The sequence below is a fragment of the Megalopta genalis genome, chromosome 2 (assembly GCF_051020955.1).
Source record: "Megalopta genalis isolate 19385.01 chromosome 2, iyMegGena1_principal, whole genome shotgun sequence".
NCBI lineage: Eukaryota > Metazoa > Arthropoda > Insecta > Hymenoptera > Halictidae > Megalopta > Megalopta genalis.
The window spans coordinates 39,632,988-39,844,930 of NC_135014.1; the positions used below are offsets into that span (position 1 = coordinate 39,632,988).

General features: G+C 33.2%; 8 protein-coding genes and 3 long non-coding RNA genes across 33 annotated transcripts; 4 read left to right on the forward strand and 7 right to left on the reverse strand.

Moving 5' to 3' along the window:
* The first annotated feature begins 1,501 nt into the window (after positions 1-1,501).
* LOC117219405 (chymotrypsin inhibitor) lies at positions 1,502-3,007 on the forward strand. Of its 2 annotated transcripts, XM_033468548.2 has the most exons (4): positions 1,533-1,653; positions 2,275-2,331; positions 2,442-2,551; positions 2,783-3,007. In XM_033468548.2, exons 1-4 carry the CDS (start codon positions 1,602-1,604, stop codon positions 2,870-2,872), a joined length of 309 nt encoding a protein of 102 aa, XP_033324439.2. In that variant the 5' UTR covers positions 1,533-1,601; the 3' UTR covers positions 2,873-3,007. The 2 variants fall into 2 exon arrangements, with proteins under 2 accessions (XP_033324440.2, XP_033324439.2); XM_033468549.2 differs by lacking the exon at positions 2,275-2,331 and having other exon boundaries at positions 1,502-1,653.
* A 1,396-nt stretch (positions 3,008-4,403) lies between these two features.
* Positions 4,404-5,514, reverse strand: LOC117219440 (chymotrypsin inhibitor). The gene is made up of 3 exons (XM_033468602.2): positions 5,359-5,514; positions 4,714-4,817; positions 4,404-4,615 (listed from the first exon to the last, which is right to left on the reverse strand). The coding sequence occupies exons 1-3, from the start codon at positions 5,471-5,473 to the stop codon at positions 4,535-4,537; spliced, it is 300 nt and encodes a 99-aa protein (XP_033324493.2). The 5' UTR covers positions 5,474-5,514; the 3' UTR covers positions 4,404-4,534.
* Positions 5,515-11,626: 6,112 nt separating this feature from the next.
* LOC117219397 (uncharacterized) lies at positions 11,627-25,855 on the reverse strand. 5 transcript variants are annotated; one of them, XM_076519363.1, is made up of 14 exons: positions 25,433-25,855; positions 24,954-25,115; positions 24,674-24,871; positions 24,357-24,476; positions 23,910-23,945; positions 22,732-22,843; positions 22,529-22,652; positions 22,318-22,453; positions 21,999-22,055; positions 20,490-20,615; positions 19,575-19,828; positions 19,188-19,375; positions 18,594-18,900; positions 11,627-18,562 (listed from the first exon to the last, which is right to left on the reverse strand). In XM_076519363.1, exons 1-13 carry the CDS (start codon positions 25,449-25,451, stop codon positions 18,600-18,602), a joined length of 1,833 nt encoding a protein of 610 aa, XP_076375478.1. In that variant the 5' UTR covers positions 25,452-25,855; the 3' UTR covers positions 11,627-18,562; positions 18,594-18,599. The 5 variants fall into 5 exon arrangements, with proteins under 5 accessions (XP_076375478.1, XP_033324429.2, XP_033324430.2 ...); XM_033468538.2 differs by having other exon boundaries at positions 11,627-18,900; XM_033468539.2 differs by lacking the exon at positions 23,910-23,945 and having other exon boundaries at positions 11,627-18,900.
* A 1,355-nt stretch (positions 25,856-27,210) lies between these two features.
* On the reverse strand, positions 27,211-38,701 carry LOC143258889 (uncharacterized). The gene is made up of 3 exons (XR_013032830.1): positions 38,364-38,701; positions 30,897-31,053; positions 27,211-27,374 (listed from the first exon to the last, which is right to left on the reverse strand). It is a non-coding gene; the product is annotated as an uncharacterized LOC143258889 (long non-coding RNA).
* Positions 30,953-34,760, forward strand: NaPi-T (Na[+]-dependent inorganic phosphate cotransporter). Of its 3 annotated transcripts, none has more exons than XM_076519362.1 (3): positions 30,953-31,099; positions 32,412-32,500; positions 32,652-34,760. In XM_076519362.1, exons 2-3 carry the CDS (start codon positions 32,461-32,463, stop codon positions 34,532-34,534), a joined length of 1,923 nt encoding a protein of 640 aa, XP_076375477.1. In that variant the 5' UTR covers positions 30,953-31,099; positions 32,412-32,460; the 3' UTR covers positions 34,535-34,760. The 3 variants fall into 3 exon arrangements, with proteins under 3 accessions (XP_076375477.1, XP_076375475.1, XP_076375476.1); XM_076519360.1 differs by lacking the exon at positions 30,953-31,099 and adding an exon at positions 31,226-31,513; XM_076519361.1 differs by lacking the exon at positions 30,953-31,099 and adding an exon at positions 31,585-32,343.
* A 48-nt stretch (positions 38,702-38,749) lies between the features above and the next one.
* CAP (Cbl-associated protein) lies at positions 38,750-172,599 on the forward strand. Of its 12 annotated transcripts, none has more exons than XM_076519349.1 (28): positions 38,754-39,227; positions 88,178-88,329; positions 91,186-91,262; positions 91,750-91,818; positions 103,387-103,473; positions 105,817-111,429; positions 120,838-120,885; positions 125,074-125,279; positions 126,178-126,367; positions 128,536-128,634; positions 128,932-129,071; positions 130,667-130,739; positions 130,906-130,941; positions 132,024-132,162; positions 133,200-133,305; positions 134,997-135,029; positions 141,088-141,174; positions 143,093-143,139; positions 144,078-144,247; positions 145,917-149,894; positions 150,550-150,609; positions 165,244-165,448; positions 167,113-167,371; positions 167,684-167,795; positions 168,255-168,377; positions 168,523-168,677; positions 169,389-169,468; positions 171,176-172,599. In XM_076519349.1, exons 1-28 carry the CDS (start codon positions 39,132-39,134, stop codon positions 171,342-171,344), a joined length of 12,609 nt encoding a protein of 4,202 aa, XP_076375464.1. In that variant the 5' UTR covers positions 38,754-39,131; the 3' UTR covers positions 171,345-172,599. The 12 variants fall into 12 exon arrangements, 11 of the variants coding, with proteins under 11 accessions (XP_076375473.1, XP_076375474.1, XP_076375472.1 ...); XM_076519350.1 differs by having other exon boundaries at positions 141,115-141,174; XM_076519351.1 differs by lacking the exon at positions 38,754-39,227 and adding an exon at positions 66,885-67,406.
* On the reverse strand, positions 116,828-165,258 carry LOC117219478 (uncharacterized). The gene is made up of 2 exons (XR_013032831.1): positions 165,119-165,258; positions 116,828-117,702 (listed from the first exon to the last, which is right to left on the reverse strand). It is a non-coding gene; the product is annotated as an uncharacterized LOC117219478 (long non-coding RNA).
* Positions 172,600-173,169: 570 nt separating the features above from the next.
* On the reverse strand, positions 173,170-192,305 carry LOC117219476 (A disintegrin and metalloproteinase with thrombospondin motifs 1). 2 transcript variants are annotated; one of them, XM_033468653.2, is made up of 15 exons: positions 190,824-192,305; positions 188,349-188,597; positions 187,823-187,947; positions 187,574-187,666; positions 186,491-186,726; positions 185,019-185,171; positions 184,835-184,948; positions 183,833-183,965; positions 183,574-183,730; positions 182,165-182,463; positions 181,712-181,844; positions 179,590-179,855; positions 178,831-179,096; positions 174,356-174,605; positions 173,170-173,608 (listed from the first exon to the last, which is right to left on the reverse strand). In XM_033468653.2, exons 1-15 carry the CDS (start codon positions 191,359-191,361, stop codon positions 173,309-173,311), a joined length of 3,312 nt encoding a protein of 1,103 aa, XP_033324544.2. In that variant the 5' UTR covers positions 191,362-192,305; the 3' UTR covers positions 173,170-173,308. The 2 variants fall into 2 exon arrangements, with proteins under 2 accessions (XP_033324544.2, XP_033324543.2); XM_033468652.2 differs by having other exon boundaries at positions 182,165-182,468; positions 183,561-183,730; positions 190,824-192,303.
* A 2,540-nt stretch (positions 192,306-194,845) lies between these two features.
* LOC117219454 (uncharacterized) lies at positions 194,846-197,139 on the reverse strand. Of its 3 annotated transcripts, none has more exons than XM_076519366.1 (3): positions 196,557-197,139; positions 195,849-196,015; positions 194,846-195,175 (listed from the first exon to the last, which is right to left on the reverse strand). In XM_076519366.1, exons 1-3 carry the CDS (start codon positions 196,618-196,620, stop codon positions 194,906-194,908), a joined length of 501 nt encoding a protein of 166 aa, XP_076375481.1. In that variant the 5' UTR covers positions 196,621-197,139; the 3' UTR covers positions 194,846-194,905. The 3 variants fall into 3 exon arrangements, with proteins under 3 accessions (XP_076375481.1, XP_076375482.1, XP_076375480.1); XM_076519367.1 differs by having other exon boundaries at positions 196,476-196,597; XM_076519365.1 differs by having other exon boundaries at positions 196,451-196,560.
* A 1,481-nt stretch (positions 197,140-198,620) lies between these two features.
* Positions 198,621-202,101, reverse strand: LOC117219455 (uncharacterized). 2 transcript variants are annotated; one of them, XM_033468626.2, is made up of 3 exons: positions 201,131-202,101; positions 200,429-200,595; positions 198,621-199,755 (listed from the first exon to the last, which is right to left on the reverse strand). In XM_033468626.2, exons 1-3 carry the CDS (start codon positions 201,192-201,194, stop codon positions 199,546-199,548), a joined length of 441 nt encoding a protein of 146 aa, XP_033324517.1. In that variant the 5' UTR covers positions 201,195-202,101; the 3' UTR covers positions 198,621-199,545. The 2 variants fall into 2 exon arrangements, with proteins under 2 accessions (XP_033324517.1, XP_076375483.1); XM_076519368.1 differs by having other exon boundaries at positions 200,429-200,656; positions 201,131-202,085.
* On the forward strand, positions 199,750-200,399 carry LOC143258890 (uncharacterized). The gene is made up of 2 exons (XR_013032832.1): positions 199,750-199,879; positions 199,958-200,399. It is a non-coding gene; the product is annotated as an uncharacterized LOC143258890 (long non-coding RNA).
* Positions 202,102-211,943: the final 9,842 nt, after the last annotated feature.

Sequence of the window (211,943 nt, forward strand, 5' to 3'; positions counted from 1 at the left end):
CATCTTTAAAATGTTCGTACACATGCGCAAAAAAAAACTAAGAGATTTCGATAACCCAATAAGTCCAACATTTCTCAATTTTTGTTGACTCTAACAAAGAAATTAATAATATTGAACAACTCTCCACATTAGTCATTTTTCAGTGAAATGGTGAATCCAACTAATAAATCGTAATATGGTCATCCATATTTTGTCTCATTGCGAAAAATATAAGGAACGTTAAACAATGGTTCGTTCGATAATTTAATCAGTACTAAAAAATGATCAAATAAATATTTATTCGATAAGTTTAAATAAATGTTTATTCGAACGCGTGAGTCTTCAAAATTTTGATTTCCGTAAAAAGGAAAAGTGCCGGGTATGAAGACTCGAGATTATCAACTTGAAAATGGATAACTTCGCGAAATCACTGGTTTGAGACAGGTTAATTGCTGTTGGCGGACGATGAATAAGACGATATTAAAGCGAACGTTTCATAAATACCGCTTACTATTTAAACTCTGAAACTTTACCATCTCCTTTGATCAGAAACTTACTTCATCCACTAATTATCGAGAAGAGTTTCTCAAAGACAACATACCATAATCTACAGATATCTCTTTCACTAGCATTTGAATTTACACGTCTTAATATAACCACATTTATTTCTCCTTGCATCACTTCCAATACGTGAATACCTGAGTATTTAACTAAATCCAATCAAATAATTTGCGGTTCAGAGACAACTCTGCAAATAATTAAATCAATAACAAACCGCAAATCGGCATATTCAGAACACGATTCACAATTTGTGATTAATATAATATGTAAATATATTTTATTTTTTTTCGTTCCAAAACGCATCATTCCCGTCATTATTTCTTATTCCTATAATATATTCCATCTACGAAGGAGAGATCCCCAGGCGTGACACTCACTTTTTGATGAGATCTCGCACAGTGGTAGAGCTCGTAAAACTCTTCGGTGTTGCATGCAGATGACTCATAGTTCTTCGGATATTTAACGTTAAAGTTGTCAGTCACAAATCCAGAAAGATAAATTGGATTTCGGGCCGCGGCAGCATGCGGCAGGATGGGGAGACGAAGATGTCAGAGAAGTGCACACAAGTGTTGGAGTAAGGAAAAGTAAACAACTATGAGAAGACTCACTCACCCTCAATCCTATTGTTTCCTTCACCAACTTCAACATTAAATATCTCAAAAACTAAAAGCCGTCTGCACCCAAAACCGGATATCATTAGCTTCAGTTTTATGAGCTCTACCAGTGTGCAAAATCTAAGCGAAAAGATTAGCATTTGCATTGTCGTTATCTACCACCATCAAGGTATACGAAAAACATAAACATATAATGGCGCAGATCGTTATCTTACAGAATTCGTCACATTAATATTGGTCTTTTCTAACTTACATATACAGCTGATAATCTAATCTATAGTAATTGCTTGCAATAATAGCTAAGAAACGTTTTTTACTGTGCTTATCTAACTGGTAATGTGCTAATATTTACATATGACCGCGAAGCGTGAATATAAACGTAAAACGAACTTCAAGGTGCCATCAAATCTACTAGAAACACTCGATGTTCAATTTTGCAAAGTAAAGATGTCATATTTTACTTTTGTATTGTTCGCTGTATTCCTGATGGTACACGCTGGTGAGTATTGAAGTTAGAAAACATGGTTTTATGATAGAACTTTTATGAAATATTTCACTATCAACTATCCGTAAATATTATAAATGATATCATGAAAATTTTTCGTTATTAAGGTTCATACAAAAATTCTTTTGATAAAATTTGATTATAAGTGTCAATAGTTCTAAAATACTGGTTTCCAAATTTGTATAAAGAGAAAAAGAAAGCGTAATTAAAACGGAAGCGAAATGTCCGCGTTTATGTGGAACATTTTCAATTTATTTAGTGTACAGAATGGCTCCCTAACGTGACAAATCTAAATTACTCAAAAATTATTAATCGCGCAAAAAACATTTTGAACAAAATAAACTAATAATTTTTATTCTACTTATTTTATAAAGAAACATAAATGGAAGAAATTTAATAATAATTAAAATCTACAGAAAATATAAATTATTCTAAATTTCTTTTAGTATTGTTCTTCTAATCTTAGAAAACATAAAGTGACCACAGAATTATGACTGATCAAAGTGCTGCCACAGAAGAATAATGAAATGCATTTGCAAAACAATTAATTTTTATACAATAATTTCTGCATTTCAACCTGGTTTATCGCATTTAAAATTGATTTTTGAATTGTAGAAGATTGCCCAACTAAAAACCAAGTTGAAAAACCGGAAAGTCCTCTTTGTTGTGACGGTAACATTTTGGCGCTACCTAATTAATTTCAAAGATATTGTTACCAAAAATATTTTCGTATATATATGTTACAAAAATATTATACTAATAAATTGTCCTTTTAATTATAGCAATGGCCGAGGTAACTTGCCAAAAGAATGCAGTTTGGTCGTCTTGCGTATCTCTCTGTCCAGCAACCTGCACAAATCCTACAGGAATCCATTGTCCTCCCTTTTTTTCGGTTAGAACTTAAATACGTCGTTCTATTTGGTTTACCTGCGAATTAGTGCCACGATATAGAAAACTATTTCAATAAAAATTAATAAATTAATTATTCATTAATCGTTCTGCATCAAATTATCGCTGTTGTTGTATCATTTAACTGTATTCCAATTATAACGAACGCAATTTTCAAAGAGTTTATTGAAATATTAATTAATGTATATAATCTGAACTCGTATTTTTGTTACAGGGTTGTATTGCAAACTGTGCATGCGAAAATGGTTTTGTGCTGAATGATGAAGGCGAATGCGTTACGGTAGACAAATGTCCACAATTGTAATAATCAAAATCATCTATTGATTTCGCTTATTAAATATTCCATCCCTCAAAATCGAATTATGATTACCTTTTTGTGTTACTGAGGAAGAGGAAAGAAATTGTAATTTTTCTATAAATACACTTCTTTAACATAGCACATATGTATGAACTTCGCCTTTATTTTCCATCTTATAATGTAGAATAATGCAGTATCATCGTGAAACATACGTGCGTCACTTCCCAAAGCTGTTAAAAACGATGCATGCATGAAAAAATGTATATGATCCTTATTTGTACATATAGAATTTATTTTAATCTGAAATAAAGGTTGTAACAAACTTCAATCCAAAAAATAAAAACAATTGTGGTTTCTTTATTGTAAATTACTTCGTTAGTCAAATATGTTAAACTCAACAAAAATTAAACGTAGATAAAAAAGTCAATTAAAAAAATTATATGTACGTTCAATTTTTGTTAACTTTAGCATATTTTACAAACGAAGCGGCTCACAAAATTCGTCAGTATTATAAAAATTACACCACAAGCAAGCATATGCTGCATAACAATGAAAAATACAACCACTATATAACTTCTTCCTTTACATAATCTGTAATTATAGTATTGTTTATGATGGCATTGTAGTTAGCAACATGAAAGCAGCATATCTTACAAGAATTCGCAACTTCAAAAGACAATGAATGTAGAAAAGTTAATAGAAATAGTTAAAAATTATCTTATTTTATATAAAGATACTCAAACGTACAGTTGAGTTGTTACAAGAAGCACACAAAAAAAAACATAAATTTGTAATAGTGACATTTTTTTGGAAATTTAAAAGCAAACATGTTGATGTCATATACTCTGATGTACCTACATGAAGCAGAAGCTTTGTAAAAAATCTGGAGATTTAATTTTATTGTTTCCTAGAATACATTATTTTCCATACAATATGAATGCTCCATTATTCACCAATTTAAAAATACGTGTCTTCGTAGTTCCTTTTTTTGGCTTTACCAATTATTCTTACAAATTTTATGTAACATATTATTCAAACTAAAAATTATCTGCTTCATTTGCAACTGATACACATTCTATCATTTCTTTGATAACTAATAGTAAAAATTTTAGACTAATTATTCAATAGTACAGATACAGTGGTATGAATAATTATGTACGCAAAGTAACTTTTACATTTTTAGTAATATTTAAACAAAAACTTAACAAAACATTATATTTATATATTTATATATTATATTAGAAATAATAGAAAAGAGAAATATACAGATATAGTTGTTTTGGTTTTTGTTTAAATATCAGTAACAATGTAAAAGTTACTTCGAGTCTATAATTACGCATACCACTATACTCTTCAATTATTAGAATTTATCCACTGTTATAAATATCGTAATTACTTTCCGTCTCTGTCATAAATGCGTTTCTTCCGCAGTCTAGATATCGCATTAATAAATACATTTTCAGTAATCCCAGTTCTATAAGAACTATTCAACGATATCTTTTTAAACAGGAAAGCAGAAATAAATTTTATGCAGGTGTTGTATGCTAATTAAAATTCTTTATTTTATCTTTATCGAAGTAACATGCAATAGTAACACGAAACTAATTATAACATAATGTTGAGTAATATAACAATTGACATCACTGGAATCACAAATTTGATAGATGATTAACATTTCCATTTCGGAACACACTTCCAATTCTTATTTCTCACAAGACCGTCCTTGCATTGACAGCCGATAACGCATTGCTGAAACACAGAAGCGCATAATCGGAAAAAATTCGACGAATGTTAATTAATCAAACTAAATCGACTGATTAGAATTTTTGTACGTTGTTGATACTAACCTCAGTACAAATTTGTGGATTAGGATTTTCGCAAGTTTTTGGACAGGCAGTGCCACAGTCGTTCCAAACTTCATTCGGTGGACACCATTTGTTACACTCAACCGCTGAAAATTGTGTTAAATGATCGATTGGAATCCAAAAAAGTGTTCTTACTACTAAGAATTACCATAAAATGACGGACTCTGAGTTTTTGAATGTACGATGTTCTAATATGAATAGCCAAAACACTGAATAAATATGTGTTTCTATTACTCTTATAGAACAAATAACAAAATAGTTAGGTAACACCAGAATACAGTAAATTCTTCCTAAAGAGAATTGCAGTAAATTCTCCCTCTCTCTAAAGAGAATTGCAGTAAATTCTCCCTAAAGAGAATTGCAGTAAATTCTCCCTAAAGATTGTGCATTCTTGTGCACAATCTGAGCATCAATTAGGTAGAATTTACTGTATGGGAGATACTTCGCAAAAATCGCACATACATACAAATCTGGTAATACATTATAATTTAAAATGTTTTTCAGCAATCGAATCAGAATTACATACGTAGTATCCGAGCAGTAATAATAAATCAATTAATAAACAATATTTATTACTATCGCTAACTTATTACTAATAATGAAACACTTGACAACTTTGATACTCACTAACACATAATACTGCAACGACGATGAACACAAACATCATGGAACGAGACATCTTGATCTTGTAGTGGTTCGTACAACGTTTCAAGCAAGTTTGATATCGGTTGACCGGACACATAACTTATATACCCCAAAAAGTCGTGATTCGATTGTTATGTGCAGGTTATCTTAATACTTGCAAACAATTAAAGTAAACAGTGTAAAACATTTCCTGGTGAATGAATTTTTCCTTCGCTGCATGTTTGCTGTAGATATGGAAGAAGTAATTTGACTTTTTATTTATTCGTCGCAATAAAAAATGAAATCATTTCATTTACTGACTCGATATCTGCATTTTATCGTGTCTTCATTTAGTTATATGCTTCAATAATTGAAGCATATTGAAGTAACAATTGAATTGTTACATTATAAAAAGTCTCCCGTGAAGTTTAATGGTATTAACTGATAATTATCAGATTGCGAGAAATTCAAATATTATTTCCTCTGCCTTGGATACATAAGGTTGTAAATAAGGATAGATTCCGGGAACTGAAATTACAGTTAATATTAGACGTTTCTAATTACACGGTAGACAGTATGTGTACATAGAAAATGACACCTAATGTACAGAATGACTCGTACATCAAGGACAACAAAATTTTTCTAGTGTCATTTTTGTTCGTGTTTTCATCGCGTTTTTTTGCATGCAACTACGTAAATTTTTATAGCTCGGTGAAATTGATCAATAAATGCGTTTGTTTGTTTGATCATCTACTAATCTAAGTGTGATAATTCTCGATTGATTACTAATTTATTTATCAGTAAATAATATTGTTCTCGAAAAGAGAACAATCGAAAACTATAGAGATCATTTAGGTCTGCACGCAATTCTTAATAATATAATAAAAATATATAAAAACATGAAAATGATTTTTTACATAACCATAATTCGAAGAGATACTTACAGTACCGGACAAATGAACGACTTGAATTTTCTTTAAATAGTGAACAATAATTAAAATGTCTTTTTTTAAATTTTGCTATTACTTAGAATAACAAAAAAAATAAGAAACTCACGTTTTTTAACTTTCCCACTTGAGCCTATAACAAAAATCTCGGTAACTTTTGTCCTGTTTTTTGACACTTCTGACCAACTGTCAAAAATCTACAGTTTCTTAAATCTTTCATTGATTTTAATCAAATTTTCAGCATGTATACAAGTTACCAAGATCTATGAAATGTATTTATAAAATTTTTGTTATCCTAGTAATACTAAAATTTAAAAAAGAAGTGTTTTAGTAGTCTACTCTTCCTATCATCTAAAACGTTCAAGTAATTTAGTCCAGTTTTAAAAAGATGATTGCATTTTAAAAGGTGTCCGAATACATTTGTTCAGTATCGTAGATGATCTTCTTTAGCTGAGACACCCTATATTATAGTCAAACATATATTTTCGACTCTCCTCGAGAGTCTCTTCCTGACTCGTTTCCTTCAGTGGCGTTTGCAACGAAAAGAGATGTCTTTTGATGCCATCTTATTTTTCGCATACAAACACCACGTTGACGTGAATTTAAGAGAGACACCTGTCGCTGTGTTTAATGACAACGAAGAATAAGAAGAAGCAAGTTGGTCGCGAAATAACATAGTTAACGCAAAACTGGATTTAATGTATCAATATCAACTCTACGAACGCTACGTTGGCTTATAGAAATATTGTTTATAACTTCTTCACGAAAATGGAGAAATGAGATTCTCAACAACTATAAAAACGAACCGCAAGGCTGGAATAATCATATCTCCTGTTCCTAAATTGTCGACTTTTGTTTACAAGCTGAGGGACAATTGGAGAAAATTTACTGTACATTCCTTCAAATTAGAGAGATGCATTTTTACGTTTTTCTTCAGTATACTCATTTTATGTCTCTTCTGCATACTTTCTTCTTTATTATTAACTATTAATTCTTTATTTTTTAATTCGTAATTTCAATTCAATTACATCGTAATTTGTAATAAATGTAATTTAATTACTTAATATTTTATAATTATACTCCAACTGCAATTGCGAATTACATTTTAATTTAATTGAATAGAGATCTGTATTACAAATTATAATAATATTATTATATTATTATATTATATTAATTATAATTATATTACTTTGTAATTATAATTTTAAGACCAATTCAATTGTAACTTGGCTAGTAACTGTTCTATACAAGCAGTTAATACTTGTGAAGCTCAAATTTAATTTCCTTTAATTGTCAGGTTTTCTTGTCTCTGTATAGTGTTCCGTTCTATTTCGAGGAATTTGTTAGCTTAATTTCCCCTGATCGCATACGTGACATAGATCGCTACTTAAAAGTTTAGGTTAAAACACGTCCCCGGAGAATAGATAACTTGAAGATACAAGTTGTGTTAATCCTTGCCTAAAGTAATCTGCATTTCCCGTAGGCGTTAGTTCGTCTAATGCATCCTGTCGCGATTATGCTCTTCACGCGTGGGTCTTTTTGTAGCAATTAAAGTGAAAGAAAATAATTTACGTAAATAACCATGACGATCCCCATTTATCAAAGTGCTTCCTACAAATTTTCATAATTTTGATACATTCCAAACAGCTTAACAACAATCTACGTAATAAACAAAAATGTTTTCTGTTTATTTGTTTTAAACAAAAAAGTCGAGAAGTATTAAAATTAGATTGGCAACTTGACTATAAAATTAAAAGGAGGATGTTAAAAAGAATCCGATATTAAAAGAAATTTAAATTACATTGGAATTCATTACTTCTTTCGTAAAAGATGTTGCTATTTTATGTTCCCGTACACTATCATTGCATTTTTAGACTAAACTGAAACAAAGTACACAAAGAAACGTTGCAAATGCACATACAGCAAAAACTGTGATAAGAAATACAAATCACACGTGCACACCGATTAAAATGTTTAAGGGAGTATCTTTTATTATCTCTCACCGCAAACAAAGTTTCTCAACGACAAGTACTACTTTTCTCTTCGCATTAGTTCCTTATGAATAATTTGTAATTTTCTTAAACACTCTTCTGTAATACGAAAAACGAAAACTAGTTGCTCACAATTGGTGTAGTTCGTCCGCGTGTATTAAAAGTGAAAACTCATAAATTAATTAGACTCAGTTTGAAATTAAATTTCTAGTGTGCTTCAGGAAATACAAACGAGTATTGTGCAGCACTTATTTACGATCTTCTGTTTAACGTTTACACAGCAGTTTTTCCTGTGTTGAATTTAAATTTCTGAATAGGCATTTTACAAATCCGATGTATGCTTCAAGTTGAATCTTTTTTACAAATGGAAAACGAAACATTTTTGATTTTTCCGAATAGCGTAATTTTATTATGACATATCTGATCTTAATCATATTTTAATCTTGATATATAAACCGTTGTTACTTTAATGGCGATTTTAATATCATCAGACTCTGTTTGCCGGGAAGAAATCTTCGTTAAATTGTTTTTATTATCTTTTGAAATATGGTAAATTTATACGTGATACAGTAACGGGATACTAGTTTGAAGCAAGGACATGCGGTAATAAGAGGCTTTGATATTTATATCAGAATTTTCCAGAGAGGAAATATCGTTTTAACGTAACATTAATTTTAATGATCTTTGATACAGTTCTCGGAAAAATATTTGGTACGTATTCTTTCATACTTATGGAATTAAATTAATTCTTAAGGCTGACGATAAAAAACATATTTTTACCAATATTACAAAAAACTATTTGTTCGAAAAATGACGCTTAAACGAACATTGTGCCATTTTAATGATCAATTTATTTACATGAAAAGTTATTTCAAACTAACCTTCCATGGCTTAGTGTAATTTTGAAGTTTCCTCTTTAAAACCGAGAAGATTATGCAGAATTTACAGCATTTCCGTAAATTTGTTAATTCGTTGTTAAATTATATGTATAAATGTATATTTCCTGGTTTCAAGTTACACGAACTTTTTTATACTCGACAGTATAATAAGATACTGAAAATAAAATAAATGTTTGTTTAAAAAGCATAAAGATCTTTCAATAGTAACTTAAAGGCATCTAATTTCAACTATAATAAAATTAAAGCACTTGTAATTCGTTGATGAAGTGTGTTAATTACAATAGAGCTTACTTTGTTTAATTAACTTTATTTGGACAAAAAGTACAGTTACTTTATGTCACTGTTAAAAATTGTATTAAAAATCTATATCAGTCACTAAAAAACTGTATGCAATTATTGTCAAGTAAGTATTTGTGGGGTTTCCACGTTTTTGACAATGTAATGTCCCCGAAAAGAGCTGAGTTAGTTGGATATGAAGTTCTGTGCTACGTTCGTAGAAAGATAGGTGGAAAAAGAGCTGATTTTGCAGTCGGTTCTATCTTGTCGACTACAACCAGAATGAAGGTCTTATGCTGGAGACCAAAAACATACATAGAGATGTTACACATCCCCAAAAGTAAAATTTACTACACCACTAGACGTACACTCATTCCCCAAATAACCGTACGCTGACTTAATGTGTAAATGTACGGTGGGCACGAGAATGTTACGTGTTACGCTAAAATATGTATTCTAAATAATGAACAACGTCAACTTTTTCCATCAAACTATTTTTGCAAGTTGCATGCGAATCTATAAATTATTTGTCGTGTGGACTCTCCTGAACTGTATGATAAGTAATTTAGATATTGATAAAAGTGAAAATTAAAGCAAACATATTCTTGTTTTTAGTAATTTAGTGAGTTGAACATGTTCCATATAATTAAAAATGAGTTAAAATTCCGGAAATCCTGAATGTCCGACTTATTACTGGAAAATTATTTTACTCAATTTGGCGAGCAATGTCAGTCAAATAAACTATTTATTGGACATTCTATATGGAATTACGTACTTCGTACCATACAGTATAATATTCCTTAATTAATTCCACTTTGTGAACTCTCTTTGCTTGCAATTATAATTTCAGCACTAGTCTTAGGAACACTTGTTCGGTTTTATTCACTTGCCATCATATAATCTCCATTACTACTAGCTGAAATCAGTAAAATATAAAGAAACGCTTAAATTAAAAGACGGTTATATAAAATAATCTATAAAAACGAGAACTTGCAAAATGATTCGTAATCTAATAATCATCGTTCCCCTCGGTTTCTGTCGGGAAAATAGAAACAAATTGCTATGTAAAACGAAATGATCGCAAGATTGTATCATGAATCGGGCGACAGTTATTCGAGGAAAGGTTGCATATAACACTGTCCGACAAAATCTATTCTATTTTTTTACATATTTCTGTGGATAATAATCACCAAGCTGTGATATATTATTGCTATTTAGGACCAAAAACAATTAATAAATTTCATACCACTATATTCGGGAAACTCTCCTCTATCTTTTAACACCGATTAAAACTTTCTAACGTTTTTACTTTTCATGCAATACGTCATTTTTGTCGAAAATTTTGGGTTTTTACAAAAACACGTTTTTTTCGAAAACTGAAGGCGATAGAGCAATTCGGTTTTCGGATCCTTAATCGGGAAATGAAGCTCTACAAGAATTTCATAGTGGCTATAGAAAATCAAAAATCGTGTCGGACAGTGTAATCTCTCAGCATTTCAATCTTGCATATTACGAACTCGTGTAATACAGTTTGCTTATAAATTCTATGCAATAAAATTCCTGCAACGACGAGGAGAATTTCTGGTCCTTGAATATACAATGTGGTCCTTCCAAGCATTGCCACCTAAACATCTCCTCCTATTACTGATGTTATGAAAAATTTGCTTATTTGGACTATAACTGATATTAAGAGTCGAATACGATGGAGAAAGTGTTTCTTTTTTAAGGTCATTTTTCAGATTTATCAAGGTCATCGATGGTGATTTGCATATAAGTGCGTATTTCTTTACGGCATCATGTAGCTGACGTTAAAACATATGTATAATGACTTGATATGTATAATGACTTGACCTTGAAATTATTGTCTGTCGATATCCCAAATTAGAAATGAATGCAATAACATGCAATGCTACACGATGCAATAAAAAAAGAATCTGAAAATTGACCTTGAAAAAGACTACTTTTTGCACCATATTCGATTCTTGATCAAATTCCATTTGAAACATTTCTTGTAACATCACTATTAAAAGAGATATTTAAGTGGCAATGTTTAGATGAACCACCCTGTACATAGGTAAAGAACAATCACTAATCTTCAACCAAACTGTAATTTAAATTGATGATCAGGGTAAATGAATACACACATACACACACACAGTTGATCAATCTAGCTCCGAGAATTCATGTATATTTCCGTCTCATTTTACATAAAGTTCCTTAACAGCTGTTCCATAAGAAAATGAACTTCAAGGGTATCGTTTATTCAATATTATGAACCTCCATGTATTAACTTACTTCGCGCAGGAAAACCCAGATATTATCACAGTTTCTCTTTCGCGTTGAAGTAACTTACAATTAGATACAACACTGTGTTTCCTTTTCTCCTGTAGACATATTACAACCCTAATAAAACGTCTGTAGTCGCAAGTGTAACCAGAACATTCGCAATACACTGAATAGAATTCTACAAAATTTCTTTCAATTCAATGATCATCTTCGATTCTATTATACTTCTGATATAGTCGATCGTGAAAGCGCATTTCGTCAGATTGTTGACAGTATCGATGTTACGAGTTATGTACGTCTTTCATTCTTGCCAGGCGACTACAGCGAGGAGCTCGAAAGTTGACGTTTGACATCGAAAAGAATACAGACGCTGTGGAAGAATTCGTTGCAGCCAAATTGCACGGAGGGAAAGTACTAACCAGACCGCACATGTTACGAATAACATAAGCTGACCACACAGAGTCAACGTTCTTCAACTTCTGAGCTCCGTGATGCACCCACACGCAGAACATTAGTATGAATATATTTCATCCGATTATGCGTCCAATTTGATTTGTGCGAATATATCAAACAGTTAATGCTTCACTCGACTGTTGACAGCAACGTTGCTTCATTTAAAATGTCCGCACATATGTAATTAATATAATCACGTGACCAAGATTTGATATTTGACCTTTCATTGTGCGTCTACGCCTACAAATATTGGTGCCAACAGGAAACGATATCCAATGTTGACGCGGTTAACATTGGATAGCTACCCGCACATTTATCCTGTTATACTCTTAAGCTTAAGTATCAGAAACTCGGTTTCAGATACTGTCATTGAATTCTTTTGTCGGCAGGAATATTACTCGATTGCAAGCTCGAGGCTTGGATTCTTCGTTCTCGAAACATCAAGTTCCGTTCGACAGAAATACCAGTCTAGTGTGTTCGAATATTCGTCGCTTAAAATTTTAGATATTACCATGGTAAATGGTCTAATATGGTCGATAACAATTCTGAACAGCGAGCTAACTTTAAACAGTTCAAATATTTATTGCGAACTACTAGCGAGGAAAATGTCTGAACTCGAAACTACCAAACGCATGACACAAGTAATTTCTATAATCCGAAAATCTGAATTATCTTTCAAACTTCGCTGGTCTCCGAAGTACCTCGATTAGCCAATTACTTTGCCCAAGTATTTACTCACATACTTGGCTTTAAAATTTTCTTCAAGGATTTAAGCATATCCGGAAAATAATTACTTTTAATGATAACTGACTTTTAAATCAGTAAAACGATCTCTTGAAAGCGTATGGAATTTTATAAAACTTAAGAAACATCAAATTTTCATTATAAACAGTTTTTGTAGCTATTATAGTTTTAACAGTCGATTGAAAAGTAAGAAAATAAATATTGGCCGAAGAGGTATACAAAGAATTTGCTCATTTACTTTTATCGAGACCCTTTTCAAAATTAAAAGTTTAAAAGAATTCAAATTTTCAGAATAACGAAATCTACCTATCTAATTATTACAGTTTTACAGTGTGTTAGATCGCAGGGTTGAAGGATTTCTCTTATAACTGGAGAAAATCGAAGTTCATTGCGCTCGTACAATGACTTTCAATGATTCTGAACTTTGAGACGACCTATGATAAAATCATTGAAAGATATTGTATATTATGCAGGAAGCTATATTAGGATTCTCTTAAATAGAAGGTAAATAAACGTATTTCTATTGCATTTGCCACACTTAGAATTACTGTGTAAGCACTACATATAAATACAAAGAAAACACAATAGTGCGACTAGCATTAAAAGCGCGCGTGATACTAATTACAAATATGTAGGTATATTATTGTTCACTTCTCTAAAAGACAGTCCCTATGAAAACAAAAATATTAACTCAATTTCTTACACAATAGAACTTTCATTAATCTTTCCAATTGTAAACATAAAGCCTGATATTATCAAATTCATGATATCAAATTAGAAGTTTGTATTTTGTTAATACATAAATATTTCGCTCTTTAAAAGTGAGTTACAAATATTATTGTTTCCATGGTGTCTCCCTTTCATAGAAATGATCAGCAAATAGACGGTTAAAATTTGAAAGCCTGAAAGCCCCTTTTGAACGTAATCACAAAGTCTGTACCATTAACTAAGAAGCCTCTCAATAAAGATCCATGCATACATAAAATATGACGAGAGTAGCATCGATCGGGAATGCAATTCATAAATCAATAGGTCACTATAAAATAGTGTGTCAAAGTTATGTTGATAAAGTATATACATATAAGTACCGCATTTAATTTTAAGCCCACATAAAAATTTTGCCCCCCTGTTCCAGTCGATGATAAACTCGCACCTTTTACGTATGTAAAATTAGACCTTAACTCGTGTTGTTATTACGCTCGTCGACAACTGATTTGTTCAACTTTTTACACCCCCAACTACACATGATGTTACCATTCCATAACACTAGTAGTACCCAGAATTAAAAACGGTCGGTTTCTAATATCTTCTATTGAGATTTTGCATAAATTTTATCATGATCTGTGCATATTTAAACTCACTTAATAATTTTTCCTAATAGATCTTTTTTTTATTTCAATAACTGTAAGATAACAAATAAATGTACTGTTACGACTTACAAGGTACTCCTAGTGTTAGAATAATGATTTTCTTTTAGCCATGGATGGATGCATTTGCTTCTCATACTCGATTGAATGACAATGGAAATCATTCATTTTGATTAGTTATTTATATACTTTCTTTCTTATACTTTCTGACACTATCTTATACAATATATCTCCCTTCTAAAAAAAATAGAACAAATATTATATAATGAATAGGAATTAATTATCAAATATTTAAACAAGCCAAATGATTTTGCAACAAACATAGAAACTATTAAGAGAACTCATTTTCTTAATAACACGAATTGCAAAGAGACTTTGTATGTAAATAATGTTTAGGCCTTAAATAGGAATCTGTAACCAGGAAAAAAGAATGAGTGGAAACCACACTATACTTTAGTACTCGGAAGTATTTAATTAAGTGTTTAGAGCAGTGAAACGATATTTTTATTGATGAGGCAGAATGTACGTACTTATAGATTGAATTTCTCTAATTGTATATCTAATAAAAAATGGTTACAATTATTCGAGACGCTTCTCGGTTTTTGTTATTGCATTTCCTTTGTTTTCAGAAACACGCATGTAACAAAATGACTAAATACTTTCGAGCACTCCTACCTTTTCTATTGTTCTTAATAAAGTACAACTATTTTGTCTTACAACTATAATATGATAAATGCATTAAATATGTCTATGTCTACGTTTACCTATCTGTCTATACTTAGTATGTAATATGTACGTACGATAGTCGCTTTTTATATACTTCATAGAATTTGAAAGATGTGCATCTGTGCAACAAGTGATTCTTTTCGTCAATTATATTGATCTGAGGTCCTTCTACCTTTAGAAATCTATTTATTGTTTTTCTTTTTAAATATATGTCAACGTTATATTCATAAATTAATAACAAAATAAATAATATTCTGAAAAGAAAGAAAAAGTCTTTTCTCTATTATATGATCATATTTTCCATGAATATAAATAAATAAGTAAGCATACAGAAATTAAATAAATACATGGCCAGTAGCCACACTTAAATTCCAAAATCTTAAGACTTTTAAGTTACCAACTATAGATTTCGTATATGAGCAATATTTTTCTACTTGTTTGGATTTATGCTCGAATCCGATATATTTAAATGTCACTTAAATAGAAAATTTCCATATACTACCCTGTGCTTTAGAATGTAGAAAGACATTGAAATGCGAGGAAGTTGTGTTGAACTATATTAAAACAGAGTAATGATACCTTCGAAATTCATTCAAATGTTTAAAAGTTTTCAAAATGTACGTCTCAATTATCAAGAGGCAGTGCAAATTCAGTACTGATTTGACTGCATAAGTAGGAGAGAACCTTCCTCTAAAAGATACAAGATTATTAAAAACAGAAGCAAATGTATATTTAAGAAAATTTCATTAGCATTTGTCCCCTAAGATTAAAACTACTTGTATTTCCGTTGTAAAGAAACATTTTAATCATACCAATTATTAATCTATTAAGCCTAAAGTATACTGTTTATTTATCTTCTTAAAAGAGGTTCTCGTCACCTTTGCAATACATTTGTTGAACACATTGGCACTTTAGTTACCGCTAATTAATTGTACGTTTTTCAATACACTTAGTAAATATATTGTCGCCCAAAAGTTCAATCGCGTTTTTCTTAACATTGAATGCAAAGAGTTACGAACATCTCTTCCAAATTTCAGAGTTTTACAAAATTTGGTGCACCAATTCGTATGTGGTATTAAGAAAAAACATGAAAATACTTAATAATATTATAACAAAATAAAATATAAATGTATAACAGCTTATTAAAATATGAAATTATAACAGAACAGAAAAATCAGCATGTCAAATTTGTGGGCCTCTTAGATATAAATGAAATAAATTCAGATACAAATATTGTTCATCAACATTCGTATAAGCTGTTATTCAAAAGGAGAAACTTTGATGGACACCATCGGTCATAATAACTGTCCACCACACCACAATGCCTACAGAGTAGACTGTAAATCTTTGTACATTGAAGAATATCTATTGAAACTATTGATAAAGAAGACACAATTTAATATGAACCGCACATTCTTGAATAAAAATATGTAATCTACTTACAATATTGAGGTACTTGGAAAAAGTGGATAAATATCATGACTGTATATGTACCTCAATTCTCTCCTTCCGAGAAACAAATCACAGAAATTGTAGTAATATTCAAATTTATCTTCCTTCATTTTGAAACTGAGTATGAATTTAAAAAAAAAAAAACATTTTACTAGCAGCCACATAAAATATAAAACATAAAATATCATGTTCAAGATTTATGTTCTGGATACTGCGATCAAACTCTCGGGTGGTAGCGTATACAGTAGTACGCCAAAAGTTTCTCACAATTTTGTTTTGGTCGTGAGTAAATTTCAAGGCCCAGAACCATTTTTATTATGATATGACCGTTTTTGCGACTTCCATTCTCATCAGAAGCATACAGTTCGATCGGGTTTTATAGTATCATGTCCCATAAAAAAGTTGTTAGAATCATAGATATTGTAGAAAATTAATTAAACATGGCACATAAAGTAGAAAAACTTTATAATGTTTTGATTTGCAATTTCAAAATTGATCGATACGGGACGAAGCAGACTCAAATATATGTCAAAGATTTGGGAAGATTGTTTCTAGTTATCATAAAAAGTAGTTCTGGTTTATGAAACACTCAAATAGTCATAGGCTGATTTAACGTTAAGAATAGTTTGACTGATTTGTAGAGTAATTAAAGTTTTCAAAAAGGCGCTTGTGATATTAATACATGTCGAGAATTGAGTGGAATGGAAACTATGTCATCAGTGATTAACATCGTGTAATTTCGTAATACTTTCGTCACATTTTACCAAAAAATGCAAGAGCTCTTCATATAGTAGCATATATGATTACATATTTTAATTTCAAATTTCCACTGCTAAATTGATGAGTTTTCTGGTAAAATAAGACGATATACAATGTTATTGGGAAACTGTTAAAGTAGACTTACGTTACGTATACTGATACGTATTTCACAACATTGTATTTGATTTTCGTTACTCTATATTTTCACTATTTCTAAATTGGAACGAATCTCATTTTTCAAGGCTTGAAAAGGAGAGATTTTTAAAGCACTACTTTGTTTACATATCGTTCTCCCAAAAAATCAAAAGATTTGAAATGCATTTGGTGCATGGGTATAGTGCATATATCTGTTTAAAACGACGATATACTCTGAGAAACGTGTAATATTTAGGACAATACTGTAACGAGCGTTCCATTATGTTTAGACAAGTACTGACAAATGTACTATCTGCCCCCAATTTCAGGTATCATACTCTAGACTTAAATCATCTCGTTGACTACTTCGAGGCTTCATTTAAAGCTTTCAATAGTTCTCATCCCTATTATACTTCGGAGCCTGTCCGGTAAGATTTGATATATTCAAGAGCCTCATTATAGTAACACTTAAGCTATAAACTATTTGAAAATATTATAAGTTTTCACTTTATGTAATTTTCCGTCTATGTAAAAGAGATTTTTATGAAATCTACGTGTGCGGCACAGAATAAAAATGGCACCAGTCTTAGGATCGCTAAACCGATTTCTCTCTTAGATTATTGTTCAATTTAAATAATATAAAGTAATAATAGACGCACTCTTAAGTGTATAAAGTGTATATGAATAAATCTGTAAAAACGTGTTCGAAATTTAACTAGCGTGATAAGTAGACGAAAACGCTAGATAAGTTAGCTTCAAAATGTTAATACATATATAAATGCAGAATGTAAAAGGTGATCTTTATGTAGGGAAAAAGAATAGTTACTTTCATCAGTCAAATAGAAAATTGTTTGAGCGATGTACAAATTATTTGGAAGCGTAAGTGTTTCGAATTCGTTTCGTTTTTTTACCACTAAGAGAGTTTTTTTTTGTATTAGCTACAAACACCTTAATTAAAATGCACTTTGTGCATGATACTTTCTGACTATCATATTACCTTTTTATTACGATCCCGCTTTCTTGTCAATCGTAAAATAAATGACCGATTCGTGTCGCATTGAGTGCAACATGATGCATAATTAAATAAAAATGTTCGTTAAGTAATAAATGTGCAGTTCGTGCACTAATTTAAGCTACGGTCATTTTTTAACTAATCAAAATCGTTGGTCCACCTTATAAGTGCAAATGGCGAACATGTTATACTGGATTTTACACATTAGTTGGTGGATCCATGGCGCAAATGATAGACTTCATCACGCTGGCAGCGGCCAAAGATGCATACGGCTGCCATTCTTTTATGCGTGAGCCGTCTTTGTAATCAGAAATACCGCGAATCACGGCAAAACTCTCACGACAATTACCCAAAATACTTTCGACCACAGCATCCATTTCCGCGTCGAAAGCTAGTGCCCCAAAACGGGCTGAGAATTTCTGCCTAAGTTGGTCATCACGAGCAATATGTCTGCCGGATGCCACGGGTGCTAAATGAATTCGAGGACAACCATCAGTTCTAGAAAAGAGAACAAAGGAAACTCTTGGATAAGAATTTCTAAACACTTTTTTATATATCTTCACCTTTAAAAACGCTTGACGTCTTTGTAATAACAGTTATGCAGTTACCGTTTACATTTACACAGAGTATTTTAAGATTAAACAAATGCGTTAAGATCAAGAAACTGCGTATCTATTACCATTAAAACACAAAGCATTTTTCGAAAGTCAAATATTTAAGAGAGAAAAGAAAGATGTCCTAATAAAACAAATGCTATAGTTCGTATAAAAGATACAAATAATAACCTTTTATTCGTCGCATCTGAAGGAGCAGTAGGATGAGCCACTTCAATAACATCTCTTTCGCCAATAGCCATGTACAATTTATCTGATTCTGGTGGAGGCGCTTTAAAATCGTGTTCCGTTTGATTGCTCAAAATATCTAAGCCATCGTTCAGGTACATTTGCCATGGAGGATTTGTTTCGTTTTCAGACTACAAAATCATATAACATCTAAGTAATCAATTCATATAGAGTAAAGTCCTCCCAATTGTCCTTTAACTCATAAATAAAAATGGACAATTTGGTCATATTTCATCTTTCCAAATTGTCCATTTTTATTTACAAACTGAAGGACAATTGGGGAGAATTTACTGCAACTCAATAAAATTCTGTAAAACAACAATAATGTACCTGTTCTTTAAGATTTGCAGCTATTTCTTGAAGACATAAATTTGGTGGACAATATTCCTTAGTTTCGAAATGGTAATTACCACTTTCGTGCATTTTTGCACTTTCACAGTATACATAAATGTATTTATTGTTGAGAGGAGTAGGATGCGAAATAACAACATCCCCAAGTCTGACGTGTTTATTATAGTCAGTGTAATGAGGTACACCTCCTCCAATTCCAATTAAAAACACAAAATCCACTTTTTGGAATGTTCCTAAATAAGAAATTGAATAGTTAGTGAGTTACAAAATTAATAAATGAACTTTTCCGAAGCGCAAACTAATCACCATAATTTCCTCAATTTTGGGTTTTTAGAAATACAATCTTAGAAACCTCAATTATATAGGATGATAAGAAAAAAGAATTCGATTTCTAAGATAAATAAATACTCGCTAAATGGTGGAGAAAACGTACCACGAAGCAAAAATAAAATATCCATATTTTTTAAAGTTATAAACAATCTTTTGTGTTGCTTGAAGTGATTTTTTCGTCATGAGAGCCACTGGACCGTGTGAAAACAATGGATTACCTTATCATTTCTTCTTAAAAAAAAATTTAATAAGATAATCCTGTATTATGATATGAACGTGTAAAGCTGAAAACAGACAATCCATTGTTCCTATATGGTATGATAACTTTCAAAACGTCAAAGCCAATTGTTTCAACTAAAATAAAAACTTGTTTACAACTTTGCAATCATTCATTTTTTGATACATATTCACTGACAACCATACTTTTTTACATCATTTCGCAAGTACTATCACTCTATAAATCACAAACCTTTCTCATTTACGAAAGTTTTAAAATATATTTGTAATCAGTTATTATGAATAATTGTATTTGAAAATAGAGTAACTATTTGGAGTAACATTTACCCAGTAATCTAGTAGTTGTATTTCCTGCTGCAGTCATTGCTTCTCTGGTATGGCCTACAGTAGGCAATTTTGTGCATACAATTCTGTGTGCACCAATATTGCCTAATGTATAAACATTTGATTCTCCTATAACAAAAAGTAATCACAGTTTGTATTGTCACGATTTTATATTGCCAAAAAATTGAAAATTTGTGTATGATACATGTGCACTGTGCTACTATCTGCAGACTGATATCAAACCTGTGTTATATGTGAATAAATCATTTAAAAATTAATCATTCCATACAGATGCAATTATATTCAGTATCTATTACTGAATATGTGGTTCAATGAGTCATTTGAACACTCATTAGTATCTTAAATATACTTTTTAAGAAGTGACAAATAACTAGCATAACTTGGTTGCATTTGTAAATCATAAAATTTCTGAACTACTTTATACAAAATATTATGTTATTAGTTGTGTATCTCATAATCAGAAAGAATTATCATGAAAGATTAATATCAGTCGTATTTAAGGGGACAAAACAAAATGACATAACAGCCAATATCCACCCCCCAACAAACAACACAAAGAAAGAAACAGAAGAAATGTAAGAAGAAAACCAAACTTATATGTAAATGAACTTAAACTATGCCCTTTCAAAATGTATAAGTAGCAGAATCAATTTATTTGATGAATATCCCTGAAAATGTAAACATTTCAATATGAAGTGTAATGATCTTTTAAAACTTGAATAGACATGAACAATTCTGAATCATCTCGAATGTTTGAATAGAGTTGAATATTTTTTTGCTTCGAATGTTTTCTGTTTGGTTCTCCGTGCCTTTTCTTTCCTCACAATCATTGAAACTATGAAAGACCAGAAAACATGTGTCATTCTAAATATGCAAACTTAGAATTTTCCGGACAAAAACAAATCGAATCATTCATCAGTCATCAATCCATTACAAATTTAAATTCTAAACATTTTCAAAAACTTGTTTTCTTAATGATGAGCCAAAGTCATCATAAATTGTTTTTATCAAATCCAAGTCCAAAATATATTTTCTAGAAGAAAAATTTATTTCTCTTGAAAAATTTGTTGCTGTACATGTGCACAGGAAGTCGACTTTGAAGATTCCGAATTTCACAGTTGTTCAACTATATATATCCAAGTGTTCGAGATGATACAAACATTTAATCCATTTCAAGCCGTAAGCAGCTTGAGTATGTTCGACATCCGTTCGAACGTTTTGGACCTAGTATACGTTGCAATATGCTTAAACAACTTGAAGACCCATCATTGAAAACGTGAAATGACACTGTGAACCTGATATATGACACGTACAATATGATAACAATTAATAAATATTCTTCTTGTTATGATGAAAACAATATTTTAATAAAAATGCTTCTGAATGACATATTTTATGTAGTAAAATGGTTCTTCAATTCAAGCAATTGGCAAGCTATAACATTTATGTGACATTGAAACGGAAAAAGAACTATTTTACAAACTACTTTACCAAAACGGCATGTTACACGCAGTGCTCCATTTGTTGCGTCTGTTGAGTTTGTCGTACCTGAAGTTTCATGCATTGTGAAATACACAAATTTTTCGAACACGGTATCTACTTTAGCTTATTGATTCGCGTATAATACTTAAAATTAATACTTCTAACTAGAATTATTTTATGACTTCCCAATAACACAAGGATTAACTAATATTTACTTAAGCGTCCTTTGTATATTTATACATACACATAAGTTCTCTGCTCCATTGATACAATAGAATTACACATAATCGATAGAAATAATATGAAATGGAAATAATTGATATCTTACCAACAGTAGTGTAACGGACGTAAGTTTCTTTATTTTCAATCATCGAATCAACTGCCAGTTTTTCACAATACTGTGCTGTAATGATGGCTATAGTAGGTTGTTTTGCACTTGCCATTGTTGGCATTTGCTTTACCACCTAAAAATGCAGAATAAAATATTCTTATACTGTTAACTATTGCTTTAGACTGTGATGCATCTAAGTGAAATTTACTTGAATTTGTGTATCTTGATGTACTACTCTTGTAAAAGCTCCATGATCCATTGCTTTCACAACACCTTTCTCTTGCAATTCTTTTAATTTTGCTTCAACAGCTGGAGGATCCCAACCATGTTCTCTGTAAAAAAAAGTTATAACATTTAAATATTTGTTTTTTTAATCAAATATCAAATACTCAAGTCTTACTTAAGTCTTACTTCGCTAAGTCAGTTATTGTAACTGGGTTTGGATAAGCAGATTCGATCAACTCTAACACTTTTTCCAATGTAAGTTCAATAACTTGACCCAAGACTGTTTCATCCGTAGATACTGTTCAACAAAGAAGTAGAACATTAAAATGTGACATAATAATATGATGTGAATTTGTAAACTTGTAAAGCATATAATTGCTTGAAGTTGAGTAAATTATACATAATTAGCTTTGCAATCAAACAAAATGTTGAAAATTAAATAGCTACAATTTGTGTATGCTAAATGTTTGTCTACCACATTACAAACAATTAAAAGAACTGTATTTGTGGTTTAAAACTAGGTCTCAACTTGCACTACTAATTCCTTTAATAGGATTGCCTACACAGAAGTGAAATCTATGCATCTTAAATGGCAGTAAACGATTATGAGTACAAGGTGAGTACTTTTTATGGGTGTATTTCTTCTCTATATGGTAGCATAGTAATGAGAGACCACTAAATAATTTATACCGTGTCTAACGTGAATAAATACATACTAAATTTTAAACACATAGTAAATTAAAGATGAATATTCATGGTAATTTAAGTTAAAAATATTGGATATTTTGAAATAATAGATAGTAATAAATATTTGTTAATAGTCATGCAGTTCTGTAGAAATGCTTTCTAGTTAAAAAATATGATTAAACAAAACTTTTCTGTTAATTTGAAGATCATTCACAGGAAATAAAATAGAGTCAAGATGTTTTGAATTTCTGTTACACACTTTTTCAGTGAAACGTTTTAGAATGCTTTATAAGAATATACTAATGCAATTTGAAAAGTAAAAAACAAATTGTGTTAAGCCATTGTTGTTATGGTTATCATTGCTTTGTGTGAAGCAGCATAATGTATATCTACCGGTCAATACACAAATGAAACACATTTATTTTCCTTTTTCTTTCTTCCTATACTTCACATAAAAATGAAATGTTAATAAACAAATTTTATTCATGATAAGATATATTCATTCTAGATACTTGAGCAGATGAATCTTTTCATTAAACTTTGACCGGCAAATATGAAATAATTACTCTTTTTACGTGATAGACAGTATGTAAAAAGTTTCATATAAATAATACAGAATTGTAATAAAATATACAACTTTTTTCATTCTCTCCAACCTGATTTCCAAATATTCTTACATGGAGGGAGTGTGAACAGTATATGACCAGTATTAGCTGTGAATAACAAAGATTTAAAATAAAATTTTTATTCCACACAACCAATTAGAAGATAATACAAAATATGCAAGCCATTGTGAATAAATAAAATGAGTTATACAAATGTGAATGTGGACTTCCTTTGGTATCAGTTACAGTGTACACTGAAGCAGTATTACTGCAGCATCTTTCAATGAAGAACCATTTAGTTCAATGAGCCTAATCAAATAAATCTTGCTGCTACTGCCTACTTGACAGTTATTTCATTAAAATGAGAATTATATTTTAACGTACAATAAATCAGTAATTGAAATGAAATCAACCAACTGCATAAATGATTCTGTATTCAAATTTATTTTTAATAAATTTTCAAATATTAACTAATATGACTTATTAACATAAGAAATATTTATTTAATATTCTACTTACATGGCCTAGCTGGAAGATTGACTGGTTCCTCTAACTGCTTCAATTCTACTTCTATCTTTTTGATACTAGGATATTTGTGTAACATTAGTTTCATTATTTTTGTAATAAATCCAACATAATCTGCAACAAAAGTATATACTACTTTATGAAACCATTATTCTATTGTATTAATAATCATTATAAGCTAAGAAGCTTAATTAAGATATTTAATACATTACACAGATATTATGAATAATACATCATGCATATAGTTAAAAATAATTTGTGATTTATAGAAAGAGACAATTATAGAAGATTTTCTTTTAAATAACTCTTACCTCGTGGAAATTCTTGAGGACTAACTAACTCTCTAAAGAATTCTTGTGCTACACTTGGATGTTCAGCCTCGGAAAGCACATCTATAAACCAAAACTGCAAAGTTCTGGATTCTTGAGTATGCTTTCCAGTTTGACCACTCACTAAGAATACTCTAAATTGCAAGCAAAGATGTGCTGGATGTACTTCACCATTTGTAACTATAACAAATTTTCCAACATGATATTTCATACATATTAGCAATATTCTAATATCATACACATTGTAAACAAATCTATGTACCAGCTGCAGCTTGTTTGTTAATAACTATTCCCTTGTGATTGCCTCCAGCAACATGAACATTATTTTCATTTCCATTCTCTGCTGGTGGTTCTAAAGCTTGTCTTTCTATTATAATTGTTGTAGAGTTTGCTGTCTTGCATTTTGGAGTCATAACAATGTGTTCTGTTAAATAAAGATGTATGAAAAGTATAAGCCAATGTTCATGACTTATGTAATTACACATAGTTAAAAAAATAGTATAGACTAAATAATGTGAGAATTAAAGAATTATGTGTCTATTTTCACGTATAGTTTATCACATATCCTGTAACTTATCAGAGGTTCTACAAATAAATGAATGTACGTACATGTATGCAAACTAGTATCAAAAATGTTTCTGATATCTTGCAATGAATGTATTATTTAGACAGTTGTAATATGCAAGTCATAGAACTTTATTTAAAAAAAAAACTCATTTCAGAATAGTTATGATGATTCACCTGTTCTACAATCACCCATTTTTGTAGTTCTTCTTCTATCTTGTACCTAAACAAAATAACTTGTAACACTAAACAAAAACACTGGAGTAGCAGTAAAACACGATCTTGTGCTGTGTTAACGATGAATAAACACGGACTGGTGCACGGCTTGTTAACCGACTTCTTTATTGTCCCACCACAGTCTGTGACTTGCGCCTGTCAAAATGAGAGCGCTGGCTAACCTCTTTCTTCTATTGAATCAACATTTTCTCATGTACTCGAAACACAACAATGCTTGAAACGTAACGAGCATAATAAAATAGATAAACATTCATTCACGTGAAGCATAAATAAGAGCATCCGATCGACTTAAGCGCTACTTATCCAAAGAACAATTATCGATCGTAATGATGACACATGGCACCGCCCTACGCCATATTTATATTTGACTATGACGTATGTGTGCTCCAGTTACGTCACCTCTGTTTTCGTGAGTCGAATTCGTCACAGAAGTTCTATGACAGAGTGACTGAATTCATAATTGTTCGATTATGACGTAAATATTTACCAATAAATACACGCTGAGTGATTTTTAAAAATTGGGATAATTTACGTAATTTATAAGTACAAAAAATATCTATTTCATTATCGAAATATTAACAAAAATCTACAAATTATGTTAATAATTGGAGATATTAGATTGGTCCTATGCACCTATCAGTCTAATATTTGGTATAGTTATGTATGTTCTTAATTTATTACATGAATCTCTACAATCCGTAGCAAATAATAAACAAATTAATAAATCACGTGACTTGTTGATATAATATAGAGTATGCAAAATTGTTTACATTTACTGATATTTTTATATTTTGACCATGTTTATACATTATAAATAACGTAAATGAAAAAAAACTTGTTAATCTAGGCTGGAGTTATCATCTTTGACAAGTAACAAAAAAAACTATAAGAAATAAAATGATATTTCATAAGTGACCCGATTAATTTGAATTATCTTTGCAGTGGAGAGAATAACTTAATTTGGAAATATTATGTTTATGTAATTTATATTGTAAAAATTCACTTTAGCTCATCTATTGCATATTCCTAATTTTTGTTATGTCTACAATTTTCGAAATATGTACTTCGAAAATTCTATCAAAATTATGGTTTTAAAGAATTGAAAAAATGTATGCGTATAAGTTTCTTATCCTAATAAAAACAAATGCCTCTTTAAATTTTTAGTTATGCTAATCAACGATATGTAAATTATATTAAAATGAATTAATTTAAAATTCCGAACGCAATCTCTTAATATTTATGATTTAGGGAAACAACTGTAATTATATTTTCAATGAAGAAAATTAATTTGTACCGCAATTTTATTGGTTGTTTTTAATTCTTCAATGCGGATAGTTGTCAATAAAATGAGAATGCTTATGTCAATTATATATTTATAAAGTTCTGCGTAATTTTTATGAAGATTAGCATGTCGAGATTATACATATTCTTTGGTCAGTGTTTTTCACTTTACTCTTTTAAAGCCTAACACTTTTAGACACTAGTGAGTTGAACACACAAAGTACATAGTCAGTCATTTTTGAAACTCTATCTCCACAGATAATATTCGCGATAAGATTCTAAGCTTTTCACTCAACTGGGCACTATATTCTATGTATAGGGAAGTGCATCTACCGCCGCGGAAACTAGTATTTTATTAAACAATTAATACGAATCGAAAAGATTTCATCCGTGAAAAACGCGAGGAAAAATTGAGGGGATTTACCAACTCCGGAAGATCATTTTTTTCTTTTTACTTTAATCAAGAGTAGTATACATTCATAGTAATTATATAGACAAGGATAAATAGAATCTATGATTAGTAACGCAGCGGAGAATAAACATGGCCGATTGAAATGTCTCGGTTCATGCAGCTCAACATAGTCAACCGCCATCGAAAAACCTAAAACATTTATAAAGAAAAATGTACATCATCACCATTTTTTACATAAAGACCAAAAACTTTTGGCAAAAATGAAAGTGAAAATTAGTGGTCAGAAAATCAAAACTTTTGGCTAACATCCTGTTCTACTCATTACAAGAGCCAATCTTCGAAAAAGAACTTTGGATCGCGAATGACCCGTTTTATAGCTATCAGCTTCGCTTTCCTTTATTTCTCACCGAGAATCTATATATATACATATATGCGTTATTTTTAAATTCAATGTGCAGCTTCCTACTGTTTCATCATTATTATGCTACATCTTTCGTCTGCTATATGTTTATCTCATTTCAAATGTATTTCACTATTTTATTGAAACGTTTTATAAATAAACAGGTATAAAACTTATTTTAAGTAGAACATCGTTTCTCGAGAGAACAGGCCACTTGTGAGCCATGATTTTATTTCTAGCAATGATTCTCGTAATGAATTTGAATTCCTGACGTGTTTTCGAAGTCAAGATCAATTTATCAGCAAGTTCTTTAGACAATGTTCACTAAATCGAAAGTTGAGCACGTGCATACCCGATTGATTTTCAAATATACTTTACTCGAAAACGTAGCCTCTCATGCAGTTTCGTTGTTCTCAATTGTAGTCCTATTTTGTTCCGTAGAACTTCTCCATTTGTACCATGAATTTCCTACGAGGCAATACGTGTACGTCTTTCGCAATAAAAAATATAGTCACCGAAACGAACCTCGAACTAGGTACAATGTGTCACAGGAATAATCTCTGTAGAATCCTATATATTTTGTACAAGTTTCTCAAAAACAAACCTTATACTACAAATGTTTCATATGTGAGGTTATCAAGGATAGATAACTGGCATGGAATAGGATTCAATCAAGTTTAGGACACGTTTAACGTTGATGCTGACATTTAATTATATATGAAAGAAACATAAAAGGCCACAAACGTAAATAACAGGGTCGTCTCTCACCTAGGCGACTAACCTCGACATGAGCTCGATGAAGAGTGTCTCGTCGTCCACTCGGTCAAAAGCATATCGATCGATAAAACAAAGAAGGCTAGTGAGCCCCGAACGCGTTTTTTTTTTTAACCTAACATCCTGATAACACTGTTCGATAAAATCAAACTTTTTTCCCGATTTCCTATAGCCATTATGAAATTCTTGTAGAGCTTCACTTTCCGAAGAAGAATTCGAAAACCGAATTGCTCCATCACCCTCAGTTTTCGAAAAAAAGCGAGCTTTCGTAAAAACCCAAAAATTTTCGACAAAAATGCGGTATTGCATGAAAAGTAAAAACGTTAGAAAGTTCTAATCGATCTTAAAAGGCAGAGGAGAGTTTCCCAAATATAGTGGCATACAATATATTAATTATTTTTGGTTCTAAATAACTATAAATTAATGTCAATATTTAAAAAAGTGTCGACATGCGTAGTTTCTTCGCAATATTTTTGTATTTTTACGAAAAGTTCTTTGTCCAGCACAAAGACTCTACCCAAGATCGGATTCTGTAAACATTTCTGAAGAAGAAACGGCCCGATAGAAGTGTTGAAACGATTTACATTTCGAGCAGGCCGAGAAAATATTCATCGGTAACGCGTGCACGACGTTTTGTCGCCATGTGCTTCGCTGCTCGCTTCTCTCGGTTCAGCAGGACCGAAGCTATGCGTAATCAACACCGATGGAGGGATCCAATGGGGCACTTTGTAAAAATAATATTTAAATATTTTATTACTAGTTTCATACCTCTATCGTTCAACAATAGCTCGTTTCTTTTCGAAAACTGAGGGTGATGGAGCAATTCGGTTTTCGGATTCTTGTTCGGGGAATGAAGCTTTACAAGAATTTCACAATGGCTATAGGAAATCAAAAATCGTGTCGGACAATGTAATCGATATTAGCGATGTCAGAACGCTTATTTCCTCGTGACAAAACCGTTATATTTCACAATGATACCATTCTTACACATACGTGTGGTTGAATTTTATGAGGTAATAAGTAAACTTATTTAAACTATATATTCTTCATTCTTGAATTGCAATAACATTTTCGAACACTTCATACATACTTTGATAAAAAAAAGTATACTTTTAAATAATTTGGAATCCCTAAAAAATGAGTTTAACGAAATTTTGATCGCGATTCATGCCATTTATAAGTACTTGAACTAAAAGAACGTTGTAAGTAATGAAGTTGTAAGCAATACGTGCAGAATGTTATCCTTCATTATCAAATAATGTTCAACGTAACTCAGATGTCAGTTTCATTGACGTAACAGGATATGCACTGTCATTAGCTGTGAAACCTCGAGTCGCCTAGTCTACGAAAGGTTTATCGATTCTAAACTATTGTTCTTTTTTAATTAATTCGAAAAGAATAAACGTTATTATCGAAAATCCACTCGATAAATTGTAATTCTTTGAACGCTGGTTGGTATACTAGAATCAGCATGCATATAAGTTATCGAGGCCAGAAATTGCATTGTTTAAATTTTCATTATACGCTCAGATGAAGAATAATAAATCTACTGTTTTTATATAATTTTGTATATAAATTAAAAGATTTTTATTAAGTTTATATTGCAATTGTTTTGTTGATTAACTTTAAAGATTAATCGTCATTCTATCGTAAAAATAGTAATAATATCAAAGTCTACGTATATATTCTTGGAAGTCAATCTATGCCTGCCTACCAGTGCTTGCTTGTAACATTATGTGCTTCTTAGTAGCGATAAGTGACAATTTCTACATTCTATACATACAGAGTGCCTACAAATTTCTACCGTTTAAAATACTTGCTAAATTGTAGATAATACGAACAAGTTTTAGATTTTCTATTGACTTTTAATATGAATTGCAATAATATAAATAAAACTTATTTGGTTTAAAATGTTCATAGATATTTCAAAGACTTTAAATGTACTTGAAATCGAAGATTGAAAAATTACAGACACTGTGTATGAAAATCGTGACAGTGAACTAATCAGGAAGCTACTGGTTGATAAAAAAAAAGTTGCTATGAAACTTCATGCAATAAAAACATAATATAGTGTGTTCAATGGCGGGTAAAGGAAAATTTATCTTTTGATCTAACTACTGATAAAAAAATTGAGAAAACATCATTTTCTAATTCTTTCATCACGCTAACCAATTGAAATTTTTGAAAACAATTTTTTAGTCATTTTCTAGTAAACTAATCCCACTAATAGTTTCACAAAAATTCAGACCGTTTAGTCTAATTATAAAAAGGTTATTCCGTTTTAAAAGGTGTACGAATGCTTTCTACATCCACTGTATAAATAAAAAATATGACTCACGACTTATGAGTAAAATTCAAAATACAGTCAAGATATGTATACATTTTGTTTCTATTCTGATAAAATATACAGGCACATGTTCACATTTTTCGATTGTTGAACTCAATATTATTTGTCATTCATATTTTTACTACGAAGTTCGCTTAATCTGACAATGAGATAAAGTTTCTCCCCGATAAGTTAGAGTAAAGTTACATACTGCGCTATATATATATTCTATCGGCATGATTCACATCAGATACCGTGATCCATTCAGTCATGCAGTCTCGCCAACCACGCATGCAGAACTGTTCGTGAAAGCACAAGGAATGCTCTGTGCTGAAAGTTTTATTCCTGTGGGCTGTTCTTCTTTCGTTCTGTTCAAAATAAATTCGCGTGCTTAGTTCTGTTATAAAGCAAAAGGTACATTTGCAAAAGTAAAGTTCACTTGTTTTATATTTTTAATATTCGTAGATCGGTAAACATGTACTAGTTAATTTTGTTTCAAGAAATCCCTACAATCAAAACGTGGTATTCAGAGTGGTAATAGGAGCAGTGATCATTCTTCCTGGTGTATGTGTACTACATATTCCGAGAATTCCCCAGATTGCCTTTGGTTTTTCCCTTTCTCCGTGTTGTATGCAACGTAATAATATAATCCGTAAACATTCAGTGCCTAACCTCAGTGTAATGTAGGTTTCTGAACGACGTTACAATAGCAAAATCTTTATTAATACTGTTAGTGAACCCATATTTAGAAGAAGAGCAGCAACATTAACAAAAGAAGTGCTGAATCTTTTTGTTTTATTTTTCTACGATATCAATAACGAATCTAAGGTAACCATAGAAATCCTAAATTTATTTTCTTACTTCGATAGACAGCAATTTTGTCTGTAATTTTTGTAATTTTAAAGAATTTATATATTAGAAACATGATCACCGGTTTTCTTTTCGGACCATTTCGGACCATTTCGGACATTCATAAGTAGTCGGCAGATTTATACACCTATTGCAAATACAAGTATGAAAAGTTTAATAAAATATAAAGTTTGATCAAATTTTATATTCTTTGCGATGTGAAAGCATTGAAGTCATTGAGAGGTTGGGGTAATTTTAAATGAAAAAAACGCTGAAGTAGAGTAAATCTACCAATACATATTTATTCTATAGAGTGGTGATCTCACAAGCTGAGGTTCGTTTCTCCACCGCCGACGGCGTGGAGATAGAAAATCATCAAACCTTATATCATAACACTGTCACAGATCCGAAGTTTATACAAAAGCATGCATAACCAATAACAATGCATAAGATCATAAGACTGATTTATTATAAAACAAGATTCATTATTATTATTTGTTTAGAACACAGCAGATTTAGTTTCATAGATATGTCGTGTACACGAGTCAAATTTCGTGGAGAAGTCGAAGATGTATTTAAGTTAGACCAAAAAGACGTTTAGGTTTTTTAAGAAGGAAAATAAGAATCGTGTTCACATGCTAACAATTTATTTTATCGATCGATATGTACTTTAGAAGTTAATTTTGATCTATTTAGGCCCATAAATAATTTTATTTGTAGCACACATAATACACTTTTAATACATTTTTATACTCTATTATTCTCTTATCTCATCAGCAACTGTTGCGGTACAAAAATGAAATGATAAAGTGAATGTTATGATAACTAGTATAGATAAAGTTAATTCAAAGGACATACTTGATCTTTGTAATTGCAGATACAATTGCCGACTAAAGCGTGGGCATATAGATCGCTGAATTCAATAAATGACTGAAATCATCATGACGAGTAATGTGACTAGTGAAGGTAAAAATTTATAGTTATCAGTCGATCTACTATCTGTACTAATCTTTTTTTTTATATTATGTTGTAATATAATAAGAATTTTTCTACTTTAATCTGTACACTTCTTTGTTTCCGCTGTGTTACCCTCCACTTGATGGTGTCGACGTAACAGACTGCACCAGCGTGGACGACTTGATAGGAAAAGTGAAATCACTAGCATTATTAACTGAGACTCCAAATGCTAATGCAAGATATGACCAATGTATGACCTGTGTGAAAGCAGATAAACCATTATCAAATATTCAAATGGCTGTGTATCACATATTGCATGAAATAATTGACCAGAAAGTGAGCAAAATCATCCTGATCGACGCGCCGAGCGGAACAGGCAAAAGTCACCTTCTATCTTCCTTAGCAAAGTGTTACGATGAAACAACACAGTATGCTGTATTCAGAAGAGATCAAGCGAGCGAGCTTTCATTAAAACAGATCTCAGCGTACACGTACGTTTCCTACAACATGCGTAATTTTAAACTAAATTATCATGAGGCGCTAATGATGTTCAACGTTAGGGGTCTAGCTAACATTGACATTCTTTATAAGCTCATTACGTACGCATCGAAGTATGTGTACATTTCTGATATGGTAAAAGCTATTATCTTAGACGCGTACACTATAGTTTCACCATTCATGTTATTGTTGTTGTATATAGTATCGTTAAAGCATAAAATAACTTTAATTTTCGCCGGTAACAAACTGCAGCTAAGTTCCATTAGTACTTGTTCAGAATTCCATAACAGTAATAATTTCGATTTGATTGAGGTATTTAATGATGTGACGATAAACGAGCTAACTGCTAATTTGCGTTCCGATGACAAGAATTTCTTAGAAAAAGTGTCATGTTTTCGTGACATGATCGCTAGCTACAAAGCTAAAAAAACTGTTCCGTTTCACTTTAATTTACGTTACTTTCTCTACTGTCTTTTTCGAAACAAATTCGATCCAAGAATTCAAGAAAATTTTGCTGCTCTTTACATGGCTCCATTTCACCATACTATCACACAACGTTTGTATCGTTTTATGAAGAATCCGGGCCTAAATCAATTTCGGGTGGAGTCGTTTCCAATGGTGCCTTTCAACTTCGACGAGAAAATTCAAGAAAGATACAAATTTTTTCCAGGATTGCTTTTGGTAAAAGGTTTTAAATATTTTTATGTCACTAGTGCAGGCGTTCACCATATCGTTGTATTAGAAGAAATGATTTTTGTTGCTGCTACCTTGGCAAAGTTAGTTATTCGTTACGCAGATGGCAATAGGCATACAATTGAACGTGAAGAACTGAATTATTACCAAATTTTACCAGCTTATCGTACTTGGTTGGAACATATGCAGTTCCCAGAAAATAAGCCTATCTATCAATTTCCGTTGAAGCCATATACACTGACGTATCATGCTGTTTTAGGCCGTACAATCAGTGATATTGTCGAATTTAGTACAAATTGTTCTGACGCTAGTTCCATTTATGTCGGTCTTTGCAGTTTGCCATCAGAGTCACATATTCACAAATTTCATGCTGCAGAAGATTTCTTAAGTTTTTTAGCGACCGATTTTATGGCGACTGTAGATAAGGAAGAATATTATTATCGTTGTCCACCATACGATGTAGGTTTCAATATCTATGAATATCTTGGCAATCCAGACGGCGAGGAGTTCATAAAGTCCTTTTTAATGGGAATTGGTTGGATTACTGTGAGTGATATCAACACGTTTGAGGATAAGAAATCGACATGTTTCTTGCGTATTAAACGTAGCGAATATGAGAAGCGAAAAAAACAGTTGAAGGAGTCGAAACCTACAACGTTAATGGAAATGACTAAATTCGTTAAAGATAAACCATCTGTGATACTCGATACTATGAAAAATGTGCACAATGATACGGTTGATATTAAAAATATAAAATCCAAAAAATGGAGACAGTCACCGACATACAAATCCTTAGTAAATGCATATAATGAGTGGTTTTCGCAGGAGAAAGCAAAAGATAAAGCAAAATAAGCTATATTTTGTATCTCTTTATATCGTTATTTAATAACATAAATTTATTATATATGTAAGTATCTTGAGTACCTTATACTAAGAAGTTAGTAGTTAATCTTGCCTACCATAAATGGTATTTTTGTGTTAAAATATAAAGATATATATTTTTATTAATTTTACAGCAATATATAAGAAGTTATAAAAAAAGATAGTTGAAATAAACAATATTTTTGAAGATTTTTAATTTATTACGAATTATACTTTGAAAATTCCATTAATAGGTCCTTAAGTAAAACTAATTTTGATACGTCATTATTTTATGTACTTTATTGAAATAAGCTATTATATTCATTTAGATGTTTTTATTTTGTTTATTGCATTATTTTGCTGGCACCAAAGCGTTTTGTAACTTTTATGGTTTAATAATTGTATTTTCATATAAGTGGTTAATTACACTGATATGTAAAGTTTCTAAATAAATTATTTTATTATGTGTATTGTTATTTCCTATGACTGATTTTGCTATTTATGGTTCTATAATGCTAATTAAGTGAAATAAATTGATTCATATACTACATGAAAGCTTTTTGAAAAAGATTGAATTTAACAAAATTGTAAAACAATTTACAAAAATATATGTATAATTGCAGGTGTTACACAAATGTTTTATTTCCACGAAACGATTTTATAAATTCAGATCCAATGATATATTTTTTAATGATATTGGAAACATTAAAACATGTTCAAATAATGTTCAACAAGCAGGACACCAATCAATCGATTTTCTTGGGTATGTACACGCTACTTGAGTCTATTATATATTTACGCAATTTTCGAAAATATAGTTGATGCCCAGTACTAGGTGCTAGAGATTGAAAAGGTTCCACAACTAATTGTTCAATACGTTTACTACCACTACTTGTTTGCTGCCTATTTTCTTCGTTAAAAATGTTTCATAAAACGTAGCGTACTTTATTTGTGGAATATTAAAATAATGTGGCAAACGAAAGTTACGGATATCCTCATTGTTCTGTTACCTCCTATGACATTTCATACCAACGTGCACAAAATTAAATTGATTTGACCAATTTCATGTAAACCGCAAGATCGTGAACGGCATATGTGTGTGACGCTAATAGCGAATCTGTTAATGACTGTTATGTAAAGGTGGCAACTGAAACAGTTATGGACAACCGAAATGATGTTATAATTGTTATGGGTGGCAAATGGTTTTGACCAAAATCGATCCCGGTTATGGTTAACGGACTGCGTGTTACTAATATCGGTTCTGCAGATATTAAACCCCTTTAAATACCGCCAAACGATCTAAAAACTTGCGCATCACGCATCATAAATAAAGACATTTCTTTAGAATTAACCATCTCCTTTGGTCACCACCAATATACATCAAGCAATCAAAACAGAAACATGTTTTACATTCAAATCATCAGAGGCTATCCAATTTTCAAACATTCGATATTCAGTCATGTATGGATGTTTCCTCCAAACAGTACCCGTGCACTAAATTTCCGATATTCAACAAATGATCAATATTTAAACTATTCTAAATTACGTAAAAAAGAGTTGTTCAACAATAAACTTGGACATTATAGTGCATACTATAAGCACTTTCTTGAATTGATATTGACATTATATGTAGTTACATACCTCAAAATAATTTATTTACAAAATTATTTATTGCTCCTTGTGTCTTCCAGATTGTTACTAACTTATTAATTTTAGTGTAACAAAAACGCTATAAATGTAAATAGGACAAGCATATACGATATGTTCAGTTTATCACAGTTTCAAGGACATTGCAAGGTGAAATAAATTAAATTGTGATATGTCGGGCACACCTTATGTGCTTACGGTATCTATATTTTCAATAATACCTTTATTAAATAATTTAGTTGGTAATTTAATTAGTAATTTAGTAACAATCTGGCAGGGATATGTAGAGATAAACAATTTTATGAAACTTTTGGAAACAAAAGAAGTAATGTTTTTTCGATATTTTCTCTTCGATAAGCCAATTGGCCTATTAGCGCAATCCCATTATAAACAAATTAAAGAAAGAAATTGTTCGCTGTTTTTATCACCGTTCTGATCGATGCGTTTATAGGTTTCGTCGCTGCTTTAACATAAAACTGCCTTAAGGGACAAAACTTTCGATTATGAGTTACGTTATAACAGATGTATTTTTCGTACCAATTTTCGCGCAAACCATGATCGCTGACAATTGTGCAAAGAACAATCGAGCTGTGTACACTCATGCCTGCTACAAACAAGTAGCGTTCAGAGTGCTATGCGACAACTAGCAGTTACATACTGCTGTCTCCCTTTGTAGTATCAATAAATATCGATGTTGGCAAGCAATAAACGCTCTGATTTTCACAACAAATAAAATATTTAACAATTATTAAATACAAAAATGGTTATATTGGACATGGCCAAGTTCTCGACCCAATATTTGAAGTGTAAAAATGTAATTTAGATCAACAGTTCAAAGCATAAAGTGCCTCGTCTAACGTATTTATCGATTTATCAGGAGGTTGAAGAAATCATAGTAAATCTAATGAATCATAATAAATCTAATTATAATCTTAGTAAATCTAAGTAAATTTAAATAAATTCACACATGACATCCAAACAGTTATAGACAGTCTCTGTCGTGTCCTCCGTTTTATAATTATATATTTTGATTACAGTGCTGTGTAAATTCCCTATACATACATATATACGGGGTATCTAGAAAGATTGGGACAAAACTCGTACTATGAATTACTGAGGTAAAGTAGATAAAAAATGTGTCCATATAAACTTGTGACTGAAAATGCTTTATTGAAAAGATATGAACGTTTAAAATTTATATAAGCGTTAGTTTATAAAAATACGATAGAGACAGAAGATCAAGTTTCATTTCCAATACAGATGGAATATTTGAAAGAGTTCGACAATCACTAATTTGATAAATGAAAGCCTGCAGTGAAGTCTTGCAGTGTGAGAAATGTTCAAACATTTCTTATAACTGTTACAATAAATAATTTTTTAATTGTTTTGTCATTTCAAATAATAGCAAAATTGAAAAAAGGCATTTTGTTCATTGTTTAGTAGACCAGCCCCTTTACCATCTAAAAAAATTTAAGTAATATTGTGTAGTTTTAAAAAAGTTATACCGTTTTAAAAGAGGTACGTATACTTACGATCTTACTATATTAAGGAGTTATATACCTTTTAGTAGTCGAAAAACAAGGCTTCTTTGGTCATTTTTTTCAATACTTAGAAAGTAATCAAAATGAGGTTGGGAAGGTTTGTTATACATAGCTTTGTGTGCGTGGATACTGAACGGAAAGGCTAGAGATGCACGTTAGCACATTGGTCAAAGAAACATATCTTGTCATTATCTACATTAGTTTTGCGAGAGAAGGAAACACAATTTTTACGATTGTAATTGGCAATAATCATGTGTACTTCTCTCGCAAAACTAGTGTAGATAATGAAAAAATTTTGTTTTTTGCCTTACGTGCTGATGCGTGTCTTCAACCTTTGGCCTAAAAAAGGTGTCCTCTTTTTACCGACCATAGAGCCTCTATTTGTTATCTCTTTTGGAAAATAAAAACTGATTTAAGTACCCAAATATATATTTATAATAAAATCTCCAAGTCCCATGAGATTATCATAAGTGAAACCTAGGATTTTGATTTGGTTAACAAATATTCTCGTGATATAATACAAAAGCGTAAGATATTGTATATTCTATCCGGAGATAGTATGCGACATCTACTGTCACAAAACGAATGTTTACTACACTTACATATAAACAATTACGAAATATATCGAGTACCTTATTCTTTTCTCCAACATTGTATGTCTGGTATCCGGACTCGTTGACCGGATCACGGTTGCCGTCCTTAGCTAGGGGCAGCTTCCCTGTCGAAGTCTCGTTATCGGTTGAAATCAGCTAGTTATTGTGGTTCACAAGCTGAGTAGAAGGAAGGTAAAGAACCAGCCACAAGTGGTTCACCGAAAATGAATCTGCACTGTTCCGTACAGTAGGAAAGGTTGATCGTAGCTTCGCGACAATCGGAGAGAGAAAGATAGAGTGGGAGAGAGATAGACTGAAGAAGAAGAGAGAGAAAAAGAGGCAGAGGGAGAGAGTGGGGAGGGCACGCGTGCTTGTCGGGTGGTGCGAGTTTGACAGGGCGGTAAGCGAGGGTGGCGGGTGAACGATTATGGGGGGGAATGCGGCGTCAGTGTACCGCGAACCACCGACGAGTTCGCGTCGCGTCGCTGGACGTCGTCGTCTCGTTTCGTCCGTTTGTTCATTCATCGATCGCTCGATGTTCACCGGTTCCTTGTTAAGGACACGGATAATCCGCTGTTGATCAACGTCCGATGCTCTTATCAGACGGTTATTAGAGCGAGAGATAGAGACATAGAGATAGGGAGAGGGAGAAAGAGATGCGATCGTTCCCAGGCGACCAAAGGTTTTCCATCGCAGAACTACGACCCCGTTGATCGGTTCACCGCGGAGTAAAACGAGACAGCGTGGCGTCTGCTCCAGTGAACAACCCATCAGCCAACAACGCTACCGAGTGCTCGCTGGATCGGGATGACTGCGAGGGAAGTCACCCTAGCCGGCGGTTCTCCTTGGGGATTCCGCATGCATGGTGGACATGACCTGCATCAACCCCTACGCATATCTAGGGTGAGTCTATTTATGGGGGAAGTTTCATTGACACCCAGATAGTACGCACACGTCTCCTCCACGTCTTGAAGACGTCCGATCTGGACGTGTGCACCGGACGTCTTCTGGATAATCCTATTTCACGCTTGAAATATCGGACCCATCGGGTTTCAGGTGTTTCGTGTTGGAATTACTAGACTGCAGATTCTTATGCAAAATAAGAATTGTCGAAGTTGATTATAAGAAACCAGGGCTGGGGACAAATTTTAACTACTATTTAAAAAAAAAAGTTTATTTGTCAAATTCTGTTTTGCATGAAAAGATAACAATATTTATAGTTTGTTTCTTATTTCAAAAATTTATTTTTCCTCAGTCCTGTAAGAAATGTAAGTCACATAAAAAAGTCTTTTCTCTAATTAATGTTTCTACGGTTTTCTATTGGACCTAGTAATTTTTGCCAAAAATGCATAAAATCCGCAGTGTCTAGTACTTACTATGATTCGGATGATGTCTTTAGTTTACATATTCGGTTGTATATAGTACGAAGAATTTTACCAGTATCGAATGTACGCAATTTAGTTAATTTTAGAAGGCAATGTGTTAGATTTTGTGTGAAACGCTCGATTTTAAAACAGTAACATTAAGCGTATATAATTTTTGTTCTAATAACATTTATTAAGCAAAGCAAGCACTAATCGAAAGAACATATTTGTTCGGATACTAGAACAGTTAATTAATTACGGTGCTAAATCAGATCTTTCTTGCTCTGATAATAGGGAATTTAGATATCAGTGATTCGGATTTACATTCGAATTACATTTCTTAGTTACCCATATGCTATATTATTAAAATTGTTGTTCGCATTTTTTAATTTCTTCTATGCCGAATAAAGAGTTTATTTATCATATTTTGACAGAACAAAGTATTAATGTCAAGGTCAAGTGTTAATGTCCAGTTATTGCAACATTATGTTCACACTTCTATTCATATAATAAAGTATACGACAAACCGTGTTATTTAATACTGAAATGGATTTAATAAATATCACGTTGGGTATCTAAATAAAAAATGAAGAAAAAATTAGGATTGGACTTTAAAACTAACGATTACGTATGTATAAAATGTAATAGTAAAATCAAACCATTATATAACACTAGCATTGTAAAATCGTTCATTTCGTACATAACTGTCGAATAAAAGACTTCAGTTCTCAATAATGGCAGCGTTAAACTAATTTAAAGCATCGATTACAGCAAGATAACATTTTCAAGAATTTTATTAAGATTTATCAAATATGAAAATAAATAAATGTGATTGATTTAGTTTTTTATTCCAATTTCATTGACTAAACTATAATTCTGTCAGATTTCTGCAGGCAGTTATGGTATTAATGCAAATTATTATTGAACATATTTGATCGCCTAAACAATATTTATAACTGAGAAAGTTAGTCGAAGAGATTAGATCATTGTCGTAGGAATTTTCCTCTAGCATCCTTTTATGTCACTTGAATCTGACTATTTAAAGTGACGGAAATTAATTTGCATTTCTTTTGTTAGGCGGTTCTAAATCATTATACATTAAGAGATTGAATCGATATACACTACCGGCCAAAAGTTTGAAATCACTACGAGTTTTAAGGAAAACGGTTTTACCGTATTCTGAGCTCCCTTGTATTCAATTTGCCTGCAATATTCCGCAAAGAATGATCTTTTCTAAGTACGATGATAGCATTTTTAGTTTCAACACTAATCTGTATCGTTTCTGCCATTTTTATTTAACTGCCGATTTCATTTGAACGCCTGCATTAACAAGAATGGTAACAATGTGTGACATGGCTTTTATACCTTCTCTCAGTGTCAACGACAACCAATCGGCTCCTATCATTGTAGTATTAAACTCTCATTGGATAAAAAAAGAATCAAGTAGCCTTTATATAACGCAAAAACAGATTGACATTTTACGTGGTAGGGACGTTGACGATTAACGTTACTTTAAATTGGGATTATAATCTGAACAAGAGTATTTTCAATACAAGAATAAAATTAAATATCTTAAAATTTGTAAATTATTATAATTTAATAAATTAATGATTTAATTTCATTAAAAAAGAAATTGTAAAAGATTTATGTCAGTTAGGAAAGTAATAGTTCGTGCACATCGAGTATGATAAATCAAATATTCTTTAAAGGTAATTTATTTATAAAAGTATGGTCGACGTTGCTGTAAAGAGGCGTATGATATCTGAAACTATAAAATGGACTTCGTTGAAGATATTTTGATTAAGCAAAGACACTTCATTAAAAAAATGTCTGTAAGATGTCTTTCCCGTAGCGAACATAATTGAAACGCCTTTAGCAGACTCTAATTAGTTGTTTTAGAAGTATCCGTATTCTAAGGCATATAAAAGAATTTCATTACATGTTACTTTATAAGTATGTTGATTTCTAATATTAATATCTGACTAATGGGGTACGTAGCTTTCAATCGGCTATCCTAATTGAAATTTTGAAGAACTAATTGAAAAAAGCTAGCTTCGACGAAAGCTATATTCAAACTTCTTGAAATTAAAAAAAAAAAATGATTTAAAGTCACTAAGGGAATAATTACAAATCTGATGTGCAGAATTTGCTTGATAATAACGAATTATAATACTAGCGATTGCATAAAAGAGTGTTATCTGAAATAGAACTAAGATGTTTTATTAAACATATGTATGTATCTGTTTCAGACAGAAAAATATTTAATAAAAATCAAAATTATATGTTTAGATATAATTATAGTTAATCGTTTACGTTTTCGTATAACAGAACTTTTTGTATGAAGAGACCATTTAATATTAAAACTTAAAATGAAGTGAAGCGCATTCTTAAACGTGGAAATTTTCCAAAGCGACAAAAGTTCAGTTTAATGATAGCGTACTCAATTATTCATGAGCGCCACTTTTTCTGCAGTCGTCACCACTATACAATGAATATCAAAACGTAGATATAACTGCGGGATCTGAGTTTGGCATTCAGAAACAAGGAAAAACTGGTTTTCGACTTGGTAACGATACTCATTTTGCAACGCTCTTTCTGAACTTCACTTTCAATATGGACGCTTAAAGTGAGTCTCTACAATTTATATGTATAAGTTCTATAAACAATATGTACAAGTTCTATAGGTTCTACATTTGTATAAGTTTCATGAAATTGTATAAAATTTATACAAGTTTTATGAAATTGTATAAAACTCACATAAGTTCTATAGATTATTTATATAAATCCTGTGTATATAGGTCACAAAATGAAACCACAAACCCTATTTCTCGGAGTTTTCGTGCAAATAGTATTGATTCATCATTAACGTTTCACGTGAAAATTCATGTGATAAATTAAAAATTTTTGACTAGTGACACGTGATTGCCAATTCTACAGAACTCTTGTCGTGAGTTTTGCGCGTTCGAATCACTTTTGAAAATGTTCTCGGCGGTCTTGATGTATCTCTTGCAGGTACCGCAGCCTAATTTACGATTACTGCTCGGTGTTCTTTGCCACCGATCGACGTGCTAGCAATCGCATTAACATTACATACTTGCCCGTTATAAAACAAGCGACCTAGCAGACGGAGCGCGATTAACGTTCTCTCAGCTGTTCCGGTTTAATTGCGTTCGATCAATACGTTCGGAGAGTTTCTTTGCTGGTTCGATGTACTTGAATTCCATGTTTCGACGACTTTGTACGGCCTTGACGTTCGCGGGCTTTTAATTCAATGGGACTGTCTCAATAGCGATCGGCAAAAAACACGGGTCGTTAATAAAATTTATTTGTCGCGATACAAACTCTTGCTTTCTTAACAGTTATTTCCTCGTTTGTTCGCGCGATAATCGTCGATTCAGCTGCGAAAATTGCTACACGTTCTAAAGATCGGATATTGTCGTTCCGAACGATGCTTCTGCTTTTCACGTCTCGCACGTTTTTAATTGTCGAATCGGATTTGCATCCGCTTTGTTTACCTACGAATGCGAGCAGATTTTAAACGATCAATTTTTATTGGCGCTTGTATTGTTGGAATTTCAAGCATCGAAATCGCTGAATTTTTGCGGATATATGTATAATAACTAGACTGCCGATTTTTATGTAACATAAAAATTGTTTGCATTAATTTAAACATAATAAATACACACAATAAAAACAATCATTTATTAGTTCCCTCAATTATTATATTCAGATAAAAATAATGCAACAAGATTTTTAAACACTTTCAATTTTAATTCTACAATTTTGTATTTGATTTATTCATTTTTTTAATGAGTACGTAATATCTTCAATTACATCTTCCTCTTTCATTTGACAATGACTTTATGAATTATTTTTCTGGTGCTTAATCTATTATTTGAATTATCAATCGTTCTTGAAGAGAGTTTCCATCTTTGAGGCTCATTGACTTGTTCTCTTGAAAGATCTCGCTAATTTTTGTATGTAAATAATGGATAATTTAACTGTGATTCTAATTTTTAATATTTTCAGATGTCAGAATATCGTCGAAAGTCACGAAGTAGATATAAGTAGGAACAAAATGAAACAAGATTAATTTACTTAAAAATAGTAATCATGAAGTAGAGTAGTAGAGCTAATTAATGCGGGGTGACAAATTGTTGTGTCTTTCATTTGTTTTTGGGCATAATTAACTTAGAGAATAAGACATGTTGAATTTTTGTATTCAGAAGTAAACAAAAGAAGAGGATAGAAAAAGATTGAATACGTTTTATTCGTATTATTCCGCTAAAGAAATTTTTAATTAAAAATTTTTTAAATTTAGTTTCTTAGTAATTACAATTTTTTTAAAGAAATTAAGCAAGTAGCAGTTATATATATATATAGGAAAGAATTAAAAAGAATTAGCAGAATTAGGAAATATTTAGCCAGAATCATAAAGCCGAATAAATATAAATTGAAATGTAATTAACTAGTACCGTTTTAATCATTGACGTCGATTCTGAAAATTCAATTTCGCACGTATCATGTGTCTGACGCGTCTGTCTATTAGTTACCGCTTCTACTTGCTGTTAACAGTGACGTAAATACAGATGGTATGCGTTTTACAGTCATCAGTAAAAGCGACAACAGTGAATAATCGATAAATATGTCAGACGAGGCTCTTAATGCTTTTTCGATACTAAATAAATCGACAAAATTGACAGAATTTTCAAGCTTTATCAGAAAACGTCCAGTGGACTTCCTAAAACGAGAATTCCAAGAAGTACGATGATTTACTATTGTTTAATGAAAGGAATAGAGACTTTTAGGTACTCATTATACAATTTTTTACTGTTTAATACATTTTTAATTTTTCTACAAATAAAAAATGTTCTGTTTTGATTGAATATATAGAAAAATTGTTGTGTATATAACGACTACTAACCGCGAGCGAGTTTTATTTGTTATGAGGATGCGTCTTAAGAATTAGATTAAAAATAAAATAAAAAGGAAAACAAAAATTTTTCATTATTTCGTACTATGGAAAAAGCAAGTGCTTTAATTAGGAAGTAATAAATCTTTATTGGAAACGTGGTTCTCGTTGCTTAAACATATTGTAGATTATCAAATGTTATGCTGTACTGATCAATGTATTCATGGTATACAGTTTTGTGATAAATCGCCGCGAATGAAAGACTGTCATTGTATCTTTCAACGGTCGCCACTGTGACGAGGATGCCTTCAGAACAAAGAACTTGCTGAGAACTTGAGAAGGATAGAGCTTACATTGTCAAAGAAAACTGCGAGCAATTTCACGACAATAGACGACGCTTCGCGCATCGAACGCAGATACTTCCGTAGATGTTCCAACCTTTTTTTTTACACAAATATATCGACTGTTCGATACTCACACTCAATTATTTTCCTTGGAAGTTTATATTATACACTGACTCGCATTAATATTCGAACACCTTTTAAAACCGAATAATGTTTTTAAAAATGGACGAAATGACTTGAATTTTTCGAAATGTTAGAGAGACTAGTTATGATTAATAATAATAATTATTATTATTATATATATACAATAATATTAATTAAAATTAATATTAAGACTAGTTAATATGTTTACAAAATTTCTTCTTTTAATTGCAATTGGTTGGAATGAAGAAAGAAAAAAGGTTGAGCTATTTTAACTCTTTTATCTGAGCTTATAACAAAAATTTAAACAATGCATTTTGAAATATACATGTTGAAAATTTCATTGAAACCGGTTGATGAATAGTCAAGTTATAGTCACTGAGAGATGTAAAAATTATCTGTTTTTGCGAAATTTGTGAAAAATTAATTTTTACGGACTTTTTTTAACGGTTCATAACAACGTCAACTGATTTCAATCAAATTTTCAGTATGCACGTAAGTTAAGCAGGCCTACAAAGCGTATTGTTTAAATTTTCGTTATAACTCAGATAAAAAGAAGTTGGTAACCGTCACTTTTTAATCTTTCTCTTATCTCAACCAATTGCAATTTTTGAAAACAATTTTTTAATTATTTTATAGTCGTTCTATCACTAGTCCTTCTGTCATGTATAAAAATTCAAGTCATTTCGTCCAATCTGAAAAACGTTATTCTGTTTTATAATATTCTGCGGCTCTTCGAATCCTGATCAGCCTCCTCGAAGTAATCATTTTCGATAGTGTTTTGTGGTTGACTAATCGCTGAGTCATTGACACAACCTACTGTATTCTAATTCTACTTCTCTTGTGTTCTTCTAAAGAAAGGAACAATTGAAGTAGTAATCGTACAAATTATTTACGAACATTCAAGTAAATTCTACGAATTCTAAAATTTTCAATTTTCGTTACAGACATTTTAAAATAGTTTTATGCATTTTGAAAAAATGTAGCCACACAAACATATTGTGTACGACTACAATCATTATTTTTTACATCTACACCGCCACATTAGGAGAAAAATTTCGAATACTTTAATTTTTCTCCTAATGTGGCGGTGTAGATGTAAAAAATAATGATTGTAGTCGTACACAATATGTTTGTGTGGCTACATCTAGTTTTCATTTTTATTCTTGCGTTCAATGTGTTGTATGTAGACTGCAAATTTCGTGAATTTATAATAAAAGTGATGAGGTTAAATATGAAACTGTAAAGACAGAAGAATTTAATGATATCGTTATGTTATTTCGAACTTATTAAATTTATTAAACATTTCTATTTTTTGTGATTGACTTATACACTTTTTATCTTGCATAAAGATCCGTATATAGATCGAATTATAAGTATTCGAATATTCAAGGATGTGTATTAGTATGATTTATAAAATTACGCCGGAACTTACACGTTTTTTAAATAAGATTTTAATGAGAAACGCTTCATCAGATTCTACCAGGTATTCAAATACTACTGGACAATAATGCGAATACTTTTCTGGTTTCATTGAGGCAGCCATGATAGACTATGAAATATCTATTTATCTATGCGAAGAATACTGCTCGAAGGCGACTGAAGTCATTAATATGGAACACGTTTTGCAAGGCCGAAAGAAGTCGACAGTCGTTCGAGAGTTTGAATCATAATACAGTTGCGTTTACGAAAGTTCCACGAATTAAGAAACTAGGTAATCTGAATAATTTTAAAAAAAGAATTCCCTAGAAGGGGAAGAAGAAGGCCTTCCTTTCATGCTCTGTCGTCACGTTATCTTTCCTGTTTTTGTATGATACACGGCACTGATCGTATAATAATTCTGAATGCAAATTATCTTCTTGAAGACTTTACTTTCGAACGGCAGGCACTTTTTAACAAAGATATAAATAAGTATGTTTAGGATTACTTATAATTTTATTTATCAATTTTTTGTCAACATACTTTTTAAGGTACTCCTTCTGGACGTGTTAGGTTTTCTATACGCCTTAGTGGACCCGCGCATCATAGTAGCGAATTCACCTGACACAGTAGAAAAAGAAATGAATGTTTACTCGAAATGTGGTTTGTTTATAGAAAATGCAAATTAATGCAAATTAATGCAAATACGAAATTCTACACTTAATGAGCTACGGAAAACAACAATTTGACAAATAAACGACATTTAAATATTTTGTGTCAAGAAAATCAATAATTCTGACTTATTTTATTTAACTCACCCACAGGGTTCATAAAAACTTGAACTAATGGTATGCAGGTCATATAGATCTGACTAAAAATCGATATACATATTTTTGGAAACTTTTAGTACAATGTTTCTAAGTTTACTGTGTATGAAAGTATATAATAATTAATATAAAAATACAGAAGAAAGTAAAAATTTGTTTGCAGAATTCAATAAATTTAACTACAATAAGTTGATAATTAAAGAAGTTACAATACTCAAGTCTAATACACGGTCTGTGTCATACACATAGATCCCATATACCATAGAAGGGTTAAATATAAATACCAATTAAAACGAACTCCTATATATTGGTTAAAAATATAAGTTCATTAGTTCGCCGAGTCCGAGTGTTTAAATTGAAATTAAAATCGCCCCGTGTATAATTGTACACACGTAATTACAAGCACGTGCTTCTTCCTAGCCCGAAAATGTTACGCAGTAGCTAACTCAGCGACCTTGATAGTGATCGACATTCAGACAACTACCTGACGCTAGGCATTCATTACTGTGCTATTGTGCCTAAGCGGTGCGCGATCGTCTAAAATTACACGTGCTATTTCTTTCTAAATCGGACGGCATACGCGAACTTGTATTCCTCAGTAGCAAACTTTACTTTAAACGAAATGTATCATAATACCCAGTCAATCTACTCTTCTCTCGTTGTTAAGCTAAAGTTAATGCTACAATCTATTCGAACTCTATCGTTCAAAGTAAAATGATTGTAAGTTACTCTTATATCTGGTTTCAACCGCCCGAAGGTTTCACTGTTATTAGATTGCTGATTTTATGCATTTGCAATAAAAATGAGGCGATCAGAAATAAAAACGCTAAAAATGCTAAAACAATTAAAATTATTTATATCATTATTAGCTTGTATCTTCTGCAATTAAGGCAGAAAATATTAATTCTGGATAAAGATCCGTAGTTTAATCATTATTTTCTATAATAATTTCCACCTTGTACATAATGGAAACGATTATTGTTGGGTGACCAATTGCTGTGCCTCTGGTTTGTTTTCAGGCATGATTCATTTTACATTTATCGAATAAGGCATATTAAATTTTGTTATTCTTTCATTTTGTTCATACTTCAATATATTTTTGAAATTTTGTTATTCTTTTGTTATTTTTTCACTTTTAAACACAAAAATGTAATAGTCTTATTTGATAAATATAAAGTGAATCATGACCGATAACAAACCAAAGGCATAACAATTGGTGACGTCTCAGTAACCGGCTCCAGTAACCCAATTCATGAATTCTTTTTTATGAAAAATGTATTTGGAAAGTTCTAGTGATACTAACCCTAAGAAGTTAGTATTGTTACGTTTGTAGTAGGTTAACAAACATTTTAATGATCGAAACAATTGATATCTCGAATATGGTTATAAGTTAACTGCGAATATTATGCTTTTCTGACAAAAATGATCCGATGAAATGCAAGATGTTAATCTTTAGTTAAAAAAAATTTAATTTAGTCGAGTTTTAAAAAAGTTGTACCGTTTTTCAAATGGTCTTAAGTATATGGCTGTCACTGTATATCTAATTTCGATTTACTACAAGTGACTTAGACCATTTTTATTTGGCACAAAAAACCGCACTTTAGTTTATAAAGTATGAGAGTACAAGTATAACTTTAAACTTTTCTAATGTTGTTTTCGCGTGTTTCGTTCAGCGTTATCGTGGGAAAACGGGACTAATGATTTCTTTCCACTTATACCGTATTCTCCATGTTTTCGTGGTTTCCTACCAACCGGTTTCTATTTACTCTTATCTTTGTAAAACAATTCAGCCAGTAAAAAATTCAGCTATAGTAGACGCTTAAAATCGTTGTTAAGTAAATTTTTCAATTAAAGGAACTTAAAGAGACCTTAAATGATTATAGAAAATAATTAAACTTTAATCTTTCGAACGAAAAAATCATTTGTAGACGAATGACTCATATCTTTCTTCAATCTTCAATAAAAATATTTTGTCTTCAAATTGGCCACCGTTGTGTCAAATATCTCAACATTGATTGGCTAACCAGGTGTTTCACATTGCATCAACTATTTTCATAATACGACAACAGATTTTGATGAAATTCGAACATGGCATTGTTCACGTGAAATTATTAGCGGATTTGAAAAATGTAATACACGAGGAATCTACGAAGAATTTTGAATGAATATCCTCAGGCTTCAAAGTTGTTTTTGCAACACAAAGTCTTTATTGACGTGAATTTATGATTAGTTGTTAATTGTGGTGGCGTAACCTGCTTAGATTAGTTCAGCCACGCACTTCAAAGCAAAAAACTGACTAGGTACATCGCATGTCGCGTGCACGTTACATTATTTGTTTCCAAGTTTCTTATGAAAAATCTAAAGAAATTGGAGACCTAGATTTCAAAAACACACATTAGTTATACAAATTGAATTATAGTATTTTTATCACATATATAAATAATCAAATTCGACGTTTTTACACTTTTGGAATCTTTCAAAATACAAACGTAAAATCGGGAAATGTTTAACATTTTTGTTTGATGTATCTTATTGATCATAATATTTCTGATGTTGTTCATAATTTCGAGAATTAAGTTATAATATGCTACAATTTCCATTAGCATTAAGTAGAAAGTTAAAACTTGAGAGAAGTGGAATTGACAGCTATTGTGCTGTAAGTACAGTTTGTTTTAAAAGAATTCTTCATACGTTGATTCGGATACACTCTTCATTAAGAATATGGTTCTTGAAGATGTAGTGTATTTTTGTGTAGAAAGTCCTGCACACAATTCTCCGATGTATGTATTGTTAGCCAGTTAATTCACCAGAGGAGACTTTTTTCAAGGAAACAGTCAGTTCATCTGCTAATGGAACAGATGTCGACATATCAAACATAGGAGCGTCGCACGATATAGGAACAGGACATGATCTTTATGATCTATTAGTGCCTATGAGTGCGAAATAGCATTTATCAGTGCAGTTACGTTTATCAACGCGTTAAACAATAACGTAAAAGAACGTTATGTAACGTAGATTCTAAAAAAGTGAAAAATCATTTCGTTCTCAAACAATTTGAAAAAATTGGTGCTTCAGACGCTTTCAGAACGAATGTGTGAAAATATTAACAAAGGGTATATAAGATAAAATTGAACATTATTAATCTGTTTCTTTTTCCCGAATGTGAAAGAATCGAGTTATCTTAGATTTAGTTCGACGTGCGTTTAATGCGTAACTGATTTTTTAAAGTAGAAATTATTATTTCATATTTCTTCTAAACGTAGGAAACAATTTTCATTCATTTATTTTTCAGTATTTTGTTAGGTTCGCCCTATTTGTTATTGTTTTATTTGCCACAATATGACTTCTTTATGCAAATTCCTATTGTGCAGACTAATCTGCAAAATTCAACCGGCTCCGCTATCCGAGTTTCTCGAAAGAATGACAATACTTGGTAATTCTTTCTGCCATGTGTTGGTAACACAGATTCCCTTGACATTGCCAGTAGCAACAACCGTGACACATTAATGTTGTGTACTGCGACAGAACAGTGCGATTCACCTTTCATGATCGTTGCGTAACCGCATTAATTGCACAAGGACCTCGAGGCGCTCTTATGTCGCCCATTTACAACCAGCGTTACGTCACGAAGTGCATGCACGTACTTTACAATCTTCCCGTGACCTTGGAACACGATATCAATGTCGAGTTTACCGTATGTTCTGCCGCTTGTCTTCCGGTGATGGGATTAAGCGTTCGATAGTTGGTATGTTTTTCATCACGTTTCACGAGACGCTTCCGAACGATTTTTCGGGCCTAAGAGTTGCATCCGAGTTATGAGGTTGTTACAGACAGGTGGCTACACAGGTACGCAGTTGCAAATACGCGGGCGCAATGGACACAAGATAAATCAATAAAATCAAGATAACTGAGGGCTGTTGCAGAAAGTTTCTATGTTTGGGCATCTCGACTTTTGTTGTCTAAGATAGCGGCGTAGGTGTGAACAGTTTCGAGAGAAATAACATCTATCTTTCATGCAATCATTGCTATCATTGGTGCGTACATCAGAAAAATCTGCGTTCTTTGGTTCTAGATCTGGGTATAAATATTTCACTTAAAAAATACAAATATTTGCATAATAAATATTTCAAATATTTATTTTACAATGAAATACTGAAATACTTAACTGAAATAAATATTTTTTTTATTGTGCGTGAAATGAAATACTTGATTCGTGTTCGCATTTGCGATAGGTACATTGTTAAAAATAATTGTTAAACGTTCCAATTACATTAATTAGTTCAGAAAAATATAAGAAAAAGCTTATTTTTCAAAACAATTTGTACTCTTTCTATGAGTTTATTTTCTCTCATAAATATTAATCGTAAAAGGTAGATTTTCAAATAATTAATAGAAATATAGACACATGAAATACTATTTAAAATAATTATTTTCAGTACATCTTAAGAAAGTACTATTTCAACGTAAATAGTTCAACATAAATAACTATTCTCAATACATGTACTTATCTCTACGATAATAAATAAATCTTAAAATATTATTTCATAAAAACAAGAGTATTTCATTAACTATTTCCAATACTTTTTCAAATATTTTTACCCAGGCCTGTTTAGTTTACAAGGATATACAGGACACTGGGCAACAATGATTTGGCGATTGATTAGGGCTTACAAACCAATTATTCTAATCACGAAATGTACTATAGATGTTATTGGAGTCAAAATACAGTGATACGTAGTACTGAATATGCTTTGTAATATTTTGGGAGAATAGAATTTTCCCAATAAGTACTGGACGTCTTAAAAGTCCATTTTAGGTTTAAACGTCACATGCCCTAAAATGGACGTCTTTAAGATGTCTTATTTCAGACGTTAAAGCATTAAAGGTAAAACGTAAGCATTAAACCTATTGTGATATTTTATGCATTCACAATTCTCTGTTCTCATGCTTTCTTTTAGTTTCAATAACATTTACTTTTTTCAGCGTGTTCCTATTAATCATTCAAAATTGAAAATGTATCTCTCTCTATACAACTTCCGTTATCTACGATAATATGTCACTCTTCACACATCTAAAAATTTATTTCTAATCATAAATATTTAATTCTACGTGAAGTTAGTTTGATTTTCGTGCTCCGTTATTATAATTATCTATTCTAAATTTATAATAATGCAAATCTTCCGTTGATATTATGAAATGGCAATAACGAATCACATTTTTTGTTTTTATTAGCAATAAACAATTTTAATACATCACGCAGATTTTAGTTTCTTACATTTTTTTACATTTATGTTACATTCGGTTACGTTTTTGTAAGAAATGCAAATATCGGATTCTGAAAGGTTGAAATCCTGTCTTTCATACTTGATCGATGATTGAATCTGCGGGAATGTTCTTTCTATTGAAATAGACAAAAAGGTGAAAAGCTGATCCACTCGCACTCTGCTGAAGTAAATCTTCTCGCGTCAAACCAATACTGTATCTGAAAACTCGAAAATGTAGAAATGTGCTTTTAATGTCTGGAGGGAAATGTTACAAAGCGAAAGATGTAAAGGAACGTTTGAAAAGAATCTGTTTATTCATTAACTACCAATATTACTATTTATTTTGTTACTGGATAGCATCATAGTAAATATTATATATTTTCGCTGATTGCAAAATATAAATAAAATTTTCGTTTACTGGTTACTACGTTATTGGTGTAAAATCCAGATGAATTTTTACGTTCTTTTAACTTTTTTCTCCATTAACGTGGCAATAGAAACTTTAAACCATTTTTACTGAGATTATAAATGACTTTTATAAAGAGCTTTTCTGTTTAATCTATAGACTCATTAAACATGATTAATTATTGTATTACAGATTACATATTTGACATAAACATATTACATATTTATAACATAAATAATCATCAATTACGTATTACTCTTAACAATTATGCTCGTGTATGTCACAGTCACTCTAAATTAACAAACAACAGTTTCTTTTATAATAAACCGCATAAATTTTATTAAATTCAAAACTATCTTTAATTTTCTATGCATGGACAGAACCTCTACCACGGAGGAATTGAATGATGTACATTTTTTTTCTCTTCACGATTATGTGAAAAGTAGTGTGAAAAATTGATTTACAGTTCTGGAATGACAAGTATACATGGAACTTATATTAAAATTTCTTAATCCAATTTGTCTAGGTCTGCGTACTGCCTACGATAAAGAGGTAAGCTCTACAGTGACAAAATAGTTTCGGGATCAAGACGCTGACTTTTCCAAGAACCGATTCCAAAATCTAGTGCAGTGTTTGTAACAGTCTATTAAAATGAACGATGATTTCATACGAAACTAATTACGTAACTTCACAAACAAGGTATAAAGGTCTGCTTTTATTTTGCTTCATAGAAATATGCCTGCTCGTTACTTTTTTATTTAAGTGGAGCAGGAACTTTTCAACCCTCGCTCGTACGTCGAATTAGTCTCGAAAAGAGCAATTTAGCTTGTCACCCACAGCTCGAGCAGTCAACTCCCAGTAGCTACAAAATGTCAGTATCAAGTTCCTGCTTCGAAATAAAACTGATGAATGTTTGAAAAATGAGAAAAGATTAAAATTGCGAAAAGATGTACTTACGGAAGTTACATCTAAACTTATCCAGTTGAGAAGATTAACAATTGTAAATGCAAATTGTAAATGCAAATTATGAGTGCAAATTACAAATGCAAATTGTATGAATTGTAAAAGGACTCTTCAGACATTGAAATGTTACGAAAGAGTAAGATATATAGTAAATTCTCTCTAATTGACGCTCAGATTGTACACAAAAATGAACAATTTGGAAGAGGAGATGCAATTATTCGAGCCAATATTTCGAACCAACTATAAAAACGCAAGGCTCGAATAATCGTATCTCCTCTTCCAAATTGTTCATTTTTGTGTACAATCTGAGCATCAATTAGGGAGAATTTACTGTAATACCGATAATACCTATATTTGTAACAGACCTGAGCAAAAATATTTGAAAATGTATTGGAAGTAGTCAATATAACGCATTTAATCTCAAGAGAGATTAAAATTGCTTGGAATTATAAAAAAATATATTTATGAGAAGAAATAAACCTATAGAAAAGTGCAAACACATCTGTTTGAAAAATAAACTCTTTCTTATATTTCTGTCAATTAATGAATGTGAACATTTAACATGCGTTTTCTTTCAACAATGTACATATCTCAAATGCAAACACAAATGTCAAACATGCTCGCACTTGTTTAGTCGGCGAAATTTCGCATACATATTTATGTGTTTCATTTTACGCCGAATGAAGAAAATATTTATTATATTTATATAAAATATTTATTTTATTTTTTAGTAAAATATATATTTCAAATACTTACTTCATATTTGTAAAAGCAATTTGAAGAAGTATTTTAACCAGTGTTCGATTTAATACAGAAATAAATTACTATTTCAAATGAAACATATGTAACACGGTTCGGAGAAATAGTATTTTCAAATATTTGTGTTTCTTAGGTGAAATATTCTTACTCGAGTCTAACGTATGATGGTAGCATTCTCGAATACGTAATAACATTGAATTGGAAACGAGAAAATTAGGTTTTGGGAACTGTTGATCGTGATCTTCGCGGTTCGGTTCACTGTGATGTGGAAGCTTTTGGCGCCATCGTTTTTCCACGCACTTATAAATAAAACGGTAATGACGTATAGGTGCAGGTACGTTGTATTCTCGCGTCTATTTCAGTTGAATTGGGGTGTCGTCACCGACGAACATAACAGAAAACATTGGAAAATTAGGCTTCTCAATTGCGGGGGAACGTCGTCGTCGCGTCGATGACGATCAAGGGGACACGATGCATCCGATGCATCGTAATGCGCAGCTCGTATTCACTTCCGGAGGCGTCAGTACGGAATTAATGTAAATCGTGTATCCTTCTGCGCAGGAAACTCAATCAAGATCTATTCATTACTGGTATCTTGTTGTTTTAATGAGTAGAACATACAAGGACAGTTACAAATGTTCATTCAGTCCTCTTACATCAGATTTAATAGCTGTCATCCTCTGCACTGGAGAATCAAAGAAAATATTAATCTTAATAATAAATTAATTTTACATTTTTAACATTAACTTTTTATGTAATTTTACATTATACATAATAAAATATTAATTGAACATTAATCTTAAATATCCTGCACAAATCATGTTCTTACGATGGAAAACATTTGGTTTGGCGAGGGACCTAAATGTTATACCAATTTTCGACTTTTAACAGCTTTCACATTTTCCAAATGTATGTAATAAAACTGGTGTATTCGTAATATTTATAAATATCTTCATGATGCAATTTTATCAATATTTGGAACTTTTAATATTGAAATATTTCAAACAGTGATTAATTGAACGTTACGTTCATTATCATCGTCGTACAAATCACAAATTGTCTTTCTTATCTGTGCAACGCTTATTTCATTTTAACCCTCCCACGGTTTCCCAATTTAATTTGTCTCGTGGCATAGATTAACACGACGGCGACGATAACACGAGTATGATGGATAGTTCCGTGGAAATGAAAAGGAACGAGAGTATTGAAGTAAGGTTATTCGCAACGTTCATAAATAATAAATCGATGCGGCCGATGGCGTGCCGCTTTTTCAGAAGCGATGCGAAATTTGTCAAATTAGCACGAGAGATGGATGATAGTTAAATATTTAAAATCTTAATCGTTGCAACATAAATATAGGTAAGCGGGCTAGTCATGTTGAGCTAGTCATCGTTAACTCGCATTGCTTATTCAATGGTGGCCCGCATGACCCCAATCAGAAACATAGATTGTCGTCCTTATTATGCAGCCTGCGTTAGTTGACACTGTTACGGTTATGAAGCATGGCTACGTGTCGTACATATAATAAGTTTGTTGACCCTCGCCGTAGTCCGATTTGTGAAACACCGTTACTCGATACTTATGAATGGTTTTGTACGAGTGCAAAGAATTCATTCAAACCCAGAATTTGGTACGATAAACGTCTCGAAATAGCTGTCCTAAAATTTCGACAATTTGAGATAAGTTGGTAGCAGACGTTCCTCATGCATTAGTTTCTCCGTGCTGTAGATCAATTCTGTGACAGGAAAAATTATGTGTTATTTATGTGTTATTTACAACTGTGTTTAATAATTTTAAGAACTGTCTCTCAACAAATTTAAGAACTGTCTCCTGTGAGTGATTGAAGAAGGAGAACAACAAAAATTACATTTTCAGCATAATTTTTATGTTATTAAATAAGTAACTGAAATATTAAATTGTGACGACATAAAATCAATTTAATAACATGTTACACTATTTTCAGCTGATCGAAATTATTAAAAGAAACAATTTATTTTTACTTCATTTTTGTTTCTCATAATCGTCTTGGATAATTTTTATTTTGCAAAAGGATCCACGGTCTAATTATTAACAATTAAAGTCAGTGAGTCAATTTTATATTGTGTTGTCTTCTGTGTATCATGTCATTGTGCCCACTTTTCCTGGCCTAACTCAAACACGTTGTTATTGGTGTTATGGATCTTAAATAATTGAAAAACAAAGCACGAAATGCAATTTTTTACTTCTGATTTTTGTTTAATATTATCATCGATATCAATAATAAGGATCATTACAGAACGTCCTCTGACGTATCGATTAATGTCAATCCCTAATTTAACAGGTACAATATTGTTTTTACATTTCAATTGTGAAAATTGATTTTCAAGTCATTGCAAGCTACCGTGATGTTATCAATAAAGAAACTGTAGATATTTACGTAAAATATAGATCTTCTAAATCAATTGTAAGAAACAGAAATTAAATAAAAATGTATTTCTGCTTTCAATAATTTTAATAAATTGGCGAGAAGGTAGCAATGTTGCCAAATTTTCCTGATGTGTTTTTATCATAAATGAGTAAGATTCGCGATCTACCAATAAACTTATATCTTCTTTGTTTTCTTTACGTACTTAATTAATTAATAATGTTAATTATAACACAAGATCTTAAGGTATTGAAAAAAGCAAAATTGATCTTCTACTTTTTGTATCAGGATTTCTTGAAATAAAAATAAAATTAAAAAATAACAAGTTTACTTAAATAATCATAGTTTGATGGAACTATTTGCGTTTCCTGTTCAACGCTAAGTACTATTGTATTTGCAGACGGTGTGTTCTCATTCAGAACGAAATCAGTATGCTTGCAACGTACGCAGAAGTCGCGGAGATGAGTGCAAAATGTGTCTGACACAATAAAAAATCAATTGGACGCGTTCGAGCGGGTCGATTCAACGATCGCCGAGAATGTTAAATCAACTGACCATATCCGTGCCAAAGTGTCTTGCTCTTATTTTTCGTGGAAATTGTAACTAGTTACTACTTGTCTGGATGCCTCGGCTAGGTAATGGACATAACAATTTCCTCGACGGTTTTTCCTGGACGCCGTCACTCTGACTCAATTGAAATAACCAAAAAAGAAAGAAAGAAGGGAATAGGAGAATTGATGAATCGAGAGCAAATAAGCCGGCGGCAGCGCGTGCTGCGAGGCTCGTATAATCTGCCTGTAGCTTTTTTTTTACTACCTTCATCGGCGAGGCACGTGCATGAAATTCTGCCAAAGTAATCCGTTTCGATTAACTGGAGTGCAACTTCGTACTGATCCGAATACCACGATCGTTAAAAATAGATGACGAGTTTCGAGTGTTTGAACATCGCGAAAGTATTCGAAACCCGCTGGACGATCGATGTAGGTATCTGTAACGTGGAAACCTGGTTTCCGAATAAATTAAAAATTGCTGCGTTTCGGTGGATTGTTCGGCACACGAACAACTCTCACAGAAATTTTGAAAAATCAGATTATAGCTGTTATTATAAATGTGAAACAAGTTGTTAAATAACAATTTATTATTTAAAATCGTTGTGGTCGAATGCGAAACAATTCGGTACCGTATTATAAAACACAAGTTAAGATAAATTTTTTTCGTTGATAATTGTTATTGGAGATTGTAATAAGGTTTCTGTTATTGGTAATTATTACGAGTGAATAAAACGGAATTTCTCTCACAGATAACTACAATTGATAAATAGGACAAATTCTCCTCATCAAAAATCATCAGAAGTGATCGAAATAGAATTTTCGTTAACATTCGTCAATTATTGACTGCGAAAGAAATTTTCGGTTGTTTGTAATTGTTATATCAAATCAAAAATTGAAATCTTTTAATCATGTGTTTTTTTTAAGAATTAATCTTCTGAATAATAAACATGTTTTTGCACTTTATCGATTTCCTTATGAAGTACAAGGATTCTTGTTACTGATGTTTTTGTTATTATAATATAACTGTTACCCTAGGAAAAGGTACGAAAATTTTGCATTGACGTTTGTCGAGAATTTTTTCGCCTGATTAGTTAAATTCAGTTAACTAGTTGCAGCTGATCGGTGTGTACAGGGTGTCCCTGAGAAGTACGTACAAGCGGGCATCAAGTGATTCCTCATAAAAAAAACATGAAAAAGATATAGAATAGCTTTCTTTTTTGTTTGGTACTTAGTTCCCGAGAAAATCCAGCTTGAATATTTAAACGTGAGTTTTTTCATCTTTTTTGTCATTCCAAGCAATAGCAAAATTTAAAAAAAGCATTTTAGTTATGGTCTACCAGACTGGTCCCTCCACTATCTAAAAAATTCGAATCGTTTAATCCGGTTTTAAAAAAAGTTATTGCGTTTTAAAAGTTGTCCGAACATTAATGGGATTCACTGTATCACCATTAATGTTCGGACAACTTTTAAAACGCAATAACTTTTTTAGAACTGGACTAAACGACTGGGTCTTTTTTTTAGACGATAGAGGTTTAGTAGACCATAACTAGAATGTTTCTTTTTTAATTTTGCTATTGCTTGGAATGATAAAACAAAATTAAAAATTCATGTTTGAATATTCAAACTCGATTTCCTCGGAAACAAAAATGCTATTCTATATTATTTTCATTTTTTTTTATGAGGGATCACGTGTTGCCCGCTTGTACATACTTTTCAGGGTCATCCTGTAGAGTTGTACTGCAAAAAATAGGTTTTAAGCAATTACTGATTCGGATAACATCGATAAGAAATTTTCATATTTCGATCTCTTGCAATATTGATTTTATTTACCTAACTGTGTATCGCGCGCGTATCTTTGAAAGATTATTTTCGCACGCGATTAAATATATTTGCTACAGATAACAGCTTACTCCATCAATTACGCAGGAAGACTAAAGCACACAGATTCAGGAAGATTAATAGCGATTGCGGATCAATGTAAAGAATCTTTAATACCTGTATTTACTGATTTCGCAGTATTGAAATATGAAATTAAATATTTTATGATTGTTTTCAACGTAAAACTATTTCGATGACTCTATTCAATAGAATAAACTGTCAAATATGTATATCTTTATTATTTCTTTAAAATAGTTACAGACTTTCAGAGGAAAGGAAAGGTTTCATTATAAGGTCCAAGAAAGCTGAGCCTCGCATATATTTAAGTAATACATGCGCAAGACTTACAAAATTCCATGAAATTCAGAAAATTGGATATGCTGGGGAAGTTTAATTTATTCTGTACATCTTCTTAAAGATCAAGAAAAGTTTTAGCACGTGCGCATAAAGAGTTTAATGGTTAAAGGGATTCTTCCTTTACTTGGAAACTTTGATACAGCAAAATTACCTTGTCGGTCGGTGCATAGGAAACTATTTTTAAAAACAACTATAATGTCGATACAAGCGACAACAATCTTAATTATGGGAAAATATAGTTTGACAATTGTTTACTCTATTTTGTTATTTATTTATCGTAATGGCTTTTCCCTACAAATTCATTCTTTAGTAGATCATATTCATCTCTATTCAAATCAAATTTATTCTTTTGCAAATGAAATTCATTTTTCCACAGATCAAATTAACCCTTCGCAAACGGTTGTAACAAAATTAAAATCTTATGTTAATTTATTGTTCTGAAATAAAAAGTGTGATAATAAACATAGTTTCATCTAGAGTGGTTAGAAAGTTCATATACACATTCGTGTGCAATAATTATGATCAGACTGGATTTTTTTGTTATACATTTATGACAATATAATGTCTAGATGAAATACTAAAATGTGAACACATTAGAAAAATTTCAGAATATTACCATTTTCTTTTCACTTTATTAAAATGATTAAAAAATGAAATATATTGTTATGTAATTCCTGTTTCCTACAATCAAATTATAAAATTTGTATTTTGCATAAATGTTCGCAGTCTAATAACGACAATCTGTAGGTGTAATAATTGCAACAGAATGATTATTATTTCTCTTGCGTAGAATTTAATTTAAAAAAAAATTTAATTAGGTTTGTCATTGGAGAATACGTTGGTGTTGGAGTAAAGTGTGCCTCGTCCGACCAACTACATCGTGCAGTTTATGGGTCTTGTAGGCGCTTACATTTTTGAAAACCAACCACGCTTTCTCCAGATTGTCTTCCTTCAGTTTCTGCAGTAGTTTCCGACGAAATTCGCAAAAATGATTTGTAGTTATAGTTATTATTTCACTTTCAAGATACCCAGAAATGGTAAATTTGATTTTAATTCTTTATCCACCGGAAACGTATTAATCGAATGTCCAATTATTGTGCTATGCTAAGAGGAATGCTAAAATTATTTTTGTATATGATAATCCTAAACAAAATTATTAGTTATTGTTGCTGGAGACCACTTGTTATACAATTAAAATTGCTATTCCCGTTGAAGAATTCATTAAAAAGTTCTCAACTGCAAATTGAGGTCTCCAAAATAATACGAAGTCATGTAGATAGTTAAAAAGATGAATACGATTTGGAAAAGCATGCGAGATCAATAAACAATGAAATTATAAAAAAACTATTGATCTGAATACAAGCATTACCGACATCTCCGCAACGATGCTATATTGAGTCAAGGTGGGGCAGATAGGAACAAAGCAGTCGAAAACAGTGCCAAATTCTCTTAGGAAAAGCAGTTTTCAATATTTATCACGAATTTAATAATTTTCGCTAAATGCCGTGCGCACTGAATAGAAATCCATCATGAATATTTCAAATACAAATTCGACAGTCTCTCATAATCTCCGCGCGCGTACGAGCAGGCAATGCATCGTGAAATATTAAACGAAAAAATCGATAATTTCCAAGCTCGCGAACACCATGGAGATAATGAACCGGAGAATTATCCGATATTTTCATTTGGGGGAAAATTGTTCGCGGTTTGCTAACTGCATTGGCGTAGTTCGGATTTAAGGCTGATTCAGTCACGCCTACCCCTATGCAGCCGGCCGTACAGGCTGCAGTTCTGCTGCGCGAGTCTGCAGGCGCCGCGATCGATCACTTTTACCTCTGAACACGGCCGAACGTCCCGTTGCGTTTTTCAAGGTCTCTCAGAGAACATTGATAGGGAAACTCGCCCCTCGGAGCTTATTGTTATCGTTCAAAGAACTTGGGGAAAGGCTTCCGAATTATGGGAATATTGTTTACATGAGTGGTCGACGTCAGACGCCAAAGGAACATTAAATACGGAAACGGAATTAAACAAATGGTAGAATTCCTTTCTAGCCGATGATAATGGGTTTGCTCACAATGGAGAGATTGCTGAAGAGCAGAGAGAAGTAGAGTCTAATTGAATGGAACTATTATTTTTTTCTTGCGAATCTGATCTTTTACCTGAAGTATCGTTGTTTAGATTTTTATGCAGATTTTTATGTGAAATCCTATTTTTGTAATTAACACTCGAACGGTGGAAATTGGGTCAATTGGGATGCAGATTATGATGAATATTGTTATTTGATTATCTGCAGATATTATGCATTTATGATAAATTTGTAGAGATACAATTTAAAATAGTAGTCGTTTAAAATGATTAAAGAAAGAACGAACTTGCTATTAAGTTTCTATATCTTGCAATTGATGCAGACAATTTTTATTTCGCATAAACATCCGCAGTCTAATTATCAGTTTCCGACAATTAATTTAAATTTTTCTAGGTTTCATTAACACTTGAAGTGCTGAATATCATCCCCATAAATTCCTGTAATGTCAAAGTAATTTAATCAATGAAACCAGAACTAGAAAATTGAAATTTACCATAGGAAATATTAGATGAACTCTTTTGTATTTTATAAATCCTAGCAACATTCAATTTGTTAAGGCCTATAGGATAATTAACGTGTCTCTAAAAATATGTTTAAGAAAATTGTTAAATATAATTATAAACGATCCTAAGCATATTCAGTTATAGTTCTGTCAAAAAGGCCCGACGTTTCACTGTCAAGTTTTGAAAATTAAAATAGAGGAAAATTTTTTTTATTGAATTAAAGATCTCATTTATGGTAAATATTATAATAAAAATATTATTAATTTTTATTAATACACGAGTTTTCTTATATTTCAGATACTGTCACAAGATCCGCAGTTTAATCATTAGATACTAGATGCAGTTTTTAGGTGTTAACTTAACAAAGTAGACTTTAACATATCATAATTATTATTTTATTGGATAAACTGTTTCACGACATTTTACTATGTAATATTGTTTCAGAAGTTTATATAATTATTATAAAATCTTACATCACTATATATGTGCAATATGTGTTATACGATTTTCTACTGACAAAATATATAAAGTAAAAGTTATTGACAGCAATTACGTTAGGTTAGATATGTATATAAATAAGTGGGTCACTCATTGTAATGTATTACGTGTAACAAGAAATTCCTTCGCGTTTTCAATGGAAAGTTTCTAATGATTCATACCCCTTGGCATTCATCATCTGCATTCTAACTACTGTCTAGAACAAATCTAGGTAACTAGTATCGTGTACTGTCACACTTCCTATAATATAGTGCTGTTTAAAGTTTGACTCAGCAATAAATTATGTGTCCGTCTACTTGGCTTTCGTTATAATAAATAAATCGTTGCCAAACTAATTTCTTAGTTTGTCAAGTGTAGTATATTTCTATAACACAAGTACATATATAGATAATTACGTATTAAGATACTTAGTATTGTTTGAGCTATGAAAGTAAATTCAATATATAATTTGGTACAATTAAAAACATTTGTGATAGTTCAGTGTCACAGTAAGTACATATATTTCTGTATTATTTTATCATACTTCCTGTAATTGCCAGTTTTCTAAGTGACATCAGTTCTTAAGTACTGTATGATTCTAAATCAAAATGTCGTTAACATCCTCGTTATATTCATTATATCCAACAATTTAAGTATAAATGATAATACTGATCTTTATACTAATGTTTCTAAAATATTTAATGCACAATTTCCAGAATTAAATAAGTAATTTCAGTTTTTCTTGTAATTAACACTATTTTTACCAAAGGAGTCGAAAGAGAACTTCTCAAATTTTAATTTAAAATTATTTCCTACTTGTAAGTTCTAAGTAATAAGCTCTAATTAATCATAATGATCATTTGGTAAAAAGTGGTATGTACAAAAACTCGATAAAAATAGCGTTGAGCTGACTGTAAGGGAAAACGCTGCATATTAGAACTTCAACAAATTCAAGTTTATGCCTTAATTGGACTGTAGAATTTACGTATTTATCAGAAAAGATCATGAAAAAAACAAAGTCGATAATAAGCTCTATAAAACAACGTAATTGAAAACACTACTAGTAGGAAGAATTGATAAGCAAAACTTTAAGCAAGAATATCTGAAAGATGAAAAAAAGTGACATACCACGTTCACATCTTTATATCCACAGAAACAGGCAATAAAATTCATTAGAATAATTCACGAATTCTATTTTTGCGACTATCCCTTTAACGAATTCCTCCTACTCCGATGCAACGAGCATTGTCCAGCAAAGTTGGAATGGTAAATCCGTTGTAATTGCTAAACTCTGCAAATGATCCCGTACCTCTACGTAGTTGTAAAGTCGTAAAAAAATGCTTGGAACGTGCATTTTATGCATACAGGGTCCAGGGTCCGTCTAACAGCTACGAACGGCCCTGAACAGCGGCTCGGTTTACGACGTTAAGTATCGAGAGGACAAGGCATAGTCGTGTGTTTTCTACGCTTTGCGTTATGCGGGCGTAAGCGTGTGTTCCGTTCGAAAGGGGCGAAGAACCGAACTGTACCGAGGGGAAGGCACACGCTGGCTCGCACATGAGTCACCGACTTACCGAATGACCAATGAACTCAACGGGGCGGCCCCTCCTTACATTCGGAATGCAGATAGAGAGTTTAAACTATAAATGTGCTGCAACAAAAACAAGCACCGTTTGATAGAGAGCTTCAGCGCTCCGCAATGACAATCAATTCGGCGTGACCGGGTGCAGCGCAATGGTCCAAAGCAACGCGCAGCTGGTCGTAGAGAATACAAGAACAAGAAACAGTAGACTTTTACTTATCCACACAGCTGCAACATTTTTTACGTGCGGCGAGATCGCTGAGGTAATTGCTGACGCCGTCATTGCAGTCCACGATACGCTGAGAAATCGGTTTCTATGAAGAAATTGTATGACTGCTTCGTTTCGCGCGTTTCAAGGCAAATTAGGAAACCCTTTTGAAAAATATGATATCTGTGGTATCGAGCCCCAAGATTTTTTAAAATATAAATGAGAAGATGTCGATCCGTGAAAAGTTGACTCGTTCTTTTATTAGAAAAGTATAAGTAGAAGAGTTTAGTAGAGAAGTTTAGTAGAAAAGTAAGACGATTTTTTAATGTTTAGAGTAAACAGAAAAGAATGTGTGACATTCCTTTGGTAGCTTTGAAATCTTATGCTGGTAGAGGTTCTGTTTGTATTGGTAAAATCAAATGCTTTTTTAAAACCTTCGCGAAACGAAATTTTTTTGAAAAAAACGGAAGAACTTTCCGAACGACCTAATAGAACCGGTTTCCTATTTATGAATAAAATACACATTCTTTTAGCGTATACAATGTTGTACGTTTGATCTGTCATTAGTTATACAATTGTATCGGGTCTGTTTTTCTTATCTACAAGAAATGTCTGATAATTAGACTGCGGAGAAGAAGGAGTTAAATGGAAGTTTATTTCTTCTGTTAATGATTCTAATTATTTTAAAATAACTGGCGATATTCTTGTATTTTCCTAACATTTTTATCGTTGTATATTTCATCTACTCAGATTTGCCATAAATCCATATATGTAATCCGCAATCTACTGATAACTTAAAAACAAATACATGTGCAAGTATCTATAAAACATAATTATTAAAAAGCTATTTTCATACATCGTTCTACAAAAATTACAATTGAAGAAAAGCTACCTTTGTCATTGTAAAAAGAAAACAAGAACGTAATTAGACCTTGTTAGTTTATATATTTTAAAAATTAGCACTTAAATGCATAAAGAACTACAGTCTAGTTATCAACTTTCAAACAAACTTTTCCACACAGCTGATAATTTTAACATACACTTTTTTGTTCACCCACTATAGAATGTGCTAATTATTAATTTCCCAATACTATCAATTAACCTTATCCATTCTTATCTATTATAAGAATTCAACAGAATACTAAAACACCGTACTAGCTGAGAAAGTATTTCGGAAAGAAATCATGAACCGTTAATTATTATATGCAAGCAATAGAGGCCGGAGCGACGTTCATTGCGCGTTATATGAATTAGGAGAAGGATTGCCAATGACCCCGCTAACCTAGTGGTCAAAGCAGTCACCCAGCAAGTGAAAGATCCTGGGTGTCCTGGTTCCGGTACTCGATCGATCGATTCGGTTTTCCTCTACGTAATATTAAATCTTCGTTATCCTCATAACTGCACATCTTTTTGCAAGATATACATTTTCTGCATGAATTGCAGAAAATCTGGCAAAGCATAAAAAATTTAATCACGACCATTTTATACAGTTTTTCGTAATACCTCCATAATATCTCGATAATCGTTGCGACTATGTTCAATCATTCTTTTTTATCTTCCAAAAATCAAGAAATTTTTATTACTTACGATACATTTGTAGTAAATTGTTTAATTGCAGATAACAATAAAATGAGATTTTAAGGTATATAAAAATATTTTAAAGTTGAATGAGAACAAAGGTATCATCATAAATAAACATGGATAAAGACATATTTGTCATTTATGTATATTTGTCGTATTTATCTTATGTAAGTATTATTAACATAAAAAGACAGTACGCGCTTTACCAATATCCTGAAAAAATCTCAAATTTCGTTATCTGTCCTCCATTGTATTGATCTCATTAGTACTGCGTCAATTTGATAGCATGTTGATAAATTGGAAAGGCGAACGAGGGGTGGCAGAAAAATTTCCGTGGTAGAACCGGGAAACAAAGTGGCGGGAATAACGGCGTAGCCTAAGTTAACGATGACTAGTTCGTACGGGCCTGAGGGTCCCGTATGCCTCGACTTCAATAAGCGGTTGTCGAGGTTCCCCAAGAGTTGGCTCAGTGGCAGCGATCGCTGACTCTCGAGTACAATCGTCCGTGTGGCGAGTACCAATAGCTACGCCTTGGAACGCGCACGTGTACCACCGCGACGCTAACTCAAAATCTATCGAAGTAGATGCATGCGTCGATCTACGAATCTTCAAATGTGAAGAGGACGGTGCAACGATAGTGGTTATTACACCGTTCGGTCTCGTCATCGAGCGAGGAACTGCGGTCGAACTATCGAGCAAATCGTTATCGGATGGTTCTCGAGGATGGAGCATTAGTTGCCTTATCTATCCTAGTTCATTATCTATTTACCAGAGATACCGCGCGTGAGAATGTGATGAAGTGCAATTATCGAGCATCGCGACAGCTAGATTGAACATCGATCGCCCGCCGTCTCTGTTTTGCGTCACAGTGAGTCGATTCGGATTTTTGAGTGCACGGCACGATGATACGTTGACGCGTTATCTGGGCAGAGGTTGTGTTGAAGTTGTGGTAAAGTTGACCGACCAGCAGCTTGTGGATAAAAGGGAAATTCTTCCGCGATGGTTCACATGAGCTATGCTCAGTGGGCTTGCCTGCCCTACACTTATCGGAACAAGGTTCGTACGCTAGATTGAGTCTATTCCTCTTTTCACTGTGCGCCACCCTTTTTATTCCCTGGGAAATTTTACGATGTGCGCGGCGTTTGCGGGAAATAAACAGACGGCGGTACTAAATAGACTGTGAAGTCTAGTAAATCGTTCAATCTATGCGAAAAATGCAGTCTGCTTTATTGTACAGGCTGTTCATTTGGAATCTTTAAATCTCAGTACAGTGGCCAACAGTTTTATTAAAACTGAACTAAATGACTTGAATAATTTTTTTTAGATGATAGAGGGACTAGTCTACTAGACGATGATTGAAATGCTTTCTTTTTCAATTTTGCTATTACTTGGAATGACAAAAAAATAAAAATCTCACGTTTTTTTAACTTTTTTATCTTAGCCTATAACGAAAATTTAGAAAATGTCTTTCGTTGATCTCGGTAACTTATATGCATGTTGAAAATTTTATCGAAATCGCTTCATGTTGTTATGAGTTACAACAAATTAGAGATCGCAAAAATCGCTGTTTTATCACGATTGTGACCAAAAACTGTAAGAAATCTGCAGTTTTTAAAATCCTTCAACGCCTGTAGCCCGACTCTGGGTTAACCAATTTCAGTCAGAATTTTCACCACTCATATAAGTTACCGAGATCTACAAAAGGCATTTTTTAGATTTTCGTTATAGACTCAGATAAAAAAGTTAAATACGAGGGTTTTTTATTTTTTATTTTCATTCCAAGTAGAACTAGAAGTAGACTTGTCTCTATGACATCTAAAAAAATTCAAGTCATTTAGTTCAGTTTTCAAAAAGATATTGCGTTTTAAAAGGTGTACGAGCACTTCTGTAGCTCACTGTATATCGAAAACAACACATTTTTGGGAAAAATCTGAAATACAAAAGTTACTCGATTCCAAGGGGGAAATACAACTATTTTATTTATTTCTTTTTTGTTGATCGCTTCGAAGGTTATTTGTACGGTAACTTCTTTTCCTTAAACGTAAACTTATATTTTTATTTACAGATCTTTATTCTACGCCGAAAAGGAATATATTTTTGTACGAAACATTTTTTAATCGAATTTTATCTTATAAGGATATTTAATAAAATGAAACATTTAAAAAGTATTTAAAGAAATTATTTTTAATATTAATCCTCTTTTAGTGCTAAGTTCATATAATTTCGTTTAAGTATAAAGTTATGCAAATTTTGTAGGAAATAATAATTATGAAAGTTATAAAGGAGCATGCTAAGAAATAAAAATATTACTTATTATTTATATATTATTTTATTTATCGTTGAATAAATTTTTCACAAATATAGCCTGCGACAATATGTTGTTGTCTGGCAACTATAAGGGTTAACATTAAGCATCGAATTTATGTTTTTGCATTTGGTGCCCGCGAAATGAATTCTTGATACGAATACAGTATACTCTTTCTATTCATTGCGTAAGTAAATAAGATTCAAAATTGAAAAACGAATACATGTACAAGTATATTGTTCTTTATGATATATTAAAGAAGAGAAAGTATTTGTCATGTCCTTGCATTAAGTGTTCGAGGAATGAAGTCTTGACTCGAAGGCAGAGTATTCTTTCTATTCGCTGAGGATGTAAATAGTGAAAAAAATTTTGAAAATGAATATATATATATAACACAATAACAATATATTTTAATTATAATAATTAGTTTTCTTCTTTTTTATGATATGTTTCGGAAGAAAAAGTGAGTATTCTATTTATCTTAATTAATATGGTGATCATTACAAACAGCGGAAAAAGATTAAAAGAAACTAAAAATCTTATTATTAAATTATTAAAGAAAGAAAAACACATGGCACCTATGTCTTGCAATTGCTACAAACAATTTTTACTTTGCATAAACATCATGTTGAATGTTTCATATATCGTGATTTCTCTGAACAGAAGGTCAAATTACTGATGTGATTTAGATATGGTATTGATGCATTACAATCGGTTATCGAAACATTCAAACATTGCACAATCTGCAAGAGTACAGTAAGTTCTTCATTCTGTAAATATGGATTAATTAAGTACTTCACTTTATTTTTTCTTCTTATCGCAAAGGCACAATATGGATACATTCCTGACAACCTTTTAAAATTATGAGAGAAATACAAAAACATCTAAATAGCTCCTATTTCATGAAATTGATGCATAACATTTCTATTTTGCATAATGATTTACAGTATAATGACCCAAATAAATGAAACATTATATAGATTAATACAACAATCTAAAGGAATATAACATATTTGTCCATAAAAAAGAATACTAATAAAGAAGATTAATTTTAGATAACTATACGAAATTTGTCTTGAAAAATATATAATTGAAGTACACATTATACAAATTTATAAAATTGAATTATTATTTTAAATATCATCTTCATTAATATACAAGTGAATATAATTGACATTAGCTATCATAATACAGTTTATGAAATAATGTCTAATTACATTTTTATCTTTTACAAAAATGGCTACGCCGGTAATAAGGAAGTATGACAAATTGTATACAAAACGTAGTAAATTGTACTATTTATAATAAATAATAGCATACTTGTACAGGGTGGATCGCATGAATAGTATTGTTGTAGCGTTAACTATTCAGTATTAGAACGAAGTTTGATTAAGATTTGCAAAATGCAAAAAGGTTAAAAGAGTATTCAGCATCTTAACACGTTAAGCGCCGCGTCGGCCACATATGGATGACACTAATTTTTTACCAATTTTGAAAATCCATTTTCATTCTAATATATTCGAACAAACTGAATTTGAATAGGATGTTTCGGATGCGAAAGAATTCTAATGTTATCGACTACAATAAATTTTAACTTTCTAGTTTCGGTTTAATTAATTAAATTGCTTTGACTTTGTGGGAATTTTAATGATTGATTGTCGGCGCTGAACGTGTTAATTTTTCAATTTTTATTTCATTGAATAGATTGCTTCGATTTGCTGGTAATTTTAAGATTTGTTGAAATAGCATTTAAAGTGTTAAGCATCAAGGACATTCGCATGATCCTGTTTACACGGTCCACCCTGTATATTCCTGTATCTATTGTACGACGAAGGTTGGTTTCGTCGAAGCATCCTGCTTTCGTTCATCCCCAATAAAGCCGTTTGAATGAACGACATAATGATTAATCGCTCGGCGAGATTATTAGGGAGTCGCGAAGAGAGATGTGGCGTAGAAAGCAAAATTCCTTGGCCTCGGTTCACTACATGCTTCAACGTTCGATGGCTCGCGTCACTTATGCGATTGCATTTCTTTCCCGCCGTTACTTCGGAACGTTCTATGTATATTCCTTTGGCCGTTGCACATGCACTAACACCGACAAATTTTATGCAACGTATCCACGTGAGAGTAACTCGCGAGAGTAGCGTTCTTAAGTCCGTGATACCGTTCGTAATTATTCGAACGACCAAAGGTTTAAAAGATAAAAAACTTTACAGCTGGAAAATTAAACCGTTTTGCTTCTCGCGAGCTTACAGATTAGATTAGAATGCAATAGTGTACGGTGTTATTTGTTAACAGCGTTCTAACTTTTTTGCACAGCATCATTTTTGAAATTGTCTTTTTTTATGCAGATCATTTTGGAACCACAGTCATGGTATTGTTCTCAAAAGGTTAGTTATTATCCCTTAAGTGCACCTTCAAGATCGATTTTCAAAATATAAAAACACAAATAATGTACGTAATATTCATTTTTACTGAATTGGCAAATTAAGATCAATTTCGCAGAGTATCATTAATTTAACAATGAAATTGATTCAAACCAAATCGATATATATATATATTAAATTAATTATGCAGTATTTAATGAACTTTGCTCTTGAACTTTTTCTATTAAATTATTTTTAACATATCTCCGATTTTCATTAAAATGTTTGTTTGTATTATATTCACTTTGTTTTGTTAGTTTTCTTTCTTCTTTATCGCATTGTTTAATTAAAGAGATAAGATAATGATAAAGTTTCTTAAATGAAGCTCCGTTTTTATTAAAATAGTGCCACGAGCTTAACTATTACAACGTTAAAGTTATTATTATTACTAATACTGAACGCATAACATATACGAATAACATTGAAAAGATGAAGTGTTAAAATGGAAGTAAAAATCAGCAATCAACATTTAGGATTCAGCAGTTGAGACTACTGTACAGTAGAGATGTGTTAATTATTCTAATGAAGAGTCACCTATGCTAGCAATAATATAGAACATTTACAGTGGATTCTCGAAACCGTTACATTATGAAAAATTATTCGTGAATTTTACTTAGTAGGACATGAACGATAGACATGTTGTTGAGAAATTTCAGGATATACGTCATTAGGAGGAAAAGAGACGGTAGAACTCTAAAATCAACACATAATCTTACTTGGTTGTAACACTTCTGCTGATTTCACATGCAAACTCTCGGTTTCCGGCAGGGATTCAAGGGGAACAGAAAAGTAACCTAACACTTTCCTCGTTGCTTCGGGCATCCTAGTTCAAACGAAAGTTGCACCGTTCGTTGAGACATAAAAACTGGGAACGAGCGTCGTCACCTGTGGCGCGTCAATTGTGATGAGATCTGACGCAGAGGTATAAACCATGAGAATACAATTGAGTTCAATTAAATTCTTCCATCTTCGAATTGATAGGGAGACAAATGTGGTTAGATAAAAAATTGGTGAATAATAATTGTGTTTACCTTTCTACTTCTTCTTTATAACTCATTCTTTTTTTTTTAATTATTGTTACAATGTAGACCTGACGAGCAGAACTTATGAGCAATATATAAGGAAAGTATTAGTGTTTTGAAATTTCTCATTTATTTGTTTGTAATTTCAAATTTATGTATTTGCGATGAAGAACTAATTGTGTAATACAGATCAAAAAGTTTATTTTATTTGTGTCTACTTCATTATTGTTACATAGTTGCCACATTGCATGATGAGCAAAGTATAAGTAAATAGTATAAGGTATAAGGTATAAGGTATTCAAATAAAATTTTTGAATGTTAATTACGTTTATCTTTTTTATATTCCATGTTGTTTCAAAAGTATATGAACAAAGTATAAGAAAATAATTTAATTTAGCATATTTGTTGATGTACAGATAACAAAAATGAAAAACAATTACGTTCATCGTTTTGCTTTTTCTTCATAACTAACTCATTTTTCTTCATTATTTATTGCTCCATATTTGCCGTTACAGATTACGTACAAAACATTAGTATCTCATTTGATACACAATATTTACATATTTGTTTGCAATTTATTTATGTATTTATGATGAAGGAGTAATTGTATAATTCGAAAGAAAATTTTCGATTTATATGTACACATTAACAATACATGCTATAATTGTATGAAACAGCTCTCTAAACCCTTCACAAAGATGATTTTTATGGGTACGCGCGTCTTATTGGCCTCCATCGACGCGTTAGGGTGTAAACGAGCTGCTGTATCTGCATGTTAATGACTGAAATGCTTGGATAAATTATTATTTCGAGTAGCGAAATTCTGTATTGAATCTTGTATATATTGTTAATAAACTTATGTGTGCAATCATGTTTTTATATTCTATTTAAAAACAAGATTTTATTTAGGGAATATTTAGAATAGTAAAACGATATTGTTTTTGTGAACATTTTGGGGGCGATGTACTTTGTTACATTCGAAGTGTCGTAATTAAATCAAAGATAAATTGAATTTAATAATATAATAGTTTCTTGCATTGTAGTACTCTTTCTTCATTCACTGTACTTTCATTCCATAAAACACAAAATTAAAAATATCTCATTTTACCCTGCAGATTGTTCAAACAAATACATTTGTTTTGCTAAAATTTCTTATTCTATCGAAAATATTTTAATAATCGTAGTTTGATTTTCAGAATTTAAAAATTCTCTCGAAACAAATTATTTATATTAATTTATTGTTTGAATTAAACGTTGTTTTGTGTTGCTTATAAATACAAATGGATGAATAAAATTATTTCTTATATTTCTTCTTCATATTGACTAATTGTTATTGCATTCAATATTATTTACAATATCGTATCTATCGAAATTACTCTTTTGATTTGAATTTGGTAATGCTGGAATGTGATAAATATGATTTAACCTTTTTTTTGTCCTATTTACTCACTGAAACTAAACAATTGTATTTGATTTTGACCGCATTGAAGTTGTATTAACCAGAACTACTAAACCCAATATCAGTAGCCCCTTTTGTAATTAAATAAATAAAACAGATCGACAATAGCGTACTCATTGAAATTTACAGCTCAAATATTCTCCAGATGTACGCATACTTCAAAATACGCGCTTGGCAAAATGTCAGATACCTCTGTGCACACGGGCCCATAGAGATCAATCCTTTTTGAGGATGTCAAGCCTCTAGCGTGTTGAGTACATGTTAAATCAGATTAATATATTCCGCAATAATCAATCCATAGATTTTGCTAAACATGAATATAATTGAGATATATTCAAACACAAATTGTTTATATTTTACATAAAAGATAGCCAAGCAATCTTTAATACTCTCATCTTTTACGCTTATCTACATTTTCTACATTTTTTATTCTTTTTTACATTTTTTACATATTTTATTTATTTTCTATTTATTTTCTACAATTTCTGTTGTTTTCTAAATTTTCTACGTTTTCTATTTATTTTCTACAATTTCTACTGTTTTCTAAATTTTCTAAATTTTGTACTTTTATCTTGTACTCTATTCTACATTTTTCACTTTTGGTTTAGAATCCAATTATTGTAAATCTAATTTATTTACAACTCGTGAAATTCTTCATTGTTGATAAAGCAATATTCAACTAGTATGTCGTTCCTTAAAAAATATATTGTTCTACGCCTTACTAAGCACTAATATAATATTTGTGTAATTAACTAAATTTTAAAAGACTTAATTGCGTTACTTTACATACTAAGCGACTTCCACTGATTGGCTTCTGAGCCTCCCATATATTAGGCAAGTAGTCTCATCTGCAACGTCATGCAGGCACCCTCCTGCGAAAAATTTCCGATATCTTGAGAATTTGTATCGATTTATAGACTAAAGGGGAAATAAAGAGACCATTTTATTTATTTATTGATCATATCAATCCAGCTATTTCTAAGTAAGTAATATTTGAATTGGCTTTATATTCTAAGCTTAACGGCTTAATGTTTTAATTGAAATTATTATATTCAATATATACTCAAAGAATTATAATCTGAATCCAAGAAGACATTATTTAAAATAATTATTTTTCATATATATACCTAAAAAGATATTATTTAAAATAATTATTTCTCATACACGTTCAAGAAGGTGTCATTTCAAATAATTATTTCTCATGTATACTCATGAAAATGTTATTTAAAATAATTACTTTTCATACAGATATACCCACGAAATATGCAAAATAATTATTTCCAATAGATCTGGAAAATTATTTAAAATAATCCTAAACAATAATTTCTAATGCGATTTGAAATAGTTTCCTATTACTAGTTCTAATATTATTTAAATTATTTCCAATATTATTCAAAATAATCAATCCGAATAGTATAACAAATAATTTCTAATACATCCTACAGAAAATATTCTTTCAATTAACATTACCAAATAACGAACCGGTATTTTCCAAAATTCTTGTATGTAAAACGGAAATAAAATAAGTCTCGGAACGCAGTTTAAAATAAAAGTGTTTCAATAGTTTTTACTTGAAACGTATCCAGCCCTGTTGGTAACCTCCCGAAAGAAGTCCTTGGACCTGAGGGAACTACGTAACGAGCCAAGTACAATATAACGAGGTTCAAAATTAACCGTAAATTAACGGCGAAAAGAGGGCAAAAAGCAGACGGCTAGGTATCCGGAAAGAGGAACAGGGACAAACGCGAAATACGTCAGAATGCCGGCAAAGAGAGACTAAGAGAGAGGGAGAGACGCTTACAAATCGGCGATGCTAATATTGTCCTAGGTGCTGGCCGGTGGCTCGCAACAAGCCGGACGCAGTGAACTAACCGTCTCGACGCTATCGACATCGACCGATTCGTTGTCGTTGATCTCGTGAACCATCATCGCAACGAAATAAAATTAAAAAAAAAAAACAGGAAAAGAGAAAAGTACGGTGGACCATAAAACGGAATGACGTTCTCTGAATAAGTTAGGCTAGTGCATGGGTGTAATTAGTGAGTCCTCCGCCCGCTGTTGCACCACGAACGTCCCAACAATCGGAGATTAATCGCTGGTAGGTACCGCTTGTCCTTAACCCGCGCCACGTGTATTACCATTCGAATAGGTCCGTTGAAATTTGAATTTCGCCTCGGCCCAGTGCAAATTTGAATTTGAATCGAACCGTATGCCGGCGCGTGTCGGCTTCCGCCAGAATTCGCGCGAAACTTGAGACGCGACGAGCAAATGTCTATTTTAAAACTAACTACGTTTTCCTGAAGCTCGTCAGTCGAAGGTCACTCTACCGATGCTAAGAAAAAAAGCAGGAAGGCTGCCGGTGCGAGCTGTTCTGTTCGGAAAAAATAATTAAAATCTAGGCGAGATTGGATAGGGACCAGGAAATGAAAAAATACGCTGCTGAAAGAAAATAATTAACGCTTGAAAACGGGATATGAGGTTTAATCAAGTATGGTATAATACTCTATGATTAATTGTGAATTTTTAGAAACTTTTAGTTGGTTAGTGCTGAAGTGTGTGGAGCAACAATTGAGTGATGTTAATGTACAGTTTTGTTGCGTTGGTGAATTGCAGTCGGAGAATTTGCTCTAATGACCTATCAAAAATTCGAACGTATTTATTCACGAAGTAATAAGTCTGTGCTCTAAAGAAAATATAAAATGATACAATGTTGGAAGTAATTAGGCTGTTTGTGTAAAATTTGATGCAAAATTGCATTGATACAGATTTTGCAAAGGGTTAATATGTATTTAAAAATATAAAGTTATCGAATTTTTGCGTAAATGTGTCTTTATAATCTCAACAGTTGCTAATTTAAAAATTTAGAACCCGTCACATTTTGACACAACCTCTACTATTTCGGCTTTTATTAATTTGGTGCTGAAATAATTGTAATTCTTTTATAATCCTAAACATTGTTGTACACTCAAGGCTGTATAATATTGTTATTGATATATATATAATTAACAAACGATTGATTTTAAATAATAGATATTTTTAATAAAATGTTCCTATATATTATTTTCTACATAAATACTTAATTATAATAATTATACAATATCTTTTAGAAAATGTAAAAGCAGTAATTGATAAGTTTATTTGCATATTAATGTCGATATTTTACAATCCAAATGAATAAAATTTTCAATAATTATTTTAAGAGTTCACATATATATGTAATACAGATGCGATTTTTAAGTTTGTTTTTATTTCCATGTTTCTACATTGTAATTATCATTTGGCTGCTTTTAATTTACTTTCATCTGAGATATTTCAAGCGATTTATCACAACCGTGATCCTGTGTGTTTCTTTCTAACAAAGCCTCTCAGATTTAATAAACCTAGAAAGCCTAAGAAATTTATTCACGAACATAACTACTTATTGTATACACTCTCTTTAGAAAGTATCGTCGGTAATGAATAATTTATATGCACATTCTACATAAGATAAGTAACACGTTTTGAATATCTTGTGTTTCGTAAAATTGAAAACTCTGTTCTTTCTTAAGTTAATTAAAAAGTTAAAATAACGTTGAAATGATAGAAAAACGAAATAATAAAATAAATGATAAAATAAATATAAAATAAGAGACGAAATAAATATAAAACAAAAGATAAAATAAATATAAAATAAATATAAAATAAATATAAAATAAATATAAAATAAATATAAAATAAATATAAAATAAATATAAAATAAAAGATAAAATAAATATAAAATAAATATAAAGTAAAAGATAAAATAAAAAAGGCAATTCAATAGATTGTCTGACATTTGTTCTTTGTTTTACAAGTATGGGAAAATTAACGCTGCATTATGGTATTCAATGCAGTATCTTTAAATTTGTGAGTCCCAAGAACTAGCTTAAACCTCAGATGACAAAGGTCCACTTCAACCCAGAGCTACAAGCACTCCATCTAAATGCTAATTTTCTAGCAGACAATTAAAATTATTAGGCCCTTATAGTAGATCCAGTAAAAGGATCAACATTTATTTCAAAGAAAGTCATTTATTTCAAAGAAAGTAATTTATTTCAAAGAAAGTAATTTATTTCAAAGAGGAGAAGAATTTTAATGAGTCTACCCAACGCTGACATGGAATCCTCAAAAGCATCCATCTAGCAAGGGAATTAAAAGTACATTTTTAACTCTATGCGATTCAAAGAGTTCCTCTTTCTCATTTCAGCATTGCTCTTAGTTACATACGATTAAGACAGTACTTGCTCCCTGATTGGTCCATATTTTTAGTTAACCAGTTAGCTGTTACAATCTCTATGAAAAATGTGCAAGCTTCTGTAAATTATACTGTATATAATTTGATTTTCTTCATACTTTGTTTAAATGCGATACTTTTATAAAATATATAATTTAACAAAGAATATCGAAGTACACTGATATCCTTAACCAGTTAGCCGTTTTTAACGAGTATTTTAACAAATAATTGTTAAAAACAGCTAATTGCTAACGTAATAACTCGTTTCAAAAATCGCAGAGAACAATTTTCTCCAAGGAAAAAGTTATTTCAATCCAAATCACCTCAGAGAACACCCTTTTCAAGGGCTTGTAACATTTTCGGGACACCCTGTATATCTTAACTAGAAGCATGAGTGGTCAGATACACGGGGTTGCAGGGCGAGCCTATTTCCCGGTGCCTTAACAGCCTGGGTAAAATATATATAGGCTAGGTGACTCCATCTATTCTGCTCAGTCAGTAATAAAGCAGGATTATCCTACTAGCAATGATAACCAGTATCACGGGATAATGTTACTAGATCTGTGATGCCAATTTCAATAGTGATTGATGCATTATGTCCCGCAACCCGTAGAGTTTTAGAAACTATGCACACTGGCCATTCTGGAATCATCTGGACCTCGAAATTCGGCATTGTATAGCTGACATAGGTGCAGATGATAGCTCGGCGTACTTATGTATTGCATCCATACATGTCGATCAAATGTATTGCAGTCTCCTGTGTCCATTAAATTCACGAAATAGGTGAAATCCAGAGCTGGTGAAGCTATACATCCCCCGATAGACAGGTATACTGCTGAATTTAATACGTGTTCGCCCTATTCTTGCCTCGCGGGGACGACGCTGTGAAAAACCAGCATTCCCTTTACGACACGAGCTTCCCTGGCGTGAACAGCGCCACACCTACCTAGCCTTTCTGTCGATAAATTACACCTGCAATTGTTTATTTGTCGATTAAACTTTAACTCTCACATTGATGGTACTGACTAGTCTGTCAGTCATATGCAGTTATGGCAAACACGAGTGGATCGAATAAGAAACAACAAAAAGGTTTAAAGAATTTTACGGTGCTGATTTATTGTCTCAAATTTTCCTATTCATTTAAGTTTTTATCAATCTTTAAGTGAGGTTTATGCAGCTTTTCACTGTTTATTAATTGTTGTTGTTTCTCCTAACTATAAATTTATTTGTTTATTTTAGAGCTAAGAAGAATAGCTTTTAAAAGACATTATTTGAATTTAAAGACAGTGATAAATGGTATTTCTATGTTGATTCTTTTATAATTAGCTGTCGCATCATCTACGTACATATATAAATATAATAAATATCCAATAGAAGTGCACCCTTACATCAATTATGCAAGGGGAGGATATTTATGGCATATTAACTAAGTGTTTCATGGGGATAGGGTGAAAGTTCATGTACCTATTTTTAATAACTGGACCTTTTTTAGAATTAGTACAGCAGCACCCGCTAAGTGATCGCAGGACCAGAATCTTATCGCGACCAGTATCCAGGAAGTTGGAGATCTAACAATTACTGATTGTTTTCTTTCTCTATCTGACTTTTTCTGATTCGAGAGATAAAGTGAGAACCATTGAACTCGACTGAGATATGTACACATCCACTGACATTTAAAATTGGTTGAATTCGCTGAAACAATGTTTAATAATATTAGTCGTTTATCTAAGATTTTTTCGAAGATCCAGTTCTAGTTAGCATGTTGAATAAATTATTATCATTTGTAGTGTAAATACCATGTATAAATTATTTATAAGGAGTTATTAATTATTATTAGTTGTTATTAGTTTGTTATTAGTTATTAGTTATTATTAGTTGTTTAAGTGGAAATTGTTTCCAATTGTTTCTATTTGTTTGAAGCTATCACTGGTATTACCTCTAGCAGAAAATATTTGAACAAAATTAGGAATATGATTGTTAAAAGAATTAGTTGAGCGTATATTAAATAATAAAAGTAGTACTTTACAGTATGTTACGTAAATATTTTATTAAAACACAATTTGTCCAATTTCCTTCACACTTAGGGGTGATTCAATCTTTCCTTGAATCAGAGTAAATTTTCTCATTATAAACCTTATGAAAACACAAACCTATTCACTTCTGTATTAATGTTTTCTTTATAAATGACAACCGTTAGCACGGTAGTCGTATTTTTTTAATACGTTTTATCAAAATTCTTACTAAGAATTAATAGGGTTATTAATTAGTTAAAACAAATGACCATTAATGAATTAATTTTTATTATGTTCAACGATGTGTCTTTGCAACAGAGTTGGGCAATATTAATATTAATATTAATAAATATCAAATATTAATCTGGTAATATGGTAATATGAAGTACAATCACCATAGGCTAGTATTCAGTTATATTAGCTGTACATCTCGTTGCAAACCCCAATCGCACCAGATATATATTTTTTGTTCATGTCTTCCCTTTCTTCTCTAAAAGGAGATCATAACAATCTACGTTTATTATATTGTTGTTAGAATGTAATAAATTTCGAGTCACTAAGTATGTTAATTTCGTATTGTAAACGAGATTCTTTATTCGAGGCTCACACTTGATGTTTTCGAAGTGTACCAAGTACCACGTAACGAGACGGCATTCTCGCGTTCGTTGCCTTTTGTGTAACCCACTCGCAGTCAGACAATAAATACCCGAGACATACCGTCTTCCTGAGTATCACACGGATGACAATCAAATAATTTCGTTCTCTCCGAGTAGCCTGTGCGCATTCCAGTGTTCCGGCTTCTCAGGTACTCATAGTTAACGCTGGATCTACGGAACACTAACATTGACTGTTTTACGTGAATTTATATAAGTGGGAAGAATTTGGTAAAAGATTCCGTTGATATAGATTCTATGAAACAAAAATTGTTAATTTTAACTGCACCATCATTATTATCAGTTTTGTTGTGCAAAGGGATAGTATACCTTTAAAGATATAATTTTGTTAAATATTTTCATAAGATTTTGCAATGGGTTAGTATATGTTTAAAGATATAAAGTTATTGAATTTCTGCGTAAATGTGTCTTTATATTCTCAACAGTTGCAAATTAAAAAATTTGGAACCCGTCATTTTGACACAATCTCTGCAATTTGAGCTTTTGTTAAGTCAGTGTAAAAGTAATTGCGATTTTGATCACCCTAGTCATGGGTGTCTATTTTATAACAAATTGTTCTTTAAATATCGTAATGTGCTGTACTATTATAAAGAGCGAAGTTTGCTGTATCGATTTGTAGAAATGATTTCTGTTTTCGTTACTTCGTTTTATCGATATGATACTGCCGAACTAATGGTAGAAAAGTGCAAGTTCGAGTGATTTTATTGAATCTGTTGAAAATGGCGAATAAGACCACAGGAACTGCTCACACCATTAATCAAAGCACGTTGACAGGTTCTTACGGAAAAAGATTTTCGATAATCGAGGAGCAGCTAAAAATGCTTCCGAGGACTTTATGTGATATTGGACTGCAGAAGTCGATACTACCGAAATAAATAGACTCGTTTTTTACTTGAATTTAAGAGCATTGTTACTAGCAAAGATATATTTTTATTTAGTTTCTGTTTCTGAAAATTGACTCAAAAAATATTTATCTAGTACTTTATGTTGTGCTGAGTATTGACTTAGCTCAATTTAATTTCTATTTTTATTAATTTCAAATCATTATATTTAGTTGATAAATATATAATTTATTTATTTATAGTCTTTAACATTTACCATAAGTAGGAAAAGAAAACGAAGTTCTACAAAATGATAATCTACAAAACCTGAGAAAAATATAAAATTGTAAAATTGGTAGGATTTTGAGCAAGAGTTTGCAATGTTTGCCACATTGCATATTGATTCGACGTGAAGAGTGGTTTAATTTATTTTAGCAATTAAGTTTTAGGTTCGTCGACGATAAACTGTTATTAAGCTGTGTGTGCATCAGGACGTTTCAATTAATCGAATCGTTCTTTCTCTATCGCGCTCACCTATTTCGAATTAGTTTCGACGAAAAACGCATTTAAAGTTTTCTGCAGGTGTAGCTATCAACGCGATTCACTACTGTTTCGCGAGCTGTATCTACATAACTGCTTCGAGTTACTACTGAAAACTTTAGAGATGTAATCCCTGCGTACGCTACTATTTACTGAAGCAAAAAATCTTTAATTTTGTGCTTTTCAAGCTGGTAAACCGGGTTTCTCCCTCGAACATTCATCTGTTGGTATTACCGACTTGATAGTAATGTAACTTTTGCAGAAAGATTATAAAGGAATGAATTTTATGATACCAAAGTAGATTGCGTAAGAATAGATTAAATTTTAACCTATGTTTAATGAAGATGAGCGACAATCGCAAATTCACATTTTATCTGCTTGTTAGACATTTTCTCATTCCACACTTGAGAAGATTTTCTGTTTTCCTTAGTTCTTTGGTCCTTATTTTTATACATATTAGAGAGAGATCTTCATTTATTTACTTTTCGCCGCATTTAGTAAAAAGGAGATTACACTGCTCAAGGCTTCGCCCTGATAAGTGAAAATGTTTCTGTCTTTTTTCTTCGAACTATTTTAATGGTGATACAAACGTTATAAGCTGTATTTAATAAAGGTATTTTCGTTGCTGCTTCCATATCGCAGTGCTTGTGTCATTAAATTTTGACCGAATGTTTCTTTTAAAAATACAGCAAGTTTCAAGGAAAATGGATTTTTCTATCATATATCTATAACATATTTTTAAAAGCGTCGAGTATTCGATGCTAATTAAAATGAGAAAGTTATTAGTTGTTAAGATTTTATTTTGAGTTATCCGCAACCTCATAATGTCATTTATGTCGAAAAATAGAAGGGGCTCGTTCTAGGGTCACTTCGATTGAAAATAAGTTTCTATATAATTATTTACATTTTTGTATAATATTCAGTTATAGAGGATTAAGTAAGGATAATTACTAGTTAATAAAAGTTAAGTATGCACGACATTTTGGCACAAATGTTGATAATCGATGAAAAGTAGCATCTGTTTCTCGTTAAATTTGATATTTTCCTCTCCGACGCCGATAATGTTAGTGGGCGTTTCTATCGTTCTCGATGGACACGTACTAACAGCTTGAGTTGCTTGTTAGACAGTGGACAATGTACATACTCTGTGGCTGGCTTGATACTCGTCTCGTCTAAATTGAATTAATTCAGGGTGAGATCGACGAATCGTACAATTGATAGGGCTTTGCGTAATTAACTGCAAGTAGTACCAACGCGCTAGTGATCCCATTTAACCTCGAGACACTCGTCACATGGCGGAGGAATAGTTATTATGGGGTTTAACGACGTCTTAACTAAAGTTTCAATCGCCGGAACGGAGTTTGTTTAGTTTAAATGACTCTGTGCAAAGAACAGGTTGTGTTTGAGGTTTACTATTAATGAACACCATATACATATTTATGGTGCATAGATTGTTTTAGAAGTGTTCGAATTGAAAAGAAATTTATAAATTGAAGCACGAGCCTCTTAGTTCTTATTGATCTAAACAAGTATGGTCTGCCACGTTTCTGTGCTATATACATTTCGAATTATGCAGAATTTTTAAATAAAAGCATAAAAATTTGCAAACTTTTTTTCGTCGTGGTTTAAAATTCATTTACAATTGATAATAGAAAGTAAAACTAAATGAACTTTTATAAGGAATTTTGTGTACCTGTTACATTAGAATGCATTGAATTCGCATACATTTATACACAACCGGGACTGAGGTATTAATTTCATTGACATTTCATTCTGTATAAATATATGCCTAATATTTCATGAATAAATTCTATTGAAAATAAGAAATTGAACAAAGTACATAAAATAAGATTATAAATTGTTATAAGATTATAAATCGATTATAAATTTTATTTGATTTTACTCTACAATAGGGTTTAAAAGACATGACAATTAATAATATTGTTTGAGATATTCTCAAAAAGTAAAATAATTTTATAATCTTTTCTTGGAGATTGGTATTCGGCAGTATTGAGGAACAGGCGAAATATGAACATAGACCCAACATGCAATTTATTTTTCTGTCTGATTTTTGATCATCTGGAAATCCCATTGCGTTTTCCGTGTCATACGCAAAGTTAAAATTATTAATATGAATCGAGTATACTTTATTTCAATTACGAACCAAGATAATTTTGTAACAATTTATTAATACATTTGATGCATATATTTAAACGATGAGGATAGTGTTTATGACAAATAACAGTGTATAAATACGATTTGATAGTTTCATGAATTTAAGTATCGTCAAAATGAATTATTATTAGTGTAAACGTTTAGACAACGTGAAACATTATTTCATAATACATTATAGAGAAATTCAGTCTATTTGCATATTAAGATCAGTTTTGTTTTTTATTAAATATTTATGTCTGCGTATAATTTACTATTTTCAAATCGGAAACAATAGTATAATGAATTCGTTTTCCAGTATAATAAAAGCATGATCCATTACTTTAAAGTTAATAATCGAGTAGAAACAACTTTTTTGACTATAATAATTAGTGATAATTGATATTTCACAACTATATTTTATTTCGAATCACAGATGAGTAAAGCGTATATAATTTCTTTGAAATTTTTTGCTGTTATTTAAATAAAATAGGCTTAATTAGATCTTGATGTAATGATGTTAGAAACCTACCAATAAGATTTTTCGAACAATTTTTAAACTATATAATTAACTGAATCGCACATATTACTATAAATAATTGTACTTTATTTTAAATTCGTGAAAATATTTTATATCGTTCATGATTACTATCAGATACTTGCAGATGAGATGTAAAACAACTATGTATATCAATATGGAAACAATATCTAAAAGTTTAATGCTAAAGAGTTTAAAGCTTTAATATAATCAGTACAAGTAGATAAATGTCACAGTATGCTCCGTTTTGAGTTTCCTGCATCTGGGACGAGGGCTGTTAACAAACCACGTTCATTTACACCCACACATTGCTTTTACTTTTCCATACTACTTCAGTGAATAGTGTCGTAGTTGACCGTCGTTCGTGAGAAGAGGACGCTAAAATCAGTCGTGAATATTGAGTCGGTAAGACAGTCAGACCCTGAGTGCTTATAAAATGTAAAGTTTATTCTATGAAGTATTATGTCTATTCTCATATCTCGTTTGTGTTATTACATTTATTTTTATATCTCGTACATGATCGAGGATACATGTAATTGCACCGTAATTCCAAGATTTCCTACTCTCTCGTATACAGAGTTCTCTATTATCATCAGTTTCAGTGGATAAATCAGTTTGGCGGAAATTCTCATGGTACGCTCAGCGTGGAACATTATCTGTATTTTAATTATTATCAAAGAAATACCACGTTTGAATCTAGAATCTAAATTAGATTATTAAAATAAAATACATTATGTGTATTTTAATTATTATCAAAGAAATACCACGTTTGATTCTAGAATTTTTTAATGTATGCAAACTCGGCATTCTTACATTTAATTAGTACAAACATAGAATCCATTTTAGTTATTGCTAGACTGCGGATTTTTCCCCCGGAAGTAATATCGTTGCAACGGCTCCTAGGGGAACGCTATGGCAAGAGAAAAAAAGTATGCAGATTTTTATGCAAATTTAAAATTCTCTGTATCAATTATAAGAAGTACTATTTCTCCTTTTAATAATTTAAAAAATAATATGGCAGCATTAACTGATGTAATGATTTTCGCAAAAATGACTGATGTACTAAGGTCATGATAGACCTAAATAAAATGTGGAAAAAAGAATAGTAATTTAATTCTAGATAAACGTTGCGTTAGTATTTTATTCTTAGCTAGTGTATGGAATAAAATCGTGGAAAATTAAACTTTTACTTCAAAATAAAATACAATAACAATATCATAATCCCAGTACACCAGTTAAGGGTAAAATTCATTTATCATTTCGAATTGCTCTGTGTTTCATGTAGTAATTTTTCCCATAAAGGCATAAAATTCGAATTTTAGTAACTACAGTGACAAATGCAATCATCACAAAAAAAAACATTTAAAATCGTTAATACCCATATTATTCAGAGTTGAATAAATTTTATTTTAAATAATAAATAACAAATTACAAAAAAATGGAATTAATATTTCATTTGCAAATAATAAATTTTTGTATTTCATTAATTATTGTGACACAGGTCGAGTAGCGTAGAATTTGCATGGCAATAGTTAATTAATCCAACAAATCCAGGATTAATTCTAATCTTAAAAAATAGTTAACTAACTGTGACAATTGACATTATTAATGAAAAAAGTTCATTTTTATTTCATTTCTGTCTCTTACAATTAACTCAGCAAATTTTGATTTTGCATAAAGAAACGTGGTCTACTTATGTCAAACGTAATCGGTAAATCTCATAACTTTAAAATTTCAAGAAGGAAATGTAAATATTTTAGCGGGTTCATTATTGTGCCGTATTATTATCCTGATTATTCCGCTTGCAAATATAGATTAATACTGCACTTTTTCGAAGGATTAAAAGTATGAGAGCGCATTCCGAATGGATCTGGCATTTCTCGTGAACTTTGCTCGGTAATAACTTTCGTTGTAATAAGTCACGGAAATTCTTTATTGCATTAGACGAAAAGTTTGAAGTTTTCAAAACGCGTTCAAGAGAGGATCGATCCGCTCTTCTTGTGTTGTTCTCGTTAACGTATCGACAACACGGTGGACGTCAAGAAAGTTTCCAGTATGTTGAAGTTCCGAACGTCAGGGCAACGAAAGTACACGGTGAGAATCTTAAGTAAAATGTTTCGGAACTTCTAAAGATAGTTCATGAATGTACACATTTTTTCTCAGTTACACATGTCACTCTGTCGTTTCCTATTATTGTTTCTTTGACCAAGAAATGTCAGTCGAGCATACACAGTAGTTCCAATAGTCCAGTAGTTTAATGAATTTTTAAATTAGCGTACTGCATACGGATTCAACAATAATATTTATCACAGCTATAAAACAATTTATCCGGTTCTGCATTGAGGTAAAGAACACGCAATGGCACTATAAACGTAAAAATTGCAAAGATATATATTTTTGCACACATTCTTACTCTTTTTATCTGTGTCCTCTGGTACTTAGTGCCTACTTTAGATAAAAGTGGGTTGAAATATTTCGCGTAGTTCCTGCAGCATCAGACGATAGGTTGCTATCGTTGCTACACGTACTTCCTTTAGAATAGCTTATTTGCGCTGTTACCATACTTCAGCCACCGTTGCAAAGCTGTTCAAAACGTTTCTGGAACATGCTCTCGACACATCTTTCAGATTTTTCATTGCTTTTCCGTTTCGGAAGGTATGATATTTATTTTTCTAACTTCTCTGCTTACAAAATCGTTACGTTAATTGGCCGTACCAATGAAGCTTCCGCTATTCGTATCAAAATAGGACGAAGGAGCTGGAAAAGTGTTGAGAAAGTAGGTTCTAAGAACGTCTTCATTGCCAAAAGCATAGTCGATGTGAAGAGTACTTGTAAAACTTTTAACACGGAATAACTTCTTTTTAATTGCGTACAGCGATTATAATTTTTTGGGGATGTTACAGGAATTATTTAGTTTACTAGACAATGGCTAAAAAATTGTTTTCAAAAATTGCAATTTGTTGGACCGACAAACAAAATAAAGAAATTAAAAAAAAATATGATTTGTAGATCTCGCTAACTTATATGCATACTGAAAATTTCATTGAAATCAGTTTTTTGCCATTTTTGCCAATTTTTAGTGATTGTTAAACAGGAGGAATTAGTAAACTAATTCTTGTAACATCACAAAAAAATTTAGATCGCTTGGTATTATTATAAAAATATTATTAAAAGGTGTACGAATACTTTTTGCATCGAATGTATTTGCGAAGAAGTTACTTGAATAGATTACGCCATAAACATAATTTTTTTGGTTCCTTTTCCACAGTAAAAAGATGTCAACTTCTCGATACCTACAGCGTAATTTTATGACTGATGACATATGGCAGATATTTCTATTAACTGTCAGATGCAATATGTGCCCGGTTAGATAAGAGACAAAGCTGTTTGATTTGCTATTCACGATAAAATGTATTATCTACGTATAACAAATAACTAATAATATCGTTCGTAAATAATAACGTAGTAGATAATTATTCTATTATGGTATTTCTATTGATGGAATATAACTCATGCGAATATTTTAATATCTGCGCGCAATGTACATTATTCTTTGATAATAAATTAAATTGTATACAATAAAAGCTTTGTGTCGAAACTAAAAAAGAATTTGAATTTCCGTTGCAGGTTAATCCAGGGAGTAAAGCGGCTCAACAGGGAGTGAGAGAAGGCGATTTAATTAGCAGTATTAATGGAAGAAGCACTCGGGATCTAACAAACAGTGAGGCGCACGCACTTTTACGGAATGCTGGGGACCAATTAAAGCTTGGTTTGAATCAGTAAGTTAATTTTCGAAAAAACAGAAAATGTAGAGTAAGTTTAAATTTGATTAATCGTACATGTGATATTCGGCTGTTGTCTCTAGAAGAAAAGAAAAAAGTAAAGAATTAACAAACTTCTTAGTATTCATTGCAAACTGAACATAAATGGAAATGGCCTAACGAACGCACATTTTTTTTAAATCATTGGAATTACTAAAAAATTTGTAAATGATACAAGTTTTCTTACATGCGGAACGTGATTGGTTGAGGGTTAATTGATTTTCTTGTGACCGTATTGCAATGCTAGAAGTCTATCTCCTAGCAGATAATAAAATAAATATTGTATATTTACGTAAATAATAAAGTAAATAACATCATATTTGTAATAACATTATAATTGAAAATAGGGTAATTCGCCGTAGTTATCTCTAAAAGCTGTGGTTGTTAAAAATTATCTACGATACATAAAACATTTTATTCAGGGGATTATAGTGTCATTTCTACCTAGCGTATTTAAATCGTCACCCAATTATTTAATCGTTGCCATCAATCAAGCAGGTCAAAATAGCGGCTTCACACTGTCTTTTTTAAAGTTGTTGAAATTGGACTCTTTCACAGAAAATGATTCAACGAATTTCTTAGTCCAAGCATATATCGTAATAAAATTTGTGAATAGTCTAAACATATTCTGTCTTGTCATCATTATGAAATAGCACGCGTTAGCCACGTATGGGACTCGTTAATAAATAAATTACTATCATACTCGAAACAAAAGAAAGTTTAATAAGTTTACAAGAAGTATCTTCAAAAATAAGTCTGTCTGTCGTTCAAGAATTAATCTAATTTTGTTCGAATTCGGATATGTATACAAATTTAGGTTCGAGATGAAAATTGAGAAATTTTTTTTCTGCTATTTTGAGTACAAAAAGAAAAACGTTTCTTGCACTAAAATGAAACGAACCAAGTAGACCGCATTCACGGTCGAGAGATGAGAAGGCGGATCGACTCAGTAGCTCGCTAAAGGGTTTATTGAACGTTTGAGACCAAGGAAAGAAAGAGGCTATATGGTTAGACGATGAAATAGGGTAGGCTGAGTGGAAACCTCAGCGGTCAGATACCTAAATTTAGTCCATTCGACAGGGCGTGTATTTCATTTTTGTAGCTTTTCAATTACATTTACGATACTTAAACGACCATGTTCTTAAGAGCGTTTGCATCATAATTAGACTGTGAATTGATGCATTTACGACAAAAATAATTTGGTAACAGTAGACAGATTAAGAGAATTTATGAATGATTTTAAATTATTTTCAACTTACTAAAATTGTTAAAGAAATCACGATAATATTACAATCTTCAAATATCCATCTAAAGAATTATATATTTTGTTCATATTTCTTGTAATGAAGTCGTTTCCGTATGTAATAAGATTGCTGCTTTATTGTATAAAATTGTAGTTAGTAAAGAATAAATTATTGAGGAATTTCATCATAATAGTTGATAGGAGTATTCTTTTCTAAAAGAATAGAAAAAGAAAATAGTATTTTGAACACACATCTTATGTTACGTTTCTAGAAGAACATAATGTAAATTTCATATTATTCATTATTTTCAATATACAGTTCACATTTTAAATTCTTTTACTCATTTTTTTTCAGTTAAACTTTAAGAAAATATTAATACAATAAAAATCTATAAAATACCATTTTATACAAATCTCCAAAGTACCATTTTTATACAAATCTCCAAACCACCACTTTAAATAAAAATGTTAAAAATATTATTTTAATAAAGACCTCGAAAATACCATTTTAATATAAATTACGAATAAACTAATTTTCTTCCTGGATCCTACTCACCCAACCCGTACACTAGAAGATCGAACGTAAGAATAGAATTTCGCTACAATGGAAAAAGAAGATAGTCACTGGGTCCATTCTACCCCCACCCTTTCTCTGGACTTGCGTAGCCCGTAGAGTTACAGCGTCTGTTCCAAGAAATCTGGTGGAGGATGCCACAGACACAAACGTTCGCAGCATAGTAATGAGACACACGGTTACTATTGAATGATTATCTTATTAACTGGGTTGGGTTTCCGCAACGAACAAGTCGAATATCCCTACTCGCGTTCTTCTTATCCCGCCTAGTCCCGTGTGCACCGGCCTCTTGCAGCTCGATTCATTAAGGGAGACCTATTGCACTACACGGAAATCATAGATGGGTGAAGGGTATGATCAACCATCAGCCAATGAAACGATCCTAGAATTACGCATATCGGAATCTATAATTACACTATACGTAAATAACTAACTTGTAGAGGTAGAATATGTATATGCACTTCGACCCTGAGGTATCACCCATTGGTAGTTATTCAACAGTTCTTGAAAATATATGTAGAACTCACAGCTAAGATTTTTGTCACGTTGAATGCCATGGGGACGACCGTCGACCAGCGAGGCCAAGATTACTAGAAACATAATTCGAATAAATTTCAATGCATTAATGCAATGCCGGGCAAATCATGTAAAATTAGCGTGTAAGAAATAGAAATGAAAGAAATCGTAGGTCAAAGGGTTAATTACGAAACAAAAAGTCATGCTCGGTAATTTACTGTGACAATTTCGTGGAGGATTATGAATCATTAATTAGAAAATTTTAATTATTAAAAGAAGGATTTTCAATGAGAAATAATTTATTATATTATCGGGAGATTTTTATAATTAATTATTATTCGAATGAATTTTCATTTCAAGCTTACTTGATATTTAAAATACATTTCTGCTTCCACTTTAAAATATTATTTATTATATTGTGTTGCATTATTTATTGAAAATTTGTGAAAGGTTGTAATAATGTGTATCTTATTGTTTTCAGGGAAAATATTGGCTCTCCCAAACGACGAATTTACAAAAGCAGTCTTCAGGAAAACACCACTACCGAAATTCTCAGTAGTAAGTTATATTTAATTATTATTATCTGTTTTGCAATCATGTTCCAAAAAACGTTAGAATTAATCGAAAATTGGGGAAGAAAAATTTTTTCAAAAATTGTATTTTTACAAGTAGTGTGTATAATAATCTAAACTGCGATTATTTTTATAAATACCATTCAGTTAACATTTGTAGATATAATTTCCACTTTTAAATTGCATCAAGTATAGTACTTGATCCCTATTTGCAAATCTCTGTGAACGTCAAATGTATAAATTCCACAATTAAATTGTGATCTTGCTAAAAGTTCATGCATTTACACCATTTGAAAGTTTTCAAAAAGTTGTAAACTCAAAAAATTATTAGAATCCAGTCTCATTTGAATTCAGTTTCCTCGAATCTGCTGTAAAAATGAATGAGTAAATATTACTTAATATCTTCTGTTTTTAATTCTTATTGGAAATTTGATTAAACATTTCAATTAAGTATGTTATTTTTCGCGTTGCAGGAACAACGACGACGAAAAGCACATCGAACACGCAGATTGTAACGACAGAGTCCAAGAAAAACGAAACGAGTAAGTACTTTAGTTTCTTCAACCTTCGCGTGACTGAGGCTGGGTCATTTTAAATCCGCTGCCTCACAAGTAATGACATGACCCTTTCAGGCTATTTGACAAGAAGATAAAGCCTGTTTTATGTGCATAATTTTCCTAATTTGTCCTACTTCAAACTTTCTATCCTAGGGATAGCTACGTTTAGAAATATCGTAGTTTAACTGTTGCACACATGCGTTTACATTATTCTATTGAATCTGCTTAATTCTTTAATTAATTCAATTAATTGAAATTATGAAAAATCAATTACTAAATAAATTTAATAAACAAACTGTTATCCATAAACACGCATAATTTCGGTTATCAAAAATCTGTTAAAAATTTACTTGGTAAAAAATTTATCAATCGGAAATAGGAAATGAACCATCTCAAACTTCTTCAACTTTTCAAAATAAACTTTAGGTAAATTATAAAATTGTTTATTGATTGCGTTCTTTTGAATTTTATTACATTTTACATTTTTAGACAGTATTATTTAATAAATAAGTAGTGTTTGTAAGTACGCATACGACAACAATTAAATAAATATAGATAATAACTAAAAGTATCGATTATGCTATTCCATGGTACTACTTAAGATACTATAAAAATAAAAACACCTAGTATCACTTAGAAAGACTCCCGAGGGTTTTAGATAATCTTGAAAATAATATCAAACATTAAATTACTATATTTGTCCATTTGATCACTCAACTCTTCCTTATTTAGTTTATCTTTCACTGTCCATTTTATCAATATATTTAGTGATAAATCTTTGCTTATGACTGATGTATTCAGAATGTTTAATCTTGTTTTTAATCGTGTTTTTCATCGTACCATTGTTTGATAGAGACACTTTCAAGAATGTAATTAATATCAAATATTTTGTACAAAATCTTGACTATGATTGTAACAATTTGAACATTAATTCAAAGCGTAATACAGTATTGCATATGCATTAAACAAGTTTTACGGAAGAATCGAACGATATTTACAGAAATGTTTGCATATTTGCTAAAATAGATTGTTAATATGCGCAATATAAAAATATTACGAAAGTACAAATGCTTTTGATTTTGTAACAGATAGAAAATGATGTAACGTCTGCTTTTATGTAAAAATTGTAAAACAGTTTTAATTGTATGACGTAATATTCGAGTGCAGAACTTTTAGTGATGAAACCGACAATAGAGATTGCCGAAACATTTTTCACAACATTTGACAATAACTGAATCCTTCCTTAAATCAGCGTTTAATTATTTAATTCTATGACTTATAAGAAGCAATATAACTCATACGACGAGTTTTGTTATTACATTTACCTTTATCATTAATGAACAAACTTTCTAAATCAGTTATACGAATAAGTCTAATGCTTAACGCTTTTGCATACACTTAATATTTTCAATATATGAATTGCGGATTATATTATTTATAATTTGAGTGACTTGTGAAAAAGGAAACATTCATGTTTATATTAACATTTTCTTAATATGTGTCTTTTATTTCTGTTACTATTTGTCAATGCTTATATTATGAATAAATAATAAGAATCTGGAAAAAGACGAAAACTTTAGCATACACTTAATATTCTTGATATACTATTTGTATTTTGAGTAACTTATAAAGAGGCCAATACATTTATGTGTATATTAACAAGTTCTCAATATATCAAAACATTTATTATAACATTTGCTTTTATCATCAATGAGCAAAAATTTCAACAGCAGTTATATGAACAATTCTAATCCTAGGACTTTTGCATACACCTAACGTATTTGATTAATCGAATTGTTGATTAATAATCGGTGACTATGCTGTTTGTAATCCGAGTGCATTCGCAATTCATCCATGTTTACTAATTGGCATGCTCGTGAGGGTATCGTAGCCATCTCTACAGTGCACCTGCTTCCATAATCATAGGCCCCATTTGTGTTCCTTGAACGGCGGCCGCACCCCTTCGTTCACCTGGAAGACGCCCTAGAAGGCGACCCTCTTTTTCCTTTTCAAACTACTTGACCCACCTTTCTGCCAGTATTCACATACACCTTGTCCAGTGTGCTAGCACCTCTGTTCGTGTGTTATTCAGTTACATTTTCGATGAGCTACAGTGTGAAATTATCGATGAAAGCGAATTTCTGTCTAACTTTCGTATCCTACGCGTGACACGCTCTTTGACACGAGAACAGAACGTGTTGCCGTCAATTGTTTGCAACGATGTCACATGGAAATATAAAATACAGTGATTTACCGGCGACAACAGGTGGTTCTAACAATGACGCAAGATTCGTTGGTCGAGCAATTTGAGATACAGAAACGGTGATGCTACCTTGAATCACGAATCTGCAGATGGTCACGTCTGATCGACACTATAGGAAATTTACCGCTTTTTTCACCGGTCGACTCGTTACACAGCGTATTACATAATTCGAGCCGGAACTAGTGGATCGATCGGTAATTGAAAACGGAAATACACCTCCAATCTCAATGGTTATAACCTTAATGATCACTGTGATGTGAAGCAAGTGTTGGCGTCATTTAAATGAAAGAAACACAATGAATTTAAACCGACGACATCTGCTCAAGTACTTGTTAAATGCAGGTCTACGAAAGTAACTGCTATAGGATGATCGTAAAATTTTGAGATCATGAAAAATTATAAATTTGGATTATAAAAATCGAATCAAGCAATCGAACACAATAACACAGTCAAACAATCAAATTCAATTACAATGATTCAATCCAGTTTCGAACGTTGAAATTTTCAGCTTGTCACATCTTCACTTGATTTTGAAATGAAATCGACAACGAATCTTTCTATTGTTTAATATCATCGATAGGTTACTATTGCAAATTCTTCTAACTGATTATCAATTTCTCCACGAAAAATGAAATTTTTGGATTGCTCGCAATGCTTCGCCAGCGTGAAACAAATGAGTTTATCTTCGAACCCGTCGTTCCAAGATTTCGATACATTGGTGACCAGAAGAAGATCGAAGGATAGTAGCTCCAGTAGTAAAGAATCGCGATTCTTGTCTTTCGTCCGCTCGTTCCGCTCGTGCCTGAAACGCAACAGACGATTCAGGTCCAGAAGACTCGAAGCGCATCTTCGGGCCAAGAAGACACGAATCAAACACTCGAAATTGAGTGTCGGCGAACAGGGAACCGAGAACATTGTTCCCAAAGTAAACTCCAAGATTAAAATCGTCGAAATCGTGGAAGGCGGAAGTATAACGAGGAAGAAACAGCTCGAGCATGACCGATGCGAGCAGCTGGAACTCTCCAAGTTTCTCATCGAGCCACCAGCTAGCTTCAGGAACGGCGAGACTAGGCAAAATTTGGAGAATAAGCTGAACACTTTGGACTTGAGGAGAATGAACACGGTAGCTATACCCATCGCTGAATCTTTCGTTGGTAGATCGATGATATATCCGTGGAATCATCAGGGAATAAATAGTTGGGATGCTATCAGTGAGTCCCAGAAGAGAAGATCGAATTTTGGGATGTTTTACGCTGACACGAAAGATATTCAGCGAACCGTGATCGATCTATTCGTTCGACCGTCCATTTTGAAGAAAAAGAAGGTTGATGCAGTCCGTGGTATTCTGCTCGAGTCGAAAACTGTCCGTTTCGAGGTAGAAGATACTCGGGACACATCGAATCGAAAGAATTTGGATATTGTAGTCGAAGAATACGACGCGAGTTCGATGAAGGAAAAGAAGAGAGCTGCGACTTTGGAAACTATTGACGAAAGCGACGTTTCACTGAACGATGAAGGGATTTGTTTCGATTCATATTTCGACCCGCAGTCTGATGTCGCTGAACAAACTGGTAATGTTTAAGAATTCGTTTTAACGGTTCTGGTCACTTTGAAGTAACCATTAGCAGATTAGAAGTAAGCATTAGCAGACTGCAGATCATTCTGCAAAATAAAAATTTTCAGCCACTGTTGCAAAAAATAGAAGTTACTTAGAAGTTGTATATATCGACATTGTTGAATGTATTTTTGACATGATACGTAAAATTAAGTGTGGGAAAGAGTGTCCATACATTTTCCTTAACTTTTCGAAATGATTAAAAGAAGGAATATGTTTTCATTTAGCTTCTGTTTCTTGCAATTGAATCAAAAAACTTTTAGTTTACTTAAAGATCCGCAGTCTATTTACCATGTTATTTTATATAATTTCATTTTCGAACACAATGTAGCAAAATTATCTTTCGTTGTTTCTTCTTCGAAATTGAGGAATAAATTCAATTTTAAAAAATTGTGAATACGTTGCTAATTTGCATTTAGAGATTGATATTTATTGGTTTCGAATTACACTAATTGTTCTAACTAGACTGCAGATTTTTTTCTATTTATGTGCAGATTTTTAAAATGCAAAAGAATGTATAAATTAACAAGGTCTTATACTACCTCATTTTCTTTTTATAACAAGCGATCTTTTAGTAGGCGAAGAAAGCTAATTTTTGTAAAATAATGTGTGAAAATGAGAATTTCTATAAACATTCATATAATGTTATATTTGAATTAAGAATCAGACAGATAGTTCAATAGTTACACGCAAATTGTAATGACATACGTGTTGATGAAATCTCAATTTGCAATTTAAATTTCAACAGTTACATTTTATATCAATTTCGACTGCACGACGAAATTCATATTCAGATCGATACATTTGCATAATGAAGTTCAGGTTTCGGCGATAAAATTAAAAGGCGAGTTCCAAATATTAGTCATCAAATTGAATTTGAAACGTGCGCTTCAAATTCAGTTAATCGCGGAGGCTAGTTAATTACGGTGATTAAATTGAATTCGATACGTGCATTTGCTCAGCTGTTACTTATGGATGCTAGTTAACTGTGATGATCAAATTAAATTCGAGACGCGTATTTAAAATCCAGTTTGTTAATTGTAGTTATTAGACATTCAAAGTGTGCTGAAATTTTAAACCCCGGAAAGTGGTGGGTCCATTTTGTCGTAGAGTTATAAACGTACTGTCTAAATTTTAATTTTCTAGCAGAAAGTCGAAATTACGCATACAGCTATTTATATTAAATCCAGCGGGAGAATGTAGCTAGTTATATTAAATCCAGACATACCGACAGTGAAATATAACCGTGAACAGTATTAAATTCAAACAGCAGAACATAATTCTTAAAACATAATATCAACATTTAATTGTAAAAACATTATTATCAAAACGTAATCACGAAAACATAATTAACAAACATTCTTATCGAAATATAATTTTACTTCAAAAATAAAATGAAAATACAGGCAATCGAAATGAACCGAGCAAGAATAAAATTCTATTTACATAATTCTAAAATTTAATTTTTAAGTACACGTAGCAAAATTGAAATTGAAATTCCAATTAAAATGTTACTCGGATAAATATTTATTTCGATAAATTTTTATTCGATTGAATATTTATTCGATAATGTTGATTACAATTTTATGCGTTAATTCTTATCGCTTGTTCGTCATCCGAATAAAGTTTTGCTAAAATTCTGATAGAAATATTGATAACAGAAAGGTAGAATTTTATTTTGATTTGATCGACGTGAATAACGCTTGTATTTAGGAGATCGTGAAATGAAAAATGTCCGCGTGCAGAATCGGAAGATGGAGATTACCGAAAGGATGGAAGGCCTTCGGACTGTCTAATGAGTCATGGCCGAAACAATAAAATATATTCGAACGATCAATGACATAACTAAAGAGGTATCGAGATCGTAGGAATCTCTATGTAGGGTTCGGTTAATGGGTGTCGAATGCATGGATAAAGGACGAAAGATGGAAGATGGAGCTGCGGAAATACGGGCTCGGCCTCTGCGGGGCATGACGCCAACCGGCGCACCTTCAAACTGTCCGTGTCCACTTTATTCGACGCCGATAACCGCGCGCAACAGACATAACCAGAAATTCATTCACATGAACATTATTACTTCATTCACCGTCGCAATTCAAATATCTATCCTGTTAACGAATAAATGAAATTTTACCTGCAATTTGTCCGGAACAAGAATGGCATCGTGAAACATTTGCTGTTACCGTTCGCTGTTATAACGAAGCTCAAGCACCGCTTGAACTCTATTGTTCCAGTTACGTTGCAGAAGTTTGAAAAATTCGATTAGCTTCGAACAATCACAGAAATCATATTTACCTGATGTGTAGCCACTCCCACCGTTATAATTGCTCCTACTGGTCTCCTTGACTCGAGAGCTATTCGAGATTAGCTCAAGCATTGCGAATGGTCTTCTTGGCCTCATCGCCGGATCAATTACGTGGTTAATAAGCGCAGTGTGCGGCTTGATTGTTCGTTGACGACCCTTTGTGCAACCTTGGATCAAAGGGGTGAAAAGCAATTGTTGTTATTAAATGAAGAATTCGAGCGGTTAAATTAAACGCGGCGCTATTCACAGTGTCAGCATAATTTTACGCCGTTTCGAAATTCGAGAATATTTTCAATTATGTCCATTTTGACATTGACGATTTTGTTCTTGTATTATTTGTGCAGTGTAAATTATATGCAGCATGAGCGAACAATCACGATGCATTATATAATAACATGTGCGAATAATTACGATGAATTATATATCGTATAATATTGTTTATATTGTATAAAATATATCGTATAATTTCTTTGAATTTTAATAGCCACTAATGTGATCATTAGACTGCCGATTTTTATGCCAAATAAAAATGATCTAAGCTGATTATAAGAAACTTAATTCTCTGATAAAAATGTTTTTACTCTTTCAGTCATTTAAACAAGTCGCACGCGTCAGAAAGATATTCTTCAATTTTTCAAATGTCTTGACAGTTTCGTATTTAACCTAGTTATTTTAGTCAAAATTGCATAAATCGCAGTTTAGGGATCATGAATGATAAACATTTTGTATTAAAGTATGAACAACTCACCTTATAGGATACATTACGAGGATTTTTACGAGGATCCAACTATTTCGTCGATAACGTCTCTAACGACGAAACGATGGAGTTCCACAATTTCACCAAGAAACACACGCAACAGCGATTTAGTGGCAAGAGAGTATTATTAGACTGATATACTCTAACTATATTTTATGAGATACACGGTGTATCATAAACATAACATGAATTTAAACTGCTTTTATTCTGCGCAGTTTCGCAAACTACCTGTCGTTTCAGCTCTGAATTTCGATAATTATTTTCACGAACTCGTAGCTTCACGAACTGTCTGGCGTTCCCACTCTGAATTTCGATAATCATTCCATAAACTCGTAGTTCTGTGAACTGGCTCCCGTTTTAATCCTGAATATCAATAAGCTTTTCATAAACGAACAGTTTTGTAGACACCTTGACGTTTAAAATTTGAATTTCACTAACGTTTCCACGTACCCAAAGTTGCATACTGTGAAATTATTATTATTATTATTATTATTTATTTATTTATTTATTTATTTATTTATTTACGGGCTACTTAGACTCGTTTAAATCATACAAATGAAATAAAAGGTGAAGAAATGAACATTACGAAGTATAATATTTAATAACCTACGCAGTGGAATTAGTGAAATGGTTCAGTATGTTTCCGAAGAAGTCTTTTGCTGAACAAGTCAATTCAAAATTCAACTTGAAATTCAAGTGATCAAAATAAAATAAAATTCTATCGTCGATGATTAATCGATGATGTATTAATATTATTAATTTGTTTGGAATTTTGATTTACTGTTGCGTTACTTTATTTCTTTCTTTCAATATATTTGGTGCAAGGGGAACACTTTTTGTCGCCACTGTACCTGGTTTGTGTCATGCACGCACACTTTGAATCAAGTTTTGTGAGTATTCGAGGCACACGGTCTCACCCCTCGTTCATGAATACAACCATTTCCGAGTTGAACTTCCTTCCGAGTAAACAATGGCGGAACGACTACTATCGCGAGCACACCCATTCATTTTCCACACTTTTCATTACATCACCAGTGACAACAGAGCCGCGCGACGAATTCGATGCGGAAGGATTCGGATTCAAACGGAGTTATCGATTATCAGAACGTTGCCCCTATTTCGAAGCAAAACTTAATTTGATTGTTCGACGAATAGGTGTCGTCAATTACCGAATTAACGATATTTCAAATATTATTCTCATTCATCGGTCATTCCCGTTGCGTCAATAACAGTATGATAATTAGTCTGTCCTATCTTAATTTCGATTTAAGATTTCATGTACACTGTTGCTCGAAATTTTGGCGCTTCAAACATTGCTATACGAATTTTTATTGTTGTAGCGTTTTTCTAAAAGGTACGGTGTAATTATTATTATTATCGTTGTTATAATTAAACAATGTTCCTTTATTATTGTAGGAAACATTTCTATAACAGAACGTTTATTTATTTAAGGAATACTTAATTCCTTTGGACAATTGTAAATTAAGAGCTATATTCAAACTAAAATTATTAAGTTCGATTATGAAAGGATAAATATAAATTCAGATATTGCTATTGACATTAGTATTAGTATTGTATTGAAATATTAATTATTAATATTAATATTAATATTAATATTAATATTAAGTTTAAACAAGACATTAAATTTAAATATTAATAATAAATGGATCTGTATAATTAAATTTAAATATTAATAATAAATTTGTATATAAAATTACATTTAAATATTAATAATAAATTTGTATATAAAATTACGTTTAAATATTAATAATAAATTTATATATAAAATTAAATATTAATATTCAATTTCAGTGTGATATTATAATTAAATAATAGTATTCAATTTAAATATAAAATTAAATTTAAATTTAAGTTTTAATATTGAAATTTAAATTTGGACAGCAGCATCGTTTTAATTAAATCTAAGAAGTTGAATATATACGAATTGATTCGAACGAGCAAATGCAAATTTAAAACCTGACGGTTGTATCCGAAGATAAACTCGACTTCGACTTCAAGTTTAAACGGTGAACTGGTAAATCGAATTGGAATTTTCCGAATTTAAATTGTTTTCCCGATTCTATTCAAAATACAACAATCATATTCGAAGTTTTTGACGTCAACTTCAAGTTTAAATGGTGAACTGGGAAATCGAATTGGAATTCTTCATATATAGACTCTTATTTCGATTTTAATATATTAATATTTGTGAATTTAAATTAACAAAAGATTTTATTGTTCGAGTCTCGGAATATTATTATTAGAAATAATTATGTAAAAATAATGCATCTCTTATTTACGGCGAGATATGTGTTCAAATTAGTGATGCAAAATAAACGAGTTGCCGCGAAAAGAAAAAAGTCATTTGGACGTCTCGACGTTCAAAGATCTTCTGTCATTTCTTTGTTCCTTGTTGCTGAAAGGTGAACGACACTCTAATTAGGTTTGGCTTCTCGAGATTTCAAAAGGGTTGCTCGACTTCTCTCGACGTATAATGCAACAAACTCACTGAGCTCGGGTCACGACAATATTGATTTATACATCGTAGGTAGAATAAAAGAGTAACGAATTATTAACTAGAATTATTAAATAACAGTGACGGTCTGAACACGAAGAATTAATAAAAAAAAATGTAATCTTCTTATATAAATATTATTGAAGTTAGTAAACTTTAAATTATTCGATAATATTTAAAGGCACAGAACCATAATTGCAGGAAATTTATTTTTATTTCATTATCTTTTGTAGATATTCTATAACATAGACAATACAATGGAATAGTACAAAATAGAATAATAAAAATAATGTAAATAATGTAATTTATTTATATGTATATTGAACGTACTATAGTAAACAAATATTGCAAATGTTCATTTGAAATGAGGAGATTGTTTTCATTTTGTATGCGCATATAGAACAAATAAATAAAAATTATACATTCAGAAAACTGTTTGCATTAAATTTGTTGAACAACATTATTATTAATTATGAATTATATTTTTAGAGATTACTTTTATAGATTAATATTAATTATATTTTTTCATTAAAATGTGTAAATTAATGAAAATATAAAGTTCTCGTTTGGAAATTTAATGTAAACGTTGAGCTGATCCGATTGATTAAGCGAGGTATACCGGCAAGTTTAACGACGGCCCCGCTAAATCAAAAGGACAATTTCAGAAATTACATAAACAATAGATGCGAGGGTGGGGAACCGAGCGTGTTTCACGGCTGGCGGACCTGTTCGCGCTCATCGTCAGTCCGTTCTCGCGATTCATGGACCCTAGAGGCCATGTCGGTGATTCGTGGCCCTTTGACATTTCATTCGGAACTCACAAGCCACTGTCACGCGAACCCACTGCCATTTTCGGTGATTTCCGTGCACATCAGGTTCGTTTCAAACGATTTTATTACTCAATTGCTTTCGAAAAGAATTGGGGGAAATTGTACTTGGTTACACGCTGTCAAATTATTTCGAATAGTTTATAAGCAACCTGCACGAACAGACTCTGTGGTTTAAGGAATAATTTTCGAAGATTCGAATCAGGAATGCGTCATAAATTCTTATCAAAGTATGAAATTAAGGTATTCGGTAAATTTCATACCGAATGTGTAAGAAACATGAAATTAAAGCATTGAGTTAAATTAAAGACTCGTATATTACAGATATTATGCATTTATGGGGTTTGCAAGTGTGAAAGCGAATGGTGGAATAAATATTAACAGTGAAATAAATATGAAAGAATATATAGAAATTATTTTATTATGTTATATGTATACTATTATTTTACAACGTTATTATGTAATATCACATAAAAATTAGTTTGTGTTTATAATTGTTGTTTTCATGCATTAGCAATGATTTATGTAATTCTTATATGAGAAAAGTAATTGATAACTGTTTTGTCACATTTAACTATATTATATTTTTAGTTTATTATTAATTATATTTTTTCTACTCGATATTCTACATTAATCATGCATTATGTAATACTAAATTTCAAATTAATCATTTGAATAATTTGATTGAAATATTTTATCGAATGTTCTGCTCTGATACACTGCTACGTACGATGCCACTTTGAAATATAAATTAAATTCTTGTGACCAAATCTCGTAATTTCTAACGTTCGACAATATTCTAGCATCATATAATAATTTACAATTTTATGATTCGTTTTTCAATTTACTACAGTTTGTAATATCACATGATCGAATTCAGATAGAAACATATATTCTGAATTTTGCAACTATGTTTTTTGACATTTCAAAAATTGCACTCGAAGACATTTTAATTCAAACTCAAGAAATTTCATTCGACATTAAAGATTTCTGTTTCTTTTCAATTTTTAGCCTCCTTTTGCATGTGACGATGAACACATACTCATACCATTGTTGTATTTTTAGTAATTTATTTATTAAATTTATTTATTAAATGGAAACAGTTTGAAATTACAGTATGGAAAATTTTATTGGTGCCTCAGAGTCGTCGTTATTCGAGAAAATAGTATTATTGTAAACTAATAATATAGTTGAAATTCGTTTCTTTGAATGTCCACAAGCAATGAACGACAATTTTGATGTGAACACAAACAAAATGATTTGTTTTCCAGATGACACAAAATCTGGTCGCAGCTACGTAAACCAAAACGGCGGTCCGAAGAGTTCCTCGATCGAGCAACGAGACGAAAGCAAATCAAGTAAGTGAAACTTTCTTATTATTCAAAGTCTTAGTGGACATATTTTGGAATGTTGGATTGAGTGTCGCACGAACGCAAAGAAACACACGCTTTTTCTCTCTTTCGCCATTTCTCGCGCGCATCTTTCGTTTTCGCTTGGAAGATACAATCGATTAAAAGTCGATCGAACATTTCGTTAAACAAGAAAATAGACTAACGCTTGTCATTATCGGCATTGTTGTTCATTGAGATACCGTAAATAGAAAACGTTAATACGAGCGCGACTGTAACAACCGATGTTAAAAGCATTGTCGTAGTAAGCTTCTGGAAACTGAAAATAACAAATCTGTTTAACAGCGGAACGAAATTAGATTGTTTTCTGGCTTTTGTACCCAATAAATTGATTACTATAAAGAGTGTTCCCGAGCCACGATTTAATAAATTAGACGATTCGGAGGGAAGAGGTTCAAATGAACATACAGTGAGAGACATGAAGTATTCGTGAGCTCGATGATTTTGTGCTTTGACGATCGAATCCATATTTATAGTCACCCGTAAATCCACGAATGGTCGTTTATTATTAAATGCGCATTTTAAAACCGGTAGAACATTTGAAGCGTGAGGCTTCTACAATATCCAGTGGAAATGCAATCCACCACATTATTATTCATCAGGTGTCGAAATTTTATCGTATACGTTACAAAAATTCATAACGTTTACGATTCGCCATTGAAAATAAGGAATGTGTTTGAAATTATTCAAATTTTTGCGAACCTCTTTGTTTTTTCGAATTTCAATAGCAACATGTTCAACGTTGATAGATTTCAATCATGATAAAATATTGGCATATGATAATCAAAATTTGATGGTCTAAAAAATATTGGTCACGATAACGTTCTGAACACAATTTATTAATTTTCTGTGCACACTTTACAATAATACAATTATGCATTGTTCAGATCAATAGCGTTCTATCTATTTGGTAGGAATAACAATCCATTTGAAGTAAGCGTAAATAAAAGAATTATTAGAAATATGAATAAATAAATAAGAACAAATAAATAAATAATGGAAGTGTTTATGCATCTCAACTATAAACACCATTTTGTTTACGAGTTTCCATAGCAAATAAAAAGGCAATAATGCTCCAAGGTTAGTAACTTTGTATAGTAAACAGTTGTTTGATATATAAGTTTGTTAAAGTGACAAAACACTTACGTGTAATAAGTTAAAAGCAATACACGTGGTTCAGAAAGATTTACGACTCATAAAAATTCAGACATAATTTTCTTGGACAATAAATTATTACAGGCACGAAAAAATAATATACGGTCATACAAATTGAATGCCATATTTTCTGGTTTACTTATTTCGATATTACGCTTATTTTATGACATTAACTTATGGAACAAAATGTCTCATTTGTTTGACACAATTTTACATTATGTTTTAATATAAGTGAAATTCTATTTCAATAATGACACATGTGATATCGTTTCTAATCGCTAAGTCATCGACGACTTTAAAAAATCTCTGTAGAGAAGTGTTTGATGATCTTGATATTAAATTTTGGTTAAATTACATAATTCTTTGGTAAATTGATCGTTTCTTTTAGTGATACGAAACATCCATTATAAAGTCCTCTTTTAACGTAACTGATATTTTTCTGTAATTAGTATTATAAAGAAAACTTTTTGTTATAATGTAGAGATTAGGCAGATAAATTTTTCGGGATAAGAAAAACTTTTCTGAATCTCAATTATTTAAAATATTTCTCATGTAACTTTAAATATTTAAGTTTTCTATTTCTTGCATTGATATAGTTTAAGTTCAGGAAGAAAAGTATTGTATTTGAAGAAAATCTTGTTTGTATCACCTCGTAGTTGTATAAAAGAAAACCGAATGCGCCATTCATTTAAGTTTTTAATTGCTGTAAGTGCTAATTATTCATACATGTATATTCCTAGAAAATTTGTATAGAAATGTGTTACACAGAAGTATACATATATATTATATTAACTCCGTTGAAATTAATATAAAATTAAAATGATATTTAGTGCCTATATATTCTATTAAGTCTTTACGAATGGAAACTGCACTAAAATACTGCAGAATGTTTGAATTACGGCACTTATTTTCAGTTTTTTCTAAGAGGAGTCTGCAAACCTCAAACGACTTAAGTTTTACGTTAATCCGTCAATGTGTCATTCAATTCGGTTGACCCTATATAAGAGAAATCGTTATTTTCCCCTTAACAATCTTCACGAATACTCGTTTCGCTCACTGTATCCCGACTTATTTGAAAACACTCGGCGAGTGACGGATTATTCAAAGAAAGATATGCCCGATGCCTGGATTTCATAGGATTCCACGAATCCTCGGAGTACGCGACAGACGCAGAAGACATTGACATGCCACAAGGGTCGCGGAACCGCAGGAATCGCAGGGGTCGAAACAAGAGGCGGTTCCAGCGGCCCGAAAAATCTGTGAACGTGCCCGAGTCACAGCCGGAAGTCGTGGAAGCTCGCGAGGATGCGTCAACGGACGAGAGACTAGAGAAAACGATCGAAATCGAGCCGGAGAATGGCGAAACGACGTGCCCGCAGGAAACGGTGTCGAGAAGCTGGCGGGAGGAGAGGCAGAGAATCGAAAAGGTGACCTTGAACTCGGACGTCAGGGTGTTCGAAGTGAAGACAATTAGCAGCCTGCCTCTGTCAGCGACGATCGATCACATTGCTGGTGTTGGTATTTTGGAAGTTGGCGGGAAGGATAGATTGGAGGATGCGGTGACGGTGTCGGAACCGTTCGAGCCGTTCTCAGTGAGACGGCGAAAGGACGAGAGGTTGCAGATTCACGATGTCAGTGACAGCGACGTGGAGACTGATAGCGTCAGACCGGTGATCGTGGAGGCGGAAACGGATTCGGAGGATCCGAAACGCACCTGGGACAGCGTGATGCCCAAAGACGTGGAAAGGAAGCTGAGAAGCTTCATTGAGAACCTGAAATTGCCCTCACACACTGAGGAAGAGTCGTGTAAGCAGGAAAAGACGGGCTCGACGTACAAGAAAGTTCGGAAACGCGGGAATTACGAGCACTACCAAGCGAACAGGTTTCTAGACATCATACAGGAGGAGGTGGAGAAGCTGTCGGAAGACGAGGAACAGCATATCAGGGACTTCATTAACGAAGAGATTGGCAAATACCGGCGGGAGGAGCGTCGGACTAATGGGAAACACTGGAACTTGGAGGAAGAAGAAGAGGACGAAGAAGACGGGGAAGAATCGCAAATTGCTAGCGGGACAAGGGAGCCCGCGGAGCCAGGTGTATTAGAACCTCGGGAAACTGCTGATGAGACGTTGAACGGCGACATAGTTGCATCGAGAAAAATGGGAAAGAATTTTAACGAACCGCTACGATCGGAAAAAGAACACGAGTCCAAGGCAAAATGGGAAAGTCACACCGTGACGATCAATGTAGTTGATACGGACAGCGAAACGTCGGTTGACAAAACTGCTGAAGAGTCGCATGTTGACAGTAAAGAAAACGAAGAAACGAGTGCAGCTATAGTAAATTGCGGGAAGATTAACGATGCGAGCCTGGAAAACGAAGAAGCGAGGTTGAATAACACGGAGGAGAAGTTTAACGAGCAATTAGAATTGGATGAAGTGGAGGCATCGAGGATCGAAGTCGAGAGGAAGGAACACATTGTGGAAGTAAATGTGATTGCTGTGGAAAATGAAGAATCGATCGAAAAACTTGTAGAAGTATCAACTATTAATAACGTAACGAATGAGGATTTAAAGGTAAAGGAATCGAACAGCGGAAAACGCACTGATGAAGTCAAGGAAAACGAAGAAATTGCGTTAAATAGCAGCGAGGAAAAATTGGACGAAAGATTAGAGTTAAAAGAGCAGGAAGAATCGAATTCTCAATTCGAACAATCTATGGAAGTGAGTATAATTGGCATGGAAAATGTAGAATCAGTCGACGAAGCGGCGAAGGCTGCGCCAACGAACGAAGACTTTCAAGCAGATTTGGAAGCAACGGATTCAGAGGAAGAAAAATTGGAAGATACGGAGCTTGGTTTGGGGGAAAAGAGTTTGCAAAATGGTGAAAAGATAGAACTTGAAGAATTGAAGACGAATAACGAAGAAGATATAGACGAACAAATGAAAGTAGAAAAGAAGGATGAAGTGAAATCTGAGCCGATTAAAAAAGTGGATCTTAATGAGGACGGAAATATGATTGAAGTAGAAGACACAAAATCGACTGACGAGAAGCTTGGCGATGAGAAAATGGTAGAATCACAGTTAGTTGATGAAATAAAAGATAATGTACAAATGGAAGTATCAGAATCGAAGGACACTAATCAAGTATGCACGGACACTAATTTATTGCAAAATGAATCTACATTGATACCGACGTCGGAAGCAACATTCAACGAGGGATTAAAATGTAATGAGCCAGAATTATCTGGCCCTGCCACTGCGGCAGGTGATCAATTAGCAACACAATCGGAAATAGAATTAAACGAAGAATTAAACTCGAATAATAATCAAACTGTTTGTAACTGTGAATCAATAGAAGCAAAAGTAGAACCGTTAGTGTCACCGATATGTGAAAATGATATCGCAGACAAGATGTTGGAGTCTCCATCACCTGTAGAGGTCGATAAATTGTCTTCGATGGCTGAGAAAGAGGAAAATTGCGAGTCCGAATTGAACGATTTGACAGTGACAAAGGAGCGACGACCCCCGACGCCGCCGAAGAGGTCGTCTAGCCTTTCGGACGTCGATTTTCAGAACAAATTTCGGAATCCATCGATGCCTCCAGTTCGACGAACAATTTCAGCGGACCCTCCACCTACTCGACCTCCTCTGCCAAAGGAGAGTCTGGCAATCGGCGAGGCGCTGAGCATCGTCAGAGGTTTATTGACTGATATATCGGGCAGTGACGTGGCCGTCGAGAATATTCACGACGTACTGAGCAAGGTGGACGCGTCTACGCTACCTAAGCAACTTCGCGAAATCATTGATGATCTAAGGGCCCGCGGGATTCGAAATTTCCAAAGTGACAGTACCACTACATTGCGTAACTATCTTGAAAGACTTGGCAATGGATTGAGTCCTGAAATAACGCGTGACCGGTTACCCGAAAACTCGCGCGAAAAATGGCTGTTGCACGAGTCGCCGACGATACCTTGCGCCGAACGAGCAGCGATGGCTGAAAAACCTGAAGAGAATCACATAGAGCGGTTGTCTAGCACGGAGAACGGGACCAGCGAAGCAAACGGTCCGCGGGACAGCGACGAAGAGTTCGAGGAAATCTACAACAATACGTGCGACCAACAAGCAGAAGTTCGAGACTCGTCCAGCAGTGCGACTTCTCTCAGCACGGTGAAGTACAATCCCGCGGACGCCTGGCAGACGGACATCTGCTCGATAATAGCCGAGGAAGCGCGGAAAAGTAGACAGAAGGACTTAGACTGCTCCACTTTGAAAAGCAAACTTTCTCTGCTGAAAGCTGACGATTCAAACACTTTAAATGGAAAGGACGTGTCTCCGGAACCAATACCGTATTCGCCCGTGGAGGACCTGTACTACGTCCCACTGGACTCGGGCGACGGTTCAGATCGAAAGCCCTTGGCAAATAGCTCCGCGCCAGAGTCCTTGATCAACCTCTGCATAAAAAGGCTGCTGTCGATGCCCTATGGCTTGCAAATAATCAACGAGATAACAGTGCCCAAATTTAACATCTTTAAAAGCCTGCGCTCTATCCCCAGTGTGCTCTCACCCGAGACGGCTAGACTAACACCTGATCCGTGGAAACCTGCTGTTTCAGAGCCAAAGAAACTAGACTCGATGGATAAAGTCGTTTCAGAGAACTGGCTGGGCCTGTACACCGTAAAGGACCCCAGGCTTCTCGTCTGCCTATCGCCGTCCCAGCAAAAGGCAGCGATTAAGACTAGCCCGGATAACTTGCTGAATCTTCACGCGAAGTTCCTCAACAGGCACAGGTACTGCGAGGACGAGCCGCCCCATGTCGCTGTCCCGAAGTACAGGATCGAGGTGAAGAAGCCTGAAACGGCTGATAGGCCGACTAGGCTGCTAGAGATTCTGAAGGAGAACTCGAACCAGCCGAGAGGGACGGTCGAGGACCGTTCGAAGCGGTCGGAGTGCGACAGAAGTCAGCGTCTGAAGGTCACCCAGCTTCGCGACTGGCTGAACCTAGCACGACGCGATATCTCCAGCCATGCTTCCCTCTCCGACGATTTGCTCATAGAACCGTCGGGTGAGGGAGTCCAGACCGATAAGCGCGATATCAGTCGGCCGAATACAACGAAAGTGAACAGTCTCAACTTGAATTCGCCAGAAAGAAGCTCGTCGCCATTCCGACGAAGTCCCATTACATTGAATAGCGCGATCATAGACAAAACGCCCGGCATGCCGGACACCGGCGGGAAGAAGACACATCGCAGACCTGTAGAGCCGCGTCACGGCATCAACCCGGCGCTGATCGACGACAGGGTAGTGCCACCGGCGCCGGTAAAGCGCGTGGTGAACGTCGACAGGTCCTGCATCGACACGACCAGCATCTTCGACCAGAGTCCGGCCAGGAATCACCTGGAGCCAAGGAAATACAAAGTCGACGATGATCTAAAACACGAGACTGCTGCGGAGATCCTGGAGAGCTTGAAGAAGCTTCAGGCGGAGGATTCCAACAAGCCTTACTTGTCTCGAGACTATTTGGTACAGCAGTTGAGGTACATAGAACTGTTGGAGAATCAGCTGAAGAACGTTATATTGGCCGAGGAGGAGGAGAAGGAAGCGTTCGAGGACTTTGAGACGTTGAAGAAGGCACAAGAGAATCGCGGTGCCTCGAAAGATGGTGGTGATGAGACCCAAAGTGAAAGTCGATGTGGAAGGGACACAGAGAAAAATGGTTCAGAGATGATCGACAAGCGCGAACAGAGAGACTCGACGAAAACGGTTCTTCAGGGAGACGGATTTCGCGAGGAGGAGTCCAGCGAGAAGATCGAAAGCTTGCTGGTTACCAGGAAAGAGAACAGAGGCAGCGATACGAAGAATGAAACTCGGAAGAGTAGCAAGCAGGTGCAAGAGAATCGCGGTGCCTCGAAAGATGGCGGTGATAAGACTCAAAAGGAAAGTCGATTTGGAAAGAACGCAGAGAAAGATGACTCAGAGGTGATCGACAAGCGTGAACAGAGAGATTCGACAAAGAAGGTTCTTCAGGGAGACGGATTTCGCGAAGAGGAGTCCAGCGAGCAGATCGAAAGCTTGCTGGTTACCAGGAAAGAGAACAGAGGCAGCGATACGAATAATGAAACTTGGAAGAACAGCAAGAAGATGCAGGAGAATCGCGGTGCCTCGAAAGATGACGGTGATAAGACTCGAAGTGAAAGTCGATGTAGGAAAGACGCAAAGAAAGGTGACTCGGAGGTGATCGACAAGCATGAACAGAGAGACTCGACGAAAAAGGTCCTTCAGGGAGACGGATTTCGCGAGGAGGAGTCCAGCGAGCAGATCGAAAGCTTCCTGGTTACCAGGAAAGAAAACAGAGGCAGCGAAACGAAGAATGAAACTCGGAAGAGCAGCAAGGTCGAAAACTCGGAGTCCTTCCGCCAGCAAATGTACGAGGAGTACGTGCACAAGGTTCTCGAGAGAGAAGAGAGAAAGCTTCACAAGGTGGTCAAAATAAGCACCCACGAGGACATTCAAAGGTCCAATGATAAATTGGGAAAGAACGGTACCAACGTCGAGAACGAATTCATTGAGAAGGCAAGGAACAGGCTGAACAAGTTTGGCATCCACCTGGACGAGAGCGAACCGGAAGTCGAGAATGATTCGGAGACGGAAAAGCAAGTTAAGAAGAAGTGTCTAATCGATGGCAAGGAATTCGAGGACGCGGGAAAATTGCCGAAGCATCTGCAAGAGTTCCTCAAGATGTCCGACGACGGTGAGTCCCATCGAACCGAGGATTGCTGTGTTGTTGATCGGTGTTGAGATTGAACGCTGCCAATTTGAATCCTTCGTTTGAGTGTCCGAGTGTCGAGGCTGACTTGAAAACTTGGATCGATCGCTACTGGGATAGAATTGAGTATGTAACAGCCACTAACAGGCACATTCGTTGATATATCGTGTGTTGCATTCTAGCTGAAAATAATTTCTCTCGTGAATTTTACTTTCGTCGCTTCGATTATACGTATCAATTTATTCACAGCTGTAATAGTAAATTATGGATATTTCGAAAGAAGAATTATTTTACAATTAAATACTTAATAAGTTGAGTACCGCGACAATCACGCATGGGTAACAACAATTTTTGACTAATTTACAAAATTCATTTTTTATAGCAATATATTCGAACAAACTGAATTTTACTTAGATGTTTAGAATGCAAAAGAGTTAAAGTATCATCCGCAGTGATAAATTTTATCATATTGATTTTAGTTTCATTAGGGTAGTGAATTCGATTATTGTAGAGTGATCAATTGCAGAGCCTGTGGTTTGTTATCGGGTACAATTAGCTATGTATTTATCGAATAAGACATATTAAATTCTTGTATTAACAAATACACAAAATATAAGATAAGCAATGTAAAGGATAAACAATTTTAATCTATCCCTATTCGATAACTACAAAGTCAATTATGCTCGAAAACAAACCAAAGGCACACCAATTGGTCACCCCACAGTAATCTCCTCCACTACCCTGATTAAATTATTTCGATTTTATGAGGATTTTTGGGACTGATTTTCGGTACTTGATGTGTGAAATTCGAATTTACAGTAAACAATAAGATGAATTCTAGTTTGAATTCTTGAATGCCACTGAAAATTGCTAAGAATTCAATTTGTAAACAAACGTTTTCTGTAGGAATAGATTGTAATCTTTGTATGGTCTGGTTACAATACTATTTAAATTTGCACTATTTAATTAGATGCAACGCGAGGAAAGTAAAATTTATGGTAATAGAGGTGTGTGCTAGTTTTTATCTCGAAACATAGATGTCTCGTGTTTGTCGTTACTAACTACACCGAATGAATAAAATTAACTATGACATGATTTACTGCCAGTATAATGTAAACATTAGGAGATAAGTATTGTCAACTTTTACGGAGATCATAGGTTATCGATGCACGAGTAGGACAACAAAAATGATTGACTGGAGCCAAGATATTTGAATTATTAGAAGCGATTGATCATCATTTCGTAGCATTCAGTTAATATTCTCTATGTAGTATACATATTCATGATATTGAAAAATACTGGTTACTTTATAGTTTTTTAATATTTCATACTCTTAAATAAGTGTTATACGATATAAATTAGAATAGCTTTGTTAGAAAGTGGCAAATTTCACTGATCGGTATATTTTATTTTGGTGCTGTAAACGAAAATTATCAATAACAATATTGCAGGGTTTTTAAGAAAATATTTGTTATGATAGTCGAATTATTAACTAAATCAAAATTAAAATCAATAGAAATCTTTACGTATGTTTCTATTAAAATTTTAATAAATGCACTTACACTTGCCGACGAAAGTTAAGAAATTTTATATATCGTTAACATTTGAATAATATTTGATATATTAATAAATATACAGTTGGTGTATTCGCACATTTTTTAAAACGAAATAACATTTTTATAATTGGACCAAGCGATCGAAATTTTTTTGGGATCTTACTAATCCATTGCCTAATCATTGCTAAACATTTGTTGTCAAACATTATAATTGGTTGACATGATAAAAGAATTAAAAAATTATTTTTTTCAATTGTTTTATCTGAGCCTATGACGACCATTTTAAAAAGATATACAAATACTTTGTATACACCGTCTGTACGTTTTATTAAATTAAAAGTACATATTATAGTGAAACGTAATAAACATTGTTTATATTGAAATATTGTTTTATTAAGTGTATACAACAAATAAAAAGAAATAATACAAAATACAAAGATAAAATAAAAATTGAAAGTTAAGAAATTATAAAAAAATGAAATTAATATTTTCGTTGACATAGTACAAATTTATGTTAAAAAGGATATGCCTAAGATCATACCTAAGATTATGCATTTGCGTAACGTTATTATGCATTTTCATAACTTTTGTCAGTAAGTGTACATTGTTGTTAGAATTTTAATAAACGCATTTATATTGTTATTGCAATTTTAATAAAGTTGCTTTGGACATTTCACTATGCACACAACTAGGTAAAATGCACGCCTTCTTAAAAATGCAAAATTTTTTGGTTTCCACACTGACTAATAAACATCGTGTAAAAAGCAACGTTGAACAGTTTGCCATTTTGTATGCAAGAATGTGACATTAGTGAATGGATATAATTGTACTTCCACTTGATGTCGATGGTTTTCAAGTTTCTCCGAAGAAATAGTCGAGGAACGTTTAGAAATATCCATCTCTTAGCCGGGTCCCAATGAAAATTTGTCCTACCCGCAGTGGATATCCATTTAGACGATTTATTTGTCTTCGATGCCGAGTCATGTGGACGAATAACAAGTCAGGTTGGTCGGTTGCAACCTGAGTTCATGATTCATTCGAGAATGAGGAGTTAAATATAGGTGGGATCGGGAAATAGGCCAGTGTTCGTAGAACCGTAGAACATTTGCTCGCGCGTCCAGCCTCACGCCGGAACCACCGTCTCCATTTTGGCTATTTCCGACCGGTTGCGACATAATCAACATCCGCCATTTTAACTGGAGCTACTCGTCTTCAGACCTTAACCCTTTTCCCAGCTGACTCCTTGCGTGCAGAGTCGGCCATATTTTTCATTAACGACATCCGCGCTAGGTTTTCGCCATGATTTCTTTACGATCAAATTCTTGAGTGTTTCGAATCGTATCTTCGAGGTTTTATTAAGGACGTGATATTGCAGTAATAACATAAACTACTAAAAGTTTTCGCACGACGTGATAACTGGATTGCGAATCTTTATGCGGTTATGGTATTTGCACATTTTTAAAACACAAGAGAACATGCGGATTTTTATAATGCAATGAAAATCGCACAATGATCAACAGTCTGGCGATAACAACTAACAAATTACTAATACAAAACGATCACCGTGGAATATTTTGGACACGTTTCATTTACTCGTTAGAGTTTCCAAGTGAAAATGAACGTTGACACTGCGAGCAATAATGCGAGTGATATTTTAAGAAAATTATGTTTAAGGAACATTATGTCAAAACAAAAATTATGTTTATTCAATTGTCTTATTTATTAAGTAAGGAATATTTATTTAACCCTCTATAGCCTGAATTATTTTATGTAGGTCTGAGATAATTTATATAACTTGAATATCAATCGCTCCATACAAATTGATAACGAACTTACTATCTTCAACACTAATTTAAAGACACCTTTTGAAATTCTAATTTAACATAATTTTTACCAAAGGGCTATAAAAAAATTGTTTTCTAAGTCACTTTTCTCTTTCTTTAAGTTCCAATCACTTTTTCTCAATTGCTGTTCAACTTCTCCCATAATGATTATTAAGTTGATTTGGTAACAATGGGTACATATTTGAGCCAAGTTCATAAATATTGTTATTTGACTATTCAATTTCTGAGAATTAATTGAAATTGTTGCATGTTTTATTATGGTTTATAGAAAACTAACATGTCCAAAAGGAGAGCCTTGAAAAATATGTTGAAAAAATTGCTAAATAAAATTATAAATAATTCTCAGTGTAGTCAGTTATTAGATGTTATCAGTTATCAAGATTTTTATCGAGATACAAAAATTGAGTGTTAAAGAAAATTAATTTACTCTGATGTATGAAGACTGTAAGACTATAAGAAGTAAGTTGCGATATATAATCATTGTGGCTACAAATGAAATCAGTATGTGATTTCAAGGTTACACTGAGTTATAGAGGGTTAAGGTACTCGTATTTCATTTCGATTCCAATCTAGTTAAATAGAAAATTTGAATATAAGCTAGAAGAAATTTGTATATAGAGAGCACTGAAAGTAGAAATTAGATGTAATACGTGCATGCAAATTTCCCTGTCGAGTTTTCGCAAATCTTTTCGGACCGCTGCTTTTTTGCTACCTCGTTAAAGCTAGAAAATTATTCGCAGCTTAGACGAAGCTTTTCAAGTACGCGCGCGCACGCGCGAGAGAGAGAGAGAGAGAGAGAGAGAGCGAGAGAGAGAGAGAGAGAGAGGAAAGAGAGAGAAAGAGAGGGATGAAGCGTGAGTATTCTACGAGATTTGTTCAACGCTTCCGACGCACTGCTAAACTGCATTTCTACAATCCCACAAACTGATCCGTGCATGTCTCTCTGTGTAATGTCTATGTGTTGATTACGATTAGTTGCTATTTTTTTTTTACATATTGGGCATGGTTTTTTTAGTTCAGAGAAGTGGTTATGGCAATGAAAGCGATCTGTTGCACGAGATTGACAGTGCTTTGAAAATCGGCCGAGGATTTCTTTTTGGTAAAGGTGCGTTTACTTGGTGCATGCTTTTGTATAATATTAAATTATCATAACATGATATAACATGTAAAAGAAAATGGGAAATTTTCGGTGCAGGTAAATATATGAAATGAAAACGTCAATTATTAGTAAACGTATAGTATTAAACGAAAGAAATTAAAATAATGTCATTTAAAGTGTTTGACGTAATTTTACAAATCAGTGTTGAAAGATTATTAAAATTCATAATGATAATGTATGTTTGAAACTTATGTTTCGAATTTGTTTTTCTTTCATCTGATTTATTCTTCAGGCATATGATTAATTCATAGTAATTACACCTTCATATGTTAATATAAAAGCAAATGTATTTTTAAAAATATTGATATGGTGTACAAGATTTTTCATTCATCTTGTTCAACTACGTAGCAGTTTAATTATTGTACTTACTTACAAAATATCAGCGGAATTATTAATATCAATGTGGGTATTATTAACTTTGATGTTAATAACAAAGTTAATAATACCCTATTTTTTAAAATATTAGTATTGGAGTACAAGACTTTTCATTTATCTTGTTCAATCACGTAGCAGTTTAATTATTGTACCTACTTACAAAATATCAGTGGAATTATTAATATCAATGTGGGTATTATTAACTTTGATATTAATAATTCCACTGATATTTTGTAAGTAGGTACAATAATTAAACTGCTACGTAGTTGAACAAGATAAATGAAAACTCTTGTACACCAATATCAATATTTTAAAAAATAGGGTATTATTAACTTAGTTATTACAAAAAGAACATGCAAGGTAAAGTTATTGACATTTTTAACGTTCAATGTTCAATTTTCAATGTAACATTAGCTTGATGAAACAGTCTTTTCGCATATCTCAATGTATGGTTATGATAAAGTATAATTTATTATTTAAATAGAAATACAATTTATGTGTGTGTGTGTGTGTTACCTATTTCACAATCTATGAGATTTCTTGACGTTAGTAGATTGCAGATTCTGTACATTTATGACAAAAATGAAGAAATCGTATATAAAACTGTTAAGACATTAAGAGAATTTAATGATAACGTTATTTTAATTTATTACTCATTAAATTGATTAAAAAAGGAAATACGTTTCCATTTATTTTCTGCTTCTAACGATTGATTTCTAAAGTAGGATATTAATTAAGGAATAATATTAAAATTGCATTTTAAATTCAAGTTCAAATGTTTATTGTTAGACAATTTTTATTTTGCAAAAATATCGGTATTCTAATTGTATGAGTATAGATTTTTTTTATATGTATATAAATATTACATTAGGTTTTAAAGACTAGTTTCATTTCATTAAATTGAGTTTTATAAAACACAATCATTGTTTTATTTAATTAATGTTAATCTTCAACAATATAGCGGTATGCTGAAAATAACTGATAATATTGAAAAAACGACGTTCCGGTCAACCTAATATTCTAAGTGTCTCAGGACAAAAGAATTTGCTTATAAAAATAAAAAAAAAGAATGCGACACCAATATCGGATAGATGAAAAGTAATGGTTTCGTGGGACCATTTCATAGGCCGGTATACTCATTCTGTGCGAATTTTTAAACGTGATGAGACTATTCTGAATCGCCGGCTTCTGCGTAGTTATACGACGCGACGCAATGTATGGCGATGGCGGCGGCAGCGTCGCGACGCCTCTCAGTAGTTCTCCGTCATCCTTGGAGCTTGTCCATTCGCGCGAATCTCGATCGCGTATACGAACTCGTACCGATCTGGGAAAAGATTCACAGGATAAGTTATGATAGAGAAAAGTGAGTGTCGACAGCAGCAAGAACAGTGACAAGTGACGGGAAGACGAGAGATAAGAAACGAGAAAGTGCAATTTGCCGCGCAGTGGCCAGTTTATGCTAATTATAATACCAATTACATGCGAGTTTAACGAAAAGAAATAACCTTTTAATACTACCTTCGGTATTCCTATTGCGACTCAGGTACACTGGTGTCGCTATGAAAATTGTTGACCCTTAACGTTTGTTGGTAACAGTATTATTATTATTATTTTTTATTAATTTCGTTGCGAAAATCGTTGCGTTGTTTTCATTGAAAATGTGGAAGTAATGCAGGTAAAATGATTCTATGCGGTTCTAACACAATTTTATAACAATGAATATTGTTATTATCATTAACTTTCTAGGACGAAGCACTAAAATACGTTGAATAATTGACGTAATTAAACATATTAATATTTGATACTCTAATTGCTAAACAAAGAGGTCTCTGTTAGTTGTGTAATAAATGTTTGCCAACATCCACTCTCAGTTTATCACTTACTTCTTATTTATCATTTTATTTAAACAATTTCCTAATTGTCTGTTATTTGAGAAAAAACAGTGGATTCAAGTAAAACTTATTCCTCAAATAATTTTTATAGAATATTTAATAAAATTAAATGTTATTTCACATTTTAAATTATAATGTTTCGAGTCACGTTCAGATTTGTTATATATAGCTGCGCATTGTGTTCGAGCCTCAAAATAGATGGATGAAAAGGCCGTTTTGTGCTCGCCATTCTTCTTTAAATAAACAAACTTCTGAGAGAATGATTTCGAATTTTCATGATTTTCGTACTCACTAAATTGATACAACTAATACCAACAAATAGGCGAAATAAATGTACGGCAAATTAAATAATAACAATTGAATTAATAAAATAATAATTTATATTAATATAATAATATAATTTGTATTAATATAATAATATAACAATGTAATTTGAACTAAAAATAGAATCAGTTTGATTGTCTTGAAATAATTTGTATGTTTACTGAAATGATTAATATATTCGTTGGAATGGCTATTGTCAAAATTGGTCACTGAGCGTTGCTTATAGGATTATATGGTTCAACAGGTTGTCCTTGGCTGAAAGTTAGTATAGACTAGGAAGAGTGCCTGATACTATTTTTCTTTTGTCGTGTGAGCAGAGCCGTCGCGATTATCGGCTTTAATGAAGTCTGTTTTCTGTGAAAGACGCGAAAACCAGATGATCTGAGGAAAACATAAAACGGCTGGGTAGCCATATCTCGATTACATAAAGGTGTCGTGTTACCGCACTGTAGATTGCACGAAATTACAATATAGATGAAATCGCGGTGGCGGACGAAAATATTTGTACGGACAAAAGAAACGTTCGAATAGTCGAGAAAAATTCTAATTATCAGTTCGTTGCATTAAAGTAATAGATAAATATTAATCGCTTTCTTTAAGAACTAGACTGAATACAAATCTAAATCTGTTCCTTCATTAAACCAATGAAAACTGTAACTGTACATATATTCAATTAAAAATATGTTCATGAGATTATCAAAATATTCATACATATATTCCAGATGTATTTAAATATACATATTGATGTATATTGATTTTTAAATTCATAACTATGTACCAAGGTACTAAGGTATCGTTAAAAGGTATGATCTCTTACAAATAATTGATGTTATAAATTTTATTGTACAACAAAAAAGGGAATAATCCAATGTTGGAATGAGTACATGTTTATTTCAATTTCGTTTTTCTTAATATAATTACTTAATTTATAATAGTTTATTAAAATTCATTGTCTACGGATATTTATAGGAAATGCATTATGCTCAACTATTTATACGATTATAGCATGTAAACAAAAATGTTTACATATAAGATTAGAATTTATTAATAAATATTAAACTAAAACTAGCAGCTGATACAAGATCTTTTGTACGTTTTTCTTAAATAAACTCTTACATTTAAAAACTATATAATCTACAAAAAAGTTACAGTAGCATGATCTCTTAGAAATGATCTGATATTACGAATGATATTTTACAACAAAAAAGTATCATTCCAATGTTATAATTTTGATATATATACAAAATTAGAATGTATTAATAAATATGAAACTAAAACTATCAGCAGGTATAATATCCTCGGCTCTATTTATTAAAGAAACACTCAAACTTAAAAATAGCATAATTTACACAGAAGTTACAGTAGCATTCCGTTATTTGTTGATTTTCAATTGAAACTTGTTATTTTCGTTATATAATCATTCAAAGAATTAAATTGGATGTTAATCTAGGATTTATTCTAGGATTCATTCTAGGATTCATTCTAGGATTCATTCTAAGGATTCATTCTTAATACACTGACAAAAGAAGCAACGACAAATCAAGCCTTCCGTGAATATGGCAGACAGTCAACTTCCAATGTACACTAAGCTCTAACCTTGACGTCTTTTCCGCTTCCTTATGCCGTTCTCCGTTTTCTTTTTCATTCCAAGCTCATCAAGCTTGCTTCCCTATTAATGGTCGGCGGCGGTCTCAAAAAGACGCAATTTAACGAGACTCTTATCATGATTTAAGATTGAGAAGCAGGGTCTTAGGCTTTAGAATTCAGGTCTACGGTATAAGATCTTCGTTCATGGACCTCTAAGGCTTTCTACAAATTCGCGCTACTATAAAGTACAGCGATTTTAGGATAACGTAAATAGTAAGCGTTTAAAAACAATAAGAAACATGATAGTTTGCCGAAAATGCGTTGGAAACTATTTTAAAAATATATTTATATCATCGTATTTCTGCGAATTTGAGACATTAAGCCCGCATATTTTCCTATCCTGTCGGTGAACAGAATATGATACTTGGAACACATTAAATGAAAAATTGTATCGGTCACATTTTGTACTAAAATCGAAAAAATATAGCATGCACTACTATGAATATGTTCGAATTTAGAAAATTTTCCTTGCAATTTTTCAGCAATTGCGAATGTTCAGAGTTGAAAGTTTTGCTAATAAATCATAACTTGATGAAACACGACTTTCTTTTCACGTAGAGCTGATAGAGTTGTTAAAATCGTTTTTGTGATTTCAGAGAACGTTATGTTCGCTCCTACTTTTAAAGCTTCGTCCGCGACACCAGGTACAGTTGCAAACGAGCTGTGTGACATTAACGGAATGCTTTGTACCTTTGTACAGTCATTAAAGCGAAATCGATATTAATACGTTATTATTAATAATAGATTTTGGACTAACAATAATCAACAATAGAACGTCGGGTCGGTGGTCGGCAAATCGCCCTTATCAATTAATATTTACACGCCTGGTGTGCTGCAGTTTTAAACTAGGTGTTCCATTTATTTTTACGACCGGTTGCGACGGGGAAAATTCTTCTTCCATTGCAATGTATATTTTACTATGCTGTCTGTCATTTACTTTAAACTGGAGCAACTAAAAAGGAACATCTTGTGCACTAACATGGTCTAGATAGCTCTGACACGATCTCGTGATAGTCAAAGGAAACGATACAAACTGCATATTAACACGGTACATTTATTCTTAGAAGAACGTATAAGTGAACTAGCTAAATGAAACACCTTGCAAATGACAGTAATTTCATCATTGTTCTGTTTTAACTCCTTAAAGTGTATCTTTGTATGTTAACATTAACGATCTTTATCTCCTTTCACGTTCATGGAAGTAAATGAATATTAATATTAATGACTTTTGATCGATTAAGAGATTGCATGTTACTGTCATAACTAGGCTGCGGATTTTTATGCGAAATAAAAGTTGAAATACAAATTAAATAGAAATAAATTGTATCTTTTAATGATTTTGATAAGTCAAAAACAGTGTAACAATATTATTAAATTCTTTACGAATTTTATGTTGCAGTTATACATTTTTCCCATAAATCTATAAAATCCGCAGTCTAGTCGTAACGTGTACAGTTTCCATAGTAACCAAGAGAAATGAAACGTTCTAGGTGTAGCAAAATATGCGAAACATATTGTGCAAAACGCTAACGTTTGCATAGTTAGTGTACGAAATCATGGTAGGGGATAATTCTCAAGATCATGTCAATAAGATTAGGAAATAATCCAATATTTATATTGTATTTAGTAAGAGCACTCATCGACGCGTTGTAAAAATATTCCGACGATCGAAGTTAAATAACTGGGAGAGATTATTTTAGCCAAAAGTGTAATTCGACCGATTGCTAATACAAAATAATAAATAATAATAAATAATGACGTCATGTGCTCAAGTATTATTGTAACGCACGTACTCGTATTGAGTGTACATGTTGATGAATTATTTAACAATTTTATTAATACAACTTCGAGTTTTTTTCATTGCAATAGTATTTTAGCATTAATTTAGAAAAATTTCTTTGCAATTTTTGAGGTAGTTTTTCCGAGGACTTCATAAGAATGATAAAACTGAATTTATTGAAACTTTACAACAGTTTTTCTGTAATGTATTCTTGAACTTAGAAATTTATTCAATCTCTTTCCATGAAAGAGTCTCTATGATTTCAATAATTTAAAATTAAAAAATTTGATACCGGTCATTTTTTGATCGATACGGTGAGTTTAGTATTAAGCAACATAATTGGATAGTTGCAAATATATATTTGTTCTCTTCACGCTTAAATTGCTTTGGTGAAGCGACCGTAATTGTTCGTTTTCGTGTTTAATGCACGTGAACGCAAAATGAAACATTATTCAGCCACTATTTATATGTGCCGCGAGAACAGGAAACGAGCTGCAGTTCAAGATTTTAAAATTAGATTTTCGTGGGCGTCGATATTAAGGTACCTCTAATTGTAATTGTCGATGGTTACCAGAATACGATGCCGAGTTAGGTTTCTGGAGCAAGATGTTCTATAATACATGATACTAATTTTCGACACGAAGCACGATAGACAGCTCGAGGAATTGGGCAACGTTGAGGCAGCTCGACAATGTTTCTATTGCGGTTTCGTCTTACTAAACTTTAATGTCATTTTGATCCTATTCTAAAAATCGAGGCTGCAGTTTTTCAAGAATCAGTTTCATGCAAATTGTTCTATATTGGAGTCTTGCATCGAAAGAAAATTATATTAAATAATATTAATCATAATGAACTCGTGATGAGCTCATAGACTGCGGATTTTATATTATTTAAATTATAATGACATAAGAAGAATTGAATAATATTATCACACTGATGTAAAATTTCTTGTCTTGGAAAATTTTTATTTCGCATAAAAATTCGCTGTCTACTCATAAATGATCTACTAAATATGAATGTTATTCACGTTTTCTAAATTAAAACAAAAGTTGATTCTTCTGTTATCAAAGTCTATGAATGAAAGTAAATGATAACTAGACCGTGGATCTTTACGCAAAATAAACATTGTCTGAGTCAATTGTAAGAAATGGGATTGCAATAAAAATCTATTTCTTCATTTGGTGATTTCAGTAAATGATGGAATGTTCCCAACTTCTTTTAATATCATCATTCCTTGAAATTTCTCGTAGTCTTCTTTTATCATAAATGCAGAAATGAGTAATCGATATCCAGAGTAATGAAGACTTTGAAGAATTAAGAATTTTATTAGACTATTTTCAATGAATGCAAAAAATGTTTATTTTGCATAAAAATTCGCAGTCTAATGATGGTATACAAGAAACAAATATCGTCCCGTTCTATTAAGGAAATTATCAAGCACGAAGAAGTGCTAGTCAACGCAGGTGTAAAAGAAATCACAGTGCAAAGAGTTAATCTAATAAAATGTTTCATTTGTCTTGCTTACGCAGTATTTCACTAAGAATTTAATGACATTAATAAGTGCATTGATATTAATATCCTTTCCTGCAGAATTAGGTGACCTGAAACATTTCTACGATATTTTTAAGATGCATTTGCAATGCATTTTACACGTTCGCTATTTGTCTACATTTCACTATTCGTATTCGTCTTCCAATGTGTAGGATTCTTTAATAAATGTTGACATAACTTGATACGATGTGCAAAATATCAAGATGCTGCATAAGTTCCCCCGCCATTACGTTCGTACAATTACACTGTCCGACAAAATCAAACTTTTTTTCCTACAGCCACTATGAAATTCTTGTCAATTGCCACTAAGAGCCACACATTTTTGTTGATTACATTTGATTAATTTTCTATATTATTTTCGACGAAAGAGGAAGAAAATAAATTTTTGGCAATTTCGGAATATGTAGATTATCATATAGATAATTATAACTATGTATTAGAATGTGTAGATAATTTAAGAAGAAAATGTATCTTAGCGAACAGAACATATGCAGCAACCTAATAATTAAAAGCATCGTATGTAAGTTTGTAATGATCCAGATGCACAAACAAAAATTCATTTCCCGTCCATTTCATAATTGCCATCGATGTACTTTCTGCATACGGTTCCGACGATTTTCTGGGATCTGCTGACGTAATAAACTGAGAAATCGTCGAGGAAGGAGCGATTCTTTATATAATACGCCCACGCAGCCAAGATTAGCAAGTCTATGTTGATTTTGGCTCGATCCCGACGAATTCACGTGTTTACTACGGTACAAAGACCCTAACGCAGCTTTTTTCGGTTCCGCTTGAACATTGTTTACCTTAACACACATAAATCGACTTGATTTGCTTATAAATTACTGAAAACATATCGAATCAGATAATATAGTAGGCGAAAAGCAACGTTGTAGTAGGTGTGAAAAATGTGCTGTCCAACAAATTGGAGATTACATCATCAGTGTTACTCGAAAGAGGAATAATTATTTATTCAAGCGATTAATTCCAACCATTATAAACTAACCGATGTTGCAACGACGTCATACTGTTTTCTACTGTGTCGATTTGCTTTAACTGGATTGACAGAAATCTTTAATCATTAAAATAATACGCGGTGATAACATAATAAGTTATTATTTTGTAGTCTCATCAATTTTTTGAACGGTATTAACTAACAACTGTCCATATCTGGATGAATTGTTGTTAAATGTATTAACAAAGTAGTATTATGCCTGTGATTTTATATTACACCGGAAACTGAATACGTTTAGTTATTAATTATACGTTTACTAAATCGATCAATTATGCTGTAATTTTCGCGAGAACAGTTTAAGAGCACTATTTAACTTTAAACGTTGCAAATCCATTGCAAGAATAAAATATTTTGTTCAATGTGTAAGTTATGACATGGATCTGTTTACAAAATTGAGTTTTCATTTGGAATCATTGATGTTCTGTGTTCGAAACAACTGTACGAAATTGTGTACCGTGATTTAACAATAGACATTTTGAATGTTAGGCGTTTGGTCGCCTGGAAGCGAACCACCACCACCACCATCAAAGGAACGAAGTCCCGAACGAAAAGAGTCCGAAAAGGATACTGGAATCCCTCCAGTCTGGACACCATCCAGCGCTAATTCCAGTCCTGTTCCAGAAAAGAAAGAATTTCGGCCAGTGCAGTTCCAAAGCCCCATCCTAAGTCGCAAAAAGTTGATACAACAGGAAGTAAGTTAGCTTCTTGCTCTATAAATCTAATAAGATTAAGAGGTCTCTCCAGTTCAACGCTCTGAATAGAAGATAACTCTGAGAATGCTTTTAAACGAACTGCATTCTATGTTTCCATTCAAAATTTAGCATGCTTAATTAAAGTTTTATACTCAGAGAATGCTTTGAGTTCATCTATCAGCAATTCGAATATATTCATTCGTGATAAATAGATGTGTAATCAAATATATAATGATATATCATTGGAAATAATTGCTCTATTTAAATAAAATTAAGAATTCGGCATATAAAATACTATAATTATCTGCAGTTACGTTATGTTCTCCGAGAGAGGATATTTGAGGATTAAAATCCGACTCCGTTTAGTCCGAATAATTCAAGTTTCATTGTAATATTATTTTCCCTCGACTGGGGTCAGCAAATAAGAGAATGACTTTTTAACGAATCCCAGACTCTCCAAATCTGCGTATAAAATTAGAAGTTCCGTAAACATCTGTAGTTTCTCGATAACGTACACTGAAACCTGTTTTTGTGCGATTTTTTGTACAGCGTATACGAAAAAGTTAGAAAGAAATCAGTAAAATAGTCTATATTATAAAGCATTCAGATATATGTACGTTTTGAAAATTTTTCTATATATTGAAAAAGTATGTGCACATGCAAATAAGATATTTAAAACTAAATTAATTTTTCTATCTAGTTTGGAAAAGCAATTTTTAGCTTTTGTAAAACTTTTTTTCAATTTCTTCAGAAAATTATTTTTCACAGCTTCTTCTGAAGTTTCGGAATGTTTTTTTTAGCGTTTTTTTATACGGTCGCCATTTGCCGCACAATGATTGGATCTTTCAGAAATTTTCATAGGAACTAAAATAATATTTCCAAATGTTTTTTTTTTTAGAAAGAGGAAGCACCGCCACCTTGGAAAAAAGAAGGGATAAAGGAAACAATAGAAACTAGTTACGACAGCAGTAGCTCACGAATCGTTAATTCTCACTCAGCCCCGTCGCAAGGATTCAATTCTCTGGTTTCGACGCCTCGTTTGCCCCGTGCTCAGAATCCGACAATCACACTGTTGCAGAAAGCTCGAGGTAATACTTAGGATTACGGAATTTTTGTTTGAATGTATTCAGTTGACGCGCAAATCCTGTCTTTTCGATTTTAAGCGCAATTTTGTCTCGAAAACGAACGTTTATTCTAGATGCATTCTATATCATGATAAAATTCTACGGGTATTTTTTAAATCTAACTTCAATTTTGTTATTTCGTAACATATTGAGAAAATTAAACATTAAACATTAAATGAAAAATTAAAACAGTGCTAGAAATACCATAGTAAGATTTGTACGTACAGCAGAAATATTTCTGACAGCAGTTCTATTGTTGCATTTTTTAAATTAAACTAAAACGAAAGATGTGTCGAACACTACATAGTTTTAACTTGGAAACCTCAAATTGTAAAATGAGAAAAAAGTTTGTGTTCAAAATAAAAGTACACTTCAAACTTCAGCGATAAAGCTTACCTAATATACTAGACAGCAATGATAATCAGACTGCATATATAATGCATTGATAAAAGTAGGAATAATGATATGTCGAAGTTAAATTCATAATAAATATGTTTTCAATTTATGGATATTCATTTATAAATTTTAATAATATTTCGTGACTGATTAAAGTAAAATGAAAAATTTTTTATTATTAGGATAAGCTATAAACAAATTAGCGTTTATGCATTGATTGCATGTTATTTTCATTGTAAATCGTAAAAAACACTTTTGAAAACTGACATTTTATAAAATAAAATAGAAAAATGCGAATTTACGTGAAGACTCCAAAACTGATTAACAGTCATGAATGACTGCTGTTGCAGGAGATTATTTTTTCAACAATCACATTCGCAACTTTGATCAAATACTTTCTGATAGGTACAATATTACTATGATTCACGAATCTTTGATATATTTCCTAATTGATGATCGATAACGAACCAGAGTGTTCAAATAGAAAAGTTAAAGAATACACCGTTCTTAGGGAGGAACTATGAAATTTCAGTAGAGGCGTAAGTGTTAATGAAGCTCCTGGGGTGAGGTCACGGCGAGTCTAGTCTCTGGATACTTTTTGATCAAGCTTTTAACGAAAAACATATTATGTATCCAGTTTTTCATTAATATGCCTCCTGTCGGGAAATTTATACAGTCGCAAGGATCAGTAAATGAATAAATTGAACTCTGTAAATTAATGAGATTCTTTTACACCAGTATATTGAACTGAATATCGAGTGGTCTGATTTCGTTCATCACATCTCACTAATTTAAGATCTTTCACTGGTTGAAGGTGCTTCACATTCGATCTCATTGGTATCATCTGAAAAATTATATATGTATAGTAGAGACTCTTATCCGAGGGTTCATTTTTTTGTAATATTTTGATACCAAACATTCTATTAACTAAAAATTTAATACAATTTCTCTACTACACGATAATATATTTAGATAATACAATGATTAGATAACAAAACGTTTAGATACCAGAATATTGTAAAAAAAATAAATGTTCGGATAAGGGAGTCTCTACTGTATTTTACAAATACGTCAATGTTTTATTGAAAAGTGCCAGTCTTTTCATCTTCGTAAAATTTGTTAATGTATGATTATAGTTACAATCATAATGTCACTTTTTAAATTACGAAATGGTTTTGTATAAAAAATTTGTTCTTGTTTTTAATCCCTTATGACATTTTTCTTTAGTAGATATGTATCTTACTTTGCGTTAAACTACAAATTACATTAAAATCGACATTGTATGCAAAATTTGTTCGTATTTTTTGTAAATAAAACTGTTGATTTTTTTCAGTATTCATTTTGATATATTGCACGCGGTTGTGTGTAATTTAATATAAGTCTGGCAAAATGGAAAAAATTGCAATTTGAATCTTTCTTTTTGGTATACATTCTTATTCAGGGTACCATATTTATTGCATGCTACATTTATTTCACTTTTTGACTATTAATAACACCGAATCAGAATTTTACTTCAAATTAAAAGATTTGAATAACGTTCGTATTTAGTCGATTCTGTTTGAAATCTTCATCACGAGTCTGCCTTCATTTTCCTCTGCGAATCGAATAACTTTAAGGAAAAATACTGCTTTCAGTTAAAATATTGTATATCATTTTAGAATAATAATTTTCTTGCAGCTTCAGCAGACGCTGATTCGCAGAAAATTTAAAAATTTAAAAATTTGTTATCGTTTCAGAGGGACAATTACCAAAAGGGGCAGCCTATTTGGAGGAAACTGAAACCTTGAAGCGTCCATCGAGCGACGAGAAGCCGCTGATCAGTCCCGGTGAAATAAGTGAGTAAAATCTCTGGCCATCATCAGATTGTCAATAATTTGCAACCTGCTACCGCCATTCAAGTTTAACCAGATCCGTGTCTGTAATCTCTCCGTGGTTCTACGCGTCGACTAATTTGAAAGTGTAGTAGCCATTAGTTTTCTTCGTGTCGGGCAACCCCGTGACTCGAGATGCTGCGTTGGCACGATGCACGAGACGAATCGACCTTTTTTGGCTAAATGTTATCCACGAAATCAAAGTTGTTTTTTTTTGCGGGAGTGTTAACTGAATTGTGAAATGAACTGATGTCCGCTCAGTCTACAACGTGAAGAAAGAGTACGAGAGCGAGCCGGAAACGGAAAACGAACCGCCGAAGAAGATGGCCGATTTGGGTCCTCGAAAATTTGAGGGTATCGGCCCAACAACTAAGGAGGGTATCCCTCTTGTGTTAAGATCGGTAGGTCCAGTTGAAAAGCTAACGAACTCGTTGAGCGAATCGAATTTATTAGGCGCAAGTTCTATTTCGATGTTCTTTGATATCAGATCCGGCTGCTTCTAAAATAACAGAACGTCCTTTATTACGTAATTAGTTCGGTCTGGTTTAATTTCATTTCAAGGACAATGTTAAACGGTGACTCAGTTGTTTTGGTCAGACCTTTTCGGCAAATTATGCTTCTATACAGGGTGGATCGTTTATCTTGATCGCCGTTAGCACGATCGATTGAGAGGTAGTAGATTCAGTATTGGGAAGAGGATACATCCACTACTTTCAGATGCAGTGTGTTGACGTTGTGACAGGCATTCAACTTCTCGCAAGTATTTTTTCATGCATTAGTAATTTTTTGGAAGTTAATTATAATTAGATTGCTATTTATATGGGCATATTTATTTATAGCACTGAAATTTAATAAGGTAAAGTGTTTGGATAAAGTTTGATGAGACATTGATTCTCTTGATTAAACCATATTTAAGCAATAATCATTAAATAAGAATTATTTAATAAAATATCTTGATTTTAAGAATCTCATGCATAATGTATAAATGCATAAAATAAAGTACTATGATATATTCTAAATGTCGGTCAGTTTTCATTTAAATACGACTACTTGTATGTTATAAATTACATCCTTAAAACTATTCAGTGACTAAATTTTAAATTTCAATACTCTTTGAGAAAGCAACGCTGTTATAAATACTATTTTAAAACTTTGTACCACACATTGAATAAAATATTTTATTTCCAAGATTGTACAGTTTGAAATTATATCAATCTCACTTACTCAATAGAAAAATGAATTCTTCTCGTATTTCGATCTTTGTGAATCTGATCTTAAAAATCTATGTCTTTATAAAAATTTGCAGACTACTTATGATATATTTATAGACTAAAGAATTCAAGTCATTACATACAACTCATAATGTAACTTTTTGTTGTTATTATACTGTTTCATTTTGTTACATATAGTACATATAGAAATTAATAAAACACATTAACATGATCCCGTTTTATTGTAGTTAATTATCCCATATGTTACCATAGTGACACAGAAAAGTGAAACATGCTACATTAGAATATAAATAACTCAAACTTAATTTGTAATCAAATTATTATTATATATTATCACCATTAGTGTATAAAATATTAGAAATTAATCATCTTGTTGGCTAAAATAAAAAACTTTTCTTTATACTTTTAAAAATTTGAAGTATGCAATAGGTATTCATTTGTTTTCGCTTAGTCAAAGAATTTCTGTACATGCAGAAAAACAGTGAGGTTTTACGTATTTATATATAAATTATATAAAATATTATAAATATTACATATTTATGCAATAATAAAAGAAAACGTGTGATTTTGAAGCTCGAAGTCTCATAAAATAAATGAAGCACCCTGTATGTCAGTATGTTTCATAAAATTAAACGTTGGCCATTTCTGATTACTTTTACAATGACAAAAATTCTGTCGAATGAAGGAATTCGCGATCTTTAAATTGAGTTGAATAAATGCGCTCATCCCTGCTTATATTATCTGATTCAGTAAAAACGTTTTAGGAAGTGAAGGAGAATAACCAAACGAAATGGTACAAGAAAATGTACGACTCGTTGCACCGCGCGGACAGAAACGGTAAGTTTTTAATAGAATAAAAACTGTAGGCAATCGCCGAGGAAAAATTAATAATTTGTTTTAAGGAAACAGTAGTAAATTACTCTCTAGAACACCTAACGTATAAAATAATTTTATAGCGGTAAGAAACGACGATCCGAAGATTGATTTATGATGTAATTTTCAGATGATTACGTAACCATTCGTTACAAACCAAGAAGAGGTGAATACACACGCGTCGTGCTACAAAATTACAATAGCAAACGAACTAACTAATAATACAGCTTAGTCGAATTAATTAACATTTTCTCGAGAATGGCCACCGAGATTCGCTGAGGTTCGCCGAGGTCTTCTGTAACTAATTGTTAATGCGTGAAAGTAACCAATAAATAATTTATTCATACAATAATACCATCCTTTATTTAACAACCTGCTAACACTCAATGTCTATTGCAGCTTGATTTCTAAACGATTTATTTACACGCAACAGCGATTTTTCACGCTTGAGCCCGTGACTCCAACTGGAATCACCTGTGCACAAATCTGAGCTACGCCATTTTGCATGATTAAATCTATTTGGAGATTATCCGCATAACAGATTGTATGACTTTGTTTTGAATTGGATAATTTTGATTTTCTTTTTCGTATAATATAGAGAATTTCCTTATCTTATATACAAAAATGTTATAATAACGATTTAAATATTACGTGATACTGTAATTCAATTTCTTGGTATTGTGCATTCAAGAAAAACATATTTTGAGAATTATATATTAGGTTGATTAGGAAAATTAGTATTACTAATTATTATTGATTATTATCGACCGAAAGTTAAGGAACTTGTGCCATTATTAAACTGCGGATTTAATGCATTTGTCGTAAAAATGAGAATTTGTAATATGAAACAAAATGATTAAAAGATGATGAAATGGTGCAAACAATTTGTATTTTGCGCAAATATCTGTAGTCTAGATATTACAACAATATCATCATAGTAAATTGATTATTGTATGTTTGATACTGAAATTTCTTTCCCATCATTCCGATATAATTATTTTAAACTATATTATATGTATTAAAACATAGATGACATTCTGTGGAATTTGTTAGTAGAACTAAATGTATAGCAAAGAAGGCATTCATTAAAAATGTAGACTACGTTTTTACAAGTTATAATAATCTTTTTTTTATTGATAATTAAGTTACTGTATTATAATTATTTATAACTTCCTGGTGATGGATTAAATTTCACGTGTTCAAATATGGAAACAGTGCATAGTAAAGTGTAATTTCATTCTTTTTCAGGAACCAGGTACGGTTACGGAAGTGGTTATTTAAGTGAACCGGAACATCGCTTGTACACGGAGCGTTCTGCAACGATTGACAGCCACCGACGTCTGCGCAACAAAGAAAATGACTTCTCCACATCTACTATGCCCAGAAAGTATGAAACACATTTGATTATTGTTTCGCTAATTTTTTCGGAACTGATTATACACCGAAGGAAATTATTATGTCAAGTACCTGCAGCATATATTTGTATTGTAATTACATCAATCATTCATACACACAGTAAATTATTTTGCATAAGAAAATATATTGAAAATAAAAATTGTATCGTGTAAAAAGGTTCTACATTAGCAAAATTATAATTTGTTTTAATTACTTGGCATCAGAAAAGTTCTTGTGTCCATGAAGTTTCGATATATGTATACAATTTCACATGTTTTGATGTAAACCAAAGCGTTATATTAAAGCTGAATAAACGATTTATTAGAATATTTATAATAGAAACTATAGTAGAAAGTGATCAACGAATAGAATTAGAAACTTTAATAAATATTAATATGAAAAGTGAATACTTTCTTATTTGACGTACGACGCTTTTTCGGTTGTCATTAAAACATGTTTTAACATTAAATTTACCACCAATAATTTTTCATTGTAAAATTATTCAAACTAGAAAGATGCTTTTACGGAAAATTATTGACTAAACTATATCTAAGCATTTATTGTAATGAAAATATAACGAGACCTAAATAAATGCAATCTTTCACGTTTTATAAGATGAGCAAAATCTGTCACTTTTAGTACTTGGGGTCTGTTTAGTGTTAATAAACTGAAGAATGTAAGGAAGAAATAATTTTACATTAATTACTTGCAAAACAAATTAAACGCAAATAATGCTTGGAAAATAACAGAATTTTAATGCAGTGTTATAATAATATTAGAAGTCATAATAATATCTTTTTATTGATAATTAAATTACTGTATAATAATTATTTATAACTTCTTAGTGATGGATTATAATAAAAATTGAACAAAGTATAGGTAGATGCAAGCTTACAGTTTTCAGAAGATGAGAAAACTTAGTCACTTAATATGTATATTGTTAGTAACCTTCGAAAAATACAAGGAATAATTTCACGTCAATGAACCGTTAAACAAATTAACCGCAAAACAATGCCTGTAAAATTTCAGAAATGGAACGTTGAAGTACAGTACAGACATTTACAAGAATCAACCAGGTCGAATCGAGGACTACGAACCAGGACGATCATCCATTGCCGAAAAGGAAGCCAAGGAGGTAAGCACTCCAACATCTCGGGAAACTATCCGTCTCCACTCGTGAATCCATTTTTCTCCAATCAAGATTTCACTAAAATCACAACGAAAACAAATCTAATCGCTCGAAACTCGACTGCCAATATTCCAGTCTGCTGTCAATTACTAGATGATATCTCCTCACCCTATCTACAGGGTGTCTCAGAAATGCAAGCCTTTAAACGGAGCGATTTCTGAAGCGATTGAAGTAAATGTTTCCTTATTGTTAGCGAAACTGTTCTTCCTGGATTTGTTAATATGTTATATTAACGAAAAATTACAGCGGATGAATAGCGGCGCGATAAACGAGCTCGATATAACATTGGTTGCGGGGCGATGCGCAAGCGGTACTCGCTCTCCCATTGGTCCGGGTTTATCGCTAATAATCCGTTAACGAAGCTGCGGACAACATTTTCGCAACGGAGAAAGTTACTTAAAATCACCTCAGGAATCTTTCCCTTCAAGGAAATACAATATTTTTGTGACATCCATTGTATTCCAATTGAAATTCGTACCTTGGGTTTCTACTCACCATTACCGTATTTGTTAGTAGAAAACAATATTTGGTTGAGTTTGATCGAATATCGAGGTAAATTCTCGAATTCAAAACGAAACAGTGTGTCCGAAACATGATCGTTTGACATGGCTTTGCTTCTAGCCGACTTTTGTCACACGGACCAGAAGGAAGGTAACGATTAATCGAACGATTGAAATCAATTTACGAAGCAACCGCTCGTTTTCTTCGTTTCTGTCGGAGCTTCTTTCCTTGGCGAAATCGTTTCTCGACGTTCTTCGCTGACGAGACCTTCACTTTCATGATTTCTCGATCACTTCCTCGGTTTTTGGTTCGCTTCAGTAGCGCTGCTTCTAGTATATTTCACTTCTATTGATTTTGCTTTCCATCTAATGAGAACTTCGTTTCGTCGGAAGTTCAGTATTAAATAACTTTACTTTATAACTAACTAGCATTAAATAACTCGGTACATTACCGGCAGAATTTATCCAATCACATCTCTATTTTTTGATCATATAATTTGATGGGACAGGATATTAACTGGGGTTGGTATGCCATATGTGGCTGTTTTAGGAGAATTCTTTCTGTTAAAGCAGGAAGCGTTTGTTACACCTGACAAACAGTATTGGATAAAGCAAATCAAGTTGGATTTATTTACATATTTGTTATAAAAAAATGTGTAACTATTAGACTGCGAATTTTTATGCAAGCTTATCTTTCGTCTTATTATAAAAAACAATAAAGATTTCTAAATAATGTTCTTAATTTGTGAATTTGTGAATTTGTGTATTTGCGAATTTGCGAATTTGTGAATTTGTGAATTTGTGAATTTGTGAATTCGTGAATTTGTGAATTTGTGAATTTGTGGATTTGCGAATTTGCGAATTTGTGAATGTGCGAATTTGCGAATTTGTGAATACGTAAATTTGTAAATATTTTTGAGTGGTCGGAAATTTTCTACTAACAATGTACAATATTCGAATTTTTCATGCGTTAAAGAAAAATCTATCGCCAAAAATAGTTCGTAACGAAAAAGTTTAGATGGAAAGCAGTCACCGAAAACGTTTAACAGTTCAGTTATTTCTTTTTTTTTCAATGTCATTGTAACCTCATACTTAATTAGCGCATGTATTAACGCCTAATTAATTCTGTGTTTTTAGTGGTGGGACGAGGTCATGGACATATTTGACGGGGTACGCATTTTTTCATATACATACTCGTAATTATTGTATATTATTCTTTTCTCCACTGTACTTCTTTGTCCCGTTTTTCTCCTTTCCTCCACCTTTTTATAAATTAGTCGATAATTAAATTTAAGTATTAATATTTGGTTTATTCGTGATAGAAAAATGGTGGAAAAAGAATTTCAATTTTTTTGATCATATTTACAGAATTAATATTATAGAGAATAGATAAATGAATAGACAAATGTTGAATACTTAGTTGCATTAAAACATTCTTGAAGCAGAGAAATATATATTATTAATAATTTTACATTATCGCAATTTCTCAATTGTTTGGTGTAAAACAGTAATATTATTTCACACTTGAAGTGTGATAATAATTTAATAATAATTTAAAAATTATTGTCAGAAGAAAATGTACTCCAAATTGTTTTAGAAACTCAGAAAAGATTCAAAATATCATTCAATAACAATTCTGATATCATTTTCATCATTAGTGCAGTTATCATTATTGCAGTTATACTATAGTATTTTAACATGTGTCGATATTTTGTGTGAGTAATTGAATCACGCATGCCAACTGACCTTGAATGCCGGGCAAACAGTCGTCTCTGTGTGCTTAATGATAGTAAAAATGTTAATAAGACACTATCAATATTGTTTATCCGAGTACATATACTTCAATTCAGGATTCTAGAAATTAAACCACTACCAACAACATATGCAAGCTTCATTCTAATCTATGTCACAACTTTCTGCATTTTATATGAAAATATAAATATAACCATAACTTGGAGATAATGAATAAACGAACTTGTGATATAAATATGATAGTGACAAAATTTTTATATAACAAAAATTTGTAGTACAGCTTTCGTGAAAGAGGCTTAAATATAACGAAATGTCTCTTACAAGATAATAGTACACAATTACAACCATTTTTAGTAAATATTATGTACATCTTTCTAAATACATTCTTTGAATGCGTTCTTTTTGTTATTCGTATAACATTGTTTTTTTAATATCTTCAATCAAATGAAGGTTTATTATCGTTTCAACTTTCACTTCAATTAACTTCATATGTACCATTCAATACTTCAACGTGTGCTACACGTTACGTCGAGTACTAATTACAGTATTTTTTTTTTCTCTACCATTATATCTTATTAATATTTTTATTGAATTCTTACCATGGGATAGTCTTTATTGTTTGCACCGGTAAACGAGAAATAAGGAGCCTGCTAATAAAACGATCATAAATTTCTTTCTATAACCCCATCGCGTTAATCGAGCAAAATGATTGTATGCTAAGAATGATGTACTAATTGAGCATAAAATAATTCGTAACACATATCCGACTGAATAATCAGAATGTATGATTTCTAATTGAATTTAAATATTCGTTATCTGATAGACCATGTGCTGAAATATGAATCCATTTACATAATATAAAACTGTACATTACAAATGATAATTTCATGATATTTCACAAAGAAGTTGCGACAATTTCTCTCATTTTACTTGACAACTACGAATCTGTGATTACGAGACTGCGGTTTTTATGCACTTATAGTAAAAGTGGTTAGGTGAAATTGAAAATTCTGAAAATATTGAAAATATTTAAAGAAACTTAGAATGTTGGAATATTAATTTCAACTTATTAAAATTATAGTTGAAGAAGGAAACAAATTGTATTTTATTCCTATGTCTTGCAATTGATTCAGACAATTTTTATTTTGCATAATGGTCAGCAGTTAAAATATAAAAATTCAAAATATAAATATAATATAATATATTAGGGCAATATGGCTGCTTTATATTTCAACTGTTATCGGAATAAATGTAAAAGAGATTTCGTTAAATTCAGAAGTATAATAGAAATTCATACAAATGAATCAACAAGATAGAATGACACTTACGCATACAATTTATTACAACTCGTGTTGTATAACATCGTGATGTAGATAAGAATGAAATAAAAATTTCGAAGCTTTTGCAGCTCAACATCGTGCAGTTTTTAAGGTCGAGTATTCTATGTAGGCAATCTGTACTACTAGAAAAGTTACTTCAACATTCCGTCAATATTGTCGTTAATTGGAACGTCAAGAATCACACTGGTTCTGACAGAAGTCATATGACATTTCACTAATGAAGTATACGGCCCTCATCGCTTCGATATCTACCAATCAAAGAGTTTTAATTGGTCAGCTGAACAATATCGATTACCTATTAATCCAACGTTTCTCTGCACTTCCTACTGAAGTATTTTCTTGCTTTGCTCTGAGCTTCCTATTGTGAAAGTTCTTTTTCGTCCCTCGACATTTTCTACTTGATAATTGTATAAAATCCAATTTTAATTACTAGATTGCGGATCTTTATGCAAAGTATGCATACGTCATTTTACGAAAACTGGAATTAGAGGCAAGCTTTTTTTGTCAACTAAAAGAGCAACTAGACCTCGTTAATTTATACATTTTCTTGCATTCGAAAGATCGGCATGTGTCATAAATGCGTAAAAATTCGCAATAATCATTTTAAATTATTGGAGTCATATATTCGGTGGACTCTAGTTTGAATAGCATCAACGTATCCATATGGAAAGGCAACTCATTCGTTCTCATTCGTATGGTTTTAAACACTGGAACTTAACGAACCACTAGTCCGAGTAAAAAGTTTATTACTATACCCACGCGGGTCAAAGAAAGGATCGTCTGGGTTAATGGGGAGCTCTTCCACCGGTGGCATACCCTATTTCGTTTCAAACCTCAAAAGGCGAACGTTTTAAAGACTTCGTAGGCGGTGAAACGAAAAAAAAACCATTCGAGTCTTTGCGAATCTTTTGAGATATGTTTTCGAATGTACCTCCTTTGAAATGAGTCGACCTTTTTACGAAGACCTAATCAAAATGGCTAACATGAAATGAAGTTAACCGTCGTCGGAAGCTGTGAGGTTAAATAAAATCTTTAAAAAGCATTTGTAACCTCTTAAATAATAATAGTAGGATATTCCGTCAGTTTTCTGAACACTACCTACACAATTATTTCCTAAATTTATGAATTATTTAATAAGCTAATGTTACATATTTCGTTTGATCTTTCTTGGTACAATTAATTTTAATAATCATGTCACTTTACCAGTGAATTGCAGTGAACAAAACAAACATTTGCATGATCACGAAACGTGGATTTTGTAATATTTTATCGCAAACGAGAAAATAAGCTCGACTGAAATGCAAATTTTATGCATTTATAATAAAAATGAACTGGCGAAATACAAAACTGTGAAGTCAATAGACGAATTTAAGAATGTTGTTACACTATTTTCGACTCTTTCAAATTATTGAATAACAAAATACATATGTATGTAATTTAGATTTCTTACAAGTGACGTGGAAAATTTTAATTTTGCGTGAAAAATCTCAGTATAATAATTACAATTAAAACACTGCACCGAAAGCTAAAATCTTGTAGTTAAGGAAGTAGCAATATCTTATTAATTTCTTTGTTTAATAACTTTAATAAGTTGAAAATAATGTATCGATATTCTTAGAATTGTTTCGTATTTCTACCATTTTATATTTTGCCTATCGACTTTTGTCATAAATGTAGAAAATTCATGGTCTACTAATCTGTATAATAATTGTACATTTAGGAGCACCATGTTCTACAAAAAGCAACACAAAATTCGTTTGAATCTATCAGAGTTTAATCGAGTGATATCGCATCATAATCTAAGAAGATTGTTGAGCAACGTTTTTCGGAAACTCATTTTTATTGCGTTTTTTATAACATAACTCTGTTGTGTGTACATTTAGTACGCAAACGAGCAATATGCCAATTATATTACAAGAGTTTTGTTTTCCTTTTCATTACTCATAAATAGTACATCAGTAACATCCCCAAACAAGCATGCTATTTTCATATATACAATGAAATATTTAAAGATCTACATTTTATCACCATGCTATTTTTTAAACTTATAATAGGACCGTCGATACCTTTTTCATTCACTGCACCATATGACATAACGTCACCTTGTGATCTCCGACGAAGATATTTGCAATGTTGGCGAAATGTTGACATAATGTTATAAAACCAATAATTGAAGGAATTAACTGTTTCATACCTCTCAAAAAAGGAGTGGAATGAGCTGAGCAAAGTATACATAGTTCATTTAATCCGCGTTTTTCCCAAGTACACTAATAATCCAGGGAAGATAAGGATCATGTATGCATAAGAAAAAGTCGAATCAAATGGACAGTGTATAGAGATTGTTATAATGACTCCTGTCATCGTTAGGACAAAGTCCCTAACAGTTTCTAATTTCTGTTTGGGTAGCCGCTGGGGTCAGCGTTCCTGTAACAGCACGACTCATTGATCATGAGAGGTTTTATTTTGTTTTTACGTTAATCAGTATACGTATCAGTAAGACGGTTGAGTAGTGAATATCTTTCGTTTTCTCTAAGTATCTTCAAGTAAATATCTTAAGTTTTAATCTCTATATATACAGATCACAAAAATATGTCCCTCTTGGATTCATTCACTTTATCGATCCTTTAACTTTGACTTCGTGATTAATCAATCGTAAACGTATAATACCTCTTAATGATTCGTGGTACTAATGCATTGTCATTTCCGTAGCAGCTTTCTGTTACTTAATGTGCCGTGTTTCAAACACAGCTTTCAGCCCTCTATAATGCTACTATTGTTTCGAGTCTGAACAAAATGTATATAAAGCGACATAGCGAAGCTTCCTTTATAATATAAACTTTTTAGATACCTGAGAATTTGGGCCGACTGTATATTCCTCAAATAAATAGTGCACATTTATTAGCATGTTTAAATTAAATACCTCAATTCAGTATTTCTTTTAACTTCTTCGTCCTAACTAGGGAAAAATCGAAAAGGAACAGTTTCTCAAATAAAACAGATCTTTCGAATATACTGGGTAAAGAAAAAAACTTGATTGCTTTGAATATTTTATTTGTTCTTGATAATTTGAAACAAAAACGTTCAAGATTGTTATTTGGTTCGAAGGGGCATATGTTATGATAAACAGACAATTTGTCTCAAGGACATACTTTTGAGGATTTTAATTTATAAGCTTCTTTAAACGGTGGTATATATTTTTGTCATTATGGAATAACAGCTGTGGTCAAGATCTATCCAGCGACCTTTACGTGACTTCGAATACAAGAAATTTAGACATCGATGATCTCAAAATTCTGATAAGTATCGCTGTGAGAAAAAGTTTCTGTTCGTTGTAACGTTTGTCCCTTCAAACGAGAAGATGTTCTACTTAGACATTTTTTCACATTATGAAAAACGAATAAAATATTCAGTGTTCAAGTTATTTTGTTCTACCTGTATAAAATGCTTTAAGTTTGAATTACAGTGGTATGCATAATTATAAACATGCAGTAACGTTTACATTTTTAGTGATATTTAAACGAAAACTTAAGAAAACTTTGCATATTTTTATATTAGTATTTTTATATTGTCTCCAGTAGTTTAGACACCCTGTATATTAAAAAAAAAACTTAAGAAAATATCGTATTTGTATATTTTTATGTTAGAAAGAATAGAAAGTAGAAATATACAATACAAGTAACAATATAAAAGTTACTTTTTGAGTCTGTAATTATGCAGACCACTGTATACGTATAAGAATTATTTATATACATATTGTTATGAATCAAAATGATAAAAAGCACTCTAATGTTAAGTCACTTTTCTTACGAATGAATCACTTTTCCCGCTTTGGTGTAAGGTAGCAGCTAAGTTATTACTACTTCACGGGTCAGAAGTTGGGGCACGCAATTATAGAGGGTTAGAGCCTCGCGATTAGTTGCAATATGTTATTGCTAAGGTGGCGATTAGAGTTGATAATTCAGTTGATGCTCGTAGTAAGAACGCGACCCATTTCGAGGTATTGTACACGTATTGTGATCGATGTCCGTGTGTTTGTGTGCGTGTCTTTGCTGTTTGCGTATCTTGTGCACCTTCAACGTCCATCCTGGTCTGTGGATGATGACTACCACGCTCAACGACACTTAACAACCGGGCAGTGGTTGAACGAGAATGGACATCCTCAGGGTACGGAGTTGGAGGACATTCGGAACGGGCAGCTGATCTATCGCGGTCTCAGAGACAATGTAAGGGTACCAGCGGTCAGCAGCTCGAAAACCCTCGAGGTCGTCCCTAAATCTCGTCCAACCGTTGAGGAATCCTCCCACGCCGGTCTCCATCATGCTAAACGTCAAACGAGACAATGGTCGAGCAACACAGTGCTCGATCATTCAAGGAAACTGAATCTCGATCGAAAAAACGAAACCGGCAAGGACGATCCTTGGAAAGATCGGATCCAGCGACCTCTTGATCGGGCTGCCGACTGCAGTTGGCACGCTGGCATGTTGGAGGGAAGATCAAAGAGCTTCGTGCTACCGGATCGTTGCTTGCATCGATCGAACTCGCCGATCCATGACAGATCGGCGACACTACAAGCTACCGGCGACGAGCAGTATCGTCATCCTCACCATCATCACCACCACCACCATCACCATCATCACCATCGTGTCTCGCCTACTTCTTCTTCTTCCACGTCTTCTTCTATTTCTAGCAACAATCATATTATGATACCGTCACCATTAGCGACGAAATCTTCTCTTCTTACTGGACACGCTTCACGGGTTAGAGGCTACAATCATCATCAAGTAGAGTGCACGATGATGTTGTTTCCTCTATCGTTCTGTTCTGATTTGTCTACCGGGAACTTCTGTCCAGGTTTTCATGGTATCCCATATTCAATTGTAATCGTCCATTTTGTCTTAATTCTGAAGTCATTCGCAATTCGGATTATAATGATCTAGCTACTCAATTCTCGATGATGATATTCGCGTTCAAATTATAACAAAACAATGTGCGACCACTTTTATTCTCGTGTCTAAATTGAAAAACATTAAGCTTCAATTGTCAAAATTTAACCTCTTTAAATAAAAACATTATATTTCATAAATACATATCGAAATTTTGGAAAATTATGACTGATTCATGAAAGTTAGTAGAAAGTTAGTAGATTAAAAAACTTTTTGCGAGCTTCCTTTATAAATAATTAACATTTTTGCTATTTTGAATGTACTTCCTCCAGAATAAAAAAAAAGAAAAAAAAAATTTCATTATACAAGTAGTTACCACATAATTTAGGAAATATCATTTGATTTTATAGCATACCTATTGGTGAAAGAAAGTTTAATTTATTTAAAACGAATAGAAATCCGAGGGTTAATCGAGACTATGTTCTTAGTAGTATAATTACAGCAAACTGCTCGCAAGTAGCGCGTGAGTTATGTAAATGAAAATCAATATGGTCCCTTTAAAGTCGGAAACAACCATACAAGAAACTAAGAGAAAGTGTCGAATGGTTATATTAACTATTAACTATCAAAATAACAATACCTCTTTAATATCAACGCCTTGTATTAACAAATGAATTTTAGACTTCGTCTCAGCAGTCGATAGTTAAAAACAATTTTAGAACATTAACAGAAGTACCATACAAATAGCAAAAATCGTTATTAATTTTTGCATAACAAAAGAATCTCTTGCTTATCGAATCCGAGACGTACAATGAAATCTTTGACAGAATTTTCCAATAGATTTAATCTAATGTACCTTCTTGTTTCCTCTTTTCTGCTTTGGTTTCTTCGTCGTTCTCTGTTCTCTGTCCGATGTGGTATACTCGATTTGTGTAGTGTCTGTCTTTCTCTTCTCGCTATCGATGTTCACACACGGAAACTCTCGTTCTGTTCTCTTCTGTCTTCTGTGTCAGCCATATTACTCAAACTGCATTTCATTTGCTCTTTCGCTGCCAACACCCAAAGCTTAGCATTAGCCGAATGTCGCATGTTTTATGGATAAACTATCGATTATTCGTTGTCCACTGAAAATTCTCTTCTTCTGTCAAATGTATCCACTGTTGTATTGGTTCCACTCGAAAGCATGATCTACACATGGCGCAGCTAAAATACTGTTCGAGATTTGTCGAATAATTTCGTTTCTCTCTTTTGTTTCCAGCCGTTCGATCAACGTGACAATCGTCCAGTGAAACCGTACATGACACAGTGAGTGATGATCACGATGTTTGCTTCAATAATACGCTTAATTTCCTCTGTCAGAAAAGATAACTGATCTCTGAAATCTATCGCATTTTCTAAAATCCAATCCTATTAAAGTAACTCAATTTTGCAAATTCAGTTTAAATTATTTTTCAAATTGTACTGGAAATAGTCATCAAAATGAACCGCTTTTTGTATCTGTTACCGTGAAACACCGAAATCTGGAGAATGTCGACTTTCACCGGTGAATGTCAACATTCACATAGTCGCTTGGTGTATGTCCGAAATATTTGCTAAATACCCTTATTTCTGACTTACACCGGTAAATGTTGACATTCACCTATCTGCGATTGTCGACACACACCGTAGAGGGTCCGAATGTACAACAATGTAATGAAATATTCGATCTTTCACCGACGTATTTGGCATCTGTTGACATTCACCAGTGAAAGTCGACATTCTCCAATTTCGGTCATTCACGGTAACATATCGATAAAATATGATAGTGACATCAACGAAGACATATAAATCGGAAAATATTAATATTTATATAACTGTATTTAACTACGTTCAATTATATTTTGTAACAGCTTAAAAATATCTTTATAAGTATTAAACACATATATTCAATTCATACTTATTTACATTATTGAATGTATTACATTGTTTAATATAATACATACAAAAATTATATTCAAATTAATATTAAATATTTGAAATCTATCTTTTGAAGTAATAATTTAATAAATAACACAGAAACTTATACTACTATTACTTAAAATAAAAATTGCTTAGAATTCGTCTGTTTGCTTTCTTCGTTGATGCCAACGAAATTTTTCTATTTCCGTTTTCGTAATAATGCAGTCTTGTAACTAAATGAGACTAATTTGCTAAAATTGTAAGAAATAGATAATGTAATGAAGAAGTTTGTAATTTGTTTATAGTGCTCTCAAAGAGTCCGGCTACGAAAGTGACTCGACGCTTGTGTTTCGTCGGAAAGAGGATATCAATCCTCTCAGTCAATTTGAGCAGAAATTGGCTTACAAAACTGTGCAAAGTGGCGGAGACGTTCCTCTCCATGGACTCCGGAAACCAGCCCCGGAACGACCAAAGGGTGAGCGTAAATTGTGATTGCAAAAGATTGTTTATTTAAAATCTTTTTATTTTTCCAAGAATTTTAAGCAAAGTCTTCTTATTCTATATTGGTGTTGTTTGATCTTACGCAAAGAGGCATGTATGCATAGAAAATTGCTCGTAAAATTGCTCGTTTTTTTGCCTTATTTATTGTCGTTTTTGTGTGAGTACTAACTTTGGTCAGAGTTCATCGAATCTGTGCATGGACATTATCGTATTATGGAACTACTTTCGTGCTCAAGCGGTACACTGATTAAACGACATGCATTAATTTTGATGAAACTGATATTGTTGGTGGAAGATTAAAAACTTGATAAAATAATATTGCTGCACTGGGTGTTTTATGTTTCTTAACTATCACTGGACGGATTTTATGCACTTTTTAGAAAAATGACTCGGTCAGAAATAAAATTGTGAAGACATCAGAAGAGTTTGAGAATAGTTTTATGTTATTTACAACTTGTTCAAATGATTAAAAAGAGAAAGATATTTTCATCTGACTTATGTTGCTTACAATATTTAGACAATATTTATTTAACATCAGAATTCACAGTTCAGTTATCACAAATAATGATATAATATGAATATAAACTATACGTGGTCGTGTAGTAATAAATAAATAATAAAAGTATAAACTTTTATTATTGCGTGTAATAACGATGTATATGTCAGTATACATACTAATTTTTTCGATACGTTGTAGAAGTTACATTAAAACACTTTTTGGGAAGCATCATTTCTACATTATATGTATATACGTGATTTAGATAAACACATCACATCCGGTACGTAGACAATAATAATTTAGGGTAAACAAGAGATTAGAGACATTCAGTCTGTTTTCTGAAGTTATATGAAAATCTAGATGATAAGAATCTTTGTTGTGTTATTTCTTTTTTAAAAACGAACATAAGGATTTACTTCAAGTTCCAGTTAGTATCGAGACACGTAATTCATTTTCATAGGCACAGCATCTTTTACATATAGCAATTGTCATTCTCTTCGCTCTCTTCGTTCTACAATTATAAATATATTTATAAAGTAAATCAGAAAATAAGTTCTATATTTCTAATATTCTCTTTATGAATCTCTACAATTTCAAAATTATAAATAAATAACTCTGTAAACAAGAACTAGGGCTGCTATTTCTAATATTTTCTTCACGTACATGTCCAAAACAAAATAAATTCGTTGTAGAAGAAGTTTCATCAAAAATCAGTGTATGCGGTTTAAGAGACGACCCTTGGCAGAGTTAAAAGTTATCAGCAAACATAATATTTTTCGTGTCTCTAACAGCGAGTACAATCGTAGACAGAAATATTCTCCAACACTGCTTACAATCTCAGCTAGTCCAGCTTCCATTTTCGATGCATTTATTTTTTCAACCTTATGAGTTCACAATACACAGCACCGCTCGCCTCGGTATCTATTGATATTGGTGTCCAAGTTTGATTCTGCTTAAATCTTCTAAATACGATGCACCAGCAGCTACCACCACCAAGAGGAACAAATTTCGATTCCAATCTTCACGCCGCGTTGGACGAAAGTCAGCATCACTAACTTTGAAAATCAAGGAATATCTTTTGGTGAGAGGGTTCCCCGGAACGTTCGCACGACCCTACAAAACGAAATGAAAACTTTGTCCACAGACAACTCAGCCGTCGAATATTTTCCCGTTTCGGCCACACTGACGCGTATTCGTGTACACCGGAAATCAACAACTACATCGACGAACACTATCAAACGGACCTCTGTCCTGCAGAGTTCGACGAAAAAAATGAATGGCTCCCGAGCTTCGTTGAGACCGCCATCTCCGCCTCGAAGACAGTCTTCCCGAAACAACAAGACTCTAAAGATGTACACCAAGCAACAGCTGAAAGACACGTGTCAATCTCTGAGGTCCAGACACAAGCAATGCTTCTCGGTTGACAAGGTGTCCAATGTTTCTTCGAGTTTAGACAGGTGCAAACGGAGTCGTGAGAATGTGCATAGTCCTACCTTCAGCACTCCGGGATCGAAATTTGTTGGAACGAAGAAATCTGAAGTCTGCTCGAAAAACGACAGCCCTAAGACGCGTTTGTCAAACAGGAGGCTGGTCAAATTTGGAGAATCGACCGAAAAGGTTTCTTCAGTTGGTAGAAATTTAGTTGCACATACTTCGAAGAACCTGTATGACAAATCTCCGAAGACAGCAGTGTTGTCCAGGTGTCAAAAGGCTGTTAAGAAAACGATCGAAGCGCCTTCGACTACGAAGTCATCAACAGTGTCACCGTTGAAGCCATCTTCAGCAGTCTTGATAGACCTCAAGAGGTCTCGACCAGTAATCAGACAGCCCCCTAAATTTGTCTCGAGCAAAGAATGCTTGCGTTCTGTGACGTCGTCGTCTTCCGAAACAATCAGCGAAGTGAGTAAACGGAAGAGACCTCTCGAGAAACCCCAAACTATCGTCAGATCGACCGTACGCAAGCCCGAAACGATTCAAGTGAGTCCGAACAAGAAAAAACTTGAAACGAAGAAGAAGAAAGATAAAAAGTTAACGAATTTAGAAGCAAAGAGTCTAAAGAAAGAGAACATTGAGAACATGGAGCCCAATATAAGACAGAACGTGTCAAAGGATAGGTTCTTCCAGGATCTGTTCCTTAGGTCAATCCCTCCGACAGAAACCGTTGCTAGGAGATCTATAGTTCAGGAACGTGCTAGAATCTACCAGGAGAATGCCAAGGAGACTTACAAATCGGAACCAACACTGAAACCTCTGAGCATTTATCTAACTAACAAACGTTCAGTGTCGAACTCGAGGTTCAAGAATTGGGAGAGTAGCTCTTCCATCAGTAGTAAGCATGACGACTTCGGATCATCTACCAATTTGAGGAATCAGAGTCCGGATCCGGTGAAGATCAAGGAGAGGAGCTTAAGCGAGCCTCCACTAAAGCCAGTAGAATCCGACGAATCCTCCTCGGTGATCAGATCAGCTGCCTGTAGACGTCTGCGGAGCTTGAAACACGACAAGCCCGACATTCCCAGAGCCAGAAGCGCGGAAGGTTACCAGGAAAGATCGACGTTGGGATCAAATTCTTCACTGACAAGGAGCACGATGAGTTTGTCACCGGCTGACCGCGAGGATTATCATCAGTACATTCTAGGATTGTTGCATGGAAGGAAAAAGTCTGAGAGGTATAAAGAACTGCACGACTTTTATTCCAGTCTGGAACGACTCGGCGAACTGGAGAGGACTTTCTCTTCCAGTGACTTAGCAAGAATGAAGAGCGAGGATGTCATAGATTACGATCATTGGAAGAAGGTTAGGTCGCAAGAGAAGGCCGAAATCGAAATGAACAAGTTGTATGGAAAATTGAAAGCTGTTCAAAGAGATAAGGACTTTCTGTTTAGCACTAAAGATCTGGACAAGCTGAAATGGAAGGGTGACTGGGGTCTGAAATTCAAGGAACGCTCCGTGGAAGACATATTGCAGAAATTGAAGAAGTTGCAAACTGATGAGTCGGAGACCTCGAGGAAGAAAGAAAGTTTAGACTCGTACAAACCCCTCTGGAGGGGCAGGTCAGTGATCAACGTTGCGAGCACGATGCAGCAGAAGGCGAACGACGAACAAAGAAGCAAATTGGATCATCTGCAGAGGAATCTCGGAGGCAGTAACAAATTCTGGAGTAGCTTGTCGATCGAACAAGTGGCTACCTTGAAAAAACAACTAAATGAAATCTATGGCAGCGACCAACAGAAACCTACACCCAGTAAGGTGGATCACGACGTCCTCGATGCACCGGATCCTCTTTTAAAATACGAAATCGTGGTACCGGACCACGGTTCTCGAAACGAAGCAAACGGACTACACGTACGCTGTCACTCAATGATCGCATCCGACCCAGGTCCGAGCGACCGCAAATCGTCTTCCAGTTGTCCAGAATCCCGAAGAATTCCGGAAGAGCTGCGTGGCACTGCGGCGAGCCAATCAATCATGCCCGAGTCAGAGAAGAAGAGACTTTCGGTTACCCTTGGAAAGGAAGTCTTGGACAGAGTGTCCCAGAGAAGGCTCTCAGTGGCGTTGACACCCAAGGAGACTCGCGGTAACGTAGCCTCTATATTAGCTACACAGAAGATGCCTAAGGAGTCTGGCTCACCCAGCGTCATAAACACGTCACCCAGAAGTTGCTATTCCCTTGAAGCTGAAGGCTCCTCGAAATCGAAGAACGACTTCCTCCTGGTCCTAACGCCTAACAATAGAAGTCCAGCTGATAGGCAGCGAGTGGAGAACGTCCTTGAGGAATGGTCGAAGAAGCCACCCTTGTTAGCGATCACGTTACCACAGAGCAACGGTCAAGCAAAGACAGCAAACTCGAGCAGCGAACTGGACAGCACTACAGGAAGCTCCGATACCTCCGTGAAAACAGTGATCCAGAAGCCTATCGCGCCGGAAGAAGTACCAAAGAAAATCGAATTCTTTGAAAACGTGAAAGCAGAGACCAGTCCTCGAAGAGTGAAGCCAGCCAGATTGTCCTCGTCCCAGAGCTTTGCTGATTTGAAGGAGTTGTTCGGCGAAATCGAATCGGCCAGGTTTGCAACATTGCCCGGGAAGAGGACAGGAAGTAAAACGGGAGAGCTGAATGCCGTCACGCGACAGTTTCATTGCCCACGAGACCGTGAACGTGACAGGCCACGCAGCGTCAGTCCATATCGCGCTACCACGCGGTCCAATTCGTCCTGCAGTCTCGAGAGCATCTATCAGCGATGTTACTCGCCGGACCCGGGCAAGTATTGGCGGGCCTACCAGAAGCTGATTAAGAACGGGACCGTGAAGAAGCTCCGAGTGAAGTTCGAGAGCGCTGAAGACATCTCCAGCGGCAAGGTTCAGCCTCCGAAGAGGTTCCGCAGCGATCCTGAATTAGCGCGGAGTCTGCTGAGCAAAGTGGATCAGTGTAGAACGTCGAGGGCTCGCGAGTTGACAGACGTGGCTTGGCTGAGGCGGAAGTATGAAGCTAAGAGAGGCAGGAGAGGTGAGTCGCCGCCTATTCCACGCGTTCCGTTGAAGAAAGAGGACTTGTCGATGCCTCACATCGATGTCATCAGCAAGACAGCCGAGCTGAAGGATACGTTGGGTCCGCAAGCTGTCATAAATGGCCTGGTCAGGAAGGCAGAGACGGAAGAGCTGGAGGCAAGGAAGCCGGTCGGTCGCATGAGGAAGAAGTTCGAAGAGTTCGGCCAGAAAACTTCGCTCCTGGGCGAGATGTTCACCTCGTCGCCGGACGTGCACGAGTTGAGAGACATAGCTCCATATCTGGCTGGCCGTTGGGTGGCGCACAGGTATCCCAGTCGAAAAGATAACATGCGCTCGCTATCCTCGCCACCTGACCTCGCTGGAAGACAATCCCCCTCGCAGAGCAGTGGTCGCTCGAACGTGAAGAAGACAGAGATCAATGAGGAGAAGAAGATGGGCAGATTGCGGACTGCTTCGACCAAGGAGCCGCCGAATCAACAGTTTGATCCTGACAAGCACAGGCCCAGGTTTAGGTACCAACCTCCTCCGCCGACATCCTCGGGTCCACTGCGTCAGAAACACAGTTGGTGCTCGCCGATTCCAATCTACACCGCTCGACCCACTGTTACTTTCGAAGGTCTGAATGGAAGATCGCAAACGGTAGCTTCTGGAATGCGTTGATAATCGCAGACTACGCCGACGCATTTTCCCTTGTTCCTATCCCTGTATTTTCCAACGGTTTCATTCTTTACATCATCTTACTCCTCGCTCGCTTCATTTGTCAGAAGACAAGGAGCTAGGTGTCATGACTATTCCGTAATTAGAACAGTTCACCGTTACCGGATTAACATTGAATCCACTTTTGGTCACTATTGTGCTATAGTTCGTACGAAACGAAGCAGCCTAGTTACACTTTCGATCGTTTTCCGTACGATAATCTGGGAATTTTAAATTCTACGTGACACAAAATGCTAATTTCAGGAAACGCAGTTGCAGTGGTTAACTGCAAAATTAAAAATTCAAATCCCAGTTGAAAAATTTCGGAAATTTCGTTGTCTCCGATTTCTTGGTGATTCGTAAGAGGATCTTTCGAATACGAAGTTTCAAGATTGCGTTTTTGGACGAGAAATCAGTTCGAGATACCGATATCGATCGATGCCGAGCGATAGAGTTTCCCTCATTAACCAAAAATTTGATCGGGTGTTCACAGTAATTCTCCACGGCAAGTGATTTTCGTTCGTTTGTTCATCGTAGCGCGGCTAATTATTATTTTCGTTTTTTTTCGGCTATAGAATACTCGAACGCACCCCCGCCGCCACCAAAATCTCAACATCACAGAGACGACTGCCAAGGTAACGCTACATGCTGATCATGTTTTTTTTTAGTTATATTCATTAACAGTGTATTTAAGAGGGTATATTCCCCGTCAATTAGATTCACGATCATCGATGCAAGAGCTTCGTATTGTGTTGGCAATGGGCCACCAAATCGTTGTGTTATCAAATGTCAACGCTAATGGTTCAAACAAATGATTCTTGCTGTTCTGATAATTAGCCAGCGAACTATGAATAGCAAGAATTATTTTAAACAATTCATTCAACGGTTTAAATGTTATTTATCTGTATGCTAACGAATAATGTTCATCAAGACGCTTTCACGAGCCTAGATAGCTTGTAACTTCTGTTCATTTCGCATCACTCGAGTTATTTTGGAGAAGTGCAACTGCTGTTGGATGAAACAGAGCATGAAATTTGCTCGTTATGCATGACATAAGATGCCATCTTTTATGTTGTGGGGGAAGAGGAGCGATTGTTTTGCAGTGAATGAAGCATGATCACGAGATACGTAGTATTTTGTATTCGGCTATTTGTTATGGAAAAATAAAAAGTAACACAATGGCATACATACAGCTAACTGAATCGATCTCACGATGCGATGATAAAACGTTAACATCTGCGGAGCATAACAATTCTATAGTGCTTAACGCAATTGTTTCTCGTATACCAAACACGAGAGTGAATATTAATATCAGCATCCTATTAAAATTAATATTGATTCAATAAAAAATTATTGCAACCCAAAATTAATTATTTGCCGTAATTTGACAAGCATTCTTATTTTCTGAAACGTTCCAATATATCTTACAGTATTAATAATTTAATATATTTTTTTTAAATAGTTTACTTCGAGAAAGTTGTATGAACACTTTAATTATTTTTGCGAATCTTGAAGGGAATAAATCATTGATTGAGAAGTGTTTATTTAATTTCAAACGGCGCACAGCAGAGAGAGATAACTAATATCAAATTCTTCTTGATAATTATCGATAATTTTGTTCATATTATCTCGTTCATGAAATATTTATAGCCGATATCAATATAAATTGAAGAACATCTGACACAATGACCTTAAAGTGAACATCAGCAATTCAGTCATTTTTTAACACACTTAAAATCTACGTTTATAGTATAATTTTTGCAATACCAGTTATACGTAAGAATATGCAGGTCTTGAGACCACATAAACTCTTTTCGTTAATCGTTATTTTCTTATTTTCGATACTAGTAAAGATTATGTAATTTTGATGTTCATTGTGAGTAAAGTACACCTTGTATACATATTGCCATCGAGAATTTCTGCCTAATACGTTTCAGTAACAACACAGTTTAGATCGATATCAACATACCGTAACAATGCCTTCAATTCGTCACATATTTTGCACGTATTCGAGATAGTTATGCCACTAAAGGTATTTCGCTATTACAATAGTTAGATTAATATCAGTTTTAAGATAAACAAGTTCTCTTACATATGATGCAATAAATTGAATGTTTAAAATATTTTTGACAATAAGAATAAGTAAAATGATTATATATATATATATATATTGGTAATAATATATATTATTTTCAATAATTCTTGCTTCTTGTACTCTATTGACAAACAACGGAAATAACACCATTTTTCCCATAGAAATTCTCAACACACAGAGACAAGAGAATCGAACGGCCTTGTTTGCAAGCGAAATAGATAACACGCTCTTCATACACACACTCGAGACATTGCAAGGTTAATTCGTGTAAACGAAACCTTGACAATCTTGAACTCTAAATATAACTGTGCCCGTCATTGAAATCATTGACGTCCGAAAAGCAGTGAGTCACGTTATGATATCGATTGTGTACTAACTTATCTAATCTCCACTGATAACCGATAACACATTTGTTGCTCAACTTAATTTGTTGAAGATACGACATTTCGCACAACTGGATAAGAGGCACACAAGTTACTATTTCCTTATACGAAAGCAGAAATTCAAAATACAAAATACTTGAAAATACAAAATATAACAAATAAATAAATAGATCTACAATAGTATCTAGTTGCATGTTTACGTCTTTTGCAGAAATAAAATAAAAGCAGAATCTAATCTTAGTATTAATCTTAAACTCTTGTTATTGATGGATTCGGCTTATCGATGCTTTTGCTGTACTGTTTAGTAATTGCCTGCGGATTTTTAAGCGTTTATGGCACTTGCAAGTGCGTACAATATAAGACAAAGTCTGCATTAACATTAACAGCATATCTACCTTGTTTTTAGCATAAGAAATCATTTTCTTATGAAAGCATAAATTCGTACAAAGATTCATTTACATGTGGACTCAGTGTCGTTTCAAAACCAATTTGGGTAAACCATACTTCATTAGAATCTGTGGAAATTATAAAATAATTAGGGTAATTACTATGATAAACTATAACTGTGCAGTTTTAGTGACTAAATTGTTGTTATAGGATTTTGAAATGAAAAGGTTCACATTCGCTACATTTTTTGAATAAGTCATATTTTGCAATAAGTTGTATACGTTAAACCAGCACGAGCTCACATATTTTTTAATCTTCTAGAATGCTGTGTAACTTTAAAAACACGTACTAATTTATTATGGCGTTTAAATGTATCTTCACTTTTAGCTACAATATGGTAAATGTATTTTATTCTGATGTTTCATAACCAAGAAACTCATATTAAAAATGATCTTGGTGATTTATATTTAGAGGTTGATAATCTAAGTTACGTAACTTACTTTGAAATAATATTAACAATTTAGACTGTAGCAGACATTGGCACATTTGAAATGACATTACTCGTAATACTATTTCAAGTAACATGTTATTTTATTTTACAATTATTTGAAATAATTATAGAGTTAAAGTTAATGTTTGGGACTGTTTTACACCCGTCTGCTTTAAACAAATTATTGTGAACATGTCATAAAATAAAACCTTTTTGTTCAATATGATTTTCGCCATTATTTCTTTTGGCCAATTTGAAATAATGAAATAACGAAACATTTTATTATTTGAAATCGCTTTACCTCAAATGAATCGATATTATTCTTATTTTCGAATAACGGTTTGAAATAAATCATTTGAAATAGTTATTGTTCATTTTTATTTTAAATAAAATTTGCCTCGGTCTGGCCTATAGGGAATTAAAATTATAGAAATTTTATAGTCTCTTACATAAAAAATTCGTGAAAAAATTCTTGACATCAATACATCAGAATAAAAATGACGAAAAGTCTAAATAAATGTTTCTATAGAACTAGCGCTCGGTGCAGCATTAAAAGCTAGATAGAACATCGCGCAATAGTAAAATGACCTTCCAGTTGTGAACCGAGATTAAATTATGACATAAGAACGCAGTAGACCATTTACTCCAGTCGAATTGATTCGAATGATCGTCGTGTCAGTGGGCGAATAGAAATTCGAGCGTTCTCAGCAAAAATAGAGATGCATCGAGAGGTGGAATCGCTTGGAAAGTGGAGGGAGTGCGAATCGGCTCGTTTCGCCTGTTCACGGCGAAGAAGAACCGTTGTTTGTGACTGGCGAGTTCAACGTGCACACGCGATAACTTTATCAACCGATCATCGCGGCTAGACGCGTTTCCAGTACGCTTTTCCGTCGTGCACCGTATCATTTCGCCGCGCTGAATCGCGATTTAGTCGCGAACCGACGCGTCGAACCGTACGACGCTGTCAGAAATCGCTCGCGATCTCTTCGCCGTCGAACGCGCTAAGTTTTCGCGAGACGATTCACGAAACGCGTCGCTCTAGTGTATAGAAAATAGTGGAAAAGTGGAAAATAGTGGAAGTATTGAGTCGCTCGTGGTGCTAACGCGTTATAGTTCGAGTGTCTGCGGTCGTGTTACAAGTTAATAGTTGTCGTGAATGTCAAATGTGAAGTTCCGAGCCGTTTTTATTGAGTCATCCGCAGCATGTTCGATGTATGAATTTTTCGATGAACGCTGTCATAATTCTATGCATAATACTTACGTCAGCTCCGTTGTCCTAAGTTTATCTACACGTCAGCGTGTTATTTCGGTTGTACATCGACTGGTTTTCCTTAATAATTCGAACGGAAGCATAAGTATGTGCGCGAGAATTAATACGAACTGGTATCACACTTGCAAATCTGAATATCCTCCGAGATTATGGTCCGTGACAAATAAGTCATCGTGTTGCAAGAAATGTTGAGTGTCTTTAATCATTTTATATTGCGATCAAGATTAGCCTTTGCGAAACTCAAATGAATGTGTCGGTGCAATAGCATTTCTGTTCGTTATTGCAGAAATACCTGGAAAAGAACTTACGAAATATTTAGGAAAAAATTTTTTAATTATTTTACAATATTTATGTTGATCATTTCTATGATATTTGAGGTATAAATTTTACAGCGGACACCGTGTATATGGGATTATGCGGATTTATTCTGTGATAGAATGTAGCGAAAGTTGAAAAGAAAGAATCAACCTTTCATGCAACTTTGCTCGTTCATTTCAATAATTTCTGTATTTTAAGCTATTTGCACACGTTTTTATTAATACTGACATAGTTGATCTTATTTTTGTGGTTTATTGCACGTAATTGAAATATGTTGTTTTTAAATATATACTTTAAAAAATGTGCTATTATTTACTAGGTTAATACTATATGTAACTTAATGCCGATATATTATATTCATTCATGACGAATAAATGAAATTTAAAATAGTAGTAGATGAACAAATTTTTAAGTGTAATTTCAATGTAATATTTTCAATCCATTAATTGTTTCTTATAATTGAAGCAGACAGTTTTTACTTTTCATGAAAATGTGCATTTACGAAGTACGTGACATATTTTAATAATCTGTTGAATAAAGCTGTAGAATTACGAACGAAAATCGTGGGATTTGATGAAGGATATCGCGAACCCTTTCCGGCGGAGAAACTTCGCGACCAGTTCCTTTCGATCAAGTGCAGAATTAATTGCGTGATAATCAACGATAGGGAATAGAAAGTCTGTTTTGGTTGAGCAACCGGTGGCCAGGTTTTTAATTAATATCCTTAATTGCACAATAGAAGCACCGGCGTTGATAAAAAGTAGTAATTGATACAATCACCAGCCTTTTGTATCGCTAATTAATGCCTTCGAGTAAAAGTCAAAAAGCTCGAGGAAAATTGAACGATTCGCGTAAATGGTTAGCAATTATCAAAGAAAATTGGTCGTAGAAATCTAATTTTAATGGTACCCATGTTACGAATTAGTATCGTATTACTCGTAATCGGTTACGTGTTCTTTAAGTCCTTTCAGTAATTAGCCGAATACAAACTAAATGGATAGTTACGTTTTGATGTACAATTAATTAAATAAAATTACTCAGTAATAATTCTTTCCTTTTCAATGGAAACCTTTCTGTTACTTTTCACCAGAATATAATTGAATTAGGTTTAATTTTCTTTTCACGATTTAAATACGTTTGCTAAACAGTATAGTCTTTCAATCAAGAGTTAGAAAGTATTCGCTTCTCCTTCTTTTATTTTAGGACATCATGCCTGTTGATGATTGTGCAAATTTCAATTTTGCAGACTGTACCAGAATCGCGACTATAGTTTCTCTTTAGAAATTTAATTCGTCAATCGAGAAATTCATGAAGTTGAAAGTACTCAAATAAATTGTTTTTAATATTCCTCTAATTCTGTATAGATAAAGTTATTCGAAATGTAACACATACATAGAGCATCATTAGTTTGTTAAATTTTGGTAAAATTAGATCCAATTAGTTTCTATAGTAAGTGATATTCCGTGAATCCAATGTGACCTAATGTGTGAATGAGCGACTGCTTTATAATGGATATCTTTGGTCGCAAAAATATAATTTATCTATGTTTTGATAACGGTGGTTGAAATTAAGTAGTTACCGCAACGGAACACGATTACATTGTTACGCTCAGAGACGAAATCTCCCCTTGAGAAAGGTGTAAAGCTGCACGCTCATAACTGGCATTCTATTCAAATTAGGAGTCACATCCCGGCCTGTAGTGTGGAATTGTTTGTTCACGAGGAAGAACCGCACTTTTTATCGCAGAACGATTTCACCTACTCTAATGATCCACTTCTTTTACGCAGAATCCGTGTAACACATTATTCGAATGGTTCTCATGAACAACATAAGGAAGAATATTGATCTGAGGAAGAATTTCTTCTTGATACATCGTGCATGTTCACATGAAATTTCTTCCTTATACATCTTCGTAATGCGCGAGAGAAATCGAACCATCTGCGTGTACCCTTTACTAGTTGAACACAGGCTCCATAGAATTTTCCATTCTTTTTTCTCCTTTGGATTAATTGTTAGCAATCGTTGCTGCTGCACCAATTATTTTCAATTATTTGTATAACATATTTATCAGTATCAATTGCAGTAAGGAAACTCCAAGCCTTGTTTATTAATAACAATAATTGATATCATAATTAATGTAATAAAATGTTAGCAATTTAAGAAATCAACAAATTAAACAATTTTTAAATATGCCAGCAGCAGAACAATATTATAAAAAATTTGTTTAAACTTATTAAAACTAAAGACTACGCGGATTTTATGCATTTATGGCAGAAATGGGTAATTGAAATACAAAACAAAATACAAAACGTTACGTCATTTTACGCAGTTTCTATTTTACTTAGAAACAATGGAAAGCAAAAACAAAGAACAAAGGATATAAAAAAAGAATGATCAAAATCTTCTCACTGTTTGTAAATATTCATTTGTCAATTGTTAAAATTATAAATATTCTACTCAAATATTTTACAAATGATCAAGATGAATAGAACATCCTTCAACTTTAACACGTTTTTGTTAATATAAAAATAACGTTCACTGTAATTCACATTTATTTAGCGAAATAACGTGGTTGTAAAGTCAATTAAAGAGACTCAACACCTTCTGTTATATAATATGTTGAAAAAGGCAGCAGATAAATTATTTTCATTTTTCGTTACTTGGACGAGGAAAAGAAAACGGAAACTTTCGAGTCTATGAAAACGCGAATGCCGCGGATTGCAAACTTCCGGCAGCTTTGAGCCTTGTCAGACAAGATCTTCACGTGCTGTGCAACCACCGTAACGTCCGTTACTATCTTTCAAAACAGATTTTCGGTGTAACAAATAATGCTTAACCGTGGAATTAGCAAAACCCACGGGACTAGCAAAAACATTGAATTGATTTAAAGCTTCTTGTTTTCAGTTTCTAAATATATATATCACGTGCATCAACATAAGTCGCATAATTCAGTGTCTCGTTTGAAAGAGAAATGCACTAATCGACATATTTGAAATTAACTTTTAGAAAAAACCTTTTGCAAAATCTTTTCAGAGCAAATAAATATTAAAAGTCCTGAAATATTTAAATGACTACCACAATTTCAATATTCTACTTATCTAAAACAAAGAAAAAATTAATTTTGTCACTTGATACGACCGAGTTTATGGTCGATTCCATAATAAAAGGTTCTGAAGAATACGTAATATTTTGTACATCTTTATTTTAATTTTTCGTGGACTATAAAACAGGAATAAGTAAAATGATCATTAAGTTAAGTAAACAAAGAAGGAAATTATTTAATTGTTACCATCTGTAGCAATAGTAACAGATGTATTAGAAGTACACAGTAAGATTAACGTCAATCGGTCGAGTAGATATTGAAACATTATGGCAGCTAATAAGTGAAAAATACTGTTTCACCTATTTTTTTTTAAATTGTAAAAAAGATCTATTCTTTTTCTATACCAAAATGCTTCTTTAAAGAAATCAATAACACCTATTTTCAAAATTATTCGACCTTGTCCTTGTGACATTGTTCTAAACTATCTTATCCTATTTCTATCAAATCGATATTCGAAAGTACTGCTAGTAATTCAACTTGGAAAGCATGTTTCATTCTAGTTCAGATCTATTATTAGTTTGATTGGAAACTTGTTAATGAAATGGAAACGCTTTAGACATTTGTATGACTCTCAAACATTTTAAGTACATGCATATCTTTTAATACCATTTTATAATTAGATTTGAAAAAGAAAATTCTTTTTTCGTTGCAATATTATTATTCTTTTATTATTAATATTACGAGATAATTCTATTTCATTTTTTATTTTTGGTACGTGTATGCAAGTATTTACGTTTAATATGGATAAATATTTCTGATTTGATTGCAAAAAAGCAATTTTGTATAGAATATTCATTAGTAAACAGCTTAACAGAAATTAATTCCTTCCTTTTATAGAAAAGGTAATATCTCGCAATAAATTCATACAACTGATTAAGAATAACAGTTGATTACCCAGTGTTGGTGTTCCCGATATACATAATCTCCATCGTCGTAAATATTAATAATCTGCAGTGAATTTTAAACAGATTTCTTAACAATCAATTTAGTGCATCTTCATAATCCACTACGGAAATAGTGCATTAAACGCAGTCTAATAGAAGTAGATGTACACGAAACGACATAACGCTGGGAAATGTAAAATTGATCTACTGCTTTCATTAATGCTACGTTAATTACGTCTGCTTACTCGGAAAGAATTATAATTAAAATATGGATCTGACGTTTGTACGACATTATTGTGGCAAGCAAAAATATTACATTTCGTTGAACATTACTAAATTGCGTTTGCAAATTCAATTGTTATGAGTATAATCGAATTGATACCTAATTTTGACTTTCGTAAATATTTTACATTGTTAAATTGCAATTTAGAATGAAAAATTGAAAACTAATACAAACTTTGGTTGAATTTGTTCAAACTACAATTGATTTGCTCAACTTACATTTTAACACTGTAACTACCAAACCGGTCAAAATGACTAATTCCTGCTTTTTCTTTTACGATTATTGAAAACTGTTTTTGATAAAATTTTTATTCAAACGTATACAGAGTGTCTCATTTGAGTAACGCACTCAATCACCATTGCAAGATGTTCACCTTGAAACAGAGTAAGTTTCATTTGGCACATTGGGACACCCTGTATTATAATTGAAATCATACAACGTTTGTTAGGCTTCGTTATTATGCTATTTTTATTATAGTGTTCATAATTTCAAGAATTTTAAAGTAAACGAGTGTGGAAATGATCATTTCGATCGGCACAATAGATTGTGTTTATAAAGACAATGGAAAAACTTGCCACAGTCAATGTCGTTCCACTCCATGCATTTACCTTCGTAACAGTGCTTCCAATGAAACAATGGAAATTCTGAATTGAACGATGAAAGACACCCAGTGAAAATGTCGACCAAAAATCTATCACGCGTCCAGGATCTCGAAAAGAGTCCCGAGTGGACGAGTCTGGCCGACGAGATCAACGACCTTGAGAAGATGTGTCGTCTGAACAACCACCGACATTCCAAGAAACCATTGCCGAAGTACCAAAACTACGAGAGACATTCGGTGCCACAGGTGCAGAAGGCGACGTCTGTCTGGATCAACGACTTCGAGAATCATCGTCAACCGTCGCCGGACCGCTGGAACTGGAAGCCGAAAACCGAATTCGAGAGAAGCTACTTCTTCGACGAATACCAAAACCAGTTTGAGGAGAACACGCAGAAGCCGTACAGCTTCTCCGAAGAATGCCAGCGAGACCAGGGCAGATCATCGAACGAGGAGAAACTCTCGAGCTCTACTTACAAAGGCACCCGAGAGAGACTCCACGAGATCTTCGAGCGGAATCGTTACCTCAGAAGACAGTTCTTCTCCAACTACGCAAATGACTACCCGAAAGACTTCGAGACCCGGAAGAAATACAACGGATTTGGTAGCACAGAGACGTTGACTAGTCAGAGCAACCAGTCGTCAATCAGTAGCATAGACAGGAAGCCCCGAAGTCGAGTGAACATCACGCCGGAGCTGGAAGAAGAAAACTCCCTCAGAGATTATTCGAAGACTACTTTGTCGAGCTTTCGCGACGTTCCTAAGAGCTGTCTAAGCCCAGACAATGCTATTGTCTCAGGGACGGATTTACAGCCACGAGGAGTCGCGGAAGCGACTCCAGAGAACGCGAAACCGAAAGAACGTAGAAACCTTGTTGACAATGACACGCCGAGTCGAATTCACTCAGTTCATCGATTTTCCAATCGACAAGCATCGGGGAATATCGCAGATGCCAAGAATGACTCAGCTAAGACATCTCGCAATATTTCCGATATCGAAGCAACAAACAAATTGTACGGAAAGTACGAGTCCGAAATCTCGAAACCGAAGAGCCTCGTCTTCGATGCAGGTTCACGAGAGAAGGAAAATAAGAGTTACTATCAACAGAGTCTGTGCAAGTCGCTACCAAATCTATCTTTTCTACAAAATGCTCGTCCCATTGAGGGTAAAGTTACGACGTTTAAACGCAACATGGATTTCACCGAGAAATTGAGAGAAAATCATGGTCGTTTCGCGTCCCAGGCTGATCTGCCGAGTCTCTCACAGAATATGAGCCTGCGGAGAGTGAAGATTACGAAGATCCCGGCTCCTCTGGACCTGTCCAAGGTGAACGAGGAGTTTGAGGAGCTGCAAGCGCTGGAAAACGTCAACGTATCCTTGATTCGGGATTACGATCGCCCTCTGAACGGTTTGCAGACCGTAATCAGGGAAGATTGCTCGGACGAAGACGACTGTAAAGAGAATTCAACCAACTCTTTTCGAGAGGAAGCTTCCGTGAAGTATCAAAATGGAAAAGGGGACGTTTGGTCCACAGTGAAGGAACTGCAATCGCCTCAGCTCGTGTACAACTCGAAAAATTCGATCGTCGATCCACGGCCAGCTGAGCTCGCCGGGGCTTTGTCCGATCAGGTGAATTCGATCAGCGGAGCTTCCGGGACCGGAACCACGCTTCCTTCAGTTTACGGACCGATTCCATACAGTCAGTAGACACGCACATCATTTTTCGTGATTACATTCTCTTTCTAAGTTACAATAGATTTCGGTGAATTAGTTCTAGGTTGTTTGAAAGTGGCAAATTGTTAGAGAGAGGTGACTAGAAGGGAAGCCTCAAATAAACAGTTAAAATATTGATGATTTTCGGCAATTTTTTTTTAATACATACAGTTTTTTCGTTACATTTTATCGACTGAAATAATAAATATTTTTCACGATAGAACTAGGCGTCGTATGAACCTACATGCTATTTCAAATAATGTAAAAGGAATGATAATACGCAGCTCTGAAAAGGGAGTGATTTTTATTAAAATAACAATTCTTGTTGCATTTTTTTAAGAACTAGATTTTGTTTCACACGACATGTAGCTCAATTATTCTTGTTCTTTTTGGAGAAAAGGAGGATATCCTTCTGGAGGTTAAGGATATTTTCGCGTGAAGAAAAAAAGAGATTAATCTCTTTTATTGTATGAATTAACACCAAACCTATCGAAACCTAAAAGTAACTAATGTGTGTTGCTTTATAACGACGAAAGAATTGTATTTATTTAAACCTCTCGCCATTTTTGTTATAATGTCTTTATAGTCTCAGCAACTTTAAAACAAAAAAAGATTATGTTTAAATATGAAAATATTTATATTTTAAAAAATCTGTCGAAAGTGCAACTGCTGTATGTGTCACAAGATTCAATTTCACATACATAAAATGCATCGAGTCATGTAAAATGAAAATACTGTAGGTCAGATAAACTATTTTGGATTTAGAGCTATTACGATTTCGAGTGCAAGAGTGCTTTTGTCTCTTTTAAGTTCTTTTCACAATATATCAGGCTGCGACTCGTTACCAATTTAAAAAGGTTGTCAAACAAAGTTGTAGTGACAGTTTTAACGGAACTGTTTGACACATAGCACAAAACCATCTTCGTTGTGGTTCTAAGACTGATAAAACTAAATTTTATCTGACTACTGCAATGTTTAACGAAGTCAATGAACCTTGTGATTGGATGACGATATAGAATGTTCGCCAATTTCGATAACTCATTAAAAACTTTAAATGCACTTTTCTCGAAACTACATCTTCTTATTTTGAGCGAGCAATAACTTGAAAACTCGATCAATTGCAAGCACAGCTCATTCGATTCATTATAACATTGTTCAAATATTATACCAATAACGTTAACATTCTTCTTTAACAAAATAAAGTAAATCTTGTTTAATATGAACGAGCTTATTCTTTTTTTTTAAGCATCAGTATCCATTCAATTTTTTATGTTCCTTTTTGTAAATTGGTATAATTTGTAACAAGCCGACATGATTGTACGCTGTTCAATAAATAAACAAATACAACTGAAAAAAATGATTGCTTGTAGATTATTGATTCATCTATAGAACCCAGGAAAATTTATTTCCATATTATCAATAGTTTTGTAAAAATATTTCTGTAAAGATTACTTACTTTTGTATTTATTTATTTACCAATGTTTTGAACCAGATAGTTTAATGACATAATGTAGGATTGTTATATGTACATATGCTCGATATTAGTTATTAACAATTTTTGAAATCTCTTACTGAACACTGTTTAATGAAATTATAAATTAATCTTTAGGCTTTTGTAGATGTTACGCAAGAATCCCTCTTAAGTTTTAATCGATAATCGTGCGCTTTTGTGAATTATACACTAAAATATTTTAGACTGATGGAAACGAATTCATAGTTTCTTGCGAGACTGGCCTCGAGTAACAAGTGAGAATAAATTAATTTAAACGAATGGCGGTAACATTTTCGTCTAATATGTGTATACAGGTGAAACGAATGGAATTAGTTACACTCTGTGAGTGTGCGGAAGCAATTTAAAGGCTCCATCTGTACGAATTAATTGAATTAATTATTAGTGAAATAATTTACGGAAGTTCAGTTATGAGCTCTACAGGATCGTGTAAAATTTATTACGGAAAATGTAATCCCGTTTTCTTTGATTTATGGATGAACTCTATGTAGTTATAATTAGTTAATAATATTTTCCGTAACTCGACAATATCTTTGAATTCCTTTGATGAGGATAAAAAAAGAAACCTAAGTTTAGCTTGTAATGATGTTATAGAGTAAAAAGCGTGATTGAACAATTAGTTTTAATTGCATATTTCGAAGCAATGACGATTAAATGTAAAGTGGTGATATATTAATTATACTCTGATCGCATCTTATAATTAGCATTTCACGGTGTTGCGTTTACTTTTTAATTTAATATATGTATAGCTCTGTACATATTAAGCTAATAGCGTTTCGATAACGTTTTAATGAATATTCATAAAATTCAAGCGCATGTTCGAATACAAATATTTATGCATTTGCAAGTGCTTGACAGTAAAAAATGACCTTTACATTAATAATCAGTAATTCTTCTCCTTTTCTAAACTGTTTCTGAAGTTAAAAATTCAATGTTAATATCCTGCTAAGTTTACCATTAATTAATTATAATTTCTATTAGAAATCAGCCTATTTGATCATTTTTCTAATATCGTAGCACGAGGACAAGTATATTATACGAAATTTAAATAATTAGCGTATACCCACGTGCATGTAGATCAGTATTCTAGATAAGCTGGGACACGATACACGATATGCAGATACACGTCTCTCGTTTCGCGAGTGTTATCTTACAGGGCATGGGATTTCAGAGTCGTAGTGATAAATAATTACAAATTTAAATCTTAATTCATAATTAACACTGAATAGAGTTAGCAAATAATCTCGTTACGTTAATTTTGAATGATTTACTACAATTTTCGTGTGAATTTTAGCAAGAAAACAATATTAAACGTGGCTGACGAACTTCCAATCAACTATTTTGAAAATAAAGACTGAAACTCTTTTTTAAATTCTTTAAAGTTACGTTCGATGCTTTTGCTTAAAGGCTACAAAAAGAGGTATGAAATTATGACATAATACAAAGCAAAGATCTTTCGAATAAGAAATGGAGTAACCTAAGTCAATAATAATGCAAAAATTTTCGAGGAGTAAGAACTAATCAATTAATTGATGACAATCGTTGCCGAAGTCGTTGAAAATTAAACCTTTGTTTGTTGTATTTGGTATGGTGATCTTTATCATTATTAAACAATCAAATTGGTGTACAATCGTTGCTTTTACACTTTCCATAGATGAATCCTTAAAAATGTAATTGAAATATAGTTAATGAAAATCGAATGTTACAAACAAATGTATTAGATGACAAGACGAAATGTTAAAATGCTGACCCTCAGTTATAATATGTAATAATTGCACTGCCGATATTTATGCAAATTCTAATTTTCATACATGATTTTACAAAAATTAAAATTCAGGAAAAGTTTCCTTCGCCAACTAAAAGATTACTGATTGTAAAACGAAGACAATAGTCTGCACATATCATAAACGCATAAAAAAGCCAACAGTAATAAAATTCTTGCTTAATCGAGTATCACTTCTTTGCATTAATTACTATTTTTAGTTTGCAATGATTAATCAGTCTAAAGTCTTTGATGAACAGAAATAATGTTTGTAAATTTCGCTGGAAAATTGAGTGGTTTTTGACTAAAGAGTCGTACAGTAACACTTTTAAAATAAATTTAACTTACTTCAAGGAAAATGCGAGATCGTGATCGCCGCGGCGCGGTGGTGGTAGCGATGAATGGAAGTTTGTTGTCTGGTTAATATCGATTAATTGAAAACAAAGAGTAATAACGGTGGTTCACTGTCGCAGAATCACCGAGGCGTTACGTGGAGGGCGAGGTGACGATTCACTACCGTTCGCCAGTGCGTACAGAGGCGAAAGAGCCATTGAGCGAGGAAGAGCTCACTCGCCGGAGTGCAGAGAATATGCGACGCGTGTATCAAGAAGAACGTCGTCGCAAGTATCTCCAAGAACTGCACGATATTGATTCACGACGGCACACTGACAACTTCATGTAAGTACTGTCACTTGTCATCCGCTTATTTGTCTGATTCGTGGATCGTATCACTGCCGCGGAATAGGGACGACTGTCATGCTGACATCGAGCATTGTCTCCTTGGATTCCTTAAAAATGAGCAAAATAACTGAAACGTATGCAACTTAGTTTTTGTACGCTTTCACGACAGTCAGCAGATCGTAAAACTTAACGTATTGATCTGTGCGGATATGGTTTTCCAATGATAGTGAACAAGTGAGCAAAAATGATTCCTTAGTTTAAAGAAATTATAAGAGTTAACTTATTTACTATTTTTGAAACGTATCGAATTTACTAAACACGAAACCGCGTGAGAGAATAAAACTGTTGAGTGATCCATATAGAGGAAAATACTCGTGGGATTAAAAAACCAATATCACGAACTTGGAAAGAACGATTTAATTTTCTTATAAATTGAATATAATGATTTTATATCTTGTACTGTGTATGACTGTAGGCAAATTTTCATAAGAATTTATCGATTGCATTTTTTTCACAATTTTCTACGGTAAAGAAAATTAAACAAACTATGTTCATCCTGATCGAAATTTTGTGAATTGGTATTTTAGAAAAGTAACAATAGTCGGTCCATCACATCGAGCTTTCATCACCGATAATTGTGTTCATGACTGAAGCTTCATTTCTTCGTAGATCATGCGAATAATTTTGAAATCATTCGAGTCCAAATATATAATTTGTTTTCTTTTTGCAATGATTATTTTCGTTCTTATGCAAATTTCGTACTCATTGTAATCTCTATTTCAGACGATGGCAATTTATAGTATAAAGCTTTTGTCAAAAAATATCGATGCTTTTATAGAAAGTTGGTCCATTGTATGTAGCAACTTTTTACAATGTCGAGAAGAAATACAATTTGGTATCACCAGATTGCACATACCTGTGCGAGCACAAGAGGAAGTAGAGTCGAGTCGAAATTAATCTCTGTTAGGGGTCGTAGGCTTTAATTAATGCAAGACTTAATTGTAGCGTACATATTTGTAAATGCAAGTCAGATAATTGTGAAAATAACGAATGCATAAAATCCATCACTGTGACTCAATACTCTCGTAACTGTTCATGACATTACGATTCTATCTAAGCGTTGACCCTGATCCCGAGTTGTTACATTCTATACGTCCACATATGTACACACGGCAGTTCTCGGTAATCAATACGCTGTTCGCTTAAAATTAATATGTAACAAATTTTTTTAACTTTCAAAAAGAATGATTTTTAAACATTTTACAGCGTTTTATATGACTTGCACCGGATTTCGACGTTTCTCACCGTTTTAGATACGATACTCGGTCTGTCAAGGCACTTTTGTTTATTTCCATTATTTTTTTCGATTGAAGATGTTTGGCTTGATCGTCTTCCTACGAGATTAGGGTGGTCTCGCACGGAAAAAGTTTTGTTTCAACTTTTTCTTCGAACTTTTGGCAGTATTTTTTGCTGTTTTCGTGTTTATTTTCGTTTAAAAACGTTTAGCTTGGATTTTTCTCGCGGTATTCGATAAAAGAAGGTTGAGCCGGTAATTTTGGCGTTTGAATAATCAAAAAGAGTGATTTTTAAGCGTTTTACGGCGTTTTAGGTGATCCGCATTACGTTTATTGTTTCTCTAAGCCTAAAATTATCGATTTCAGACCATCCCAGAAGTCACCGATTCCACTGAACCGTTACGACGACTTTGTTGACGATCTCAGCCACAGAAGCAGATCCCAGGAGCAAACACCGGAACCGCGACTCGTAGCGAGAGCACTTTACAACTTTATCGGGCAATCTTCGAGAGAATTGAATTTCCGTCGCGGTGACATAATATTTGTGCGTCGCCAGGTAGACAAGAACTGGTACGAAGGAGAACATAATGCCATGATCGGATTGTTTCCGTCAAATTATGTTGAGGTAACACTGCTAACTGAATTACGCGCCGTTTCCTTACGTTTCTCCACGTTTACTGTTTTGTAACTACCAATTTGCATATTGATCGATAACTGCTCCGAGCCGGTTGTTAATTACCTGATTTCTTGTTCGCCAACAAAGTTTTCCACGGGACAAAGGTTTAGTTGAAATCATTCGTTAGAATTCTAAGCTTCCGAGTATAAGACACAGCAAGCGACGCTGGAAATAGACTTTCTATCCCCTTCGGTTGAATCCTTACAATTTTACGTGTACACGACGTATTCGAAAATAAATAGCTTTTCACGTGTGTTATAGATTTTACCATATGATGGCATGCGAACCACGCCAAAGAAACCCTACGAGGGACAGGCACGCGCTAAGTTCAATTTCGTTGCTCAGACGAATCTCGAACTGTCGCTCGCTAAAGGTAAACCATAATGTTTCAAACATTCGCGTTACTGAAGTTAAGCATGTCATTATTTAAGAATAGGTAGTTTAGGTGATTCAACTTTAAGTGAAGTTTATGCAAATGCATATTTTTATAGGAAATAAAAAAAAACTTTAAAATCTCAGACGCGATTACTTTAAAAACTGTTACATTCACAGCGTCAATGAAAAATCGATATTGAGTTGTGAAACAAATGGAAAAAGTTATCGACTATTGAGTTGTGAAACAAATGGAAAAAGTTATCGAATATTGATTTGATCAAGCTGTTTTACTATTCATTAAAACTGTTTTTACTGTAGCATCGATGCAAACATAAAATTTACACAACTATATGCGCTCGCAATTATTTTGAGTCGAATAAACTCTCCGTGATTTCAAATGGCGTTGAAAACGTGTAATTTTAAACGACTCAAACGAAACGTGAATATTATTTGGTAGGTGAAATCGTCGTCTTGACAAGAAGAGTCGACGAAAACTGGTACGAGGGACGAATTGGAACTCGAAAAGGGATATTTCCTATATCTTACGTGGAAGTTCTAACAGAGCCAGGTCTCAGATCAGGTACCAATCCAGATTTTCATAAATCAGTAACTTAACGTTCTAATTGATTTTAAGCTTGATTTAGTAAAATTATTTTCGACGAATATTGACGTCTTTGAATGATATTTGAATAAGCAACTGCATACCAACTAATAATTAATTACAGAAACACCGACACAGAGCAAGCCAGTTGCTTCTCCAGCGGCGCACAGCCTCTTAGCAAATGGATCAGCCGGAGGAAAAATGAGTATGGGACCTCATCATTACATGCCGTCCATACCGGTTAATATAAACACAACCCAGCCCCATTACAACTCACTGGTAAGTAATAGATCTAATTTTCCAACTCTAATGATCCATACATCCGATGGAGTTTTACATGTAACTTTCTCTACATTTCTTACTTATTCACTTTTTCTCCAATTAATATACATCCTCTACAAAAGTACTTGAACGCTTATAGAAAATTAAATAAATTTGAAAAACCGATAGAAAAAATTGTTATTTTAAATTTATTTCTGAATTGATTATTAACAAGTACATATACTTATCCATTCATTGTATTTTTATGTGGAAAATACTATAAAATGCGTGGAACCAAATATATATATTTTACGGTATAATAAAAACAATATTGATTTTACAAAAGAAAATTAAATATTTATTAACATTTATTAACATTTATTAACATTTCTATTATTTCTAATAGTATTTGGTTTCATGCATTTTGTAGTATGACACTAATTGCATAAGTGATAAATACTTAGAACACATAAAACTCAGATACATTACCTAAACGGAATGAAAAATTACAATTTATACTATTAAGTAGGTGTCCCGATACTTTTGGAAGAGGGTGTATATATTATTCTAATTATATGAATTACCCTATAGATCGTTTGTAAAAAAAACGTAGAAGCATAAATCAATTAGCCAAATCTATCTAATGCGCATATCAAATTTAACTGACAATTAACAAAGTCTTTAAACTATTAATAATTCATGTTATATTTCGTTCCGTACTATTTTCAGCCACGTATGGGAGGGAGTAAATTGCATGTCACGCAACTCAACGAAACATTGCATATCAACACACACTCTGAGCAGATACCGTAAGTTATCATTTAAAAAACACATTATTAATAATGTGCAATTTATTGGTACATAAAAGCAAATTTTCCGTTCAGCACGTAAACGATTTTCTCTTTCCAATTACAAGCGACGAGAGGAAGTTGTAGATAAAAGAAAACACTTTTAATTAAACGAGAACAATTTTAATTGGATTATATTATAATCCAAACATATAACATTCATTAAGCTACGTTGCATCATACAACAGTATATCTTCCTTGTTAAATAATTACGAAACATGAAGATTATAGCGTTTGCACAGTAATATTATTTATGTTTGAAAACTCAAATAAATACGCATTACGATTTTTATGAAAAGAGGAAATAAAAACATTGTGGAATACACGCTTATAATTATTATCGCATCGTCTTTATTCAACTCGATGGGTTAATTACATGGATGTTCAAGTTTTAATTTGTTTGCCGAAGGAGTTAATTTAATTCTTACTAAAACGAGTGATCGAACTTTTCATAAATATGGATTCCATAAGTTTTAATTTACAATTATCGCAGAAGATCGCGAATTAACTATGTTTTAATGAAACACGAATGATTGGCACGTTTCAGTAGAACGGTAAACGTGAACCTGTAATCATAGACTCTTTAAATTATACGAGCTAAACATTTTCAAAATTGTCCTAAAAGTGAAATTATGCCGAGGCGTTACTTTATACAGTTCCGAACGAAGTATTACTTCACTTCTGCTATGAATACATTTTCTTATTTCTTCGTCGCAAACCTTTTCGTACCGACTCGCTGACTTTACTATTTCATTGAGCTGTTACCTTTAAGTATACCCTGAACCGAGTCTCCCACGAGCATAGCCAGAAAGGTATATCGAGAGCAAAAACCATAAAACAGAATGTGGAAGTCCACCGTTAAGAGTGAGACTTTATAAGAGGAGTCGTACCCACAAGAGTTCTCGCAATATCGGCTTATGCCAGTTCAAATGGGGAAAGTCGTAACAGTGGAAGTACTTTCTTTTTTCATCCTGAGAAAATTCTAGACGGTTTCATAAACAATCTCACTTCTTGATTTGCAGTTCGCCGAGAAACGTCAACTTTTGAACTAATTCTTTCAATCAATATTCGATTATTCTCTTCTATAATTGTTCTCCATCTGCTCTCTAGTTTTTAATAGGTTCCGTTTAGAATCCAGAAGTTATTATTTATAAAAATATTGTTTATTATTTTAAATTATTGTAATATTTTTTAAATATAACAATAAAAATTAAGTTGCGCTTGTTATATTGTTTACCCTTTTAAAAGGGTAATATTTTGAATTATTTTGTATAAATATTTATATTTTGTAGAATTATTTATCAGATTGAATTATTATCATTAGTTTTTACGATCTTGTTTTTGTACTATTCTCTATTATTGACTCCATTATCGTCACTTTATTTTTTCATTTTGATTACTTATTTCTTAATATGACATAGAGACTTGTCTCTTATCGATTAAATAAACCAATTATTATCATAATAGAGTGTACAGCTCTTTTCTACGGAAAGGCGGACTGTATAAAAAAGAGTTGGCAAATTTTATTTTAAACAATAAATAACAAATTACAAATTAAATTTATATAATTAAAAAATCATTTGAATAATTCGACAAATGATTCATTTCTCGTCAATTTATTAATCAAGCATATCAACATTTACTTGAATGATGCGCTTGTGATTTCAGATATCGAGCCCTCTATCCTTACAGACCTCAAAACGAGGACGAACTCGAATTGAAGGAGGGAGACACGGTGTACGTGATGGAAAAGTGCGACGACGGTTGGTACGTCGGCTCAAGCCAGAGGACCGGTTACTTCGGAACTTTCCCGGGCAACTACGTGGAGAGATTGTGAGGAAGGACATCGAGCCGCGATTATCGAACTAAAAGTTACTTCTACCAAAGCACTAAATCGTTAGTATAGACGAGTCTTCATCGTTCACGCGTCGACGACAAGGGACAAAGAAACAGTCTTCCTTCTAACCAATCACGACGTCGGCATGTTGCCGACCGGCAACGATTGTCGTCGATTTTACCAAAAACCTTAACGTAAAGTTACCTAATGTGTAAGTAGTGTATGATAACGATTATATAGTTATTTATTATACCATTCACGAGGGCGAAGTCTGGCGGACGTTGTACGATATATCGGAATTAAAAGAAAAAAAAACAAAAAAAAAGAAAAAAAAACAGAAACGAGTAATATTCGGCGATTGATGGTAATTAAAGGAATCGAGTCGTTAAGTAATTCGTGGAACAACTGTTCAAAGGTATGGTACTTCAACCTGTGGACGCTTGAGGTTTAAAACTTCCGTGCACGATTCTAGAACATTGGTCTTCTTTTAATTGTAATCTAGGACGAGAAATGTTTTATCGAGATTGGTATGGATCCAGATTTTTCTTAGACGAATAGAGGAGCGAATAGTTCGGGGAACGCGTTTCCTTCTGTGTTTGGTATCGTAGACAAAAACAGCCATGCTATTGTTATATTCATCAGTATCGGTAAGGAATTTCTAATTGAAAGTTTGCCTTCCCAAATTAATATTTTTGTAAAGATTATTTGTACCCAGAGTTATATATGAATTATATAATGTATAGAAGGTTTACATATACATACGATATAGTTACAATGTTAATAGAAAACTATTACTATAAATATCATTAACGACGTAATTACCTAATTGCACGTGTTAAAGTGCACAACATAATCAGACTACGTTTAAGACTTTCGCCGATATCGCAATTATATATCATAGTGTCATCGGAAAGATTGCGTTGCATCGACAATTTCTCGAAAATTATAAACGTTTCGCCAGGACGATACACCGACAGCCTATTCTCATGACTAGGAATAAAACTAATGTGGATCCACTCGGAAAACAGACAATACTTACTAATATCGTAACTTTGTAGAGCAACAAAAATGATAATGAAATGAGAAATGAAAACGAACACGTAGCGAGGGCATTAATTCAACGAATTGCGGCTAATAATCATTTTAACTATAATTTTGGATCGAATACCCATGTCTATGCTGGTGTGTTTCAGAATTCTAGGCACAGAACCGATTTGTGAATCTCTTAAAAAAGGAATAAAGAAAATTTTAATAAGCCTCTGCTTTCTTATTAACGAACCCATGGAAGCCTATTTCTAATTAAAGTAATTACTACTAACAAACAGACAATTTTGTTAGCTTTATCGATAATGTAATAGCATGAGAATACGATTATTTTGTTTCTGCTAAGACATAAGCAACAGAGATATAAACATCTCTACCGCATATTTTTTCAACGAATAAATTGGTATTATACACAATTCTGCCGTGTCAGGTAAATCTTCCCAAAAGTTTCGAAGAGAACCGCAATAATTTAAAACATCTATACGAGAAGGGAGAATTGTAACAGAACTATCCAAAATAAAAACAAAACTTAATCAATATCTTAATCAAAGTAAAAACAATTACCAGGTCCAATAAAAGAAAAAGATCTGTTAATAGAGCATTCGTCACAGTCTTTTGATCAATACATCACTTTTTTTCTACACACTTTGGCAATAGTGAGAAACCAACGTCGCAGATAAATCTAACCGAAAAGAATTGAAAAATAATATTTCCGATCCAATTCATCAGGAAGATCCCACTTCATCCCGAAATTTAAAAGTTCCCAAGAAATAGATCGGTGCATCATTGACTTCGTTTATTTAAATAAATACGATCTAAATACAAAGAGTACTGAAACCGTCGCCCAGTGAACTTAAATCTAAAATCGGTAGCAACATGTTCGCATCGATGATAGACATTCTATAGAAAATACGTCCGAACTAGTCTTGATCAGTGTCTTCTAGCGGATCCAGCCTATGGCCGTTGGTTTCGCAAGTCCTGCAGCACTTCCTCCTGAACGCCGGGACGTTGCAGTAGCGTTTCAAGCTCGGTATGGAACAAAATCGATTCTTGTCTCTCCAGCATCGAACTGGAAGCTGGATGGCTTTGGTCGCGTGGGCGGTGCAGACGCGCACTTCTGTCTTCACCTTATCTCCGTCGCAGCTGTAGAGCGTTTCGTTCTCCGGAGCAACGCACCTGGCTATTCGCGATTGTATACCTTTCCTGTTGCTCTTCGAGCACTACGAAAGCATAGAGACACGAGCTGTGTGACCATGTTAATTAACCCTTGCTCGGCGCACCGTCCGGCAACCGACCGTACGGCGGACTCAAGATCCAGTCGGACCCATTTCACCTACTTACTGTTTCATGGTCAAGGCTGTCAATAGCGCTTACGATATCGATGCATTAAGTGAAATGATCTTGGTTGCAGCGCCTTTGGTAATGACGTTGTAATCGGTACAACGCGAAGTCAGTTAACGGACTTCGTTGGGAGTGGACGTGACACGAGTTCCTCCTCTCAGAATAAGGAGAATAAGTTGCGTTTATAGTACGGTCTTTCTATTTAATTGTGCCACAATTATGCAGTAATACTATAGTTTATTATTTTGTAACCAGTTGAAACCAGAGATTAAGAACGTGACCCGTAGCAGATTCGCTTCTTAATAACCCTTGCGACCCATGTAGAATCAATAGCCGATTACCAAGTGCGAATTATGGTCGGAAAGCTCTAAAACGGGGATCGCAACCATGATTGATTTCGGTTCTTTATAACCGGGTTTGGGTCACAGGTATTTACAGTTAGAATCCCTGCTTGAAACGCGCGAGTAAGAAGTTGTTGACTCAAAACGTTTGGCGACGTTCGACTGTTTTTAAACATGGTTCCAAATGGACCCCGAGTCCACCAGCCGAGGGTTAATAGCTAAACGGCTCGCCTATGGCGACCGCAAGCGTGCGAACGATCTTCGGGACATTGAACTTTCTCTCACCGAGGACCAGTCCGTGAAAATCCATCGCCCTGGACACGGAATTCTGTTACATTCCCGAGTCTTTATCGGCGTGGGACCACAAATGGACGGTTGCACCATCGTTTGGTAAACCTCCAGCTCGTTATCCTTGGTCACCTCGGTGCCATTGAAATCGGAGTGAACGCAGTACAGTTGGCGCAGTTGGACACCGAAACTGCCGCAAACGTGTGAACAGTCCTCCCATGGTCCTGGTAGCCACTTGAAGCTGCAACTGTAACAACGTTTTTCAATCTTGAGCGCGCTTCTTTTGATCGGACAGTGATTTTTTTAAAAGGAAATTCTGTAGAAAAGATCGATTCGAGGTAATATGTAGACTGCAGATTTTTATGTAAAACGAAAATTGTCTAAGTTGATTATGAGAATCTTTCCTCTTTTAATAATTTTAGTAAATTGTAGATAGTATGAAAATATTCTCAAATTCTTCTCATGTTTTTACAAATTTTGTTTTTGATGTAGCCAGTGTTGTTTAAAATGTATAAGATCCGCAGAGTCTAATAAAGACCAGTAATTACAATGTTGTAACCGTGTTTATAATACTAAATTAAATCCTTTCTGATTTGTACAATGAACTGTTTACAATAAAAACATGTTCAGCAAATTCAGCGTCTTAATAATAGAGTTCATATAAGAGAGAATTCGGATAACGGACATTCAGATAATCAAAGTTCTACTGTACTTTAATAGTGCTAGTTTTTATTTCCTCTCACAAAGTTGATTAGAGAGACAAAATGGTTTATTAATTTTTATTGTCCCCTAATCATAAAATACTTAATAAATCGACATATTTTTTCATTGGTCCAGTAATGTCCTATAAATTCTTAAACACGATTTCAAAGATCTGCTGTGTAGGAGAAAACCAGTGACCATGACCGTTTGAAACAAAATGAGAAAAAATTGAAGTAGAAGCATTAAATTTTTACTTAAAATGATTTTGATTACTAATTAATGGTTACAAATAACTAGAATTTTGTTTATCACCGATAACCATTGTAAACGACGGAAGTAGTTTTTGGTTACGAATGATCATTACGGATAATCAAAATTATATATTGGTTACGAATAAGCATCATTCACGATTAAAATTTTATTCAAAACATATTATTTACAACACAAAAAACTTCTTTTTTTTTAAATTATTGCAGTTTTTAAAATTTCCTCCAGAATTTAATGATGACTACCCTTTATGTGACGCAAAATTGCGACATCACTTCTCCGTTGTAAACGGCGGAAGAACCGCGATTACAGTGAAATAGACCGCCGTCCCTGGCGCCGCACAGGCACTTCGTCGTCGCGAGAGCACTCCCCGAGGAAAATTCTGTTAGACAGAGCATTTTTCTATTTCGTGTACCGCGCGCCGAGCCTGGCTGAGATTTCAGGAGCATGCCACGTATTCATCTAGTCTCTTTTATATGGCAACCTTTGGCTGCAGACACTATTGGGATCTTTCTCTAACTTGCTATCCACCCCGAAGAATCCTGCACACGCAAGTGAGAGAAAAGGATGGTCCCACACACGGATCGACTAACCCAGAGATGAATAGGGCCTACAATCCCTCTCACTATCGGAGTTCCGAGGAACACCCAATTCCGAAGTCCTGTTGTCGACTCATCTCGTCAAAAAAGGAGTTCGTCGAGCATGGGTGGTGTGAAGGTGCCATGAAGATGCCGAAGACACCCCCGGTCGCTGAGGTGCAACCGCAATTACGAGAGCATAGGAATTGGTCTCGGGCCAGCGGCCATCCGTGAGGCGGTCCTGCAGAATCTCGTATCACGTGCCACGTGTCTGTGTTTTAGGCCGATAGGGGCTAAGTCCCGATTACGAGTTGGGTGGGAGGTACGAAGAGCCGGCTCCCGTCGTTGCCGAAAACCGCGAAGGATTACTGTCGATCGAACTACCGTAGTGCGCGTGAATGAAAATTGAAATCGCGAAGTGTCGTGCACACTGTGGCCATCAATGGACAAAATTTAACAAAATTTTACTGCTTCGTATCTATTCAAAGCTATGTGTATGATGTGTTAAAATGTCTAAATAATCATATTTAGCGACAGAATATTTTAAAAAATTGAGCAGAAGATTAATTTCAAGTAAGTTCGCCGAATGCAATTTCGAAATGCTTATATGCAATATAATAATTAACACGAAATGAAATAATTACGTGCGTTTTATTTTCGTACATATTAAATAAGTTTAAAAAAAACGGCTCAAAATATTCTGGGACTCTTGTTTCGACATATTCGTCAGATAGTACATTTTGATACTATGAGGATTGTCTTGCGAAAAGTTGCCAACAATATACAGGGTGTCCCAAAATTATTGTTCAAGCGGAAAATGAGGGTTTCTCAAGGTCATTTGAAGTAACTTTTTCCTTAGCGAAAATGGAATCCGCGGCTTCGTTTACGAGTTATCAACGAAATACAATGGCCAATGAGAGGAGAAATTAACTGGCAGGAGGCGGCCGAGTCAATGAGCGGAACTGGGCTTCGACCGCTCGTTAGCTTGGCCGCTTCGTGCCAGCTGATCTCGGGTCTCTTATTGGTCGCTAATTTTCGTTGATAACTCATCAACGAAGTCACGGATTGCATTTTCGCTAAGGAAAAAGTTACTTCAAATGATCTCAGAAATCCCTCATTTTTCGCTTGTATAATAATTCACTTATAGAAACATGAGATTTGATTATTCGATAAAAAATAAACAAGAACTTTTTTATGAAATCGTATAATTTTTTATGCAGATCGATGCATCTTTGTACTTTCTTTAATAAGTTATCAAGGCATTTTGGCCGCGAAAATTGATTAGCTTAGAAGTTATGATTTTTGTCCTGGATGCTCATATAAGCGCCACATTGTACGTCGTGTCCTAAGAGTCATTCCGCCCCATCGATTCCGGGGACCATCTACGATCGAGGAGCGGTAAGTTGGACTTCATTTATTTTCGCGAAGTGGCTCGAAAGCATACGTGTGTGTGCGAATTAGATTCAGTGGAACATTTTTAGTTTCGTGAACACCGAGGCACTTCTCGCCTTGCACTGCCGTTCCGTTTCTACGTGGAAAACGTTTGATGAGATTTCACGCCGCGTATCGCAACGTTCGTAAGTTTTCCCCAGGGATACTCTGTTGCGAGAAGAATTGCAACGACCGTCAATTTCGTAAATTTTGGCGAGCTCCAAGAATTCCTATCTGTTTCGCGACCAATGTCATTCCGATAAATTTCGAAGATCTCGGGAATTCTTGAAACGTTGGCGGATGCATCGTCTATCTTCCCGACGACTGTTATACGACTGTTTCGTCTCGCGTCAATAACTAATTCAGCAGTCGGATTGTAATTACGCTGAACACCTGTGTCTTGCGATCTCTCGTCTCGTGACGATTTCTTGTAAGGTACCGCGTTGCTGTACCGTCGCAACTCGAATTGGTTTCGTATTGTGAGAATACAGTGGCCCACAAAAGTGCTCGTATACCTTTTAAACCGCAATAACCTTTTTAAACCTGAACTAAGTGACTTGAATTTTCTTTAGATGATAGCAGGACTAGTCTACTAGACGATGGCCAACATGTTCTCTTCAAATTTTGCTATGACTTGGAATGACAAAAAAAAATAAAAACTCTCGTTTTTAACTTTTTTATCTGAGTCTATAACGGAAATTTAAAAAATGCCACTCGTAGATCTTGATAACCATGCATGCTGAACATTTTTTTGAAATCAATTGACGTTGTTACGAGTTACAACAAATTAAAGATGGCAAAAATCTCAGTTTTATTACGATTTTAACCAAAAACTGGAAAAAATCTGCAGTTTTTTAAATCTTTCAACGCCTGTAGCTCGACTCTGGGTTAACCGATATAAGTTACCCAGGTCTACGAAAGGCATTTTTTAAATTCTTGTTATAGGTTCTGATGAAAAAGTTAAAAAACGAGAGTTTCTTATTTCTGTTGTTATCCCAAGTAATAGCAAAATTAAAGAAAGGCATTTTAGTTATTGTGCAGTAAACTAATCCTTCTCTCATCTAGAAGAATTCAAATCATTTAATTGGGTTTTGAAAAAGTTATTACGTTTTAGAAGGTGTACAAACACTTTTGTGGGCCACTGTAGCCGTCTGACAGTGGCTCTAGTACGACTCGAGCCTCGAGACTCCGCAGCACAGCTCGGCAACACGCGGAAGGGTAAGAGGCCCAGCGGGTCCCGTAGGTACGAGACTACAGAGCAACTGTCGAGAGTTTTACTCTCACTCAGATCGACACTCGAAAGGCCTTAGAATCCCGGAGTCGCTTCTACCCGCGTTTTACTACTAGCGGAAAAGGGGCGACGTCACAGTGAACAAAAATCAATGTGCTATCAGTGGTTTTTTCTTATCAAATTTATGACATAACTATCATTTTTGGTCTCTAGAAAAAAAAACAAGGAATTTATAGAAAAGAAAATCCTAAATGCTTTCATACCTGAAAGTATTGCATTTCTCTATCTCTTGACTCGGTTTCGTGGTCAATGGACATTTCCTTCGTGACACTATTCTACCAGTTTCATCATCCTTGCAGACTATCATCTTCTGACGTGTTCCACCGCCACAGCTTGCCGAACAAAAGCTCCAACCGCCGAATAGCCAAACGTATCTGTCCTTCGCGTTCCTGTCGTCCCGATTTAAAAAATATTGCAGGGAGACTGCCACAGAGATTCCTTGCTCTATGATGCTCTCTGACACCACAATCTATTCGAACACGAATAATACAATATAAAATTTAAGAGAACTCCATTTCTAAATCACGTGCCATTCGAAGTATTCAAATTTCAGTTGCGAATTCTCAAATTCTAACATTCATGTTCGAATTTCCTCAATAGTTTTTAACAATCCGCGCCTCATTTTTTTTACATTAATATTTACCACTTGCACTATAACAACAACTGCGATTTACTAAATATTCCTAAATCTACTAGATACGAATGTTATCAATTTCTTTTAAATTGAAACAAAATTTGATTTCACTGTTATCAAAGTCTTTGAAAGAAAGCAAACGAAGACGTATAAGAAACAAAAATTGCCTGGTTCTATCATATAAGTGCTAATCAACGCAGTTGATTAATGCTGATTCGATAAATAAAATGAATTAATACTTTCTTAAAACTTGACGAAAATACAAAAGAGTATAAATGAATACAAAGTCACTCAACGCATGCAATGCATACGAAGAAATATATCTTACTAAAATCACGACGTCTTCGAAAGCAGCACCATGCGCCGTGACGAAGTAGGTGTTATTGTCGTGCTTTCGAATTCGATACGCAGCGCCTTGCAGAATCGTTAAATCCCGCTTGCGGGAAGTTAAATTTTCCAGCACGTTCCGCCTTCTCCGTCCATCGCCCACCACAATAGTCAAGTTTTCCTCATCGAAATACGAACCGTCTAATAGCGTGATATTCACGAACAAATTGTGAGCTTCTCGCGGTATAATAGCGATTCGGGTCACATCTGGAACAGGCGCACAATTCAATTGTTAATATTTTCATACGAAAGGATCCGACATATCGAGGGACGATAGCATTTATTGTCTAAACAAGTGTTTTAATGTTACTTCGTTGAAGTGCTCGATGTATAATAAAAAAATGTATGTATGTATGTATGCATGTATATTCGATGTATAATAAATTCACAGAAAGTAAATTGACAATTGATATTCACGGTGTCGGCGTATTTTAGTTTTGTATTGGGTGTTTCATTGATCGCGATTCAGCTGTGCATGTGTAACGCGGAATCTCTAAAAATACATTTCCAAAGGTCAACATCCAACAGGAACTTGTGCCTTCAAATAAACAGTGCCAATACATCTGCTGGAACATAAGCGTTGTGGTAAAAATGCAAACATTTCCGTAAGTAAATTTGTAATAAATGTATTAATATACAAAGTATAAGAACAAGCATTTTTAAAATGCTGCAAGAAAATTTCCCAAATAAATATTTTAAAACGAGGAGTGAATAAATGGAATAGTGTATAATATTGTTGTTTAAACTACAAGTTTTCCTACGTATAAAATGCCAAAAGAAATAAGACATGAAATTTCTGTTTTATGCGGCTGAGATAAATACGACACCATGTACAGGATGATGCATGTGTCAGTAATATTGAACATTTTTTGGTTAATGTTGGGAAATTATGTTGGAGAGCAAAGATGATTGATTCGACGCAGACTACAAAACTGCGCGTACATTATGCAACAGAGTTATTTTCTTTAAATAGAAGCCATCCTTCTATTTTCTACAAATTCAAATTCTTTCGTTATTTCGTGTAGATAAGTATTGGGATGTTATGAATGGAAAATGACTAGTTTTTAATAACATTTCATCTTAAATATTGTCCAGATTTTCAGGTGAAAAACAAGGAAATTATAAATATCTCGCATTCAATAATTTCAATAAAATTGAAGTTAAAATATTTGAAACTAACCTTTCTTCGATTATAACAAAGGATAGAGTAATGAGAGAATTTAGCCTAAAGCAAAAAAGAGAGCTTCCTTTTTTTAAATTAGCATTAAAACTGCAAGATGCACATGTACCGTTGTGTTCGTGAAAATAATATTATCGTAGAGGACATAGTCCTCTACTTTTTTAATACGATGAATTAGAAATTGTTAAATGTTACAGTAACATAAATCACCATATACAGGGTGTCTTGTTCTTCTTACTTGCATTTTCAAACAAATGCATGCCAAAAAATATTTTCGTAATGACGTCAGCTGTTTGTCTCTGCATTCATCTTTTCCTAACTTTAATAGTAAATGTATCGAGTCAGTCAAAAAGACTGATTTCACATTGTTTCTTTCAAAATTATTGACATTATAATAACACTTCCGCAGAAAACAATTGAATGAATTTCTTCAATCAAGCACATATATTGGATAAATGACCAAAAGTAACAATTAATTGTCATTCTTATATATATGAAGCAACACGCGTTAATTATTTTTGGAATTTAGGTTAAGCGTTATCCATCGAAAATACATGGCTTTATGCACCTATATGAATCGTCCTGTAGAACGACGCATACGAAACTGTAAAAGATTATTTATTTTCTACCAATTTGTGAGCTGCAGATATAGGTTGTCTCATCATAACTATACTATGGTGCGAAAACTAGAGGAAAAACGAAGACCCGGAGTCTCATTCCTCGAAGCGGCCTGGGCTAACAACTAATCACTTTTCTCCCTCTTCCTCTCAACATTCCAGCCCTATAAACTGATTAGGGGTGTTCGTTCTCCCGAGCTTTCTGACTTTGACGAGAACTTGGTCGGCACTTCTAATAACTCAATTTGAGCGGTGACTTGACTGACCTCGACGAAGCCTTCGCTGAAATTTGCTGATGACATTCTCGCAGGTGGAATTGTCTCCGTCGCATACGCCACACAGGTCCATCGATTTCGTCGATCCAAAGACACTGTCGCATCCGAGCTTATGGCACTCGCCCTGCGAATAATATTTCGCTCCTCAAAATTGTGTGCTGAATTGCACACGGTGATCGATTCGAGCATAAATTGTCCGTATGAAATTACGCGGGACTTACAAGAGCAAAATTCAAAGTCAATGTTACCGTTTTCATTTGCAAAGTCCAATTATCGCGATAAAATTACGCGTAACTTATAATTTCATTTTCAACTTTCGTTTAATTTACCTGTAATAAGTTGCTAAAAGTGGACTTAATTCTCTTCCTTTCGTTGGATCACTTATACCTTAGACGAGATAAAAATAATATGCATAACTTTCTAATGTTCTAAGGTTAAAATCACCTGTATGCAAATGTCTGTGGATCCATAAGCGCAAGGTGTACCGTCAATCACGTTTTCTCTCACAAAAAACAGCTCCCCTGTCTCTTTACTTCTGCAAATCAATTGGCACTTCAAGTTCTCTTTGTCAGATTCGTAAGGCAGCCAAGTATTAAAGTTGTTCAACCGAATTTTCTCGTGGTGCACGATAGTGTCAAGTTTGGAACACTGTTGGGCTCTGAGGTCGACCGGCGCGGAACATTTTGGTAGATCGCAGAGTTTGCAGTTTTCGCTTGGACCTGAACAGTATTTTCCGCCGTAGGCTGGCCTTCGCAGAAAAAATCGAAAACTGAGAGCAATACCTCGGTTGTCTTCCCCGAGAAAAATATATTAGAGCAAACAAAGAAATCTTTGCTCTAAAGTATCTCGTATTGCGTTAACAAACCATAAATAAAAAATAAACCATGAATTAAAAATTATTAACGTAAATGTATGTGTGTCAATAATTATTTCAAAATGCATGGCATTGATCATTTGGTTTTCCTAACTATACAAAATCTGTTCTAATTAATATACAGGATGTTACATTAAGAACTAGTATTTGAATAACACTGTTATTTTTGGCACATGAAGAAACTTTAATGAAAATATTTCACAGTTAATAAAATTTAAATATCTTCCAAACTTCTAACTTTTTTGACAAACATGGTTCAATACTTTTTAAAATAGAAAACGTAGAGCTGCATGATTTAATATATAGAAAAATATATGATTCTATTTTTAAAAAGTGGAAGTGACCTTGAGATCTCTGAAACTTCACCAATCGCAAACAATTTATTGCTGCCATATTATAGAGCTCTTTATACTGAAATAATTCTGTTAATAAAGTTTCTTCATGTCTCCAAAATATTCAAGTATATTCAAGTATGATATTCAACGACATTCAAGCACGATATAACAGTATTCAAGTACCAATTTTTACTAGGCCACCTTGTATAGGGTGAGATAAAATTAGGTTGCGTTGTATCTAAAACTTGATTACAACTACAAGAAAGTTATAATCGGAAAAGTTGAATGAAATTTGAAAATTTAACAACGTAGTATATACCTGCCAAGTGCAAATGCATTTAAAATCCGAACAATCGATAGTATTTCATAAAAGGAGTAATAATAATCAGTGTACAGGGCAATTGAACCACATCATTCTGTATACTAATGTTAATAATATTAATTTAATCGCTTCGAGAATATTGATATGTTTAATATATTGATAAGATGTTAGTGCATCTAAAGTGAAGTAATCACAGTTACCGATGCATTTACTTGCAAAAATATTAGCATGAATGTAATTCTTTATCCTTTGCACCCATCCTTAGTTACCGTCAAGCAAATGTTTAAATACTAAGTTAGTATTACTAACAGCGGTTTGTTACATTTTCGTGTTCGGCATTGCACTCCAATTCCACAGGTCCTCGAGCATTTTTCCCACGTTTTCCATGGACTCCAGCCACCATCTCGAGGTTTGTTCAATGTCATTCCAAAGTCAAAAGTCCGCCTTTTCGACGATTGACATCGACCGTTTATACACCACTAAAATGACCGCGGAGAGACTCAAATAATAAATTGTTCGCTGCGGCATTCTGTGACAAGAGATCATCAATTTTTCATGTTATACTAAAAGATTTAGTTTACCTTCGAAGCACCGCACAGTGTGCCTTCTAACGGCGGTCCTTTCTTGGTCTTACAGGTTTCGGAAATATTCCTATTACCGCACCATAAATGCGAACATGGCTCCACAACATCGAAACTTTTGCAAAGTTCATAACTAAATGCGCGCAAAATGTACGAGGTTATATTTCATACTGTGAGAAACATAAGCGATCGTAGAATATGGCATAACATAATAAAAAATAGGTGCGTTCTAATTGTATTGTTCATGTTTGTTTAAAAGTAATGGATCATGCAGATATTACAGCTGTTTTTGCTTTTATAATGTATAATTAATACTAAAATATTGGAAACTACGGTAATTGACTTTAATGTTTCGAATTTTGTCTGATAGATACGACTGACAGTGAGTAAGTAATATTGTTTTCTTGATTATGTATTATGTATATAATATAGGAACTAAACATTTTTGTTTCATTTGAATGTTTATGGTGTTATCTGTAGTATATACTAAGCAACATCAGAACATCTTTATGTTCAATACGCGTTTAATATATTCACATCGATAAACTTTTCCAAAAATTATTAGAACATTTTCTTAGAGGAAACATGTTTATAATTTTATGTGAAGATTTAGTGTCAAAGTCGTGTAGTAAAATTCGAAACAAATCTTTAGAGAGCAATAAAATAAACACTGACATAACATCATTTTCATAGATATAAATATTAGAATACAGTATAATATATAAATATTAATATATACATAAAATATGTTAAAATTAATGTATACATAAAATATGTTAAAATTTCTGCAATATGAAAAATTGCATAAATAATATAAACATCTGTATATGCATCTGCAGTCAATTAAAATTATATATTTTACAGCATTGGGCGTCGTGTATACATAAACTCCTCATTTTAGTAATGATAGTATAAGAGTTTGAAATAAACACAGCACATTTTGTTAAAGCATAAACTTTACTATTTATTGCACTAGTTGAAAATAATAAAAAAAAAACGTACCCTTCACCGAATTCCACTCGGCATTGCTCGTCCATCGTAAAAGTTTCGCGAATGGAAGCCTTCAAAGGAGTGGAACTGCCATATGTTGGTTTGTTTAATAAACAGGACCACCGTCTGCAAGCATTTACTTGAAAAATAAGTCCCGGAATAAAAATATATCATTCGAGCCAAATTATTTCCTCACCTAACCCTTCGATGGAATTCCTTTTTCGAACAGGCGGACCAATAAAACTGATGGAATGTTGCAGCTACCATAGGCGCCATCACACTTCCCCGCAAACCTTCTTCGCTGCAAGTGTTTCCAGTCGACTCGTCGCCATCGTGGCTTAATCCTAGACTATGAGAAACATCTTTGTACATCGCTCAAACCAAACGAAATTCTTCCATGATGCTCAAGGTGCAGGATTCGTGAAAAACGCACCGGATATTTTCATTGTAACGCAAAAAACGATTTTGATCTTTTATAGCTCTGTGTAACTTTGAAGTCACGTGTACCGATTTATCATTCCGTTTTAATGTAACTTTACTTTTAGCTATAATGTAGTAAAAGTATTTTTTGTTCTGTTGTTCCTCTTTTATCATCAAGAAGATTTTGTATCTTAATATTCAGATCTTACTTCATACAACAGAGCAAATTCATTTTTATATCTAGGGGTTGATTTTCAGTAGTTTTAAGATACAGAAATTGCTTTAAACCCATAGAAACAATACGGGCTGTAGAGGGTTAACATTAAACGTACGTATCAGTCAAAATGACCGGTTCCAGATTTTTTGTTTTAATATTGTTGTAGGAAATGATTCAATAAATTTCTTAATTCAAGCATACGTAGTATTAACAATAGTAAGAATAATTAAGAAAGATCAGTTTTGTAATTCTTATAAAGGAACACACGCCAGATATCTTTTATACTCGGTAGATTTAACGTTAAAAGGTTTTACGAAACGATGTGCAAATGACGTTTCTTACTGTTGATCCTAACATTGCAATAAATTGATTTTCTTCTGAATTTCAAAAATTCATATAGTTATTCTACCAATGTATCAGTCATTTTAGTGGTCTTTTCTCAAGATAATTATATCTAATATATAATGATTAATTCTTAATCTAATTTGTCTAATATCTTAACATTAAATCAACCGAGTTCTAAAAGTGACTGATGTATAGTGCTTTATAAGAACGATAAGTATAAGAATTTAATGAGACCTTTCGCAATTTTTATTATATTATATTATGTTATAACTATAATATTTATTATAGTTATTCAATCGTTTCCTATGACAGAGTCTTCATATTTTTAATAATTTAAAAATAAAAACTTTAAAGGCACAGTTTACATTTTTAAAGGCACAGTAAGTTTAGTGTCAATGTAGTTATTTGACTGTGGATCTTTATGCATTTATGGGGCATGAAGATTTCTCAAATGCAAGAAAACGTGTAAATTAACAAGGTCTGATAGCATTTATATTTTCTATTTTCAGTGAGTAATTTTTTAGTTGACGAAGGAGACTTTTCCAATTTTTATAAAATGACTTATGAAAATGAGAATCTGCATAATGATTCGTAGACTTGTAATTATATCATATTTGAAGTCAGTTGAAATGAAAATTCCACGTTTAAATTAATTTTGAGACTTTTTGAGTTCCCGGTGAACTTACATATGCGCCATTTCGTGAGCAATGATGAAGGCACTGGTCAAACCTTCGTCTCTATTTAGGGCACAGGACCGTGCAGGGTTGCATACTCCAGAAACAGGTGCATAGCCAGAGGGGCCACCGATGTCTAAGCGCGTCAGCCATATTGCAACGTCATGATGCACGGTCGCCGATGTTAACATTTTCTTATTCCATTTATTAACATTTTCGAGAGAACGTCTGGAGTCACCTCGACGAACCTGCCACATTGATAAGAACATTACAACATGCATACATTAACATTTTAAACACCCGATCTAATGCACTTCAAGTCTTCTCGTTAGAAACGAATCTAAATGCTAATTTGTAAAATCAACTGTTACTTTGAATAGCGAACGCTGAAACTTTCAAATTGACTATAAATTTTTAGATAGAAGCTAGTACTTTGTCTGTATATTATATTCAGCTATTCTGCGAAATTCTGACGTTCTAATTCAATTCTTACTGAATGTATTCAGAGTACATATAATTACTAGACTGTGGATTTTATACATTTGTGATAAAATCGAGCAGATGAAATAACGAATAATAATAATAATAATATTTAAAAAATTTAAAGATATTGCTATATTTAGTCTTAACCTGTCAAAATTATTAAGAGCATATATATATTTTTATTTAATTCCTATTTCTTCCAATTAATGCGGACAATTGCGTTTGCATAAAAATCCACTATCTAATTATAACAATGAAGTAAAAGCAGAACACTATAAAAACAGATAAATAATCATAATAAATATTGTGTGATCTACTTTCTAATTTATTTCGATTTTCGTATGTTTCACTAAGATCTATAAAAAGATAACGCGTTTCGGGAATACCTTACAAAATATGTTGCAAAAATTGGAAAATGAAATTGTAAATAATCCTAAGGATAGTTATATTGTTGTCGGAAAGGTCCGCCGTTTATTCGCGCGTTTATGCGATCGAATACAATCGAGATCTTAACAAATGAACTCCCGTATCTTGGACTTTAGATGAAAAAATGTTTGTATAATGAAGTCCCGTTTGAAATTATAAAATTGGAAGATACATTGTTTCGCTTACCAAACTGTCCCTCTTTTCTGCGTACAAAATCATTCGCACAATTACTAGTATCATATTTGATTCAAGCGATGGATCCATATAGATAGCACTGACCTAAAATCAGAATTTTTGTTTAATCGCTTTTGCAATCTCTACACTTCACAAAATGGATTCCAATATGAGAGTACATAATCGCACTAATTATCGAGCTTCGCGCAAGTAGCTCCTACAAACATCTTCAATGAACGATAAAGTTGTATGTTTTCGTACAATGTTTAAAAGTGCCAAAATATATTGCTGCGTTCGTTCTCCGTGAAAGTCTATTATGGAATAATCAGCAGCTATTCCAAGTTCTAGCCAACGAGTCGACGAATCCCTGATGATCATTTTCCTTCCTGGGAACACATGAACATTTTCATTTCAACGTCGAATTTAAATTTCGATGATCAAAAAATTCAACTTTACATTGGAAATTGAAAATAAAATTTAAAGATATAGCTTCAGTAAACAAATTGAAAATCAAATATTATAATTAATATTTTGGCAAGAATTATATTCAAGTTGAGTTTTAATTGCTCTAAGCAAAGTTTAAATAAAATAGTAAGTTTGTATATCATTTCTGATCGATGACACTTGAGATTCGACTTTTCAATAGAAATTAATCAACTGTAGTAGATAAAAATGAAAAACTGTGGATGTCGAACTCATTATTTAATTAATCGTTTTGTTTCGTCGAGTTCAACTCTAATTATTTTTCAATTTCTAATTCCGCCGTTGACATTGAAATTTTCCTCACTCGGTATTCTGTTCCTCTGCCACGATGGACCGCCAAAGTAACTGATATCTTCCGAGTTTTCGTCGACTTCTATTATTGTGTCATTATATTCTGTCGTCACCTCCTCTTTCTCATCGTATAAAACTAATTTCTCAGCTTCTGGATAATCCACGTCAAACACATCGCCTGACAAATTATAGAATTCTGGAGTGTAGTGATCCGCCGAATCTCGCCTCTTTCGATTTAATTTTCCGCCTTCATTCTGGTACCCTATAATTATCAGAAACTTTTGAAGTCATTATTAGAACCAGAGAAATTACACTCGCGTCGGTAAGTGTAATTCCTTTACAAGGCAAAGCGATTGAATTTTTTTGAAATGTTAGGCCGACTAGTTTTCTAGAGGATGAGTATACAACAGTTGTTTTAAACTGTAATTAATTCAGATGATACAAAAATAAAAAATTATGTTTGTTTAACGTTTTTATCTGAACCTGTTGAAATCAGTTTAACACATAGTCAAGCTACAGTCACTGAAAGATATAAAAATTACCTGTTCTTGATTGACAACTGCTATTTTCACAAACTTTAATTAACAACGTCAACCGATTTCAATGAAATTTGCATAAATCACCATGATCTACAAAAAATATTTTTGAAATTTTCAGGTTCAGATAAAAAAGTTGAAAAACCATAATTGTTTAATACTTCCGTTATTCCAACCAATTGCAATCTAAAAGAATTTGTGTATAGCCATTGTCTACGAAACAACATCTCAACGTCTCAAAAGAATTCGAGTCATTGAATGACCAATTTGAAAAAAATTATTACATTTGAAAAGTTGTTAACATCTATTCCGATGCGAGTGTATGCATGCTTTCCACATAGCGTTAGAGCTCTTAAACTACACACCCCACAAATTTTCTACGTACACGTATGAAATTCCATCGCAACTTTAGCTATGCGGGCCATCGAGCTGATAATTGTTTACCCAGTTACATAATTCCATTGCGCTAGCTAGAGGATCCGTGTTTCAATTCTTAAAACAGTATTTCCTTTTTACGTTCGAAGACATTTTAACAACAATGCTCCTAATCAATTAGGTTGAATTTTAATCAACCGTTTTCAGAACACACACACAACACACAAAGTCTGCTTATAGTTATTATCTCACTATCAAGTTTTATAATCAAACGCTGCTTCTACTACAATAAAGTAGCAAGTAATATTCAAATAATACGACCCATAATAAAAACTATCCTGATTAGTTTGATCGAATTTAACATTAAATTGAGTTCAAGAATAGTTCAATTTAAAACCGAATACCCTGATGTATCTGACATTTTTTATTAATTCTAGAAACTTTTTAAACCTGTATCGGCATAAACAAACTTATGTAACTCGAAACAAATAGATATAAATTTCTGAGTATAAATTAACAATGAATTTACAATCTAAAATGTGATAGTAAGAATATGAAAAAGGGAAGTTGAAGGAGAAGCAAAATGCTTTTAATATTGTGGCTAAAATTGAAATAGGATTGAAAAACATGGTAAATCATGGTGTAATTGCAAAGTTACACTGAGCTATAGAGAGTTAACTTAATTTTATAAATATTCAATCAAATAAAATTAAACTGATCTTGTAACTACTGAAACACTTCGTGCATCCTATACAGGATTAAATGCAATAGTTCAATTTTAGGTTGCATAAAGTTAGGTCAGGGTTTATTCATGGTAGCTTGTAGAGATAGTTCCACTCGTCCTGAAGATGCAACGATTGTCTCAAAGCTGTGATTTCACAGAGTAAATTGAAAAGTAACTAAGTGACTAAGCATATTACAAGCAACATTCTTAATGAAGACAAATCGTACTGACTCGACCAAGGATAGGACATACTAAAACTGCGAATTATACTAAGACTGCGAATTTTATGCATTTACACCAAAGCTGAATAAGTGAAATATAAAATTCAATTTGAGAATATTTTTATATTATTTCTGACTTATTCAAATGATTAAAAAAGAGGATTTTGATTTCATTTCTGCTTCTTATTATTGATTTAGACAATTTTTACTTTGCATAAAGATCACCATCTCCTTTCACAAAATGATGTACCACTTTGTAACATCTATAATACTGAGTTTACAGTTAAACCCCTTCTAATAGATCGTCCATCGTGTAACAATATCAGGAAAAATGTAAAAATGCTCAATATCATCAAAAACTGCTTGAGAAGTTACAAACACAAGAAGTTATGTATCCTGTTTAGAAGAAACCAAATTGCTTAGGAAAATTATGCATGTGTAGTAATTTAATAAACCTAGATTAAGACGATAATTGTTTTTAAGAAGATACGACAATAAATAAATTATAGATAATGGTAAACCATGTGGTCGCCAATGATGTCGCAATTAATGCGACCAGGCTAAAATAAATAAACTTATAAATTAATGAATAAACAAAAAATAAATGAAAACCTAAAATTGAAGTTCATCACCTGACAATTTCCGAGGTCTCAGGGACACAAGGTCTGCGTCTTCCTTGGACGACCACCATCCGACTTTCGGCGATTCATACATCACGTGTTTCCCATCAGCCAACGGTTCAACGAAGAAGGATGCCCTGTCCGTTACCATAATCGCGTACACCTCCTGTTCGCACAATGTGACAACCACTAAAGAGCGGTTGCCTCCGTTCAGACTGCCTTGTCGAAGCTGACAGCCGGATTGTCCCCCATAAATCTCGGATTCGGTCCTTGTCGCGTAAACCCAATCCACTTTGAAGTTCGAATCGAGTATCACTCTGTCACTGGCGACCGTTCTCAAAGTCCAATTGCTGATCTCGATGATCACCGATCCGTCATCGTGTGGCTGATCCACGGCCGATCTTCGGCCACGAGGACTCTCGTTCACGATGATCCGCGGATAAACGATCTCGTATTCTTGCAGACTCTGCAGGAACTCTCTCGATTTCGTTGCAATCGTGCCAAGCAGCCACGTGGTCAGAAGAACACCGGGAAGCTTGGACCGTTTCATGATGAAACTCGTGGAATTTCAGTACAATTTCTTCGTTCGCGATTCAAGATTCATCGTTTCAACTTCGGTCGATCGTCGCTGAAGGATTTCCGTGCCGACTTCAATCAGTAACGAACGAAAGATCCGCAGAACGTTGTTCTAAATGAATGATTCCGTGATCACGCGCGCTTCGCACAGAATTTTTCGACATCTTCCCGAGCTGTTCCGATGTGTGAATCTCACGTTCGTTGACCAAGCAACGTCACTCGCGCAATTCAGCAGCCGACAATGACGCGAACCGCGATTCCACGGCGAATAAAAGCCCCGACAACAATCACTATCGCCTCTTCTCTAATTTGTACACTGGAGGTTCAATTAACGCGAGGAGGACGCGACAACTGTGCAACTGGCAGCCACATGGGCGAAAGGCACGCGAATGTACCAGCGAATTGTGCGTAAGATCGCGCTAGGCTGGAAAAAGCAGCAGCCGCCCACTGAAGTTCTAATAATGGCAGCTTTATGTGCAATCACCGAGAAACGAGGATGCTGGCGGACTCATTGTTCGTGCACGCCGCTGTTAACGAGGATTTCGTCTTCGCTCGCGACCGGCTGAATTCTTGTTATAGGCAGAACTAAGTGATCAATCTAATCGGGGGGGAATTAAATCTGTTCCGGTTGCTTCCGTCGCTCCAACGCGAGTTCTTCGTTCGTGGAACGCTGAAAGATCAGTCGGGAAGTTTTAAATACACGCAGTTCGTTCATTTATTTATTTTCCGGTACATCGTTAAACTGACATGAAAAAAAGTATTCGTGAACTGAATACTAGCGTTTCTCAATCTTTTCAGAATGTATGGAAATTTAGTAGGGTGAAAACATATTCAATAATGCAATCACTAAATGCAGCAACTTTTATGCGTGAAAGATAATTTATAATAAATAGTTCAATTTCAGACATTCTGCGATTTCTTCGTTTTAGGTATGGGAAAATGTAAAACTGACGATTGTAAATAAAATGCAATTACGAAATTGTAAAAATTACAATAACATGAACAAAAGCAACGTAAAATAATACGGGATAGTATTCAATTAATAACTTTATATATTTTAATCGAAGATTGAAAATATAATAGACTGAAAATACTCAATAATGCAATCACTAAATAAAATTATACATGTTTGACAGTAACTTTTATATATAAAAAATAATTTATAATAAACACTTAAATTTGAGACTTTCTGCAATTTCTTTATTTTCACTAGGGAGAAATGTAGAACTGACAACTTTAAATAAAAGACAATTGCGAAATTACAAAAAATTATATACTCAAACTGTTTGAATTATATTTATTAAAAGCTATCGCACACATAACATGAACAAAAGAAATCCAATATAATAATATAGCTCAACTGTATTTGTACTTTTATATATGTATATAGTTGTATAATATTGTTATACAACTATTTTATATATGTATATAGTTGTAATAATATTGTTATTATAATAACACAAGATAGGACTTAATTAGTTACTTTATAGATTTTAAATGTAATAGACTACGAATACTCAATAATGCAGTCACTGAATAAGATTATGCATGTTTAACAATAATTCTTTTTATATGTAAATGAAAATTTATATATATAATAAACACTTCAATTGAAGTCTTGTTGCAATTGTAAAATTATAAAAATCAATAGATACAGTTTATTTATTATTAAAAATCTTTTACGTACGTAACACGTAGATAAGTAACGCAAAATAATACGAAATAGTGCTTAATCGGTTTCTTCATTACTGCGTAAAGTAAAAGCTATCATTTCGCAGCTCACTAAAAAGTTAATGTGGCCCATAGGTTGAGGAACGCTGCAATGTACACTGATTATGGCTAGAACTACTGGGTGCATCAAAATTAATTGATGCCAATTACTTCTTGTAAAGTTATTACAGTTATAAAAATGTTGTTATAAGAAATTGTTTAACAAACTTCTTTATCCAAGCACATATTATAATAAAAATCATACGAAATTTGAATAAATTCAATTTTGTTTTTGGTATAAAGCAAACCAAATTATCCTGTGGTAATATAAGTATATTAATAAGTATATTAATAAGTTAATATAATACTTTAATTTTTGTTTAATGTTGACGCAAAAAGATCATGTCGCTTCATTCCTGGTAAAACAAATAACGAAGAAGTTTGTATCCATACGAAAAGTTAATTTGTAATTAATCTATTAAAGAAGTCTATAAAAACAATTAATTTGTAAAAATTAAAATTTATAATAATTTAGTTTATGTCGTGCTTAATGAAAATAACATGTAACAAATAAATCTGATGAGAACTAAGTTGAGGCCTTCACTTCCAAGAAAAAGATAAGGTACTGATTTCCAGGAGGATAATCAGAATGCTGGACTTTCAACTGAATGCTCCCATTTAGGTTGTGTAACTATATTAATTGGTCGCAGCTGTAGGTGAACTTACAGCGCAAATGATACAATTACGTGAATTTGTATACTTGATACGAAAACAAAGTATAATAGAATTAGTTCCGACGTCCTCACAGATACGATCCTATTACAAATCATCCTATTTTCCCTATGAATTGCAACACATTTTTATTGGTTGTTTCCAATTAGGAATTAAAAAATCTTTCAAAGAACTAAAATATTCTATATTTTATCTATTTAAACCATTACTTTCAAATAAACTATATTACTTTTATACTTAATAGAAATATATATTAATTTAAAATCTCCAAATAGAAATTAATAAATCATTCCGACAGTTGAAATATTCTACATTCTACTTTTTCAAAGCATTGTTTCTCAACATTTTGTATTGTCTCTATACTTAATTGAAAGATATATTAATTGGAAATCTCCAAATTAATAGACTGCGGATTTTAATGCAAAATAATAACTGTTCGCATTTATCGTACGTTGCTAGAAGTACGTAGACATTAATTTTGTATCTTAACAATTGTAGTGAGTTGAAAATAGTAGGACAATGTTTTCTAATTCTTCAAATGTTTTCACTGCTATGTTTTTGATTTGTTTATTTTTGTCATAAATGCATAAAATCCGCAGTCTAGTAATTAATAAACATTTCAGACAATTAAAATATTTCATATTCTTCTCAACCATTACTTTTAAATAATCTATATTGTTTTTACACTTAGTAGAAAATAACTTTTCAGACAATTAAAATATTCTACAATCAATTCTGCCTTCTCAAAGCATTATTTTTAAATATACAATATTATTTTTATACTTAATTAAATTATACCCTATATTCAAAGATGTTACAATATATTTCTGCATTCTTTTTTATCTAAAATGAGTACAACACATTTATCGTACAATGAAAAAACACATTTATTTCAAGATTTTCACTTTAACTTAAGAAAAAAGTAATTGGCACAATAACACAATACAAGGTCGAGAAACGATTCAGAATGTGAGTTCGTTGAATGCATTGTTTCTCACGGAAAAAAATGTACAAACTGAAATAGTAAACTGGTTTTATTTACAGAGACGTCGCCAGACGTCGTTTTATTTACAATGTCACGACGGATATACAACAATAGTTAAAATAATTTGCAATATAAGAGCTAGAAATAGATCGACTCCTTTCGTTGATAAGCGTTCGGCAGCACCGGTGCCGATGTTGCAGAACGATTGCTCGCAGCAAGCGGTGCAAGCGTACAATTTTGTACGTTCACCAATTACTATGCATCCGGGTTCACATTTGCTTGTACAGTTTCTCTCTGTGGACCACGTTTGTGGGCTTGATGTGGAATTCTCGGTACTAGTCGTGTAAGAAAATCGTTTCACCTGAAAAACACCAACGAATATTAAAATACTCGCAATTACTATAATAAATAAAATAAATAAAAAAATAGAGTAGCTTGCTAATGTACGAAACTGTGTTCATTGTACATGTAAACAACTATATTAAGTGCGTAATATTTTTAACTTTATTTCGATGTTTCAATTAATAACAATATAAGTATTTAGTTCGTTCAATTTTTTCTAGCTGCCTTTTTAGCATTTCGATATTAGATGAAATGAAGAAAAGTCTTTAAAAATATCTGGCGTTACAACAAAGTTTCAACACTTCATTTATCGGAAGCCAATTAAATAGCTTTCCAATGATTAAGCTGCGTGTGATGGTGACTCAATAATTTAGTTTGAAATGTTATTTCCAAGAGAAGTTGTTGCATAATTTAATATAGTAGTTACATTAATCGAAATAACTTATTGTATTACAATATCGTCGTTCTGAATAATATTATAAGTAATTCTCGATTGTTGATCTTCGATTTTATTAAAATTATTAGAAAATTGGTAAAGTATTAAGAATCTAATTGTTTCGTATTTCTCTTCGTGGTATTATTTTAGAAAGGAACAATAATTGTTTAAAGAACAAGATCAGATGTGTATTAAATCTCGCGCTCGTTGCGCGAAATCAACAATTATTCAAATTGCATTCGTCTGTTGCCATTACCATGCAAGTCCTTTTGTCACCAGTGCACTTGTGCTCGAAAGCACTATAATTTCCGGTTAGATTGGAACATCTCTCTCCATCTTCCATTGTGTCACACTGATAACACCATAAATCGTTCACTCGTTCCGAAGCTTGGGGAGTTTTATGTTCCGTGGATAAAAATTGTCCTTATGATCCCATGAAACGAAACGAAAATCGAACGTTTATCATCACGAAATATCTGAAAATCTATCTAAACAAGCGCACAGTTATTACACAAATTCGCTTCGAAAAAGAAAACAGTCATTCCCAAAATTGATTTTTCAAACAGTCTCCGAAACGACAGAACTACGATCAAAATCAAAATCGACGAAGAGGAACATAAACGCACAGATTAAACAAATCCAACGACTGATGAAACATCGTTCGAACGATTTTCAATTTCTAGAGGCAATAATTTACAAACGAAACTCGATGTTTCGGTGGTCGTTCACGATTTTTCTATTTAAACACGTTGCACAGAGAATCAAGAACAAATACAGGAGCAATCGTACTAGAAAGTAAAAGAAAAACGTCAAGCTGATAACGGTGTACAACTGATCATAATTGAAATAAGTAATTACCATTCTCGAAGTACGTTAAACATACCGTTCCCGATTTGAAAGCGACTCCGCGTCTAAATTGTCCCTTCACTATCGAAACGTGTGAGTTTGAAAAACGAAAGCTCACCATTGGCGACTGCGATCGACGCGATCAGAAAACACGTGACAGCGGCACATGTCTCGCCCGCCATGTTGATCGGGACCAGTCCACTAGCTCGAGGAATCGGAGACTACGGTTGGCTCTTTCGAGCTGCGGCCCTATTGTTTCCCGAAAATCCTACACCGGGCCAAACCGAACGGGTTGAAACGCGACGCGGAACGGTTCGCGTCTGATGGACCGCCATGTTGAGGATGGCGTCTGCGCTACAACGTCCGCTGCTCTAGAAACCTCAAAACTCCGGGAAATCAATATCTATGGCAGTCGGAAGGTCCTGTCCCTTAACCGAGACCGTTTGACGTCAAACTTTCTGCGCATCCGCGTCACTTTCAGGAAGCTGAAAGTTCGATGATGATCCCCGTTAAGCTAAATCAGTCTTACAATCAGTCACAGTACCCGTGCCTCTACAATTGCCAGCCTCGAACAATAAATGCATTTCAGCCGAGGCAACGCGTTTTCGTTACGTCGTTTATGGGAATCGAAATGAATCTCATGTTCGCGGCGAAAATTTCGATAAGGGAATGGAAACTGCGAGAAATTTTTAATCGTTCAAAATCAGACCGGGGTAAAGATGTTTCAGTTAAGAAATACAAATATTTGTAAATACTATTTCTCTCAACTGTGTTAGTAATCTATTTCCGTGTTAAATGAAATACTAGTTGAAATATATACTCGATTGATTTCACAAATATATAATAATTATTTAAAATACAAATTTTACAATATATTGAAATAAATATTTTATTTGTTGTGCGCGAAATTAAACACTTGAATATTGTTTTCATGAAATTTCACCGACCAAGCAACTCTGAGTGTGTCTTGACATTCGTATTTGCATTTGAGTGGTGCATTATTTGAGATATGCCCATTGATAAAAGCAAATATATGTTAAATGTTCACATTCATTACTTAAGGGAAATATTAGAAAAAGCTCACCTTTCAAAACAATATGTTTTTGTACCGTTTCTATAGATTAGACACATGAAATGCTTATTAAATATAATAATTATTTCCAGTACATCTTTAGAAAATACTATTTCAATTAATAATTTGCTTTATCACAATAAAAATAACTATTTTCAATATTTTTCCAAATATTTTTACCTAGGGCTGTTTGAAATTAATCAACTGTGTAATTTAAAGCGAAAACGAATTAGAATGAATTCGGAGTTGTTTAAATTTCAGTTGTCAATAAATTTCATTCGTAGACTCTTTTGAATATACTTGTCAGATTTAGTTAAAAAATTTATTTTAAAAACTGCTTAAATGTAATATGGACATCGTTATTTTACAATTGTTGGAATTATTTGTTAACAGTTTTATATTTGTAGAATAAGGTAGATATTGTAACGGTGTAACATAAAGTAATCTCACTTCAAGAATTATTAAGAAACGAATTCAATATTTACAGATTTCTATTAGAAAATTCATGTGTGAAAACATGAATTTATAATAAAATTGTGAATATACGTTGTATATATTTTACAGAAGTATTATACATATTCTACATTTATTAAACATTCGTTTCATATAATAGTAGATCGCATAAAAAATATCGTCGATATCAACATTCACAATATTTAATGTTTTCTAATCATTATAAGTAGGGTGCATTATTTGCAAAATAAAATTTATCTGTACCAATGCATGCCAAGAAACACAAGTATCAATCAATTGTGTTTACTTAATAATTTTAATAAATTGAGAATTATGTTATGATATTCTTAAACTGTTTAATGTACTTACTATTTCGAATTTCACATACTACGTCGTAAATACGTAAAATTTTTACGTTTAAAAATAACATTTACCAAAATTTGCATATATTTATATTCTGCATATCTTCAATATATGCAATGTTTCAGAGAATTGATTTATAATAATGTACAAATGAAAATTTTCATATACACTTGATTAAACAGCGGATTTTTAAGCAAAATAAAAGCTTTGCATGTTTATGGCTAGAAGTAAAAAATGAATGAACATGGATTTAATTTTTTCACAGCTGTAATAAGTCCAAAAAGTGTAACAGTATTCTTTGAATCTTTTAAAGTTTATTTTTAATCTATTTAATTTAAATCTTCACAATTTTGTACTTCATCTATTCATTTTGCTGACAAGTGCATAAAGTCCGCAGTTTAGTTATTACAATGTAAGAACTACGGAAATTTTAAAGTAGTTTAAGTAACAGTATAAAGGGGGTTTCCTTCAATCCGTCTGCTAATAGAAAGTTCAAAGAATTTAATTGTGGAAGTTAATATAAACGAATTATATCGACCTTTGGCCTGCACAAAAATGTAAATCAAGGAAATCGTGAATATTAATGTACTATATACTTGAAAAGCCGAGTTCGCTTGAAATATGTTCAACAAAGACATTATTCATAATTAAACTGCTACCTCTATGCACTTTTCAACAATAATAAGCACTCTGCGGATCTTCAAGCAAACTCTCATTTTGATACACCATTTCACAAAAACTTGAACTGTGACACCAACTTTATTCCGAACTGAAGACAAGTTTCTTTCGTCAATTAAAACATCGCTCGTTGTAAAAATAAAATAAGAATGCCATTAGACCTTGTTGATTAATACTTTCATTTTAAAAATCTGAACACGCTAAAAATGAAAAGAGAATTCATAGTCTCTCTCTCTCTCTAATAATAAGTAAGTAAATTTTCAATTCAAATAGATGCATCGATCATTAATTCTCCACAAAGATCCACAATATAGTTGTAATTAATGTATGTACACTAAACCTCGAGTCCACGAAATTTACAATTATATACAAACGTTATCATTAACATTTCCCCACGGATGCTGTCCTGTAACAAAAGACGGGCGACATTTTGCGCGACGCCTTTCTCATTATTTTAACATTTCACATTAAAACTCTGTGCAACAAATTACGACACAGTGGACTCATGCGCGACATAAAATAAGATGAACGAGAAATAAATTTAGTAATAACTAGACTGCGGATCGGCAGCACCGGTGCCGACGTTGCAGAACGATTGCTCGCAGCAAGCGGTGCAAGTGTACAATTTTGTACGTACACCAATTACTGTGCATCCGGGTTCACATTTGCTTGTACAGTTTCTATCTGTGGACCACGTTAGTGGGCTTGATGTGGAATTCTCGGTACTAAACGTGTAAGATAATCGTTTCACCTGGAAAACACCAACGAATATTAAAATACTCGCAATTACTATAATAAATAAAGTAAATAAAAAAATAGAATTGCTTGCTAATGTACGAGACTGTGCTCATTGTACATGTAAACAACTATATTAAGTGAGTAATATTTTTAACTTTATTTCGATGCTTCAATTAATAACAATATAAGTATTTAGTCCGTTCAATTTTTTCTAGCTGCCTTTTTAGCATTTCGATATTAGATGAAATGAAGAAAAGTCTTTAATTAAATCTGGCGTTACAACAATGTTTTAACACTTCATTTATCGGAAGCCAATTAATTAGCTTTTCAATGACTAAGCTGCGTGTGATGGTAACTCAACAATTTTGTTTGAAATGTTAATTCCAAGAGAAGTTGTTGCATAATTTAATATAGTAGTTACATGAATCGAAATAACTTATTGTATTACAATATCGTCGTTTCGAACAATATTATAAGTAATTCTCGATTGTTGATCTTCGATGTTATTAAAATTATTAGAAAATTGGTAAAGTATTAAGAATCTATTTGTTTCGTATTTCTCTTCGTAGTATTATTTTAGAAAGGAACAATAATTGTTTAAAGAACAAGATCAGATGTGTATTAAATCTCGCGCTCGTTGCGCGAAATCAACAATTATTCAAATTGCATTCGTCTGTTGCCATTACCATGCAAGTCCTTTTGTCACCAGTGCACTTGTGCTCGAAAGCACTATAATTTCCGGTTAGATTGGAACATCTCTCTCCATCTTCCATTGTGTCACACTGATAACACCATAAATCGTTCACTCGTTCCGAAGCTTGGGGAGTTTTATGTTCCGTGGATAAAAATTGTCCTCATGATCCCATGAAACGAAACGAAAATCGAACGTTTATCATCACGAAATATCTGAAAATCTATCTAAACAAGCGTACAGTTATTACACAAATTCGCTTCGAAAAAGAAAACAGTCATTCCCAAAATTGATTTTTCAAACAGTCTCCGAAACGACAGAACTACGATCAAAATCAAAATCGACGAAGAGGAACATAAACGCACAGATTAAACAAATCCAACGACTGATGAAACATCGTTCGAACGATTTTCAATTTCTAGAAGCAATAATTTACAAACGAAACTCGATGTTTCGGCGGTCGTTCGCGATTTTTCTATTTAAACACGTTGCACAGAGAATCAAGAACAAATACAGGAGCAATCGAAAGTAAAAGAAAAACGACAAGCAGGTAACGGTGTACAACTGATTATAATTGAAATAAGTAATTACCATTCTCGAAGTACGTTAAACATACCGTTCCCGATTTGAACGCGACTCCGCGTCTAAATTGTCCCCTCACTATCGAAACGAGTGAGTTTGAAAAACGAAAGCTCACCATTGGCGACTGCGATCGACGCGATCAGAAAGCACGTGACAGCGGCACATGTCTCGCCTGCCATGTTGATCGGGACCAGTTCACTAGCTCGAGGAATCGGAGACTACGGTTGGCTCTTTCGAGCTGCGGCCCTATTGTTTTCCGAAAATCCTACACCGGGCCAAACCGAACGGGTTGAAACGCGACGCGAAACGATTCGCGTCTGATGGACCGCCATGTTGAGGATGGCGTCTGCGCTACAACGTCCGCTGCTCTAGAAACCTCAAAACTCCGGGAAATCAATATCTATGGCAGTCGGAAGGTCCTGTCCCTTAACCGAGACCGTTTGACGTCAAACTTTCTGCGCATCCGCGTCACTTTCAGGAAGCTGAAAGTTCGATGATGATCCCCGTTAAGCTAAATCAGTCTTACAATCAGTCACAGTACCCGTGCCTCTACAATTGCCAGCCTCGAACAATAAATGCATTTCAGCCGAGGCAACGCGTTTTCGTTACGTCGTTTATGGGAATCGAAATGAATCTCATGTTCGCGGCGAAAATTTCAATAAGGGAATGGAAATTGCGAGAAATCTTTAATCGTTCAAAATCAGACCGGGGTAAAGATGTTTCAATTAAGAAATACAAATATTTGTAAATACTATTTCTCTCAACTGTGTTAGTAATCTATTTCCGTGTTAAATGAAATACTAGTTGAAATATATACTCGATTGATTTCACAAATATATAATAATTATTTAAAATACAAATTTTACAATATATTGAAATAAATATTTTATTTGTTGTGCGCGAAATTAAACACTTGAATATTATTTCCATGAAATTTCACCGACCAAGCAACTCTGAGTGTGTCTTGACATTCGTATTTGCATTTGAGTGGTGCATTATTTGAGATATGCCCATTGTTAAATGCAAATATATGTTAAATGTTCACATTCATTACTTAAGGGAAATATTAGAAAAAGCTTACCTTTCAAAACAATATATGTTTGTACCGTTTCTATAGATTAGACACATGAAATACTTATTAAATATAATAATTATTTCCAGTACATCTTTAGAAAATACTATTTCAATTAATAATTTGCTTTATCACAATAAAAATAACTATTTTCAATATTTTTCCAAATATTTTTACCTAGGGCTGTTTGAAATTAATCAACTGTGTAATTTAAAGCGAAAACGAATTAGAATGAATTCGGAGTTGTTTAAATTTCAGTTGTCAATAAATTTCATTCGTAGACTCTTTTGAATATACTTGTCAGATTTAGTTAAAAAATTTATTTTAAAAACTGCTTAAATGTAATATGGACATCATTATTTTACAATTGTTGGAATTATTTGTTGACAGTTTTATATTTGTAGAATAAAGTAGAAATTGTAACGGTGTAACATAAAGTAATCTCACTTCAAGGATTATTAAGAAACGAATTCAATATTTACAGATTTCTATTAGAAAGTTCATATGTGAAGACATGAATTTATAATAAAATTGCGAATATACGTTGTATATATTTTACAGAAGTATTATACATATTCTACGTTTATTAAATATTCGTTTCATATAATAGTAGATCGCATAAAAAATATCTTCGATATCAACATACACAATATTTAATTTTTTCTAATCATTATAAGTAGGGTGCATTATTTGCAAAATAAAATTTATCTGTACCAATACATGCCAAGAAACACAAGTATCAATCAATTGTGTTTACTTAATAATTTTAATAAATTGAGAATTATGTTATGATACTCTTAAACTGTTTAATGTTCTTACTGTTTCGAATTTCACATGCTACGTCGTAAATTCGTAAAATTTTTACGTTTAAAAATAACATTTACCAAAATTTGCATATATTTATATTCTGCATATCTTCAATATATGCAATGTTTCAGAGAATTGATTTATAATAATGTACAAATGAAAATTTTCATATACACTTGATTAAACAGCGGATTTTTAAGCAAAATAAAAGCTTTGCATGTTAATGGCTAGAAGTAAAAAATGAATGAACATGGATTTAATTTTTTCACAGCTGTAATAAGTCCAAAAAGTGTAACAGTATTCTTTGAATCTTTTAAAGTTTATTTTTAATCTATTTAATTTAAATCTTCACAATTTTGTACTTCATCTATTCATTTTGCTGAGAAGTGCATAAAGTCCGCAGTTTAGTTATTACAATGTAAGAACTACGGAAATTTTAAAGTAGTTTAAGTAACAGTATAAAGAGGGTTTCCTTCAATCCGTCTACTAATAGAAAGTTCAAAGAATTTAATTGTGGAAGTTAATGTAAACGAATTATATCGACCTTTGACCTGCACAAAAATGTAAATCAAGGAAATCGTGAATATTAATGTACGATATACTTGAAAAGCCGAGTTCGCTTGAAATATGTTCAAGGAAGACATTATTCATAATTAAACTGCTACCTCTGTGCACTTTTCAACAATAATAAGCACTCTGCGGATCTTCAAGCAAACTCTCATTTTGATACACCATTTCACAAAAACTTGAACTGTGACACCAACTTTATTCCGTATTGAAGAAAAGTTTCTTTCGTGAATTGAAACATCGCTCGTTGTAAAAATAAAATAAAAATGCCATTAGACCTTGTTAATTAATATTTTCATTTTAAAAATCTGAACACGCTAAAAATGAAAAAAGAATTCATAGTCTCTCTCTAATAATAAGTAAGTAAATTTTCATTCAAATAGATGCATCTCTCGAGATCATTAATTCTCCACAAAGATCCACAATATAGTTGTAATTAATGTATGTACACTAAACCTCGAGTCCACGAAATTCACAATAATATACAAACGTTATCATTAACATTTCCCCACGGATGCTTTCCTGTAACAAAAGACGGGCGACATTTTGCGCGACACCTCTCTCATTATTTTGACATTTCACATTAAAACTCTGTGCAACAAATTACGACTCAGTGGACTCATGCGCTACATAAAATAAGATAAACGAGAAATAAATCTAGTAATAACTAGACTGCGGATTTTATGCAGTTACGATAAAAATGAGTGCGTGTGACACGAAACTAAATATGCACCAATAGATTTTAAGATTTCGACCGTACTATTTATAATGTATACACTAGGAATCTTTATGCAAATAAAGATAAAATAAATAAATTATTATATATTATATAATATTATATATTATACAAATAACTAAAAATGTTTCTCATCGAGAAGAAGCTAAATAAATTCTCATAGAAGCTAAATAAAATGTATTTATTCTTCTAGTAATGTTAATACAGTGAAAGTAATGCAACGTCTAACGTCATCAAAATTTAATATTTCACCACAATTCGTTTTTACAATAAATGCTTCTTACGTTCATTGATATTTGTTGTTGCTATTAAGAGAAAAACTAAATGCTTCTTGTGCTTGCTATTGCTTAATATAGTTACTAAGAGAGAGAGAGAGAGAGAGAGAGAGAGAGAGAGAGAGAGAGAGAGAGAGAATAATAATTGTCTGCGCAGTTCCTGTTTCGTGGAACGGTTGTGCAGCATTATTATTTCCCAGAATGATCCGTAGTCTAGTAATCATATTTACACCGACGTCGACTTCAATCGAAACTCAGTGAACTGAAATTACGAGGATCATAATAATCGAGGAGCACGTTAGCCTGCTGGCTAAGAAAGGACCAACAAGTTTAAAAGATCCGAAACGACAATGGATTAAAAAGTCAAAGAAGAAGCGGGGTAGTGGCTCCGTCGGACGAGCGTTCCACGAAGACTCCTCAGAGTTCGAGCCATTACGTTCTTGTAAAAGGCAGAGCTGGGAAGAAAGTTCAGAAGGCCTTCGCTTTGATTATTGGTACGCGCCACTGTTAATAGCAGCACTCAGAATGAAAGGAACTAGTCGGAAAAGTACTATTGAACCACTTTTACACCTCTGATGGTAGTATTAATTAAGCGTGCCTTACTTCGTCCGCGAGTAGAGAGAAAGAGAATAGACTCGGGCCCATTTCAATTCTAACACAAAGACTCAAACGAGACCTTAACCGTGGAAGCCTTGAGTGTAACCTACACTTATGGAACTAAAGCACACGCTAACTCGGACCAAATTGAATTCTAGACCAAGCTTGACCGAAACATAACTTCGCTTAATCTGCGACTCGCGCAACTTATTCCGAAGATAGTCTGCGCTATAGATAACTAGAAGCTATCATAAAACGCTTACAAGGGGAGATCACGCGTATGGAAATTGCTTTTAGGATAAGACTGGGTATAATTTGACTATGATAAGACTGATATAATTATTATTACACGTAATAAAAGCCTCATGCCACCCCAGTATAAAAGAATAATACGAACAAGCAAGACTTACAGTTCGATTTATGGTGTGCTTAGAAAAAGAATGGTTACATGAAAAGTGACTGTTTAGACAAAAATTCAGCGATCATCAAAGATGATGTTCCGAGAATTTATGATTCCATATGTACCATCCCATTGGTTGTATCGAATTATGTATAATATGTGCTCCGAAATGTAAACATCGTCAAAAGTGTAGATATAAACGACTAACAAATTCTCTACGTTCAACATTGCCTAATAAATGATAATATGTATAATAATAATATAATTTTATAATAAAACTTTATGGTGAAATATTTCAAGAACGGAAGCTCATTTTTGACGAACGGTATGAGGCTTTTATTACACTATACTAAGGACGTTGGATTCATATGAAAAAGAATATCTCGGAAACTACGAAAGATAGTGAAGACATGTTTTAACAAAAGTTGTTTGGTGTGTAGTGGATTATAACGTGACATGAACAGTTTTTTCATCGGATATAATAATTGGAATACTGTATGCACAGTTTAATATAAATCCAATGAATTGTAATCGGTCATTTCTTTCAACAAAGACATTGAAAATCGTCGTTTAATGGAGCCATCACGTGCCTCCCAGCACTGGCCAGTTACATTTTGCGTGATTAGTGATTGTGCCTGCATGTTTACAAACGCTTGGGGATACCTTTCGATAATGGGATAAATAATTTACATCCGTTCACACTTATCTGCGTGTGGGCTTTGAAATTAATCATTGATTCCTTTTACGTATTCCTTCAATGTGTCCTCCGTCGTCATAAATATAAGTTTGCAGTCACACTCACTAATCAGGCAGAGTGTAACTGACCAAACGTGGGCGGCATTTGATGATTTGATTAAACGACGATTCTCCACGTTTCTATTGACAGAAGTTACTTCGATTGCACATCATTGGATTCGCACTAAATTGCACAATAACACGGTGTATACAAAAATACAATATTCTATTTAAAAACACCAATGAGACCTTGAAATTTCCGCCATTTTTTCGCCAACATGTAAACTGTCTATATCATTTGATATCAAACAACTTTTGTTAAACATTCTTTCATCATCTTTCGTAGTTTGTACTACAAATTATAGCCAGTTTGACCAGCCTTGTTAGACCATGTATGTCTACAGATACGGCTTCAGATAATTCCCCTGAAGCAAAGAAGGACATGACGTCAGATGAATAAGATGTAGAAGCTATGCTAGTATGATATATCTGTAATTTCGAAAGGGTGAAACGTCGATGTTCGAAATGTGTTGAACTGTTTTAACATTCGACATTAATGAATATGCGAAAATATTTAATTTTCAGAAAGCAAATTCAGTTGTTTAAGTACGAAATATGCATATTTTGATCATTCCAATTTCGCAGAATGTATTTAAAGCTTAATTGAGATATGGATAATGTTCTATCTGTTATTATCTTTTTCTATTTATTCTAGTTTAAAGGAGTGGTAAGAACAATACATAAATATCTGGAGAGAAACTATTTATTTATAATTACTGATTACCAAATAAAATAGTTTACGTCAATTTACTTCTTATATTATCGTCATCTTTCTGTAAATCCTCTGGTATATAACATAATCGGATGTTGCAATAATGGATACTTATTATATTAATTAGTTACGTAACTAATATGCTCAACATGACCATTAAACATCGAGGGATATATATTATTTAACATCGACAGCATCTAAGGTTTAAACTTGAAATCTGATGTCACGACGGTCATTGTTAATGATCTAATGTAATCTTTTCTAAATGTGACGTCAGAATGCACAGTTATCGTCGCTTTACTGGGCTCTCAGATTTTCTATGCACGCACTATACACATGCCGTGTCTAATAGTACTATGCATGGTCTAAGATAAAACGTGTTTCGAACAATTTCGAACTGCACAGAACTTGATCAACGCCCGATCCACAACTACGCAAGCTTCCATCGGTTGCGGCAGATAATGATCGCCGCATTATTATCTTATCGATAACAACGTCTTATCGATCGGCCCGAAGGCAAGCGATTAAATACTTCGCCGGCCCAACCGTTGCGCATTAGGCGATTTAAATATTTAGAGAACGTCGGATCGACGCGTTATTTCCTCGGATAATATAAAGTATGAATTGCGTGCGTAACCGAGCCGGATCTAAATCGATTTACAGCGGAAGTCTGGGACCCACGATTAGGTGCTTCCTAAGTTATTCAGTGCAGAGACTGCATGCATGCGTGGGGAATTTATTTTCTCTCAGCTTATCGCTCCGCGTCGCTTTCATTTTTTCCCGCCTTTGCCTGAAACCGTTTGCTGCCGTTTTCCCGCATACGCGCGCTTTTGCCTCGCGTTCCTGCTTCACACTATCAATCGCGGACGAGAAAACGGAAACAATGTGCGAATTAATGGATAAAACGCCTCTGCGAATTTCACGACGTTTATTGCTTCACGCGATTCATGATTTTATATGTCTGTTGATCGGGACGACGCAATGAACAAAAAGCCGAATTGCAAGCTAGAGCATTTCACGATGTCTTCAAGAAACGTAACCGAGAGATTCGCCTAAATTTTTTAGTGGCTTTCAATTCTTCAATCTGTTCACGCTGAACTGTTTTATCTCTGAGTGGATATAAAATGAAAAACTCTTAACGACTTTTGGTGTATTTTGTGCTATAGGGTGCGGAGAAAATTCTGCCCATGTATGAAAAACGCTTTTTTTCTGCATATGTTCAGTGTATTGTGTTTTGTTCTGTTTTTTTCGAATTCTTTATGTTTTTTTTATATCTATTAATACTGTTCAGCTTAAAAATGGGAAACGACAAAGAGCGGGTTAGAATTATTGAATTGCACATGCGAGTGTTTGTTGATGCTGGTAGAAAATCCCCTATCAATCATTCAAATCGATGAATGAGTCAAAATTTGCTTTAAAAAATACGTGAAACGAAATTACAATAACCGAGTGTGCGACAATCATTAATAATTTTCGAAACAGGCGTCGAAAATGTATTGAGGCGGAAGAAGCAAATTTTCAGCACTTAATGTAAATTTTATTATTCAGTTTTGTAATTAATATCTTTGCTAAACTCTGATAGAATCTATAGAATATTAAACTGAAGTGTTCTTATTTTCTGCGCATCCTGTACAATGATAGACTGCGTATCTACAAGAAGGGTAAATAGAAAAAAAACAAGAACCTCTGAAGAAATGATCAATATTATTAAAAGACAAAGTTCATTTTTTTTTTAAAAAAACACAGTTGCGCAGTTTTGTTATTGCCTAACTGTACCGATCAAAAATATTCATGAGGGCAACTTCACTACAGCGTAACTAAAAAATTATATATGGGTTCAGAGATACAAATAATTTATGGTAGGGACCAGCGAGTTCAGACTTAACCATAATGTCTCAAAAAGGAAATACTGTCGGCGTATCTGCCTACACGAACTTATAGTTTCTCATGAATAACTAACGGTTATTTTCTAATTTTTAAAAATCTGGTATAGTGGGATATAGTGAGCAGAAATCCGATTGGCAAGCTACGATTTCAGATTTTTCTCCCGTGACGATTTCATGGTGCTCCGATACATCCGCTAATTTCTCCCTAATTCGCGCTCAGATTACGCTCAAAAATGGACAATTTGGGAAGAGGAGATACGATTATTCGAGCCTTATGTCTCGTTCTTATAGATGTATAGTTCAGTAACTATAAAGACGAGCCGTAAGGCTCGAATAATCGTATCTCCTCTTCCCAAATTGTCCATTTTTGTGCGCAATCTGAGCGCGAATTAGGGAGAAATTACTGCATCTCGAGTAGCTGAAGTATCTTTGCAAACGATCTATTTAAAAGGATATTTATCTTATCATGGTGCTAAAGCTACTTTTCATCTAAGAATGATACTTTTTAGCAGTTAATGTCCTAAAATTGTCTGGGACAATTTTCAAACCAGTTACGCTCCATTAACGCTTCATGAAATATTTCTCCGGATACCAAGCACATCCATGGATTTATTTACAACGTATGTGTGAACTGATTCTTTTGATACTTATATTTTATATTTTAGAATGTGCTACTGCTGCAATAAATTCATTTATTTCAGATTTATCTGATTGTTGTACAATACAATACAATATTGTTTTCTAATTAGAATTTCTTCGATTGCAGTGAATGGTTGAGGAATTATATTCGTGGATTTATGTTGTAATTTTCTCGTAAATTGGTTCTTTTGATGCTTGCTTATAGACTATACAAAGCAGTGCTGCGGTAATAAGTTCGGTTACATTAAAATCAGTTCGTTGTATAGAATATTCTTTCCTCATTAGAATTTCTTCTAATTTTGTAGAATTTTTGGTTCCTGTACATGCGTTTTCGCTGCAAGGACAATTTTAAATTGACATCACTTCTTCTTCGATTATTTCAGAACGGTTTGCTGCAGTTGCATGTTTCATAGGGGTGAATAGCCGCAGCGAAATCGATTTCACTTCTGCAAGGGACAAGTGTTATTGCTTTCACTTGAACCTTCTCTGACATTGTCTCGTCTTCACCGTACATAATTCCATTGGATGTTAATGTACAAAATATTTCTGACGAGTGTTTAACTCGTCTCGATCACCGAAAATGTATGCGAAGATGTGCTCGATATTAACATATAAAATCTTCCATACCTTGTTCTGGTCTCATTAATGATTTATGAAACTGAAGTTGTTCGCATTAATATGCAACATCGTTTGCTTGAGCCACGTTTGCCGGATTTAAGAAAGGAATTTTTCATAACGGCTTTGTTTTCTTCGGTTCATTACGAAAACATGAGCACAAGTTACTGCTTTATGTAATTCCAAGTATGCTCGAAATGTTTGACATATTTTGTACATCTATAAGTCGTCTATTATCTATAGTAATATTTGTTCACATAATGATCGACGAGATATCGTAGAAAATACGTGTGAAGTAATTAGCTCATGATAATGTGCATCACGTTTAATAAATCATTCTATAGATTATATGGAATTCATTTTGAGCTCTTACTTACGATTCGCAATCAGTACGTTCCAATAGTTAAAATTTATAGCACAACGAGCGACGCATCTCATAAATTTGTTTAGGTTTAGAAGGGAAGCATAAATCAAAACAGCGTGTACAAAATGATTCATTCATCTTGCGCTATACAATATATAATATGAAATATTAACCTCATTTAGTCATATACTCAGATTACTATGTAATAAGCGATTTTGCTTATTATTTATTACCTTGGATCGATCTCCTCCTCTGACAAAGACTAGAGAAATGAACAATTCTCAAGGACGAGACATTTGTTGTTGCAAATATGGTGATATCAATGTACTTCGACTTCTTTTATAATAGACTACTAAATCCCCGATAAAATGGAATATCGCATTTCCTGCGCTAAATAACGTGAAATATTCAGTTCGCTTTTATTGCCATCCTAACTGTTCCAAAAGGTCCATAATAACTTGCAAACCAATTCCATATCTTTAATCTATAGGGGTGATCGGAGCAAGTTGATAAGAGGCAGGTTGCAATATTTTCGACACTGGGTAAACGTATTCGACCAGAACGAGGTAAAAAAAACGTGTTTGTTCTAGATTTTTAAATGAAACGGCGGTTGTAAACTAATGTGTGTATTAACGAATATTCAAACAATTAAATTTTCCATAACAGATATTCGTAGCGCGTAATTTAATGCGGTAAAATGAGTAAGTATATTGCGGTTTATTACAAAGATGAATACATAAAATACGAAACTATAGAGACATTACACGAATTTAAAAATGAACAGATGAAATACGAAGTCATGAAAATATTATGTAAATTTAAAAATTGATAGAGGAAATAGGAAACGTTGTGCGAATTTAAAAATTAATAGATGGAACACAAAAACTATGAAGACGTTGCGTGAATTTAAAAAGAGCGGATGAAACATAAAGCTATGAAGATATATATTGTATGAATTTAAATGTATTGCTATATTATTTTCGACTTATTCGAATTATACAAAGAAGGAAAACAATCACGTTTAACTTCTACTTTTTATAAATTTAAAGCGATTTTGGTATAATCATACCGCACGTTGCTGTTAGGGTGATCATCAGTTTTCATCGTGTCTACCACAAAATGTTTCCGAAGAAATGTGTGTCTGTTAAATTGATGTAACAACAACATTTGCTATCAATTAAATTAAGAATTGTAACAACAGAAGTGACTGTTTCTCGAGATTATTTTCACCAATTCTCTAACTTTTGCAGCTCATTATTTTTTAACATTCAGAACATTTCCTTTCGTATATTGATAGATTTATCGCAGCGTATCCAAAGCAAAAATGCTATTAATTTCCGACGATTTAAATGCTTTCCTGTATTTCACAAATTAACCCTTTGCACTCGAATGGCGACTCTGAGGCGCCACTAAAAATTGGTATACTATTTTTCAAAATCATTCTGAGAGCATCAGACTCGTTT

Excerpts from the sequence above, each read along its gene's own strand:
- NaPi-T (XM_076519362.1), top strand. The coding sequence starts at position 32,461 with ATGACTGAAATCATCATGACGAGTAATGTGACTAGTGAAG. Across the intron at positions 32,501-32,651 it reads GAGTAATGTGACTAGTGAAG|ACTGCACCAGCGTGGACGAC; the intron begins GTAAAAATTTAT and ends TCGACGTAACAG.
- LOC117219397 (XM_076519363.1), bottom strand. Across the intron at positions 23,946-24,356 it reads CAATCTTCCAGCTAGGCCAT|CTAATACTGGTCATATACTG; the intron begins GTAAGTAGAATA and ends TGTTATTCACAG. Across the intron at positions 22,844-23,909 it reads ACTGTTCACACTCCCTCCAT|TATCTACGGATGAAACAGTC; the intron begins GTAAGAATATTT and ends TTTGTTGAACAG.
- CAP (XM_076519349.1), top strand. The coding sequence starts at position 39,132 with ATGACTGCGAGGGAAGTCACCCTAGCCGGCGGTTCTCCTTGGGGATTC. Across the intron at positions 120,886-125,073 it reads AGCTTCGTCCGCGACACCAG|GCGTTTGGTCGCCTGGAAGC; the intron begins GTACAGTTGCAA and ends TTTGAATGTTAG. Across the intron at positions 149,895-150,549 it reads ACCCACTGTTACTTTCGAAG|AATACTCGAACGCACCCCCG; the intron begins GTCTGAATGGAA and ends TTTCGGCTATAG.
- LOC117219455 (XM_033468626.2), bottom strand. The coding sequence starts at position 201,194 with ATGGCAGGCGAGACATGTGCCGCTGTCACGTGCTTTCTGATCGCGTCG. Across the intron at positions 200,596-201,130 it reads GTCGATCGCAGTCGCCAATG|GACAATTTTTATCCACGGAA; the intron begins GTGAGCTTTCGT and ends TGGGATCATGAG. Across the intron at positions 199,756-200,428 it reads GTGACAAAAGGACTTGCATG|GTGAAACGATTATCTTACAC; the intron begins GTAATGGCAACA and ends GGTGTTTTCCAG.
- LOC117219440 (XM_033468602.2), bottom strand. The coding sequence starts at position 5,473 with ATGTGTCCGGTCAACCGATATCAAACTTGCTTGAAACGTTGTACGAAC. Across the intron at positions 4,818-5,358 it reads CGTTGCAGTATTATGTGTTA|CGGTTGAGTGTAACAAATGG; the intron begins GTGAGTATCAAA and ends CACAATTTTCAG. Across the intron at positions 4,616-4,713 it reads ATCCACAAATTTGTACTGAG|CAATGCGTTATCGGCTGTCA; the intron begins GTTAGTATCAAC and ends TCTGTGTTTCAG.
- LOC117219476 (XM_033468652.2), bottom strand. The coding sequence starts at position 191,361 with ATGAAACGGTCCAAGCTTCCCGGTGTTCTTCTGACCACGTGGCTGCTT. Across the intron at positions 185,172-186,490 it reads GCTCACGAAATGGCGCATAT|TCTAGGATTAAGCCACGATG; the intron begins GTAAGTTCACCG and ends TGTTTCTCATAG. Across the intron at positions 174,606-178,830 it reads GAGAAATGCAATACTTTCAG|TTGCAGCTTCAAGTGGCTAC; the intron begins GTATGAAAGCAT and ends ACGTTGTTACAG.
- LOC117219454 (XM_076519365.1), bottom strand. The coding sequence starts at position 196,559 with ATGGTGAGCTTTCGTTTTTCAAACTCACACGTTTCGATAGTGAAGGGA. Across the intron at positions 196,016-196,450 it reads TTTAACGTACTTCGAGAATG|GACAATTTTTATCCACGGAA; the intron begins GTAATTACTTAT and ends TGGGATCATAAG. Across the intron at positions 195,176-195,848 it reads GTGACAAAAGGACTTGCATG|GTGAAACGATTTTCTTACAC; the intron begins GTAATGGCAACA and ends GGTGTTTTTCAG.
- LOC117219405 (XM_033468549.2), top strand. The coding sequence starts at position 1,509 with ATGACCGCGAAGCGTGAATATAAACGTAAAACGAACTTCAAGGTGCCA. Across the intron at positions 1,654-2,441 it reads ATTCCTGATGGTACACGCTG|CAATGGCCGAGGTAACTTGC; the intron begins GTGAGTATTGAA and ends TTTTAATTATAG. Across the intron at positions 2,552-2,782 it reads ATTGTCCTCCCTTTTTTTCG|GGTTGTATTGCAAACTGTGC; the intron begins GTTAGAACTTAA and ends TTTTTGTTACAG.